General features: G+C 38.4%; 17 protein-coding genes, 2 long non-coding RNA genes, 1 other non-coding gene and 3 pseudogenes across 72 annotated transcripts; 14 read left to right on the top strand and 9 right to left on the bottom strand.

Annotated features, from left to right (window-relative positions):
- Nucleotides 1-9,772: 9,772 nt before the first annotated feature.
- On the bottom strand, nt 9,773-10,090 carry LOC103701301 (uncharacterized). The gene has a single exon (XM_008783317.1). The coding sequence runs from the start codon at nt 10,088-10,090 to the stop codon at nt 9,773-9,775; it is 318 nt and encodes a 105-aa protein (XP_008781539.1).
- A 5,475-nt stretch (nt 10,091-15,565) lies between these two features.
- On the bottom strand, nt 15,566-23,841 carry LOC103705797 (uncharacterized). 5 transcript variants are annotated; one of them, XR_603874.5, is made up of 7 exons: nt 23,331-23,841; nt 23,049-23,207; nt 17,669-17,929; nt 16,715-17,401; nt 16,565-16,609; nt 16,102-16,278; nt 15,566-15,934 (listed from the first exon to the last, which is right to left on the bottom strand). XR_603874.5 is itself a non-coding variant. In XM_088709413.1 (6 exons), exons 1-6 carry the CDS (start codon nt 23,787-23,789, stop codon nt 15,842-15,844), a joined length of 1,704 nt encoding a protein of 567 aa, XP_088565539.1. In that variant the 5' UTR covers nt 23,790-23,841; the 3' UTR covers nt 15,600-15,841. The 5 variants fall into 5 exon arrangements, 2 of the variants coding, with proteins under 2 accessions (XP_008787990.4, XP_088565539.1); XR_015972410.1 differs by having other exon boundaries at nt 15,796-15,934; nt 16,130-16,278; XR_001879364.4 differs by lacking the exon at nt 16,565-16,609 and having other exon boundaries at nt 16,130-16,278.
- LOC148700513 (uncharacterized) lies at nt 19,653-20,540 on the top strand (annotated as a pseudogene).
- Nucleotides 23,842-25,873: 2,032 nt separating the features above from the next.
- On the top strand, nt 25,874-34,950 carry LOC103705991 (uncharacterized). The gene is made up of 4 exons (XR_001879112.4): nt 25,874-26,339; nt 28,481-28,578; nt 28,708-29,962; nt 34,489-34,950. It is a non-coding gene; the product is annotated as an uncharacterized LOC103705991 (transcript).
- Nucleotides 32,902-33,548, top strand: LOC148700512 (non-specific lipid-transfer protein 3 pseudogene; annotated as a pseudogene).
- Nucleotides 34,951-38,853: 3,903 nt separating the features above from the next.
- Nucleotides 38,854-44,021, top strand: LOC103706088 (long chain acyl-CoA synthetase 4-like). 13 transcript variants are annotated; one of them, XR_015972408.1, is made up of 8 exons: nt 38,854-38,969; nt 39,046-39,189; nt 39,603-39,666; nt 39,786-39,867; nt 41,902-41,939; nt 42,018-42,796; nt 43,053-43,481; nt 43,660-44,021. XR_015972408.1 is itself a non-coding variant. In XM_088709409.1 (6 exons), the coding sequence occupies exons 2-5, from the start codon at nt 39,071-39,073 to the stop codon at nt 41,914-41,916; spliced, it is 276 nt and encodes a 91-aa protein (XP_088565535.1). In that variant the 5' UTR covers nt 38,854-38,969; nt 39,046-39,070; the 3' UTR covers nt 41,917-41,939; nt 42,018-42,133. The 13 variants fall into 13 exon arrangements, 9 of the variants coding, with proteins under 9 accessions (XP_088565535.1, XP_088565536.1, XP_088565533.1 ...); XR_015972407.1 differs by lacking the exon at nt 41,902-41,939; XR_015972406.1 differs by lacking the exon at nt 41,902-41,939 and having other exon boundaries at nt 38,868-38,969; nt 39,052-39,189.
- A 1,674-nt stretch (nt 44,022-45,695) lies between these two features.
- LOC103706399 (long chain acyl-CoA synthetase 4-like) lies at nt 45,696-61,338 on the top strand. Of its 2 annotated transcripts, none has more exons than XR_015972404.1 (20): nt 45,696-45,899; nt 46,048-46,996; nt 47,273-47,336; nt 47,426-47,515; nt 49,615-49,671; nt 49,957-50,005; nt 50,546-50,622; nt 52,551-52,590; nt 52,675-52,769; nt 55,086-55,253; nt 55,425-55,535; nt 55,606-55,693; nt 56,659-56,725; nt 57,084-57,159; nt 57,269-57,386; nt 57,760-58,005; nt 58,395-58,551; nt 60,347-60,529; nt 60,664-60,783; nt 61,009-61,338. XR_015972404.1 is itself a non-coding variant. In XM_008790523.5 (20 exons), the coding sequence occupies exons 2-20, from the start codon at nt 46,854-46,856 to the stop codon at nt 61,042-61,044; spliced, it is 1,968 nt and encodes a 655-aa protein (XP_008788745.3). In that variant the 5' UTR covers nt 45,696-45,899; nt 46,048-46,853; the 3' UTR covers nt 61,045-61,338. The 2 variants fall into 2 exon arrangements, 1 of the variants encoding a protein (XP_008788745.3); XM_008790523.5 differs by having other exon boundaries at nt 58,395-58,534.
- A 3,399-nt stretch (nt 61,339-64,737) lies between these two features.
- Nucleotides 64,738-73,429, top strand: LOC103706194 (plastidial pyruvate kinase 4, chloroplastic). Of its 3 annotated transcripts, none has more exons than XM_008790270.5 (5): nt 64,738-65,013; nt 66,890-66,983; nt 69,497-69,978; nt 70,097-71,743; nt 73,032-73,429. In XM_008790270.5, the coding sequence occupies exons 2-5, from the start codon at nt 66,924-66,926 to the stop codon at nt 73,165-73,167; spliced, it is 2,325 nt and encodes a 774-aa protein (XP_008788492.3). In that variant the 5' UTR covers nt 64,738-65,013; nt 66,890-66,923; the 3' UTR covers nt 73,168-73,429. The 3 variants fall into 3 exon arrangements, with proteins under 3 accessions (XP_008788492.3, XP_038986237.2, XP_026660991.3); XM_026805190.3 differs by having other exon boundaries at nt 64,988-65,124; XM_039130309.2 differs by lacking the exon at nt 66,890-66,983 and having other exon boundaries at nt 64,900-65,013.
- Nucleotides 73,430-74,911: 1,482 nt separating this feature from the next.
- On the bottom strand, nt 74,912-103,086 carry LOC103706485 (cyclic nucleotide-gated ion channel 1). Of its 11 annotated transcripts, none has more exons than XM_088709397.1 (9): nt 102,871-103,086; nt 102,387-102,706; nt 100,656-100,822; nt 99,524-100,055; nt 97,292-97,504; nt 81,430-81,707; nt 78,095-78,206; nt 77,235-77,471; nt 74,912-75,958 (listed from the first exon to the last, which is right to left on the bottom strand). In XM_088709397.1, the coding sequence occupies exons 3-9, from the start codon at nt 100,682-100,684 to the stop codon at nt 75,260-75,262; spliced, it is 2,100 nt and encodes a 699-aa protein (XP_088565523.1). In that variant the 5' UTR covers nt 100,685-100,822; nt 102,387-102,706; nt 102,871-103,086; the 3' UTR covers nt 74,912-75,259. The 11 variants fall into 11 exon arrangements, with proteins under 11 accessions (XP_088565523.1, XP_088565522.1, XP_008789077.1 ...); XM_088709396.1 differs by having other exon boundaries at nt 100,656-100,807; XM_008790855.4 differs by having other exon boundaries at nt 100,656-100,780.
- On the bottom strand, nt 86,914-88,053 carry LOC148700511 (uncharacterized). The gene is made up of 2 exons (XR_015972409.1): nt 87,953-88,053; nt 86,914-87,104 (listed from the first exon to the last, which is right to left on the bottom strand). It is a non-coding gene; the product is annotated as an uncharacterized LOC148700511 (long non-coding RNA).
- Nucleotides 103,087-107,826: 4,740 nt separating the features above from the next.
- Nucleotides 107,827-115,303, top strand: LOC103706780 (putative protein phosphatase 2C 52). 3 transcript variants are annotated; one of them, XR_015972401.2, is made up of 9 exons: nt 107,827-108,948; nt 109,446-109,573; nt 109,652-109,750; nt 109,869-110,027; nt 110,895-110,981; nt 111,470-111,561; nt 114,000-114,074; nt 114,432-114,722; nt 114,902-115,303. XR_015972401.2 is itself a non-coding variant. In XM_008791112.5 (9 exons), exons 2-9 carry the CDS (start codon nt 108,674-108,676, stop codon nt 115,070-115,072), a joined length of 1,086 nt encoding a protein of 361 aa, XP_008789334.1. In that variant the 5' UTR covers nt 107,828-108,265; nt 108,427-108,673; the 3' UTR covers nt 115,073-115,303. The 3 variants fall into 3 exon arrangements, 2 of the variants coding, with proteins under 2 accessions (XP_008789334.1, XP_038986234.1); XM_008791112.5 differs by lacking the exon at nt 114,432-114,722 and having other exon boundaries at nt 107,828-108,265; nt 108,427-108,948; XM_039130306.3 differs by lacking the exon at nt 114,432-114,722 and having other exon boundaries at nt 107,828-108,341; nt 108,427-108,948.
- A 3,743-nt stretch (nt 115,304-119,046) lies between these two features.
- On the bottom strand, nt 119,047-129,884 carry LOC103706913 (uncharacterized). Of its 15 annotated transcripts, XM_088709389.2 has the most exons (10): nt 129,522-129,862; nt 125,600-125,767; nt 125,125-125,354; nt 124,834-124,998; nt 124,644-124,749; nt 124,156-124,338; nt 121,217-121,382; nt 120,042-120,361; nt 119,641-119,730; nt 119,047-119,436 (listed from the first exon to the last, which is right to left on the bottom strand). In XM_088709389.2, exons 3-10 carry the CDS (start codon nt 125,158-125,160, stop codon nt 119,360-119,362), a joined length of 1,143 nt encoding a protein of 380 aa, XP_088565515.1. In that variant the 5' UTR covers nt 125,161-125,354; nt 125,600-125,767; nt 129,522-129,862; the 3' UTR covers nt 119,047-119,359. The 15 variants fall into 15 exon arrangements, with proteins under 15 accessions (XP_088565515.1, XP_088565517.1, XP_088565520.1 ...); XM_088709391.1 differs by lacking the exon at nt 125,125-125,354 and having other exon boundaries at nt 124,644-124,705; nt 125,600-129,884; XM_088709394.1 differs by having other exon boundaries at nt 124,644-124,705; nt 125,125-129,879.
- A 12,923-nt stretch (nt 129,885-142,807) lies between these two features.
- Nucleotides 142,808-152,544, top strand: LOC103706986 (DEAD-box ATP-dependent RNA helicase 31-like). Its single transcript, XM_008791334.5, has 10 exons — nt 142,808-143,998; nt 145,905-146,011; nt 146,560-146,615; nt 146,755-146,979; nt 147,073-147,279; nt 147,352-147,438; nt 147,523-147,618; nt 147,713-147,928; nt 150,875-151,057; nt 151,959-152,544. Exons 1-10 carry the CDS (start codon nt 143,034-143,036, stop codon nt 152,184-152,186), a joined length of 2,370 nt encoding a protein of 789 aa, XP_008789556.2. The 5' UTR covers nt 142,808-143,033; the 3' UTR covers nt 152,187-152,544.
- A 2,174-nt stretch (nt 152,545-154,718) lies between these two features.
- LOC103707227 (Zinc finger (CCCH-type/C3HC4-type RING finger) family protein) lies at nt 154,719-158,293 on the top strand. Its single transcript, XM_008791745.5, has 2 exons — nt 154,719-155,825; nt 157,877-158,293. The coding sequence occupies exons 1-2, from the start codon at nt 154,938-154,940 to the stop codon at nt 157,976-157,978; spliced, it is 990 nt and encodes a 329-aa protein (XP_008789967.1). The 5' UTR covers nt 154,719-154,937; the 3' UTR covers nt 157,979-158,293.
- Nucleotides 158,294-166,125: 7,832 nt separating this feature from the next.
- LOC103707144 (abscisic acid receptor PYL3-like) lies at nt 166,126-169,129 on the top strand. Its single transcript, XM_008791563.5, has 3 exons — nt 166,126-166,627; nt 167,123-167,338; nt 168,395-169,129. The coding sequence occupies exons 1-3, from the start codon at nt 166,439-166,441 to the stop codon at nt 168,608-168,610; spliced, it is 621 nt and encodes a 206-aa protein (XP_008789785.3). The 5' UTR covers nt 166,126-166,438; the 3' UTR covers nt 168,611-169,129.
- A 4,543-nt stretch (nt 169,130-173,672) lies between these two features.
- LOC103707061 (uncharacterized) lies at nt 173,673-177,252 on the top strand. The gene is made up of 2 exons (XM_008791451.5): nt 173,673-174,055; nt 176,739-177,252. The coding sequence occupies exons 1-2, from the start codon at nt 173,873-173,875 to the stop codon at nt 176,997-176,999; spliced, it is 444 nt and encodes a 147-aa protein (XP_008789673.1). The 5' UTR covers nt 173,673-173,872; the 3' UTR covers nt 177,000-177,252.
- Nucleotides 177,253-179,674: 2,422 nt separating this feature from the next.
- LOC103707418 (putative polygalacturonase) lies at nt 179,675-184,344 on the top strand. 2 transcript variants are annotated; one of them, XM_008791935.5, is made up of 6 exons: nt 179,675-180,174; nt 180,298-180,646; nt 180,988-181,108; nt 182,244-182,418; nt 183,131-183,201; nt 183,429-184,344. In XM_008791935.5, exons 2-6 carry the CDS (start codon nt 180,320-180,322, stop codon nt 184,061-184,063), a joined length of 1,329 nt encoding a protein of 442 aa, XP_008790157.1. In that variant the 5' UTR covers nt 179,675-180,174; nt 180,298-180,319; the 3' UTR covers nt 184,064-184,344. The 2 variants fall into 2 exon arrangements, with proteins under 2 accessions (XP_008790157.1, XP_008790230.1); XM_008792008.5 differs by having other exon boundaries at nt 179,797-180,174; nt 180,320-180,646.
- A 10,090-nt stretch (nt 184,345-194,434) lies between these two features.
- On the top strand, nt 194,435-209,493 carry LOC103707667 (uncharacterized). Of its 4 annotated transcripts, none has more exons than XM_088709386.1 (4): nt 194,435-196,864; nt 196,992-198,329; nt 207,140-207,543; nt 209,109-209,493. In XM_088709386.1, the coding sequence occupies exon 1, from the start codon at nt 194,605-194,607 to the stop codon at nt 196,498-196,500; it is 1,896 nt and encodes a 631-aa protein (XP_088565512.1). In that variant the 5' UTR covers nt 194,435-194,604; the 3' UTR covers nt 196,501-196,864; nt 196,992-198,329; nt 207,140-207,543; nt 209,109-209,493. The 4 variants fall into 4 exon arrangements, with proteins under 4 accessions (XP_088565512.1, XP_026661283.3, XP_088565511.1 ...); XM_026805482.3 differs by having other exon boundaries at nt 194,487-196,864; nt 196,992-197,036; XM_088709385.1 differs by having other exon boundaries at nt 194,487-196,864; nt 196,992-197,036; nt 208,964-209,493.
- Nucleotides 209,494-210,578: 1,085 nt separating this feature from the next.
- Nucleotides 210,579-211,709, bottom strand: LOC103707555 (subtilisin-like protease SBT2.5). Its single transcript, XM_008792122.5, has 3 exons — nt 211,412-211,709; nt 211,099-211,246; nt 210,579-211,004 (listed from the first exon to the last, which is right to left on the bottom strand). Exons 1-3 carry the CDS (start codon nt 211,486-211,488, stop codon nt 210,942-210,944), a joined length of 288 nt encoding a protein of 95 aa, XP_008790344.1. The 5' UTR covers nt 211,489-211,709; the 3' UTR covers nt 210,579-210,941.
- A 5,330-nt stretch (nt 211,710-217,039) lies between these two features.
- Nucleotides 217,040-221,728, top strand: LOC103707838 (alpha/beta-Hydrolases superfamily protein). Of its 2 annotated transcripts, none has more exons than XM_008792552.5 (6): nt 217,040-217,360; nt 219,074-219,135; nt 219,627-219,762; nt 219,878-219,950; nt 221,175-221,240; nt 221,350-221,728. In XM_008792552.5, the coding sequence occupies exons 1-6, from the start codon at nt 217,215-217,217 to the stop codon at nt 221,566-221,568; spliced, it is 702 nt and encodes a 233-aa protein (XP_008790774.2). In that variant the 5' UTR covers nt 217,040-217,214; the 3' UTR covers nt 221,569-221,728. The 2 variants fall into 2 exon arrangements, with proteins under 2 accessions (XP_008790774.2, XP_026661531.2); XM_026805730.3 differs by having other exon boundaries at nt 217,141-217,360; nt 219,074-219,220.
- Nucleotides 221,729-225,050: 3,322 nt separating this feature from the next.
- On the bottom strand, nt 225,051-225,781 carry LOC103699726 (uncharacterized). The gene is made up of 2 exons (XR_602910.5): nt 225,369-225,781; nt 225,051-225,270 (listed from the first exon to the last, which is right to left on the bottom strand). It is a non-coding gene; the product is annotated as an uncharacterized LOC103699726 (long non-coding RNA).
- An 8,099-nt stretch (nt 225,782-233,880) lies between these two features.
- Nucleotides 233,881-249,507, bottom strand: LOC103701318 (bidirectional sugar transporter SWEET3b-like; annotated as a pseudogene). Its single transcript, XR_015972120.1, has 5 exons — nt 249,218-249,507; nt 236,390-236,612; nt 235,334-235,495; nt 234,313-234,432; nt 233,881-234,232 (listed from the first exon to the last, which is right to left on the bottom strand). The product of XR_015972120.1 is annotated as a bidirectional sugar transporter SWEET3b-like (transcript).
- A 3,165-nt stretch (nt 249,508-252,672) lies between these two features.
- LOC103708017 (transcription factor TRY-like) lies at nt 252,673-258,403 on the bottom strand. 2 transcript variants are annotated; one of them, XM_088709382.2, is made up of 3 exons: nt 258,161-258,403; nt 257,964-258,051; nt 252,673-253,027 (listed from the first exon to the last, which is right to left on the bottom strand). In XM_088709382.2, exons 1-3 carry the CDS (start codon nt 258,210-258,212, stop codon nt 252,892-252,894), a joined length of 276 nt encoding a protein of 91 aa, XP_088565508.1. In that variant the 5' UTR covers nt 258,213-258,403; the 3' UTR covers nt 252,673-252,891. The 2 variants fall into 2 exon arrangements, with proteins under 2 accessions (XP_088565508.1, XP_088565509.1); XM_088709383.2 differs by having other exon boundaries at nt 257,964-258,048; nt 258,161-258,400.
- Nucleotides 258,404-262,124: the final 3,721 nt, after the last annotated feature.

Below are 262,124 nucleotides of genomic sequence, written 5' to 3'. Positions count from 1 at the left end.
CACGGATAAATATAGAAAAAGAGTTATTTCAAAATTAACAACCAATAGTTTAATTTAAAAAAAATAAAAAATTGATCAATGGTGCGAGGGATCTCTCTAAGCATGTGAATGATTATGCATTGAATATATTTTGGATACTTGTACGAGATCAAAAAACTTCAATAATACTTTTCGGCTAATCTTTGGATGAGCCTTTGAACTGTTACAAATAGTATTAAAATGGAATCACACTATGACTTATGTAAATTAAGGAACATTATAGCATAGGCCTATTCAGATTATCCATAAGTTAATCGTGATATTTGTGATTAAATTTGAATGGATTTAGATACTTAGTCTGGCGAGGACGTCATGGCTTAAATGGAAAGATATTTGAGGATCTATGTGGGTGTTTGTTTAGTCCCATAATAATTAGGAATTAGGTAAATATTAGATACTTTTTTCGAGCTAGCTTTTTAGGTGAGATTCTGAATTGTTACAAATTAGATACATTAGGATTCCATGAGAGATTTTGGATGCTTGGGGCAAATGCAATGTGTTTTTTTAAAAAAGGTGAGACTAATGAGAGGCTCCCAACCAAACGAGCATATCAATTTTAGTGTGCTCTGATTATGCATCTCATTGGAGCTTTTTCTCAACCTGAACAAAACTTGGTCGGCAGAACATCAGGTAGTAGTTTAGTGTTTTATTTTTTTGGGTCAATACGGTAGTTCATATAATTCTAATGTGAGTACATCCAGCTAGATCAAGAGAAAGCAAAAAATACAAAAATTGGGGCATGTCCCCTGTAGATGCATGAAATCAGATGGGTCCAATTCTTGCAAAGATCATTCAGAATGAGACACTAATTTGAGAGGTGAGTCACATAGCATACTTAATATGAAACAAAACTATAGTTTCTAAGATCGGTCAAACGTCCCCGATTCTATATTCGGATCCCAATAAACTTGAACCTTGCTCAGACGACCTGTGTTTTGTACCATGACTGCATAAAAGTTAAGCTCTTGGGGGCGCTATTTTAGTTATCAAAAACCCAGGTCCAATTTGGAAAGAGGGCCAGGTTCAAACTTTTGAAAAAATAGAGTCAATTGGACCCAGTTATATTCAGATTAAATTTTATACACTCAATCCGCCTTTTCTACTCAATCTGCCTTTTCTTCATTGTCGGTCAGGTTTGGTTCGAAACTATCAACTTCAAAACCATATGGATAGCCCCAAGGCATGCTTGATCAGAAGTCAAGACCCAACATTTAGGGAAGAATAGAACTGCAACGGACACCAAATTTAAAATATATATATAGAGAATTGTGAAAAGAAAATAATAGTGGAAGAAAAAAATTGGGACAAAAAATAAACCTATTCAAAAAAAAAAAGAAACAATGTGTTTGGCTCTCTCTCATAAACAAGCCTTATGCTTCTCCAAAACATCTTTCCTCACAAGAAAAAACGGTTCTCTCTCTCTCTCTCTCTCTCACATAAAAAACCCTCAAGCTTCTCCAAAAACATCTTTCCCCGTTAAAAAAAAGTTCTCTCCAACTCTTCATGTAATTCTCTCCTTCTATTTATAAAATTACAATCTCTCTCATATTGGAAGATAAAATCATCACTATCCCACTCTAAATAAAAAATAAATTCAAATATAATAATTCTAAGGCTCAACCTAATTAAAGTGGAGTAGCACCGAAAGACATGCTATTCTAACTAGCATTAAAATAAGAAATCAAGATAAACTACAAATTGAATTCTAGTATAGATAGGACGAGCGGTGAACTTTCAATATACTAAATCCTGTATGGTGAAAATAATATAACTCAATTTATCAATTGAATGATGTACAATAATAATTCACCTCGTTGGATTTTGGGGGGAGGGGGGGACCAAAAGCTAGCAGGCCCATTTTCCAGCCAACCCTCAAAAATTCTACATCTCCCCGTTCACGGCACCGCTATCCTCTTATATGTACGACGCCTATCTAGGGTAATTAAGAAGGTCTAGAAATGTTTTGAGACCTATGCCATTGACAAGTTTCATGCAAAAGCAATCACTCAGGTGGTTTTTAGTTCATTTTTTATGTGGCACACTTGATCACAAGGTCAATCCAAAGTGCAACAGCATTGCAACAAACCAGATGAGTGATTTTTTGAGTAAGATTTCTGAATTATTGAAATATTAACTTAATACTTTAACCTATTCAATTTGATGCATAGATAAGACGTTATATATATTTATTCTAATCAATACTAGTTGGGTAATTAAGTATTTCACTTCCTTCATCTCCTCTCTCTCTCAAAAAAAAAAAAAACGTAAATAACATAATTATTTTCATAGATTTCGCCAACAGGTTCTGGTTGCCTTGGAGAGAGATCCCGGCATCAAATTCTAGTGGACCCGGCATTCCCTTTTCTCACAGAATTTATCAGGCTGACCAACCCGGCTCATGTCCATTCTATGATGCTAGCTGGTAGTCTGTCCGAGACTCAAAGCTCATCATCTAACCTTAATCCCGCTAGAGACATTGACTTCGTCGTATCATCTCCTACATGCCATCCGTTGTTTCCACGTACCATTTTTCTCTCGTTCTTATCCTCGTTGTCATGCTAGAGATGCCGTAAAGCTTTGATATGCGTATCAAGAAAAGGAAAAACAACTTTGATGTAGACCAAATCTTGCGCGATCAGCGGGAGAGAGGGACAATGTAGCATTCTTCTCCGGAAGACCGGGGAACCAACAACCATCTATTTGGATGATTAGGTTGAAAATTCTATAAAATATATGAATTGAACTAGTACAACTAGTAAAATCATAAAATTATCGAATGGATTAGGTCTATTTTGTTTATGTATGTATTTTTGTTTACCCAAATAGGCTTTCATTTGTGGTTCGGACCAACGAGACCGTAAACAAAAATACATACATAAACCAAATATGAAAATATAGAGAACAAAAGGGAGGGTTGTGGTCCAAGCCACAATTGCACTAATCATGATGATCCTCTTATGAAACATGGAATGCCAGCGGTGGAAAAAGAATCTTAGGTAAGGGAATTAATTATGACTTATATTAGTATATGAAAAGAGAGTAAGATGTATATAAAAAGAGGTGAATGGTGAAAAGGTGTGAGCGAGAACGCATGTATCCTTTCAGTCAATATCCTCTTGGAAGATTGGGGCGACTCATTTTGGTACTTTTACCGTGAGGGTCCGAAAAGTTGGTAGAGGCGACTATTTTAGTCTTTTATTGTCTGCGCTTTTTGTTGCTATGCTTGGCTGTTTCTCTTTATATTTCAAAAAAGGTGATTGGTCTCTGAAAGCAATCTAGAAAAGAAGAGAAAATACGTATTGCATAGCTTGATCGATGTCCAGTCCTTAGATATTATGTTTGTCACGCATCAAATATGTAGTCTTTTCACACTAAGTATGCATTTGGTTATTTGTAGTTGAAAAATGTACGTAGTTGGGATAATATGGGATTGTGGTTCTTGTATTTGCAACTACACTTTTCGTATTTGGTTCAGTAGATTTGCAGTTCTAGTAAAATAAAATCTCATATGTATTTACCTGCAAATAAGAACTGTAAATGCATTCGATTGCACTACTAAAACAATATTATTTAAATCCAACATAAAAACACCTCTAAAGCCTTATCTTAAGGCAAATTAAGCCTTAAGGTAGTTTACAGCATTTATAGAATTTTAGTCAACTTACAGCATTTCAAATAGTGAAAAAGGATCATATCTTGCAATTGTATTTCACTTGCACGCGTTGACAAGTATCTGATATTAAAATAATATTTTACACGAGTAACCAAACATGTTGAGTTTCGCAAGATGATCAATGATCATAACCATGGCCTGTTGGAGTTGCTGCTCAATCCACCAGCCTCCATGGCGAACCTTAAAAGAGTGGTTAGGTGGAGAGACCGATGCCAAGTATTGGAGATGTCATCAGCACTACGGCAGCGGACTGCGAGACCCAACGGGTGTACTTGTGCGTGCTTTGTCCACGGCGTTTCGTTAAAAAGTACCCACAGGCCAGAACTGGCACCAAAGCTTTCACCCCCTTTTTCTTTTATTATTTTAAAGCAACACAAAGGAGTAGGTGTTACTGGAGCCCAACCAAATGAGCTCGGCCTCTCGCCTTCACGCCGCTCCTCCAATTACAGGCGCCAGTTACGGGCCATGCCCTCCTCGTGGTGTGGTTCAAGTTACCGTCAGAAGTCTCGTGTTTGACAGTCTTTCTTTCTTGTCTTCTTTTATTAAAAAATATTGTCCCCTCAAGGCTCAAGGGCACCTCCAACTAACTCCCACACGCCTCTCTTTATATATTTGTTTCATTACATGGAGGCGCTCGCCACATCTCTCTCTCTCTCTCTCGCTCTACCTCCATGGGCAACTTCTTACCTTGCTTGGGCCGCGGAGCCGATAGAGCCATGATTTCTAAGGCCAGCAAACAAAAGCTCTATTGTTTTGATGACCCCATGAAGTCGCTTCGCAAGTGGAAGAAGGCTAAGAGCAGGGGCGGCACAACAAACACGAGTGTCGCTTCAAAACCTGTTTTAGAGGATCATTTGGGGAAGGGTGATGAGAAGGGAGTCATCAGAGTAAAGGTGATGATGACAAAGGAGGAGGCAGCTCGGCTTCTATCCATGTGCATCCGAGGTGAAGAGAAGACACTGGCGAACCTAATGAGCCAGCTCGAGAGTCGCCATGCAAGTGTGGTCGCCCTCGGATCAAGCCACGGTGGGTGGAGACCGGTGCTCGAGAGCATTCCTGAGGAATATTGTTGAGATCATAGCCTGAAGAATCCAGCTGTATTGGTCTTTATAAGCTATCTCTTCTTATTTTCTCTTCATTTTTTCCTCAGCAAAGTGGTCGCCAGCCATTGCTCGGGCATATCATCGGGACATTAGCGAGAGAAAATGGGATGAGAGGAGTTGTACACATTCTAATCCATCTCATTGCATGTATAATCTCCATGAACCTAATTCCTTGGAAGATAGTCTTCAAGGATTTGTTCCCACCCTTGTAATGGAAATGACAATAGATATTTAATTATATTACCTGATGAATCTTATCTTGTTCGGTAGATTATTTACATAAATCTCTCCTCTTATGAAACAAATCACAGGCTTTCCACCATTTTTGTTCGTCTAATTCTTAATCAGCAACGACCACCATTCTTCAGCTTTAACAACGGATGCACATCTAATCCCTTTGGACCGTACTCCATGGCTCCATGCAAGACATCCATAGATACCCATGTTCTCTCTCTGTCGTACGCTCGTGGGGCAAGTGGGTTAGGCGAATCCAACGCATAGCAACAAGATCTTACAAAAATAATATATACAAGCCAGAGGAGCAGTAACGATATATCCGCCCGTGATTTGCTTAATTAATTGGACGGTTGACGCCGGGGAATTTCGTCTGCTACAATATACAACAAGAAAATGGTTCATCGTGCTTGGTGGGCACATGCCAATAATTCTACGTAACCGAACCATGGCACTAGCATTTGATGCTTTTGGGGCCCCCCAATTGGGGTTCTCGTGTGAACTATTGTAGTAGGTTGTTTTGACCCTCCAAGATATATTATGAAATAGTTACCAAGGTCCACAAGAACTTTAGGCCAAGGCCTTTGCAAGGGAATCTCTTTAGGCTTTTGCGTGGTCTCGGTTGCTGACGGAGGGTGATCCATTTCCTATGGACACTTTAAAGTGATGCATTAATTGGGTTGTATTCTTATTAGGAGATCATTTCATTTTAGATCTATGGTAGATTCGGTCTACCTAATAATTTCTCCTAATAATGACAAACATCTCTCACTAGGGTCCATACTTTTGTCGGGAAAAGATTTGGCCAAGCTGTGCCAAAAGCTTTGGAAGATAGTAGGAGGAGTGCCTTGCTGTGCAACTACTAAGAAATTGACATGCTTGGAAGAAGATAACTGAATGTTTTTTGAGGACTAAGAAGATAACTTGATGTTAATCCATAAGATAATTGGATGCTAGAAGAGATTATATTTGTAGATGTGGTTCCCTCAAAAAATTAGATATTTGTATCCGTGGAAATCAATTAATCACCATGGCCAGGAAATGCTGAGACCCTTGATTTTGTTTGGTTAGCTTCGTCATTTGAAGATGTCACGGACTCAGTCTTCATGTTTATATGGTAACACAGATATGATCAGCTGCATACAAACACTTTAAATGGTGCACTAGCTGTCTTGAATGTACATAGTTAATTCTTTCAAAAAGACAGGAAATCAAAGTTGTAAAGAGAAGAAATTAGACTGATGTTCAGAATATAGTGACAATTTTCATCAAAAAAGAATAGGATTACGAGCATGACAATGATGAATACGGTTTTGGCAGGTAGTATGAGGACTGGCTCCAAGGTCATATATTATGCATTACAAACTCATACAGAAACTTTTGCGCCTAGAGTAAGAAAAAACGAAAGAAAGAAACAAGAAGAACCTATAAGAATTGCCGGTAGTCACATAGTGATGTGTAACTGAGGGCAGGCTTGCTTTTCTAATAATGCTTTTGTCGGATGAGTCTAATAATGCTTTTTGTGATTATCAATTATTATGGGCGGAAGACTTCAGGTTGGATATGCTTTGGAAGATGTCAAGACTCAAGAGAGATATTTCCAAAAAGTTGTTTTCTTAGCAAGTTGTGAATGATGAGTTGTTTGTTTTTTTTTTCTTTTTTCAAGAGGAGGGCTTATCGATCGATATGCGGGGTCATTTATGTACTAGTCCCAGGCTAGAAATCCGAGTTTCCATTAATCAATAGAAGCATGTAAAAAGGCAACGTAAGAGTCTAAAATCTCTCCTCCCACTCCTATCTCCTTCGGAGTGGAAAATGGTACAATATTCTCACACCAATGTTCTTCCTATATTGGGAAGAAGGGAGACCTTAATGACTCGAACGTGAATTAAACCTCCAAGAAATCAAAGAACCAGTGCAGGGATGTAGAAAGAAAGCTTTTGTGGAATTCTCTCTCTCTCTCTCTCTCTCTCTCTCTCGCTATATGATACAAAAGATTCATTCCCATCACCCATTCATCAAGAAAATGAAGAGGTACATGAAAACCGACTCTTGAGCAAGTTCGGTTAAAAGATGGAAAACGAGCCCAACCTGTTCATAAAGAGCCTGACTTGTTATTCGAGGAAAATTTCAGCTATTAACATCTCTTGTGCAAAGAAAACTCTACCTCACAACGTTGTTAAGATTGTAAAACTATGAGAATATTTATAATTATAATCATGTGCAGCATGTACGGAGTAACGCTAGCCACAGATTCTTCCGAGAAATACAACCCCCTAAAATTATAATCGAGTTCAAGTAGGTTGGAAGTCTTTTAATTGTGCTAGTTGTAATAAGATTATATTTCTAGTTTATCTTTGTTTTTTATTCCAAAATTACTTAGAAAGTTTATCTTTTTAGTGCAAGTCCACTTTAGTTTGATAAGCTTGATATATTTAAGTTTGTTTTTTAGTTAAAATGGAATGTTGATATTTTTATCTTAGAGTGGGAGAGAGAGTATGGTTTTATAAATAGGGAGAAAGAATTATGTAAAGAAAAAAGAATTCTGAGGCGCCTTGGTCTTTATTTTCTTTTTAATAAATTTATTTTTCTCTCCTAATTATTTTTTTCTATTATTAATTTCTTCTCGCAATACTCTGTATTTTTTTTTTCTTTGTGTATGTGTTTGATGTTTGTTCTGAATCAAGGATTGGTATGATTGATCTACTTTGGATAACATAGCATTCTACAAAGCATGCCCAATTGAGCATCACCCAGTTTCATGCCTCTCTAATAGAATCAAGATCTGGGTGTTGTTAGAACAAATTAAGAAGCGGTTGTTATAAAGAGCTTCTGAAGACTCGCTGTATACATTTGTATACTTAAAAGAAAATTGGGATAAAAAAAAAAAGAAAAAAAACTGTAAACAGCGTCATCTCCATCAGCACGCCACTGGAAACAAGCCCCACGAGAATGAATAGTGAAGGTGGGACCATGAGACAATGAGTGGTGGGATGAGAGGGTGCCAAAGTAGGTGTCATTTCCAATCCATTAAGAAATTGCACATCTTATTAATCCAACCATGCAGAAGGGAACGAGGTCTCTATCCTATACCTAAAGGCAGAAGGTTAGGGGGTCCAAATCTCCCCAGAAGCTGACTCCTAGAAAAAAATGGGAGGCCCCACGAACCTAGCTCCCTAACTATAAACTATAATGTTTAGGACAAAAGAACCGAAAGCATGGTTGAAAGCGGTCCAATCACCTTCAAAAGCCCCTTCCATCCGCGACCAATTTCAACATTAAAAAAAAAAGAGCATCTTAAGTGTAAACTTAGTGAGGAATTTCTTGACCCATTGGAGTAAATAATCTCTTAAACATCTCATGGTCCATCAATCCACCTACCACGTGAAGAGTTTTATGTAGCTTAAATGAGCTGAAAATAGCCGATGCCTATAACTTTGTCGGTATCCGACAGTTGAATGCGTCTCTCTTTCCGAGCTTCCTTTAAGACGGTTGAAATTAATGGATACGTAGACGAACGTCCACTTGCTTTAAGCTACACTCCATCAAAGTCCAAATTTAGGACGGCTGAACGACGGGGTTTTCCGGGCTTGACCATTCTAAAATCCATGGCATTAGGCATGTTCAAATCTTCCGTCGTGGTTCTTGTATTTTGAACCATCTAGTAATTAATATATCTTATTGCAACGTCCATTCTACCTTTTGATAATCCCCGCACTGGATCCATGATATATATATATATATATGTAGTTATCTTACTATTATAACGCCAACTCTCCCACTTCGACCATATCTCAGTTTTTTCCGGCTATATCTAACCAAGCATTAACAAATCAAATGTTAAACAGTATTTATAAATTAGCAAAAATTAGTATTTATTATTTTTGAGTAGGGCTTTTTACATGAATACCCTCATAAATATCGAATTTTGCATGAATATTCTTTTAAAATTGATATTTGTATGTATACCCTCGTAAAATACTTAGTTTGCTATTCTACCTCTTTTTTTTAATGCTTGTTTTTGCATATGTACCTATGTAGTCAACGTTGTTAAAAATTAACGGTTTCAAATTAAAATGACTAAAATATTCTTAATGGGTAGATGTGCAAAAAATATATATATTTATAAGACAATCGCAATAGAGAACAAAAAAATAATTTCAAAATTTTATTTTATTTTTAATTAAAATAGATATTGTTTTTATTAACGATATTAGAAGAACCGTTATATTAGGAGCATTTGTGCAAAAACAATACTTTATTAGAATATAGAAATAAACATAAATTTTAAGAGAGTATTTACGCAAATTTAAATTTTTAGAAGGATATCCATGCAAAAAACTCTTTTGAGTATCGCGGGGGAAAAAAATAGTATAGCCATGAAATAATGCTAATCTTAAAAGAAGGATATTGTGGTTATGGATGAGACAACCAAATCAAATATATAAATTTGAAACAGCATGCAGCAAGTCCCAAACATTCTTCTGATAATTTCTTATTTATAATATTTAACATTTACAAACAGTGGAATAGATACAGCCTAGCTAGAATGGTATCAGAGAAAAGAAACAAGAAAGATGTTGCAGCTACAAGCCTATATATTCAGGGACCATGACATCAAAACATCAGCATCTCCCACTTTAATCATGGAGAATCAAAAAACTAGAAACCCTAGTACTTACAAGACTTGAAGATAACTACAAAAGAAGAGCGAGGGGGAATCTCATCCACCCGTTCCAAAACTCTGGACCTCCGGGACCTCCATTATGCTCTCCAAAGAGGGTTTCCAACCTTGGGCTTTCCCAGCTCCCTCTCTCCTCCTCCGCTCCCTACCCATCTCCATCAACACATCCTCCAGCCTCGTCTCCTCCTTCTCCAGCTGAAGCATCAACCGCTGGAGCTCCCCTCTTGTCAGCAAGACCTTAACCTTAAAACCACCCTCCTTTCCATCACCAACAGTACCGCTTTCTCCTCCTACTCCTCCTGGTTTCACCGCTCCCTCCTCTACCCTTGGCGAACAGCTCCCCATGCAGTTGCCCATGGCTCCTTGGCTCTAAGCGAAACTGGAGACAGAAAGGTTGGTGGTCTACAAAAGGCCAGCTTTGGGATGGGACGCCTGTGGCTCTCATAAGGGTCTTCTCCATCCCGGTAGAGTAACATACATCAGGCCCACTGGAAAACGCACGACTTTTAACCACGGCCCACGGAGAGATCCGCCGACCAGATCTTCGCCGAAAAACTCGGAGAGAATGGAGAAAAGAAGGCCGGCGATGGCGTCTTTAACCCTTCACTCTCGTCGCACTTTCGCTTTAGAAAGCGACGGCTGCTGCTTTCCTTCTACCGAACCGGCGAACCCCCCGGGCTGCGAAACACCTGCAGCCTCGGCTATAAAGAATTCCGCCGGCCCCCCCGGTTCAGCCAATCACTGCATTCCACGTGGCATACCTAACGTGCTGTGGACACGCTAATTTAGGACACGTCTCCATCCCATGGCACCAGCCTAGTATATTTTACTTTTATATAAAAATAAAATAAAGATTGTGAAGTGAAGGCTGCTCCCTCTTCTAAGGTTTGTTTGCAATAAAGCCCTACTCTTTCTCCTCTCTTTCCGTTGTCATCCAGAGTAGATTTTAAGATCCATTCTAAAAAGACAAAACATCCCAAATCCAATTCTCATAATTCCTCACAAATCCAATTTGATGAGCCCTCAATAGCTAACAGTTTACTTTCATTTTTAGCAGAGCACTTACTTCTTGAGCAACGTTTGAAAAAGCCCATGACAAGAGAAAGGCATATTATAACTTATGAAAGAACAGTAGGTGATGATCATGTCAAATCTTCGATGAGTTGAGATATAGGCTTCGGCGAGGCAGTTCAGAGAAGTGGCAATATTTAATGCTTCCCAACGTTTTCACACGCATGCAAGTATTCATTCTGGTAAATTTACCAGAACACTTAACACTTGACATAGATATCAAGCTTAAAGATATTCATGTTCAAAATTCGTTCATGGGATAAAAAGCATTTTCAGATATAAATCAATATCAGCAGTTTATGTCTATCATGGACATGAGAAATCTTGTATCAGCTACTACAATCTGAGTTGAGGTCGGTCACAGTTTAAGTTACGCTGAGGTCGATCGGTGCGGAGGTGTAATAGACGTGCCCAATTAGATGAAATTTTTGAATTAGATCGGGGCGCAGACGTCTTTCTTCAGGATCAAGATGATTAAAGTTTTTTTTAGATTTCAGCAACCGACTAGAATGGAAAAAAAGGCACATCAGCTATAAGAGTTGAGGAGTAGCTTCAGGACACTGAAGGACCGAAAAACAAGCACTGACCTGCAAGAAAGTCCGCTTGCCGGAAGTGAAAATCTAAAGTTGGCCGACAACTAAAAATAAAAAATCTCACGTGAAGCAGGATCAAAGACTCTTTGATACTTCTTGTCTATGATCCATAGTCGGAAATTATTGTGGCCCATGCCTGACAGCCGTCGGATGGGACTCGCCACAAGAGATCAGAATGCATTTGGTAAACGAGGCATAGGGCTTCTGCTTCTGGAAATAGCCTACAATTTTAAGAAGTGAAATCTGGATAAAAGTAGAAATAAAGAAGAAGAGGGGTGTCCTTCGCAAGCAGAGTAGGCCATCCTCTGCCGACTGTGCAAGAGGGAACAAGGACATGGGGCTAGAGATGTTCCAGATTCTGAGGGCAGCAGTCGTTGTAACTCATAAAATAGTGTTTAGGACCTCACCTGCTCTCACAATCTTAATTTAAGATTTTCTTATGTTTTTTTTTTCTGATGAAAAGATTTTCTTATGTTAAAGTTGAGTAATGTCCCTTTCCAATTTATGTTTCTCACATGACGCTACCAAAAGTTCATGGTAGTAGAAATTCAATACCCAGGACCTTCCATTGGATGGTTCCACTCTAACACCTAGCACAGTAGAACTTTTGTTTTCCTCTTTGATTTCTAAAGAGCAATGATGGCTATTTACACCTTTCACATGATCTATATCATCTCCAGAGATTGAAATTGAAGCGATCGCAGATTTTAAAGCCATATATTTGTTTCACAATTAGGAATCTACTGTGGGATACTTTCTTGATCCTAAAGCCTCCTTGTTTGTGGGATAAGCATGAGAGGGAAAAAACAGTGCAACGGACAAGCAAATGGAAAAAAGAGAGGCTAGGAAAATAACAGAATAGCTATTCAATAAGTAAAATTCTAATAAACTACTATTATAAGAATATACAGTCCAAGAACGAAACAAAAGGAAAAAGATTTAAAAATTTGGCGACCATATTGATCATCCCCTGTTAAATTGACTTCTGCAGATATTTTAGTCATTTCCATTTGCAATACCTAAGATACTATCACATTAGTGTATTTCTATCAAGCATCTTAGTGTAATATCTAATACCCTGATCCAGAAATTTTAGTATATCAAAACCCTCCCATCTAAAGCGCAATGTAACGAAGACAAGAAGCCATCCCTGTGAACTAGGAATGGCTAGAAAACTCACAACTTATCTACAATGACGATGAACACAGGCTGCTGAACCGAGGAAAGAGGAAGACTGTTGGATGAACTAGAACTTAGAACTTCGTGATATGTCCCCATCCTTTCCAAGCTATTGGAGTGCATGAGCTGTATGACCAAATGCATTTTCACAAACTTCTTAAATGTATTCGCTGGTTTCTTCCATCACACTAACAGAAAGTAGACATGATGAAGCAAATTATTCTATCAGTTCTTTCCTTGACAGAATCCAAGACCCGCAAGTATCTTTGCCATTCAAAACAAAGTTCAGATAGAAATGTTAGATTTGGCGGTGCAGGCAAGGCAATAGGAAGCTAGTGCAATAATTGTATAGCCATCCCAAATGAAGAGCTCCAGAATCCCATCTATATCTATCGATAAACAAAGTAGTAGAAGAAACAAACCTCTATTCCCATTAAGGATATGAGAAGCCTGTAGCAATTCAGCAAAGTTCAGGCAACACGATATTTGTGTGTCAAGCAGCCTTGAGTTCCATAGATAGCAAATTTTTAGGGTGGCATATTAAATTTCAGCTTCCTCCAGGGGTATACAACTCATTCCGCTGATACGATTGGCAACTGAACAAAAATCCATGCTGACTTTAACTCAAGGGGAAGCTTCTTGCTTCCTCCTTCCATAAAAAACGAAGACTTTAACTCGTGGATAATGACTAGCGCTAGTGTGAACATGTGGGGTAAATGTGAAGCACTATCAAATAGGACGTAAAAGATTATACCAACATCACATTATTAAGTAGAAGTTGAAAACCCCCGGATTGGGATGAGGAATGGAAAGCTGGATCCAAACAAGATCAATGAAATTGGCATTTTGTGGTACATCCTTACTTCGCACAGCAAAACAAGCAATAACAAGCAAAAAACAAGATACCATGTAGACACAAGTTGAAAAAAAAGAGAAAAAAAAGGAACGAAGAAAGAAAAAGGAAACCATGAGCTCGATCTTTATATTTTGGTTGATAGCTCGATCACCAGCTAAAATAAATAAAAATAGATAAAATCTCACTTCAGGTCAATCCCCACATCCCGTGGTCATGAAATACACCACAGATCCATCCTAATTATTCACCAAGTGAATAATGCATATAGACAAAATGGCAGATAACATGTTGCAATCGTCATAAGAATAGCACAATAAATATGTTTTGACTCTTACACAATGAAGTGAAATTGCCAACTCCTCATGCAAGAAAGTAGATTGATTTCATAAAATGGAACAGGAAATGGATTTCTCCAGACAAACTCCAAATGCAAGTGAAGCTGGGTAGGTCATAACTTACAGATCTACTATGATTTCAGTTTTCTTATTGTTGGAATTAAAGTGGATATCCCCACCTGTAGACATACTTCAATGTACTAATCGTGTAGTATGTCAGTCATAACAAGCATGACATAATAAATAAGCATGACTAAAGAACCAACAAGTGGCATTTGCCTACATGTTACCAGTGAGTAGTCCTGTTTTCCTGTAACATAAGAAAAAATAGTTTATCCAGAGAAGAGGGTGGGTAGGCATTTAGTCTTGGACCTAAAATGACTGAACAATGCTCTTATTGAAGGAATTGGCAGGTATAACCTCATTAATATACCGTTTCTGAGTGTTTCCATGCGTTTGCAGTGCATCATCTTCGCTTTCTGTGAGGAGGCACCATATACACATGCAAAGTTGGGGTACCTTGAAACCTAGGTGATGGGAGAAATGATACTCCTACCAACACTGGATAAGTGAGTGTCATCAAATCCTAAAATTGTCCAGATCTATGTCACATCTCCCGCTGCATGCTATCCTACCTTCTTGCCCACCTCTCGGACAAAGGGCATATGCTGCTAACTAGGAGCCTCAGCAGTGCAGGTGATGAACAGCCAGCTTAGTTAGCAGAATTATTGGCAAAATCTGGACCGAACCAAAGCTAGTATCCCCAAAATTGCAGGCATCTTCAACACAAAAACCTAAGAAGACAATTGCAACCACTGGGTCACTCGAGGAAATGCAACCACGTCCAAATGTGGCAGGTGATGCATATCCAGCTTAGCAGCATTCTACCCAACACTAGGACCAAATTTAGAAGAGTACCAAACATGTATCAAAAATTGGAATTCCAATGTTTCTTAAGATTTAATTGATAAATGATTCCTAAACTAAAAACTGATCCACGTACTTTACAAGATCGATCATAAACATAGATGCTTGTTCTACTTGGTGGCTTTATGACCTCAGGTGCCTGTTCCTTTTTAGGGCCGTATCACTAAAGAAATTCCACAAATTCCTTCTCATGCTTGTATTTCGTCAATCTTACTTCCATGTCCTTAATCAGTCCCTTGTTTTAAGATTATCTAAATGGACAAACCTAACACCCATCCAAAGGCAGACCGTGCTTGTTCCTGCAAATGACCAAAACATCTAAATTCATCAAGGTGCAATAGAGAAGATGGACATCAGTTAGCGTGGGTATATCTCAGGACCAACACTATGCCCAAATTTGGTTTTCAAACTAGCAGGATAAATTTTAGCAGTATCATAACCAATGACAACCACAGATGATTAATGTGAAGTATTGAAAGTTGTGGAGATTATTCTTATGCAAGGTTTTAAATACCAGTGGGTCGACAGGGCATTCCACAGTCCCAAGCGTCGGCATGGGATGAATTGGAAAATGCACCACGACAGGAATGACATGTACCATCCCGAGTGTTGCCACATGGGGTGTTCCATTCCACAGAAATGGCTCCGTCTCATGGTATTTAAAACCTTGTTCTTAAGTGGGCTTCTGTTTCTGCTGAGAGAGAGAGAGAGAGAGGCAGCAACAATGTTAATATCTGCTTCTTTGTTCCTATGAGACCTTGAGATTATCAAGACACGCAGAAATGAAGAAATTAATGCACAAGATCTCCAGCTTCAATTTGACAAAGAAAAGAAAAATGTCACACATTCATATAATTGAGAAACTGCCAGCTTCTAAATATGATAAATATCATTGGCTAATATCATAGTCGAGCAAAATATCCCAATATCCATTGGCATTGCATCACAGAAGCCGTTACAAAGGACCTGGTGAACTTTGCTGAAATATAGATCAGCCAATCACGTTCAAAGATGGGGATCTGTAACTTAGGGTTGACTATACAACCATGCTGAATGTCTTTTTTCAAAGCCCAAATGGTTAAAATCAGATCCACAGCAGGTGCAGCAAGTACACATGGAAAAAGGATCTGAGGTATTGTGAAAAACCTTATAATAACCTTTGTTTCTTCTTCTTGGCAAGATTTTCAAAGACTCCTCGTATATCCGCTGATGTAACCGGCTTTGATGAGTCAAAAGATTCCTGCATGAGTAAAGAACATGATGAATTCTAACTAAAAATCATTTGGCAGGTGTGTTACTAGTTATGCCTTTATAGAATAATGAACAATCACATATGTGGAAAGAAGGGAAAGATGGTCCACGAACCAATACTGAATTGATTAAACTATTACTTACAAAAGACTACACCTTAGTATTTGCAGACTTCTACTATTACCTTGCCGCTATATGTACTTTGTAATTTTACAATCTATTGCCTCATTGAAAACTTGGTGCTTCCATATAATTGAAGGGTACCAGAGTCAGATGCCAGTCATTTTATATAGATGCCCAAGAAACACTTGAAATGAACTTCAACCACAAAAACTGAAGACAAATAATTAGAGTTTATATTAGCCCACTGAACTAATATTATCTACGATTGATAAATGAATGGAAAAAAAAAATAAAAGTTGGGAGCATCCTTCTACAAACTTTATGGGGTTAGCAATTCAAAGTAAAAGAGCATAATGGTTCTCCCAGACAGTAGCTCTTGCTTGAAACTTAACAAATTAAATCTAATGCCTTGATAAAGTGTTCTAAGCTCTTGAAACAATATTTCCAAATAAACAGGATAAGTGAGAAGACAAAGCAGTAGAATTAAATGTTATACAATGAACTGTGTTTTCATGCCACCACCTATTGCTTTGATATTTCCCTATCAAAACAGAAACAAAGTTTTAGGCTTAATAAAAAATAATAAATAAATGAATAAATAAGCAAATGAACAAACAGATAAAGACTAGCAGCAAATATGCCATACCAGGAAGGATTGGAACTCATTCTTCATGTCAGCAATGCCACTTAGGATTTCTATTTTTTGAACATGATTGAGTGTATTGAGAAAGTCTAATTCCGCTCCTTCCTGCTGCTGCAACTTCTCATCCCTCTTCCGTTTTGCCATTTTCTCATATTCCTCAATCGAGTCCTCCCTGTCAATTAGATAGTCAATACCTTCCCGAGCATAGAACCCACAACATGAACTACATCTGCAAAGAAGATCTCTCCATTTTTTTGAAAGGAACATGGACCCTTTTTTCTCCGAGATAGCTGACATTGAATTTATATCCACTTCAAGTATGCATTTAGGACTTGGTTCTTTATTACTGTCACATGCTTGAGTCTTCTGCAAATTGAAATCTTTTGCTGTACTTTCACCATGAAAGGAATTCTTCTCATTAGGCACAGTTTCAGATTCTGAAAAGGTGTTCGAACAATTCCCCAAATTCTCAGAAACAATAATGTTATTTGCAATTTTCTCAGAATGTGTGCTAGCTGAGGATCCATCTTCTGGCACATTTCCCTCATTGCTGCTTACAGGTGCTGTACTTTTTTGCTTCAAAGTAGCCCAAATACAAGCTGGATAAAGTTTCAAGAATGAACAAGTGACTGCACATTCTTGGCAGATACAATCCTCATATAAGGGTTCTCCTTCCTCATCTCTTGGTATCTGTGGCACAGGCAAAAGTTTAAGCTGATAATACTACACATACAAAGAGGAACTTCCTTTAAGGATTTCCTAGAATATGTTTCTAAATGTTGTATCAACCATGAAAACGAAAAAAGAGAAGGATAAAAAAAGAAAATCCCTCTCGCCGTTGTGGTTCTAAGGACAAAAATACCACAAAAAACATGAACAGAACGAGACAGCTGCAAAACTCCCTATAAACTGTGTCAGGCATATAAGTACTCAAAATAAAGTATTAATTTAGACAACCTCATTGGAAGAATTGAGACCAAGGTGATTCTCGTGAAACCAGTCCTCACAGATGCAACACTGTATCATTTCTACTTGCTCTTTAGCATCTGGATCAGGATAAGGGCGACTGCATGTGCAATAAGAACCTTTAAAGTTATGGTTGTAAGTGTTCTCAATGTTTTCGGAATCTTTATTAGCAAAAAGCTTGCAGAAGAACTCTCCAAACTTTGAATTGCCGCAATCACAACGAAACTTTCTCTTAGTCCAGAGCTCCACAACCTTATACAAGTGAAAGCAATGCAATATTAATATCATTCATAGTACAATTGCATCCATAAGCAAAAGCAGGATTTGAGAATGCATCCGCTTGTTCCAACAAAATAAAAAGAAGAAGAATAACAAGCATCACACAAACAGAGATTAAATAACAAATTTACAAGATACAGTTACTAAACATTGAGATCTTAAGACCATGCTTCACAATCCTCCACTAATGAACTAAATTCCTCCAGCATATAGCAGCCAAGATGCCCTAGAATAACCATAAAAATTAGAATGACACAAAAGCAGGCTATCTAACTGTATGTGCTTCCCAGTCAGCTATATTTCGATTTTAAAACTTCATGCCTTTATGGAATTTGTTATAGGGAAAAAGAAAAATAATTGAAAAATGAAGTGTAAATTATTGTAATCAGAGTTTGTGAAAGATACAAGATATGCTTTTGGCCAGACAAAGATGGATACAGGATATGCATGTATACTACACATGTAAAAAGATGGAGAACAGATTTGGCAATAGCATAACATGGGAGTGCCTCTTACTCAAGAGCAATCAATTAGCCTTATAATGTCAAAAGGAGGGAAAGTTTCATCCTCGCTATTACAGAAACAAAGCTGCTCAATAAAATGAGAAAAAGGAAGGGGAAAAGGACAATCTATAAGTGGCACCTGTAGCCTGTAGGACGACCGCATCAAAATTATAGGACCAAAAGAGGCCAAGGATAATTACTAGAGATGAGTCCCCTTAAATAGATTTCAGCCTCTCTTCTAGTCACCACTGGAAGAAAATTTAATGCTTTAGAAAGCATATGCAAATTTTAGGGCAATGAATCACTAATCTAATCAGCTTAATGAAACTTGTTACAAGCATCCTTTTTCATCAGAAGTTTCTAACTGATGGTTTCAAATACTCTATGAAATAAGGACACTCTTCCCTGCAAGATATTTATGAAAGGGTAAGTTTTTAAAATACCAATGAGCAGAAATGCAAACTGCTAAGGGTCCACAAAATACTCGAGGATCAAGAAAAAGCAATTCTAATCCCACAGTAATGCGGTAATGCATGAAGGGAGGAAGAAGAGGTCAATAAGATACTATATGCAAAAAAACACAACTTATGCCTTCATCTATCATTTTGCTAAATCAAGCTGAGTTTGAGCTGCATTACAAGAAATAATACTATATGCAAAAAAACACGCATGAAAATGATTTAAGGTTTTAAATTCTTCAGCAGCAAACAGAAAAAGAAAGGAAAAGAAAAGAAACCAAAATACAAGACAAAAACAAATGGGAGTAAACTCTGTAAGGCTTCTTCTAGTTTCATGGAGTAACATTAATATGTGACTACACATGACAGAAGTGTTGCTAACAAGGTGCACTTGGAGGTGAATTGTAAGGCATCAAATTATTCAAAAACGAAAAAAAAGGAAAAAACTAAGGGTTAAAGAAGAAACATGGTGAGAGAAAAGTAATTTTTTCTCTTGTATTGCAGCCCACCTCAACTTAAATGCCCTCATTAAATGTGTTGATTAGCTGGAACTCATGAGTCAGATACTTTTTTTCCTTTCATATCTTCCGTTAGATATTGCTTGTAGGATTGTAGTGGTTCAATGTTTCATTTTACTCATCTAGCCCTATCCACCAAACCCTAATCTGGTAATCCCCACTCGGCACTCGCCCTCGCCTCCTTCCTCCTCCAAACTCTCGGCTCAGTGTGGCTCCGATGGACATGGTGACCTAGCCAGGGGTGTGCAAAAAAATGGCCGAATTGCGAGCCTAACCCGAACCAGTCTTTTCAGTTTGGTTTATATCACTTTTTTTAAAATCCAATTTGGTGTTGATTTGAGAAAGACTTGACATGAAAAATTTTGATATTGAAACATTAGCCCTATTCCCTTCAATGGTTCGGTGTTTCAGTTTATTCATCAAGCCCTATCCACCGAGCACTAATCCAGCAACCCCACTTGGCACTCGTTCTCACCTCCTTCCTCTTTCAACCCTTTAGCTCAGCACGACGGTGGCCGCTCGGGTGGTGTGGGTTTCAATCGATGTGGTGAGCCTGCGCCTGATGGTCCACATCAGCAGCTGCATTGTGAAGTACCTTGGCTGGGTGGATGCCTCAAAGAAGATCCTTAGATCTGATGATCTCCACGACCTCTACTGGGGCTTCGGCATGTCGATCTCACCTACACCTCCAAGGCCATCTATTGGGCATCCTACTCCATCTCGCAATAGCTCACCTGGGGTGGGATTGGCAACCACACCGGCATGCTCTGCTACCTCTCTAGCAAAGGATGATGGTGGGGGAGGGTTGAGGTCAAATTACAGGATGGTGGTAGCAGAGCAGGCAGGCATTGTGGTGGCAGGGGAGTAGCAGTGGTGGTGATGATGCCATTGGACACAATCAAGATGAGGATGCAGGTGATGGACAGTAAGGATGGGGAGAGGGTGGCGATTGGATGGACAATAAAAAGACTACTAAGATAAGGGGGTTGAGGCGTGTTATAACGGGTTGGGGCTAAGGTGGGCTTTAATGTCTGTGTTAACAACAACCATGATTACTACCTATGAGTTCTTGAAGCAGCTCGCAACCAAGGAGGGATTCATTTGATGGGTATGAAAACAGAAAATGGAAATCAAATAGTTTTTCAATTTTTTGACATTTTCCTCTATATATAAAATGGAATTTTTATGTTTAGAATCAGCCTAGCCCATTTAGCCCAACCCATGGAATATCAATCTAATAAACCAAGGTAAACTAAACTGAATTTCTCATGTCGATTTCAAGAGATTTATATAGTGGTTGGTTCAGTTTCAGTTTCAGTTTCAATTTTAGGAAATCGATTTAAATCGGTTCGATTTCAGGTGTATCTGCAAACCAACCCCACCTGACCAGTGCACACCCATAGCCGGGATGGCATAGGCACAACAGGGTTTTTTTAGAAGTCCATGACTAGATTTTCTTGTTGTTATTATGAAAAGGAGCTTGTTTTGAAAAGTAAAGTAAAATGGTGAATATGGACGTGAAGGTGTGCTTTCTCCTTCATTAAACATTACCTCATTGAGATAGTAATTTTCCAGCCATGGAAGCCCATCTAAAATGTTGAAGCAGCATGATACATGGAGAATGACAAAAGTACCCTTCACATCAGAAAATTAGTGTCCTTTGACTCACTATTTTTATTTACGACTCACTTGCCATAAAAGCAACATATATGATAACAAAATGTTAAATTCAACACATTAATGTCATAAATCCCACATGGACTAATTTCTATAGACATGCTAGACTTACAAGCATGTATATGCAATGGCTAAAACATGCCAATAAATTGCAAGCTTCCACTTCTTGATGTGGGGTCCACATCACATGGGACACACACACTAGGAGGTAGGCAATGGTGTTGTTTAATATTGGTAATTGTTACCTTTATACACATCTAGGTTCAATATTGTTGTCTTCCATACTAAAATGCAAACTCTTGATATATACCAATGCTTTAAAATAATAGATAGGATTCACTGGCCACCAATCCTGCCACTATGTTCTTGAATAATTTCAGACTTAGGGCCTATCTGGATATTCCTATAGGAGTGAGCTCAAAATTCTGTAGGAATTGGGCATGTTGGTTCATCTAGCTTGCATTTTGTTAGAGTTTATTCAAACCCAACCCGGATCTTAGCTTTTGGGCTGAGGTCTTCTTTTTCTTTCTATAGGATTTGGGCTAGATAGAGTTTGATTGATACGGAGCCATTCTTAAATGGACGGCCCAATCCATAAATCCTACAGAATTTTCAGCCCAATCCTGTTGGAATAGCCAAATAGCCCTTAATGTGATACCATTAGTCATCAGATCTAATTAAGATGTTTGACCAATCACCTCTAGGGAGTATTATGGCAACTTAAGCAATCAGAATTGCAGTTTATGGATATCATTCAAAAACTAGTGGCAGAATGTTCTTTGTAGTCTCTAACTTGATTGATGAAACTACAGCAAACAAAAGGTTATGATCACATATGTAGGATGCCCTTAACAATTACACAAGGGATTGGACATTCTATAGCTGCGCAAGTGTATTTAATAAGAAAATATCCAAAGAAATAAATAAAATCCACATGAAAGACATTGTTTGAATATTTAAGTGGACAAACACATCAATTCAATAACTAATCCAAAGAAAGTCATTATTGATGCTGTTTATTTTGCAACAAATATGTTGGAAGTCCACGAAACTTCCATGCAAAGCTACATCAAATGGACGAATTATTCGTTAGTTGCTCAACACAAAGGTAGTAGAAGTGGAGAAAGCTCTAAAGAAATCCTGTTGATGGTGTCCCTTTGTCACGAAAGATATAGGCAGCAAGTTTTACATTCTGTAAAAGGCCTTGCCACATAAAAAGCTTATTGAAACAAATGCTCTAGTGCTGGGAAAGGCCACAAACACTTCGAATCAGCATGATATTCAACAACATTGACTTGGTAAGGTATCATGAAGAAAATGGCCAAACCAATTAGAATGAAATTTGAGATGCTCTGCAAGCAAATTATGGTATACTACTTATGACAATGGAGACTGGTATATTGTATACTACACTAGAGCACGCTCTGCAAACTAGCAAGTTGGAAGGAGGCATAAGAATCCAAATATATTTGGCAAGATTAAGAGTAAGTAGTAGAATTTAGTGAGATATTCTATGAGCTAACAACAAGGAGAAATCCCCAACCAACACATGTTCTCTCCAAAATTCTCGAAACTTCTAAAGAATTGAAAGTCCTGATGAAACCACGAGAAACTTTTCACTTGCTAGTTGATAACAAACATCCTGCTATAGCCTTGCAACATAAGGAAAATGCATAGTTATGGGCAAACTTCATGTGAGAGTTTGACGGTGATTAGTTCTCACAAAGCTGTTAGGTGAATTGCCACTTCGCTTTTTTTTCCAGAGATGAAAAAGTACAAACTAATGATCCTCCACAGTAAAGTAACCACTAAACCCAATAAACTTGCAGTCTTTGAACTAATTAATTTAAAACCTCATGCCATTGAGAAGGAATTCCATGAGAACAAGCGCAATTGGGTTATGCGGCGCGAACAGATAAGGGAGAATCTCGCCTACCTCATGGCCATCGTGGCAGGAGAGGCTACAGGCCGTGCAAACCCCTGCGTTGCCGGCTGGGACACAAGTCAAACAGGAGAAGATAGCTTGCCTCTTCATATACCCATCGGCGTAAGTGCATTCCTTGCCTTCGTCCCCTCCCAAAACTAAATCAGCTTCCTAGGGTTTCCGATCAACAGGGCAATGGCCATAAATCCATCAAGAAACAATAAAAAAACCGTAAAAATCACAGATTCGGTTAAAAGAAAAGAAAAAAGTAAAGAAAAGATAAATGATAAGCACCAGCTCTTCTGCCTCGAGCCCCTCGATGTACTCGCCGATCGTCACCGTCTGCTCCGCGTCGTCCTTGAACGCGTCGGCCATTTTCGCGATCTCAGAACTCCGATTGAAGCGTGGGGCTGGATAGATTCCCTGACGATGAGAAGAAAAGAGAAACCCTAGATGGGGTTCTCTAGGTTTTGAGGAAGATGGGGAGAGGGGGCGAAAGAGGAACGGATAATCGCTCACGATGGCGACGAACGGGGTTCGTGAAAAGTTTCGAGGGCACGGACGGGATCCGGAGTGGGGAAACGAGAGAGCGAGGGCATATACAGGAAGGGGCCTCGCGGTGTGCGTCAGAGACTGGGAAGGCCCATGGAGCTCCAGAGAGGCTTCCACCTGATTTCCCGCCATGCCATTTGGTTTACGTAAGCAATTCGGCACGTGTGGTAGACATCCTTCCTCGCTTGATCCGTCCTGCATCCGTTTCTTCTCTTGAATCTACAGTTTCCATGCTTCTGGACTTCAAAAAATTATTTTTAGCATGCAACAGAAAGTTATTTTAATTATAATTTTTTTAATCAAAATATTTATGATAAAATATTATAATTATAAAAATTAGTTTCTAAAAATATTATATTAATAAAATATCAATATATAATATAATTATACTATTTTTATAATTTTATTATTATATTATACTATAAATATAATATTATATTACATTATATTATAAGATATTGATGTATTATGTTGTATAATATCAAATTAAGTTATATTATTATACTATAATATATAATATAATAATATTATATTACATTGCAGTAATATAATACTATATTTTATATTTATGTATTAATACATATTATATTTTATTATACTTTATTGTATAATAGTATGCGATGTTTTTTATGGTCATTTTGTCATATCAAAAATACTTTCTTAGTTTGTTTATGGCACTTTAAAAATATAGTTACCAAACAATCAATCAAAAAGCTCTACTTCCCCAAGAACACGCAATCCACATGAGAGGGAGTGAGGGATATGGTTTGTGATGACTATCCTCGACAACATAGGGTGATGTTCTGGATTGATGTAAGAGGAAAAACTATTATTAGATGGTAGGATATGTTTGTTGATTGTTTTACCATATCAATAATTATAAAAAGTAAATGAACGGAAATACGCTTCCCTATCTCTCTCTCTCTGTCCCTCTATTTCTATCTCTAAACTAGCAATGCTAGAAGCAACCTCTAAATAGTATAATATATTTTGTGGCTATTAGTTATTAGTTATTGTTGATTCCTGCCATAGCTTGTTTTGCTTTATTTCATTTACATCAAATACCAAAGTCCTCTTTGATGCTGATTAAGAGGTAGTTAAATGATAGTTATCCACTTAGCCGAAGACAAGCAAAGAGTAGTACATTAGTTTATTTATCAGAATCTTAAAAAATGAATATATATATATATATATATATATATATATATATATATATATATATATATATATATATATATATATAAAGAGGTGAAATATGTTTCTCATCTCTTTTTACTTTTTCATTTTATTTTCTAAATCTTGTCTCACTGAGTTTTAAACATCAATTAAACAAGAGATATTGCTAACTCATAGATAACTGAATAAAGGATAGTTACCTAAGGATAGAAGTATCCACCTCAATTAACTATTCAACATCCAAACAGGCTCAAATTTGTTTTAGGATTTAAAGTATCACAGGGAGGCAATCAATATAGATACCTTAAGTATTTTGTAACTCATCACCATCAATTGAGAGTTCAGCGTAAAGTAATTAATCATGCTCTCGTATTGATTTCAGCTTCGTGCTTAGCTCTATGGAGCATTAACAAATAAATCCGCGGATCTTAAAGCATGAGAGTGTGCTTGGGTGGGCTAACCCCATTGTGATAGCGTGTCCAAAATCGGCGACCGGCACCCGCCCGCGCTCGGAGCCTTTCCTCCCACGCGCAGCTCGTGCGACGTCAGCGGCGCTCGCGCGAAGCCAAAGAAGCCAAACTCTCCATTCACGCCGCCCCGACAAAAACCCTCGCCCCAACGCCGCTTAATTTCGACACAAGGCACATAGAAGAAGCCCTCCGTTTGCCTTCGCTTTCTTTGGCCGTGACGAAGGCGGAGCTGGAATTGGGAGCAGAGATGGCTGGCAATCTCCGCCGTTTGCTGACGCCGTTGCGCGAGACCAGCGGACCAAGATCAGGGCTAGGGCTATGGCTTCACTATGATCCACCCCCTTCGATCTATTCTGTTCGGAGATGTCTCAGTTCGTCAGGTCCTCAGCAACCGAAAGAGGCATCCGGAGGCTCTCCTGCTCCACCGCCTCCTCCGAGAACGGAGGAGAAGGAGGAGACCGAAGCGAAGTGGGAGGAAGAAGACACGAGCGAAGGAGACGGAGACGACGGGGCTTATGTAAATAAGCTGACGGGCGAGGTCGGCGGACCGAGGGGCCCAGAGCCCACGCGGTACGGCGACTGGGAGCGTGCCGGCAGGTGCTCCGACTTCTAATTCAGGAACCATCGAAGAAGGTCAAAAACAAAAATTCCCCTTTCTTGTCCTCAAATTTCCTGATGTTTATCTAGGCAATATTTGCCCTTTTTTCTAGCAAACATCTTATTCCAGTGCATCCAGCTAAAATTATGCGTGCTTGACCGGCTTCTAAAAGTCACTAACGATGTCCTTTTGGAAGATGGTACGAGTTGAGTCGCTTTTAGATCGTCCAGGTTTCTGGCGGATCCAATGGATTTTTAAGACCTGCACCATTTTGATCTTTTTTCCACTCAATTTGTTAAAACAAAGATACGTCGGCGGACTAATTTGATTCGTAGTCTAACAATTTATGTACCTGATAAGCTTTTATATGAATCTCGTGCACTTACTAAACCTTAGGATTTTTTAGAGGAGGAATGCTGGGAATCTGGTACTTTAATTTCTTTTGCCTTTCTATGAAGCAAAACAAAAAAATAATGATCTGGGTGCGGACTGCACAAGGGAGACTAGGTATGTAGTAAATTATCTCCTTCATGAAAATGTTCTCTACTCTCTAGTGTATGCATGCATACCCTTATGAAAGCTTTTGTTAACATCTGTACCCTATTTAAAATGCATTTATCGTACAGTGTTGTTGCATCCGATTCAATCAAATGCTTCAAAACAGAGACTTTCTTACATCCAGTGTAACTTGATTAAATTAAGATTCTATTTCCAGAACGAAGATGTATAGACTTCAAACAACATGGCTGATAATTGTAGTTGCAGATTATATTACATTTGCTGAGTTGATGTGTATTGATGATGATAGCATGTTTTTTTATTATTGATATGCTTAATTACTAAATCATATGCATCTAACGATGAGTATGGATGATCGTACCCTTTTTTTATTCAATCTGCTGCATCAACTATGAAAAATTTGAACACCGCAGAGGATTCATGTAGTACGGAGGCTAACATTGCTCAATGCTTAAGAGGAGCCACAAGGAAATGAAGATCAGGATAAAAAGACTCGAAGAGCTCAAATTCCAGCTAAAGCTATTTTTCGAATTCAAGATATCCTGGTGGATATAAAATAAGAATCAAAGTACAACAAAGATGCATTTTCTAGTCAAATATTCTAGGCAAATGAGCACATTCATTGTCCAGCCTTAAGGAGGGTTGGTAATGAAGACAGCTGGAACTGAAAACTCGGAATTGATTTCAGCCAGACCAATGGGTCCCGGTTCAGCCCTTGTGGTGGTTTGAATGAGTTTTGGAGATTTAGTCAGAAAATAAAATAAATAAAAATAAATAAAACACATAAAGAAATAGATGAGATATCGTTTTAGATTACGTTGTGCCTTTTGGAAGCCTTGTATGCATGCATAGTTTGATAGTTTGAAAATCCTCAGTAATTGTTCAAAATTATATGGGAAAGTCAATAAACAATCTTAGAATGATGGTATCTTAACAGTCAGAATCTTATTCACTAAAGATATGTATTAAGCATTTTTGGAAAAAAATGTGATTTTATTTATTGTATCATATGTTTAGAAATGTAGATATGCAAGATATTACTTTTTTGAGAAAAATTTAAAATAATAATATGATAAAACATATAAACAAATATATATTTTCCTTAATTTTCTACAATTCTGAATCTTGTATACTTGTAGTTTGGCTCAAACTCACAAAATCATGCAAAATGCTTCCTACAAGCTTGATAATTTGTAAGTAAGCTCATCTAAATAAAATATTCTTGAAATGTGCCTTAAATATACTAGGTTCAGCCAAAACTAGCTGAATTTGTTTAAATCATACTGAAACTGCTGAAACATTGAAAAAAACATAACTTTAGTTTCTTTCTGCTGAAACATATCAGTGTCAATCAAAAGTTAGGGTTTTGTCCGAAACTTAAAACCTTGGAAGATAGATAATAAGGAAACAAGGGCATCTTAGCGAAGTTGCTATCAATTATGTTGAATACCTAGACTTGGAAAATCTAGTGGGATGTGTTTGTCTTCATTGCAGCGCTGACACTAGTGGGATGAGTATCTTGTGCAACGTTGCTATCAGTTATGTTGAATACCTAGACTTGAAGTCTAGTTGATTCTGCTACCACTTTTACCAGGCATATCATTAGCGCAGCATACTCATCTCATAATTTGGTTACAGCGAGTACTTTTGTGCTTTTTTCATTTTGGAGAACTAATTGTGGGGGGGGGGGGGGGGGGCTAGTTTACAAATTTGTTGGGAGACATTCTCTGTTTTAATTTTCTGTCGAGAAACTCATGCATTTGAATCCTTGTTTTTGTTACACTTTCTGGTTTAGTTCTAGATGGCTGTCCAGCCTCAACCAAAAGGAAATCGATCAATTTCGTGTATGTATTGCATGTGGCTGATGCTTATAAATTAATTGTAGTTCTTTTACTTTCAGGAAAATCTCAGTTAGTGCTGCTGATGGATTAACAAAGTAGCATTTCAATTACTTGCTTGTTTTCTTATTCATATGATCTATGAATGTTGATGTTTTATCTCACACACTACTATCCTGGTCAGTTCCCTGTAGTTTCCATTTTGTGGGCACTTGGTTATAGATTCTTTGGCTCTTCTCCCTGCTTGCAATAACTTGTAAAGAAAGCAGATTCCTGTTGGTTCCCCTTTAGGTACCGTGGGATTTCTTTGGCTAGTGATCACCAAGCTGGCTCCTTTTGATCGATAATACAATCTCCCAGCCTCCCTCACGAGAATAATGATCTGTTCAGTTGTGTTTCTCCCCTTTCTTGTTTTCTTAATTTTCAATCTTAAACTGATGTCTGATTGTTTTAGAGCAGCAGCTAGTTTTTTTTTTCCAATTTCATAATTTACGATGTTGCTTCTTTGCTTTATGCAGGTTGGTGGATCTTAAACAAAGTCAGATGAAGAGCAATCTGCTTTACACAGCTAAAGGCACGGGGATTAGACTATTAGTGATATGCTTTGATTTGTTCATGCTTTATGTTTGGCCAGCAATCTAGTCAGGCTGGAGCAGTGTTTTGTTGATTATTATTAGTAACAACAGCAAACATGAAGTATTACTGCCATGAAATGGTGAACACCACATTTGTGCGAGATTTGCATTATTGACAGCAAAATTGATTTGTGAAAGCTGCACCTGAATGTAATCTGCCATGAGATGTCCAGATTCATTTTGGAAAACTTATGCTAGTTAAAATTATTTTCAAGATTCTATCAGTATTTTTTTTTTAAAATAAACGGATTCTGTTAGCTGAACTTGGACTATTCCTCAAAACCTGAAGTCTTTACCGGGGCTAGCGCCAATTAGTTCATACTCTGTAGGGTTTGCATATTGCCTCAGTTTGCCCAATTTGAGATGTTCACGACTTGTGGCTGAGGCAAACCTAAAAAAATAAAAAATAAAAAAGATTGATCTGCCTGATTTCTTATGGAAGTAAAATTTTGTGCTGCACTTCTTGTTCTAAATGACAGATATTGTATTCTCGTTTCATCAATTAGGAAATCTCAAGAAAAGTTTTTCTGTGGCTTTTTCCAAAAGCATGAGGGATCTCCCTGTCAACTGCTAGTAGATCAATTTCTAAAACTTGGAGGATTAACCTTATGGTTATTGACTCTGGATTCAACGAAAACCCTAGCTATGAAACTGAAACTGAAACTGATCACTATGGTGCATACCTAACCCTTCTAATACATCATTTTAGTTGAACTGATCACCACAAATTTTTGCAGTATGTATCATTGCCTATTGGTCAGATTTTCTTTTCTCTTCTTTTTTTTATTTCTCTACTCTGCCTTCAAGTTTCATATATTGATGGTGATTTTGATCATTTACTTATTTTTGCCGGCCTGCATAACTATGGAAGCTCTTAGAGCCTTTGAGGTGAATCTCAATAAAGGAATAAAACAGGGTGAAGAATCTATCCTTTGATTTTGTGTAACACCTATGTATCATTCATTGATTTTTGCAGGATTGCACAAGTATGGAAGCTCTTAGAGGCTTTGAGATGAATCTCGATACAGGAAGAAAATAGGATGGAGAATCTGTCCTCCTTAGATTTTGATATTACGACTATGTATCAGCTTCGTGTTATCAAGAACGTAATGCCATAGGACTTCTTTTCTGATGTAAGGTATGTCGCAAGATATCCCTTCTGACATACGGTGGGTAAGGCTGCATTCCATTTTTTAAAGGAGAAGATTATCTTTGTTTTAATGGTTCTTTCTTTAAGCATTGGTTTCATAGTTCCATAGCTTCTGGCGTGTACTTGATGGAAAGTAGAAATGTCTCATATGTTTCAACATCTTGAGTGGCATGACTATGACACATGCCTAACATGGTACCATCTGATCAGATACAGCTTGCTAAGGACATTCATAATATCAAATGTTGCCGCCAAATTCTGAACTAAGATTGTTGTCTACATGTTGTGTACTAAGGTTGGTGTGACCTCAGGAGAATAGAGGCTGGGTGAGACCGAGGAGAATTAGGATTGGTTGTAGCTGAGACTAACTTGCAAAAAGTCTGCTTGCCGAAAGGTTTTCAGTGGAAGATTTTCCGATGCTTTCATATATAGGGATGACCCGAGGATCCTCAGATAAGTTCTCATAGACTTCTCTCAAGTCTATCAACACTATTGCTTTAGGTTAGTCTATATTTTGATCATAGACTATTACTTTAATCTCTCATAGACTCCAAGAAAGAAATTTCTCACTGCAAAACAAAAACTCTATATTTTGATCATCTGGTATTCGCCACTTGTACAGAAAGCCACCGAGTTGTTGGTGGCCATCTGGTATATAAACCAAACTAGATTTGCAACCACCTAGAAGTTAAAATAGAGTTTTCGTTGTATAACCCACCCACCCGCCCCCCCCAAAAAAAAACCCCGAAGAGCTCTCCTTCTGTTAGCTCCATAACGGGCTATAAATTTTTAGCAAGGGATGAGTAGCTCAAAGCCGACAAGTCATACCCCTCTTTCACTCTTTGGGAACAAGGGCATATCAAAATAAATAGAGTCAATTCAATATATTAACATTTTTCCTACAACAAATCTATAGACAGCCTCATAGTTATATCCACTAGAATTCCTGACATGCTATTAAGATTTCAATTTGATGGTGAAATTGGTTGGCTGCTAACAATGTGAACTAAAACCATGGAGAAAAGGTTTTGGGCCATCTCCTCCTCTAGGGTGGAGGCTTGCTTGAACGACATGGTAGAGTGGCACTCAAACCTAACCGACGTACTTCCCTGAGCTTGACTGAGACGTGAAAGAAAACTATACAACATACCAATATTTTCAGTAAAGTAGAAATGCCAAAAAGATGCGGGCCTAAACATAGGCCCGAATGAGTCTTTATATATTTTCTCCGTTTAAGGCTTTGATATTATCATCAGGCAAAGAGGCCAAATCTATTTAAATATAAGCACAAGCACCATAATCAACTTATGTCAGCCTTTATGAACCTATGCCGCAATATCCCATAGTTTATATAAGCTATGAGTTCGGTTTGCTCTAATATTATTTGTAGTAATCTACGGCCTCACTTAAAAATACTAGCTGAAAAATGTTATATGAGTTCTTTAGTATTGTACAAATATTCTAAATCTACTTAGTGTATAACTAATGAGGGACTAAATATATGCCCGCATAGGTTCTCACACCATGAACTTTCGGTCACCCACATCCCATTCAGAAGCTCCCAGGCATGGTTGACCTCATAATGGCCTGGTGTGAGAGTCGACCCAAACTCGTATTTCAATTTTAGAAAGGCAAATGATAACCATCGCCCCCGGGGCGATGGTTAAGAAATATTAATTGCTTCCAAAAAAAAAGCTTGTTCCAAGAATATTAATTGCTTCCAAAAGGCAGCTTGTTTCAAGAATATTAATTGCTTCCAAAAGACATCTTATTCTAAAGATATTAATTGCTTTTAAAAAGCAGCTGGGAGAAAATGTAATAAAGGTGGTTGGAGATTAATTATTATCCCTTAACTCGGGATGATTAGCGGGATTCAAATTATATTACACATAGTTGCCTGGGATGATTAGTGGGATTTTAATTGATTCTGCTTTTTGATTGAAATTTTAAAGTGGAAAAATTATTAGTACAGTATTTATTGGCTATAATGGTGTATCTCCATTTGTTAATCGAAAATTACTAAAATAGCATCATGTCACCATGGGCAGAGTAGGCACAAAAGTAGTCATAATAGTATGCACCGAACCTTGCCATTTCATTTTTATTCTCTCTTAATGGGTAGAGTAGGAAATGGAAAAAAGATGGAAGTATTTCTTTATTCTCTTTTAATAACTAGTTACTTTTATGATTATTATTTTTATTTTCTCTCTCCATCTAATATAATATTTGAAGGATATATTACATTAATTGAAGATTCTACTTTATTTCTTGAAAAAAAAAATGTAGTCAAGGTAGTTAGAGGCTAATTAATATTCCTTAACTATCGCCCCCGGGGCGATGGTTAGCGGGATCCTTTTAGAAATAATGACAGTGGTTGAAATCTGTGACGCTCAAATAATAACAGTGGTCGAAATCTATAACGTTCAAATAATGACAGCGATTGACATATGTAACGGTTGATAAAGACAGTGGTTTACATCTGTAACGTAAATCGCGGTTGAAATATTTAATGCTTGCCTCACAGATTCGAGAAGTAAAATAAATCTCGTTGCGCATGACGCATTGACACGGTGACAACTATTGAATTCTGTAATGCTCGAATAAACAACGGTTAAATTTGTAATGCTTATGTTACATGTTCGAGGTAACTCTTCCTGTGGAAACAGTTTGATGATATATATATATATATATATAAAAAGAAGATTGATAATCTACTCATTTTGTAGGTTATCAATCTATCAATTTTTTATGGACAAAAAATATCTTTACATTTTATAACTCTTAAAAATATTTTATATTTTTTTACAATTCCATATTAACTCACACTCTCAATCCTCAATTAATACTTTCTCTTAAATATTACTAAGCAATTGATGATCTAAAATATTTGGCAACCAATGTACTCCTTGGCTGCCTACAATATTTCCTATAATATTATATCAATGCTATCAATTATGTGACAAAAAAAGCTAGCCACATCAATGTTCCCTTGCACTCAAATTAGATTATAATAAATGCAAATTTATTTATATGTAAATATTTAATACAAAATTTCTAAACATAAAAGTTAAAATTCAAATCTTTTCAAAATACATTAAAAAAATTTAATATCATTGATTACCACCAATTTTTTCAACAAGACTGCCTACATATAAATAGAAGCACCACCCCCTCTTTCAAAAATGTCTTTCTTGAATTCCCTTGCATTGCCACCTCGTTAGCAAAAACTATGGCTCGCCTTATGCTATTTCTAGCTCTCCTATCAGTAGCCTTGGCATTGGTCTTAGCCGAGACGCACTCGAATTGCGGGGTGGCACAGACAGCGTTCGCCGACTGCATTCCTTATCTGAGAGGCACCGAAATGCAACTTAATCCTACGTGCTGCGATGCCATCCAGTCTGTGAACAACCTGGCACCCAACGTAAAGGACCGACGGGGTATCTGTGACTGCCTTCGCAATATGATGCTTCAGTTCAACAATCTAAAATGGGGCCGAGTTGCTAGCCTTTCGGGCAAGTGTCACATTAGTACTGTCGTTATCCCACCTAGCCCCACCTTTGATTGCTCCAAGTAAATCTCTCTCTTCCTTCTTTTCTTTCTCTGTGTATGGACTTAGGATCCTTTGCAGTATGCCTTATAGGGAGCGATAATATCCTGGATGCCTGCTACATCATCTGATCATGAAGATAAGCGGCAATCAAACAAGCTGTGGTGTATGGCCACAAAATATGCCATGAATAGCATGCAATGTCTATCCTGTTTGATAGCCATTCATCTCCGTAATCAAATGATATGGGGCCATCCAAGATCGTGTCGCTTTCTACGGTGCAAACGATGCACCACAAATGACTCTTTGCTAGACCCGACTTTTTTGGTGGATGTCGGTGCAATATGTAGGATATTAGGAGGTGTTTTCCGGATCATGATGCCAATTTAACCTCCAAAGATTCAAGAGAGTAATCTGATGTCCGCTCTTTTCGAGTATGCACTGAGTACATGAAGCATTTTTCATAATTTGAGAATGTTGCAGTGAGATATGAAAGCTAATGAGATTACCACATGATTTGTTAGACAAGTTAAGGTTGGGGCCGTCTTGCTTTTCAATCTATTAGGACTATGTTTGTCTCTGTGAAGGAGATTTTGGCTAGGCATCCTCTTGTATCTCCTTCTACCCTCTTTTTTTTTTTTCTTCTTTTCGTTTCTTTATTCTCCGATCATTTCTTTAAAAAATCTTTCTAGGCACTTTTTGATCTTTGTTTCTTGCTTAGTTTATTTGCCAAGAAACGATGGTGGATCTTTCCACCAGTTTTCTCTAAAAAGAAACTGGTCACTAAATGATGCATCTCTAACCCTTCTAATACATCATTTTAGTTGAACTGATCAGCACAAATTTTTGCAGCGGGTATCATTGCCTATTGCTCAGATTTTCTTTTCTCTTCTTTTTTTCATTTCTCTACTCTGTCTTCAAGTTTCATATATTGATGCTGATTTTGGTCATTTACTTATTTTTGCAGGCTTGAATAACTATGGAAGCTCTTAGAACCTTTGAGGTGAATCTCAATAAAGGAATAAAACAGGGTGAGGAATCTGTCCTTAGATTTTGTAAACACCTATGCATCACAAGTATGGAAGCTCAGCTTCGTGTAATCAAGAAAGTCATAGGACTTCTTTTCCTTTTTTTCGGATGTAAGGTATGTCACTAGACATATCTATCCCTTCTGACATCTGGTGGGTAAGGATGCATTCCATTTCTTAAAGGAGAAGATTATCTTTGTTTTAATGGTTCTTTCTTTAAACATTGGTTTCATAGTTCCGCAGCTGCTGATGTGTACTTAATGGAAAGTAGAAATGTCTCATATGTTTCTACATGTCGAGTGGCATGACTATGATACCATGTAGAATCGTATGCTGCCCAGAGTAGATCAATTGTGTCGGCCCAAGATCCATAACAAACATTAAACACAACAAAAATTACAAAGACTTGCAAGAAGAAAATAATAGTGAAAGAAAAAAATTAAAAAAAAATAAATTTATTCAAAAATAAATAAAGGCTTCTGGTTCCTCCTACAAAGACACCTCATTAAAGAGGCTCAACAGAGAAAAGAACTCTTCCTTAACTCTTCATGTTTATAAAACTATAATCTCTCTCTCACTGCAAACAAAAACATCATTATCTTGTCCCAACTAGAAAACAAACTCAAATATATTAAACTTAAAGCTCAATTTAACTAAAATGGACTGGCACTAAAAGGCAAACTAATTCAACTAGTACTGGAATACAAAACAAAGATAAATTAGAAATAGAATTCTAGTACAGTTAGGGCAAGCAATAGACTTCTAATAATAACTTAGGATTATATTGCCGCCCTCTAAATATGAGTAATTAGATCGGATGCAGCACTTTCCCTTTTCAAATGATACTATGTACAAACAAGCACGAGTTTGGGTGAAAGCAATGTGGAGGGCATATATTATTGCATACACAACCTAATTTTGATATACCTTTTGGACCCACTATTTGAGTTGCACTCGTATTAAGAACAATCGGATGGCTTTCTCTAGCCAATGTTCTTTCATTTGCCACACGAGCGATGGCATCTGTCAACTGAATACTATAACTTTGGCCTCCCATCATGTAAAGACCTGAAATTGGGCCCGTCCTTGGCCCCAATGAACTGAAGTCGGCAATGGATGCTGACTTCAGTCTGTTCATCGTGGTCTTCCCACGATGACCACGCCGGCCGAACGGCCAGCAGATTTCTCCCCCTCCCCTGCAAATCTCTCTCTCTCTCCCTCTTTCTCTTCTCTGAGAACCCCATCCCAGCCCATCCCTTCCCCCCCATCCCTCTAAAAAAAAATCCAACCTTTCCTCCCCTCCTCTTTCCCCTTTCTTGAGAGGATTGCCGGAGCCGTAGTCATCGCCGGAGCCACCATCGCTGCCGGGAACCCACTTGTCGACGACCGGAGGTGAGAAAGGCAACATATGTATTATTTTTTTTGGATCTAAGGGGGGAGAGAAATGAGGGATGCCAACCGGTTTTCATTCCCCTGTTTCGGAGGATTTTTTTTATGGGATTCGACCGGCCGACGGTGGCCGGCCGGGGTCAATCCGGCCGAAATGAGTTCGACCGGAGGTGGGCGTACAGGGGGGCGGGCTTCCCAGCCCCAGTCTCTCTCTTCCTCCCTTTCTTCCTCTCCTTCTCCTCTTCTTCTTCTTCTTCTTCTCTTCCGCCGCTCGTGACAGTGGGGTAGCCGACAGCGGCTAGCCGAGCGCCGCCGCCGAGGGCCACGGTCGACCGCCGAGGGCCGACCGGAACCACCAGCCACCTCCCCTTCTTCCTCTTTTTCTTGTTCTTCTTCTTCTTTTTTATTCGTCCTGGGTTTTTCCTTGCTTTGAAATCCGTGCCTTATTTGTGAACCAGACCTTGAACCGGATTAAATTTTGAACCGGTTCCACCTATTTCGTGAATTGGGTTTGATCCGAGTTTGAGTGAATGGGTTTTGGTTAGGGCCTGAATCTGAGTCAGGAATTTGGGTTAGCCTGATGTGAGTATAATCTGGTTCGTCAAGATTTGATCTGATCTGGTCTGATCAGATCTGGTTTGGGTTGGGTTGGGGGTCTGTGTTGGGCTGAGTTGGACCTAATTGGATCTGTGGGCTGGGTTGGTTTGGGCCTGAGATCTGATCTGGACCTGTAATCTGGTTTGGTTCATTTGGGCCTAATCTGTGTTGGGCCACAATTGGTTTTGGGTTTAAAGGATTCTGATTTTTGGGATTTAGTTTACTTGTTCTTAGGATCTATGTTTGATTTTGGGGACCCATTCTTGAATCTATGAACTTAGGAGTTTAAGAGGTTGGAATTAGTTTAAATTATGTTTCTTAATTAATTAAATAATTAATATTTATGTTTAATCAGGGGTTCGTGATATCTGTGGCAGGGATTTTTAAGCGAGCCCAGGTAGGTGACCTATTGCTTTAAAGTAGAATTTTAACATGTATCTTGCATATGTTGATGTTATGATTTATTATTGGCATTATGTGTTAGAATTAGAATTAAGTATTTAATTTCATAAACTGTTAATTTATTATTGGCATTATGTGTTAGAATTAAAATTTAATATTTAATTTCATAAACTGTTATGTACTTTACTATTGGGAGTATGATCATGACTTGATTTGGAAAGTTGATTATTGATTTTTAAAATCCGCGTGACTATAGTCTAGGCCCCGCCAATGGGATGATACGTTGGCCCTGTCGACTTGTACTGAGGAACTAGTTCCGACACCGCGACCACCGGTGATAGAATAGTGGCGGCACAGGGGTGCATTTTTGCTCTTCGGAGCGGCTCGGTGGAGCGTGAGATTGGCACCAGGGGGTGCAGCACAGTGGTGCATTGGCTCAGTGGAGCGGCTCTTCGGAGAGTTGTATTGGCACTACGGTGTAACCATGCCACTGGGTGATGTGGCTGTAGTCATGTGGTTGAGTTATTTTGAGTCTCGGATTGGGTTTACGGGTTATCGTGTGGATTTTGAATTTATGAGTTTTAGCCGCTTTTCATATGTATCATGACATGTTATATGATGACTTTATTGCATGATGTTGCCTATTGAGCTCTTAGCTCACTCCTACTATTTACATTTTGCCGGTGATGACATATGATTATGGGGATTACAGGATGGAGTGATCAGGATGTAGTTAGCTAGTAGATGTTGACTTTTTCTTTTGACTTATGTATATATGGACATTTGATATGAAAACTGGAATTTATCTTTAATTAGTTATTGATGCTTGATCTGATTTATCTGCCTTGCGTGCCTGCGGGGTCCGCCCTGCGTGCCTGCGGGTGCGCGGCGTCTGCTCGCGCCCCGGGCCCCGGGTTCGGGGCGTGGCACATCATTTGACCAATGCATGATATGTAAGGACGTGCTGGCTTAGAACAAGTAAAAGGACTTCTTACTAATTCTTCAAATTAACAAACCTAGCTAAGGAAGGAAAAAGGTAGCTATTTGCACATATATGCCTCCTACTAGTACACTGATTTAAATTAATTAAGGCCAATCCAAGAGATGACATGAGATAGAGATATTCACTAACCTTTAGCCTAAACAACAATCAATCCTTATCCAATCCACAAGTTCATTATTTTTGCATGGTTGCAATACAGTCCAACCTAGCCAATATCATTTCTAGCATACAATCCATATAAATAAAAGGGAAGGCTATTTGGATAGGATTTTGAAGAAATGAGATGACAATAGAAAAATATGTGCATTAGAGTTGACAAGATTTTTTAGATTTTCCACCCTCTTTATAGGGTGTTATTTTGATTCACAATTTTTGCTACGGTACAATTTAGGTCTTTGCTAGGGTTAAGTAGATTTTAAAATTCATATCCATGCCCAAAAGGTTGTACATGGATGAATTATTCTCCGATTATAATTTTCAAGATGCATATATCCTGTGGTTTTTATTATATAGCATATTTAACTATCCCGTAATCTACCTTACTTAAAAAATTCAAGATAGTCGTTACAAGATTGGAAAGAGAAATCTATCAAGATTACAATACTGAAAACTAAAATAGTAACCAAAACAATAGCCATTATTTACTATTACAATGAAAAGCAGCAATACTTATTATTTATCAGACAACTTAATTTTTAGCTAGTGTAAATATTTGATTTCAAAAGTAATATCTTTTTTAGGTGGATGATGCAAATATTAAATAATAGGTGCTATTTTGTTAAAAAAAACAGAGAATGTTATTATTTGAATATCTGATTATAAATATCACAGCCGACTTTCTCCGAAACTGTTATCATCCTGGTGGTTGTAACTATATAAACGGCCGTTATTTTAAACTCCGCCTCCATAAGATTTTGCCTCGGGCCCTTAGCGAGTTTTAAGATGACCGAGGGATGGAAATCTTCTCCCAAGTTCCAAGAACCCGCCCGTCTTCTCCTCTCCTTTTCTTCCGCCTCACGAGCAGAAAAGGTCCCGGCAAAATCCTTCCGCTCTGTTTCATAGGTCTTCGCTCGCTTCTCTGTTTTTAGAACTAAAACTCTTGTAGGATTAGGCGTGGAGGGACGGCGGAGATGAAGCACTTGATGGAGGTGGAGGAGGGCCATGGAGGGCGGCGACGGCGAGGCGTCTTCGCCAGGGGTGGCAGCCCGCCGCCTATCCTCGGCTTCGTGAGCTGTTGGGACGTTTTCCGGTTTGTTTCTTCTGATCTCTTCTTCTATCAAGAAACCTCGCGCTACATGTATTCTCTGAGACGATGGGTGTCGATAATTATTTTTTTTCCGTTTCTTCTTCGTCGTCTTGGGGTTCGTCGTTCTTCTTGATCTGGATTTCTGATTCGAAAATATGGTTCTTGTTTTGTGGGGTCCTGATGGATGGTCCAGATCGGTTTTAGACACTCAAATGTTTCTTTAATTCGATATGTTTCGAGGATTAGCTATGTTTCTTTTTTTTTTTTTTTTTTAATTGTTATTAAATCTTGATTGGGTGTTTCGCCGGGAAGTTATTCAAAATAATATGGTAAAGGTAGCCTCGGAATTAATTCCAAGAAGAAGATTTTGGTGGGGTCGGTTATCGGTTTGAACATGTTCCTTTTTTCTGGTTCAGCATCTCTGTGGAGAGAAATCCCAAGAACCGAATACTTGGCCGTCGCAAGATTGTAGACGGGTTGGTGAGTTCTTTCTATCATTAAGGCCACTGGACATGGTTTCTTGATATCGAATTGTTCTTTCTTTTCTTTTGAGAGAATTTTGTTCACTCTTCTTTCTTTCTTTCTTTCTTTTGATGCAGCCAAGTATTTTTGGTTGACTTACAAAGAAAACGATATCATGATGAAATTGGGGCCTCCATCCGCAGTTGTGGAGTTGTGCAGGTATAGTTATTATTATTAATTTTTAAATATGTAGGGCTAACTGTGATGTATTTGTTTTCTGTAGTTTTAAAACTTTGGTTTTATTTCTAGTTGGTCATCTTGATTGTGCGTGGAATGGTGCTGTAAAAACAGTTATTGGTATGTGAATCAAAGAGTTGGTTAAAGCTTTTCTAATATAAAATTTTCTGTTGTTGTTATGAGTTTCTAATGGCACAATAAAGTTTGTATCCATTCATCGATGAACTGCAGGAAGGATCTGCAAGAATGAAGAAGAAAAATAAAAAGGACAAAACTTGACAAGATCTTAATTCAGAAAGCCAAACAATAAACGTATATATACACATATATATTTATACATACACACACATGTAGTATTTATCTAGACACATCACGGTAACTGCAATTGGCTAAAATATCATATACTAGGTTGTGAGGCAGTAGAAAGTCAGGAGTTCAGTCCAAAAAGTATGTATACACCTCTCTCTATCCTGCAAGAGAGAGATTTATGCAACCTTCCTTGGAGCTTGCAAAAGCTACTAGTTGCATGAGCTAAATTATGAACTCTGCAAAGCTAAGCAAATCCTTAAACCATCAGGCCATAGTTCAAGTAGTTAATGAGGACTAGACAAAGAAGCATGCTATGGGTTAGGATTAGGTGCTTGGATCTTCCAATAAACGAGCTGATTGAATTTCATGATAAGATGGTCAATGACAGATTTCCTTCATCAAAATCCCTGATGAAAAAATAAATCAAATACTTGCCCTGCTGGAAGCAGCTGAAAGAGCATGAAATTGGGGATACTCTTGAGAGGTCTTGGAGCTTGGTCCTATGCCATTTGCCTTCTGAGCCAGCTTTCAAACATAGAGAAGTGTTTGCTAATTTCAAGTTTCTAAGGCCACTTTAAAGACAACTTGTGTTTGTATTGAAATTGTCTTAATTATGAAGCAAATATATAGTGTTTACTGAATATTAAGTCAGACTCCTTCACAATTATTACAATATTTTAAGAAACTTTTATTGTTTCTTTGTGTCCATGTGGTTACTTTGATTTTATCTTGGATTGATACTTCGCTGATATTGATTAATATTTAAATTATTTTAGGAGCTGTTTCAATCTTCTGAGATTGTTCTGAAGATCTTTCCAATCTAACACTTTTTACATTAAAAAAAAAGATCTCATTGCTTTTATTAAATTTGAATCGTGACTTCCAATTTATTGAAACTGAGGATGGGTTTGTCCATGTTGCTTGTGGCAGAGTTATTCCGTATTTCTTGAATAGAAGTATCTTTCCATGTAGGCTGTTTTCATATATTAAGAAGAACATATATTGAAAAATATAGTGAAACTCCGATTTGATTTCTTTAATTGCTTGTCCCAGGGTTGTCCTTGTGTTATCTATGGTGCCAGCTGTCCTGAGTGGGTTTTCAGTATGGAGATACTCTTTGTTTATTTTATTATTATCTTTGTTTAAAGCAAATTTCATTCTTGGAACTTTCAACTAGCACTATCACATAAGTGTGTTTTTTTTTGCTGTTTCAGACTATATTTGTTTCATTGAAAAATTATCTTTAACATTCATTATTTCACGTGGTTTCATGATGCAGTCAAAACTAATGTGCTGATGTATATTGCTGTTCTCTCATATTTCTGGTGTGAATGTTATATGACTTATGTTGGCTTGAAATGCTCATGTGTGTTCCCTTGTATGATACTCTAGGTATGTGGTTACACAAGCTTAATGGATTTGTAATGCATGTGAAGTTAACTACAATTATGATCTGCGAACATTCTCTTTTTGAATTGGCCCTTGAACTTTGGGAAAATGTTGGTTTCAGTTTGTCCTCCTTGGCTGTGGAAATTGAAGTTAAACTTGATCTTGATTTTTGTTGAGTCATACTCTCTCTCTCTCTCTCTCTCTGTGTGTGTGTGTCTGTTTCTGTGTCTGTGTTTGTGTTATCTCTTTTCTTGGGTGCTTTCTGTGATATTCTGATATGGGATTTTTTTGGCATGTTAAATATTTTTTTCTTTTCAGAAGGATGAACCCTGACAGTGGAAGCAAGTTACTTGGAGGTTTCAATTTGCTCTACTTTATGCTGATAATTGCTGCATATAATGATTCAACTCTGTCATATCTTTGTCTTGATGTAGGTGCAGGTGCTATAGAATTCATTATATGCCATGCAGAGATTCAGGTCGCTTTTGTGGAGGAAAAAAATGGAGATTGTTGGACTTCAATCTTACGCCCTTCATGGGTACTGTACCTTAGGTGCTGGCCCACGCTATCAACTCTTTTAACTCCCAAAAGATTAGAGTCCCTCAGTAGTAGCAACTGCCATCTTCAGACTAAACACCGCAACTGAATTGGTCAGGTTAACTATTTTTCCTGACTAAGCACAATAATCAGCAATTACCTTTCTCAAGGTAGTGCAATCACATGCCTTTGTTCGTGAAAGAAGCAAGCAGTCATCAACAAATAGAACGTGAGTAACATATGGGCTAGCATGATTGGGTCTGTATCCCTGAATAGAACCACCTGTAATCTCCTCCGTAATGGCTCTTGACATCATCTTTGTGCAAAGGATGAAAAGGAAAAGCGAAAGGGGCCCCCTTTCGCAGCCCCATAACTGAATGAAAGAAATTTGTTGGGGTTCCATTGACAAGGATAGCGAATGAAGGGCCTTTGATGCAGCCATTTATTCATCTAATCTAAATCTCTGAAAATTGGAAGTGTCTCATGGCAGCTTCAAGATAGATCCATCCGACATGATCATAGGTCTGCTCCATTATCTAAGTTGATGGCCATCAGAGGTTGGTTACCAGAAACATGACGCATAGAGTGGATGGCTTCTTGAGCCAGGACAATGCTGTCGGAGATACTTCTCCCAACAATAAAAGCACTCTGTTCCTAAGGCTAGAGTCCATTCGAGGTAAAATACGTTCTCAAGACATTATGGGGATATAGTGAAAGCTTAAACTGGTCTTGTTTGTCTATTATATATTATTATGTGGTGCCTGGTAATGTAATTTCCAAGATAAGCACTTTACGTTGCAAGCTCATAAATCTCTCTCATAGATTTAAAATATCTAGTCCTAACTTAGATATGTCAAATTGGTCTTATTTTCATATTTTCACTTTGATTTGATTATCTTTAAAAAATCTGATAACACTTGTTTTCATTTTAGGGCTAACAGAATGTTGTGGGAACATTTGTCTCTCCATCAAATGACTTCTCAATGATTGGAACTGTGGGCCCTTCAGTACCAAATGTTGATGTGGCCCTGAGTCTGTTCTTGAAATGGGATATGATTCCCTCGCAAGCACAGCCACGTGGAGAAAGGAAAAACCCTGTTCTCAGGATACGACAAATGGGAAGGGCCGATGGGTGTTTTCGAACGGGTTTTTTATTCTTATAATGCACCTGTCATTTCTATGCACATGATATAGCATGCCTGCAACTAGCCATTGATATAAATGCTCTCTAGATTAAGGTTAATATCTGCTTATCAACTTTTTGCTTGACAAGGTTGATCTGGTTGGGCATTTGTCAAACTGTTTCCCTTTCTATCAAAATCAAGCATCAACTGAGCATATTCGTACTTGGATAAATTAAGGTACCTATTTATATGGTTAGCGTTAATGGATAAACATATATATGCATATTTTAACATTTGATATCATACTATGTGTTTAATTTCATGCTTGGATCTTATCACAAAATCTACATGCACTACTTTTGTGTGCATCCATTTTTTAGTGCATTATTATCAACTTGGTACTGTTTTACTGCAGGGGACATTGACGAATGGCATTTAGATGGAAGCATCAAAATGATTGATAGGAAGAACAATATTTTCAAACTTATGCAAGAAGAGGATGTTGCAGTTGAAAATCTGGAGAACATCTATATTCTATAGTCTTATTTCTGATAGAGACTCGATATTTCTTGTGAACAAATATCTTGTAGAAGAAACTATGTTCGTTATTTCCAGTTTTCTGGGGCACGTTATTGTGTCAATTTTTTTTTCAATTATATCTTCTTCTTTTTTTGATATATAGACTGCCTATATAAACATGTCCCAGATTATCTTGTTAAGGGTATGGTGTAATAAGTTATGTGTTATTTTCAGTAAAATTCTATCATTTTCACTTCATGTGGAACATGATTGACTTTCATATTCATTTATGTCATTTATCTAATAAACTCCTTGTATCAGGGGAAAAAGATACAGACATATCTAATAAGTAGATACAGTTATTTAGTTGAAAATATGCTTCTAGAGTATTTTGTGATCATTGCATGCAATGGATTCTTAGAAGAATTTTTTGTCTAATATTTAAATAAAGAATTGCAAATTTTGCTTGGATTGAAATGTTTGGTCATAGTATAATATTTAAAAACGAACTGCTAATTTTGTTTGGGTTGAAATGTCTGGTCATAAAGCGAGGTTTTGAAAGATAGTGCGGGCACTAACCATGAGGGTGGTAAATATGTGGATGCCACTATATACTGGATCAGTAAGGATGGTAAAGGCAAGGAGTATTTAGCAAGTGTACTGAACCTGTGAGAATTCTGGGTGGAAGGGGAAAAAGAAGTTGTCGGTGTTGTTTCTCTTATGAGCCTTTTGAATGCATCTATGAATTTTTTTTTTCATAAAATACAATTTGTGTGCTTGTTAAGAAAGGAAAACTTGTCGATGATATAGGCTTCACATCATGTAAGAAGGCTTCATCCTTGGTGCATGACAATGTAATGCAAGTATGGAGCATGCGCAGGGCCAGCCATGCAATGGTGAAACCTGATATTTTTTCCCTAGAAGTGCTTTTGGATTAAATAAATTCACTGCCGTGAAAGCAAAATAGACTTTGCCTATGTCTCTGTGAAAGTAGCCAATTCCTACTATCGAGTGTATCTATCAATAAAAGGGTAGTTTCAAGTGTTTTTATCAAGTAGATAAGCTTCTTGGATGGTGCAGGACAAAGACATTCTGGTTATATATAGGAGAGAGGGGCTGCATTGAAGCAAACTCAGACATCACATTGGTAGAAGGTAAAGCAAATAAAAATGGCATTATGAAGTGCAAGAGACACCAAAGGTGGCTTTTGAGATATTGAGGAATTTGGAGTCATGTTAAAGCGCCTACCTGGAAATGTAGTTGGAGGAGAGGGAAAATTGAATCATTCAGCAAGGAAAGATTTCAAGAGCTTGCTTTGATATGTATAAGTTGTAAAGAATTTTCTGAAGATCCAGATCCCAGATAAGGCTTATTTTCTAGTTTGGGCAATTATTATTTCTCCGCTTAGATTATAACAAGTTGAAACATTGAACAGCATTTTCCTGCTCAAATTACAGGTTGTTTCATGTAGTCATTAGTGCATGGCTACCTACAAAGAAAGAACTAACGACCAGTCATGATTCTTTTGGAAGTCCCAATATTAAAGATTCATTCACAATTTTAGTTTCTTCTTTTGAGTTGTTATTTCCCTCAAATATTGAAAGCCAGCTTCTGTGTAAGCTGCCATTGAATTTTAGAAATGTTGCTTGGAGGTGCAAGCAGGGGTGGCAATGGATTGCTCTATGGGCTCAAAGTGCAAGGTGCCACTGGGTTGTGGAATGATAATAACTGATGCATTATAATGACTTTATATGTTGACGTGTTTAGCATGTAGCAACTACAATAGTACATTTTGCATGTGGCAACTACAATAGTAAACTTAACATGTGGCAACTACAATGGTAAATTATGATGGAATAGGGTAATATAAATCCTCAGAATATGTGGTTCTGTTATTTATATTTCCTCATAATTGATCTCTCTGAATCCTTTGTCTCATTGAGTAATTGAGATGATTCTGTTCCAGTATATGGGAGTAACGTCTAGTCTTCCTTGTTGCCAATGCAAATCCCAAACAAACAGGCTCTTGAGCATTGGGCTGAAGAGAATGGAATGAGTGGAGATTATCCTGTCCTCTTTAGAATCCAGAGCCGAAGAAATATTGGCGGGCTATCAAAGATTGCAAAAGCAAAGAAGGTCCAAATTCATAATTCACACTTAGTTTGCTTATTTCTTCACTTTTTTTTTTTTTTTTTGAATTAAGAATCATTCCCTTTTGCTGGCTTAAGTGGTTTTCAAGCTCCTGGAACTCAGACTATATTGTTTCTTATATATGTTCTTGCAGTTGAAAGGTTTTGAGTCCATAAAAGCTGTTCACCTTGAACCAGTAGCATTTGAAGCGGCCACATTTGCTCGAGTACTGCCATTATTTGTAGCAAGAGGATGTTGTCCAACTCCCTGTTGTCTGGGATTTTTTGCTTGTGTTGCCTGCTTAATGATGGTTTTGCAGCAATCTGATTGTCTGTTAAACCGCTCATGATTCTTCCAAGACAAAAGAAGCTGTCTTTTTTTTTAGAGAATCTGATTGTCTGGTGGAAGCCTTAATTTGCGAGAAGCCTTGTGCCGCCCATTCCATACAATTTATTTTGTAAAGTACGTCTTTTTAACTGTGCCGAGGTTCTTCAGAAAAATCCCACCCGTCTGTTTCAGTCATTAGTTTTATTTTATTTTATTTTATTTTGTGTTATCATATCGGAACTCATCCAGATGCCGCGTTTTTTCACGCATCTCCTGTCCATGATTTTATCCATCTGTATGCAAAACGCTTGATAAAAACTCCAAACTCAGCTCATTAGTCTTGTGCCCCATTTTGCTTCTCCGTCAAGCCGCCCATCAGATCTCGGTCTTCGCCCTTAAGAACTTGGGCTAAAACGCCAGGCGTTGGACCAACAGTCCAACACCTGCTTTCCTTCATCCCGTACGTAGTAATGGAAAAAACCAACGGCCCTTTCCGCCAACAAGAAGGAGAAAAGCGGTGGGCATATCTCCGCAACTGCGGTATGCTTCAAATCCGTGACTGCCTTCGCTTGTGTCTCCCTGAGTTTGATTCGGGAATCAGGCGTGGACAATCGGAGAGAGTTCGTGTTGGAGATGAAGCACCTCGTGGAGGTGGAGGAGGGGCGGGAGGGCAGCGACGGTGGGCCCTCCGTCGGCCCCGTCTACCGAAGCGTCTTCGCCAAGGACGGCTTCCCACCGCCCAACCCGGGCTTGGAGAGCTGTTGGGATGTTTTCCGGTATGGTTCTCCTCCTCTCTACCGTTCGTTCTTGTTGAGACGAGAAACCAGTTCTTTTCTTTTCTTAGTTTTCGTTGTTCGGTGCTTTCTGTTTGGAAATTCATCGATCTTCGAAGATTTTCTCTTTTTTTTTTCTCGGGAAAAATATGTGTGAAACTAATTAGGACAACAAGAAACCGGGATTTTAGCGTCCATATATCTTGTTCCCCCCCGCCCCCTGCTCCCAATATGATGTTATTGATTGTTGATGCTGACTTGTCTGTAATTGTGGTTCAGCATGTCTGTGGAGAGGAATCCAAAGAATCGAATGCTTGGGCGTCGCGAGTTCATCGATGGGAAGGTTAGTCCTCTTTATCAGTAGTATATGCCCCTTATATAATTTCTTTGCATTGGATTTGTTCACTTTGTTTGTTTATTTGTGGCTGGCAGGCGGGTAAATATATCTGGTTGACTTACCAAGAAGTATATGACATTGTGATGAAAGTTGGGGCTTCCATTCTCTACTGTGGAGTAAAGCAGGTAATTTTTTTTCTTCTTAAAGAGATATTGTTTGTTATATTTGTGCGTGCATGCGCGTATCAAATTAAGTACATGGCTCAAACAAGTTCTAGCAATGAGCAGGAAAAACTTTTCAATACACAAAGTTATGTATGTATTACGATATTGAAAATTCTAAAAAATAAGCATGTGGTCGGTCCCTCTCGCATGGAATTTCCATTTAATTTGGAAATCTACTATCATCTTTTTCTCTTTATGAGCTTGTTATTTCTAGGACGCGAGTAACAGTACATCTGTAGGGGAGGAAATGAAGGAATAAGAAGCGAGGGTAGCATAGTATATACGCTTCATGATGGGTAGCTCATTTTCATAATCAGTTGTAGGTGATATGTTCTCATACTGTGCTAAAAGTGCTTGTACCTTCCTTGTTGCAGTTTGTACGTGTGTTTGATTCTGTAGAACTTGCTTGATGCTGATATATGCAACCACAAATTTATGATGCATGTATGAAGGGATACTGGCAACTTGTGGATGTAAATTTATAAAATCTAAAAAACTACTTCAGCTCTACTGAATTTCTCTACTTGCTTAAAACTACTGGGCTATAACAGCTTGCTAAATATAGAAACATTGAAGTCTGTAGTTCCTTGATAATGTCTAACCAAGAAGTGACATCTTCTGGTACAAGTTCTTTGTTATCTGCTTTTGCCTTAGGATAGTTGTCTTCTGTGTATCAGTAGAATTTTCTTTCTTGTTATCTATCAATGTTTAAGTTAGAAACACCTAGATTGTTCTTGAGGACTAACAAACATAAATAAATGGAATAAGTATAGGGATTTAATATGTAGAGATCTTACAAAAAGAATTTCATATTTGTAAAATTTCTTTACAATGCTTAATGGAGAGTTTTTAGTTTTTTTGAGAAAAGATGCTCATTAGATAGTTTTCTAATGAAAAATTAAAGATTTATCTATGGTTATGGTGTAAGAAAAAGATATTGAGGAGAAGGAGAACTACATCAGGGGTAAAAGACTACCATTTGGATCCCATGGATAGTGAAACTTCAGAAAGCCGAAAATTTGAGAGAAATAAACGAAAGTCTGTTAAGCCTGTATTATCCATCTAGGCAGGTGATGGAAACAACAATTAATTAATGTATCGATACATAAGGTTGAAAAGTGATTGCATGGTAACAACCACTTCAAATGGATATATGCATATTTCCAGCTGGTGCAAGAGAGATGTACCCAGCCTATCCTCAAGCTTGCACTAGCTAAATTCTGATCTGTGCAGCTATTAACACTGAGGACATAAAACCATCAAACTGCATTTCAAGTAATCAATATGTGTTGAGAAGGAGGAAAAAAACAACGGGCTTAGGTGCATGGATCTCCCGGTAGTTGATCCAATTGAAGTTCTTGATAAGACAGCACTTGATGGATTTATCTTTTCAGAGCATGTGATGCCATAAATTATTGCCCCAATTTCAGCAGCCAAAAATGTATGGAGCTGGGGCTATGCTAGAGAGGTTGGGAAGTTGGCCCTACATCATCTGCCTTCTCAGTCAGACTTCCAAAGGGACCACTCAATTTCAAGTTTTGAGAGCCAGCTGACACACCTGCAGCTATATTGAAACAATGGTGTTTCTCAGACACATATAAGATGATCATTAAATGTCAAATCATGTTCTTGTACCTTTTTTTTCCTGTGAGTGGTTATTTTGAGTTTGGCTTGGTCTAATTCATTTTGGGATGTTTAATAAGTAGTTGAGCTATTCCATGAGTTCTTTTAGTTTTAGAGCTTGCTTAAAAGAGGTTCCCCTTGGTTATTTTTATGTAAAAAAGGCTGCATAAGCAAATCACTTTTATATTGGCATTCCAAATTATATAAACTGAGTATGACTCTGTCTATGTGTTTCTCCCTTTTTTATTCACATTCTTGAAACTTCTTTTGGTATGTATGACAAAATTTTATTCATTGTGAAGATTCTTTTCTGTATTTCTTGTAAGACATTGTCCTTCATCTAAACTGTTTTGATAAATTAACATTATGAAATATTCTTATTAAAAATAAGAATACTGTGAAAAGCACTGTTAATCATTATAGTTTGGCTGTTCCAGGGTGGTCGTTGTGGCATCTATGGTGCCAACTGTCCTGAGTGGGTCATCGCTATGGAGGTATTCTGCTTTTAATTACTTGGTGATTGTTGTTTTAAAGCTAATGCCATTTATATTGATTCTTGAATATTTCAGCTACCAATATCAAATAGTGAGGCTTTAAAAGTATTTTTGCACTTCCATAGACAAATTTTGTTTTCATGGAGTCCTAATCTTTTGACATTCGCTGTCAAGCATGCTCTATATAATATTTTTATGAAAGGTTTAGATGCAGAAAAATTATTGCGTTGATGTATTTTGCAATTTATTTCTGTTTATCTTATGAATTTTGTATGACTTACACAGGCTTGCAATGCTCATGGAATTTACTGTGTTCCCCTGTATGATACCCTTGGTATGTAGTTTTACTGTTCTTTATGGATTTGAATGAGCATGAATGCATTAGTGCTGACAGCCACAACCATGGTGGGTATTGGGAAAGCATCCTCTCTTTCTCCTCAAGTTAAGCAGAATGCTGACTTCAGTGGATCCTTTTGATTCAAGGGAGCTGAAATAAAAGTTAATATCGTTTTAAATTGGGACATTCTGCCTTTTCTGTTCCCGTCTTTTTTTATCTTACTTGAGTTTCTTTCACCCTTTCTCATTGTGACAAGGAGTTAGAAATCAACAGCTCATTATTTTTCCTTCTTCTTTGCCTGATTATAAAGAAGAAAGTATCCTCCCATATTCTGACATAGACTCTTTCAGCATATCCCAGTCTTTCAAGGAAGCAGCCTGATGCTTGCCAGCAGCTAATGTGCTTATGATTCATTCAGATCCTTAGTTATGACTGTGGATGCAATTTACTTGGAAAATTCAATTTCCTTCAACTTTCTTCTGATAAGTGCTATGTATTAGATTCAGCTTCACTTGTTATTTCTTTATCTTGACTCAGGCGCTGGTGCGGTAGAATTCATTATATGTCACGCTGAGATTCAGATTGCTTTTGTTGAAGAAAAGAAGATTGTGGAGGTATCTTATCCTTTTCACATGCCTGTGAACAAATTTGTTAGTTTTTCTACTCATTTTATATAATTTATTATTAAGATATTTTATGAAGTATTGGAAATTCTTCATTACCTTCCAAGAACAACTTCTAAAGTGAAATGTCGAGAATGTTATAAAATAAGTCTGTATTGTATAATTAATATCAATTTATTAGTATATATCTTTTTAATTTCGCCAACCTGTAATGCCATTCAGCAGTTTGCTCATCTTTCTGTAACCATGTCCTCATGTGAACATCCATGATTTTTTAAAGTTCTGTTCCTCTTAAGCATGTCAAACCATCATATGGGCATGTATTGGTCATGGGTTGGTACACATGCACTGCAAAGCAGGCCTGTACATATCTGCTTGTGGTTTGGCCATTATGGGATACCCATATCAGAACCGATCGCTTTGAGGTCAATACAGGCTGGTACAGGCATTACCTACCGGTCGTGTACTGCAGTTTTTGAATCCTTTATACTCATATTTTTTCATGATTTCTTTCGTATATGCCACTATTCTTAGCTACCTTCCATCTCATATTTTGTTTTATATCTAAAAACTATATTCTTTTAAAGTTCAGGTCATTCTGGTATCTTGTTATTTCTTCCATGGTTTACTGTTACTTTTTCGTCTTATAAATCCAAATATCAGTTATTAAAATCTACATAGCCTTCTAGATTGATGATAATCTGGGATTGCATATGGACAATTACATTATAGTATAAGGCCAATCATAAAGGATATTGAAATTAATTTAAATCTAGAGACTAAAAAATCTAATTCGAACTAATTGTTCTGTCTATTCTATATAACTATATTATATGATTTTTTCAACCTTTTCAATCCCATGATCTGAAATTAGATTTTCATATTTTTGTCACCAGATCATTGTCTTGGACTGTCTTACTTTTTTGAGTATGAAAAGACGCTGGATGCTAGCTTCAGTTCTCATTTAATCTAGCTGTCTTCCAAAGCAAATAGAAAATCTATGCCTAAGTTCTTTAACATGCTAAATTTCAGTTAGAATCTTTGTTATTTATTGGACCCAGATCCTAGAATACATGTTTGATATGTATCTGAATCAGATATGCATTAGACACCTGGAAACTTGCCAAAATTTTTTTTGCTTACAGCTTTTAGAAATTTCTGGACTCTTCGAGCAATGAATTCGCCCCAATATAACAATGTTAAATTAGGTTTTGTTCTTTTTAGAGATTGGTAAAGAAAGTAGGTACTAGAGTAACTATGCAAAATTTTATTTTTCATAATATCCTTTAGCTTATCAGAGAGTTTGAATGAGAAACAAGTGTACTGTAAGACCTTAACAAATAATATCTTTTAATATTTTCTTCATATATATTTACTTAGATTTTTTTTTTTTACTTAGTAGAAATTTTCTGCATATCCTCGTGTCTTCTTTTTTTATCTTACCCAGTCAAACACTTGGACATGTATCTGAATCCGAATCTCATGCCAGTGTCCAAGAAAGGCATTAGCTCTTTGATGTGTGAGTGGTAGAGTAGCAAGACTGCTAAGTTTTTGTTCAGGCAACTTTTGAGTTTTCCTTAATTTATACAATCTTGTTTGGTTTCAAGATTTTTATATCCCTGATTTTCAACATTTTTAGCCAGATTAAAAAAACACTCCACATTCTAGCAGTAGATGTGTGAAGGACAGGGTGATGCTTTAAAGGTTGCTCTGGTGGGTTGTTATACAAGTTTATACTTATTTCCCTTATTTCAGTTTAAAGCATTTAAAAATGTGAATCAGCTATTCTTGCATTTAATAGGAAAAGTACTTTCACATTGTTGTTACCAGTCATGACAATATTGGTTTTATATTGAAATATTTGCACACCATTAGAATTTACTGCGTATACTTTGACCAACTTTTTGTGATTCTTTCAGTTGTTGAAAACCTTACCCAATTCAACCAAGTTCCTGAAAAGTGAGTATTATATGTTCCTCCCTTCTATTCCAGATCTATTGGTGCACCATCTATGTTGTCTTGATACTACCATTTAGTTTACAGCAATTGTAAGTTTTGGGAAAGTCTCTCATGAGCAGCGAGAAGAGGTTGAAAAGTTTGGTTTAGCAATATATTCTTGGGAGGAATTTTTGCTTGTGGTATGTCCATTGCTTTGACTCCTGAGATTTCTTGTGTAAAATAATTTGTCATGCTTACTATTTCTTGAGCAAATAATCTGTGACAAACTTCAATATTTTGCACCGGTTACTTAGATGCACTATTCTTGTTATCCGGAAATCATGTTCAACACCAAGTTAATTCATATAATAATATTTCCATGGGAATCAAAATTTTTGTCGACTTTTTCATGTTTGGCTCCAATTAGTGGCTCTAAACATTCTAAGATAGGTTTTAAAAACAACTGTTTAGAAGCTGTGTAAAAATCAAATGGGACCCTTTGTATAGCTACTCCTTGTATTGGCTCCAAATGCTTATTAGGTACATTTGTCTTGCATATGTTTATTTTCTTTGTTTCTTCCATCTTCAATGTGATAATAAGTTGATGTGAGCTTTATCACACCAATTTATGACCTACTTTAGTCCATAACTATCCTGAACCGCCCGGTTCAGAGCGTACCGAGCCATACCGGCGGTGGACTGGAATGGTTCCAGCAACCAAAATGAGAAACCGGCGACGAAGGAGGAGGAGAAGGAAAGAGAGGAAAAGAGAGAGAGAGAGAGAGAGCGGGGGAGGAAGGGAGAGGGAGAAGGAAGAGAGAGGAAGATGGAGGCTGGCCGACAGAGGGTCGCGGAGCTGTGCGGAGGGGCAGAAGAGTGGCTCCACCTCCAGTTTGCTTGTTTCATTTGAAATAGGAGTTTCGAAGTAAGAAGTTTGCCGACTTCACTTAAAAATCTCGAAAATAAAAAGGAGATCCCTCAAGGACCCTTGTTTTGAACGAAACAAAAAAACCGGAGGCTCCGGCCCCCGCCGGCCCTCCGTCGGCCTTCGCCACCCTCCTCTCTCCCTCCCTTTCTCCCCCTTCTCTCTCTTCCTTTCTCCTGTCATGCTGACCCCATGCCATTGCTCTCCCATCTCCTCTACTGTATTGGTACAAGCCCGGCATGCAACGACATGGGGGTGTACTGACCCGTGCCGCCGGACAATCGGTCTAGGCCCTAGTTTTGGTACAATAGTCTTTGGTCCATTATGACTTTCATAGAAGAATCTTAAGTTGACTGCACACAACTATTAATAAAATAAAATTGACAAAAGCAAAATTGTCATCATGGAAGTTATTTGACCAGATGCAGTGAGTAATTTAGGAACTGGTAAATGGCCTTTGTTGTGCAACACTAAACTGTGGATGCTGAGAGTTAACATAGACATATAGGAAATTGATATCTGGAAGAGAGAGTCCTAGAAGGATAGTCGGATACTTCAGATTGCATTCTGTGGCCATGTTTATACATATCAGATATTAATATGCATCAAAAAGAATACGGTTAGGAAACATGTTGAATTTTCCCCCCTTTTATACCCTATCTGTTAGTACTTGAAGAAGGGCTTTGGATACTTAACAAATGTGTTTGAGGATGGTGAGATGGGCCTTTTTTTAAAAAAGAAATGATGAATGCGAACCTCTTAATGATGGACATGCAGGATGGTCAATTTTAGAATGTGATGTTGATGACTTGATGTTACCTTATGGAGTATGGACTATGTTACCATGGAAACACATTATGCTTTATGGGTGCTTTTCTAAGTATTTACAAAAAAAGAGAGCATATTTTGTATTACTGGAACCAGCCATGTGCTTCATACTTTTTAAAGATTCTTGTATTGGAATGCCTATATTATTGTATATTTGTATCCATGCCCATATTAGTTTCCATGTTTTGTGGGAGTCGTAGACATCCGAGAACAAAACTTATTTGTCATCAGTTATAATTTGGTGAGATGTAATGGTCAAGCTCAAACTTGGTAATATGCACTTGAACACTTTAAGCTCTATCAGATGACGCAATGCAGCCTCTTTAGCCTATTCTGCGCTAACTTGTGAAAATTGTGGAACGTTGTGTTCTTTTGGAAGATGATATTACCTAATCAGATGTGAAATGCAGAGTTTATTTGATGCCGACATCCTAGATAGATGTGTTGAAGGAATCACTGGGTTTTCCTTATGATGGTTTCTTTTAGTAAAAGAATCTTGTTGAGATTTATCTAAGGGGGTGAATAAGCTATACAAGTTATCAGAAATATATATATGTGGAAACAAAGGCATCCTATAAGCAAGATGCAATGTTGGAGAGATCGTAATAACATTGTATCTCTCTCTCTATCCATTGTTCTCTTTTTCTAAGTTGGCAGAAATGCCCATAATCTTTTTCGAACTTTTAGTAAATATGGCTTTTTAATTATTATCCGAAAGATATATTGTCACCTTATAAACAGAATTTATGCATTTTACCTACAGGGAGAAAATCAACAACTTGATCTTCCAGTGCATGAAAAACAAGATATATGTACAATAATGTACACCAGTGGAACAACAGGCGACCCTAAGGGTGTAATGATATCCAATGAAAGCATTATTACGCTTATTGTTGGTGTGGATTGGCTGCTTCATTGTGTAAAACAGCAGGTATTATCATTTTAATTATTTTGTAACTTCATTGCTCCATTATAGATGCCTCTGCAAAATGAGGCCTCAAAGCTTATAGCACAATTTTAGGTATTTACTGTATTTTTTATCTGTGATAAATTACTCAGTACCTCGAATTTATGTAACTTATTGTTCTTTAATTTGTTACAGTTGAATGATAGGGATGTTTATCTATCATATCTGCCTTTGGCGCATTCTTTTGATCGAGTGATTGAGGAATTGTTTATTTTTCATGGGGCCTCAATTGGATTTTGGCATGGGGTAAGCCAATCAACTAGATTTTTTTATAATGAATAAAAATCATTACTGAATACTTAGTTTTCTTCTTCAGGATATCAAACTATTAGTTGAAGATATCGGAGAGCTCAAACCAACTGTCTTTTGTGCCGTTCCACGTGTACTGGATCGAATCTATTCAGGTGGTATTTAAAATGGAAGTTTTTGAGTGTGTTGCTACCCCTGCATGTTCTAGGACATCTGCATGTAGTTTTGTAGGTAGATGTTGATAGATTTTGAAATATGTCAACAATCTGTGAGAGTATGGAGGTGTGCATAATCACTCAAATGTGTAGGCTTATTTGTTCATGCTTTATCTCTATTATACTTTTGGCCCGTGCAATGCTAAAAATCAAGTTAACTGAGTCCACTTGAAGTATGAGAAGAAAGAATACTGGTGATATAAGGCGCTTATAAGTGCTTTACAAATTAATGAGATAATGTCGTAGATATTTTCTAAATGCAACGTATAGGGCATACATGCTAATATGTACATAAATGTGTGATTTTGTTATAGTATGAAAGTATTGGATATTTGTATTGGATAGTGGCATCTGCGTGCCTCTGGACTGGATGTTTCTCACTGAATCTTAATTTTCCATTCTTTTCCAAAGAATTTGATGACAATTAAGATAAACAATTTGCATTTAATGAATTTATTTGTATCTGTATTAGTATTAAAATGCTTGTCTTCATTCACAAATTTTCCAGAGTTTCTTATGTTGTTTTCATTGCAAAATTCTGGATTTCTATCCACAAAATTCCAATTACGAGAATTAAAACAAATTAGAATTCTCAATTCTCTACGATGTCTAGGAGATAGAATATTTTCAGGAACAAAGAAATCATAATTACTTTTGTCTCCATACACAAGCATATTGCCGTGTCTTGCAACGGATTTATCAAAATTCTTCGGATGCTGTGACTCTTGCGGACAAATCATAGTTCATTTTATTTCCTTTTTTTTTCTTTTTTACCTAGTTGTTTGATCTTTGAAAATTTTTGTTTGCCTGCAAGAGACCACTGACAGAGAACAACCCCCCTTTTTTGTTCATGGGTACATTTTTCGTGCATAATGAAACTATATCTAAATTCTACTTATTTCCAGGTCTGCAAGATAAGATTTCTTCAGGCGGCTTTCTGAAGCAAGCTTTGTTCCATTTTGCTTACAAATAGTAAGTTCTTGTATAATGACTAATTTCCGAACCATGATCGATTTATCTCTTGTTCGATCACTTCTTTTAGCTGCCATGTATTGGTTTTTCTTTTTATCTCCATTTAAATTCTGCATGTGATACTTCCTAAATTTTGATGTTGATAGTCAGATCCTTTTTAAGTTTCAAAGTAATATTATGTCATGAATCATTTATCTCCATCTTACTTAGATCCAGAAACTATGATTCTGGATTTTTCATACTGTCTATCTTTTCTTTCCTTGTTTTCACTTTTTAAAGTGTGCTAATTCCATTTACCTATTAAATAGTTTATCAATGTTGCTGCATCTATTTTAATACATGAGATGGAATTTTGCAGCAAACTACATAACATGAAGAGGGGAAGTAAACATGATGAGGCATCTCCAGTTTTTGATAAAATAGTTTTTAATAAGGTGGCTTTAGATTTTTATGAAGATATTACTTGTATGTTGTTGTTTTCAAACTGGAGGCCCTTAATAGTTTTTATATTGCTTTATGAATTTGTACCTCTTTTGCACTTAGGTGAAACAAGCGTTTGGTGGGAATGTACGACTCATCCTGTCTGGAGCAGCTCCTTTAGCTACCCATGTTGAAGCCTTTTTACGGGTGGTAACATGTGCGCATGTTTTACAGGGCTACGGTATGCAACTATGCATCTCTGATAAACTGCATACTGTTTTCATTTAATTTGTTTACCTAAACATTAAGGGACACTGCAAAAAACATTAAGTCCTTGATAAACTTACTGCAACTACGGAAGTGGCTCATTGGTTTTCAATAACCAGTTAAGGTATCACAAAAGGTTGTCTTAGTGAACTTTGCTTGGGACCTACCCTTCCTTTCACTTAAAAAAATTATTGTCCATCAGTGTGAATCTGTTATGTATATCTACAAGATTGGTCCCTATTATAGTTTTTATGAAATGACAGCAAGTAAATGTTCTATTTACACTCAGTTTAGAGATTTGTTTTGGGTTTATCATAAACAGCTGATTACGCTTGTTCTTATTTTAGGTCTGACGGAAACTTGTGCGGGAACATTTGTGTCACTACCAAATGACTTTGCAATGGTTGGAACTGTGGGTCCTCCAGTGCCAAATGTTGATGTGCGCCTTGAGTCTGTTCCTGAAATGGGATATGATGCCCTCTCAAGCATACCCCGTGGAGAAATCTGCATCAGGGGAAAAACCTTGTTCTCAGGATATTATAAAAGAGAAGACCTTACAAATGAAGTTATGATTGATGGGTGGTTTCATACAGGTTTGTTTGTCACATAGAAACCTGTCTTGTATACATGCATGATGAAACAAGCTTGTAACTCGGTGCTTATGTGAAATCTCTCTAGGTTAAGGTGATGATTTGCTTGTCACCTTTGCTTGGCTTGGTTAACCTTGTTGAACAATGACTCTTTTTAGCCCCATTTCTATTTGAACAAGCATTTGCTTAGATCTCACATTGGTAAAGTTGGATACCTATTAGGTACTGTCAAAATCCTGATGTAGAAACTTTAACTTCTGGTGATATTTAAACTCTGCGCATTTGGTTTCATGTTTGACACTTTTCAAACTTAGATTTACTATTCTTGTGCGACCAATTTATTTTGAGGCCATTTTTTCACTACTGATGTTTACAATGATTGTTGTATGCAGGAGATATTGGAGAATGGCAACCAGATGGAAACTTAAAGATTATTGATAGGAAGAAAAATATCTTTAAACTTTCGCAAGGAGAGTATGTTGCAGCTGAAAATCTGGAGAACATCTATGGTCTTGTTCCCGATATAGACTTTGTATGTCATGTGAACAAGTAATTTAAGAAATAATCATTTATTATTTTCAATTTACTGTGATATACTATGGTAGAATACATGGCTTAGTTTCCTTCTTGTCTTCTTTTGGTTATTTATAATGTCTCTAAAGTGTTCATAAGCTGACCACCTTATTAAGGACATGGCGTAAGGGAAGTTACTGGAAAGATAAAATTTGTGCAATTTGTGATTACTACAAAACAAGGTTAACCTTTGAATTCTTTTAATTCAATTCACCTAATTGAACTTCAAATCGGAGAATAGATTAAGATGTTACTGATATTGGTTATTGAAGTCAATCTCTGCTTCCATAATATTTGGTGATCGTTGCATGCAATGAATTCTTAAAGAAAAATTTGTTATCAGATAATGTACCTACTATATGGTGTTATATGTTTGGCACAAAGCCAGGTCTTAAAGATGATGCAAACATTAAAGTTGAGGGTCGCAAACATGAGAATGCAAAAATCGATATGCTGGATTAATGGGGACAGCTAGAGTAATGAGTATATAGCAAGTGAAGTGAGGTTGTGAAAGTTGCAAGTAGAATCACTGTGGGAAGCTTATCGTTATAAAAAGGTGTCTTTAAGGATTCACGTAATGCACTTTTTTATAGATATATAATAGAAAAATATGGAAACATGGAGGGCATGTTCTGGTAAAAAGAGTTCTATTGATGTTCTTTTTCTTTATGGTATTTTGAATTCGTAAATGCCCTTCATTTTTATTATATATAATCATGTGCTTGTTAAGAAGGTTTTCAATTGCATGATTGAGAAATTTCTTGTTATATGTTGTGGGAGTATTGAGCATATGCAGGGCAGATGAGATGTCAGGATAGGAAACTTAGGATTTTTTTTCTGAAAGTACTGTTTTGGATCATAAATGTACTTGTACATTAGCACTGCATAGACATTGCCAGTGTATCTCTTAATCATGGTTGGGAAGTGAAACCAAACAGGTGTGTATCTATCTAAAAAGATGCAGAGTGAAGCATGTTTATAAGTAAGGTACGCTTTGTGCTAGGTTTCATGGCTGGGGAATGGCCAGGGCATTCTGGTTATATGGTAGACATGGTTTTATTGATGGAATATAGATGCCAAAACAATGAAATTAAAACTTAAAATGCTTGTTGAAGGTGATATTCTCAGATTGTCATGAACAAGAGAGACAAAAGGAGGCTTTTGATATATATTGGGATTTGAATTTATAAGGAAGAACTCACATGGAAACATACGTAAATAGTGAAGAAATTCTGTTCTGTAGAGCCAGCTCCAAACAGTTAAGTGATATTCCTCGCAGATATGTTTTCTTTCCCGCAATTGACTTTAACCAGCCTCTCTAATGGGATTTTATCTGCGCATATGCAGCAAAGCACGACTAAGCAAGAATGGAAGGGCCAGTCATTTTGTATTTGCAAGCGCTGTTGTTTAAAGATCTCTTTGCAAGTTTATTTACTTTATTGAAAGTATTATTTTTCATAACCATTAGAAGGGGGCTTCTGAATCTTTGACTGCTAAGGCTGTCACATAATTTTCTTGCTGCACTGTGGTGCAAGCAAAGGTGGCAAGAGAATTGCTTTATAAACTGAACGCTGGAGGGTCTGCTGGCTGGTAGAATGATAATATGTGATGTTGACTTGACCTTTTTAATAGTTTAGCAACAAATAGTAAATTATAATTGCCCACAAGTACTGAATCAAAATAAATTTGAATAAATAAAGTATTCTCTACCTCATCATTGAGTTTTATAAGTTCTTTTATTAATTAACCAGCATAATTGATTTTGTTTCAGATATGGATATATGGGAATAGCTTTGAGTCTTTCCTTGTTGCCATTGTAAATCCCAATAAACAAGCTCTGGAGAATTGGGCTGGAGAAAATGGTATCAGTGAAGATTTTCCTGCCCTCTGTGAAAATCCCAAAGCTAAAGAATACATCCTTGGGGAACTTACAAAGATTGCCAAAGCAAAGAAGGTAAACTTTCCTGACTCATATTCGGTTTTGTTGGTTTTGCTATCATTATCCAATAACTGTCACTGTATACTAGCTGAATGATTTTTTGGCCCCTGGAATTTGATGTCATGTGCTGCTTTTTAATGTTCTGGCAGTTGAAAGGTTTCGAGTTCATAAAAGCTGTTCACCTTGATCCTGTACCATTTGACATGGAACGTGATCTGCTTACCCCAACCTACAAGAAGAAGCGGCCACAGTTGCTCAAGTACTACCAGGTTAGTCATCTTGTCATAAAAGCTGTTCTCTTTAAACTTGATCTCCCTGGTGTGTGGATCTTTGCACTTGCTGATTGCTTGTACGACAGTTTGGTCGTGTTGAACATCTTCCAGCTTTGTCAGAGAAAAACGGAAGGGGGGAACAACCCTTGAATTGTTCATTCCTCGTATTCCAACCCTTTTGAATGTTGATTATGTTCTTGACATGGTAATTGTTCTTTTCAGACGGTTATTAACAGCTTGTACAAGAGCACCAAGTGATCAACCAGCTGATCAGACAGGAGTATATGATCAACAGATCTGCTGCTGCTGCTGTCTCTTTGGTTTTAGCGTGTATAGACTATCAGTTGGTTTATTAATATTCTTGAACTTGTTTATTTCATATTTCCAAACAGTTGTTTATTAACCTACGTGTACATGCTTGGATGAAAGCACTCTCCTTTTGAGGGTTTTGAAGATTATGTGCATGTTGATGATCTAAATAACTGTTCTTGGTGAACAAAATGTGATGGATTGCTGCCATTGAGAATTCATATTCATCCTTCTGTTGGATCATATTTCATCAGCTGTTCATCTAGGACATTTGTCTTTTACCTGTTATTTTATTGATAATTAGCGATAGCAAAGCCCAAAACGTTGGAGTGACCAATGAATCATTATTCCCTGCGCTCAAAGTATGCCACCGGAATTTAAGGAGTAAAACCAATCCTGGTTGTTCTGCACCTGAAACAGTGATGCCTATACTTTTAGCCGAGTGCTGGAGTTGGGGCAAGTGAAGCATGCAGTTAGTTCTTCATGCAAATTCACTGTATTATTTCTTATCATTCTTGTTCGTCACTTTGTCACCCTCATGGTTGTGATATTATTATCTCTCTTAATCGTTTTGTTGTTTGATAGTTTATAAAATTTTGGGCCATTCATATAAAATATCATGACAGGTGATACTGATGCAACTTTAGCCACCTTTATTACTGTTCATTTTTATTCTCGGCCTTCGTTATTCGTATTCGGAAGATTGTCCCTTTCCTAATCCTCTTAATAACCCATAGCTTTTGGTGTAATCATAGCTTTTTATTATTACTGTTCATTTTTACCTCTTAACCCATCCAAATATTAAATGCTCACATACCGGCATTGCTCCATGGCTATTTATCACTTTCCTAAGAACTTTGGTGCGAGGAAGCTCGGCTGAAATCAGGCAAGGGACATGAACCTAGGTCGTTGGTAAGAACATTCAATGACTTTACCAACTACACTAGTTGACACCCTTCTGTACGTATTTTTTTCATTTTGTTCTTCAATTTTTATTATGGGAGTAGGTAGTGGGGTATAACACTTTATATCATGTGATCCACTTCATTAATTTAAAAAAAAATAAATGAAAAGCTATGATCATACCAACTGATGAACTTTAGCACGCGTATGCCAGAAGATCAAAGCCATCCAAGGGATCATAAATATTTCAAACAAAACCCGTTTGTGAGATGAAACCCCAGGGTATTAGATTGGGATTATACAAACAAAATACTTTAAAATTTGATCCTCTTTGAAAGTCATTATGGCAACACTTCAAAGTTAAAACTGCCTAGTCCTATAATGAGCATTGGGCCAACTAATTGGGATATTGAACAACATGTTGAGCCCATAAAAAATATTAGTAGATCAAAAAAAAACCTATACTATAGACTCACTAATTTAATTTCCATAGTCTATTAACCACGGTCTATCTCTTGCGTAATTGTTTCTATGTTTTATTCTACAATGTTATACCCCTTTTTTTTTTTTTGGTGAATCGGCTGCTCACACTACCCTAGCATGAGCACAGCCAGCTACATCAGAGTCAAGCAAGCAATGCAAAGCAAAAGGAATGGAAGACTGCTGAGTCCAAAAAAACTCTCCGGAGTGGTGCGCAGCGAAGGAGGTGACCCAATTAGCTGCCTAGTTTGCCTCCCAAAGAACATGCCTAACCTGGAGAACCCGACACTCATGTAGCATCCGACGAATGTCGCCCAGAAGCGGATGCTCTACCTCCTCCTGCCCCTCTTCCCTAAGGTGTGCCATCAGGGAAGTTGAGTCTCCCTCCAGAATAATACAACTAGCCTACAAAACATATCTCATATAAGAAAGCCCTTCCTATGCTGCTCTAAGCTCCGCCCCAAAAGCCGAGGCCTCGAAGGAGCGACATCTCCCTACTGCAATCAGTCTAGCACCATGGTCTCTGATGACAAATGCCACTCCCGCCCAATCGGCATCGCCGGGCAGACTTTCATCGAAGTTCACCTTTAGATGGCCAGGGAGTGGGGGCTCCCAAAAAACAAAGACCAACCTGGGCACTGTGGTAGCGAAGAGAGGGTCCCAGATGTCCCTAGCTATCGCAGATGCATCCAACTCAGCTGCCTCCATAATCTCCACTGTCTGACGGAGAGCCCGTTCTACAACAGACCTCGAGGAGCCCTCCTCACCTCAAAGACCCTGACGTTCCTATCCAACCAAATGTGATACGCCAGGTAGACAGCAGCCAAACCCCACCCTGCAGTGCACGGTGATCGTAGAGCAATCCTTACTTGCCGCAAAAAATCCCCCATACCAAATGTAGGCCCCAGTAAGGGGAAAGATGCCCTCCTCCAAACCTGAGCTGCTCGTGGGCACTCAAACAGCACATGGCTAACAATCTCCACCAACTCCGGGTAGTCCACACACATCCCAGAAACTCCCATCCCCCTCCGAGCCAGTAAAATCCTAGTCGGCATGCAGTCCTAGACCACCTTCCAAATGAACAGTGTCACCCGTGGGTGAGCCCGCATCCATCAAATCCACCTGCCATTACAATAAGGCACATGGGATAATTTTATGAAAGAGAAGCACGACATGAATTGCTTTACCTTTTCAAAATAAGGCTGCAGCTTAGGCTTTCGAACTTTGTAGATTCCCGTGAATTGGCGTATGGCTAATTGTGAGTCTCCGAAGACGTATAAGAAGATAATTCCAATATCAGGAGCTATTGTCAATCCTATTATCAGGGCGGTTTTTCCCTAAGTATTTTATAATTTCTATTATCCTCCTAATTTATTTGAAAATAAAAATAGAGTATCAACAATGAAGATGCAAGGTATCAAGTTTCAAGTATATGGCATTTTTGCTATCTTTCTAATTTTTATATTTTCTAATGCTACCGTATTCTTTTTTATATTTTCTAATGCTACAATATTCTTTCCTCCATGTTTATCCTTTTTTTTTTTTTGTTTTCCACTGTTGGCACTATAAGGATTTTTTTTGGTGGGTAAATATTTTGAAAAGGCTGATCAATTTTTCTATTGATCAACTTATCCATATTTTCATGCTTCTCTAGGTGAGTAAGTTCTTTTTCTATAGATAGTATTTGCCCATGAAATGGGAGAAAAATCTTAGCCACTTGAGAGGTGGGTGAGTTATCTTCCCATCAGCCGATAACAAAATATTTATTTTATTTCTGAAATGCCCTTGACCCTAATATTATGTTATATAATCAATATATTATATACAGTTTTCTATGTTTCCAACCTGTAATACTGACGTTATAATGGAACAACCTTATTGTTGCACATTAAACATCTGTAATCAACAATTGAAAAAAATTAAGTTAATATATGAATGTTATATTTTAATTTGATGAATTTGAGGAAGTCATTTTTGTCAAAAACATAACATTCAATGAATTATGAATTTTATGTTTTCAATTTGACGAATAGTGCTAGTTAACATTTCTTGAAAATCATTGAATTAATATTAAAATAGAAATGGTTCCCCAAGGATTTTCTAGGATTAATTTTCTACAGTCCATCAAATCTGAAAGCATATCTAGAACATAACATGCGAGTTTATGCTGGTTGTCCACGTTATTGATTCTTGATTCATGCTTGAGAGTTCCTCCGATAACCAAAAAAGCTTTTAAGCACACCAATCAGTTTGCGAGCCATCGCCAGACACCAGTTCGCAGACGGCCGAGACCGTGTAATTCCCTCGGACGATGGCGTGTAGACCGTCCGATAAATAGGATCTCTCGCGCGTGGTCCATCCAAGAGCCGCCATTACAAGGCCGCTCCTTCGGCAATGACGTCCTCCCACGTGGCAACCCAGAACGTCCCTTCCATGCTCCCGTTCCTGTATCCATCGAGATACCCAGCATTTTGACTACTTTCGTGGCTCCCAGGGGCGCCGCCGCCGTGGAGATTCTCCCTCATCCGATCATCGGTAATTGCTCTCCTCCTATCCCGATTGTTAGAATTATTAGTGTTTTCGAAATCTTTGCACCGGTCTGTGGTGCTTGGTTTGTCGAAATCTTCGTTTCGAAGAAGGCGATAGGTGAGCTCTTCTTTCGGAATCTTTTTGCCCTTCCGGTCTTCTTGATGTGATTAAACTTGGTGGTTTTACTGTAAGTTTTTACCGGGCATAATTTTCCCCTAGTGAAGAAAACTTTGGCTTATTTCTCCATGTAGAAATTAGAATCTCGGGGGGCATTTTGGTGGGAAAACCACCGGGTTTCTCACGACTGGGGAGATCAAAGTTTTCTTTTTCAGGAGTTAGGAGATTTGTTTGAAAAGATTTTTGTGGACGAAGTTGGTTTCTGTGTTATAAGGTTTTCTTTTAATGCGTTCCTGTGAGGAAAGAATGTGAATACGTTCTAAATTCTTCTTTGTAAGCGTAGCGACCTTTTAGTCAGTCGAGAATTCTTCATTGTAATTATTGGATCTCCAATTTTTTTTTTAAATATTGTGTTTCAAGAAACCAGTAAACAGAATAAACCTGGTAGATTATAAAACTAAATTTTTAATTGCTGTTGCACTACTAACCAATTAAAGATTCAGGCATTCGCTTTGAGGACTTTTGCCCCAGTTATGTTTCTACAAGGGCCTCCATATTAGATCTTCTGTTAATAATGAGTTACGTGAAGAAAATTAGAAGTCAGAGTTGATCCAGATGTTGTGTGAATTATATAGCAAAAACTCATTCTCAAGGTTTTAGTGCTTGAAACCTTTTCATTACTTATCCAAATGTTCTCTAGTTCCAAGGGGCCAAGGGATTCATAATTTCGAAAGTAAAGACCATAATTCACCAGATAAGCAAGTTTCAACTTGTGAAGGACTTCATAAATTCTTTGATATCAATAAGTTGAATCACTTGAACTTGCTTTATCAGATCTATAAAAAACCTGGGACATTCTATAATTGCTCAAGAAGACTATAGATTAAATAAAATCCTTTTTTTGGCTTAGAAAGAATTTACAAAGCGTTAATTGCTAAAGTAATTTGCGGACTTGTAGACCAGGTATAAATCTTGAGGCCTTTCTGAAATTACACCTCTAAGAAAAAATTGAAAAGTGAATAGAATAAAAATTTTGTAAGACTGCAGTTGTCTCATGTCCATGAGTTCTTGAAACTTGTGTGCCAAGGTGTGAGCATATTAACCATTCAAGTATCATGCATGCTTGTTATGCATTCTTTACTGCACCTGTAGAGCTATTAATTCTCAAGTCATAGAATCTGAAGATACCATTCTCTATAATATTACAGCTATTAAAATTAAAGAAAAAACTCATGAATGCTTTAATTTTCTCCATCTAGTTTCTCATCTTATTAAACTTTTGCTCTCTCTACATGCAAACATATGCATATGCATGCCTGCATTATATGTGTACAACATCTATGGATAAATATGTACATTGCACCATCGTCCTTTCATTTTGCATTTGACAACACAAAATGCAAACTGGATTGCATATTATGTTCCCTGATCATATCATTAAATTCAAATGTGAAGTTATTATACTTGCATAAGGTTTATGGATGTCAATCTATTTGCAGATTTATATACTTATCATAAGTAGCGTTAACAGTATGAATTTTGAACTGCACAGGTTTGTCATCAGCAAAATACCTTTTATTTTATTAAAAATAAAATCCTATTTCTGGTGTCCAGTGAACCTGATCCGGAACTGAATGCTCAATTTAGATACATTTTCTTTCTTAAATATGTTGGCTTCTAGTATAACTTGATCACCATACACGTCATTTCCTTTTTGTATTATTCTTGTCTCTGTTGTTTCACTTCTGTTGTTGATCTTTTCCAGGTCTTTTGACATGTTATTTAACGAAAGCCTTTAGATGAAGCTACCTGCAGTTTCATTCCACTTGATTGTCTGTCATGGATCCCTTCCAAATCATGTAATACTCCTCTTATACATGTCATGTTTGTACAGTAATATGTGCTATAGTTAAGATGTATGTCTTACATCATGACCAAATTGTTGTAGAACTTCAACTTTCGATCTATCGTTTTAATGCCTTTTTAAATTATTTCTTACTATTTGAAGGATGGGTGTTCAGTTCATTGATTTGTATTGGCACTATCTAGCACATACTGCGAATTTATAGCAGCAGAGGGAGGATGCACTATGTTGTCTCATTTCCTCAAACTTTTTGACATTTTCAACATCCAAAAAGTATATCTATCAAAAACTAGGATAGTGAAGCTACATGACTTATGTCTGAGATCCTTTTGCTTATATCCCTTTTCTAATCTGTGACATCTTCGGTTTATACTTTGATACGTTGAGATAGGTCCAAGACCCCCTTGTGGATATTTCTTGGTATTTTCAGCATCCTGAAAATATATCTAAGAAAAACTAGGATATTGAAACTACATGACTTATGTCCAAGATCCTTTTGCTTATATCCCTTTTCTAATCTTTGACCTCTTTGATTTACACTTTGATACTTTGACATAGGTCCTCGATCCCTTTCTGTGTATATTTCTTGCATAGACTATGGGTATCCAATAATCCCTTTTTTCAGGCTTCCATGTGCGAATCAACAATATAAGACAACTTTAGAATAACCACATGGAAAGTGTATATAATGGCATTTTAGGTAGCTTTTGTTTACACTTTTCCCCTTTCCCGTCCCCTGCTCTTTTAGTAGATTTTTCAAATTGGAATTCGACTAAAATAGGTCTCCTAGTCTAAGAATTTCAAGGAATCTCTTTTTAGGAAAAGATGTGCGCTGAGATTAATGTTTCTAACTTAGGACTCCCGTGGAGATAAATAAAATTTGTAGAAATTTGTTTAAAGGAAAAACTATTGTTACAATTTGTGCAACTCAACATGCTCGTGAGAGGAACAGAAGGCAGACTTTCTGATTATCGTAGTGTTTAACTTTGCGAAACTCAGACATGGAAAAATCAATTTTTCATATTTTTCTGTGCAGAAATTTTATGAGTATGAACCATATATTTTTTGGGGAAACATTGAGTTTACCCTGGATCAGTCAATATTAGCTCGCTTACATGCATTGTGACTGCTGTAATGGTGAATAGTAGCCAACACCCAATAAATGATGTATTCACTTTGGTCTTTTTAATTAATATTATTACATCATGATAAGTAATTTTTATTATTATAATTCATATCCAAATGTCATTACATCGCTGTCTCGCATTGTTAAAATGGCTGCTAGCAACTATCATAAAAGGGCCATTTTGCACTTTTTCTTAAAAAATATATATCGTAAAATTATATTAGACAGCTAGAGCTGTTATGAAGTTTATAAAGTAAAGTTTCTGGCCATGGTTATTATATATATACAATGACATTATAGATTCCTTAGACTCCATAGAATCTCACTGCAATTGCTATGGTAACAAAATCATATTTTCCATGCCACGTTAGGACTGAAGACACAATCAGCAAAAGCAAAAATCTATACTCTTCCCCCTTCTTAGATAACCTCAATCTCGATGACCAAGAATAAGCCTGATCTGAGGGTTAAAATTAATAGTTGTATGGACTTCGACTAAACTCCACCCACTCCATTGTGCACGATTGTGCAGCTTCATGATGCAAGAGCTTATGGCTCTACCATCCGGCATACTTGCATACGAGCACAGACCCTTGAAAAAAGGATTAGTAGGCTAGATGTACTTAGAGAAGATTTCTGGGAACTTTGAGAGGTGTGCTTAAAAACTTACAGATCAAAAGAAGCGGAAATTTTACTGAAGCTTTAGAGCCAGTATGTGCTGGAGGAATTTTTGTTATATACACTCCATTGGAACATTTTCTATCTCATGATGCAAGAGCTTATGGCTCTACCATCCGGCATACTTGCGTACAAGCACAAACCCTTGAAAAAAGGACTAGTAGGCTAGATGTACTTAGAGAAGATTTCTGGGAACTTTGAGAAGTGTGCTTAAAAACTTACAAATGAAAAATAGTGGAAATTTTACTGAAGCTTTAGCGCCAATATATGTCAGAGGAATTTTTGTTATTTACACTCCAGTGGAACATTTTCTATCCCATGATGCAAGTGCTTATGACTCTACCATCTGGCATATTTGCATACAAGCCCAAAACCTTGAAAAAAGGATTGGAGTCTAGATGTCCTTAGAGAAGATTTCTGGGAACTTTGAGAGGCGTGCTTAAAAACTTACAAATCAAAAGCAGTGGAAATTAATTGAAGCTTTGGATCCAGTATGTGCCAGAGGAATATTTGTTATTTACACTCCAGTGGAACATTTTTTATCAATTTTTTTGACTTGGTTGCTGGAAACCCCGTGCAGCATTACATCTATAGGTAAACTGTAGTTCTTTACCAGCTTTGTTAACGTCATAGATAAATATGCACACTATTTATTATAAAATAACTCAGCATATATTTAATGTTTTTTACTTTCACTGTTCCAGGCAATATGTAAAGTTCATCTTGCAGATTTGACGTCTTCCAAACCAAATGTACAGCTTTCTCCATCAACACTTAGAGTTCCTTTAAACAATGCATTTTCTGGACATTACCATCTCCGAATTCAGGGGATATCAAAGGAACACCAAAGAAAGTATATTAAAGTTTTTGCCAAGCTACAGGAAAATGATGACTCTGAAAGCAACAGTAGAAAAACTTATGAGGATATGCTTGATGCTATTACACACAAATCAGAAAGTGATGATAGGTCTGAGAAATCAGCTTTAGGATCAACTGAATCAAGTTCTCATGTGGAAGAATCAAGTTCTCATGTGGAAGAGGTCTCAAACTGTCTGTCCTTTCCTAGGCAAGAGCTTTCACAGTATCTGTTTGACCCTGAGGTTTACCTTCACAAATTAAGGGCTGTGAACTTGCATGTGTTGGCATCAGAGCAATGGAATGCTTCTTCTCTGAAAACATGCCACAGGTATGATATTTTTCTTCTTGTCATGTTTCCTTGACCCTTCTGATCTGTTTATTAACCCCCTCCCCCCACTCCTTCATGCATTCGGGTTTGCATCATAAGACTGGAATTTTCATGGCAGAACCTACTTGGCGAGTGCAACAAACTTGATTCATTATTTGGCATTACACTGCCTTGATGTAGACCAACTTAAAGAAGACCTTTGTTCAGTAGGTTTTTTGAATTTGGAATATGCGAATACCAATGTTCTTGCAAGCATTACAGCCAGTATTCAGCTGTTGGAAAACCTGAAATCTGATTTTTCTTGCAAGAGAACATGGCCTACGGACATGAGAAATTATCTCGCTCTCCAGGAGGGTGAAAAGGTAATGGATTTGGGCACCAGTGCCATGAGGAAAAGGGCATCAATGCATGCAACAGCACTATTTGGACCTCTTCAAGAGAAGAAAAATGTCCACATAATGGTAACAGTTGGGAGAGAAGCGCTCGCCAATGAAATGCTTCTTAGCGATCTTCTCAAAGCAGGAGCAAATATTGTACGGATTAATTGCGCACATGATGGCCCGAGTGTTTGGAGTGAGATAATCAGACTTGCAAAAAACAGCTCACAGATGTTGGAAAAACCATGTCGAATTCTTATGGATTTAGCTGGACCGAAGCTGAGGACAGGGCCACTGAAGACTGGCCCGGATGTGATGAAAATAGCCCCGAAAAGAGCTGCTCAGGGTGATGTGATTTCCCCAGCTCAAGTTTGGTTGTCTCGTACAGGATGTAGGCCTCCTGCTCACCTATCATTGGATGCTACCCTGTTTGTAGAAGGTGACCGATTTTTCAAAGAACTTGAGGTCGGTGATGTCCTAAAATTTATTGATGTTAGAGGAAAACGGAGATCATTGACAATTTCCAAAAAAATTTCTGTTTTCAGTTGTTGTGGCTATGTTGCAGAGTCTTTGAAGACTGCTTATCTTGAATCAGGAACCAAATTGTGCATTCAGAGGAAGAAGGGTAAAGTTTCTATTGGAGAAGTGGTGAATGTTCCAGCCATGGAGCACTTTATTAGACTGAGGGTGGGAAATCTGCTAACTATTACGAGAGACCCCAGATTATCTTTGGAAGAAATAGATGGTACAACATATGGTGCTCCGAGGATAACATGTGATTCTGGTCGTCTTTTTAACTCTGTCAAGCCTGGGGACCCCATTGCATTTGATGATGGAAGGATTTGGGGAGTTGTCAAAGGAACTAGTATCAATGAGATTGTGGTTTCAATCACTCAAGCTAGTCCAAAGGGTTCCAAACTTGGTGCTGAGAAATCCATAAACATTCCCAATAGTGACATGCATTTTGAAGGCCTTACTTCAAAAGATCTTGTGGATCTTGACTTTATTGCTAGTAATGCTGATATGGTAGGCATTTCATTCATTAGGAAATTAAGTGATATGGTTATTGTTCTGCAAGAACTGGAGAAGCGAAATCTACGAGGGCTGGGGATTGTGATGAAAATAGAAACTCGTGGTGCCTTCGAAAATCTGCCTCTTTTGCTGCTTCAGGCAATGCAATCCCCAAACCCCCTGGGTGTTATGATTGCTAGAGGAGATCTCGCAGTGGAGTGTGGTTGGGATCAAATGGCCGGTATTCAGGAACAGATCTTGTCCATCTGCAGTGCTGCACATGTGCCTGTTATTTGGGCAACCCAGGTTCTAGAATCGCTTACAAAATCTGGCATTCCTACTAGAGCAGAGATCACAGATGTGGCCAGCGGAATGAGGTAAAATAGAAATCTGACCTTTCATATATTGCATGATACGGTGATTCATTTTGACTTGTGATTATGGTTTAGCAGTACAAGTACAATTTTTATGCAGTATGGTACAATGGTCTGGATTCTCAACTTATGTAAACTACCATGTATTGTAACATCAAACTAAATGACATCATTTCAGTTGATAGAATTCATGTTTAGATTCTCTGGACAGGATTATAGCCCAGTACACACTTCTATCTCCCTAAGTTGAGATAGAATTTAATTCACCGTACCACCTCAAACCATCTGGTTCGGGTTGTACCTAACCAAACCGATAGGGAACCGGAACAATTCCTCCTGTCAGCTCGGTAAATTGGTCGAACTGGCTCTAATTAATTAACAACCCCCCCCCCCCCCCCCCCCCCCTTCGCCTAGCTTGGTTCAATTAAACCCTCAGGTTGACTAAACCATCCCTCCAGCTCGCTAAATAGCCTTCCTCACACCCTTCAGCTCGCGATGCTTTGAGAACCTCCCTCCCTTTGGCGCTCGTGACCGCTCAACGCATGCCCCACCAAGACAACACTCACCCTTTCCCCCTCCTTTGGCATCATAGGTAAGCATCTTCCCCGTCCCCCCTCCTTCCCGCTCTTTTTCTTTCTAGCGCTAACCCTATAGCCTAGGGTTCTGTCCCGCTGATGATGATGAGGGCTTTCGATCCCTCTCTCCCCCCCCCCTCTCCCTCTCTCTCCCTTCCTTTTTCTCCCTCTCCCTCCCTCTTTGATTCTCTGTCTCTTTTCCTCTCTCTCTCCTCCTCTTCCCCTTGCTCTCCAGCTCTCCCTATGTTGGTACGTCCTAGAATGGCCATGCTGAATTGATCATTGGCTGGTACCCCTTCCGGTACTGGTTTGGCCAATCTTGCTTGTTAATGGGGTTTCCTATCAATGCAAAATCAACAATGGAACATTTGAATTGAAGATATATCATTAAATAGGGTGCATGACATCTAAATGTCTATACATGAAAAAATCAAATGTTTTTGGAGATTCCCGACTAATGCAATCAAAAGGGAATGGGCACTTTAGTTGGCATTCTGTGAGATACATAAATCTCACCTCAATAACCACCTGTACCTGCCCCTCTTTTCTATGATATACATATATGGCTATATAACCATCCACATCCAAAATCCTACTTCATGAGCAGAACATTTTAGAATTATTGTTGTGCTATGTTTATCAAGTGGTAGTTAGATTTGATTAACTTGGAATCCTATCATAACAGTAATGCTTGATAGATTCTGTTGAATATGCAGGGCAAGTTGCATAATGCTGAACAAGGGCAAATACATTGTAGAAGCTGTTGCAATGTTGAACTCTATTTTGCACAACTGTACTGCAAAGAAGAACGTGAAGACTTTACCGAAACCGCTTTTCCCATCAAGCTGCTAAATCAGTTACTTCGCCATTGTGCTTTTACCCTGACCTATCTTGCAATCTGAATCCCTTAATGCCTCCATGATGGCGGCTGCTGTTTTATATTTATGCAGTAGATTTCAGGCTCTGTGTAGAGCTGTCTACATCGGTCTTGCATCAATGTGTGGTGTTACATGCTTCACTATCTAAATCAACACAATTTGATTGTTGTATATATAAACCATAATCTTGTTGCATGGTTATGTATATAATTCCATGTCAGATGGTTTTGCTGCCATGACAGATTCAAGAGGTCGTCATATTATGTCAAAAACCATCAACTTCGCTCAATGACATGCATGGTTATGTATATAATTTCATGTCAGATGGTTTTGCTGCCATGACAGATTCAGGACGTTACCATATTATGGCAAAAACCATCGACTTCGTTCAATGACATGTGACTAAACTGGTGTAATGATAGATAAAATTTGAGCTAATGTTTGTCAATTGGTGTTTGTGGGCATGTATGTGATGGATTGAGGTTTTTTGATTGGATGGTCGCCATAAATACTTTTTTTGAATGTGGGTCAATTCCTTCCTCGCCTATCCTTAATAACTTACTGGGGAAAAAGGAGAATGTCAAGAGGATCGTAGGAAGCTTCTTTTTGTTTCCAATTTATCCTAAATTGCATGGATGGTGGTGCCTTAACCTGTATGCACTGTAACAATCAGTTTATTCGTAAGCTAGAGTTTAACAATAATTCTTCAATTTCAAATATTTCACTTTTCTGTGTGCCCGATGATTCCCCAGATTATTCCAAAATGATCAGATCGTTCATGGATCCTTCAATGCATCACAATTTTTGACTTATTCATACTTGTTCATGAAATGTCCGGGGCTTGGAGATATGTCATCTGCTTGATGTTGCACTGTTACTGTTGTTCTGTCTTACAAAAATCCAGCTTCCAGACCGCGACATGCTTTCTTTTTTAGCTGGCATACTGACGTGCCGTTTCAGGTTATAGTTTTGTCTGGTATGGTCATTATTTGCTATCCAAACGTAGACAGAAAATGTAAGTTGGGTTATTGAAGGTATTGAGGTGGAGAAAGAGGAATCCAACAGAACTGAGAAGGCGGTGAGCTTAAATGCTATATAAATCTTGCAATCCAATTATTTTTGGGGATGGAAGATTCCATCTCTAACTCAACAAATTCTGAGTAGCCTCCTCTAACATAGCTTTTTCGTAGTTTATCGCTGCTTTCCTAGCCTATGGATCCTCTAAGAAGACAAGAAAATTGAGAGGCAAAAGAGGGGTAGGCTGTAGATCCCAAGAAGGCACTGATAAACCATGAACACTAAATTTCTGAGCGACACCGTTATCATGATAACGAGCATCCCTAAGCCCTCAAAGAAGGCATTCAATTAGGCAGTTATCAAATCCAACTTCATGATAGCACGAATCACCTAAAACTTTGCATCATGGTGGCGGTAATGTTGTGATTCTTTAGTTGCAGAAGAAGTGGAACAACTGCAATAAATACAGGTGCCACGAACAGCGAGCTTGGTGATTGGCAGTTGGCACCAACCTGTTCCTGCTCCTGAGCTCCTTAGTTAGGCTCATTGGTCACAACCAGAAGGTCAGGTGTCCCCACAATGTCTTTGCCAAATAATAATGCAATGCAAACTGAACTAACAGAAATGAAAGAAAGCAACCCCTACATTCATTCCACTGCCCGGACTGGATACCAAACACTACTGAATCTGGAATGCAGGCATACTTTAATCCATCAATTAATTCTCCTCATGTAACTCATAATTTACAAATAGCATTAGTCTATAATCTATATTCCTGTTCTGGGATCTTTGTCGCACAACAATTTGTACGCCACCAATGTTAAAACATAAAATGTATGAACAGACTAACGCAGGTTAAACACCGGTGTCATGGGTCATGACATTGAAAATTTAATGATACAAACCAAATCCTCGTCAACTTGTTATGTACAACTTGTTGCATCCTCTCACATTTACTTCTGGACCATACAATCAAAGCACTTGTGATGGGATCAATGCCTTCAAGATGCATTATAGCAAAATGTGGTACCAAGTCACAAAACTTCGCATTAATGCTCTTCGGCAGAAAAATCAGGCTCTGCTGGCTTCTGCAATAACATCACTGGAAGTCTTTCCTGCAACCGAGCCTTGCGCGTTCCACTTCGCCGCAAAGTCCGTAGGACATTTGCCGCAAATCTTGAAGCATATAATGTGGCACCAAGGCTTGGTGAACTTGTACCACTACTTGCCATTGCGGCCTGCAACCTTTCCTCTTCTTCATGTAAAGCATCCTCAAGTTTCTTTCTTGAGTACCTGCGCCAAGCTGCTTGTATGAAACAAGCAGCCCACGTCCTCCACTGCTGTGAATAGAACCTGAAAGTATGCTGGAGTTGCTTGCTGTGGAGCCTCCGGAATTGCGATGCAACAAACTTCAAGTCATCAGCCATTAGAGCAAAAGCTTCAACCTCAGACAATGTCTTCACTGTCCTCGTTGAGATGGGGAAGCTAGAGGATGAGTGAGGGTCCAGAGCCCAGGTGAGCAGCTCTTCTCCACAGAAGTCCCCAGCCTTGAGAATATCTGAATTAAAGAAACCAGTTCTTCCACCATTTGTGGTCATACTCTCTAGCTTTCCCCGCATGATAAAGAGCATCTCAGTCACTGGATCCCCTTCACGAACAATGAAGCTGTCTTCAGTGTATAAAACTGGTTCCAAACGGTCACACATAGCATCCATAAGTTGATCATCCATCTGTTCAAACATTGGAACCTAACAGGAGGATGAAAAGATGAATGAAAACTTCACCACTTTTCCCATACAAGGCATGCTTTCAAAATGATCAAGTTTTGACTGGGTTGAAAGAGAAATGCTATATATCTGGAATCCCCTTATGAAGAATGCTGAATACTCTCTGGTCTTTATGGAAATCAAATCTCTCGATGTGAGGTACATAATAAATGAGGCAACTTTAACAGTTCATAAATTTTACACCATATATTGTGGGATTGCCTGGAGGAGTCCTCTGCAAATACTTGCATGTAAGTACATGACTGCAAGTATACATAGAGGTCTACCATGGAACCATTTGATTGCTTGTGCCTCACTGCTTGCGGCATGAAATGTCATCAGCATTCCAATATACAAAGCTGATCCTCCCCACCCCACCCCCAAAACACCCCCTCAACATCTAAGGTTACATGAATGCTGTGAGGACCCATACAAGCATGTATTTAGTCTCACATAGGTTATTCACCGGAAGATCTTGGGTACTTATACAGGACTAAAGTATCCAAATAATAACATCTAGCTAGCCTTTTTGGGTGAGGTCTTGGGTTGTGACAACAGCATCAGAGCAGATCCAACCCATGACTTATGTGGACTAGAAAATACTACAACATGGGTCCATTCAGGTTGACCATAAGCTGATCATGATGTTTGTGATTGGATTTTGATGAATTTAGACCCTCAGCCTGGCGAGGATGCCAAAATTTAAACAAGGAGAGTATGTGAAGACTCATGCAAGCATATGTTTAGTTCTACATCAGTTATTTACCGGAGAGATCTTGGATACTTATATAAGACTAAGAAGCCCATATAATACCATCTAGCTAGTCTTTTTGGGTAAGGTCTTGGATTGTGACAAATGTAGCTGTAACTAAGTCGCATAGTATGACCATTTACACACATATGCATGCATCAAAAAAATAATAAAAGAATACAAATGATGAATATAGTAATCTCAGTGTCATCTCTCCTGCAAGACAAAGTTTTAACTACTAATGTATTATGTGCATCTATTTTGGGGATCAGAACTACCTAAGAAGCTCTTAGAAGTATAAATGGCATTGTTATAGAAAGCTGCAACTGGTCTTTGCTCCTTTAGTGTTAGCAAGAAACAAAATAAAAATGACTTAAGAGAAAAACAGTGAACACACCCTAAATGTCACCAAATATTTATTATGATTCCTTGGAAGAAATGTGGCGAATTAACGAATCTCATTGGAGCAGTAAAATTCAGCATGGATATCAGTGAAAAATGACCTACCCTCATGAGGAGTGACAAACAGAGATGACGCTTTATATCCCTACGAAGGTCTTTAGGAAGGTTCCGGAGAAGATTCTCTTCATCAACCCCTCTTGTTTCTTGCCATCTGTACTGTTCGTGACGGCGTATTCGCTCCCTCAGGGTCTCTGGAAGCAAGCGGTGAGACATCCACTGCTCTGTGTCTCTCCTTCTCACTCTCATTTCTTCTATCCTCACAGTGGTGGACTGTAGATATGTCTGTAACAGGGACATGCAATTTACTTGGCTTGCAACCAGGATAAATCTTGGTATACTTTGCTTCTTTATCAACAGCAAATATATAATTGCATAGCAATATGTTCCATAAGATAGTAAATCCCTATTAATGACCCTTCGATATTTATCGTTATTTAACCTTTGATCACACGAAGACACCTTACACAAGATTTTATGACCTACATAAAACCCTTGAATTTTGTGACGCTACACTTAAGGTGGAAACAATGGCATTTATTTGAAAGGGAACTATGCTCATAGCTAATAAGATGCGAACAAAGTGATATACAACAATAGGAAGGAAAATATGTTTTACCTTCTTGTGGAGACACAACTGAAAAGCATTCTTGGTTAAAAATCTAAGGTTATCTTACAAGTACAGCATATATGTACTAGACATACATATGGGGAAAAGTCCATCTCATGATTGATAGAATAGATTGGTCTGATTGATAGAATAGATTGGTCAGCACAAGAGAGTTGCAGTGGAGAAATATAGTCCAGGAGAGTCAGCATTCTAATTTAAGTATTTAGCCCTTCATTAAGAATTGCAACAGCCAACAGTAGTCCGAATATATTCAGACTTATTGTGATAGTACAATAACCTGCATATTGCCGATGAGAAGTGCAAACAGAACTAAACCAGAGATGGAAACAAAAACTGCAAACAGGATCTCCCAGGTGTAAGTACTTGTTTCCAGATTTTGGCCCAGAGAACTGCAAAGAAACCTGAATGTTAGATCCAATTATCCAAAAGTAAAACAACGAAATACAATGCGGTCACATCTAAGTAGTTTCACTTAGGATAAAGTATAAGCATTATGTGATCAGTAAATATAACCAGAAACAATAAAATGAAATTTCATTTACAGCAGAAGTCAAGATGAGCCATCTAATTGGGAATCCAAGGTGTTAGATATAACATAAAATATTTAAAATGCCTAGAATCCAAAAAATTATATGTTTTAGAGGTTGATTGTTAGTGCATTGCACGATTATCAATAGGATAGTACCAATCAAACGATCAAAGTATGCACACTGGGCACTATAAATTATGAATTCATACTATTGATCATAATCCTTAAATCTAAAAACTTATATGAACCAATATTAAATGGGCTGGATGCTATTAAACTACCAATAAAATCAAACCAAAATCAGTGAGTTTTTCCTTTAAACTATTCATTTTATTAATATTCATGGATTAAAACACCTCTAAAACAGTTGAGCGAAACTTTTTTAAGGTGCTTTATTGGACATAAGTTCAATTTTGTCAACCTTACTTGTTCTCATGAAGCCTCACTAACAGAAAATTAAATGAATATCTTAGGACTTAGTCTCCTTTTAGGTGGGTTGACATGATCAGTAGTAAATGTCTTCTAAGTTATTAAAGAAGGCAGCAATCACTAAATAATTTTGTACATATATATGTGTAAAGAACTATGAAACTTCATGTAATTGGGATCTAAGATCCATGTCATCAAAAAGTGGTAAGACATGAGAAGCCAGCACACATACGCGAACAACAGTATACACATGCATGCACACGTGGATGTACACATGCACACCCACAAACATGCACAGACACACATGCACACACATAAAAGAAAAAATAAACTCAACAAATTTCGGGCTTCTTCATCTCAAAGATCTGCTTTGCAGTAGTGATGTGCCCTAGTGTGATACTTGGCTACCTATTGCTGCAACTTGTTTCAACAAATTTGTCCCTTTTTTTATCAAAACTGACTCTCCTTACATCCTCTTGACAAAGGGACAGAGATCCCTTCATGGAACTTCAATCACTTCTGATGAAAGTACTGTTACCACTTTTTTAAAATTAGGAATGGCCTGATATGGATTTTGGAATCCTCTAGTTCATGTAATCTCCATATACAAACACCATGGTTCTGAACAGGTTCAACCATACAGTATGGCTTTTCAGGAAACTTACAGCAATTACAGTACACAACTTCTACTTCAACACTAGGACATGATTGAGTGCACTTGTTCTTGGTTATTGTTCCCATGGTAGACCCTAGAGTCACAAGTCACACAACATAGGTTTCCTCATCATTATTTTGATATTACTTTCTAATAAACTGATCTAACTTGTAATCATCAATGTTGAACTGATAAAGAGTATTGATAAAGTTTGTAATTTGTTTTGGATATTGGGATTAAATAACAGATTGACATCAAAAAAAGAGATACCTCTTAAACATTTCCTTGGCCAGATTAACCATGCGTTAAGCCTACTATCTTATAAATTTATTAATACAGAAGATGATGTTAAAACTGCATGAATATTATTTCTTGAATTTGGCCAACAACAGTAGAATCAATAACTATGTACAATGAATTCAAGTAGGGAGATGGGAGAAGAAAAGGGTAATGATGATGAAATTCTTCTTTTGCAATCTTCCTAAATTGTGGAATATGCTTCCTTGCCTTGAGGCTTTTGTTGGTTATTAACCATGAAAATTTCTTGAGCATTGAGCATCTATCAAATTATGAAATAGTGTTTGTAATGAAAATTTGGATGCAATGATATGGCATCTACAATTGGCTATGGTTTCGGTTTGTATCATGAAAGACAAACATGCCAGCTAGGCATATTTCAACATTCTCCAAGTCCATAAGGGAAACTTTTCTTGCAACATTCGCCTGATCATCTACAAGTGCATGGCTTGATTGCATGGGATTGCATCCCTTAACATTGGGGATGTGATGGGAAAAAGAATACTGGACTATTTGATACCATGAAGGAAATTTTATTTGCAAGTTAAATAGGAAATTCACTCTTCTTTTTGGCTATCAGATTTACTGAGATTTTCATAGCAAATCATCTTTGAGAGCCCTGCTGCAAATTTGGTCAACAGCTAATAGCATTTTGTATACTTTATTCCACAATTGTCCTTGTAACCTTGGTTTCATAGTACCTTGTTATCCCCCATCATTGTTTTCTTAGCAAAGAGAGGTCATCCTTAGCAAAGAGAAGTCATCCATGACAAAAGCAATTATGACAACTTGGCTTGATATATCTGGACCTTTTTCATATGCAAGATATTACTCTCTCAAATGATTCAACCTCGAGCATTTATTAGGCTTACAAAACTGCCATCCTTGGAACTTACAGAGTAACTGCTCATAGCTTATCATTTTGAACAAACTCTATTATAAAATGTTATTTCCATGCACTAGATTATACTGTTTTTACTGTTTGACAAATTAATAACTACATCTGCTTTTTCAAACTTATAGTTCAAATCCTGATTGGGTTCTGACCAATCTTTTCCCGCCCAAAGAAAGAAAAGAAAAAGATAAAGTTTCAATTGGTTTTAAAGGAGGCTCAGACTTATCTTTCTAAACTAATTATAAAAGCACTAGATGTTGCTTCTCAATGTAAGACCCAATTGTGCATATTACATGCAGATACTTTTTCACCCATAGGCATCTTTTAACAAAAGAAAGAGCTTTCAGTCTTTTAAACCTCAAGATACGAAGCACTTATGCGACTCTTAAATGTGATTTCTTTAAATCTTCTTATGTAACTTGCATCTCCAATAAACATCTCTTTGACTGCACAAAGTTTGATTCTCAAAGATTAAATAAGAAATCACTAAAAAGAAGCCTCAAACAGCATGAGATACTTATTCTCTTTCCCTGCCAAAATGCAGTAGAGGTGCTCTCCAATAACAGAACAACTTTATCAAAGTTCTACACTTTACATGTATTCAAGTAATAGCACAAAAAAACGGTGAGCCACAAACAAATATTATTGAAAGAAATCATTTCTCTGATACTTGATAACATTTACATATGCTTACAGACAGCATCTAAGACAAGAAAAATTAAAGAATTCATGTTACCATCATGGTATAAAACAAACGGCCTGAATGTTTTTTGATAAGAAAAAAAGATGATATTTCAACGAACAAACCTCAGGTTTTGGAGCCCCCACCAAAAGCAATAAAACAACTTCTCTAAGAAGTTCCTTGACTGGACAACATTTTGAAGAGCAAATATATATATTCCAAAGTCAAAGGCACTTGCATTTGCAACACTTACAGGGCAAGCTGCCAACAAGAAATCATTATTTCCTTTATTTTCTCCACCACAGTACAAAGAGGTGGCAGTGCATTTATTTTTGCTACAGGCATATCTCCAGCATGTGTCTTGTCGTTCAATAGCAAGTAAGTACCACAATGCTCCAAGTACCTATGGAAATCAAAGCAAATGAGTCCAAATAACAACAATCTTACTTTAAGTGTAAAGAAGAATTAGGTGGCTCTATATAAGTTACTGCGTGAATTCCATGTCATACATATGGCCGATGACCAAGCAAAATTTTATTTTGTACTGCTTACATTGACGTAGTGATGGGGACATCAGAGCCCTTCATTCAGATGATCCTGAGCTCCTGAATTGAGTCAGACCCGGATTAGGTCCATTTGAGTCCAAGTCATTTTCTTTTATTGCATTATTTGCTTTTGTCTTAGTTAAGTCAATTTGGTCGGTTGTTTTGTTATTAGACTAGTCAGTTGGGTTTATGTAATTGAGTCAATTTAGTGGACCAATTTTGTTAAGAGTTTAATTGGTGTAAGGACCCAAATTTAGTCAGTGTCAATTGATTGATTTGATCAATTGATTACTTGACTTGGTCAAAATGTGTCACGCCCCGAACCCAGCACCCGGGTCCGGTACGCGACCGGCCGCATGAGCCCTAGAGCAGTGCCCTAAAGATCATGCAAGGCCTATGATTAACAAAAATTCTAATAAATCCACAATTAATCTAGTAATTCAAATAGAGCAGTCTGACATGTCCAAAATAAACAAATTAGTTCATTTACAAGCTCTTCAAATGTTCATCGACATCAAAGAAGGATAAACAACTAACTAACTAATGACTCTGGTGCTCGCACTCTGCGCCCATCCCATCCAAAACTATGCATCCTGCAACTCTGGTAAAGAAAAAGAAGAAAAGGGGGTGAGCTTTACAGCCCAGTAAGAATCCCTACACATCCATACCAACACAATAATAATATGAATTTGAAAGCCACGACAAATCGATGCACATTTCATGAAATCATAAACCGGCTATCAAAAGGCTCGAATAATCAATATAAGTATGTACGTCAAATATCAATGAAAGTCCAACTACGCAAGAATGATATAGCATACGATAGCTCATAAATCTTCATTAATGTTTTCAATGCTTTTTCTTTCCATTCTATATTAACTTGATCCGGATCAATTATCTTTCCGACTTTGGGCCAAATCCCGGTCACGTTTCCAGCCCGTGACAGGGCAAACCAACATTGTCACACTTAGAGCCTGTGACGGGCAAACCAACATTGTCACACTTAGAGCCTGTGACGGGCAAACCAACATTGTCACACTTAGAGCCTGTGACGGGCAAACCCATAATAACGAGACGGCCCAAAGTCAATGTTCATTTAATCAATTTCACATCCACACATCAATCCCTTTTATTTACTTTATTTCCGGCCTAGACTAACCATGGTCACGTTTCCGGCCCGTGACAGGGCAATCACTATAACATGGTTAGTCCATACCACCACATCCATAAATTCAATTATGCAGGTATAAGTTATACACATACAAGCATCCATCACACTACCAACCACAAGCCAACACGATCAAAATATAATTAAATATAAAACTATTTTGCTTTGTCTGGATCATAGCATATCAAACATATATAGTGCAAAAATATGTATATCATGTAGGATTGGCGTACAAGGATTCTTACCGAAATTGTAGACTGACTCAAACACAGTCCGAATCACAACCTACGCGCTGGAGTGCTGAGTCCCCTGATCAAAACCTCCTGGCTCTGCCGACTCTTCCTCTACAACATCAATTACAAATCACAAACTAAATCATTTAATATTTAAATATTCCAAACCATAATTGATATTTACTATGGGGTCCATAACCAGATCTCCAAACATCTCAATCTCTCCAAGTCTAGGGCAGTCGGGGTGGCCCGACTCCCACCCTTGTACCACCGGCCCATGTCGTCGCCAGCCGTGGCCGCTGCCACGCCGGCGACGATGGCCGGTCCCGATGAAAAGACCAAAAGAAGGGTGGATGATAGAGAAGGGTTCTTCCTCCACCTCTTTGGTCCAAGGGCAACAGCCGGGGTGGCTGTGCCCTCACCTCCCCACCCTCGGCCACCATTGGCCGAACCATCGCCGGCCGCCCCTGCTGCAGTCGCCGGCGATGGTAACCGGCTAAGAGAAAGAGAGAGGAAGAAGTCTCTTCCTCTTCTTCTTTTTCTTCTTCTCTTATTATTATTATTATATTATTATTTTCCCTCCTTTTTCTTCTTCTTCTCCTTCTTCTTCTTTCCAACCGACACAGACCCCTCCCCCTTCCTCCATTTCTTCCACGGAAAGGCCACCGTGATGGTGGCTCGGCCCCCAACCGACGACACCCAGCCGCCGTCGCCGCCGCCGGTGGCCAACCGACGAGGGGAAGAGGAGGAGAGGATGGGATCACGAGGAAGAAGACCCCGGATCCATCTCTCCCCTTCTCCAATAAACCCTAGAAATCCCAAAATAATTCTCTCACAGTCCCGACCGACCACAATGCCATGGTTCTCGGCCAATCCCGGCGGCCGGCGGCCGGCGGCAAGATCCGAAAAGAGAAGCCGAAACAGGGTACCCCTGTTTCGGATCCTTCTCCGACGATCTCACCGGCCAAATCCCCATCAACACCGCCCGAAAAGCTAGCAAATGAAACGCAAGGGAAGGATTCATGCTTACCTCAGTCCGATGGGTGTTCCGGCGACTTTTCCGGCGAGGAATCGGAGGAGAAACCGCGAGTAAACCGGATCAACGCGCACAGCTCCAAGATCTCTTCTTGTGGGGATCTTCACCGAAGGAAAGAGGTTGCCCTGCGGCCGGCCGGATCCTCTCTCCGGCGCTCGTCTCATCCGGCGATCAACCCCCCTAACGCTGCCGCCGCCCTCTCTCCCGCACCCCTCTCTACCACGATCGTGCCTAGGGCACGATCTTAAAAGGGAGATGGGCCCGGTCTTTTCGGGCCGGCCCGTCTCTCTTTCTTTTTTTTTTCTTTTTTTTTTCATGGGTATTACATACTCTCCGTCTCTCCCCCTTAAAAAAATTTCGTCCTCGAAATTAACTTACTTGAAGCCTCAAACTTTAAAAATATGCATCCATCATATCATCCCTGAGATCTTAAATAGTCTCCCTCGCGGAGTAACTACTCACAAGATTTTGACATACAAAAATCACAGCATCTCAAAACTTGATCCTTTCTATTTACCACACGTATTAAGTTCTTTTGATCTCCTTCAAAAGAATTCCAAATTCCCAACCTTGGATTAAACTGTCATAATTATATCCCAAAGAAATTAATTTCTTTTGATTCTACACAGAGATCATAATTGGCTTGACAGAAATAGGAGAAATTTTTTTTTTTTTAGTATCAAATGCTCTTAATATTCTACAATCATTTTTCTTTTTTTTCTCCCACATCATTCCAACAAATAAGAGATCCATGTTAAAACATTCCAAGTCTAAGACCAACCAAAGAATCATCATCCGTAAATGCTAAATTTAACATGCCCAAGATTCTCCCAAAAGAATAGGAGAATCCACTGGTGAGAATTACGTAGCTACCTTTAGAACATCCATAGAATCAACAACATTCTCCTGAAACTAACTCAAGTATTTCATCATAATGCCTTTTAGATCAAATATTAATGATCTTAACCAGTTTCAAAATATTAGTCAAACCACTACACTTCCGCTGCGCACTCTGATCTAACTCATCAAATTCTCTAAAGTCACAAAATGATTTCTGACCAAAGTATCACTTTGCATCGAGACTAAGAAAATCCAAATTTTAAATTTCCAAATAGAACTAGAGCAAAACCTCTAGATCTTTTTGTCCTCAATTTATATAGAGTGTACATACCATAACTAACCCCTGATCCTTTAGTCAAGTTTAAGGTCACTCTGTCATCTCCACAACCTTTTTAGAATCCAAAATATCTAGGTTTGATTTAAAGGGGGTAATTCTTGTATTCTCTTTGCAAGTTAATTAGAAAATCTACTTTGATTTTCCTTCCGACAGAATTTATTTCAAATTCAATGGGTTAGAAGTCATTGAACCAATACACTATGATTAGAATTTAACTCGATCGATCTCCCGATCTTCCTTCACCAAGATTCTTAACATCCATCAGTAATGCTATATATGATAATTCATGTAAGCATCTCATGACCGAAGTCTCTACTCAATATGACATTTATTAGTGGCTTCATCAATAATGACAAAAGATCCCTGCTCAAATCTTAAACCTAGGCTTGAGTTTTAAATTAACACATCAATTAGTCTTCTACAATTATAAGAAAAATTCAGGAGCCCAAACCAAACATGAGAATTCAAATAATTAGAATTCTCCCATCAATATGCATACTCTATGGCCTCAAAATAATCAAATACATCCATAGGAAATAGACCTATTTGCAATATCCAACATGCCAACACCAGATATAATCCACATACATTTTCAACTTCGAAGAACGTTCCTTTCAATATTATGAAATCTCCTTAGCTTACTCCAATACTAAATCAACGTACAAATCTCACTCTAATAATTAGCAGCAAAACCAAAAGTATGATCACATCAAAACCCACATCAAATTTGATCTTTCAAATCATTTAAATAATATCTAAACATCGTATAACCGATATGCCATTGTTGACCTTCCTACACTTATCTTAGGTCAAACCTCTCTTATCATGATCAAAGACAATTTATACTTTTCTTCCACACTCATCGAAAACCAAACCTGATGCATACGTTTTATCACAATGCCCAGTGATCTTACACCTTAAGCACTGAATCTAATTGTCATGTCCCTAGTGATCATAACCTTAAGCTATGATATATTTCTGTCGCAAACCCAAGTGATCTTAATCTTATGCTTGGGTTCAAATTTTGTCACTAATCCCAATGATCTTAAACCACAAACACTGATGCCACTTATGCTACAGTCCCCAGTGGTCTTAAATCCCGAGTGATCTTAAACATATGCTTAAATTCCAATTTTGTCACTATCCCCAATGGTCTTAAACGTCAAACTCTAATGCCATTAAGGCCACAGTCCCTAGTGGTCGTAAATCTTAGATTACAATATCATTTCTGTTACAATCTCATATGATTATAAACCAAGACTCTGATAGTTTTTCTATCATAATTCTCCACTCACACTCACCTGAACATAAACCCTGGGATACCTTAACCTTAAGCTCTGATACCACTCTGTCACGCCCCGAACCCAGCACCCGGGTCCGGTACGCGACCGGCCGCATGAGCCCTAGAGCAGTGCCCTAAAGATCATGCAAGGCCTATGATTAACAAAAATTCTAATAAATCCACAATTAATCTAGTAATTCAAATAGAGCAGTCCGACATGTCCAAAATAAACAAATTAGTTCATTTACAAGCTCTTCAAATGTTCATCGACATCAAAGAAGGATAAACAACTAACTAACTAATGACTCTGGTGCTCGCACTCTGCGCCCATCCCATCCAAAACTATGCATCCTGCAACTCTGGTAAAGAAAAAGAAGAAAAGGGGGTGAGCTTTACAGCCCAGTAAGAATCCCTACACATCCATACCAACACAATAATAATATGAATTTGAAAGCCACGACAAATCGATGCACATTTCATGAAATCATAAACCGGCTATCAAAAGGCTCGAATAATCAATATAAGTATGTACGTCAAATATCAATGAAAGTCCAACTACGCAAGAATGATATAGCATACGATAGCTCATAAATCTTCATTAATGTTTTCAATGCTTTTTCTTTCCATTCTATATTAACTTGATCCGGATCAATTATCTTTCCGACTTTGGAACAAATCCCGGTCACGTTTCCAGCCCGTGACAGGGCAAACCAATAGTGTCACACTTAGAGCCTGTGACGGGCAAACCAACATTGTCACACTTAGAGCCTGTGACGGGCAAACCAACATTGTCACACTTAGAGCCTGTGACGGGCAAACCAATAGTGTCACACTTAGAGCCTGTGACGGGCAAACCCATAATAACGAGACGGCCCAAAGTCAATGTTCATTTAATCAATTTCACATCCACACATCAATCCCTTTTATTTACTTTATTTCCGGCCTAGACTAACCATGGTCACGTTTCCGGCCCGTAACAGGGCAATCACTATAACATGGTTAGTCCATACCACCACATCCATAAATTCAATTATGCAGGTATAAGTTATACACATACAAGCATCCATCACACTACCAACCACAAGCCAACACGATCAAAATATAATTAAATATAAAACTATTTTGCTTTGTCTGGATCATAGCATATCAAACATATATAGTGCAAAAATATGTATATCATGTAGGATTGGCGTACAAGGATTCTTACCGAAATTGTAGACTGACTCAAACACAGTCCGAATCACAACCTACGCGCTGGGGTGCTGAGTCCCCTGATCAAAACCTCCTGGCTCTGCCGACTCTTCCTCTACAACATCAATTACAAATCACAAACTAAATCATTTAATATTTAAATATTCCAAACCATAATTGATATTTACTATGGGGTCCATAACCAGATCTCCAAACATCTCAATCTCTCCAAGTCTAGGGCAGTCGGGGTGGCCCGACTCCCACCCTTGTACCACCGGCCCATGTCGTCGCCAGCCGTGGCCGCTGCCACGCCGGCGACGATGGCCGGTCCCGATGAAAAGACCAAAAGAAGGGTGGATGATAGAGAAGGGTTCTTCCTCCACCTCTTTGGTCCAAAGGCAACAGCCGGGGTGGCTGTGCCCTCACCTCCCCACCCTCGGCCACCATTGGCTGAACCATCGCCGGCCGCCCCTGCTGCAGTCGCCGGCGATGGTAACCGGCTAAGAGAAAGAGAGAGGAAGAAGTCTCTTCCTCTTCTTCTTTTTCTTCTTCTCTTATTATTATTATATTATTATTTTCCCTCCTTTTTCTTCTTCTTCTTCTCCTTCTTCTTCTTTCCAACCGACACAGACCCCTCCCCCTTCCTCCATTTCTTCCACGGAAAGGCCACCGTGATGGTGGCTCGGCCCCCAACCGACGACACCCAGCCGCCGTCGCCGCCGCCGGTGGCCAACCGACGAGGGGAAGAGGAGAGGATGGGATCACGAGGAAGAAGACCCCGGATCCATCTCTCCCCTTCTCCAATAAACCCTAGAAATCCCAAAATAATTCTCTCACAGTCCCGACCGACCACAATGCCATGGTTCTCGGCCAATCCCGGCGGCCGGCGGCCGGCGGCAAGATCCGAAAAGAGAAGCCGAAACAGGGTACCCCTGTTTCGGATCCTTCTCCGACGATCTCACCGGCCAAATCCCCATCAACACCGCCCGAAAAGCTAGCAAATGAAACGCAAGGGAAGGATTCACGCTTACCTCAGTCCGATGGGTGTTCCGGCGACTTTTCCGGCGAGGAATCGGAGGAGAAACCGCGAGTAAACCGGATCAACGCGCACGGCTCCAAGATCTCTTCTTGTGGGGATCTTCACCGAAGGAAAGAGGTTGCCCTGCGGCCGGCCGGATCCTCTCTCCGGCGCTCGTCTCATCCGGCGATCAACCCCCCTAACGCTGCCGCCGCCCTCTCTCCCGCACCCCTCTCTACCACGATCGTGCCTAGGGCACGATCTTAAAAGGGAGATGGGCCCGGTCTTTTCGGGCCGGCCCGTCTCTCTTTCTTTTTTTTTTCTTTTTTTTTTTCATGGGTATTACAAAATGTAAGGTCTATATAAAGACCACCCCTCTTATGCATGAGGCAATTGATGATTGAATGGAAAAACCCTAGCCTCCTTCTTGTTCTTCTTCTTCCTCCTCTCTCTTCTTCCTACGTCTCTATAACCTCTTCTTCCTTCTCCTTCCCTTCTTCTTCTTCTTTCTCTCTTCCATCCTGTAGTGGTCCGCCATCATCTTGGTATCAGAGCCTCGGATTTGCCTCTGTTGCCAAAGCCCCGAGATCCTGTTCTGGATGGACCACCTCCGATTTCTTTTCCACGTCTGCCTGCCGCTGTTGCCGCATGAATCCACCGCTGCCCGCCTTCAGCCCTGCTGCACAACCTCACCCCACCACACCGCAGGACCCTCAGTTCATCAGGCCCTCACCCAAAGCCTGTCGCCACCCTCACTTCATCCTCCCCATCACCAGAACCCCCCTCCTCCACGCCCACACCCACCACCGCCTCCCACCGTCGCCTTCGCATCATTGCGCTGCCGCACCCACCGCCGTGCGCCCTAGACCTCCGAGGTCCTCCACCGCATCCCGCCGCCGCTTCCCCTCTCTCTCACGAACCCAGAAAGGTTCGGCTAATCCGCTCCCATACGACGACTCCCTCTGCCGCACGCCGCACCCCCATCGACTGCACCCCCGAAAGCTCCACCATGTCTGGTATTCAAAGGAGATTGCCATCCGTGCCCGTGACCGCTCGCCCGAGGTCGGCCACCCCCGTCACCGCAGAGCCGCTATTAGGATCTCCGCTCCGCCCGCAAGCGCCGCCACGGAGAGCGGCACGCCCTCTCGAATCCGTCGAGAGATTGAAGAAGACCGGCGTTAACGGGTAAGAGCCAAACCCATTAGCCCGTTACCCGCTAGCCCGAGTCCGGCTCCAAAAAAAAAAAACTGACATGTCGTCTTCCTCCTCCGCGGCCGTCCGCAACGCCGCGATCGCCACCACGCTGCCCATCCGTCGTCGTTCCTCCAGTTGGGTCCCCGTCGCCGTTGAGCCCCGACGTCTTCCCGCCGCCATGCCACCAGTCGCAGCGCCGCACCGCCCTAGTTCCACCGCCCGAGCCGCCGTCGCCGCATCCTCGTCGTCACATCCCCCGAGCGCCACCTCCTTCCCTGCAACCGACTGCAGACGACCCAGGTCGACCGCTGCCGAGCCCAACGACGTCTTCCCCCGTCGAGTTGTAGCCGCCAAACTTCGCCAGCTGCCGCCCCTTTTCTGCTACCACCCGCTCGCCGCTCCCCTCTTCCATTTGCGACCGCTAACCCCATCCGCCACCTTCTCCTCCGTTCCCCTCCCATTTTGTGGCTCCCAGGGTTTCGATCGAAACCCTTTCGCTGCCCCCCTTCCACCCACCATCGGCCCAGCAGACCACGCCCGAGCCCAACACTAAGAAACCCCCCTCCTATCCAGACCGCACCTGACTCCCTTCCCACAGGCCGAGCCAGCAAGCCCGAATCCCCACTGTAGGGGGCCGCCCCGCCTCCCTCCTTACGGGCCCGAGCCAGCAGGCTCGTACCCCATTGCAGGAGCCCACCCCAACTCCTCACGAGCCCAAATCAACAAGCTCGTGCCACTATTGCAGAGCCCCTTTCAAAGGGCCTTTCTTCTCCAAGGGGCTACACCACCCCTCCCTCCTCTCTATTCAAGCCCATCAGCTGCACTGCATCCCTGATCTGCGCCCCAGCCCACGAGCACACATTCTTGTCGTCTGCTTTCCGACAAGTGATAGATTTCTTTTTTTTGGGGGCTTGTTCATTTAATTATGTTCTAGTTCTCTTGCATGATAGCCATATTCTTGAAACTTACTTTTGCTGTTGTAATTCAGAACATAAAAATCCCTACTTTCCAAACCCATCCTATCAACTATTAAATCTTAATATTAAATTAGCACATCCTAATAACAGGACGTTTCTCAACATTCTTCGATCAGATTACTTTAGGATCAGAACAACCGTAATACTTGATTGCAACCTGATTTCTTAACTTGATTAATCTCATACCCTAACTCTAAAACAACCGAAGTAAAAAATCAGCAACATTTAAACTTTAAGTTATTCTTGTGAAAACTTGCTGATATTGAAATCATAATAGATTACATTAGTAGGTTGTCCTGCATCATATTTATTAGGATTTCATTAGTGACATTGCATTTTACATCATCATACATAGTGTTAATATTGCATGTCAACCCGTAGTGATAGGAAGTACCAAGCCGACCAACCTAAAGTTCCCTTAGCTACCATGGATTCCGAAGTCCTAAAATTCCTCATGGACCAGTTCGCTGCTATACGAGCTCAAAGAAAAGAAATCATGCAAGAGGTCCGTGAGTTCATGTGGAATTCTAGGACCCCTAAACTGCCAACCTCTGTTGCAGCCCAACCTAAATCGATTTAGCCGCACCACCTATAGTCCTTCCCCATTCTCATAGGAACCAAATCCGCTGCTCTAGGTATCAACAATTCGGCCACATAGCGTCTCAATGTTCCACTAAGGCCTATATGATTACTGAACCAAAAATTGGAAACCAAGGGGCCGAATATGTCAAAAAAGTCTATGAACCAAGTATAGAAGATTATGTAGAAAACTTTGAAAACGAACCCACTGGATTAGAATTTGTCCAGAATGATCCCCAAAAAAAAACTGTCGATCTAAGCACAAACACACCACTTCACATCACTACTTCGAAAGAGGTAGTAAAAGATATCATGAGCCAGTCTCCTATGTTGGCACATATGGCTAAAGCTATCAATGAGGAATCCAACCCTGATCATTCTCCTGTGATAGCTCCCCTTCTAGAGGAGTTTTATTCTATAATCCCTGATGATCTTCTAGATGCACTTCCTCCGATGCGTGATATCCATCACGCAATTGAGTTAGTCCCCCGAGCACCTCTACATACCCTTCCTTATCATAGGCTCAACCCAAATGCATGTGATGAGTTGAAGTATCAAGTTGACGAACTCTTCGCAAGAGGGTATGATTGTGAGAGCCTAAGCCCCTAAAATGTGTCTGCACTCCTCAACCCGACAAAAGATAGTTTCTGGAGGATGTGCGTTGATAACCGTGCCATCAACAAACTCATGGTTAAGTATCGCTTTTCCATTCCTAGACTAAACGACCTTTTAGATTCTATGTCTGGTGTCACGATCTTTACTAAGATTGATTTGAAGAGTTGGTACCACCAGATTCGGATTCGTCCTGAATGCCCATGGCCAGATGTCATTATAAATTTCGTGTTAGAGCTTCCACGTACTTCTACCAAGCATGATTTCATTTTTGTGGTTGTGAACCGATTTTCAGATATGGCTCGTTTTCTTTTCTATTCTAAGACTTCTGATGCTTCCAGAATTGCCAAACTTTATGTCAATGAAGTCGTTAGACCCCCTGACCCTCCAAAATCTATTATGCCTGATAGAGATGTTAGATTCATAAGCTACTTTAGAAAAATCCTGTGGTACATGATAGACACCAAACTGAAATTTTTTTCTGCCTATCATCCTCAAACCGGCAGCCATACTGAAGTTGTCAACCGTAGCCTTAAAAACCTGTTAAAATGTCTGGTAGGTGAACATAATAGGACCTAAAATTTAGTGTTATCAACCATTGAGTTTGCATATAATAGTTCGGTCAATAAGTTCATAGGCATGAGTCCATTCGAAGTGGTACATGGTTACAAACCTAGGCAGCCCATAGACCTGCTCTTCATGTCTTATCAGTATAGAGTGTTTGAGTCTGCATAGTCATTCGCATCGCACCCACATTTATTGCATCAAATGGTCAGCCATCGCATTCACTTCAATAAATTAAAATACAAATCTCTTGCTGATTTACACAGACGTTATAAAGAGTTAAGTGAAAGAGATTACGTCATGATAAGAATTAGGCTTACACGACTTTCTTCAGAAATGTTAAAGAAATTGCAAGCTTGTAGTGCGGAACCGTTCGAATTTCTATGAAAAATCAGTTCGAATGTTTATGTTGTGGATCTTTCTGAGGATTATGAAATTAGTGCGACATTTAATATTGAAGATTTAGTCTCATACAAAAAGACAGCATTCATGTCTTCTGACCCCTTTGTTGATATATCTACCCATGTTGAACATCCTGACCTATTACCTGCTGTTGAGCCACCACCTCTCAAATTTCATGCACGCAGAGAACAAATACATATATTGGATGAGCAGGTTATGTCAACCAGGAACGGTGGTTACCAACATTACCTTGTTTGGTGAAAAAATCGACCAAAGTCTGATGGGACGTGGATTTTCAGAGCCAAGTTGTAGCGCCTTGACCTCGATCTCCTGGAGCAGTACGACAGCCGGCCAGACCTGTACTCGACGGGATCGAGTTTTTTCCATCCGGAAGGAGTTGATGGAGACATCAGAGCCCTTTATTCAGATGATCCTGAGCTCTAGATTGAGTCAGACCCGGATTGGATCCATTTGAATCCGAGTCATTTTCTTTTATTGCATTATTTGCTTTTGTCTAAGTCAATTTGGTTAGTTGTTTTGTTATTAAACTAGTCAATTGGGTTTATGTAATTGGGTCAATTTAGTGGACCAATTTTGGTAAGAAATTAATTGATGTAAGAGTCCAAATTTAGTCAGTGTCAATTGATTGATTTAGTCAACTGATTACTTGACTTGGTCAAGATGTAAGGTCTATATAAAGACCACCCCTCTCATGTATGAAGCAATTGATAATTGAATGAAAAAACTCTAGCCTCCTTCTTGTTCTTCTTCTTCCTCCTCTTCTCTTCTTCCTGCGTCTTTATAACCTCTTCTTCCTTCTCCTTCCCTTCTTCTTCTTCCTCTCTCTCTTCCTCCCTGCAGTGGTCCACCATCACGTAGTGCATGATGGGCATTGTTGAGCATGATTGCCATCAGATTGCCAACTAATAGAAATACATAAATAGATAGAGTGGTACATCATCATGTATCACTACCGACCATATCATTAAAGAGATCTTTTTATTCCTTTACTTTGAAGCAAATACAAGATGATGATTATGAGAGTACAATATTATTGGATTTACAGAAAGGAAAACTTAAAATCTTACTTTTTACCCTGTGAGGAAGAATTAGTTAGGCCCAATAAGCTATTGGTGGTGCATGTGGAAGGGTTGGCTGAATAAAGTTATTTGCTCTGCTTAGCTTTCTTTTCTATAAAGAAGATTATGTGGCTTCCTTAAGGGTGTATTTTTACTTGATCTTCTCAGCTCCATATGCGCATGGAAAACATTGCTAGAAATGATTGCAGTAGTGTATCAACAGCTAGAAAATGCATGTAAGACAATTATGTGCAAAACAATGTTTTAAACACTCCTGACCAATTTCTATAGAGGAACATATTTTTCTTTCTTATTTTCTTAAGCACATGTTTAAAACAAATGAGATGTGAAGCAAGGTTTGCTGAACTGGACTTAATCGAGCAGTACACCCCATACCAGCCAGCCAAGAACCAGGACAAAACTACTTGTCAGTTCAATCCTAGGTCCAAATCGGCCCAAACTGGTTCTGCCTGGTTCAAGGCGATATTGACCCACATTTGCCAGTTTGCCGATATCCAAAGTCCAAGGCAAGAAAAAGGGTCTCCCGACCACTTTTCTCCTTTGATTTGAGTTTGAGCTTGGAAAGGGAGAGAGTGATCTAGGAGAGGATTTGGATCCATTCTAGCCTAATTCAAACAACAAAGAGGTAAGATCACTCTTCTTCCTTCTTTTTTTCATTGTCAAAAATGGCCAAAAATTAGAAAAATAAGGGAAAATCATGCCAAATTTTATAGTTTTTACTCTAATCTACACATTAGGACAAAAGGTTTTTTCCCTTCTTTTCAATCTTTTCCTTGGAATTTTCAGGAAAAAAGTTAAAAATTAAAAATGCTAGTCAAGAACAAAAATGCTAGCATGCTTACGGGGATGTCTACAATTGATGTCTTACACTTGGTGTTTAAGTCCAGCTGAACAAATGCCTAAAATTGAATACATGTGAAAAATAAACCTAGTAAAACACCTTCTCATGGGTGAATATATATATATATATATATATATATAGTACCCCTTATAGGTAACTATAATAGCCTAAACTAGAACCTGGTTTTCAAACTTTTTTAATATAATAAGATTTTTTAATTGAAAATATTTTAAAATAATTATTAATTATGAAAAATTAGTAGTGCATGGAGATGATTGGGATATATCTTTTGGAGAAACTGGCATATAAATTATCCAAATTAATTAGTGATTAATAATCGAAAAATTACTAAGTAAACAAAAAAATTGGAAAAGGGTACATCCTTGAATATGTTTTTTCACATATAGCCCCTCCTAGTCCTAGAAGATAGCTTCAGTTCAATGTTTACAGCCTTGGTCATACCACAGTCAGAAGTGGTCCCTACCATCAACCAGTTCATAAGCTGTAAGGACATTTTCAATTGTCTCACTTAAGTGTTCTTTGATAAGAGTTAAGAAGCTAGAAGTAAATATTCTGGGGGAACACTTAAAAGTTAATATTAGTCATACCCAAGGGTCGTCGTACCAGTACCGGTCGTCATACCAGTACCGGTCGGCGTACCGGTGGCGGCTTGGACCGGTCCTGTACCGGTTCCGTACCGGTTCTCCAATGATAAGCTACCGGTACTGGATTCCATGCTGATCCGGTACCGGTCCCAGGCCGGACCGGTACGGCAGACAATGGGTGTGACCATTCAAAAATAAAGGCTCTGACCTCATCTTACACTATCTTCACACTAAGAGGGCACAGATGTATTGTCTAATTTGCATAAGCTTTTAGTCTTTTAAGGACCTTATCCTTAAGATTATTTTCCATTATTATTTTATGGTACTTTCTCCTAGACTCATCCATCATGATTCAAAAAATAAAAAAAAAAGTATAACTTCTAAAATTATAGCAATCAGATATTATAACAAGTTAACAATTGTAAAGAGATCGAACTAAATGTCAGGACTGGTGATGCATGCTAGGAATTGTAAATTTAATAATGTCTTTTTTTGGGTAAGTAATATAATAATCTCTTTGAACAATATCTCATAAAAACAACAACAAAATGTCGTTTTCTTCAAATATTTAATGAAGCCTTGTTAGTGCCTCAACACATGTTATTCTAGGAAATTTGTTGCATCCTTTCTCCAACGAAAAATCTTTTGTAAGGTTTTTCCGAATGTCCTCGATTAACTAAAGAATAAACTTGATAATTGATCTTCCTAGCTAAGGCCCAATTATTCCTCCAATCATCACTTGCCCAAACCCATTTTCATCTCCATCCATAACTTCATAATGTGACATCTGAGATTGATTACATAAGGGTGCAATTATCTACACTAGGCTACACCAAAGTTACATACTAGCATATAGCCCAATTGTACTCCATTCTTCATTCTTGCCAAAGCTCGCTTGATATATTCTTACTCAACTCTTTTCAATTTTCATGAAAAAAATATCAGCAATTGACAGTGGTGGTAGCACCTTAGTTGCCAGAATCGGAAGCGGATGCAGGTGCACAGAAGTAGATATTTTTGAAACACTTCTAGTAAGAAAGCGCTCAGGAAACATGTGCAGGTTCAAGATTTTGGAAAGATTCCAAAGTGGGTACATTACCCCAGGTAGAAGATTCCAGCTACCAGGGTAGCACAGGGCTTCAATAGGACAAGATCCATAAGAGGAATAAAAAGTATGATATAATCATGGCACTTATTTAACATATGCATATAATATGGTTTCTTTTTTCTGGTTGGTGTGAGGGGGTATTCTTGTATACATTGTAACTTCCAATAAATAGATTACATTATAGTTTATTCATGGACTGCAGAAGATTAAAAAATAATCATAACTTAAACAAGCAAACTGGCACTAGGCAGGAATTGGAATAAGTAGAGACGTACTTTCAAAAAAAAAAAAAAAGCAAAAATAAAATTGTATTTGATAAAATTACAAAAGAAAGAGCCAGGATATGTGGGCTTACATGACTCGCAAGCATATAAAGTAAAAGGTTAAAAGCAGCCCCAGCCCATGCTGTTTCAGTAATTATGCCAGCAGTTCTTGTAACTTCAAGATACAAAGGTATGATCCTAACAAGTCTTGGCACATACTGGCATATAACAATAAACATCAAAACATTTTTTGCATCTAGGAGCGCTGACCCTTTCAGTTTGGGTATTATGATCAAGACAACCACCTGAGCAGAAAGACATGTAATTAACAATCATTAGCACCTCTCAAGGAAACAAACAGTATTCGCACCACAACAAGAAGAGTAAGCCTAACTAGATTATGATATCTTAAGTCAGGGGTCGGGCGGCGGCGGGGGGGCGGGGTGAGAAATCAAACAATGTTGAAGTGATTATCTATAAGCAAATTATGAATGTAATAAACAAAAGGAAGCAGATGAGACAGCATGGACCGGAAAAGAAGTTTGAGAATCACAATCAGAGCCAGACTAGAAGGATATCTATAAACACAACATACAGACCAATATAATAAGAAACTGCATGAAAGCAATCAAAGCTCCAAATTCTTCCAGCCCTATAAACCAAATAAGCAGGTTGGCAGCGATGGCACGATTTTGAGGGGAAAAGAATTGAAAACATTGCTCAAACATTTGAGCTTTCTTTTTTTGTAGCATCAGCTGAGACTCATAGATTGACAGAAAATCAATCTCAAAAATAACCTCCTGCAAAAAGAGCCTTATATAATCACTTCACTGCATGCACCTAATCATTCTAAGCCATATCCTTCGACTCATTGCATCTGCTTTAAAATATTATATGAAAGAACAAGATATCGCCTTTTTAATCTAATGACCTACAACCATTCTTCTTATTCTTAACAAAACAGAGAGTAAAGAAATTCTGCTTTTACTCTTTCTGCTTTCATAGACATGCCTAATTTCCAAAAATATAAATTGCAGACAATTGTGACTAAAATTAGTAAACAGAAGGTCATCAAAAGAACTCTTTATAGGACTCTTATGAGGACTTGTACAAGAAGATGGAACTCTAAAGCCAATAACTCCTTCATGTACAACTCATACAAAGAGGACTCCTATGTTGTGAAGAATTATCATTCTGGAGTCCCCACACTTCAAATGGTGATCCAACAAGCATGCAACTTCCACTCATTGCAAGGGGGGGGAAGACAGATTCTCAATAGTTTGTAGTTTGTACACAAGATAGAAACTTAAAACCAAAAGAAGCTAAATACGAATGGTCATAATTTGTAATTTCTCAAAAGATAACCCTTTGCTGCAGATTCATAATTTAGGGAATATGCAGGAAATAAAAAAGCTCGAAGAAGCAAAACAAGAAAAGGGGGCAGACAGCATAACAAAACCACTTTTTCATGGAAGATTGTGATCTTCGGATCAGTCTCTCAAGCATGGCATTAGCTATACAGGCTTCCTGCATAGGTTCACTGATGCACAAGACATTAGTGGTTTGATAAACAGTGCAATGATGGATCTGTGGAAGGGTAAACATCAGAATTCGATACAATTTTGGACTTCTTTAACAAACTTGATATTGCAAAGAAATAAGCTGACCATTCGGCAATTGCTCAAGCTGGATTTCACTTTGTTTAATGAATGAGAATGGTTAACAGAGATTTACTTCAGAGGAAGTGGTCAAGAAAATAGTGAATCAAGAAAAACGAAAGTTATAAGCTTTAATGCTATCCTACTTTCTTTCAACTAAGAAAAGGAATTGATTGATAACCCAGCAATTAAATCACAGAAGTCTATGGTTGCATACTAACTTTCATTGGTTTAGTAAGAAACCAAACTAAGGACATTTGGGAGTCACTGGAGACATGACATTGGAAATTTATTAATTACTACTAAAGGGGGATCACCATGTTATATGTAAGAAATGTAGCATCACATAGTAACTATTTTAAAGTCATTTGGAAGTTTAATTTAGTTTCATCATGAAGGTTCGGACGTATGCCCAGCAATATTTCAGTACAAATGATTATGTGATTTTAAAGCGATCAAAAGTTTAAGTTAGATTCAATTACTAGGTGCACTTACAATAATATGATGTTTCACAACTTATTCAAAATATTAGTCTTTAATCTCAAAATATGTTTGTTACAAGAAAAGAAATCCAGTATAAATTAATCAGATAGTAGCCTGTAACTAAATAGGTTGGTTGCAATATATAGGAATACATAGAATAACACAGAAGAGTAAGTCTAATACCTGAGGGAGGGGAAGCACAGCAAGAATGTCAATTAGGAAGTATGATGATATGTATCGTTTCGCTATTGCTGATGGATCTTTCACCAAGACACCCCTTCCAAATACCCTTGATGGAGGAGCAATAAAACCAGTTCGAAATTGAAAAATGATGTGAAGTATATAGAAAATATCTGTGAAGAAACGCAAGACACTTGCTGTGATTTCCAACTTTCTATCCAATTCAAGGCAATTGTCTGTATCATTGATTACTGGGATATAAAAGAACAACGGGTCAACAGACACTGCAATTACACAGGATATGACAAATACTTTGTTCCACCTTTGAAGAAATGGTCCTTGAGGATCAAGAATTTTCTTTCTAGGCTTTACCTCGTCTGTAGATGAATTACTTAAAGACTGAGAGTGAAAAATGTTTCTAATCCATTCAAATCCTCTCCGAAAAATCGCTGTTACTGAACCAAATGTTATCTGTTTTTTCCCTGAAAATATCCTCTCCGAACACAGGGGTCGGTCTGAATTCCAGTCCTGAAACCTGCACATAGATGAGTCAGTACAACAAGAGGCCCACTACAAGCTAGGGAAAACATATGGCAAAGACTGGAATATGAATATAACTGCCATCAATTTATAATTTATAAGAAAAACAATGTGTGTTGGCATCCTCTGCATGTAAGCATATCTGATAGCAGCATGGAATATGGAAAAGTAGAGTGAGTACCGTGAAATTAATAAAGCTTCACAATTCTCACAAAAGGTGGGATTGCTGTTTAATAAGCAAAAATTTTTCATGGCTAAAATAAACTCTCTCCAAAGTGCAAAATTGAGTTTGCAAATTGAGGTCTAGTGGTCCACCAACAAAAAAGGATTTCAATTCCAGAAATTTCAGTTTGCTGAATTGAGGTCTTGCGGTCCACCAATATCGACCTAATGTCTTCAATGCAAAAGGGAGGAATAAAACTCTGTAGTCTGCTATCTATGCTCTAAACACTAGCAACAAGCAAAATACCAGTTATTTCCTTATTAGCGATGTGGGATAGCTTTTTTCTTGTGTTACTCAGTAGGTAGGGTATTGAAATCCATAAGAGAGCCAAGAGATGGACATGCATTGACACTGGGGGAGAAAAAGACTAACCTCACAAATTTCTCTTCCTGATGATTCATTACTTCAGTTTCTTATTGCAATGCACTGCCTGCTACAAAGAACCAATCTGTAGGTCTTCAAATATGACAATGTTCCATATTGTGGATGTTGTCTGACTGCCAACAGAAATCGCTCACATCAACCTTGAGAAAGGACAACTAAAAACTAGTAATGTCATAGAGTTGTAATCAGGTAATACATGAATGCTACAAATTAAACGGGATAGAGCATATCAACATGGCCTGCATAAAGATTAAGTGCTGTGAAATCAACATGTAATGAAGTATAATTTTTCAGCTCTATGCATATTCAGTTTGACAGAATTATGCAACACTTTAATGCATGAGGGTCGATAAAAGAAAAGGAAGGAGGCCAGTATGACAGCTATGAATTATACATGCCGCATAATTAACCATCATAAAAGCATGACAAATGTACTATATGGAAGCAAATATGAATTCTTGAATATCTATAGGCAGGGGTTGAGTAGACGCTTTTCCTTCACGCTGGGATCAATGATTCTGACTTTTACTAATATGTAAATTATCATTACTCACCACAAATTCAACAAAATTAACTATACTTGTTTAAAAAGAAAACAAAATCCAGTCAAAGTTCTAGTTCAAACAACTCACATGGGCCAACAAGGCATAGCAAGCCACTTGGCTCAGGATTGTGCATAAGAGTGAAAAAACATGTTAAATTTTCTTTCATGTCAATAGTATGATTTCTGCCATTGGCCAGCATCTTTAGAGCATGCTACCCATATAAAGCATATGCAATTTCAAGGACAAGTTTCCATTTGCCAAAAAAATTGTTCAATTTTTTTGCAAGAGACTTCTTGATCTAAAGTCTTGCACTGTATGAGATGCCATAGCAGTCCCCATCATTTGCAAAGTTGTCTTTTTTTTAATTTCTTTGTTCAGATAAGTCTTTCTTTTTTGTAGACCTTATCTTTTATTTGGGTAAGTTATTTGAGTCCAAAATTAAATAATTCTCTCTAGGTTCTTGTGGGAAATTTTGTTGCAAGAAACCATTACGTGCCTCGACAGGCCCATAAGCTGAAAAGATTTTCTGCTAAACACAAGACAATAGAACTTTGCCACAAAACAGTGCCATTGTAATACATAAATGTGTAGGAATAGGAAACATCCAGAATCACTGAGGGCGAAGTAACCAAAAAGCTGCAGATGTGCAAATAATATCATGCTGTGTTCTACATGATGCATTTGAAAGTTGGAGCAATTGCATGCCAGACATGAAGCATCAAAATCCTTGAATTTGGAAAGCACCCAGATATTCAAGATTACATGTTTCATCTTTATGATTAGGCTAGGTAATCAACATAGCGGTCAACACATTGAATTTAGCCTCCTTTCATTGCCCATATTCTCTCTCACACCAATCAGTTTTGGCAGAGCCAATGGAAACTAAAAGGATAATTCTTATCTCGGACACTATTTGCAAGTCACATGTTCATTTTGGAATTCCCTTCATAACTTTCCTTTTTAAGTGAGCTAGTCTCTTGGGTATTGTTTATGCGTTTCCTATAATTCTCTTGACTATTATGTTCTTATTAAGTAAAGTGATGGAAGTTTAAAAGGAAACCTAATCAATCAATGCTTTAGGATTTTGACCAGAATTGGAAAGAAGCCATGACATCAAGCAATCAAAACCATCAGATAAATTTACCGGGCAATTCAAGTCTTTATACTCATTCACCTGTCCAACAGGGTCCATGGACTATGTGCTGAAGCAGCTATTTTGCCAGTAAATAGAGCTAGCGAGAGGGGCTTGGGCCATAGCTCGGAGACAATTTAGGAACAAACTAGAGAACCATAAGGACGAAGTGAACTCTGAACATAATGGAGTTCCTTTTCTTTTCTTTTTTGTAGGTATCAATCCACTTCCCTTATACCTCAAAATCCCAACTTTGGAACGGACTTCTTTAAATCTTGCTACAAATCCTCTTTAGGCATGCCATAAACAAAGAATTTATTCGGACACCAGCAGTTCACATACCATAAGAACAACCAGCAAAACTGTAAAACAAACAGCGCAAGAAGAAATCAAAAGAAAGACCGAAAACGGAAAAGGAAAAAGATCGAATCACTTCTTATTATGCCCAAGAAAATATCCCAAGAAGGTCGTGGATCGGGAGACGAAACCCTAGCAGAGTACTAGATGAAAGGCGAGACGACTTTACCTGCTATCCCTCGCCGATCGATGGAGAGACCAAGAGGAAGAAATCTCGCGATCGCTCGCCGAAATGGAGGGTTTTGCTACTTCCCTCACCTCTCCGCCAAAAGGAGGTATTTTATCTATGATTTTTTGATCCGTCGTAATGGTTAAGCGAAAGATGGAAGTTTCGCTGAAGCTTCTTGGGGCGTGAACTCGCCGTCAGAGAGATTGCAGAACGGACAGATGGGAAAGTCCAACGGGACCTGAAAACTGATGCCTGAGGCGGGGCCCACACACTCACAGCTGCAACGTCGCCGTCCACCGCCGTCAACGCCCGGTCGAAAGAGGAGAGCCGCAGGGCTGATGGATCCCGGATATGCTATCCCGGATATGTTATCTCGGCGGACTTGCAACGATCGACTTGTGCCACGGCAGCATGAACTGGGATATTAAGTTTAGCACGGTGGAGTCAATCATTTGGTGCTTGACTTTATAAAGCTATTCGCCTAACATACGTAGCGTCGGACAACTTGCGATGCCTTCCGGTCATAATAATCATTCTTTTAACATATATCATAATATTTATTTTTTTAACTGCTGTTTTAAGATACTGCTCATGTTAATTGCAGTCAATGATGATAATTCTGATGGCATTACCACTTGTATCAAGGAGCTATCCTAAAATCTTTATTAGTTTCATAATAAATTACTAGGTCCCTTGAAAACAGCTGCAAGGGCCTTGGATTATAGCCATTATAAAATTATAAATGATTGGGTTGTCGGTGAGAATTGAAATTATGGCTTATTTGGTTCGGACAGGGGAAGAAAAAAAGTAGTCAACGGAAAATTACAAAAATGCTCCATATTTAGTTAAAGTTTTCATAGGAGATAGAGATGAAAAAATAACTTTTTAATAAAAATAATTTTTTTATATTTTATGAAAAAGAAAGATTCATACAAGATATAAGAAAGTTCAACTTTCATCAACTTCGATTTTTTCCAAATGTGTCATTAAATTTTTAGATAGAACGAGGAAAGATTTATCTTTTTATTAAAAGTGTAATACATATTTTACACAACTTTCTCAAAAAAGTAGATACTCAACCAAATATAAACCACTCTAGAATATACCATTATTCATAATTAATTAAATATTAAAAAATTATTTTTTTAGCATCATATATTGCATTGCAGAAAAAAATATTTTAGTAATAAAAAATTCTTCTCCTGAACCAAACAAATTCTTAATTATAATACCTTGCAGAGATGGCAAATGGAAAGAGAACAGAGACTTGATCATTTCTGTAACATGGAAGCTATGTTGGCTTTTGGCATATTGAATAGCACTAATGAAACTTGTGAGGAATATTAGACCGAACTTTTATGTTGGGTCTGTAATTTTAAGATTAATTATCATTGTAATTATAAAAGTGTGATGTTTAAATCATTGTCGTAAAAGAAATTGAAAGCACACCATGACTAATTCTACCTTTAGTTTTAAGATGATGTTAGAATTGAGATTATTATTATTATTATTGTTATTTGATTTAAAGTGAGGCAAAAAGAAGCCATCCGATTTTTATTAAAGAGCTAAAAAGAGTTTATGTCAGGATGATATATGAGAGATTTACAAGGATATGGAAGAAAAAAAAACTAGTAGAATCGAGATTATCACTGATAGTTAAGATCATCAATTATAACATATGAACATAGCATTACGTTCTGCTTCAAAAGCACTAACTTCTTGTCCTTTTGTTTTTATATATATATATATTTTCAGGTTAAGGTGGGAGCCTCGTGAGCCTCCGGAACGTGGAAAACAGCACGGGATTGGAAACAGCAACCATACATATCTAATAACAAGAAGAGCCAAAGGAGGGTGGAGTACCGGCATGGGAATGGAAATCAATATCAGCATGAGATCCAGCCCAGCCAATTAGTTTTGAGAGCATCCATGATAAAACCTATGACTAAAGTTAGATATGATGATAGTAATATTTCTCACTTGTAATGTTTTTCAGAAGATAGTCTTGTGAAATTCATAAACTTGAAGGAATTCATGTAATCACAAGAGAGCATAGGAATAAGGATGCAAAAATATGTGTTTATTTTATACTAGCAAAGGAAATAGTTAGATTAAAAATGTTAACCCTTGTTGTTGTAACAAGATAAATGCATAAGTTGCTTCGAAGAAAATACATCCTAACACATCCACTGAATAAGAATATGGAGATGTACAAAAAAGTATTCGGCAAAAAAAAAATAATAATAATAAAAAAGAAAACCATTTTCATGATGAGATAGCGCGCATAATAGCTAAAAATATGTGAAAAGTACGCCATCTCCACCACACACCCATCTCACTTTGTGGTACCCAATAATCAACACAAGAGGCTAACTAGTTTATCATAATAAAGTAAGCAATTTTAAAATAAAAAACCCAACACATCTGAAGTTATCCGATCAGGAGTCCATCAAGGAGAGGAATCTAGCAACCTAGCGAATGCTAAACACATTCATGGTGCATTCACTTCCTAATTAGGTTGCATGGACATGATGCCACTACTAGATAGCTCGTCATCCTTCGATCCAATTCACAGTAGCATTTACACCTTACTAAGACTAATAGCCTCCTGAATTTGGTTAACCTAGTCTTATGACTTAGCAAGGAAGAAGTTGCAATATAGGTAAAAGAAAAGGGAGCTTCAAAGATGACGGAGTGGTAACCAAACTAGTTTGACTTGCAACTTTTTTGGAGAGGTGTAAAAGCTTGATCATCCAATAAACTAGGAATCGTATAGATTGTTTGAGGATCACATACAATGGTCCTTATGCCCTTAGCAATTAACTTTGTTTCATCTGATAAGATGGAGTGTTGAGGTAGTTGGTCACGGTGAAAGTAAGGCCTCGCAAATACCCGAGTAGAAATGTTCTTAAAAAAGGTTGAGAATTTCTAAAATAGGGACTATAAATGTATCCAGCCTCAAGAAATACAAGAAAACCCACGAGTAAAGAGAAGTTCTAGAATTACTAGGATCATTGAGTAATATGCTGGTTGTGCTAAAGATACTTTAGTTATTAATGATCAAGGAGTATCGATGATCTTAAAGTACCAAGAGAAGAAGAAAAAGCGAGGCATATAACAAGATGCCGTTTGTTCGATGCAAAGCTATAAAGAGAGACATACCAAGATGGAGCCTCAAATTTTCTGAAAAGCCACCATGGTATGATATTCCTCAGGGCTGATATCATAGAATACCAAGGCACCGCACTTTTATGTGCCAACTGCAAAGAGAACTTCGGGCCTGGGTCGAAGACACTTGCTAATAATGAAAGGCATGGGGAGCATGAAAAAGGAACACTAAATGAAGCGCATAACCTTTGATGTGTGTTGAGCCTGCAGGATTGGGGCAAGCATTAAAGTGACAAAGACATTTGTTAAAAAAGTGTGGCACAAATATGTGCAACAATAAGTATGTAAGTGATTGGAAGGATGACATCCATGCACTAATATATTGCAAAGCATGTACATGAGTGGTTAGATATATTGAGATTTCTTCATGAAAGCAAATATAATGTGGATCATGTTCTGTAGTCCACATGGCATGCATGGCTATTGATTTTTTTCCCCCTTGTACTTAGCAAGTGATGAGGGAAAAAAGTGGATCACCCAACGCATATGGTGAAAATATCTAAATTCGACAGTAAACCTAGCCTCGTCGAACGTGATTTCGGTAAGCATGATCTCGGCGGACATGGTCTTGGCAAGCGTGATCTCGGTAAGCATGGTCTCGATAGGCGTGATCTCGGTAAGCATGGTCTCGGCGGATATGGTTTTCGGCAAACATGATCTCAATAAGCATAGTCTCGGCGGGCATGGTCTCAATGAGCATGGTCCTGGCTAAGCAAAGCTTGATTGACCTCAAGGCCAAGAAAGATATAGTCAAAAATTGAGACCAACCCCAACTCCACCAAAAGTCAAGTTGGTCTCTAAATCGAAGCATCTGCATAAAGAAGGGGTCACCAAATCCTCCATGTTCAGGATCAAATCTCACAGTCTCTGCCACAACAGCTGTCAAACCTGAATCCTTGCAATCTCAACTGATTGCCAGCTAGCCTGAAATTTCGTATCATCTAAAGTAATCTATTTAACCCAAGATTTGCGCAATCACAGCCGATGGCGAATAACAGCCACACCCCCTTCTATAAAAAGGAGAAAACTTCGAGGAGAGAGAGACTTCTCCTCCTCGACAAAAAGATTTCTTTATTAAAATATTTACAAATCCTCTCTAATTTAAGCATCGAAGGGCCTTCTCCGGATCTCTCGGCCTAGGCTTCTTGCAGGTCTGCCGAAGACAGTCGTCCGCCACCGCCTACAGCAAAAGCTCCTCCTCCTGGTTCGCGATCACCCCCAAATCCGATTTCCAACAATAACAACAAGTGCTGCAAATCTTAATGAAGTGCTCGGAATGCAGTTTTAATATTTATTTTTATTTTTTATGCTAGCTAAATATAAAATTTTGTATAAATATTATCCTAAAATTAATATTTACATATATATATATATTATAAAATTCTTATTTTGTTATTTTATTTTTTATTTTTATTTTTGTATATATACTGGCACGGTTAAAAAAATTAACAATTTTAAATTAAATAATTAAATATTTTTAATGAGTAGATGTAAAAAAAATATTTATAAAACAATCGTAAGAAAAAAAAGTAATTACAAAATTTTATTTTATTTTTAATTAAAATAAATATGATTTTTATTAAAAAAGAAGTGATATAGTAGGAGTATATGTGTAAAAATAATATTTTATAAAAAATATAAATAAATATAAATTTTAAGAAGGTATTCATAAAAATTTAAATTTTTAAAAAGATATTTAGTCAAAAAAAAACTTTTTATTTTTTTTAAAATTTAATTTCGAGTCCTCGAACATCCAGCTAAGAAGTCTATATCGGTCGTTAAAATCCCAGAAGAGGATACGGAATCCCTCCTTAAGCTTCGCCGGCCGCACCGAGAGCGAGCGGTTCCACGCTCGCCCTACTGCCCCGTGCCAGCCCCGCAACGGCTCTTCGCTCGCCGCCTTCCGTCTCCCACGCTTACCTCCCCCACTGCCCCTTCGTCCCCTCCCTCCTCTCTCTCCCTTTCTCAAAGTACCCTCTCTTCCCGAGCCTGATTTCGTCCAAGGCAACGACGCCTGGAGAGGGGATATAGCCCCCCTTTCCACTTAGGGTTTACGTTGCCCTTATACCCTCCTCGATTCCCACCGCCTCAGAATCTTCCTTCTCTCTCGTTCCCCTCTCAGAGACGCAGGATTACCCGAGCTTTTCTCCGCTACCGCTTCTTTCTCCAATTCCGATTCCTGGGAGGATCTTTACGGTGTAGTTCGTGCTTTGCCTTTCTTCGTTTTGCAAGTGATACTGAAATCATAAGGTCCCTTTGTCCGATTCGAATCAATGAGGTTTTAATCGCTGGAAAGATAAAAGGTTTTTTAGTCCCAGGGTTCTGGTTTTGTTTAAGGTCTCTTCCTTTTTGCGAAAAGATCTTTTGTTGACGCTCTTTATACTTCAGTTACAGTTTGGAATTTGGACGATCCGTGGAGATTTCACCGTGGTCCGAGTAGGGATCATGACGAAAATCCCATGTCTGATTTAGCTTCTGAAGACGTTCGATTCGGAGACGCTCAAAACAGAATCTTTTCTAGTTCTACTAGATCATTTGCCGATAAGATTTGACCTTTGTGAACGGATTTTCTTTATCTTCTTTTATTTATCAAGTGTACTAGCCTGGCATTGTAGGCCAGTATAAAGCTACTTAGATGGTATGCATCACCAGCTTAAGGAATTTCGTCGTTCGGGCAACAAATCTAAGGGGTTTCTCTACCAGTAGGCAGGGGCATCTGAAGGTTTGGGGGAGCAATCTGGATGCGAAACTAGAGGTGAATTATCCTAAAAGACACCGCATGTTCAGGGCAATCACAAAGATGGTGGTGGATTCGAGTGCGACGCCAGAACCACCTCGTGCCATTATCAATGTGCTGCCCAAAAAGGATCGCGAGGATGATGGCAGTTATTTCAGCGGTGGATGGAAAAGGTAGAATCTGCAATTTGTTGGTTCTTGTTGTTTTTTAGCAATCAATTCTGAATCTGGCTTACTGCATGTTCTGACACTTGTTTATGCTTCTCTACCGTTAGTTTATTCATAGGAAATCTGTTAAATTTACTTCACTATGTTATGTCAGAAAGAATGGCATGCAGGTCTGCTTCGATCTCGGCCAACGTTATGTTATCAGACCTGCTTGATGCTCTTCTACTTTCATTTGGTACCAGAAGTTTGCTATCCATTTGGTACCAGAAGTTTGCTATCCATTTGGTACCAGAAGTTTGATCTATTGTTGATTAAATTTAGTATATCATTTTTCTAATTGCCTCAAAGATCCGACTTAAATTGCTGGGATATGGCTATTTAATCTTCTTTATAATTTCTGGCAGATGGAAAATCATTAAAATCATTATCGATGCTTTTACATTAATACATTTGAAATGCCATAATTAATTTATGGCTTTATGGATTCCTTGGCTGACTAACAGTGCGGATGGAAAATTGAGTTATGGATATTCAAGCTTTAGAGGGAGGAGAGCAACCATGGAGGACTTCTATGATGTAAAAATATCCAAGATCGATGGACAAACAGTTAGTCTTTTCGGGATATTTGATGGTCTGATTTCAACCAATCTCTTATTTAAACTTGTTCAATGCATTCATTTCATTTCATGTTGACAACTTGGCAACACAGGTCATGGCGGTTCACGTGCTGCTGAATATTTAAAGGAGCACTTATTTGAAAATCTGATGATGCATCCACAGTTCATGACAGACACAAAATTGGCTATTAGTACGTTTAGTTTTGTTAATATAGTTGTTTGGTAAGTCTTTTATGGTTTTATTTCTTGATAGTTAATTGTTTATTTAACTTTTCTATCTGTTTGTTATATGTCTTTGACAAACTTCAGGTGAAACATATCAACAAACTGATTCAGACTTTCTGGATGCTGAAAGGCATACCTATAGAGATGATGGTTCTACAGCTTCAACAGCAGTTTTGGTTGGCAACCACTTATATGTAGCAAATGTTGGAGATTCACGTGCTGTAATATCAAAGGCAGGCAAAGGTACTTGCCGATCTAAATCTTGTGCCTCCCCACTCGCCTCCCTCTCTGAATATGCATTTTTTTTTACATTTAGGAGATGTTAAATAGTTATTTCATTTCATCTGTTGCACTGATAGGTTCTTGCGTTCATATCCATATGGGCTGGCTTGCTTTCTTGGCATTATATTTATGTTGCTGAATGGCTCGTTGATTGAGTTGCATAATAGTCAACCGCCAGTTGTATCATCTGTCATGTAAAAGACGTCTGCTTCAAGTGGTATTTGTATTGTTGTAGCCGTATGCAAAAAATTCCATGCATCATTGATCACTCGGTTATCAATAGTGGCATATCTGTGATGATGTATTGTATAATTATTAAATGTTAACAGACACTCCTATAAGACTCGTTGTGGAACAAACATTCTTTATTTTGTGTTTACAGGAGAAAAGCTTCATTTTCTATTCACCATAATTGTTTTCCTTTTTTTTTGGTGGGGTTTTTTTTTAGGGGGGGGGGGGGGGGGGTAATGAAAATAAGTTTGTAGTTTAATAAGAATTGTAAACAAAACGAAAAAAAGTTTTGTTGTTGATGGAAGCACTTTAAGCAAGATAAAGTAGGGAAAAGGTATCTTAGTTTACATTCTAATCCTACTTCTCAAATTTCAAGACTTTCAGAACTGTATGTTCTTCTGTGCTTTGATGGGTTGTAGTCCTGCAAGCCTATGGATGTACAGGTACTGTACTATAATTGTTATCTGTATTCTTGAGCATTCATTCTGCATCAATTTTCTCTTTCTGATCTATATGTTTGTAACTTTTTGGATCTTCTCACAGTTTTTGTTAGTCTTCCACTGCCATGAATAGTAATATTATTTCTCTTCCTGGCAGCAATCCCTCTTTCTGATGATCACAAGCCAAACAGAAGTGATGAGCGCAAGAGAATTGAGGATGCTGGAGGAGTTGTTTTGTGGGCTGGTAAGTCTCCTTTTGTTCCAGAAGATGCATATACTTTCCCATAATTCTGGTAGATTGGAATCTGCAGATTGGAGAAGGATCCATACTGCTGTGTTACATATATATTCAAAACCACATTGGAAAAAAATATTTATAAGAACATGCCAAAGAAGCTAGCAAACAAGAGGCTTGGATTAATTTTTCCCCTCTTCTTGTGAGGCTGTTTTGTTTGGTATAGTGACCTTCCAGTTGCATATGCGTGGATTGCTGGGTAATCAGGGAGAATCCATGTTCCATGTGCTGAAAATCTCACAGATAGTGAGACATAAAGCAAGGTTGAAAAGTTAGCTCATATTGGAAATTTGAAAAAGTGAATAAGATCTTTTATGTCCGAAGCATTGGGTAGTTTATATGAATGGTTATAGCTCATTACCCCTGTAACAACAGTCTCTAGGATGCCACATTAAAGGACCAGTTTATATTGAATGCTGGGCATTTTGATCTTGCAGGTACTTGGAGGGTTGGAGGCATCTTGGCAATGTCGCGTGCATTTGGCAACCGCCTATTGAAACAATTTGTAGTGGCAGAGCCTGAGATTCAGGTGCCTTACTTTAATAACAAACTCTGCATCAAATTTTGGAGCTGTAGGGTAGTCCACATGGATGTTAATGAACTTATGCAGTATTCTATCCTGTCATTTTCTCTACTTTTGTATATGCTAAGTTCCAATTAAGAAGCACTTATATAGTTCATCAATGTTGTATCTATTTCAACTTTCAAGTTGCAATTCAATTTACACATATCATAATGTTCAGGTCGTAGCATAAACAACTGTATTATCCTGAATCATCCAGCAAGGGATGTACCATACCGTACCGGTTCAAAACCAGTACAAAACTCATATTCAGGTCGGTACGGGCCCCATACCGATCTATACTGACCTATACCGAGGCGTACCGAGGTGCTCGCCAATATGTACTGAGACATACTGAGATAAAAATGAGAAAATAGCTCAAGAGCTGTTTTGGTATAGGGTGCGTACCATACTGTACTGACTCATAATATACTGGTATGGTACCCAGTCCTGAGATTGCGGACCTTAGGTCATAACACACTATAATGTTGTAATAGGCCATAAGTAGGAAGAAATATACATGCTAGTTCTTGGTATTCAGATGTTTCTTGGTTTGCATATGCACAAACAGAGAGAGAGATACACATAGATATACAAACATGCACACAGATACATAAATATACATGTAGACATACACATACATATAGGCACACATACCTACAGACATACAGACACACATGTACACATACATACATATATACATACACATCTATGAGATCAATGGGGTTGTTGGTTCTAGCTTAAAATTAACTCAATCTTATGTTCAACCGGATTATCATTTCTGGGTATGCACATTCCAGACATATCTGAGGGAAGTTTGTTATCTTTGAGCTATAGGGCATGTATTTACCAGGCCTTACTCTCAGTTGATGTAGTGCCAAAAGGAAACAAGTTATCTGATTTGAAATGCAGATTGACATTGGAGACTATTGAAGCTGACTATGGAGAAGCCTGGTTTATGAGTTACATGAAGATCATGAGCTATATTAATTTTATTTGATTCATGACTAGTTAATAGTTTCATATCTGTATATCCATTAAAATGTCCTGTCCTCCTAATCCTTAATTTGTTTTGCTATGATTTTTGACCTTTGTAAGGCAGCTGTGACTTAAGTAATTATCAAAACAGAATAGAACTCAACTCCAGTTAGAGATGCAAGTGTTACATAAGGCTGCTCTTGATTAGATCAGCAGGTTACATGACTGCAAGTGTTTAATGTTAAAAGTTCTTCAAGATCAGATTCGTTGTGATTTCTTAGCTTTCTAGTAGCATCGTTGATTGAGAAATACTCTAAATCACTATCTTACCTTTAACACTCTATTTATGAGCTTTGGACTCATAGATGTCTCTTCTTAACATGTTGTCTTTGGTATTTTTATTAATTACATTTCTGAGATTGTGTCTGCACTCAGCAGGGAGGACCATTGGTATGGTGAGCACTGAAAACAACTACAAGTTTAGCAAAATCACCTAAAAGATTCGACTGAACCTCTTCAAACATGCTGCCTCTTAATATAAGTTTAGACATCCTTCAGCCTTTAAAAGTCTGAAAGTCGGTTTCTGCTGCCAATTTAAAGTGCAATAGAAGGAGAAGATGGATAGAGAATGTTAACTACACATTAATTGTTTATTGTAAATAATGATATTGGATTTTGGCATGGGATGCATCTATACATCAAGGAGTCTCTGTAGATAGCTTATCGTCCTAGATCATCACCATTGAATTTCTGTATCCCATCCCACCTTATTTTTGAGATTGGATGGTAAAGTAAAATCCAAATCAAGGAATATTACACAATTTGAATCACAGTTTATGTTAAATCTCGCCCTTTGCTACCCGTCAACAAATGCACACTATCTTCGTGTCTTCAGGTGCTGCTCAGGTTTGGGAGTGATGGGTTTGCTGCTAGACAGTTTGACTTCAGCAGTGATAGACTGGTCGACATACACCTATCTTGTTGGTGAATGCAAATCTTGCAATATGTCATTTTGGAGTCTGGAAGACCCTAGAAATGTAGAATACTGTTCTAGGTACAGTTTCTAAATATCAATGTGCTGGTAGTCGTACATAAGTCAACAGGTTTTCATCCCACGAAAGAGAATTGCGTTTTTATGTAGACTTAGTAAAAAACATCTCGTGCCTGTCTTATTCCTCATACATTTCAAGTCATATTTACAAATAGAATCGAGTTAGATATCTTGCATCTCAGTTGTAAATATTTCTGTCCTGATTTTGATGCATCAAAAGTTCTACCTTCAGAACAACTTAATAAAGTTCTTCGTGATGTTGTTTTATTGTATAATCATATGTGAAGAACGATTAATCTCTGCCTACAGTATGCACTTGTTATGGCTATTGCAATATGCTTTAGACGACTGGTTTCATTTCAAGCTTCTTTTGCAGGAGCAAGAGGTCCATGAAGAGTTGGAATTGCTGGTTCTTGCAAGTGATGGATTGTGGGATGTAGTGCCAAATGAGGTTAGTTTTCTTTTGCTCCAAATCTGTTGTACTATAATATATGATATATCATATTTTTTGATATTGTTTTTCATGGGTTTTGGTATGTGATACTATCTGAGATATGATGATAGAAGTGCATTGTGCAAAGGATGTGCCTGGTTGATAATTGAATCATCCATCTTAACAATTAACATTAGTGGTGTTTCATCACTGACAGCTGCACGCTCCAAACTTGCAAATAATTAAAGGATTTACCTCATTGAGATAAATAGACATATTTTAATGTTAGACGTACAGGTATCTCATGCTTTTGACCTAAAGATACATATATGGCAGCACAATTTGTGAGTAATCTCCTGTCTTTGAATTGGACAGTTCAAATTTACCACTGAAGGTGTATCTTGCACTCTGGTGTTTCCAAATCTGTAAGGTCCAAATCTATAGTTCACTATGGATGTTCTCTGTTGCTAAATCATGTCTGAGATCCTACCTGCTACCTGATCACTGAGTTGGGCTGCTTCACTCCTTATGAGAGTTTGAAGTTGAAAGTTATCCTCTGAGTCTCTGACCTTAATATCTTTTATTGTCATCATTGAGGCTACACTATCACATTTCGCATTACTATCTTTTCAAGAGCAAATTCTCTCTCGGTATAATATAATCCAGGTAATATAAATATGTTTCGATTAGTCATATGACTTTGATCAAGTAGTTCAGTTTTCATGAAGGTTACGCCTGTCCTGTTCATACTTTAAGACTTTAGACATGATAGCCATGGTATGCACTTTGAGAAGTGTTTCATTTAAGTGGCTGATCTTTTTTTTTTCCTCAATATGTCCGACAAGGATGCTGTTTCCCTTGCAAGAATGGAAGAAGAACCAGAGGCAGCTGCTCGAAAGTTGACAGAGGCAGCCTTCTCTCGTGGCAGTGCAGACAACATCACATGTATTGTGGTGAGATTTCACCATGACAAAAGCGATGCAGATTCTTCTCTCACCGCTGGTGACAAAAATTAACTAACTTCAATGTTTCGATCACTTTTTGGACCTATAGGCAGATGGCTGCAGTCTTTTTCCTTGGCAGATGCAGGTTATATGTCCGCTGTTATTTTTGTAGGTTAGATAATAAATTTCTGTGTGGAAACCTGTCAATAAAATTCCCTCGTCAGCCCAATAACTGACTGTGCTTTCCTCGATTTAATTTAAAATTCACAGCAGCTCGTAACTTTGGTAGTGTTGCAATACAAAGACTTACGTGCTTGTATCGGACTCTGATGACGACATGATGTGTTGAGCTAACAGATATCCTCCTTGGACTACAATCACTGAAAGACCAAAATGTCTTATATGTTTGATGAATGTGCATCAAGATATTCATGTCTACTTTCTTTAAAAATGAATTTCTCCTGGATCCCATTTGATCAGTATATCTGCCAGGTCGCTGCCATACTTCCTAGATACCCGATGGAGTACTGTGCTGCATCTGCTCATCTTGGTTTGAGAACATGTAACCGGATATAGGAATCGTAATTTTGTCTCATGTTGTTGTACAATGTTCTGCTTGTTTCTTTAGTCCTTATGAGCTCTAAGTTAATGAATTTAGGGCATGTTTGGTCAGAGAAAATTCGGCACGATTTTTATGTTAGCCATTGAGTGAAAAGAAGTTTTATTTTCATTCTGATTTTAAAAAAAAAATAAAATTACTTTAATCCTTCAAAATTTAATCCAACTCAATTTTAATATTTAAATTTTATTTGATTCCGATTCTATGCACAACCTAACCTAAATGCATTGAGAAATATGATTATTTTAATTTATATTTTAATCAGATTTCGGTCGTATACCAAACATAATCTCATCTTGGCAATCTGAAGAAGCTGGGGAAGTGTCGTCCCATCCAATGGGGCTCCTTGTTTTAATCACGGTTGCGAGGTGACCGAGCGTATATGTTTCTGTCACGTTGGGGAAAGCCATCTTCCAGGAACTGATGAAGTGATGACGGTCTGGTGCTTCCTAGTTGGGTTCCCTGGCCTTCCACGGCCGGGACGCTCCCTCCTCTCTTCCTCTCTTTCTCCTCTCTCTCTCTCTCGCACGGAGCGTAGAGAAGCCCCGGTGGTGGGTGTATTGCAGCTTGGTGCCGAGAGCTACAGGCTATAGCCTAGCCATGGAGCAGGCGGAGCCCGACGATGAAAGCTAGAGCGAGCGGCGGGTCCCTCGCGAGGATGAAACAGAGCTCGAAGGAGCGGAGGCGAGCGGTTTACGGCACGACGGAGGAGGTGTTAAGGCGGTGGCGAGAAGCAGAGGCGGCGCGGTTGGAGGAGACGGGCAAATTAACAAGGGGAGGTGGCGGCGGCTGAGCAGGAGCAGCTGTGCAGCGTGCGGCTAGCTGGATTTTTCTTTTTCAAAGTTCTTTTTGAATTTTAAATTTTGGACAAGCGAGGCTCGAGCGTTCCCGGGTTGTATCTTTCGCGAAAAAAGGTGGTAGCTCAGTTGGAACGGGGCGTTTGCTTCCAACCAAATAGTTTCAGGTTTAAAACGCATAAGCGTCGATTAAATTTGGAGACCGAATGTCCCATGCTTGGACATAGGGTTTAGAAGCGCTACTGATCGGTTGGTACCAAGGTGGCGCCGGGATGACGTACTTACCTGTGAGAAGATTGCCACGTAGGTGGAGCCGCTCGCGAGATGGAGAGGATATGAGAAATATAAGTATGCCTTTGCCTCCGAGGAGGTACGGGGTGCTTTCTATCTATATCGGACATGTCCCGGTGGGAGAGGTGCCCAGTATAGGGTTGTTACGCGGGAAGGTCCTCCCCCCCTCAGTCTTCACCCTTTCGTTTCAGCAAAAAAAAAAAAATCCAGCCACCAACCGTTGGACTGCACCTTACACAAATCTCAAAGGCACCCCAATTTTTTTTTAAGATCTCAAAGTGGCTATTGTGTCCTCTAATGATTGACGTTGTGGCTGCTTCCTTTAAGAACCAATCCCTTTCTTTAAATACTCCTTCTTCCGGTGTTGCCGAAGATGGTTTTAGGGAAGAGAGAAATTTGCTTTCCGGCTTCCAGTACTCGCCCAAGGCGGGTTCCATTAGTTTAGCTAGTGAGGTAAGTCAGTACAGCCAGTCCAGTGAGAGCACCGTAGATCAAACCTTCAGTGTGTGTGTGTCTATATATATATATATATATATATATATATATATATATATGATCCATCTTATTTGGCACAGTCAACTGTTGGATTACATTTTACACAGATCTCAAAGCATCTCGATATTTTATAGAACTTATGGCTATCGCGCCGTCTAATGGTTAGTGTTACAAAAGGAGGTGAATCATTTTACCACGTGGAAGATACAACCCGAACCTGTCTTGAGCCTGAGCGGGTGGCCCACGGCTGTGGAATTTGCATTAGAGTTGTGCCTTGAGCCTGAGCGGGTGGCCCACGGCTGTGGAATTTGCATTAGAGTTGTGCTGCTGGGCTCTAGTATTTCTTTTCCTTCTTTTTTTTTCCTAAAATAGAAGGGAATTCAACCATAGTGTTGATACGAGTTGTGGTTCTTGTTGGAATGACCGTGACCGTTCCCCCTTTTATGAAGAACTTGTCCCCATTTGTACTTGTTGCAGAGTTTTTTTTGGCCCATGCAACAACATAGCCCCAAACGAACCGAGCAGAAAAAGAGACTGTGCCCCTCATGAGGTATTGTCCGCTTTGGACGCTCCGGCCCGCGCGTCCAGCGCTACGGAGGGAGATATTTCCGGCCTGCGCATCCAGCGCTGGCGGGGGATGCTCGTACGGTTTTGTCCCACAAAAGGGTCCTCGTAAGAAAAGGTTTTCAACTTTCCCATTATAAGGCACATACCTTTTCACTGAACGGTCGATATGGGACTAAATTCGGACCCTCCCACAACACAGCCCCCCCAGCGGGAAGGTCCTGTGCCGGTTTTATCCGAGCAGCCCCCCGGGCCTGAGAGGGGGGTGGGGGAGCATACCCCTACCTGGCGCGCCATCTGTTGCGGAGTTTTTTGGGCCCACGCGACAGCATAGTCCCAATTGAGCCGAGCAGAGAAAGAGACTGCGTCTCTCACAAGGTATTGTCCGCTTTGGGCGCTCCGGCCCGTGCGTCCAGCGCCACGGAGGGAGACATTTCCGGCCCGCGCGTCCAGCGCTGACGGAGGATGCCCGCACGGTTTTGTCCCACAAAAGGGCCCTCATGAGGAAAGATTTTCAACCTCCCCATTATAAGGCACAGACCTTTCCGCTGAACGATCGTCATGGGACTAAATTCAGGCCCTCCCACAACAGTACTCATTTCATCTCTAATGAAATGTCCGATAGTTTCTTCCACTGTTTTGCTCAAATAGATGGTGGTCTTCCAGTATTTGCTGCATTCTTCAAGAGGAATTCAGCTACAGTGCTGCTACTGATTTTATCCAATATGGTTATTTGATACGGCCATTCCCATTTTATGAAAAACATAGGATGCGGTTGCAACAGCCGCTGCTGGTTGCTGGTCATCACCCGGATTAGTTGTTTGATCAATGAGCTGAAAGAATATTTAACTATAGCTTACATTCCATAGCTCTTTATGAGGATCTATATAAATATGTGTTTAGTCTTACATCGATTGTTCATCGAAAAAATTTTGAATATTTATACAGACCTAACGAATCCAAAAAAATATCTTTCATCTAGCACCTTCTTTTTTTTTTTTTTTTTTGATAAGGTCTTAGGTTGTGACACTTCTAAAGCTTTCCAACCATGTGAAGATACTAAAAGGATGCAGCAGTGAACAACCATAGTGGTAGAACGGGATCATAATGGACCAATATTTCCAAACAAACTAGGACAGGGCCAGATCGGAACTGTACGACTTCTGCCAAAATGCCAACTCATTAACATGCCTATATAGAGACACAGATTATATATATATACACACACACACATGTGTGTGTATGTGTACATATTGATCATGACACAGGCAAGAACTCAATTATTAATTGTTACTCAAGGCCCTAATGCCACTAACCTATTATTTCAGAGGTGGTTATTTGATTGTTCCAACAATAGTGAAGCAATTGATTCTTTGATCTTCTCTCTACTGTTGTTCAGAAGCTCCACTGCAAAATTTGATAACATTATTGGAAGACCAGCAACTGCCTTCCGCCATAAACCAAGACATGATACTACGACCCACCAAGGCACACTGAAAATCGTTCAACTTTAACGTCTCATATATAGATATGGCCAAGCCATCTACTTGTAATCAGTCTATCCTAGAAAGTGAAGTCGGCAAAATGGCAGGGTCAATTCAGTTCCGTATGATTCTCTTCATCTGACTGAGAGCAGGGCTCAGTGATGGCATCGGCAAAGTATTCCTCAACTGAAAAGAAAAGATCAAGCATGGATAGCATCAGTATTCCCTTGAGTTAGGTGCCACTTTCTGAGAACAAGAAATAGCCTCTCAAAGATCTTTGTTTCAGACACCACATCGACACCCCATGAAATTAGAAGATTGGCACAAGACACAGATCCTCAAATTGCATGAAAAAGATGAAATCAAGAAGAAATGATAGGTTGAGCTTACCTATATCTTCTTGTTCTGGAGAGTCAAGCAGGATGTCAGAGTCTGATGGCAGGAACGGTGAGCCAGTGTAGCTTCCCAGAGCCCCAAGATCTACAATGAATCATGGGACTCAGATATTAACAGAAGCGGGGAAAATAGCATGATTTAGAAAACAGCTAGCAAGATAATCATATTTCTTATAAGGTCGGCATTAGGCTCCAAGCATGCAAGCCACTGTTTTTGATATCTGAATTCATCTCAGCTGAACACATAGAGTTGCTCCCAACACCCAAGCTCAAATGCATGCTCACACTAATTCACATTTTAGGCTACTGCGATATACATGTAGTGAAGGCCTGTTGCTAAGGTTTTTAAAATTAAATGTGAATCAGTATATATTAATATGAAAGCAGCAAGTTCACCTCTCAGATTTGTGAAATCTGCAGTTAGATCTGTAAGATTGAAATTCCAAAGTTGTCCTACTGATCTGAGGGAGTCCCTGGAGGATCCAACCTCACCATCTGGTCCTAGCTGCAACATTCCTGTGTTTGCTACGTCAGATGTGAAATTGGTATCGAGTGTAGATGCATCCATGCTCATTCCTGATAACTCAGATGGAGTGAAAGGAAAATGATTTCTCAATGCCACTGATGCAGGACCCGCTGCAGTCTCTGAGACCGACAACATAGCACGACATGGAACAGCAGGAGCTGCTTCAGGTGCACCACTGTCCGTCGCAATGCTTCAACAAAATCCAAAAGAAAAATTTATTGGAAATGTCACCCTATGCAAAAGATATATTGAAATGAAAAGACAACTATGATTAAACTTGAGTACAAATGAAATTAGAAAGATGATTTTAAATTGAAATACCATCTTCTAAAATTATAGGCGCCATCAGAAGAACCTAAGTTTTAGGGAAGAAAATGAGACCCTAATCTCCTATACTAGATGTGAATATAGACTTAAAGGCCTATACCACTATACCAGACAAGCTGATGACTGGGCCAGGATGTTAGATCTAACGTACCTAGCCCATACATTATGAGCTGACTTGACCAGAAGCTAGGCCAAGTATATCAAATTTTTCGGTAGAGCTTTTATTGTAAGGACAGACATATACCACAAATGTCCATAAATTTGTTTACAAGCTAAGCTACATACTTGAAAACAAATAAGTCAAGGGGCGGACCTCCATCTTCTAGCCTTTTAAAAGCTTAAGATGTAATGGCTAATGTCTTTTTGCTCGTTTAGGAAGGGTTTTGATATGAACCCTTGCAACCGAGTTGGAGGTAGGAAAACTGTGATTGCTTCTGTTTTCCTATATAAAGAAAAGAGATTGCACTTCAAATAACAAATAAATATTTAAATAAAAAAAAATCAAGGATAGTAGAAGACTTATGTGTAAAGATTTATTATGGTACTAGATATTAGTAAAAAGACCTAGAGAGATTTTTAATACTAGCCAAACCTCAGAACGTCCCTCCAATCCCAATTCTGAAGAGGTTTACAAACTTTATTGTATCATTATATAAATAAGTCCAGGCTGTAAAACATAATTCTATATTGTCACAAGAAAATGAGACAATGCACTTACCCTTTGCCGGAATTCATATGAATTGGATGAAAACTGCCTGAAGCTGGAACTCCATTAACTACATGACAGCTGGACAGTCCACAACCCATAGGATCAACATGAGGCTGGCCAATAGTTGGCATTGGAGGTTGCCAAAGAACTGGGTACCCCATAGGTAAATTGTTAACTGCACTGCAAACAGGTTGGCATTGAATAAGAATGGTAACAGTGATAGGCTAACATGTTTTTATATTATGATGACTGCTGAAAATAGCCTAGGTAGATGCATAGCCAAGAAATATTCTTGTGTTTTTCAGGAAAACGGGAAACGATAAGCTGGATAGCTTTAATACTTTTGAAATAACATTATTGACTTTTTATCTCATAGGCAAACATTTTCATGAAGTTATAACACACTGACGAAAATGGCATATTGCGATCTTCTCCAAGCTGATAGGAAACTAACCAAGTTGCTACGGTAATAGAAATTAAAATTAGGGTGTGCAACCAAACCGGTCAAACTGCAAAACTGATCTGAACTGCTAATTTTGGTTCCATTTGGGTCGAGTTTTCCAAATTCGGTTTGGTTTCGGTTTAAAATTGGAAACCAAAAAAAAACCAATTCGATTTTCGCTTAAGTTTTAAAAAATCCAATTTAAACCGAACCGACCCATACACACACAGAGAGAGAGAGAGAGAGATGGAGAGAGATAAATGATAGGCTGGTTCATTAATCAGGATCCCAATTCACTTCACTTTTCCCTACATTGTGCCCTAGCCGCCCCAAGGCCCGCATCCCCAAATTCACCATCATGTTCGTGCCTCCCCTCTCCTCCCACTCCGACTCCTACTCGTGCCTCCCCTCTCCTCCCTCTCCGGCTCTGGCTCGTGCTCCCCCTCGAACCCCTCTCCTCCCACTTCGGCTCCACCTATGACCTATTCCAGCTCCACCCACCTGCCACATGAGGTCACTATTCATGTATCATGCCTCCCCTCTCCTCCACTGCAGCTCCACCCGTTTCGGTTCCGCTCGTCCACCGCATGAGGTCGCTCTTCGTGCCCGTCAAGGCCTTGACTCTTCTTGCCTGCTCCATTGAGACCCCTCCTCGCCTGCTCTGTGAGTCACTCTCACTCATATTTACGATTTACAAACCATGTTTACAGAAAGATGTTAGCTGCACCTATTAGTTGGAAAGTGATTTTCTTTGCTATTTTTGACCGAATATGCTGGTAGATTGTGTTATTACTTTATAAAGAACCTTGTTTGCCTATTTAGTGGAGTAATTCTCTATTAGAAGTACAATCAATTCATTTCTGGTACAGTTTTGCTTCAAATTCTCCGAGCCTCCTTTGATAGAGATGGGTTATGTGAGCTTTGGTCTTGTTTGTAATTGAAGTTTGAAAAAGATATGTAATACTCTAGTTCATTTTTTTTTTGTTTCATCCATAACAACCCGATAAACCAAACCAATTTTTTCGGAACAATTTGAACTGGTTTTTTCATGTGGTCGGTTCGGTTTTGGTTTTAGGAAACCGATTCAAGTTGGTTCAGTTTGTAGATTGTCCCCAAACCGACCCGAACCGAACCGTGCACACCCCTAATAAGAATGCATTTGTTGTGGAATATATGCAATCAAGTTGCTATAGTAATATGAATATGAACATGGGTGCGAGCAGGCATATATGAGGTGATTTTCAAAGGGTAAATATGCAATTGTGTATGTAATGATCTAGAACCTAATCCAAAAAGACTAGCCACAATGTATTATTTGATTCCTTAGTCCAATATAAGTCAGATAGCCCGTGTATGACTAGGGAACACTATAGCATGGAACCTTTGAGGCTGATCATATGGTGTCAATCATGATGTTTGTGATTGGACTTGGACCATTAGCTTGGCAAGGATGCCAAGGTTTAAACGGCAGAAGGAGGTGGGATATGTGAGGACATGTGTGGGCATGCATTTAATCCCACATCAATTGTCCATTGTGGAGATCTTGGATACTTATTTACGGTTAAGGAACTACAATACCACCTTCTGAGTAGCCTTTTAGGGTGAGATCCTTGATCGTTGAAAATGGCATTCGAGCAAACCTAGGCCATAGTCCAAGTGTGACTAGAGGACATTGCAACATAGGTCCTTGTAAGGCTGACTACGGGCTAATCATGATGTTTGTGATTGAAATTGACTGAATTTGGACCCTTAGCCACTTAAATGAGTGTAAGGACGATATAGGCGCGTGTTTGGTCCTATATCAATTGTATGCTGGAGAGATCTTGGATACTTATAAAGGGCCAATGGATCCAAAAAATAACACATTTTGGCTAGCCTTTTTGGATAAGGTTTTGAGTTGTTAAAATGGCATCGAAATGAACCTAGCCTATTCCCTATGTGTGACTAGGGAACACTGCAGCATAGGTCCTTTCAAGACTGACCATGGTGATTATGGTGTTTGCAATTGAATTTAATTGGATTTAGACTCAACCTAGTGAGGATGCTTGGATTTAAATAAGAAAAATACGTGACGACTCGTGCTAGTGTGTGTATAATCCCACATCAGTCATACACCGTGGAGATTTTGGGTATTTGTACTGGGCCAAGGAAATCCAAATAAAACTTTCTAGCTAGCCTATTTAGATGAGGTCTTTGGTTGTTACAGTATATAAGCAAAAATCCAAAAAAGAATAAAAAAAGTTGACACTGGCATATGATTGGGCTCTTGATATTATTATGAGAATGTAAAATCATAAAGTTGATGCAAATAAACAGGCAAAATATGCCATACTGATCATGATTACATAATTTGTAATAAAACAATATCTTATAAAGTTCAATATTTTGTGAACAAGAAAATTACAAAAAATGAAAGATATTCAATTCACTTGCTAGCTTGCAAATTTCATAGCAATCTTTGTAATTACTAGATACTATCATGCTCAAAAATATTAAGAGAAATTACCCTGCATAGGGTGAATCCCATTTTGTACTGGAACCAGTGGAACCTTAGGTGACACAGGGTACTTCATCAGATGGTACTGGTGCTCCAATAAATAATTGAACAAGATGATCTGTTTTTTCAGTTTAAGCCTTATATAATAAGCTCTGAAAAACTCAGAGTTTTCTTCTTCCAGTTTCTTCCATACTGAAAAGAAATGGGATATCAGACCAAAACAAGATGCATATTGTACTGCCATGTTGAACGCATCCAAACACCCACAAATAAAATAAAATAAAAAATCCCTTAACTGTTTTGGCAGTCTTCAGACACCCATCTGACATGCATGTCCAACAAGCAGAGGATGGCAATTAATCATAAACACATTATATTATATACACACAGATGCATGCACTTTCAAATGCTTGAAAATTGAGAACTTTAGATAGCATATAGTTGTTCAATCTTGGGTAACATCACAAGAATAAAATTTCCTATGATAAAAGGCATACCTAGTGTTGTAAAACCAGGTTCTATTCTAGCACGATCGGAAAGGGTCCTAACCACTTCCTCTCTGTTCATATACAATTGCAAACAACGCTCTATCAAATTCTGAACCTGCAATAAAGAGATAGAGTAACAAGGCAAGCATGTAAAATAATGAGAGAACGGAAAAGTGAAACTTATAATGGGCCATCTCACAAGTTCAATATCTTCACAAGAAACTTTTCTGTTATCACTGCTTGCAATGGATGCTGAACCTGAGTCCACTCCAGAAGCCTCCATAGTTGGAGGGTTTTGCTGGTTACCTTGGAATTCATATGAAACTTGTGATGCTGGCTGTACTTCTGCCATGCTTTGAGGATCCTGCAGAGATTGCCTTTCATGTATTAAGAGGACAAAAAATGCAGAAAGTAAAAGTAGAAAGATGAAACAACAAAGCCATAACAAATCAAGAATAGTTATCAATTAGAGGTAAAATGTAGCACAGACCATAAAGTACTGTTTGCATATGTGAAGCGAATTCATTGAAGCACAAAATCAGACTTGTTCTCATTGTATAAGATGTATGTTAGAAAGAATAAAAACTGCCAGTCGCTTCAATCACTTTCTGTTGAGATAGCACTGATCAGGCTACTCATGATTCCACTTCTTCTGAGAGTTGGTGAAGCAGTCATACCAGCAAAATCACACCAAAAGGAGATATAGGTGTCTCTAGGAACCTATAAAGTGGTAACTTGAATCATTATTTTACAAAATTGTGGTGAACAAGTTGTATGTGTGCCTTATTATTTTTTCAACATATCAGCTTGTCCATATGTGCATGTGCTATACAATATATACGGTACTTGCCTTCTCAACAATCCATATGTTATATGAATATGGGATCACAGATGTTCCACACACGGTTTAAAATGCCAGTAAATAGCACTCTGGCTCGACATTAGCATGGTACAGCGATACATACCCCAGTTCCATGCATATCAGACTATGCTGGCCCAATACAGAATAGCATAAAGTAACATAGACCGTAAGAGCCCCCTTTGTGTTTTCTTTGACCGTTCATGTTTCCTCTTTTTAACTGTGAAGCTTCCCCATGATATTTTTAAGGTATATCTGAGGAATGGACGTATTCCTGATGCAAAAGCATCTCACATCATTAAGGACTCCAATTGCAATGTCGATCAAACAAATGAATGTTAGAACCTAGACTTTAGCTTTGAAGATCAAAAATGAGAAAGACACAACTATCCATATTAACATCTTAACCAACAGCCTCTCAAAAACACTGCAAAGTTATAATTGTTGCTCTTCAATTAGTATCAATGGATAATATGTAGTTGTACATTACATGGATATATTCTTTTCTTGTTCCAATGGGATTCACAAGAGTAAAGAATAAAGCCTCATAGAAGTCATGGAGCTTCTTCCAAATATTAAGTTAAAGTTCTTGAATTTCTGTTAGTAAACAACATGATGGCAACAACTTCTTGCACAGACTTAGTCCTGGATAGACATATTACAAGTTCTGATGCAAAGGCAGGTATTGAGACTGAAGACTCCACTATAAGCTGATCTTTCTTAATATTAGAAAACTGCAGGGGAGGGAACATATGATTAGATGCAGTTCCAGTATCATATTCTAACATGTTTGATCTTGTCATGATGCATTTGTGGCTCCGTGGCATACTATTATGTGCTTTTTTTATGAAATCTTGAGGGCTAAAACATGAATGCATGCATGGGAGTTGTTTATCAAGGTGATTCAGAAAAAAAAAGGAGCATTTTGCAATTGGACCTGTGGCAATGTAAAGAGAGTAATAGGAAGGAATTGGAATTCTTACACATTTAGATTTTAAATTACAGACAATTTACAATTATACTGTCCAATTATTCTATGCATTGAAATATGGTTTCTTAGCAAATATGGATGCACAACAGAAGTGAGAATTGCTGAACTATATAAGTGCAAGAAACATTCACACAAGCAGTAGATCTCACAACCACCTCACCTGTGAGGCCTTCATTTTATTTCATCACATTAGTTTAGTTGAGATCATCGAATACACCAATATAGATATACTAAGCTATCTGCGATACAGCAGGACATATTTCAGATTATTAAATGCTCCAAATTGATTGTGTCTTTCTCCTGAGAAAGACAGTAAGGGAAAAGAAAGCAGTAGCTGTATGAAAATTAAGTAGGCTGACAGATCGGTGAAATTCGAACCAAAATTTGTTAAAATCAAAATTTATCATTCAACAGAACTGCAAGGATCCATATGGGCATGTGTGTAGTTGCACATCGGCTATGCATTGGATAGATCTTGGTTACTTATACAGAACTAAGAAACCCAAATAACACCTTTCGGTTAGCCTTTTTGGGTAAAGTTCTGAATAGGGGACACTGCAATACAGGCCCATATGGATCGACCACATGTTAATCATAATGTTTGTGATTGGATTTATAGTACTTGTGAATGGATTTAAATAGATTTGGATTCTTAGCCTAGCAAAGACGCCAAGGCTTAAACAAAGAAGTATGTAAGGACCCATGTAGCATGTATTTAGTCGCAAAATTAGCTATGGCCAGGTAGATCTTGGATACTTATACATTAAGAAGTCTAAATAACGCCTTCCGACTAGCCTTTTTGGTGAGGTCCTGGGTTGTCCTCTCACGTATGCAAAATAAATATGAGAAAATTAAAATCATCACATAGAATATATTTAGAGTATCTCAATATAAATCAAGAATGCCAATAGTAATGTAATTGATAACTAACGGTCTTTGGATAAGAGGCCAAAATAGTAATGTAATTGATAACTCAATAGTGAGATGTTTCTTTATTAGGCAGAACATCTAAAGACTATCTAAATTACCGAACCCTTTGATCCATTTCCAATTGACCTGCTCTTTTCCAGCTGGGTCAGTCTTTCATCATTGAGATTTGTGCAATAACCAACAACAGATTTTCCATATATTTATGTATTTTGTTCCTTGAATATTATTATTTTGCAGAAAGCACAGTTCCACTCAACTTATTCTCATTACTTATATAGCTGAAAATATGCATGTACCTACATATAACAAATCTTGTGTATGACCGTGCAAAGAATTTGATTTTGTGGACTCAATAGGAAAAAAAAATACTCTAGATGTGTTGCCAATCAACATGAATGACACATTATAGAAGTTCAAACAGTCTATACCAGGTCATGGCTCGTGATAGAAAATGGTATCAACAAAAATATGCTTGATGGCAAAGAAGGACAAAAACATTCACAGTTATTAAGGTTCAACATATAGAGAGGGTTTACTTCTAGATATTCATGAAGCTAAGAACATTACTAAGACCACTAATGCAATCAACGAATTAGTTCAACATTCATAATCCTCCTTATGGCCGCTTCCCCAATCATTAATTTCCAATGCCCGCATGCTCTATAATTGCAGCAAGCTACATGGGCTGAGATTGATTTCCATTTATCTCATTCACTAGCATAACTGCCAGCATAATTAATACGATAAAAATCAAGGAGAGCAGAACAAATGGGCAGTTCTATGAACAGGAGATAATGATAAACAATCACATAAAGAAAGCAGAAACATCTACCATAGCACATCTCATTCATAAAACATGATGTTGGGAAGGTAAATCGAATGATCTAATTTAGAACATCACTATCCACACTTGACTACTGACATGGTGATATATAAGCAAAATAAAGGGATTATGTGCAGCTCAATGTTTCACTAATCCAAGAAAAAAGAACCCTGTTCACACCCCAGTTAGATTATTGAGAAATCCTAGTTCTATGTACAGATTTCAAATTTTCTCTTCCTCATTCTCTTTATTTGTGAATTGATAAGATGCCTCTCTGCAGAACCCCTGCCAGATGAAAAGAGAGTTGAGTTTTTCTAGTAATATGATACATACTCTGAGAGACATACTGAGGTTTATGATGGAGAAATCTTCATCTTTATGAATTTACAGATCTACAAGCTAAAGGATGTAACACTTGGATAGATGGACAAGGCATCCTATTAAATGAAGTACGCCACTCGACACTGTGTGGTGAATAATTAGTGGGGCCGAAAGCATTTAAAGATCTACACAGACTAACGTACTCCTTTGAAGAAGATTACTACTGCATAAACAGGGATGAAATAGTGGTAATCAATTATTAATCATGATAACAGTGTTACTGGTTGAAGCACTTCAGCAAGCTCCCATCTACATCTCTAACAAGCTACTTAGCTCCAGTGAAAGAAAAAAAAAATCAAATCCCAGTTGTAAACTAGAACTATATTGTTTTCTTTAGTAGACACAATAGATGTTCAAAACCACAAAAGACCATTAAAAGTCGGGAAATTGGAGCAAATAAAAATCAAAATAAAAGCCATTTTTAGCTCAATTACGCGTCCCACTTCTACAAACTTCCATCGGACGTATTCTCTCGTTTATTGTGAGACCCAAATCATCAGGTTCTGAATCCAACCCAACTATCTAACCTTCTCTGAACCAAGAAGAAGAAAAGAACTTGAAATCATCCAAAAGAAGAAGAAAAAAGTCGACTAATCTCAACTTCTTTATACAGGGGCATCTCATCTAGCGGAAAAAACAAAAACAACAAAAAAAAGAAGAAAATCAAATACAAAAGGGAAAGAATAGGGAAAAAACAGGACAAAAATGTCGGTTTAAAACAGTAAGCCATCCCACACTTCATACTGCGCAACTCAATGGCATTCTTGCTCCCGATCATTCTTCCACTAAACGTAGTGATTCATACACCCAAAAGAACCCAGAAAACCAAAGATTTGGAGACTACAACAGAAAAAAGCAAAAAAAAAAAACGATTCCTGAAGATTTTCTCGTATCTAAGCATACCATGGAGTCGAGAGAAAGAACGCGGAAAAGAAGAGGCAAGATTTCCAGGGTTTCTTTAGGCCAAACACCGCCCAGAGTCCTCTCTCTTTCTCGCTCTCTCCAGCTGCGGAGGATGACCGGAAAGAGACGGACGAGAGAGATGGTGGGAAAAGTTGGGAGGAGGAAAAAGTGTGGGAAAAATGCCTTTCCGCCGCAGGGATTTATATATACGCCATAGTTTTCTTTTCTTACACCAAGGTAAGAGGTTAGATTTTGTTTTTTTCCCTAAAGAGGAGGCGTACTTTGGTTTTGCGAACGACGAGGAGATACCGGGAGTGGTATAGAAGCAGTCGTAGAAACTGGAATACGGCGCGGAGCGGGGCGGCTCGGCTCCGCTCCGCTCGGCTCAGGAACAGGAGAAGGTGGCTAGATTTTTGGAAGTCACGGGTTGTGGGTGGTGGACCAAAGGCGAGGGGGAGGAGTGGTCGGTTTCGGCGTCAACGGTTCGACGCGCTGGCTCGGGCCGGACGACCACCTGGGTACCCGGTAGATCTAATTATACTCTTAATTCATTTATCGCTAGATTGGATTGATTTTCTCTTTCTTTTTTTAATCTTGAAGTTGGATCAGTTTGAATTTTGTGAGCTAAATGGTGGGGATCACCCCATATACATGCCAAACTTGATCTGGCGTTTGATAAAATCAATTAATATTGCTGTATACTCTTAGTTCTTTGGAACCAAAGTTACTTAAAAGTTATGTACTCTAGGGTTCAAAGTTTTAAAATGTCAAAAAATAGACAATTTTGATTCTTGATCAATGCCAAGATGAATTTAGATCTTTTTTTATTTTGGCAAGAATTGAAAACTTTTTAGAATGAATCCAGTTGTCAAAATATCAACTGATTTATTGCATTAAGATCTCAATATTGGCAATTTTGATCAATGGCCGATGCTAAGATGAATTAACATCTTGATTTATTTTGACGAGTATGGAAAAATTCTAGAAAGAACCAACATATTTCAAAATATTAACCAATATATTGGATCCAAATTTTGATGCGGTGTCCAAAGTGGATAAACCAAGATTTAATTCAAAAAATAATTGATTCTAGCAAATATATGTCAATATATGATAGTAAAGAATAATAAATTTAAATTAATCAAAAAAATACCTTATTTGAGAGAAACATGGGGGAGATCTACCACGTATTTAGGATGCACCATCCAAGACTTAAACCCAAAATCTCTAGTTATTAAGCATAGTGGTTCGTTTTGATGGCCAAAGGGAATTAAGCAAAAGGGTGTGACTATGGAATAAGCGAAGCACATACTAAAAAATGTGCACGCATCCAATGCTATTTGTTCCAAGTCAGAATAACTCAAATGGTTTGATGATCCCAAACAAATCAAAACTAAATTATAGTGGGTTCTGGGTTTGGGTCGAGTCTTTTGTCACATTCCCTGTAAGTTTTCCTGAACTTATGGATTATATCATATACAATGCTTAACTACCTCTGCGTAGGTCAGGCAAGCCTTTCTCCTTAGCTTTTAATGGATCTTGTGCCCTACCCCTATCTGTCATGTGAGCCCTTCACCGAAAATACCAGGGTCTGAGTAAATTCTAATAGAGTTGAGCAGGACTAAGGCCATGGATATCCTCCTCTTTGGAGAGTGAATAGGGCCAATATCCGATGAGTGAACGAAGTCTATACAGTCTACCTGAATGCTTAAGCATTTGGACTACGAGTTTGTAGTAAACTGCTAGTGGATGCAAGTCCCAGGAATTATGAGACCTACGCATTGGTCCTGACGAGGAATGATCAAAGTATGACAGTATATCCAGACAAGATAGAGCATGGGTCATCAGAAATTTAAGTTTCAGAGCATGGCCACAAAGGGGAGGCTACGTTTTCGTCTTTGTTTGGATCTGGACTCATTAGGTAAAATAATTTGTGGGCCCTCCCAACGAGAAATTTTGTGCATAATTCCGCCTACAAAAAAGCTAGTCGAATTAAACAGCACAGGAGATGGATCTTTTCACATTATTATGCATGATTGGACTTGGCAGTCATGCGATAATGATTCCATGCTGTACTAGTAATCATGGTGGACGATGAGGGAACATGCAATTAATGCACACGTAAAGGACTACAAATGGCTGTTGTGCTCCCAATTATTGTTTTCTAAGTAACTTAATTTAATAGATAGAGTCTATGCTCTTGTCTGTGTACTTTTGTTCATTTCTTAGTGACACAAAAGATGTGTTTATGAAAAGGAAATGTTTAAATGAAAAAGAAGAGGCGCGCACCAGATGTTATTAGGATAAACATGGACGGTTTCGTCCAATCAAACTCCTTGTTAGAGTGGCGGACCTTACACATCACAGATAAGGCCTTGGAAGCCAGCATTGTATGCCAATTAGTGATTTTGTGGTGTATATTTTTTTCTCTCTTTTGATGATTTATTATATGTAAAAGATGAATGTATAAACACACGAACTAATATGAAATATAATCTAATGCTAGTTTGCGATGAATGATCTTTACAATTCATTTCGTTTTTAATAAACAATATGTCACACTCCAGGATCTCATCCAAAAAGATTAGTCTCGGAAGATATTTTTTTATGTTCCTTAGTCATATATAAGTACCTAATATATTCTCGACGAATAACCGATGTGGGACTAAACATACGCCCGCATGGTCCTCACACAATAATTTTCTGTTCTCAGCATATATATCCCCTAAATCACCTCATTCAACTATACTGCAAGCACAGGTTGCATGCTCATGATGTGAAGGATAATGAGGCAGGAGCTTGTCGGTCCCTTAGCCCTAAAAGGTTATTGAAGTCAATCATTTTTCCCTTTTCCCCCTCTTTTGATGCAAAGATTCCATAAATGATTTCATTAAATCATCCATCAGAACTGGTTACACACACACACACACACACACACACACACACACACACACACACAGATATATATATATATATATATATATATATATATATATATATATATATATATATAGGTGTAAAGAGAACAATTTTGAGTTGTTTAACATCCACCATCTCTCTTGTTCAAAATCTCTAAAACAAGTACTTAAGAAAATATATGATATTCCGCTGTAAATATATATGTGTGTGTGTGTTTGTATGTATGTATGTATGTATGTATTAGCAAACATTTGTTCTTTTTTCTTTTTTTTTTCTAAGAACAAACTTTTGCTTTGGATAAACCAACCTTTCTATGAAGAAGTTAACAAGATCATGTCCGGCACCACATGGCACATGGTTTGCATCTAGATTATGTGATAATTTAAATTATTTAAATCATCTTTATATTCTTCAGAAAAAATTAATGAATGCACTCTAAGCACCCAGGCCTGGCCCAAACTTTTCCCTCTCTAGAAAAAGGGGCAAAAAATCTTATTACGTTGAGCATACAAAGTGCTGTTCCATATTTCATGCTCCGTTTCAACAATTAACGTTTTGTATCTGGCGCTCATTGTATCAAACTCTCTTCACCAGTCCACGTTCAGTTTGTATTTTTGGTTCTCCTTGTGTTATGTGGTGTTAAAAGCTTTTTTTTCTTCTTTTGATTTCAGATTCTCTCCCGCAAAAATCCACCTAGTCCAACCATACACCACTCAACTCATTTCAGTGAAAGATTAGTGAGAGGGATGGTACTGAGCCCGAAGAAAATCCGTTTTAGTGCACGTTTGATTGCGGGGAGCTGGACTCTAGAAAAGAGATGGGAATAAATAATTTCCATTACAGCAGTTTGGTTGGAACTTGAGAGGAGTCTCATTTCCATTCTCAATCTTGGCTCACTTTTAGTATTAAAATCTCATTCTAATTTTTATTACAGTCATGAACCAAATACATGGGAGCAATAACTCAATCAATTAGTCAATCTTCTTTCGACGCAATTTTCTCCTATACAGACCTTGTCATATGCCGTCTTAGTCCTGCACTATCATGCCACTCATAATTAGAAAGTTCACATGAATAAATGTATGGATTAGCTCCATCTCAGTTCGAGTTCCTAGCTTTTCACATTTTTAGGATATGTTTGGTTCGTGAAAAAAAATTTTCTTACTGAAATATTTTTTCTAAAAAGTTGAAATTTGATATCTGAAAAAATAGTTTTTGCATGTTTAATTGATTATCAAAAAGTGACACGTTCAAGAAGGTCGTATTTTTGATTAAGCATCTATTTTCTTGAAAAAATTATGTAGAATACATGTTATATCCTTAATATAGAAAAAGATCTAACTCTATTCTATTTAAAAGCTTAAGGCCATTTTTGAAAAAAAATTGCTCCAATTTTTAGACGTAGAAATTGGACTTTACTATATACCCATATGAATTTTTATTTTTTTAAAATATAAAAATTTTATTTCTATAAAAAATATTTTTTAAAAATTCCAACCAAATAAAAAATATTTTTTATTATTTTTTATTTACTATATATATATATATATTACGAACCAAATGAGTTTTTTTTTTTTTTGGTAAAAGCCAAATGAGTTCTTCAGGATCCATGCAAGCAGAACTTCTGTGTACCCTATTGCGCAAAAAAACATGGTGTGTTCGATCGACCCGAAAAGGATACATTTGGGGTGGAAGAGTAGAAAAGACTCACCTCCCCACCCAACCAATATGTGCGGTTGCCGGCCACTTTCTCTATCTGATATTGATGCCCAACCCTGTTTCTGCTTTAAATTCCATACAAATATCTAGGGCTCGTTTGGTTCACGAGAAGTATTTTTCTTTCTAGAAATATAATTCCTGAGAAATAGATTTCTAGAAAGAAGATGCCTAGAAAAGTACTTTTGGCATATTTGGTTGACTATGGAAAAGTGACAGATTTCAAAAGTGTTTATGTTTAGTTGACCATCCACTTTCTTGTAATAGTTATGTATAATTTATATTATATCCTTAATAAAAATTAGGTATTTAATGTTTTTTTAATGCTGAAGGGTATTTTTGGAAAAAAAATAAAAATGAAATGATTTCCGCCTCATGGAAAAGTAACTTTCTCATCTTTCTCATGGGAAAGACTTTTCCATGAAATGTGGGAATCATATTTTTATAGAAATATAATTTTTCCATTTTCCTTCTTTAAAAACTCCAATCAAACAAGAGGCATCTTATTACTTTCTCGTTGACCATACTTTCCTCCTTTCTTTTTTGCGAACCAAACGAGCCCATGTTGACTGAAAAAGTTAGTGTACTGTTTACCATCCACAAATTAAAACAAATAAAGAGAGAGAAGAGCATCATGGAGAAGCCCCCAGACCTTGGAAGCGAGATGAGTCCCAAAGAGCTCACTACAGGTGGGCGTTTTTGGGCTGTCAGGACTCCACCTTCCCTTCGGTCCCCGCCAAACGGAAGCACGCATTAGTGACGATGGGAAAGCCGTTAGAGAGAGGGGCCCACGCGGCTGTGCGTCGTGCCGCGAGGAAGAGGATGGTGAACTGGTAAAGGGAATACGTTGGAGAGGGACAGCTGATGCGGATTTTGTCGTAAATAGAACGAGGATATATACAATGGTTTTATGGTAGAAAAATATAAACTTACTGATACCGCGAATACTTGATCAGACTTCAAAGTCATCCTATTCTTGGTAATATCCTAAGTGAAAATTACCTGAGGAGTCGTATATTTCGCACCATAGACCGTTAATATCTACTGAAAATATGACGGCAATCTCAGCAACAATTACACTAGCCCGTCCATCATTACATGATTGGCATAATTGCCACAATCTACACAATATGGGATTCATTACTCGGAACTTTGTGCATTCCAATGTCACTTTATACGAAAGAATGGTCGGAGGACCTCAATATATATTCTTTTGGTTTTTTTCTTTCGAACTCTCTATTTTTTAAAATCGAGTTGCCTATATTCTTTGTTGGACAAATTTTAATTATTTTTTTTTCTATTTTCATATCAACTAAATATCATTCTACTTGAGCTCAAATTTATTCGCCATCAACGGCTTCCACCAAGTCTCTAGTTTAATATTCAAGCTCGGTGTATTGGTACCGATCTCAACTCTTCATCTCAGTCATTTATCGACCTCAGCTCTATAATTCAAATTTTAGTGGCAACCCTTATATTTAGCTCCTCTTATTAGCATGTTTTTGCGTTGTATCTATATTCGTCTCTAACAAAATCTCAAAAACTTTTATAGTTTTATTTTATTATAAATCGACACCCTTCTCACTTTTGCTCGCTATTGATGCCATTGCCAAGCGTATCTAAAACAAAAATTTTTTCTTTTTCTTCGAGACTGTTGCCCTCGTCGTGTCCGACTCCTCAATTTTTTATATTTATGGCACTGCTTGATGCTTTGGAGATTTTTTTACTTCCATCTTAGTATAAATCGTAATCTAAAATTCATCTCGGTATCAGCTGTTTACCCGAGATTGCAAATACCTAATAAATTGTCTAAAAAGAAAAATAGAATAGAAAAAGATAGAATCGGGTTAAACCGGTCAGGATCAGTCTTTTTTACTATTTATAGAAAAACTTGAATGCGTTGACTTGTGTTCCGATTAGAGGCCTAACCGGAGCCGGCTAAGGAAGCCGTCTCACGAGCCCCATGCCAGCTCACGTGACTCGAGGAACTTTATCCGACAATTATTACTCGAGCAGAGGAAAGCAAGGGAAGTTGTTCCGCCCAGTCTCACTCCTTACCTAATTAAGAAATAAATGTGCATCGGGACCACCAGGAACGTGGCTTTCCAGGTAACTTTGTGAATGATTTCTTTTAAACTGACAAATCTATATCTAAATAAATAATTTTATTATTTTTGGTTTCAGTATTTTATATAAAATAATAAAAATGATAAAAATAAGTATGCCGTATTAATGTTGAATGCTGATGACGTAACTTCAATCCTATCCTCACCTTATTTTCCGCTAGACTTCAGATTAGAAGAGAGAAAGGGAGATTTAGCCGATATCTACAGATATATTAATTCATATTAGCTAATATAATAATTTTTTCCTTTTTTTTAATAGAAGTTGATGCTTTGTATATATTGTACTATTTCATGGATACGAATGGATATGAAGCAGTACGTACTCGCTCCAGAGCCAGCTCAATTCTTAGACGACTAAGGCGGTCGCCTAAAGTTCCGGCCCCCAAATGTATTTATTATAATGAGTTCCAAGATAAGTGTTCAAGAAAAAATCCCAATGCATTTGGGGCCTCAAATACTACAAATCTTTATAGTTATAAATGCATTAAGGTCTTTAAATACATTAATGTTGGGACGTATCTTTTATGTAAAGAAATTTATTATCTCTTTCTATATTTATGCATTGAGGCCCCTAAATGTATTTATGTTGGGCCTTTAAATTCGTCTTAGGCTTCCAAATGCATTAAGCCGCTCCTGATCAGGGACGGCTCAATCTTTAGGGGACTGATACAGTTGTATAAGGCTTCGACTCTTAAATGCATTTATTATGATGAGTTCCAAGATAAGCATCCAAATATATTGAGGCCCTCAAATGTATTTATGTTGGGGCTTTTAAATACTTTTTAGGCCTCCAAATGTATTAAGCTGTTCCTGACTTGCTCTACGTCATGGCTAATGGTATGAGCATGGTCGTTTAGGCCAGACTACTTTCCCATTGATCTTCTTACTGTTGTGTTTCCTAGGCCTTGAGAAGCTACTCAATGGGCTGGTACATTAAGAGTTATAATTTTTTGGGTTACTAGAAAATAACTATTTTGAGTTTCACCAAGATATATCATATATGCTAAGCACCTCAAGCCCATCAAGACATACCACAAATTGAGTGATGTCCAGCTATAATTTGCTGACAATATACTCTTCTACTGCAAGGCTTCTCAGCAACCGGCGCTTGCGTGCGATACTGTAGAATTGCGATAATGGCGCGTGGATAAAAAGAAATATAGGGGCAGCAACCCAAAAAAAAAAAAGGGAGGATAAGAAGACCACCTCGGGTCTGGTCCACGCTCCAGAGGTGGACGGCATTAAATAGATAGACATAAAGAGTTTGTTTACTGACACATACAAAGCGGCTCAAATGGACGCCTATATATGAATGCAAGCTATTGGATCACCAAGTAAAATGATGTTCCATCCTAATTGAGGGAAAAGCAAGATTCACCTTGTGCCAGTATCGATATAATTATGATACATATTTTTTTTGACATACCAAATATCAATATGTCATCCATACTAGATATCGATATCGAACCAATATGATACGGTATGTCCGATTCAAACTAGTATAATATATTATGAGTGGAAAAGTGATGTAATCCAAAAATGTGGTATTTTAGCATGTCTCAATTCTTAGCTGTACATAAAAAAGATAGAAGATTATGACCTGAGGCATGCCTTAGTTCAAGACTAAACCATTAAGTTTTGATTTCATCTGACCGTCGGTGATGAAACCAAGCATGCGCTGTAAGCACACCGGGTTGTGAAATGAAATTAAGAGGCTTCTAAACATAGAGATGATAGTTAAACTTCATAGTTTATATCCAGCTGTTGCCGTGTTCTTCAACCTTTTGCAACCTTACTCGCAGAGTTGTTGCTCTCAGTGCAAGTATTCATGTGGTTATCGGATGTCAAGATTTGGATTACCAAAAGCCATGACAATAATAACACTATGCAGAAAGCTAAGTAATAACAATCGTTCAGCAGGAAATAATGAGAAACTCGATAGAAAAAATGCTATACTTCTCGCTATTCCCTAAGAAAAATGCTAACCCCTACCGATCGAATATGGACCGCATGTTCGACACATGGAACATCTTGCATGCCGCAACATATTTATTTGATGTATCCAATATGAGAGAACAAGATCACGACCGTCTGATTGTAATGCCGGGTGTAATTATGAGGCCGATGAGGAACAACCATCAAAACAGTTGAATTAGGACCACAGTTGCTTCCATAATTACATGCTTTGATGATCATTCGTAGTTGTGGGAGAAGAAACTCAACGTGATAAGAATGTGAAATACATAGAAGTGCACAAGATTGCAGCCAGGATCAGACACAAATTTCAGACATTACTCAAGCCGCTCGATGCATCAGGTTCAAGAAGCCTGCCTCCAGGATCGCTAGCAAAACAGTGGAAATCCACCACTCATTTCATTAAAATGAAATGGAAATAGGGCTGAGGGTGCAATGCAAGAGAGAACTGATGGAAGGTCCCTCAGCTAAGCCTTCGAATCAATCTCTGTAAGGATTGCATGGTTGCCGACCTGGCTTAATTCCAGGTAGCTCCACACCACTGATCAGAACCCCAACTCATGTCAAGTCCAAGCATTGGAGCATACAAAAAAACCACCCAATATTTCAAAGATCCCTACAAAGGCGCAGACAATCAAAAAACCAATCGAAGAGTTTGCAATTGAAACACCACCTAGTTCATGAAGGCTATTCCTGCTGCTTCTCTGCAGTGCCCACTGCAGCTAGTTCCTCCTTCTAAGCCTTGATAAAAAGAGTACGTGGATTGGATAAAATCTTAAGAGCTGGTCATTCCTTGTGAGCAACTAACCTGGAGTTCCTTTTCTTTTCTTTACGAACTCCCGCTGACACTAGCTAATAGACTTCCACGAGGATCTCACAAATGAACAATGTAAAATAGATGGCTAATCGTTTCTGGAAAGCCCCGGCCATCCCCGCTTGCAAAGATTCTCACACTACCTCGCCATTGATCACCTGTAACCAGGCGAACATTTTGACCTTCAGTGGCTCCACTCCTTTCCACAAACACTTTGCAATGGGACACGGAGCACCCCTATTCCAAAGAAATTTGTGTAAGCTCTTAACAGACAATACGCAGCTCAGTTCCATCTCCGAGTCGATGGCATGACAGATGAAGTCCCTAGCATTATATGAAGCCATACATTTGCTCAAGAAAGCTTTTCGTATGTTTTCTTTCCTTTGGCAGCACTAATTGCACCATCCAAAAAAAAAGAAGGATTTCACCTTCGAGCTCTTAATAACTAAAGCAGATTATACCATGTTTCTCATCATACAACACAATATTCTACAGTGCCTGCTAATCTGTCAATCTTGCCTAGTTCGTGCAAAGTATGCAGGTTTGAAAATCAAACAATAATGTTAGGTACATATGGTGCACTCCAGAGAAAGCATGAATGGCCATATTTCCATTTTCTTCACTGCATTTCGTTTGTCTCTCTTTAATGGAGTAGGCAAAACTAAACTATGTGGTGCACTTGTTAAAAAGGAGAGATCTGCTTCCCTAAATAACTTGCATCTAATATCTACATAGTATAGGGGGTTAAAATATTAAAGTGCTTATGGTAGGTTTACACACTAGTCCCTGCATTCAGCCAGACTGAAAACAAGCGCTTATGGTAGGTTTGCAGGTAACCGAGGGCTTGCATTCAATAGTTATGAGTTACATGTTATGGTGCCTATTTGAAGTTTGAATTAGTCTGGCATGTGAGAGGCTAGTTCAAGTTGTACAAACCTTTTTAGAGAGAATTTATATGCTAAAGCATATATTTTAAGTTTGAATTAGTCCCTAAACCTGACATGCCGGAGCTAGTTCAAAATTGAGACAAGAATTTTTACAAATAGTCATTTAAATAAAAGGCTAAAAAAACCCACTATATTTTGTATGAATTTGCAAATAGCTCTCTACATATCTAATTGTTGCGATGCCAATCCTGTATTTTTCACATTGTTGTAATGTGACCAATCCTCCTTTCAATTGGGATCAAAACTCAATAGTGGTGCCTTCTTGTCAGGTAAAGTGCACATAGTTTGTCAAAAGTGCCTACTTATCAGCCGATGTGAAAGTTTTATATGATAGGGATCTGTCATTACTCTCACTCCCATTAACAAAACCCACCCCTAACCCCATCTCCTTCTTCAACCCTAACCTCCAACTCTCCTCCCTACACAACCTGCCCCGCTGACCCCTTGGCTGCCGCTGCCATGGCCCTTGGCCCCCATCGTCACCCCCGGCCTCCATACAGAAGATATAGTTCCCATCAACCGACTAATCTTTAAGGAATCATATGCTTCAAAAACTGTTTTTTTTTGAAGTGGGTGATTGTCTGAAGGCTATTGGAATAGTTGGTATGGGTGGCATGGGGAAAAGTACCATTGCGCAGAATGTATTTTGTGATAGCATGGTAGAAGACTAATTCGAGAAGAGGATGTGGATATCTATTTCACAAACTTTCACAAAGCAAAAGATCATGAGAAATATGCCGAAAAAATTGGAAGATGTGATTATTGGAGATAATGAAGGCAAGCTATTGAAGAAGATTCACACTATTTATTGGGCAAGGGTTATTTACTAGTTTTGGATGTTTTACTGGTTATTTACACGCTTGAATGGTGAGCTACCAAAGAAAATGGTAGTGGAGTCATAATAACAATAAGGTGTGAATTGATTGCTAAATAGATGGGAGTCGCTAGCAAGCGAGCGACTCCATCGACCCAAATTCCTTGCAGATGAAGAGGATTACTCTTTTTTGTTCTCAGGGATTGCTTTTGCTGGGATTCGTGAAAGCGGTCTAGATTTCAAGCTGAATGAAGTTGGGATGGAAATTGTGGGAAAATGTGATGGGCTTCCATTAGCAATTGAGGTTGTTGGAGGGATGATGTTTTGTAAACCTACTACTTTATTAAATGGAGATGGATAGCTAACAATTTTTATGACGAATTGGCCCCAAACAATAACTCTATTATGGCTTCATTGCAGTTTAAGTTATGATAACTTTCCTCTCATCTGAAACAATGTTTTATTTATCTCTCTATTTACCCTAAAGGCTATATCATTCTTACGGATCAACTAATCCATTGGTGGATTGTAACTGAAGGATTTGTCACTGCAACATTAACCATAGAATTTGTGCTCTCATATTTTCTTAGCATGAATCATGGAATTAAAGAAAGGACCAGCTCATGTTTTGTTCTCTTAGTTCTAATTTGTTCTCTTATTATTTTTTTAACTTCTGGGCCAGCTCATGTTTTGTACATCACGTCCGTAAGCATCCTATCTTTCAAATGTTCAAGTGAGTGCCACAGGTATTGTAAACGGAAGCAATCAAGCATATTGCAGCCACTCCTCGTAATTGCTCGTAAGTTAAATTAGAATATTCAACATATGTGAGGACCCGCGCGGACGTGTGTTTAGTCCCACATTGGTTATTCGCTGAGTAGATCTTGGGTACTTATACAACATCAAGAAATCCAAATAATACCTTTCGGCTAGCCATTTTAGGAGAGGTTCTGGATTGTTACAAATGGTATCAGAGCGGACCCGACCCATAACCTCTGTGGGCCAGGAGACACTGCAGCACAGATCTATTGGAGCTGACCACGGGCTGATCGTGGTGTTTGTGATTATATTTGAATGGATTTGAATCCTTAGCCTGACGAGGACGTCAGAGCTTGAACGGAGGAAGTATATGAGCATCCATGCGGGAGTGTGTTTAGTCCCATATCGGTTACTCGCTAGGTAGATCTTGGGTACTTATAGCTAGTCATTTTGGTTGAGGTTATGGATTGTTACAACATATGAGTTTATATTTGGCATCATTAGCATGCCATTTTTTTGCATAAAAAAGTGTCTTTGATTATTATAGATTCGATTTTGGATAGTGACAGTAAATCTAATATTGTTAAATTCTTAGGATTGTTGGCGGGGCCTATGTGACCGCTTTGGGGAGAAGGGTTAGGGGAGGAGATGGGGTTAGAGTTTAAGGGTGGGTTTTGTTGATAGGGTGACAGTGCTGACACATCTATATCACTATATTACCTCTACATTAGTTGACAAGTGGCACTTCTGGCAAACTACCTCCACGTCTCCTGCCATGTAGACACCACCGACAAGCTTTGACCCTAATTGAGAGAAGAGTAGATAACATTATAATAATCTAAAAATGTAAAGTTGGTATTACAGCAATTAGATATATGAGTGGGTATATACAAATTTATGAAAAATGCAAGGTATTTTATGTAACCCATATTTACTAATTAACTTATGTTTAATTTTTACGTACAATAGGGAGCTTGTTAGAAGTCATTATTCTAACCTAAACAAGCCTCCGCGAATGCCATGCCGAGATTCGTTCAGAATTAACGCAATGGACGACGTTACAAAGGATTTATTTCTAATATTTACATGATAGGAGTTTACATATTAAAGTACCTACTTTAAGTTTGAACGAGTCCCCGCACTGGTGATGCCGAGTCTAGCTCAAAATTGATTCTAACTTTTTTTACATATGACCCCTTAGTCGATGTCATATTTCCATATACGTTTCTCCGTTAAACCCCCTTCGCGACTGCTCACAATATGCGAGTGCCTAAAACCCTACACGAAACAAACAATAAAACCCTCTCCTACGGTCGGCCGACCTCCCGGACCCGTCGCCTCCCGCCTCCAGTCCCGCTCCTGGAAGCTCCCAACTTTTCTTCCCCGTAAACCCTCTTCGGCGCTAGGGCTAGGGTCTACCGTCGACGCTTGGAGTCTCCGGCGATGCCGGGCCAGCTCCTCCCTCTTCGCCTCCTTCTCGCCGCCGGAGCCCGTTGCTCCGCCTGCGGCGCCTCTTCCTGGGGCTCAGCCCTCTCATTCCGCCTCAAGAACTGTTCTTTCCAGTCGAATCGTCGCTCCTTCTACTCCCCTGGAGATGATTATCTTGGTACCCGGTTCTTTTCCAGCCGTCCGGCGAGCTCCAGGTTCCGCGCCGGCGCCGGCGCACGGGACCACCGGAGGGGGGACTTCCGGGCAGAGAGTGCCGCCAGCCAGGGGAAGAGCTTGATCGAGGACGAGGCCGAGCTCAGCGATTGGGTCGATGACCTGAAGACGGATTCTTTCCGACTGGGACGGAGCAGCGATAGCGAGGATTCCTACCATGATCGGTCCAGGAGTGGTAAAAGAAATAACGCAGATGGGGATAGGGTTAGAGAAAGGGGAAGGAATTCTTTGTCGTCGAGGAGGAATCCGGCCTCTTCAAGGCGTCAGTGGGACAGTGATTTTTCTGCATTCTCTAATAGGGGAAAGTCTCGGAGTTCGAGCGATTCCTTCTCAAAGAGACGGTTTGATAGCGATCTGGAGGTGGATGAGGACGAGGATGAAGAGGAGGTCGTTCTTTCTTCTAGGCAGAGGAGGGAACGTGGGAGTCAAGGTACGATGTCTTCGACATTGGCGAGGAGAGGAGGAAGGGATCTTGACTCGAGATATAAACGGGGACAAGGTGTGAGGAGTTCGGTTCTCGAGTTATCGGAGGAAGAAGAGGAAGATGATGATGATGACGACGGCGACGACACTGATGATATGTCTAACTTTGAAGATGATTTTTTTGGTGACAAGCAAGATAAGAAAGAAGGGTCTGTGAAAGATGCTTTCAGAATTTCTGGTTCACCTGAGTTAGCTGAAGGAGATGCAGAATCATTGCCAAAAAGATCAGTGGGAGAACATGATTCTTACCTGAGCCAGACTAGGTAATTTCCATTTCGAATTTCACATGCCAAACATTAAACCACTACACTTGGTACTTGTTGAAGTTAGGATATGGAAACATTGAGTTTTTTCTTTTTTTAACTTGTAATTATGTGATGCTAACTGCCTCGCTGTTTATGTCACCTATCTATATGAACTTCTTAGGTGACGGTTCTCTTCAGGTGTAAATTGATTTGCAAATAGGAGATTGGAAAGGGACTTTTAGCTGGTAGACTTTCATCCTGCTAAATGCACATGTAGATGGGAAATAGCACATTAGCTGTTCATGGTCTAACAGGACTATCCCTTTACTACATAAAAAAGAATGGCCTCAAAACACAATATTAATTTGTGGTTGTAGGTTCATCACCTGTCAATGGTTCTTCACGTTTGGATTTGATGCAGTTTCCCAAGTTTGTAATTCCGTGCAACTTTTAACAAGCATAGCTAGTGCTGTTAGATATTGAATCATATGTTTCTTTAAATTCGTTGCAGTGACCATGGACCAAATCACAAGGCTAAAATTGTTCTTGAAATTGTTCTTGAACTTAGTAAAGCTAGAGTTACAGGGAAACAAGAGAATCTGTAACAAGCATGTGAAAGTAAAAATCAGAGATACGAAGAAAAGATATGGTAGAGAACATAAGAAATTTGAGTGAACTGACAAGTAAAGAAGAAGAAATTCTATGATTATCTTTCATAAATGAAAAGTGTATTTACTCAAACTCGCCAGCAACATGAATTTTGACTAGATATATAAATATTATTGCAACCTTAAACATCAATTTGTAAAAGAAAACGGTCTTAACCATATGGAGGAGAGGCATGCTAGTGCATGCACCAATACAAGAAACTAAATTTGGCTAAAAAGTCACTGCAATTGTATATAATGTAACAAAAAAGGGAGATTTTTGGATAAGACCATATGAATACAGAGAACATGCTAAAGCCCTTTCCACAAGTTTCACTGTAATTTTTCACAAATTAATGTCATTGCTTATTTTTATATGAATTCTCATTTGGTGTTCATAATTCTTCGACATAGTTTCCATTTTTAAGCAAATAAAAATAAATCAATTTCCTTATCACAATTTTCAGTAAGCATGTGGTAGCATTTGTAACATGGTTCCTGGTAACCATGCTTCTATAGCTGTTGGCAGGGGAGCATGCAGAAGCACTGGCATACTTGAATAATTCTGTATGCTGTCTGTGTTATGATTAATCTAGTAAGTTTGTGTTAGATCTTCCTCATGCTTTGATGAGGTAGCCATAGTCCATCCAAAAGGGCACATATGGTGATCATAGGAATGTTGTTGACTGAACTTACAATTAGAAGTGAGTGGAGCATTTTGCTATAATGCCAGTTAGTGTGCTCCTTTAGTTACAATTTGAGGTATAACTTTTCCATAATTCTTTCCATAACTTTCTTTTTCTGAGGTTGCCTCGAGCCAAAATCAGGTTGTATACAAAGACTCCCTGATGCTACATATTGTTTTTCTTTGCTCTGATGATATTTCTCAAAATCTTTTAAGGGAAAGAAGGATTAGTGATTCATGCTGCATAAGTGGTCTACTTCCGTTGATACTCTATTTTGTCATTAATTGTGCTTTTATGTGCTCTATTTTGTCATTAATTGTGCTTTTATGTGCTCTATTTTGTCATTAATTGTGCTTTTATGCACACCTACAACTCACACTATGCATATGTATCTGCAAGCACATATGTGTGCATATGCCCAGGTGGGCGGCCATGCACCATAAGAGCATAAGTTGAAAAGGACTGTTGAATTATTTTGGGGCATCTCATCTATAAATTTCATTCCATTTTGTTTTATGAAGTCGGTTGTTTTTTTCCATTACCTTCTTGACTTGTTCTCATCCATTCAACCTTGCATGTTGGATACTACAGGTTTGATCAATTCTCTCTTTCTCCTTTGACATTGAAAGGGATAAAAGCTGCTGGGTATGAAAGGATGACTGTAGTGCAGGAAGCTACCCTTCCCATCATCCTCAAAGGTTGATTATCTCATAATATCTTTTATTTTCTCATTAATTTCTGGCAAAATTGAACAAATGCAGGTTTTAAAAAGTATACACTATATAATTGGCACCTTTTGGTTTTGGTGATATCACTAGACATTGCCATATTTGGATATTTTAAGTTCATATAATGGTAGGCCTGACTTGTTTCTAGTTTGCTTAATAGACATTTTATTTGTATTAGAGGGCTATACAATTTTACTTTATCAATATTATAAAAGCATCATTTCATTAATCATATTTAGATAAAGTCACTCTCCATGTCAGATTTGTGGAAAATCCTTCATTTTGCCAATTGCATGCCCTTTATCTAGAGCATTGAATAAAAGCGTAATAATTGAATTCTTTGCCCTTGCCCATTGTTGGACACCTATAGGTTGTTTTCATTCGAAGCTCGTTCATTTTTAAATAGCATATATAGATTCACTGTATGTTGAATTTTAGGGCTAAAAGTTAATCTGCATGTCAAGTTTTCATTTTTTGTGATGACCACAGCAATGTGTACCATTTGTTTTGTGCTTCAGGTAAAGATGTTCTTGCAAGAGCAAAGACAGGAACTGGAAAAACTGTAGCATTTCTGGTAAATATCTACATCTATTTTACCATACATGAGGGTTGTGGAAGTTTGCAGCCTACAACGATTTATTTTTGTAAGCTCATGCACTTTGTTGAAGTTTTTTCTACATCTACAAATAACAATAAAAATTGTTTGGTCATAGCTTCCAGCAATTGAGCTTGTAGTGAAATTACCTCCTGTTGATCGTGATCAAAAAAGGCATCCAATCAATGTTCTTGTTATATGCCCAACTCGCGAGCTTGCAGATCAAGCTGCTACTGAGGCTAACAAGCTATTAAAATATCACCCCACAATTGGTGTGCAAGTTGTAATGGGTGGCACAAGATTAGCTCTAGAACAAAAACGAATGCAAGCTAACCCTTGCCAGGTGAAATATCAAACTTGTATTTGCAAGGGGTGGATTATATAGTTTCCATTACATTGTTCATGGTCTATTCTAATGAAAGCATCAAATTCACAGGTTCTTGTAGCCACACCTGGAAGGCTTAGAGATCACATTGAGAACACACCAGGATTTGCTACTCGGTTGATGGGTGTGAAGGTCCTTGTTCTTGATGAAGCTGATCGTTTGTTAGATATGGGATTTCGAAAAGATATTGAGAAAATTGTAGCTGCTGTTCCAAAACAACGACAAACACTTCTTTTTTCCGCTACAGTTCCAGATGAGGTATCTCATCATATCAAATTGTGAAATTTTATTAACTTGAGATTTTCTTGAATGGTTATACTTGATGCCTAGGTCCGTCAAATTTGTTACATTGCTATGAAAAGAGACCTTGAATTTATTAATACCGTTGAAGAGGGGAGTGAAGAGACACACTCACAGGTATTTTTCATCATGCATGCCAAATATTGATCCAGATAAAGTTCCAAGTATTACATGAGTTTTTGATGTAGGTCTATGATTCAGGTTAAACAAATGCATTTGGTTGCACCACTAGAGAAACACTTCTCGATACTGTATGGCATTCTGACAGACCATATTTCAGAAAATGTTGACTATAAGGTAATTGGGATCATTAGGCCCATATCTCATTTCTATTCTTTTCTTCTTTTCCAGTATTGAGTCTGCAATATTGTTTATAATGAGACAAATGCAGGTTATTGTATTTTGTACAACTGCAATGGTGACAAAGCTTGTTGCTGACCTTCTTGCTGAGTTAAAGTTGAATGTGCGAGAGATCCATTCTAGAAAGCCACAGACTTATAGAACCAGGGTATCTAAAGAGTTTAAGGATTCAAAAGGTCTTATTCTTGTGAGTTCTGATGTATCTGCACGAGGAGTTGATTACCCAAATGTCACGCTTGTTATACAGGTGAATTCTGTTACTCAATTTTATTTATCTTATTGAGACAGCTAACTTTATTTTGTCTGCTATGTATCCCTTTATTATCATGTCTTTGTTTTTTTAAAGAAGTTCCAAAAGGAGCCAGAAATTCATCCTTTTGTTATTAATGTGTATGCATTATCACAATTCAAGTGCAGGAATTATGTTTCATGACTATATTATGTTACATTTATGTTGTAGTCTTTATTTTACTTCATCTTTTACAGCAGAAAAATAAAAAATTCAAGGCACGAAACATAGAGAAGAAGCTATTGCAAGATATTCAGACTCTCTATTGCAAGAAAGTGAACATTTTTGGTTGGCCAGATAATTCTAGAGATTCCAAGTCATGTTGCATAAATCGGTCAAAGTTAAGAATAGCTAGAACCGATATGTTGCATGTTTTAACTTCATAGTTTTACTACCCTCTATCTCAATGTCTGCACCGTTCATGTGCTTGAAGCCGTGGACCCATTTTTGTCAACAATATGATCTATAGTCTATACAACTTTGCAAAAATTGGTAAAATATTCAAGATGACAGAGAAGCATGAAAAAAGCCATACAACACCATAAACAATTTTATCATAGGAAGAATTGCCTTCTTATGACACTATGAGGGATCAGGTAGCTCGGTAAGGCTATCAAGTTTATATTCACAGACTGAAGGCTCTATAACTTGCCCTCCCATGTCTAGAAGTGCTTATTGGGAAAGGATTTTCATTTGTAATTCTAGTAAAGGACTGATGCATGGAGACAAAGATGAAGTAGGAACTGAAAACCAACTTTATTTTGATGGATAAGGCTTGATGTATATGTTTGCATAGTGACTTCCTTTTGTATTAAGATGTTGGATCAGCATTCCAACTACATGTATAGTTCGATTAGTTAATCTTTTGAGTGTTTGGCACCAAAATTTTGTCATTATGAAGTCTTACTAAATGAGTTTAGAAGTGGGAGAAGGGGGTAGCATATTTATTCCTATTTATATAGGTTTCTGATTCTTGACTAGGGCCATCAGTGATGAGCTATACCAGGGCTGAGGCCTGTGTAAGCACCACTTCAATCACCAAGCCAATGGAACAACCATTGTATATAGGCCCAAATATGACCTTTATGTAGGTGCTCTGTTGGATTGGTTTTGCTTGAATTTGGGCATTCTTCAAGCCCTTATCCAGAAGTCATCTCAGTTTTAACTATATAACCTGGATTGACCTAATTTATTAACCTGAGCCTGAAAACTTCTGCTGCTAGGCCTGTTTTTTGTCTATATTGAGGATGTTGTAGGTTTTTCCTGTTTAGATCAAATAAAATGATTGTAGCGGAAGAGCATATATGAGCTTGCAAGTAAAGGATCTAAAGTAATCTTTTCAAGCCCATTTCTGCTCTGGCTTTATTTCGGATAGAGTAATTAATCATCCATGGGAAACATAGTGTCAAAATTTTTAGTGAACTCCAAAATTTGAGCCTTTCTGTGAGTTTATAATGGTTTCTGATACATAATAACCACAAAATGGAGGCTGCAAGCTTAATGACATGTGTTCCTCATGCAGAAGAACGGAAATAGTTCCATATCATCTGCTGCCCTACTATTTAGTTTTAAGACTAGATAGTGACATACATTGGGGTAATGCCCATGTCCAGATAGCCTACATGCAGTTGTCCTGCTATGTGCTTGCACCAGAAACATCCTGTTCCACACATGCATTGCATTGTTCTTCGTATCACAGTAAAGGTGTATGTGATGCTATTCACAAGTGACTGGATATTCCAGTAGGGTGATGTGGCTGATGGACTAGATCCTTGCGTATAAATCTCTATGCTGTCTGTTTGGAACTGATGGACTGGTGCCTTCATCTCTTTGATGGGCAGAACATAAGATTCTGGAGCATTTTGCTGTATTCAGTTTTGTGGTAGACCTGAGAGCAGATGATGCACAATTTTTGAGGATTCCAAATTTTGTATATAACCCTTCAAATACTTTTCTTGCATCTCCTTTTTGAGGGATCATTTATTTATAATAGATTGCCCCTGTTCTTATATCTTGGTTTGTGAACCTTTGTTTTGCTATAATTAATGAGTATACTCTCCTATGTTGGTACCAGATGCTGCAGAATGCGCACCTCTTACTTGGTCTTAATGCATAATTTTTTTGGTTCCTACACATGCAGATATGCTCATTTTTTGGTTCCTACACACATGCTAATATGCTCATAATCAAATAAGAAAATCTCAAGCTCTACTAGGATTTTATGTTCAGGATCTGCAGTCATTTGTTATTTGCTCGTTACTGAGTGAACATCAACGTTGTTGAGTTCATATTCCTTGAAAGAGAGAGCATGTAAGATGACATCAATACATCTTCATCACGATGCGACATCCTTTTGCCCTGAACACTTTGAGCAGACCAATCAGCTGCTCTTCATTGTAAGACTAACCAGAACCTTTTCATTTTTCAACTTTTCTATTTCCAATAGCGGTTAAAATTATAAACATAAGTGACGTAGCGTAAGTTTGTTTGGATTCCAAATGTCAAAGAACTTTTAGTCTTTTACATCTGTCAATTGACATTGTTCAGTCCACAACACCATTAGCTTGAGACATTCCTATAGGATGTCAAAAAATGCAAAAATAATTAAAAAAAAAAATCTCAATGTATATTGTGCCGACTCAGATTTTTTTTTCCATTCATGACAAGGGTCAAATTTGTGCGAAGCAATTTGTTAGCTTTCATTTCTTTTTCTCTATTCTCCGAGATCCATGTAGATGATGAAAATTAAGATTGCTGACTTTAGTAGTTATGTGTAGCTCTAATATTTTCTTTATAATACATGCTGAACTCATTATGAGATGACATATTTCCTCCATCTATTTGGATTTTCTTTCTCCGCCATTTAATTACGATCTTTCATGCACCTAAATATTTGTGTTGCAGTTGGGAGTGCCTGCTGACAGGGAGCAATATATACATCGACTTGGTAGAACAGGCCGGAAAGGCAAGGAAGGAGTAGGCTTATTGATGTTGGCACCATGGGAAGAATTCTTTTTGACTAGCATCAAGGACTTGCCAATAACAAAGGCTCCATTACCACTAATTGATCCTGACACTAGAAAAAAGGTAACTCCAACCTCCATAAGTTCTTTCCCCTTTGTATTCTGCCTTTATGTTTTACTGGCTCGATATATGCTTATTAAAGACAATGTCCTCTGCTCCAAACATTTTCAGATTTTAGATACAGCATCCTTTAACATATCTGTTTTTTTGTTTCAATGTGTAAATAATGATTATGACGTGAACTATTTTTGATATTATACAGCATACATGCAAACTATGCCAAAAAGGGGCAGAAAGCTGATCTTATGTCGGTGCCATGTTTCTTGAACATTTTTCTGTATCAGTATTCTTTGTTGTCAAAAGAACATCCCTAGGTTTTGTTTAGGTGGTCAACCTTTTGATATTATTTTCTTCTGAGTATTTTGCAACTCAAAGAAGACATCATGCTGTGCTCAAGTAGGTTTGAACACTGCAAAAGTGCAAACAGCTAAGCCTTAACACCTGGGCTAAGATATACGGCACATACTGCAGATTGTACTTTTTCTTGTGATTGTCTTCAGCCAGTTGACCCTAGCTAGCTGACAGCCTGATCTTTAGCACAAGAATATGACGATGTTATTGGCAGCCTCACTGAGCCTAGGACCTCGTGTCTTATTCCAAAGGGCAAAAAATGAAGTAGCCTGACTGAATGTCTAGGACAGCTAGATAGTGGTTTCATCTCGGCAAGGTAGGGTGACTTTAAAAGAATTGGGCCTGATGTAGCGTTCCTCTCTATCTGGAAACACCATGGTAGACTCGGTTGAGCTAAGTGCTTGCTCTCACCAAGTAGTGATGTTTTTGATATCTCACTTGTTACTCTTCGCTGTAGATTTACATCTGAGACCTTTTTATTTTGTGTGTATGTATATTTATATTATTGGTTAATAGTTAATATGTCTGATTTTTTTTAAACTGGATTCTCTAGGTGGAACGGGCACTGGCACATGTGGAGGTGAAGAACAAAGAATCAGCATATCAAGCATGGCTTGGTTACTATAATTCTAATAAAAATGTTGGCCGTGACAAGTATCAGCTTGTAGCTCTGGCCAATGACTTCAGCCGAAGCATGGGACTTAATGATCCTCCTGCCATTCCTAAACTTGTCCTTAGAAAAATGGGGCTTAACAATATCCCAGGTCTGCGGGCAAAGTAGTTTTACGAACATGGCTACTTCCAAAATTTTGGACAAATTGTTCACCATTGCCTCGGGAAAATCATTTCCCCTGCAGACAAAACGGGAACATATTTGGTATTTTGTTAACATTTGGCAGATGCCAGATGCCAGATGCCTTCATTATTTATATTTTTTTGTTTACAATGCCTTCACTTTTTTAATAGCTTTACACCACATCCATTTCATTTAGTATAACCCAAGGTAATGGACGATTGTGTAATTCGAGTGATGTTATTGGGATTGACATGGAAGGCCTTGTAATTTATGGATTACTTGCATCTCACAAATGTCATTAGTGCTCAATATTTTTGGAGAATCAAACAGACATGTTAACCTAGAACTGTGTTATGGAATTGAGAATTTAGTGTTATTCTTGGTCTGACAGTCATCAAATGACTATTATTCATGTTCTGAATATAGATGTATATCATGTGCAAGGTCAAGTTGGCAAATTCTGCGATTTTTAAATTTAATCTTTATGAGTTCAGTCTAATCATTTGTATGAAATCTTTCTTCTGATTTGTCAACCATCATTTATGCATGAAGTACAATGTGTCACGTAAGTAGCTTTAATTGATCCAAAACGTAAAGCTTATTCAAGAGGGGTCATCTGAACTCCCAGGTTGGATGATACAAGTTTAATTGTCAAGTGAGTCCTTCGAGATCAATACCAACGAACTGTTTTCTAAGTCATTTGAGATTGGTATTAATGACCTCCCTAGATTTTGAACCTCGTTTCCTCCAATCCTGGTTTGTAAATGATACCAATCACCATCTGCATATTAAAAATCTTTTAATTTGTGCATATTAAATATTTTTGATACGATATTTGATTCGTTTATTGGACTTGGTGGAAGAGGCACCTGCATATGCGGAGTTGAAGAACAAAGAGTCAGCATGTGAAGCATGGCTTGGTTACTATAATTCTAGTAAAATTATTGGCCATGACAGTTATCGGCTCTGCAAATGAGTCAAGCCAAAGCATGGGCCCCGAGTCCTGTCATTCCTAAACTTGCCCTCAGAAATGGGGCTTAACAATATCTCAGGTCCGAGCAGAGTAGTTTCCCGGACACCATTACTTCCAAAACTTCGAAAAATTGCTCATTGCAAACCTGAAATAAACTTTTTCCATTGCTGAGAAAAAAAGAGCATATTTAAGGATTTTGTCAACATTTGGCAGATGTAAGCTGCCTCTAGTTTTGTCGTAGTTTTTTCACTCGGTGTATTTCATTTAGTCTAGCTCATGTTAATTGGCCGTTGTATAATCCAAAGTGGAATGCCTTATAGTTATCGGCTACTATTAATTTCATCTAACAAATGTTATTAGTCGTTAGCTTAAGGAAGTTGGTAGTTTAGCATCATTCATGGTAGATGGCGAGCAAATTAGCCAACGCTTTCGTGCCTAGCTGGAACAGCAAGATGTATTTAAGGGGATTTTGATCTTTCTTACTTTGGCTTCAAGTTTTTTTTTTTCACCAGGGGAACTTATGAATAAAGCGTTTGTTTGTCCATGATCATGCTCATGGAATCGATGCGTCTTGAACTTTCGTTAATGCCGAGAGTTCCACTCTCTCTCATCATATTTTCCCCATTAACTCCGAAAGGTTGTTCTCCAAATTTGAAGATAGCATATTTACAGTGAAGTTACATATATAAGATCAATATGCCTCTGCCTCAGTCTCAATAAAAGCATATTTATAGCATCAATTCTAATGAAATTGTCATATGATCTGCTTCTATTTTCCATCATCACATATCAACCATGTACTTTAAATCAGTCAAGTGTAATTTAGGTGCAAGTTTTGTAATTTTTTAATTTTAATTTTTATCTCTATATCCATCTCTATATTTATTAAACGGAAAGGAGACATTAAACTCAATCTTCAAAATTCAAAAAACAAAAAAAAAAAGGTAGAAAAATCGATTCTTTTTAATTACTTTTGAAAGTCATGTAAAAAATGCTCATGTTCTCCACACATAAAAAAATATTTTTTGATTAATTTAGGAAGTCCTGAATAAAAAAAATATCCCATTCCACATTCGTGTAAGAAAAAGAAAAAAAGATATTTCCTTAAGAATTTTGTTTTTATATAAAAAATTGGGAGACTCCATGTTAGGAAGTCGTGTAAAAAAAAAAATGCTCATATTTACTCCATGCAAAAAAAAATAATTTTAAAATTATTTTAGAAAGCTCATGCATAAAAAGTTTCAAAATTGTTAATTATTTTAAAAAGTCACGTAAAAAAATTCTTCATATTTTCTTTTAAATATAAAAAATTCGAAAATAAATTCCTCATATTTTTATCCTTTTAAAACTTTATTTATTTATTATAATATAAAATTATGTTTAAATTTTCGTTATTTTTTCGTGCATCGCGCGAGTATCATCCCTCTTATTTCGAGGGAGAGAGTGCAGAACAGCAGCCAGGCGGCGGAGAATCTTTACAACCGAACGCAGAACCGTCAAGTCAACAACCTGACAATATAAACTAGCTCTCATATCCGGGCTCCGGGCCCAGTTTAGTAAAGGCCCAATCCGGTTTGCGCTCGAAAGCCTCCGTCGAAGAGAGCGGCGGTGGCAGTTCCCCAAACCCTAATTTCGCTCTAGTTCTCCAATCTCTTTCGGAATTCGGAATCCTCATCCAACTCTAATCTCCTCCTCTCTGCTCTCATCTTTATCGAATCTTTCTCCTCAAATCCTTCATCTTTTTCTCTGCAAACCCTTCATCCATGGCGGACTCTGGCGAGGTCTGCAACTTCTTCCGAAAGCCCACCAAGAACAAGAACATCCGCAAGCGTAAAGCCGCCGGATCCAGTGACGACGACGATGAAGAAGGCTCCCAACCCTCCTCCTCCATCGCCCAGAGATCCAAGAAGCCCGTCATCGCCGACAACAAGCTCCACTTCTCCACCGCCCGCTCCTCCTCCAAGCCCTCGGGCGACGGCACCGGAGACGATGACGACGACGGCCACAAAGCCGCAGGAGGGCGAGCCAGCGCCCTCTTCCACTTCGAGTCCTCCAAAGAGATCCAGGTCCAGCACGACAGCGGCGCCACGGCGACCCTGGAGACCGAGACCGAATTCTCCAAGGACGCCCGGGCGATCCGGGAGCGGGTCCTGAAGCAGGCCGAGGAGGCGCTCAAGGGGAAGTCCAAGGGCCACGACAAGCTCTACCGCGGCCTCCATGGCTACACCGACTACAAGGCTGGGCTCCGGAGGGAGCAGACGGTGGCCGGGGAAAAGGCCGGCGGCGCCCACGGTCCTCTCCGGGCCTCCTCCAACATCCGGCTGTCGGCGAGGTTCGACTACCAGCCGGATATCTGCAAGGATTACAAGGAGACGGGCTACTGCGGGTATGGGGATGCCTGCAAGTTTTTGCACGATAGGGGGGACTACAAGTCCGGGTGGCAGCTGGAGAAGGAGTGGGAGGTTGTGGAGAAGGCGAGGAAGAGGGGGTTGGCTTTAGGGGGTGGGGAGCCGGATGGGGATGGTGGTGATGATGAGGATGATGACGATGACGATTCATTGCCCTTTGCCTGCTTTATATGCAGACAGCCGTTCGTGGATCCGGTGGTGACAAGGTGCAAGCACTACTTCTGCGAGCATTGTGCTCTAAAGGTTTGACATTTCCTTCTTTCCCTGCTTCTTTTGTTTAAAATGTACGAATTGATTGTGTCTCTATATTTGATACTGGGGATATGAAAATGTGCTTGTTCCTGTTTTGTCAATTAGGAACTCTTCTTTGTATTCTCGAGGATTTTAGAGTACTGTTGGGAATAATTCCGTCTAACCCATGTGGACATTGGCGATGCTTTGAGGATAATTCAAACTATCTTCTTGTTGTTGGCAATATATGCTGAGTGGGCTTTGAAGGCCCATCAATGAAATATTATCATCGATTTTTTGGTTCCATCAAGGGGGTGCTAGTTCTTGCATTGGCACCTTTTGCTTTGTTTTAATACTTGAAGATATACGTGGATATCTGTTGTATCATAGATGTTATCAGTCTCTTAGGTGATGTGATGATTATCTTAATGTCTTTGGATTATCTTTATTTATTAATCATTAGGCTTCATAGAACTTTTTGTTGGGTTGTCATGAATATTAGTGATCATCGAACAGTAATCCAAGAGTACTTTTGTTTCCTTTTTCTTATTCTAGGTATCCAGTGGAGAATAAATCTTAAGAAACTTGGAAGATTAGGTTGGGGCTTGTATCTTTTTCATATTTTCTGTAAGGAGAAAGAAAAGCTGCATTGTATATGTGTGATTTTTAATCTTGATAATTGAGATCCCTTGTTGGAACTACTGATGAAATCTAGTTGATGAAGCAAGATGCATATGTTCTCTCAAATTGGACCTTGTTCATCTTGTCAAACTGGAATTATGAAGTGCAATATTTTTGTTCAGCATTGGCTGGAGTCTAATCATGATGACTAGATTCTGTTCATGGTAATGCAGTGTTCGAGCCTTAATCTTTTTTCCCTTAAAAATATGCAATAAATTGTTAATTTTATGTGACCAGGGGAGGTGGAAGTTTGGAGATAAAAGAGGAAGAGAAAACATTTACAAGTCATTCTGAACACTTCTAGCAAATCCAGATGTTGTGGCCCATCACTTTTTCTCGCTACCCTCCTTAAGTTGTTGCTTTTCTAGCCTTCCTTTATCTCATGTCACTCTTGATAACACATGTGTAGCTTGGACATCTCGCTTAATTTCTAGAAGCTTACCAGAGACCATATTCCCTCCTTGCATTCATGCATGCCCCATTCAAAACATAGCAATCTCCCAAATGATGAAGGGGGGAAAAGGAGACCCCGACCTCCTCTTTCCCTTGGTTCTCTATTATTGCAAATTCCTATATGTCCATCCCCCTCTTTGCCATTTCAATTTGAGTATTTTCTTGGTCTGCAAACCGTGTTTGGTTCTTCATGATGGGTCCAAGAATGAAAGGTGAAATTTTGAAAAGGATCATGCATGGTATTGGAAAAATAAATCTAGATTCCCCAGAGCTGTTAAACTTCATCTGGGGTCTGTTCTGATCTTGTTGTAAGCTGATCCTTCTTCTTCTTTGTCTTCTTGTTCTTTTACTTCTCCTCCAAGTTTAAGAACATGGAAGTTAATGATTTTAAGGTAACTTGCTTATTTCTTGCTTGGTCTGTTATAATCAAAATTATGATTCCTCCCTTGTTTGAGCCATATAAGGTTTATTTAAATATTGAATTTAGACATATTCAAAATATTGGACCTTTTTATTAATATTGAAACCGGAGTGGCATTCAATAATTTCTTGTTATTTTATTCCATAAGGAGGCTCTTTGTTGTCGGTAGCTTTATTATTAACTGAATTAAAATAAGGTGCTCGTGTGACTCTGATGAGAGTTAAGTTGCTCGTGAGACTCTGATGAGAGTTCATATTCCCCAAAGATTTGATGTTTTCTCTTTAAACTTTTTTGTATTTTATTAGCAACTATGCTTGATAATGAGCTCTTTTTGTTTCCTTTGTAATTCATGCTTAAACCTGATTTTTTTTATCATATTCTATACCTCATTTGCCAAGATGTAATCTGCCTTCTTTAGGTTTCTTTTTAAATCATTATTTTTGTACCGATAAGATCACCATTATTTAATCTGACACAATATTTGTTTACTTTCTATCTTGAGCTGCAGCATCATTCAAATAACAAGAAGTGCTTTGTGTGCAACAAACCAACATTTGGCATATTCAACGCAGCTCAAGAGATCCGGAAGAAGATGGCACAAGAAAAATAGTGAGTTCGGATACTTGAAGAGTTCTACTTCTTTAACAGATTATCGGTACCTGTTCTTTTTTCTAACTTTTGTAACTTCGGTAATATTTTTTATTTTTCTTTGTACGCTTGGCGGAGTGGAAGAGTTATGACCTACACTAGATGCTAAGTAGTTTTATAAAACTTCTCTTTCGTAAAATGGTCGAGGGCAACTAGTTCGTCAATGTTTAACTATTGGGCATGCCAAACATATGCATATAAATGCCGCTGAATTATAGCTTGGACTAAATCAATGTTGAGGTTTAGTAATTGCTTAATATTGTCAATTTATTATTTACTTGCTTGAATTTTCTCTTAAATCAATGATGATGTCTATCTTTCATTTAGTATAACATTTATTTAGTAACCTTAGTTTGGTTTTGAATATCACAACTGGTAGTTTTAACGATACAAGAAGCTGGTTCAAAAATTTAATGAACTGTCTTTAAACATTGAAAATATAAAAGGGTTGTGTATAACTGTATAAGTGGCCTAGGACTGACTCTTAGGCCCTGTTTGGGGGAGCTTTTGGAGGGCCAGAAAGCACTTTCTGTTCCTCCAAAAGTATTTTTAGATGAAAAACTGTGTTTGGTAAATTTTTCAAAAAGCTGTTTCAGCTTTTGCGGGAAGCTGAAAATAGCTTTTGGGAGGAAGCTCCAATTTGGAGCTTTTGGGAGGAAGCTGTTTCAGCTTTTTTAGAAAGCTGTATTTTTGACAAAAATGCCCATATTAAAATAACATAATTACATAGTTTATCTCTTTATAAACCTAAAAATCTGCTGGAGCCAAGAACCCAAGCCGTCAGACTCCCTTCCGTAAGAAAAGATATTTTTCTTTTCAATTTTTGTATGCATCTCTTGAACCACATTTTAGAAGAAAATTTTTTTAATCCATTTCCATACCTTCCAAAATCAATCTATTTTTTTTTATCATCAACCTCGCGGCCCACGCTGAGGTCCTCCTCAAGCGTGGACCACGAAGAAGAGCCCCCGGACCGCGGAAAATTATTATGAAAAATTATTTTATACTAATAATTATAATATTTTATACCTTTATTTTTGTATTATACTATAAATATAATATCATATTATATTATATCATAATACATTAATATATTATGTTAAATAATTTAATATTATGTTATATTATGAAAAATTAATTTATACTAATAATTATAATATTTTATACCTTTATTTTTGTATTATACTATAAATATAATATCATATTATATTATATCATAATACATTAATATGTTATGTTAAATAATTTAATATTATGTTATATTATGAAAAATTAATTTATACTAATAATTATAATATTTTATACCTTTATTATTTATTATACTATAAATATTATATTATATTACATTACATTATAATACATTAATATGTTATTTTAAATAATTTAATATTATGTTATATTATGAAAAATTAATTTATAATATTAATTATAATATTTTAGACCTTTATTATTGTATTATACTATAAATATTGTATTATATTACATTACATTATAATACATTAATACGTTATTTTAAATAATTTAATATTATGTTATATTATGAGAAATTAATTTATACTAATAATTATAATATTTTATACTTTTATTATTGTATTATACTATACATATAATATATATTACATTATATCATAATACATTAATATGTTATGTTAAATAATTTAATATTATGTTATATTACCAAATATTAATTTACTCTAATAATTATATTACTATTATGCTGTATTAACATAAAATTATTTTATATTACAATAATATTATACTATATCGTATATTTATGTATTAATTTATGTTATGTTTTATTATGTTCTGTTGTATAATACTATGCAATGTCCTTTATGGTAATTTTGTCATATAAAAGTACTTTCTCAGTTTGTTTACCAAACACAAAACAAAGTACCACAGCACTTTACGAATGTAGTTACCAAACAGCAAACAACTTTTTATAACAGCTCTACTTCAGACAGCTCTACTTCCAATAGCTCTACTGCCAACAGCTCCCCCAAACAGGGCCTTAGTTTGCTTTGTGTGTGTGTGTGTGTGAGGGAGAGAGAGAGAGAGAGCTGCTAAGGTCTTCAAACAAGATGTGTGCAAAACTATTGACTTGTCATCAACGGTATGGAAAATAAAATTATGAAAAAGTAAAATGCTTAAGCCATAACTGTCACTCTGCCTCTCTTTCAGGAAGTGAACAAATATTTCTGAAAGCAAATGAAATATCATTGATTTATACTAGAAATTCAGGACCTGGAAGGTAAGAGATCTGTAGTCAAAGGACTTCAGAATTTTTTTTTCTGGTTTCTGTGACAAATATGTGGTTGCTAAATGGTTCTAAATTTCATTGCTTTATTCATCAATTGCAACATCTTTATCTTAATTATATTACTCACATAAATATGATACATAGCATGCAGTATAGCAATCCAGCAGGCAATGATACAAGCTGGTATCTTATAAAATTGAGAAGAAGGTTGAAGGATCAGTAAAAGTTAGTTTTTGCAAAATATTCTTCAAGTTATATTTTGGTTGGTTCTATTTATCATTGTTGGGCAACAAAGAGAATATTGATATGTTAAATGTGATCCGTCGATGTCGACTTATTCATTTTGTCTATAGAAATGCTTTTGTTTTTTTATGAAATGCGAGAGATTTATCGACGAAGTGGGGTGAATGTGGAGTAGAAGCCGGTTGTACCTGGGTTAATAGGTTTATGTAATATGGTAATGGCATGTGCAAATGTGGTGGTGAAATATGGCTTTTGATGCATATTGGGGCTTGCTTCAATGGGTACACCCCTCTGCTTAGTAGTCAGAGGTTTTGTGTTTGAGTCTTGGGCGGTACATTTTCAAAAAGCTAAATTGAAGATAATTATAGTGCGAGTAGATCTCCCACCATTTCTCTCAAAGAAATGTGGCTTCTTGATACAATTGAATGGGACTTCGGAAAATATCTAGAAGGGGGATGGGGGGAGCATAGAAATTTTTTTTTTTTTAATGAGGACTAATTTTAATTTTCGTAACTTGATCATTCTCTCTCTAGCTCAAGTAGGCTATTTGTGTGACATCTTAGGGGTGATAGGGATTGAATAGAGGATGTGGAAGGAAGAACAGGGCTCTAGGGGAAGCCATGATCCAACTACTGTAAGATTTTTAGAGTTCATGATGAAACCTGGTATCTCATGAATATAGGGAGTCGTGTGATTGGTGGCCTCCATAACCTCTCCATTCTCCCATCTTTTTGCACCTTTACTCGAGGACTCCTGTGTGGATAGGTCGGTCTAGCATAAAACATGGCTAAAGTGTTTATAACACCTTTAGTGGAATAGGGCTTGAGGGAAAGCTATGATAGGTTTTTGAGAGTTCATGATGAAGTCTGGTATCTCTGTGATTCATGGCCTCCTTAACCTCTCCATTCTCCCATCTGTTGCGGGTACTCCTATGTGGATAAGTTGGTCCAGCATACATATGTAAAATGTTTTTTTAACACCTTTAGTGGCAGTTAAGTATAAATATCAAGAAATTGGTATAAATGAATCTAACGATTTTCTCTAGATTGTGGTCGGCAGGATAAATGGAAAAGGTATGAATCTTAAATATTAGATGATTGGTTATAAGGTACCGATCTTAAACATTAGATGATTGGTTGTAAGAGATTTGGTTGTGAGTGGCATTGTGCGCTCGAACTCATTAAGACTGAGCAGTTCGACAGCAATGCAATATATGTTGACTATTTCGGAAATGATCTGATCTCCAGTCTTTATGTACTTTTCAAGGCATCCGAGAAAAGGAAAGGTTTTTATTTATAAGTAGTTGTTCCCAATTAATGGCTCATGCTGTTTCTTGATTCGTTTATGCTCTTCCAAGTTTAGATGTGTCAGTGCCTCCAGATTTGTGGTACTTGAGCTTAATCCTTGGACTAAGAGTTCCTTTAACATAATCTGATAATCAGTAAAGGTACTGGCTTGATCATACTTCTTTTTTGTAATGTATGCTGTAATAAGTTCTACGGTGATGACTGCATAAAAACAATTAATGTCCACCAGAAAATGCATGCCCAAGAAGAGTTAATGATGAGAGAAGAGATTGGTGACAACACTGACAGGGCTCAGAAGCTATAACACCCATTTGGCGGTGTTCATAAAAGTCAGCAAAGCTGTTTGACATGTATAGCTAACTTGGTATTAGTATTTTCTTGGGCAGCAATTTTTTTGTATGTTTTTGCTTTGTTAGTTTCAAACTAAACTGCAACTATTATTTATCAGCTGCACTCCCCTTAATCAGGTTCTATAGAATTCTGTCTGGTTTTTTTCCAGATCAAATAGAGAAAAGAATCTATACGTGAATTGACTTTGCAATCGAATGCTTCACATAGACCATCATTAGAAGCTTAAGAAATTAAGACTTTCGACGATACTTTGTCGATCAGCTTCTCCTGTGGTAAGTTTTTTGTTGTTTGATCCTTTAAAAACAAAGGAGAGATGAGCATCCCATTAAGGAAATGCTGTCAGTGTTAGTAATAAAGGTTCCGGATGCTAAAGTTGCTATTTTTTGATATTGTTACAAAGTATACCCTCAGTTTGTTCATGAAGGCCAAGATGGGTAGTCTCTTATGGGAAATTAAGTCCCACTTCAATGTGGCTACTCGAATCATTGGTGGTAGCCTGCTACATCTATGTGTAGTTTCTGTAACTTGCATTAATGGAGTAATACACTTAAAGCTTTCCTTCAGTCATTGAAATAGCTGGATTTATATGCTTAAATTTTTAAGTTTTTTTTTTTTTTTCTAATTTGTGCAAATACCATTTGTTTGAATAGGTTCTCAATACTGCCATTGCTGTACATCTTTCTGTACTTCATCAAATTTTTTTTAGTCATTGCAGTAACAATATCCTCATGGGCTCCTCCATGTATTTGTTCCTTTATTTTTTTGACATGCATTAACTTCTCTTGTACTTAATCCCGTTTTATTATGGTGTTTTCTATTGTTGGATTACTCGACAAACTTAGGCGCTCTTATAGGCTTTTACATGTTTCACTTTGTTGGATTCACACTTAGGTTCCAATGGTGGATTCATCTGTATGTTAGGAAATCAGAGTAACCTATTCTGTCAGCGATCGAACCATAACATGCGAACCCGGAATTTTATTTTTAGGATGTATGAAGAAGTACTTTGGAGCGCACATATAGTATGTATTACACCCATTCAGAATTGTATGGTAAGAATGATTTGTGTTGATATTGTTTTCGACAATATTAGCTCAATTTAGCCAACCTTTTCCACTATCAGTTCATTGTTACGATTCCATAATTCTCTTTCTAAAATATCACCACCTTTCATTATCATTCCTGCTTAATTTTACTTAAACCAGAAAAATTTTGAGCAGGCGTGCCATATATTTTCCTTATGGTTTGGAACAGCTGGTGCAATGTGCCATGCATTTGATGGCACGTTCGGGCATACCTTTTTGCGCTTGCGCTAAAATTTGGCGCAGCAGCCTGTGGCTTCGTCACCGGTCAGCCACTCCACTCAGCCCATGGCAAGCGACGTTAAGTTTACCTGTTGTGACCTGATCCAGAGTACGCCAATTTCTAGTTTATATTATGTTGAGCACGACTTTCCAACAGGGCTTGAGCGGCCACTAAGACCCACCGTCCAAGAAGATAAGAATGCCTCCTCATCTGTTCTTTTATCCTGAAAACGTTAACCCAACAAACCTAAAACTCATCCAAGCGGTATTAGCTTTATTGATTAAGAGCTAAGCTATAGAAAATCAGTAATCTTTACAATTGTGTAACTTTCTAATGTCAATTTCTTATGGAATCAGCATTATATTTGATTCTTAGCCGCCTCGGGGCAGGAACCTGGCAACTTAATTTATGAGTTAGAAGTCATACTTTATTATCAACCTTGTCACTCGTTTGATTGGAACGTTTCTTTGTGATTATCCAAGACGTCCGTGAGAATGAGAGAGAGAGAGAGAGAGATGATACAAATTGATCCGACCTTGGATGTTAGTTGCAAGCCTCTGATTATATATATTTTTTCTATACAATTGTATTGCATCTACATATATCTACTTTTTAAAAAGGAAAAAATCTTTCTGTCCTAGCACAGCTTGATAAAAGAAGCTTTTTGTAGTAGGATTTAATGGAATGGCATTTGTAGTTGCACTACCTGTAGAGGTCTACCTCCGATAGAGAAGTTTGTTGTGGTGTTGGAAACTATAGCTTTTGGCCTTGAACAATAATAAAAGGAAAGTGTCTCCTTGATTCATTTCGTTTACATTTAAAATAGTTTTTACTGGATGGTGCGTTTCTAGATGTAATTAAGTTTGTTATAGAGTTAAATACATTTATGGTGGATTTTGAGATTGATGCATAGTTCCATGCTCAACTCTTAAAACGTTCTATATGCTGTAGTGAGAGTCTATAGAGATCTAGCTCTCTAGAGATGAAGTGTGTGCGCGGGCATACTTCCAATTTATACATACTTTTCAATTTATTAAATGGATTGCATCCCTATCCACCTAGTAAAATGACTAAATTAAAGAAAAGAGTATATAAACTTAATGGAAAATACATTTGTGAAATTATTATATATATATATATATATATTGAAGGAATCATATGCATTCTCTTCCAATCAATCATTGATAATATATATGTCTTTTTGTCTGTGAAAAAAATTGATGATTGTTTATCAAATATTCTTTCAGCATGCAATACTAGTATATAAAGATCAGCTGTACTTTGATGAATAAAGTAGTGAAGCGTCTTTGGTTAAATGAATTCAAATCCTTTCTAGTTTGGCATTAAATTGGAAAGATTCAGTCCTGCTTTCATGATCATCTTTCTATTGTGTAACGGTAACAGTTGTAATTAAGTGAACTCCATACAGTTTATGAAAAGTATTGTATCATATATTATTTAGGATCCGATCAATTACAATTATTGTGCAAAGCATAAATGGCTGTAACTGAAGGGGTATATCTCCCTGGTTCTATCCTCAACTCAGAGTAGCGAGGAAATGGAACGACTTGCCACGAGCGGGACGGTGGGCACGCCCATCTCGTGCTCTAAAAGGACGACCGACCGCCCATCGGGATGATGGCCATCCAAGCTGGATTCGTTCGTCCGACCACGCTGCTGGATTCGTTCCGGACGAGGCATTCCTTTTATCGTTTGCCTTTAAAATACCTATGATACCACGTGGGATCGTGGATCCCAATTTCTCTTCCATCTATCATTCGAATCAACAAATGGAGTCCTTTCTGCTATCAGTCCGACGGACGGTCGGTTTGCAACTCAACACGAGTATCGTCTCCATCTTCCATCATCTACATATATTTTATTAAATATTATAATTCTACCGGACGTCCAACATTTTATAAATAATGCCTTGCCTGATCCATGCTCGACCCGTTGCTATCTTTGTTTGGACAGCAATTGTGTCAAATTTCACTATAGTGAAAAACTGGTCATAGGCTTGTGTACAAAAGTTATTAAATTTTATATAGGTCCGGCTTAAAATTTGATTAAAAATGAATAGAGTTTAGGGCTAAAGTCCGGCTCATGATTAGCTTTACTGTAAGGGTATTTAGTATGGGTTGGTCATTACAATATCAAAGATGATGCAGATAGAGATAACGAGATCATCATGTTCAGCTGCACCATAATGATTCTACATGATAGTAATTTCAAATCATTCTTATTTCTCGAATCATTGTCCAATCTAGTAATAAAAAATCCATCCTTGAGGTCGGATATTCAAAGGCCATCCAATAATAATGATCTTGGGTTAAAACTTAGAAATAAAAAATACCATTCGGTCCAACAAAAAAATTGGTATATCAAAACACCATTAGTATATTATATCAATATTATATATTATATTTATTAGCATTACATATATTGCATTTATGATATATATTATATTATAATATATTATTAATCATATAATTATCATACTATTATTTATTTAATAATTTTAACAAAAGAAAATGGGTCGCGGCGGGTGCTTGCATCCTGGCGGCAGCTGAAAGTGGTATATCGGTAGATAACGCGGAGAAGCGACGGCATAAATTAATACAAATCGGGTGAGGATAAGACGGCGTTCGCAAGCAGTGGGGCACCCGCGATTTTTTTATCGTTTTGGGGGGCGGACGGTGGAGGCGAAGGCAAACCGATCAGAAAAGCTCAGAGCCGAGGCTCGGACCATCGCGATACCTCTCTGTTCTCTCTCTCTTTCTTCGAAGAGAATCATAGAAGTGAGAGAGATATAGATAAGAGGAGAAGCTTCGTCGCGACTCGCGAGGGAAGGAGGGCGGGGTTCGGGGGAGAGAGCGGTTTCTCTTCTCCTATTAGCTTGTCTGTTGGGGTTTTTGGGGGGTTGGGGGTGGGAAGGGGTCGGGGGCCCTAAAGCTGGATGGTTGGGATGAACGGCGGAGGGCGGGGGAGGACCGGCGATCGGGCGTGGAGGCTGGCTGACGAGATGAACAGCAACGGATGCCGCGGGATGGAGTCGGAGTACGTGAGGCGGCTCCATCGGCACGAGCCCAGGGAGAATCAGTGCAGCTCCGCTCTGTTCAAGCACATCAAAGCCCCTGTTCATCTCGTAAGTGTTTCGATTCTTTGGCTATTATTGGTATCGAGAACAAAATCTACGGTGCGGTTTTGAATGGTTGCTTCATGGACGTCTAGGGATTTGATATGTGGTATTATCAAATATTTTCGAGTAGATCTGAAGGGGTTCAGATAGAAAAGTTATATGATTTTCTTCAAGAAAAAATATATGTTGTACTAATTAAGCTATATTTTAGGGGATTGGTGTGGTCCGTTCGATTAGTTTGGATTGGCATGATTTTGTTCTCGTTGGTAGCCCGGTTTTAATGTGGTTTCCTTCTATTTTCTCTGAAACAGATGGAAGGGCGATACGAGGAATTTCGATTCTAGAAATCTTTAAGGATAATTATAAAAAAAATCATCTTCTTTCTGTTGGTAAACAAAGAATAGGATTGATTTGACCGACAATGCTATCTACGATTCAATATATTAGAAATTTATGGAATTTTGGCTACGGTGATGAATTTGATTGTTTCATTGATGGCAGGTATGGTCTTTGGTGAGGAGATTTGATCAGCCGCAGAAGTACAAGCCCTTTGTAAGCAGATGTGTCATGCGAGGGGATCTGGGGATTGGGAGCGTGAGGGAAGTGAATGTCAAATCTGGGCTCCCTGCCACCACCAGCACCGAAAGGTTGGAGTTTCTTGACGACAATGAACACATCCTTAGCATCAAGATTGTCGGAGGGGATCATAGGCTCAAGGTCTGGTCCTCTTTATCATCTGTCCCTTGTGTTTCCTTTTTCTTCTTTCTCTGCATGTCTCATTGCTTGGTTCTTGGTCGAATAGGTCTCATCTGTTAAGAAGTTGGCCAAATGGGTAAATTTGATTGCTATATTCCAAGTCACTTAGAATTGCATGCAGTCTTGAATGATCAGGTTTCCATATCTTCACTCTGTGTTGGATAACGTTATGCTTACTAGATGCTTTTGTTTCTTCTTGATCAATTATGGATATAAGAATGGCTATAAGAATGACTAGTGCTTTCTCACTGGTTTGCTTGATTGATTTGCATCAACTGAAGCTGCATGTCTGTCTTTGTGCTTGATTCCTGTAGCAGTTCTTCTTTATTTGGACCTTACAGAGATGTTTCCTTTTTGTTCTAAAAAGAAAGGTCCATGTGGTACCAGTCTATAGCTGTGGAAGTTTGATTAGATTTTGGATATATCTCGCTGAACTTATAGTAGCTGTTTCTTTCTTTCCAGCAAAATTTATAACATTTGAGTCAAAATTCCTCCACAAACCTTTTCCACACAGCTGAACATTACCTAAATGCCATAAAAATGGGTGCTCTGTTGACTTCTTAATGGTAAAATTGTTCATCAACTTTCTTCTTTCCATCTAAATCCAATTTTTCAGATTTTCAATTTCCCAATTTGGTGCAGCTTTTGTCATCCAAAATGTAACTTCTTCCTGATTGATGTAAAATATGTGTCAATTCTATCGAGTGTTGTCTTTTTTTCTCCTCATTAGAGCTCCTTCCTTTATATCTGTAGAACTATGTAGTTGTTATTGCAACAGGAGTGTTTATTTTCTAAAAGCGATCCTTGGATCTGGGGATTGTGCATCTGGTATATAATGTAAATGTTTATTTCTTTGTCATAGTTTAGAGCATCGTTACCGAGCTGAATGTCTTTCTCCAATCTGGCTGATGTTGTATATGGGTAGTTTATTTTGTAGAGTAACAGCTGATGCTTAGTACTTCATTTTTGACTGCGTTTCGAGTTTTACGGCTCATTCACCAACATGTCACTTGGCAGAACTACTCATCCATCATCACCCTCCACCCCGAGACCATCGACGGGAGGCCAGGGACACTGGTGATCGAGTCATTTGTGGTGGATGTGCCCGATGGGAACACCAGGGACGAGACATGCTTTTTCGTGGAGGCCTTGATCAAGTGCAATCTCAAATCGTTGGCTGACATATCAGAGCGCTTGGGGGTGCAAGATCAGACCGAGCCCATTGATCGGTGATTCCATTGATTCATCTGCGCGCGGAGCAATGAAAGTTGCCGGGATAAAGCTTTCAAGCCATTCTGGACTTGGAAGCTTTTGAGACACTGGTAGTTTATTTTCTTCTTCCTAGCTCCTACTGTTACCCTTTTTATCCTATCCTTCCGTTTCATTCCCATACTCTTTCAAAAGTGAAGGCGATGTTTTTGTCTGGGTAGTACCAGAACCTCATTCTCTCGTGAGACACACAAATTCAGAGGTCGCTTATAGTTAGGTCTCTCTTGGGTTTTCCTGAAGGCCTTTGAACACTGCTTTGGTGAATCTGTGTCCGGAATTGATGATTGTATGATTTTCATGATGAAGGCTAGCTTATTTATCTGATGCTGCCGTGGAGATGGGAATTTAGAGGACCTTCGACTGTTTCGTTGGGTGCACTTTGGAGGTATTGTATATATTCGAACAATGAGATAGATTCTGGATGGACATGGTTTTAGTAATAGATTTCATCTCCCGAGCTGCCATCTTTTCTCTTGGTTGAAATACATATATCGTCACTTCAGACTTGGGACTGTTTTTTTTTTCCCCCGCATACGTGCCGCAAGTCATGGACCATCAGTTTATAGTTTTGCATGATTGTCTCGAAAATTTTTGATAGTCCAAATCAGATCTGTTAGTGAAATTTTTCTCTGACGTGCCCCAGATTACGGGGTATGGCTGGCTACAGTCCTGAAATCTTCTTGTGCGGTGGAGGATGGAAGATAGCCCGTCCGGGCCTACGTGGTTGGGACTGGTTTTTGGGCTCGACGCCTCAGTTGGGGGCCAGCAGAAGCTTTAAATGCGGCTGACCGGCTGCTTTGCCGGTGGAGCCGTTTCTTAATTGGTGGGCCGTTGGGGGAAAGCATCGAGACCGAATGCTGCGGTCGTCGTGGCGTGGACGGTGGCATGCGTCACGCTTCCTCCACTAGACGACAAAGGAAACCTGAAAGCGACTCTCTCCTACCCCCGGCCGGGTTGGCTCTTCGTCTGTTTCGGCGGCGTCTAAAACAATGAAGTTAATTATATCCGTCATTGTCGCCCATCGGCTTCTTCTAGCGGTTCATTTTTAAGGTTGCGAGGTTTTGGTTCAAGTCATTGCGAGTTCCAAGCTCGAGTGGCCGACGCGTCGGCCATGCGGCCTTTTTTAAGCAACAGATTAGGCATTATTCAATGAGGATGGGATTGTTATATTATTATAATATATTAAAAAAAATATAGCAGAAAGTTGAAGAGTATGAGATAAGAAAAAAAAAATTATTTTATTAAATTAAAACTCAAAACAGTTATAACGTATTACGGGTACTGTACATCAATCGACGGAGTTCATTAAGGAAAAGCAGCATTCTGCTTGTGCAGCGGCTCCCTCCAAAATTTGCCGATTAGTTTGTCATGTGAATTGCTTTTACAGGGACGGATTCGCTGTATCGTCGCCTGTATATCCTGCACGGTGGACCTGATCATCTGAGAAATTCTCTCTCGTTTTAGCATGCGCATCAAGAACGGGAATCACAGGAGGAGGTCCCGAAAAGTTCCCTTGGTTCCTTCATGGAGCAAAGCCTCGCTTGTTAACTGTTACCCATGGTTCGTTCGCAGGGACTCTTGGCAATACACGTGAGCGAGTAAAAAGCATCCGCCCTCACGGTTCCCAAAAACAAAACCAGCACGTGCGAGCACGCTCTCGGGCGAGAAGGAGGGTTCCATGTGCGACAAGTCTGCTTTGCACGTGGTGAGATCTAGCAACTAGTTGAGAAGCATACTCATTAGTCAAAACTCTAGCCTTCCTAATAACCGTTTGATCGGGGGCCATAAATTGCTTAAATATATAAGCATCTCGATTCTTCTAATGCCCTATAATATTGCAGCCAAAAAAGGTCCTACCTAGTAATAATTTTTTTTTTGGTACAACAGCGGCTCATAAAAAAATCACATAAAGGCTCAAATAATGACCTATGGACTGCCTAGATAAAATTTTCAAAATGGTGAACGGTAAAAGAGACAATCCAGTCTAGACACACTGTGGTCCCATGATCTGTTCCATTATTAATGAGTACCATTCAGTCCAGGTTCTATGAAACCAGTCCTGAACTAGCATGGTTCCAATGCGTAATATCTTGGAACCATATGACGTATAGGGCAAAGACTGTCATGGACAAGACCAATATAATGCAAACAGAGCTGAGTAGGCAGCATACCCCATGACATCCTCCGCATTAAAAAGCTAAATTCTAGGTGCAATTAGGAATCGCCATAGTAGTTGCCAAAAAGTTTTGCAAGAAGAAAACAGTATACAGATCTCGCCTTACCTGCGCCTCTGAAATATAAAATGCGAGAAAAAAAACCATTGGTTACATTAATATCCATAAATTTAAAAAAGAAGGTTTGTAGGTAAGGGGAACCAAAGTCGCCAATGGCTGCGTATAAAGAGAGTTGCATTGTTCCCATCACCACGACTATAACATAGTCCTTGCTTAATGGATGGGGCTCGTAGAAACTAGCACCAAGAGGGGAGACTCTCCTTAAAAAAAGGCCGCATGTCCCGCGGGTCCAAAGATCCATAGGTTACTCTTGGACATAATGGGAAAGAGATGCCCCGCAAGAAAGCAGCCATTCACTGACCGAACCTAATTCTATCTGGGATAAGAACGTCTGCTCAAGATATAAGTGGGAAAAAAGTGAATCTTTATACTTTTTTTTTTCAGTTGAGGATTGTGGATGTGAATTATTATTCCAAGTGATCACTTATATGGCTAGCTGCCTCATCTAGGGCATTCGGAAGTTGGCTCTTGGATATTGGTGATTTGATTTTTATTCCTACAAATATCTTTTCATGTTGCAGGGCTAGACTTACTACCATCAAGAAAGTTTCCTCGAGGTTTCTGGTGTGGTCGTGTAGAGCACCAATCCCCAATGGTATAGAAAATATTTTTCAATGAATTTGGGCCGTGCTTAGTAGTCTTTTTCTTTACCATTGGCGATTCCTCGTGCCTCCCTCTAATCTTTTTTCTGTTTTTGTATCTGATGTGTTAATGTCTTGGGACCCGCCAAAAAGGAGGAAACTGCAGAAAATGTGATCATGATCCAACTGATTCGGATCCTTTCAGGTTGGATTGCCATTAGACCTGCTTATCGGGCGGTTCAGGCCGGATTCGGGCCAGGCTTGATCCAATGCATAACTAAAAGTAGCCAAGCCCGAGCATGACCTGGCCCGGCTTTCTGGCTTACTTCTCAGATCCGAGTCCGGTAGCTTTGGACGTCGGGCCGGGCCTCGTACTTTTCGGATGGTGGATGATGATGCTCACTAGTCGCCTGGGGATCTCCACTAGGGTTGGCGCTTGATGGGCACGCAGAGGGGGAGGGGAGTCCACGGCGGCGGCGGCGGCGGCTAGAGGGGGAAGGGAGCCCGTGGCTGTGGCAAGAGAGCAACGGGAGACCGTGACGGCGGCGAGAGGGGAAAGAGAGGTGTCTGGCAGAGTGGCACTGCTATAGCATGGCCTAAAATTAGACAATGAGGTCTTCTTAGAGAGCTACAAAACGTAGCTGAGTCAACATCATACTGTTATACGTACGGTATAACAATATATATATATATATATATATACACACACACACACACACACACAACATAGCTCGAGTATTTGATCAGTTAATGGAATCACTGTGAATACTATTAGGACATTCATGCGGCAATGCTCGTACTATTGACTCGTAACCTTCATACTTGCTGTTTCTTACTAGTTACTATCGCGAACTTGACGGCCCACATACCAAGCACGTGACATATCAAGAAACAAACTCAAAATAGATTTATTTTCGGATGGAAGTATATTCTGAAATTCTCCTTTTTCTTTAAAAAAAAAACATCATCTTACTTGAAGAATGAAGCTTGTAAGAGTAATTTTACCGGCAATACAAAATATGAAACTCCTGCATATTTCTTTTAGAATGGCATTGCCTTAGCATTGCTCGAGCTCAGACAAAGAGGTCTTGGAAAAAAGTCACAAAATGCGTGAGGATCAGCGTTATATAAGCCCGATGAATGGTAAAATAACATAACAAAAGACAACATAAAATAACTCCCAAGTATTTGATCAACTGATGGAATCACTGCCATCCAGGCATGTCGCGAATCCTGCACCAATGACTCGTAAATAATCTTCGAACTTCTTGTTTTTATCTTATTAATGGAACTGGGCTTGTTTATGGTCGGTTCACCTAGCACGTTTGGGCTATATTTGCTTCTGCTATGGGCTTTTCTTTTTGTTGGACTAATTGGGCTTGGATTGTGATTGGTCTAGCTTTGGTGAAATTGCTTGGAGTTGTTCATTAGTTTGGATTCTCTTGCCTCTTCCTTCTCTCTCTCTCTCGGATCCCCTTTTTTTCTTATTCTAGTTGTTTACCCAATTCATATGTAATAGATATATAAAAATTTAAAAATAAAAGTGGACTTATTTTTGGATGAAAGTATAACTGTTTTGGATAACATGCACTCTTCTTAGCTTAGCAAGCTAATTGTTTTTAATGGGACAAAAAAAAAGAGAGCACAGTAACCAAAAACATCGAATAAATGTTCTTTTATTTGAAGTGGCCACTCAGACATTTCTTGCCACTCAGACAAGAAAACAAAATTACCGTCTCTACTTTGTCTTTAATCAACAGAATCTTGGTTCCACCATTGGTTTGCTTTGGAGCCATAAAATAGAGGGTGGGAAGCTTTTTTTTTTTTTTTATAGTTCATCAGCAACTCACACTAGTCTCGCATGAGTACTGCCAGTTTGCCATCTGAGTCAAAAAATAAAATACTCCACAAATGTAGAGGAATGGATACAAAATGGGTCCAGAGAATTTTTCCAGAATGACGAGCAGCAAACGAGGTGATCCAGTCAGTAGCTCTGTTCGTCTTTCGCAATATATGTGCAATCTGAAAGGTATTATATTCCCTCAGCAACCTCCTAATATCATCTTGCTCGTTAGATAAACCGGATTAGCCTCTCTTTGTCCATAGAAAAAAGCAAGATCATATTAACTCGCAGGTGGTACAGAGTTCGACAGCCGATTCCATGGCGCGGCCGAAAAGCGCTGACCCAATTTAGAACCAGGGACCGATTGGAATGGCTTCAAGCGCCACCTCCGTTGCGGCTCCAGACTCCTGAGAAGGTCGAAGGGTTTTGGGGGTTTTGAGGCAACACACGGGAGGAGAGAGAGGCAAGGAAGCGTAGAGTTGATTGGAATAGAGACGGAGGAGAGGGGATGCCTCTTTACGATTGTCTGCTGCTGGCGAAGCCCCATGCAAAGAAGGAGGCGTTGATGGATCTGGTGGCCCGCGTGGGCCGGCGCGTCTACCAGCGCAACGGCGTCATCACCGACCTCAAGTCCTTCGGCACCGTCCAGCTCGGCTATGGCATCAAGAAGCTTGACGGCCGCCACTACCAGGTGCCCCCCTCCCCACCCCCAAATATCTCAATTTTTTTTTAATCTTAATGCCCAATCTGTCCATTTCTTGATTATTATTTCTTTTTCCTTTTCCATTCAATTCCTAATGTTTGCAATTGTACTAATGGAGATCTATGCGGTGCTTTTGGTTTCATGTTCGGGTGTTATGCGATGACAATCCATTATATTAACTTGTTATGCCTCTTTTAGGATGATGATGTCAAGAATCCAACTAATTGTGTAAAAAAAAATTGGGGTGGAGATTTGGATAAATTAGTCTATGTTTCTTTATTTTGTAGCTTCGGTGTTTGATGAAATGAACGGGGAAAGAGAAAACTTGGGTTGCCTGTATTTTCCGAATGGGATCTGAGACGAGTTTAACCTAAGCTTAACTTCATTGGCAATGTTGATTAGAATTATGGTGGTATGATGACGATGACTGCAAAATGCCATTACAAATAAATGTTATTTTCATTCGTTGTGCTAGATCCTAACAATCAGGTGTCACCATGTCAGCCTGTCAGGTTTTCCTCATTTTTGTTGTTAGGTTTTTAACTTGATGGACTGCTTCCTTCAGAGAAATTGTTTTTGCTGGAGGTGTTTTTTTTTTTTAAGATTGTAATTGTTTGGACGCCAGCTATGGAAAGTGGATAAACAATTTTTAGAAAAATGTCCTTTGATATAACCATGACATAAATATTTTGAATTTCTTTTCCAAGTCCACTGAAAAAGACAATAAGTTTGAAATTTTAATCATAACTTAGTATCTAATCTACAGAAAAATTAGCAATGATGCTGGGTTTTTTTAATTATTTTCTTTAGTTTGACTGTCATTCTTCATCTAGTAACTTTTCTTCTCTATTTCCTTCAGGTTGTTGTCTTTTCCCCTAAAACTCCAGACTTCATACAAAGTCATGTCAGTCTAAGAATCTGCAAATTAATTTGCTAGGACCAAATGGAATTAAAGGTGTAGGGTTTGGATCCCTTGATCTTCTGTTGTGGAATGTTTGAATAAGTAAACAAGCTAATGCATAAAACAATGAGAACAAGTGCTGAAGAATGCATGCTTCTCACTGTATGATGTAAGACCAGCAACACTGTAGGCATCGCTGCAATTAATATAAGATGATGGTTTCGTAAATGAACATCTGGTAGAAAAATTTTGCCTTGAAGAAAGATATAGATAACCCTAATCAAGGACATGATAAGGTCAAATTGGATAGGATAGATTAATATTATGAAACACCGGAAAAAGGGGCTTGATTTATGTCAAAGCAATTAAAAGGAGAGAGAAGGCCTGAGAAATCGTGGATTGGAATTTTGATTTGTGATTTGTGAAGAAGGATTTGAAAAAAAAAAATGTAAGCAAATCAAAATTCTGGGATATGAATTATTTCTCTTGAGTTTCAGTGTGCTTCATTAAACAGAAATAAAGGTTAAGCTAGAGCATTTTCTGTAACTTGAAATGATTTCAGTTCTCTCTCTTATCTATTGTAGTTTCTACATTGACCAATTTCTGTCCATTTTCATTTCTTTCTTTTAATATTGAAGATTGTTGCTGTCAATACAGAGTTGGAACCATTCAGAGCCCTTGCAGTATCTTCTCTTGATTTCTTTTTTTGGAGACTATTTGAATTTTATACGAATATCTAAACATTAGAAATTTGCACTGAGAAATTTGACTATTCCTGTTTAAAAGATGGATTTTTAGTCTAGTGTTGAAAAAGAAACAATTAGGAGGCTTGCAAGTCCCTCTGTGAGAATCATTATTCCATGTGTTTCAAGTGTATAGGTGGTGAGGGAAAGTTTGAGTATTTGCCTGCGGACTTCAAGTTGACCCTTCATATTTTCAGTCAATTGCTTCATTCTTGTTGTAAAATATTCTTAATGTATTATTGAATAATTACCGAGAATGCGATAGTGGATTATCCAAAAGCCAGTAGAAGGGTATTTAAATTAATCCCGAGTCATGCTGGAGCATGAATAATTTGGAGAGAAATAATAGGATCAAGAAGACAAGACATAAACTCTACTTGAGGTACAAAAACATGTGGCTGACCAAAAGTAGACTCATGGAGGTTAAGTGCCAATTTTAAACAGACATTTTCTATGAATAAAATTATTAGTGTGATATCATAATTTTTAACCAAAGGAAAAAAGGAATAGAGAGAGGAAAGAAGAGTAGAAAAACTGTGATTTTACAGACATAGAACTGTGGTGACAAATAAATGATATCATTACTCTTTTCGTGCATTTTTATTCCTATGCATGAGTGCATGAGGCTTTATCACTAGAACAGGGATTGTCTTTGGGTTTAAGAGATATAAGTGGAGACTACCTCTGTGTAATGGTATTTTTTTTATATATTTATTTGGCATGTTCTTGCTTGCTTTGGCAAGATTACCCACCTTCATTTGTACAAGTGGATGGATGTTGAAAGGCTTGGGGGTCATGGTGAAGTATTTTGTTATCAAGGCACACATGAAATTCTTTGCTTGTAACATATATTATGTTAGTAAATATGTAATATCTGGTTTGCCTATCATATCCGGTTTTGTTTTTTTTTCCTCCATATGTATAATTATCCCTTGTTATGCGAAGTTGGTGTTGTTGTTAAATGGTAACCATTGTGCTTTAACTGTTCTTTTTTTCTGAATATGCTCAATGCATGCTATATGTGCAGGGCCAACTCATGCAGATGACCATGATGGTTCCACCTACTTTCAATCAGGAACTTCAGTATTTGAATAAGGAAGACCGTCTGCTGCGCTGGCTTGTGGTAAAACACAGGAATGCTGTATATGGACTAGAGTTCATTAATGAGGATGATGGAAAAGATGAGCTAAGCATGTTCCGCAGTGGTAGCTTGATAAATAAGGGAGAAGATGAGGACGACGATGATGAGGATGAGGACGATGACGAGGAGGACTACCAAGTGGAGTAGGCTGGTTAATGAGTTTCTGCACAGTTTTGTATTCAATTCTCCTGCAGTCAAATCGTGAGCATAATAAACTATGCTTGCAATTTGATGGAAAACGGGAAGAGGAAACATATTTTTGATTTGGTTGTGGTAATGGCATTGAAGAACTGGAATTTTGTTCTCTGCTTTTATGATTTGGTTTATGTCTTACTGTTTTATTGTACTGAGTGCATGACACTTCATTTAGAGAAAATTGTGCTTTTGCAGTTCGCATGAATTGCTGTAGACCTTGATTTCAATTTGTTGGCAGTTCAATTTCCAAGTTTTCAATCCCCTCTAGTTACACCTGCCTTTGTTATTTGTTGATGTCATATTTATTACCATAGCAGATGGAGCAAACTCTAAAATATACGCTGACTGGGAACACTGTAAGCATTTGATGAGTCACCTTTTACAAATGGCTTAAGTTACTGCTCCAGAAGCCTTGGAAGCTTCTTCCTCTTCTTTTATTTTATTGGATTGGATCGAATATTTTCTTTTGTTTTTTTTTCTTTTTTGAGTTTTTGACTAATCTGATTTATACTCTTAACCGGAATTGACTTGCAATCATGGAAGGAGAGTATGTAGGGAAAAAGTGGTACAAGACGCCATTGTTTGATAAGCTGATTGTTTAATTATGTTATGCTCTAATGGAAGGATTGATTTTTCACCTGGGCACCCGGATCTTGCACTCATGCTATGCTCAAGTGCATGCTGCCGACCCTTTAGCTAGTATAGATTTTCTCTCAAATGGTAAGGAGCTGCGTGGAGCTCAGAAGAAACTATGCAGGAGTTATTATATGTAGTTGGAGAGTCTATTCATGAGCATGTTGTCTCTGGGTCCATATCAGCAGTTGGATTCTCTTTTTTTTATCCAAAAAAACTATCATCTCTGATCTACATCCTCAATTAATTTGACTCTTTTTTTATATTTAAGAAAGTAAACATACTATTTATGTAAGCCATGTATATCATTTTCTCTTATCACCTATTTTTCAAAATTTTATGTTAAATTATATTCTTAGCATATGCAGCTTTTATATTATAATGAACAGAAAGTTGCCAAACATGAACACTCCTTTCATGGGCAGAAAGATGATGATATGATCTCTATGGACTAGTATAGGTCTTTTTCTTTTTTCTTTTTCCATTCTCGTTGCTTTCGTTTTCTTCTGGCATTTTGTCTCGAGGCTCAAAGCTTCATGTCTTGTCATGTCATGTCACTCGTAACAATTTTAAAATCCTAGTTCACCTTAAGAGGCTCGAACCCATGTCTTTAATTCGAAGAGAGGAGACCGACCCATGAACTACACCTTTTCCACTCGACGACTGCCATATCGCACCGCATCTTACTAAACCGCGCCTGCGAACCAAGTTTTGACACGAGTGATAGGCGTCGGTTGTTGTCGTCGGACCATGATACCGTTATATATCTTAACCATGCGTAATGAAGATGCGCTGCCACCAGGTCGGCGTGCCTGTGGATGCCGCCACCTTTGTGGGTGAAATATAAATATAATCCTTGGAGCCCACTCATCTTTTGGTTTTGGGTCTCTGTCCTCTCACTCTATACGTACAGGGTGGCAAAACTCAGCATCGAGCCAGGCTTTCGTCGTATTTGTGATCCCCACCACCAATCCATTTTAAGGGAAGGTAAGTGGTCCATGCTTTCTGCTGGATTTCAGATAAGAGTATACCTTTCATAGCTTCTGTTGTATGAACGTCGCTGGTTGAGGATAGAATGTGTGGGTGAATTGCGACTTCTGGATCGATGAGGTGGAGAGATGCATGAATTTCCCGTCCCACAAGCATTGGCATGTCTCAAATATGCAAATGAGGCACCCTTGAGCTCTTACAAGCGTGTGAATACAAATGGTGATGGGTGTCCATGCATTGCTTCTTGTCTCCAGTGCTCTATTAGGTAAAAGAGAAGCCTCAAACTTGATTGTGTTTAACTTTACTTGACAGAAAGACTCAAATTTTGTCAGTGAGTTTCCAAAGGCATTTTCTTAGTATCTTAGGTATGTCTACAATTTTACCATTACAATACAAACACTTTGCTTCTTCTCATGCTTAGCCCAAGCTTATAAGTGCTAAAAAAAAAAACCCTCCTCAAGGCATATTAGTTGTTTTTTTAAAACGAAAAACTTTAATGCTTGATTTCCATCACATTTTTTCCTGATAAGAAGATAAGTTTTACTGCACACACAGAAAAAAGAAGAAGAAGAAAACATTTTTTTAAATCTCCATTGTTATACTCGTAGCCAAACCTGACGTTCGAACTCATCTTGTTTATAATTTTGTTGCACTGTCCATACGAATTGTTAAGTGTCACATTTCTTTTAGAGAAGACACGTAATATCGCTATAATAGCTAATACCAACTATATTTACAACATACATCATAACAGAAAGCATACGATAGCCATCAAATTACATCTCCGTGCTCTCCGGCCATGAGAACGATGCCATCAGAAATTCAGAAAGACGGGACTCAAGAAGCTGGTCCATGGCTAGAGGGTTGACCAAATTCTCAAGTCATAAGATCCAATCGAGCTCACCACCTGCCACCAACACCCTGCGCTAGGATAAGCTCATCTACTACTCGGTGGGATCCAAAACAGAAGACCACACCATGGCAGTATCTATGAACATCATCCTGTCTTCCTAAAGCTCAAATCAAAAGCCCCATCATTCCCAAACTTATAGCAAGTGGAACACAAGCGTGAGTGGCCAGGCCTGTCAGTTACTATTATCCGTGCCCCATGGCCCCTCCTCCAGCCAAGCAATTAAAAAAAAGGAAGGGGAGCAGAAGATTCCCCTACCACCATCTGTCCACTTCACTCCCTGTCTCCTACAATTTTCTTTGCTCCAATCCATGGCACCGAAGAACAGCTTGTAGCAAAAAAATTATTTCCAGTCCTTCGGGCTCTGTTCACTAAACATTCCCTCAAGCTCTCAAGGTCTCCTCCAGAAGGTGGTGGTAGCAGTGTGCTCCCCCACTGGACTAATCTCTGCGGCTCACGGGTCAATAGCAGTACAGACAACATCTCTTGATCTGGAGTTTTGTGGGTGGACTCACTCGCTCCCTATTCTCTCTCTCCATTAGATCCTGGTTCCCAAGTTCCCCTGTTTTGGATTGTTCTTCCTGGAGTCTCAGAGTAAGTCGCTCTTCTCTCTGGGGATCTAAAGTCCTCGATTTATCCATTAAAAAGCTCTTCTTGGTGCTCTCTCCTTGACCTCTCTGCTTCCAAGCTCCTTTTCTTCTCGTTTCTTTCTTAAAGCCCGTAGCTTTGTTTACAAAAGATGGTATTTCGAGTCTTGGTGGGACTGGCGGCGGCGGCGCTTCTGGTGCAATGCGGCGCGGCAGGGACGGAGGTGACGTGCTCGGGTGCCGTGCCAATGAGGTGGCGGAGGGAGGTGTTATCAATTACCGACTTTGGGGCGGTTGGCGACGGGAGGACTCTCAACACTTGGCCTTTTATGAAGGCGATCTATGTGATTCAGCACCGGAGGAGGAGGGGTGGAACTCTTCTCTATGTTCCTCCTGGTGTCTGGCTTACCGGGAGCTTTAACCTCACCAGCCACATGACCCTGTATCTGGCCAGAGGAGCTGTTATTAAGGCAACCAAGGTATTACTACTTCGTGTCTAGCCTTTTTCCTCTCCTTTTTCAAGTTACTACCATGCAATGTGACCCGGATCTTGTGGTAAAAATTGGATCTTTTGGCTTGAGTTAGAGAAGCATTCATCCAGTTCATCCAGCTGCTAAGTGGAAGGGCATGAAGAGCTTATTTGTTTGATGACTTTGTCAGAGTTTTTTTTTTTCAAAAAATTTGGATCTAGATTGGTGAGGGAATGCTGAACAGAAGTCGTTTTACTTGGCTCTCTTGGCTTCATTTCTTCGATTGATTTCCAGTTGATTTTCTTTTTCCTCCCTTCTTCCAAGTAACCTTCTGGACTTGGTTGGTGCAGGATACATGGAACTGGCCCTTGATGGATCCTTTACCATCTTATGGAAGAGGACGCGAGCTACCCGGAGGAAGATATACGAGTCTCATTCATGGGAATGGAATTCGTGATGTTATAATAACAGGTTAATAATACTAGCTATATTGCTTTTGTTATGTTGCTAACTTGCTGCAGTTTTCCAATTGCTTTAGCAGTAGCATGTTGTTGTTTCCATGGAAGTATTGAAAATAAGATAAATATATATAGATATATAGAAGTAGCTTAAAGATTACTCATAGTATGCTAGAGATTCAGTTTCTTAATGCAGCAAAAAACAGTGAAAAGCCCATTCCATGTCTTAGGGATCTATTATTTTAGTTTTACCACTGCCCTTCAATTGAAACGCCAGAAGCTGTAATTAAAACTCTGACATCTTGTCATGCACCAGAAGCCCTTTTCTTGTCAAAAATCATCTGATGGTTATACTGTTTATATTTCCTTGAAATGTTCTTGATCTGTTAGGTGCAGTAAAGTTTCTAAGAAGCACATGATCTCTTTAAAGAAAATGATTCCTTGACCTTGATAGAAGACAAGACACAAGGAATCCGACATGCGAAGCAATAATAAACTCAGATCAAATAGAACACATATTACAACAAGAATTTACCTTGTATTTTTCCAACAATTTTCTCTTTCATGCTATCAAATTGGATAAAAAAATGTACATGTTGTTGTTGTTTATGCTAAGTGGTTCTTAGGTGTGTTATCCTTTAGTTTTCCTAGGTATGCTAGGCTTGGTTAAGATCACAGGACAGTAAACCTACAAAAGACTGACATATAACCTACATTTCCGAAGCACTTCGCCCAAATTCATACAAAATTCTTTGCATTTCAAGTTATTTATTTTGAAGTGTAAGATATGAACTAACAAATATTTGAAGTTGCAGATAATTTTATCTTTATTTACATACACAATAAAGCATACAATTTAAACAGAAAAGGGCGTGAATTAAGCTGGCTAGCCTAGCTTGACTCGGGTTCATTAGGTTGACCAAGCCTGATTGTATGGTTTGACTCATCTCATGAACATGATATTGAGTTGAATGTTGGTTAAGAACAATACCCCGGAAACTGACATTAAAGGAGTTCAGGCTTGCTACTTGCAATGACAATTGTGAACATACATATGTAGGACCGTACTAATATAAGTACTTTTATATATGTAATAATGATTTGATTATTCTGAATCATTAGTTTTTCATGTATTCTTTTGTTCACAGGTGAAAAAGGAATAATCGATGGCCAAGGTGGAGTGTGGTGGAATATGTGGAGACAAAGATCCCTGCGTTTCACAAGACCTAATCTCTTGGAGTTCATGCATTCTAGTGATATCCTCATTTCCAACGTGATCCTGCAGAACTCTCCATTTTGGAACATTCACCCTGTTTATTGCAGGTGAATACTGTGTTTTTTTTTTTAATCTCACCAAAATGCTGAGTCTCACTAGGATTCCGCTGTCCTTGTTCCAAAGGAATGGTTAATATGAATACCTGTATTTCCTACTTTATATTGCAAATTATCATAGAAATCTTTCAATTGTTAACCCTGTTATTTTCGAGCTAAGTTTCACAAGAATTTACCTCAAATTCCTTGAGCTTTCAAACCTAGAGTTATGTAAGAAGCCATGCATTTACCAAATTATTTTTTGGTTGTTTCGTGATTGCTGGAACTCCACTATGTTGTCAATAAACCCTTACTCCTGAAGCAATTGCTCTCTTGGAACAATTGCTTGTTCCTTCGGCACATACCTAAACTTCAGAATGCAAAAGAGGAACTAAGGGGCATATTATTCCCCTGTCACTTTTTGGTTGTGAGTATCTTGCTTCCATTTTCTGTGAAGTTAAAGTTGAAATGTCCGAGGCATGAATTCCGTGCTGGCCCTGTATAAAATTCTCTCTGAATCTTCATTTCTGTCCTTCAGGCTTTGATGGTAATCCTACCTGCCCTTAAGTTTGAGTCGCCCAACATTTTACTGTATTTCGGTTAATAATATCATTTCTTTTTTTTTTTCATGGTATCGAAAAAATATCTTATATGTTTCTCTATGAGATTTTTGAAAGAAAAGATGGCCATGTTTCATCTAAATCTAACTATTACTTTCTTTCAGCAATGTGGTAATAAGATACGTGACTGTATTGGCTCCATCTGACTCTCCTAACACTGATGGAATAGATCCAGGTATGGTTAACTTCTGTAGTTCTATTTGGCTTCCTTTTGTTTTTATTTTCTTTGTGTTACAAATAGCATATATAAAATATTTAAGTGAAAAAAATTTCTTCTTTTTCTTGTGAATTAGTTTTTGCATAGAAGAGCTCTCTCTCTCTCTCTCTCTCTCTCTCTCATCAGTATATGGTGGGCTTGTAAGATTGTTAAACTGTTGGCTTCTCTACAATTATGAATTACAGATTCCAGCTCCAATGTCTGCATTGAGGATTCCTACATTTCCACTGGAGATGATCTGGTGGCTATTAAGAGTGGATGGGATGAATATGGCATCGCCTATGGCCATCCTAGCTCTGGCATTACGATTAGGAGGTTGACAGGCTCCTCTCCCTTTAGTGGGATTGCAATTGGGAGTGAAGCATCAGGAGGGGTGGAGAATGTCTTGGTGGAAAACATTAGTCTCTTCAACACTGGCATTGGCATCCATATCAAGACCAATGTTGGGAGGGGAGGGTATATAAGAAACATAACTTTCGCCGATGTGAACATGAACAATGTCCGCAAGGGAGTGAGGATTGCAGGAGATGTCGGTGACCACCCTGACGACAAGTTCAATCCATATGCAATCCCAGTAGTCGACAAGGTGACGATCAAGAACGTTTGGGGCATCAACGTCCAGCAACCTGGGTCAATTGAAGGCATCAAGACCTCGCCTTTCACTCGGATATGTCTCTTTAATGTCAAGCTCTGGGGCAGGCCCCAGAACACGCCATGGGAGTGCACGGCTGTGAGCGGGGCTGCCCTTGGGGTGCAGCCGTGGCCCTGCGCAGAACTGACCGGCAACTCTGAATCAGGTTTCTGCTCGAATGCTTTCTAATGTTTGCTGATTGTTTCATTGGATGCTATTGTTGTGTGGGGAAGGTATGCATTCACCTTTCCTCTGATTGGAATAAGTTGTTTGAAGGTTAGACACTGGTTGATTAGACAATAGGATGCTAATGTGGAATTAGAGGTCTTGTCAGGAAGCATTCCTTATCCATTTGTTTTTTAGATGCCCATGAAATAGCTATGGTTTTGCCATGAAGATGTTTGTGCTAATATTTGGAGTCATTGTAATTGTTCGAATTATATTTGCAATCCATTCTTTATTTTCTGCCATCTCTTCTTGGTTTTCTGATGGAGTATACCATCTAAGCCATCTTCGATTCTTTCTTCAGAATCTTAAGTTTTCCTGCTCCTCTACACTGTAAGAATTCTGGCTCTTCTTTCCTAGCACAATCTCAGGATCCTTGCCTGTGCCGGATGTACCACTTTTCATCTCAGGAAATATCTAAGATATTCTGGCAGTAAAGGAGATCACTAGATAAGCTTTGAATATCAGATCTATTATAGGAGCTATTGCAGAGTTACAAGACGTTCATATATCCTAGGATCTCGCACTTCGAGTGGCTTTATTAGACTGAAAAAATCCTTTATAATTGTTTATAATTATTTATAATTATAAATATCGTATCAACTACTATTTGGACTTATGAAATTTTGTTGATAAAATATTTTGGATTCGTTTATATGTATATATAAAGGGCTATAGGATCATGATTAAGAATACATTTCAAGTTAGGAGCAAAATAAATAACATAACTAACTATATAAAAACAAATTAAACCATATATAATTCCTAATCCACTCACCTTCTGTATCACATCAAATTATATAGCGAACCAGGTTGGCTAATATAGGCAAATATGTCTGAACATATCATCTCTTACCAAACATTTAGCACTTAGCATATTATAAATAACCTAATCATGAAAATTTGAAATCAATCGACAAGGCATGATTGCTCTCACCTGCACTATATAAACCAGTATCTCATTTCTCAGTCATGGCAAACCGTTCGAGGCACCTGTTATTTCATCATTTTCGAAATTCTTTACTCTTACATGTCAGCCAAAATAAACCAAGATCTTGGCTATTTTCTTGGCATCAATCACCAGATTGTAGTCCTATTGCAAATCATGCAAACAGTAAAAACAGGCCACACCATTAACAACCGTGTATGCCAAAGAGAACAGAAGAATATACACACAAAAAAAAATGGCGCACGCCATTATCATAACTTAAATACATAGAAATATAGTGTTTACATGAGATCAGCGAACTATATGAGCATATAAACTAGGTAAAAATAATACATAGAGCAAAATAAATACACCAGCTTAAGTAATAATAACGGCACAGCGATGGTCCCCAAGTTTATCTGCTGGCCCTAGGGAACCCTGGAACGCTCAAAGGCGGTTAACAATCGCCCAGAACCGCTTCACGAAATCGCCGTCCTCTCGGTCCTCCTCGCGCTTCGGCCTGACGTTCTCCTCCATCGAGACTTCACGCCCCTCGGCATCCCTCATCCCGTGAGCCATCGCCGCCCTCTCCTTCCAGAACCCGCTCTGGAACTCCGGCCTTCTCATCGGGATCGAGCGCATCTCGCCAGGAAATCCCCCTGGGATTCGAGGCCCCCTCATCGGGATCGAGCGCATCTCGCCAGGAAATCCCCTTGGGATTCGGGGCCCCCTCATCGGGATCGAGCGCATCTCGCCGGGAAACCCCCTCTCCATATGGGGGCCCCTGGGGAACCCTATCATGTCGTCACCAAAGGGGATCTCGCGCCCGCCGGGGCGGCCGTGGCGGTGGCCGCGGCAGCCGTGACGGAGACGGAGCGGGAAGTGGGGATTGATCGGACGGTGGATGTGGCCGCCGATCGGACGGCGGAGGGAGAGGTCGACATGGTGGAAGGGCTCTACGGCGGCGGAGATGGATCCATCGAGTGATTTATCGAGCGATACGACGGTGGCCGTCTGATCGGTGTCCTTCGGCAGGTCCTGCTTGGGGACGGCGGTGGAGAACGGGAAGCTGTCATCAGGGACGAAGCTGGCATGGGAGAGGAGGAGGAGGGAGGAGATGACGAAAAAGAGGACAGCGATCTTGGCCGGCGCCATTGCTTGAGACGGAGATGATGATGTGGTGGTGTGGGGAAGGCGGTGGGGGAGTGGGGTATTTGTAGAGAGAGACGGGGTTAGAGGGCGCGGTGGGGAGTCGCGGTCAATGCGGGCAGCGGGCAGCGAGAGAGAAAAGTAGGACCCGGAGTTCGCTTCGGCTCGAACTCGGTCAATGCCGGGTTCCTTTCTACCAAACAACGGGCAACACGGCATTCGCCGTGCCGAGCTGGGCGGAGCGGAAAGGATGGCGAAGTTTTGGCATCTTGCGGCAGGGAGAGCGGCATCCACTTGCAAACACGTCGTTCCGGATGTGAACATGGAGAATAATGAACCGGAGAATATGACAAAAATACATGTTGGAAAATACTTGTCAACGAGGTACATTAGGCCCTAAGCAATCCATTCTACGAATAACAAGCCGTGTACATCATCATATTTTGACAATGCGCAAGGTCATATTTTGACGGGATAAAGTGAATCGAATAATATTTGTCTAGATTCAATTTTATATTTGAATACATTCAAATATAAATAAAAATTTAGTATTCTACTAATATTTATATCTATATTCATATTTATCAAATAAAAATTAGAATTTTTTGCACGAATACTCTTCTAAATATCGGATTTTACATGAATATTCTTTCAAAATTGATATTTGCATATATACCATTGTAAAACTTTGTTATTGTACAAATGCCTCTAATATAATGGTTGTTCTAACGGTGTTAAGAAAAATTACGCTATTGTTCCTATCTTCTTCTCCTGCTATCGGGATCGGAATTGCAATCTATTTGCATGTCTACCCATTAAGGATATTTTAGTCATTTTAATTTAAAACCGTTAATTTTTTTGTATCATTAGATAGCATGAATACATATGCAAAAATAAAAATAAAAAAGGGTAGACATGGGTACATATGCAAAAATAAAAATAAAAAAAAGGTAGAATAGCAAAACAAGTGTTTTGTGAGGATATACATGCAAATATCAATTTTAGAAGGGTATTTATGAAAAATCTGATATTTAGGAGGATATTCATGTAAAAAATCCTAAAAATTAATATGAATAGACAACTATTTAATCTATATTCAAATATTCGATTCTATTTATAATCCTATTTAATTTTGTATAATACTCATAAACTTTTAAAAAATATATATAACTATATTAATATGCTATTAACTTAATTTATTATTCACTTAATAATATCTTTGATTTTGTGGTTATAAAGTTTAATTACTTGGATTTATATCTGTACTTATATTCATACTTTCAGTATCTAATTTGTATCCGTATCTACTTAAAAGTTTAAAGCATTTCTCCAACATGTATATATACCTTGGCAAGAAAAAATTGCTTTAGTTTGCAAATGAAATTGATTCACAATTGATATAAGATATGGAATTAGAATGCTTCACATTTTCTTTTATAGGAACAAGCATGTCAAAGAATCCCATTTGATCATATTAATCATGTTATATATAGTTCACTTGTGAAATTAGCTTGTCTCCAAGATGCACTCTTGTAATCAGAAGCTCTATGGTGAAAGTGGTTGCTTCATTGGCACCTAAGTTTCTTGGACAAACAGAGATGTGGACCTAATCCAAAAGCCTCATAAAAAATTATGATGCCGTAAGTTTGTATCCTATAGAAACTTTTGAATGTGCTTTGATTGAAAGCACATATATAGCGTATGATTCATGTTGCTATTAGAATTTGGGTTGAGATCAGTCGCTGCCCAAAATGTGCTGAGGTCAGCCAGAACTGAAGTGCGCCGAGATTAGATGAGGCCAAGGTACTCTAAGATTGGCTCAAACTGAGATGGAAGGCATGATTGACCTACAAAGAAGTCCACTTGCCAGAAGATTTTCGGTGGAAGACTCTTCGATGCTTAAGTCAGAGATTTAAAACAAGAGTGGAAGAGAGAGAATGAGGAAAGAGGAGTATTAGATTGCTTATGTGAGTGTCCCCTTGTCATCCCTATATATAGGATAAGAGCGGTGCCCCTTATCTAATTCGTCGGGTAGTGTTGTAACTGCATGATAATAGTTGGTCGTGCACTTAACTGCATGGTAATGATTATTCACCATTGTCGGGTGGCGATAATTGCATTGATCGTGCTTTTTCTACCATCACCGTTACCAAGATCGGAATTATAGCCAGCTCAATATCCTTCGGCATTACTCTTGGACAAGACCGACCCATAATACATCGTTTAGTACCGTGCTCATTCACTTCGGCTAAGTCTGGGGTCAAGGAGGTCGGGATAACCTGACGTCAGGTTGACCAACATTCTTCCAGTAAATTCAGTATCTATATTTATACATATTGGCTATATTCATATTTATTGGCAAGTTAAACAATATTCTCCTATAGATGCACCTCTTTTCACAATTATAACAACTAAATTATATAATGTTTTTTTGTTTTTGTATATGTTTGCCACATATAAATGCAAATATGCAATATCATTTGAAGCTATTTATGTACTTGTTTTTGGATGGATTTAAATACATATATACTAATTCATGATGGTGCTTCAAACTAAACTAGTTTACAGTTTACAGTGCCTGCTTTAAAGTAGGTCTACACCATATATATACTAACTAGATCTGGATATCTTTGATGCTTACAGTTTATTTAGTAAATATATATATGTGGTGGATGGCTGTTATGCTATCCATTCAAGACAAATTGCAATGAATTTGATAAACTATGCTTCGATTTGAGTTTAATATTCAATAATTTAAAAGTGTATATGGAAGTTTATTGACTCATTTCTATGGTTTTCCCATGTCTTCTTCTCAAACAATGGTCACGTAAGATATCATCAAAAATTTTGATGATAGTTTTTTTTTTGTACATAAAAAAGAGAAACCGATGATAGTTGATAGACACCGAGTTGTACTATAATTTTCAAACAAGAAATAAAATTTTTGATAAAAAAATAGAAAAGAAAGTCCCTATAGTTCGATCTATCATTCATTTTAATTAAACTATAACAAAAGTTTAGACCCTTGAAAATGGTGTGGTAAGGAAAAATGAATCGCAAAAGGAAACCTTAAGTCTGATTTCCCTGTGGGCTTCCACTATCTGATTTAGTTTTTCTTTTTTTCTTTTTTCTATCTGATTTAATACCTCCCGTGCACGTAGTCAATAACGGCTACTTGTTTCTGGGCCACAATCGCCAAACTAGGGCATCATCATTCATCACAAGATGCAGCGTGCGATCGGCTGCGTTTTATCCCGCATCTATGTTCATACTGCGTGGACTCTGCTTTTCCTTGTACCGAATTTACTCCCCGGCTATTCAATGCAAAGATGAAGTGCATTCAAGCTGGAATTTCATGGTGACGAGCAAGCCTAAGGAAAACTAAAAGATAATCCAAGTGAGAAAAATTAAAAGTACGCAAAATAATTTTTTAGTATCTTCTGATAAGATTTGATGAATAATTTGCTACATGGTGCTTTCTAGGAAATATATCCAAGCTTTGATGTTAAGCTTATATATCCTTCATTTTACCAAGTTTTTGTACCGTTGCCCCTCTTGTTAAATTTTTCTTCGCCATTCACAATAACTACTTATACAATGACTCTAATGCCCTTGCATCAATATCTTTGTAATGTTTAATCCTTAGTTTATATTGCAAATGAGCTATATTTTGCACAATTTTTTCTAAGATATTAGTATGAATATATTATAATTATTTCACACTAAAGACAAAAATTTATTGACACCAACCATCCCAATTTTCATATATTTGGATGGATCAATGGTCTATTCCACTTTTTTATTCATGTGGCATATCCAATCTAGATCATTATTAGTTTGCTTTTTTTTTCTTTCTTCTTTTCAAGTTCGAATCACATGATTTTAGTCTTTTATCTTCCTGATCTTCTTTGTTTTCTGAGTCAGAATAGGTCGAGGTTTTTTCCTTTTCAAGGTAATGTTCAAAGTCGCCTCAATTCACTTTGGTTTTTTTTTTGCTAAAGAATTCACTTTGGTTTCTCTCATCTCTTTTAGCTGAACAAAGTTAATACTAAACCATAGCTAAATTACATCCTTCTTTTCCTATCTCAAGAAAATGAACTAATACATCATAAAATATCATATAATATCCCAATAACCATGTATCATTAAATCATCAAAGGCTTTATGGCCATTACCATCACGTTGTGAACTTTTTTTTGAGAAATGTTATAAAATTTTCATCACTATATAGGATGGACAAGCTTAATTACACTATATCAAATAGAATTTCAATTTTTGCAAGTTAGGAGTGGCTAATCCCTGTCCATTATTCTATATCCACCTATCTCACCTAGACCGGTTCGAGCCTAGGATATACCGACCCCAAACCATCAGAATAAGAGCTCTATCGATCAAGAAGGTTAATCAGAATTGAACTTCGTTTTCATGACAAAATAATAAAGACCAGTGCCAACGGATCGCTCACTCCATAATATAATATTCTAATCATTATAAATCAATTGAGACATGAGATAATATCTCCTAATTATTTTGAGAATTCTTTGATCATGTACCCGACGAAGATAACGTGCCATCAAGAGTCTAGCCTAACTTTGGGCCGGTCACCGATTAACATTGCTTTAATATTGTCGTTCGAAAAAACCTTTCATACACTATAAGTTACATATGAATTATCTATTGATTAATCATACCATCACACCCTGTATGCCAATGGAAAAAGAGGATACACAACGGAAACGGCACATTCCATTAATATTATAACTTATTATACAGACGCATAAAATAGGCATGATAATAAGAAGTAAATACAACGCTTAAACCACAAGCATAGCCCACGCTTACATCCCAAGCATCACCATCTTTAGTACAGAACACTCGTGTGTCTGGACCGCACGAAGCAAGCCAAACTGGGACACTCAAAAGCGGTTTAGGAACGCCCAAAACCGCTTCATCCAACCGATTTCAACCCTGCCCCCCTTCCCGTGCTGCGCCCTCTTTTTTTTTTTCTTGATCTCCTTCTCCTCCTCCTCCTCCTCCTCGTCGTCGTCGTCGTCGGAATCCGAGTCTGAGTCCGAGTCCGAGTCCCTGTCTTTCTTCTTCTTCTGGTCTCTCTTCTTCTTCTTTCTCTTGTGCTCCTCTTCCTCCTCCTCCTTCGCCTTCCATTCTACCGGAATCCACTCCTTCGATTCCTCCGCGTCGACCTCCGTGAGATCTTGCGCCATCGCCTCCACTAACTTCCCGGCTACGTCGTCGGCTTCCGGCGTCCTCCTCGTCGGGATCCATCGCATCTCGCCGCGAAGACGCCCGGGAAACCCGATCCTGCCGCTGACGTGCGGGGACTCGCGCGGGAGAAATTGGCGGTCGACCGGGCGGAGGAAGTGATGGTCGATCGGGCGGCGGAGGGAGAGATCGACGACATGGTGGAAACCCTCGACGGCGGGGGTGGATTCATCGGACGATGATGGTTTGTCGAGCGGGACTGCGATGGCCTGCCGATCGGTGTCCTCCAGTGACTCCCACACGGTGACGGGGGCGGCGGAGAAGTCGTCGAGGACGTAGCGGGCTTGGGAGAGGAGGAAGATGGAGGAGATAGCGTAGAAGATGACGGTGATCCTGGCCAGCCCCATGGCCTCGGACGGACAGAACGGATTGTTGACTTTGGAACGTCGGAGACGTCCTTATAGACAGCGCATAGTTAGGGCTGCAAATGGGCTGGGCCGGGTTGGATAGTTAGGGCTGCAAATGGATCGGGCTGATCCATGACCTGACCCATATAAGATCCAATCCGACCCGAATTATAGGACCTGCGGGGCCGAGTCAGGTTCTAAATTTGGATCCGTTTTATTTTTCAGGTCGGGTCAGGTCCACCCAATCTCGAATCGGATCCGGATCCGACCCGACCCATATTAGGACAACATCATTTGGGCTTCGGAAGTTAGAGAGTGACAGCATCATTTGGGCCTACATTTTAGGTTGGGTTTGGATTATACATAGACCTGACCCGATCCGAATGACCTGTCGAATCAAAATTTATAGACATGGACTCGATCCGACCCGACCCGATTTTCAACCGGGTCATGTCTAGATCCAAAATTAGAACTTGAACAAGAAATCGGGTCGGATCGGGGTCATTTAGGACCCGACCCAACCCATTTGCAGCTCTACACATGGTGGGCTGGTGGCTCAACACCGGGAGTGATAAGGGGCTTTGAATCCACATCGAGATGCACATAAAATGCAGCTCCATTTGACATGCATCTTGATGTGATTCAAAGGTCCGGCGTACATCGGAGGCTTCCGTACATGAAGTTCGGGCCTGTTTGTGTTTTGCACCACATCAAGATGCAGCTCCACTTGATATCGATATGGATCCGACCCGAACTTCATGTACGGAAGCCTCCGATGTACCGCGGACCTTGAATCCACATCAAGATGTGCATAAAATGCAGCTCCATGACAAGCATTTTGATGTGGATTCAAGGTCCGAGGTACATTGAAGGCTACCGTACATGAAGTTCGGGCCGGATTCCCTTACCATTTTGTGTTTTGCACCACATGTTATACAATCAGGATAGCGGCCACATCATCTATCTTAGGAATAACTCATCTCAAAAATTTGAATAGACACGATCGGTGCCAAACCGTGAGGACTCATGCGAGCGTATATGCATTTAGTCCATATTGGTTATTCACTGGGTAGATATTGAGTATTTATACAGAATTAAAAAATTTAAATAATACCTTTTGGCTAGAATTTTTGGATGACCATGGTCCGTTCATGTAGGCCGACAATGGGCAGAGCTGCGTAGATCTTGTATTATTAAAAATAAAGTGGTAGCAACATGTAGACCAATATGTATTGGATGAAACCCATGCAATCATGGCCATAAAATGGCACATCAAAACATGCAATTGATAAACTGCATCTCATTAAAGCCTGAGACAATAAAAAAATTATTTCAATTCATACTTAAAAGCCCGCACCACATACGTGCTAATGTTGACGTGCAGCATCACTTCCTTCTGGTGAAGGTTCTACTTAAAAGTCCATAGTGGCATCTAGATTATTCTAACCTTATTTTTACTTCCTTCATAAGCAAAGTTTCTGACAGATTTTTAGTATGAAAAAGAAAGTTATGACAGATTAATAGTCCATTATGGATCGAGCATTACGTTTATAAATTGCTTTAATTGCTGAAGATAAAATATAATATACATAATTAAAGAGTTTAACCAACTCGCATCTTGACGGCCATTTTTAAAGAAAAAGATGGAATACTTTTACTCTTAAGGTTCTCATTTTCTGGTCCAATCGGGAATTCTACCACAACAACTACGAATCGAATCTCTAAGGCTTAATTAATTATCCATTTCAAGTCAATTCTAATAAAAAATCGAGTCCTAAGTCCAGACCTCAATTATGATATACCTTTGGGCTCTTGGTATCCTAGTTAGAAAAACGTTAGACAAGTAGAGCCATCACCAAGTGACTACTCTTGGAGCGGAGGATGGTGGCTTCATCCGGTGAACTCAAATCTCCATAATTGCATGTAACATCCAAATACTGCTCATTCTCTTTAATAAAAAAGACTATTCTCATGAATCACCCATTTTGATTATTGTCCACTGGTTGCATGCGGCAGTCGAGAATTGGTACAGTACAAATATCCCTGGAAGTCAACTGAGTAGCGAGTTCATTTATCGAAGAATCACGAGAAATATCCCTGGAAGCCTTATTTTAAAAACATATACTTGGAAGCCAAACCAGGGAAAAGGCCTTGCAATTATCTAATAACTCGCGTTGTCGGCGTGCAATGCACAAGGCGTGGAAAGAGTTCGAAACAGTGAAGGGAAAACAAATGATGCGCGCTGCCGACCTCTGGTATCAGAAAAAATAAATAAAATTGAATCGAACCTGGGATGGAGTTTATACATATCTAGGGCTGGTCCTGGGCTGAGTCTCGGGTGTAAACTTATTCATTTTTATTGGACCTACTTATGATCAACTCTAGTACGTATATATGCATGCATGCATGTATGCATAGATATAGACATGCATATATGCATGTATGTATGTATGTATATAAGATATGAAATAAGGAAAGATCATAGGTCACTTTGATTGGCTAGCCTTGTCTCCAAATCCTCACCCTCAACCTCCAAACAAAAAACTGGTGCTTCTATGAACAAGCCCAACTTGCAGGCCTGCTCTTGTCTCTTCCTCATGGTATAATAGTACATCCAGCCCAAAACTCTGCAGCGTTCCACAAATCATGGGCTTGGGAGGCCCAGTTACTGGCCTAACAACTTCGGCTCGTCTGCCGGCGAAGGCGAACGATGACCGCACGCCCCTGTCATTTTAGCCCCTAAAACCCTCACGCCCATCCCGGCGCTAAACCCTCGTCTTCTCCGCCAGGGGCTTCCCCCCATGCTGATAGCATGGTGGAGAAGAACTCTTCCAGCTATTGCAACTAGCCTTCCTTCTTCGAGGAATCGAAACCTGTCCCTCCCATTGCCCGCCGCTCCCCTCGGCCCCGTGCTGTCCGCCACTGAAGACCGGATTAAATCTTTCTTGAAATCCGGAATGATCGACGACGCCGTCTCCCTCCTAACCCGAGCCCCCGAAACGAGCTCGAAACCGTCCTCTGTTCTCTGCTTCAACCTCGTACTATCTTCTCTGACGCGAGCTCGTAGATTCGAGTCCACGGTCTCCCTCTACCACTCCATGCGCCGCTCCGGCGTGCCTCCGGACGTCGTCACCCTTAACATCCTCATCAACTGCTACTGTGAGTGGGGCCATTTGGATCTTGCGCGCCAGGTGTTCGACGAAATAAGGTTCTGGTCTTACTCCCCGAATGCAATCTCTTGTAATACTCTGATCAAGGGCTATTGCAGAAAAGGTAGGATCTTTGATGCGTTTGATGTTCTACGTGAGATGAGGGAGAAGGGGCCCAGCCCTGACAGCAGAACCTACTCGATTTTGATTGATTTTGTTTGCAGTAATTCGAATTCGGAATTGGGCATGCGTTTGATTTCTGAAATGCTGAGAATTGGATTGGTTCCGAGTGAGATTGCTTACAATTGTGTCTTGGCTGGGCTTTGTAGCGAAGGGAAGATGAAGTTGGCGATGATGCTCTATACTAGGATTGTCAAAATGGGAGTTAAGGGAAATGTGGTAACATATACTGGTTTTATAAATGGATTGTGTCAGGAGAGGAGGCTAGTTGAAGCAAAATTGCTTTTTGATGAAATGCTGGAGACGGGCTTCTCTCCAAATGTCATAACTTACACTGCTCTGATTCATGGACTATGTGAGTATGGTCAGCTGGAAGAGGCCATGGGAATGATCGAAGAGATGATTTGTCGTGGTTGCAGTCCGAATGTAGTTACATACACAGGAGTCATGGGTGGACTTTGTAAAGAGGGTATGGTAGAAGAGGCGTTGAGGCTTTTAGATGTGATGACCCAAAAAGGGGTAGACCCTAATGAATTCACATACTGTACTCTACTAAATGGGTTATGTAAAAGAGGGCGAATTGAGGAAGCAATCAGATTCTTTAGCCAAATGGAAGAGAGAGGATTCGGGGATAATGTTGTTGCTTATAATATTTTGATCTGCGGATTTTGCAAAATGGGTAATATGGAGGAAGCCAGGAAGCTTCTCCAGGATATGAAAAGGAAAGGGACCAAGCCTGATGTCATCACGTATAACACCTTGATGGATGGGTACTGTAAGATTGGGAAAATTGAGGCTGCACATGATTTATTAAGTGACATGGAAAGGCAGTGTTTAAGGCCAAACGTGGTGAGTTATAATACTTTAATGGCTGGTTTTTGCAAGGTGGGTGATCTTGAGCGTGCTGCAAATTTGGTGGAAGAGATGGCTGGTAAAGGAGTGGAGCTTGATGTTGTAAGTTATAGTATACTTTCAGATGGAATGTGTAAGGCTGGCAGGTACCAAGATACAGAGAATTTGCTGCATCATATGGCTGAGAATGAGATAGAACCTGATGCTATGATGTATTCATGTATACTTAATGCATACTGTAAAAATATGCGCTTGCAGGAAGCCAAAAGTATTATTAGAAGGATGACAGAAAAGGGGCATCAGACAAATATAGTAATCCATAATGCTATTCTGCAGGGCTTTTGCATCAAAGGTGAGATTAAGGAAGCAATTAGGGTGCTCAATGAAATAATTTTGAATGACATCGCTCCATCTACTGTTATGGTTTCTCTTTTTCTAGAGTATATTTGTAGGTTCGGTCAGCTAGATAAGTTCTTAGACTTGCTGCCAGTCATGCCTGATAAGGATGGGGATTGATGCCGTGATGAGTCTGCAAGTGTTTTACAATTCAAATGCCTGTGGCAACTATGAGTTTGGAACATAACAACCAGATACTATGAGCACTCCCTCTTTGAGATCTCCTTTGTCAGAAGTAGTATAGTAAGGCAAGAGTTGATATGTTGAGAATCTGATTTCTGCAACATCTTCCAGCTGCTTCACAGTTTGCAAGATGAAAGGACATATTATCTCAAGAAGCAATTATGTTGTCGAAGCATTATTTGCATGCCTCTTTCCATCCTGCAACTAATTTGGGTAAAGTAAACCATTTACCTACCTGAGAAATGAGGAGATGCTACATTTGCTGGTTGCCCATTTATAAAAGACACAGCTGTTTTACTTGGTAAGAGTGCCAGGCCTTACCAGGAGTTCAAAGTGCATTGCATGTCGATAGTTAGTTTTAATTCTACCAAAAGTGTGCCAGAAGTTTCTGTACAGTTTGTAACTGTCTTTTTTGTGTGTTTTGACAGGTCTTTCTTAGGATTGTGGAAGAGAAATCTCAAAGATGTTGACATGTATTTTTACGACTTCTATTAACATGCATTTGTTGTTTACATGCTTTTCGAGATGGCAACAATTTCATATGAACATGACATAAATTCTATACTGGTGCTCTGGCTGTTGCAAGTTTTTCCTTATATGTGAAAGGGCTCCTATTTTGACTGAAAACGATGTGGCTTTTCCCTTTCTATAGAATAGAGACTTAATAACACAATGAAGAGAATTAAAGGAAAAACAAAAGAATTTAAAAGACTTGGATTTCCATGCGACCTTGTGTATATAAAAAGATGCCAGAACTTGCTAAAACTTATGTTTTAATGACTTTAACACTTCTTCACTCAATTTAAACCTAAATTAGAATTCTTGGACACTATTTCTATCCTAAACAGGATCCCAAACAACCCTAATTTAGCCCAAAAGATCAACTGGATTTAGAAGAACAAGGCATAAGGTAGTTTTAACACTATTAAGAAAAACATTAAGGAAAACTTGACAAACCAAAGAACTCATTCAATTTAAAGAAAAAATGAGGAAAAAAAAAACGTCTTTTGTTGAAACAACTAGCTTTCTCACACATCTTTCTTCCTGCAAACCAACGAGTTTTGCGTTGGAAGTTCATACCATGTTTCAAACTGATATAGGAAGAACCTACCACTTGGTACTCTCCAGAATCTGAAGATTTTCCTCAATTGATTCATGGCTGGCCTTCAAAATTGATTTCACCAACCCAATTAAACAAGCCCATATTAAGCTTACTTTGTTCAGTGAATCCTTGTTCACTGCTTGATGTAGGTTTTATCAGCTCTTCGTGAACTTGTGAAATTTTGTACAGATTTTATAGACTAGATCTGTTTGTTATTTATTCTTTTCCCATAAACACAAAAGCACATGAATATATGGATGCATGTACTTATGCATGCATGTATCCATGCATGCATATATGTATGTATGCAAGTATATGTTGGTCGATAGGTAGGTATATTGGTATGTATGTATGTATGCACATATGTATGTGTGTCTGTATGCATGTGTGTGTATGTATGTGTGTTTGCGTGTATGTGTATATGTATGTATTTAGGTACTTGCGCATGTGTGTATATATATATATCTGTTTGTGTGTATGTATGTATGTATGTATGTGTTTGTATGTAAGTATGTGTGTGTGTGTGTGTATCTATTGTGCGACTTTTTTTGTAAGGTTTTAGAGTTTAAACTATTCACTTAAGAATTTTCATGAAAGCTGAAAGGTCGAACATAAACGGGCTCATCCATGGAAGATAAGAACGGGTAGGGCGAAAACTGAGAAGGTAAGTTTTCTTTTACCATATGAACCTGGTGTGATGGAAGGTATTTGCTAAAAATTTCTATAGTTCTTTTGAAATCTCCAAGAGCATGGTATCTTTTATCTAAAGGGTGTGATTGGATTTTCCTTGTTTATTGTTCATGGCAAAGGGGATAAGTGAGTGGGGGGTTGTGGAAGTTGATATTTTATGCAAATCAAATGAGAAACCTATACAAAATTTTTTCTTGTTCTAGCATGGATAGGTTTGCAAGTCGAGCTTTCTTATTATGTCTTTTCAAATTACTTCATTCTTGATAGCTGGTATAAAAAAACTTCATTGTGGCTTATGTTCCTGTGTTTGCCTCTTGTTCTTCAATTATTTCTGGAAACTTAGTAAAGGAAATCAAATGCGAGATTTTGGCATGCTATGACTTATAATATCTTCACTGCGAATCTGGTAATTGCTCGTTAATGCTTGCTAGGATGAGCAATCACCTATAGAGTATATATATTTTTTCCTGTATACAACCATTTGATAATATCTTCTTATTCAAGTTGGTGTAGGGTTTTAGCATGTTATAATGCGCAGCGGAAGCTAGGGATTTTAACAATTTCTTAATAAAGTCCCTATGCATGAAACCCTTTTAAGCCTAGATCACCTTAATGATTACAATCAAATGATATAAAATAAATGCAGAATTAGTAGAATACCTCAAACGCTAATCCAAAGTGTACAATCTCCACGAGGCGTCCAAGTGTCCGCCCTCCAATGGTGATCCACACGAAAACTTGATCAAGACTTTAGCTCCAAAGACTTTTGATCCTTAATGCAGAATTCTTCTAAAGAACTCTAATGGCTTGCTTTCCTTCCTTTTATTTTTCTTTAGCCTTCTAAAATCACTTCTAATCCTTTTGTCCTAAGAAGACCACCTTGTCTTGGCTTAGGACACACTAGAAGCAATGCTAGAAAGAAAGAAACTAATGTAAGAAAGAAAGAAGAGAGGAGTGGGGTGGAATTGGAATGATGAAACCCATGGAATGCTAACCTATTTATAATAGGTGTAGGGATACATCTCCAAGGGATGCATCCCATCCACACATCCTCTCATGAAAGGGCATCATCTAAAGGGCCATATCAAATAAGAGGAGGTGCAGATCAAGTGAGGAGGTGTATCAAATGATATGTCCTTTCATGTGGTGCCATATTTTGACCAAGTCAACATCACATGCTAATCACATGTCCATCACGCCTCACCTCTTGATCTTTCATGATGATGATCCAAGGGCTCCAATGCAAGGCGCCATTCACTTGACCCATTATGTCTTCATCCAATGGTGGGATTAAGATCCAATGGTCAATTATGGTAGCCATCCTCTAACCCAATCCAATTGGGTTAAACCAACTCTCCATTATGTCTTCATCCAACGGTAGATCAAGATCTAACGGTCTAGATTGAATGATTTATTAAATCTAATCCAATTAGACTCAAACCAAGCCAATTAGGTGCCAACTCTTGGCTAACCCATATTAGAATATGATCTAATCAAATTAGATCAATTAAGAATCAGATTCGAATCCAATTCGAATCAGATTCGAATCCAATTCGAATTAGGAGCTAAGGTTTGCAACACCTGCTAGGATGTTTATCTTGCAAACATGATCTAATCCAATTAGACCCTTAATAAGTTTTCTTGTGTGTGACCCATTGGGTTCCATACTTAGCCAGCAATAGGTGTGAGTGCGAGTTGACCCAACTTGATTAGAACTCTTCTAATCGATTTAAGTCCAAACTGCGCGAACCCGAACTTAACAATTAGAATCCTTTCTAATTGGTGATCGAATTAACTCTTTAATTTGATCAAACCTATAAAACAAGATTGACGTCTAGCAACGTGTCATGTCTATCCGAAAAATATGGAATTTGGTGGAAATACCAAAAATACCCTTCAGTGGCAAGTTACCATGCAATTCAATCCTTTAATCAAACTGCATCCCAAATATGCATATGAGTATGAATATATGTCAAACTCAATTTCATATTCATATTTTTCTCAATCTTTTAATGACAATTCAAATAATGAAACATTAGAAACTCTTTCTAATTTTCATTCTACTTTGATCAAAGGTTTCCTGAATTATCATATGATTAGAATAAATAGGATGCTATCTTCTCTTACTAGAAGTGATTAATTCCTTGTTGACCTACTCATAATCTTCGTACACAATTCACCATATCCAGAAGACCTCGTACATAACTTATTGTCATGAATGAGTGTAAACCAAAATATGGGTTCATGTGCACAAGATACCATGGTGATCTCAGGTCATAGGATCAGTTGCACAACTCCCACTAAGAGAATCATCTTTTGACATGTAAGTAAGACTTCATAAGATTTCTCTTTGTAGGTCAATTCAGTGAACTCATTCCTCTAATGAGCACCCACATCTTTGTATTAGTGTCTCCACACAAATGATTGTGAGATCAATCATCCTCTGCATCGAGCATACATAAGACATGCCAGTCTTTCCGGTAATCATTGATCCCCGACTCAATGTACCAATGACTGGGAATATTTAAGATTAGGATTTTAGGATTTTAAGTCTCACTAGTATGATTTCATCATAGTCTTAAAACCATTGCCCTAAACTAAGGAGTTTATCATAAATATAATCAACAGCATATGATAAAACATAACGCCTTTATTCATATTTAAATGTCATGTACATGATTTGGACAAATCAAAAGAAAAAACCTTTCGCAATACATATTGCGATTGGCTTGTAGGGCATCTACTCTTTCAATCTCCCACTTGCACTAAAGCCAATCGCTCTTATATTTTATCCCCATACAATCGAGGTGGCGATCGAACTGCTGTTGTGGTAGAGCTTTAGTGAACGGGTCTGCTAAGTTGTTCTTTGTGTCTACTCGTTCAATGACTATGTCTTGTCTCTCGACGATCTCTCGAACGAGGTGGAAGCGTCTTAGAATGTGCTTGGATTTGTGATGAGATCTTGGTTCCTTTGCTTGAGCAACAGCTCCAGTGTTGTCACAATAAACTGAAACTGGTCCAGCAATCTCAGGAACTACTCCCAACTCAGCGATGAACTTCTTCATCCAGACAGCTTCCTTAGCGGCTTCACTTACAGCGATGTATTCTGCCTCAGTAGTTGAGTCAGCTACAGTTTGCTGCTTGGAACTCTTCCAGCTCACTGCACCACCATTTAGGGTAAAGACATACCCTGAAGTGGACTTGCTATCATCTGGATCTGATTGAAAACTAGAATCAGAAAATCCTTCTAGTTTCAACTCAGATCCTCCATAAACTAGAAAAATATCTTTAGTCCTTCTTAAGTACTTAAGAATATTTTTCACAGCTATCCAATGATTTTCTCCTGGATCAGCCTGGAATCTGCTTGTTATGCCTAAGGCATAAGCAACATCAGGCCTAGTACATAGCATAGCATACATAATTGATCCTACTGCCGAAGCATAGGGAATAGAATTCATTCTATTCCTCTCTTCAGATGTCTTAGGAGACATCTTCTTAGAGAGACGTATGCCATGACTCATAGGTAAGTAACCTCTTTTACTTCCTTCCATGCTGAATCTTTTTAGCACACGATCTATGTACTTAGACTGGGACAAGCCTAGCATCCTTTTAGATCTATCCCTATAGATCTTTATACCAAGTATATAGGATGCTTCTCCCAAGTCTTTCATGGAAAAGCTTTTTGATAGCCAAGTCTTGACCGATTGTAACATTGGAATATCATTTCCAATGATTAGTATGTCATCTACATACAATATTAAGAAGACAACGGCACTCCCACTAGTCTTCTTGTACACACATGGTTCATCCACATTTTTGATAAAACCAAACTCTTTGACTGTTGTATCAAAACGGATGTTCCAACTCCTCGATGCTTGCTTTAATCCATAAATGGATCTCTTAAGCTTGCATACTTGATTTGCTCTCCCACTTGAGACAAATCCTTCTGGCTGTGTCATGTAAACCTCTTCCTCAAGATAACCATTAAGGAAGGCGGTTTTGACATCCATCTGCCAAATTTCATAATCATAGTATGCAGCTATTGCAAGCAAAATCCGAATAGATTTAAGCATGGCAACTGGTGAAAAAGTTTCATCATAGTCAATTCCTTGCTTTTGCCTGAAACCTTTTGCCACCAATCTAGCCTTGTAGGTTTCTACTTGGCCATCTGCTCCAATCTTCTTCTTATAGACCCATTTGCAACCTATAGGGTTAACACCTTCTGGTGCATCAACCAAAGTCCATACTTGGTTGGTATACATAGAGTCTATTTCGGATTTCATAGCTTCTAACCATTTGTTAGAGTCATTACTCATGATAGCTTCCGAATAGGTCAGAGGATCATCATTTTCGATGATGTGGGCTTCATCATTCTCAATGATAAACCCATACCTCTTAGGTGCATTTCGCACTCTATCTGACCTTTGGAGAGGAGATGTGTGTTGTGGTTGTACTTCATCAATGGGTACATTTGGTTGAAGAATTTCTTGTGTTTCTATTTGTAGGTCTTGAACTTCATTAAGTTCAATTCTTCTTTCACTGCCCTTTTCTAAGATAAACTCTTTTTCTAAGAAAGTGGCATGCCTACTAACAAATACCTTTTGTTCAGTAGGGTGATAGAAGAGATATCCAATACTTTCTTTGGAATAACCTATAAATGTACATTTATCTGATCTAGCACTTAGCTTATGTCCAAAATTTCTTTTGACATATGCTTGGCAGCCCCATATTTTAAAATATTTAAGATTGGGCTTTCTACCTCTCCATATCTCATATGGAGTACTAGATACAGATTTTGAAGGTATCCTGTTTAGCACATATGTAGCAGTTTTTAAGGCATAACCCCAGAAGAAAATAGGAAGATCTATAAAGCACATCATGGACCTTACCATATCTAATAGAGTACGATTCCTCCGTTCAGCTACACCATTTAGTTGTGGCGTATACGGAGGTGTCCATTCAGAGAGAATGCCCTTTTCTTTAAGATGATTTAAAAATTCACTAGAAAGGTATTCACCTCCTCGATCAGATCGAAGGATTTTAATACACTTTCCGGTTTGTTTTTCAACCATACTTTGATACTCTTTAAACTTATCAAAGGCTTCGTATTTATGTTTCATAAGATACACAAATCCGAACCTTGATAAATCATCAGTGAATGTGATGAAGTAAGAGTATCCACCTCTAGCTGGAGTTGTCATAGGACCACATACATCTGTATGTATAAGTCCTAATAACTCACTTGCCCTTTCTCCATGTCCAGTGAATGGAGACTTGGTCATTTTCCCCATAAGACAAGATTCACAAGTTCCTAATGATTCATAATCATAAGGATCAAAGAACTCTTCTTTGTATAACTTGTTAATTCTTGATTCACTTATGTGACCAAGTCGGCAATGCCAAAGGAGGGTATTATTCACTTCCTCTCTCTTTCTTTTATTGCTTTTATTAATATGAAAGACATTGTCATTAAGTAATAAAACTAGAAGACCATTTTCCATAATGCCATTGCAAAGATGCTTATTAGAAAAATAAATAGAGCAACCATTGCCCTTTCCATTAATTTCAAAACCTTTCTTTAACAACAAAGGAATGGAAATTACATTTCTAATAATTTTGGGCATATAATAACAATCTTCTAATTGTAGGAGCTTTCCCGAAGGCAATTCCAAGTTGTAGGTTCCAACAGCTTCAGCCTGGATGGACTCTCCTCCAGCGCCATACAGCTCGAAGTCACCTTTCTTCAAAATTTTAATTTTCTGTAGTCCATTCAAAGATTTGCAAATGTGAAAACCACAGCCGGTATCCAATACCCATGAATTTGAATTTGAAGAACTTAATGACAAGTTGGCATGTAACATAAACATACCTTTTGATGCAACTCTTGCATCGGTCTTCATACTTGCAAGAAAACTCTTGCAATTCCTTTTCCAGTGGCCAGCTTTGCCGTAATGAAAACAGGTACTTGATCCGGAGTTTTTCTTTCCTTTTTTCTTTTTGATGCTACTCTTGGGGTTCAATCGTTTCTTAGAACCTTTATTTCCCGATTTCCTCATAGAGGTGCTATTTATAAGAAGGAGTGGACCTTTATCCTTCTTAATATGCCCTTCAGCTGTTTTGAGCATATTTAACAACTCGGGCAGGGAGGTGTTCAGCTTGTTCATGTGAAAGTTCACAACAAACTGAGAGAATGAATCAGGCAGTGATTGCAGGATCAAATTCTGACTGAGCTCACTATCCATAGCAAAACCTAATTGACTTAATCTGGTGATCAAGTCTATAACCATAAGAACATGGTTTTGCACTGAAGTTCCTTCATTCATTCTAGCACGGAACAACTGCTTAGATATCTCATACCTAGCAGTCCTGCTTTGTTCTCCATACAACTCTTTTAAATTGAAAAGTATGGATTGAGTGTCCATGCCTTCATGTTGCCTCTGTAATTCATTGTTCATAGAGGCAAGTATGATACATTTGACAGTCACACTGTCATTTTTCCACATCTTATGTGTGGCAACCTCCTCTTCTATAGCATCATCCCCTAGATCTCCAAGATCAGGGGTTTCAAGTATATAGGAAATTTTCTCCTGAGTGAGTACTATCTTTAAATTCCTCAACCAGTCCACATAGTTTGGTCTGGTCAACTTGTTGGCATCTAAGATGCCTCTTAGTGAAAGTGAAGAAGCCATTTAATAATTCTACATATGCAAGAACAAAACTAATATAAGCAGACCAATCATGATGACATGTTTGCAACTAGATAAGGACTTTAATCTAATTTGTCTCCTACTATTTTTATCGAATATCATAGCCCTCCCCTATGATAAACGTGAAAATATAATTTTTCTTAGTAGGGTTGAGATCCTAATTCATCATAAAAAGCCTTGTGTTTACACAACAAACTCTTATGAGTTCAAAGGTAGGAAACTCTTTCCAATTGCATCTCATGCAATTCTCAACTTTATCTTGTCCTCTTAAAATACTTATTGCCTTGTGTTAGCACAACAAACAATAATATTTTAGTTAAGTCAAACCCTTCATTTCCATATAGTCATATTCGAATAATATTGCCCTTGTGGTTGCACAACAAGGCAATATATTAAAATATGCCATAAGCATCTTAATGCACCAAGACAGTATAACATCAGTCCCCATTGTAAGTCTTGTGTTAGCACAACAAACTAGCATGGATCTTGACATAATAATATCGAGGCATGAAGGAAGGCTATCAATAGTGTTATATCAATATTAAGCTTATCCATAATAGGCAATCAAACAATTGGCCAGGTAAGCAGGTGGGAGGCTCCCCTTACTCAGAGAGTAAGGTCCTAATTAAGTAACCACCTTTAGTGCTTTCCTTAGACACCAATTAGATTAATTGTTCTAGAATGGGTTAGCTCAAAGTTTTTCAACACTATGACTTAATATAATTTTTATTGAGGGCTTACTAGTCTCTAGCACATTCTTTAATTGTAACATACATTTAACATGTCTAAAATAAACTATTATGCATCATGGCTATCTCATAGCATGTATAAATCATAAGCAATTAATTAACATGCTTCAACATATTTTCATATGGAAAATTTCATATCATGATATTTTATTACATAACATATCATATATTAATCATACATTTCAACATTTCTCTAAGCATATGACATTACTATCTCATAGTAAATTAATAATCATACATCATACATAATTATTTGATTGAACCAATTAAGGATGGCTCTGATACCACTGTAGGGTTTTAGCATGTTATAATGCGCAGCGGAAGCTAGGGATTTTAACAATTTCTTAATAAAGTCCCTATGCATGAAACCCTTTTAAGCCTAGATCACCTTAATGATTACAATCAAATGATATAAAATAAATGCAGAATTAGTAGAATACCTCAAACGCTAATCCAAAGTGTACAATCTCCACGAGGCGTCCAAGTGTCCGCCCTCCAATGGTGATCCACACGAAAACTTGATCAAGACTTTAGCTCCAAAGACTTTTGATCCTTAATGCAGAATTCTTCTAAAGAACTCTAATGGCTTGCTTTCCTTCCTTTTATTTTTCTTTAGCCTTCTAAAATCACTTCTAATCCTTTTGTCCTAAAGAAGACCACCTTGTCTTGGCTTAGGACACACTAGAAGCAATGCTAGAAAGAAAGAAACTAATGTAAGAAAGAAAGAAGAGAGGAGTGGGGTGGAATTGGAATGATGAAACCCATGGAGTGCTAACCTATTTATAATAGGTGTAGGGATACATCTCCAAGGGATGCATCCCATCCACACATCCTCTCATGAAAGGGCATCATCTAAAGGGCCATATCAAATAAGAGGAGGTGCAGATCAAGTGAGGAGGTGTATCAAATGATATGTCCTTTCAGTTGGTAATAAAAATATCCAATGAGGCCAAGCAATATTTCAAATTGGACATAGACACTAATTGTTTCAACTGGATTCTGATATTTCTTGAGAAAAACGGTGGGAATGCCACCCTCAGTGTTCAAACCTGGATTTGAGTATGATTGTTGCAGTGCTTCTCATAAATTGGTATTCATTATTATTTCTATAGAAGTGCTACATATTGCATTCATTTTTGTGATCTTCCATTTATTGTTCTAATATGTCATTTTATTGGCATTCAATCTGTTCAAGTTGAAGAGCTAGATGATGTGAGTGGATTTTCTGTCAGTTTCTCATTAGATTTACAAAATTGAAACTGTCATGCTTTAGAATTACTGTTTCCATGTCTTTCAGGTCAGATGATCATTTTGGTCATGCTTGACAGGTATGTGAATTGTGACAACACCTAACAAGAGATGTCTCTCAAGGGCGTAATTTTTGAGGTCAACTTTTGGCATTATATGCAAGAGAATTGAATCTATAACCATGCACACTTCTTATTTTTGTTGTGTACGGTTCAAGACTTGCCTACTTTGGGTCAAGATTCACAGTGGGTTTGGTTGCTGTTATGGTGTGCTGCTTCATTTTGAAATGAATTGATCCACACTATCAGAGATTGCAGCAGGCACAGCCAAACCACTAGCATCCTCCACCACCACCATGACCTGCTCCTTGTTCCTTTGGGTGAGAGGGGGTCAGCTATGAAGTGCAACCCTATAAGAGTTCTCCAGAAAGGATCGAGCAACATATTATAGCTGGCTGTCAGGCCAAATCATCCACCAGAATCATGTAAACATTTTTATCCACTTCTTTTATTGCAGTTAAGTATTTCATTATATGCATTGGATACTGAATGCTAGTGTGCATAGGCTTAAAAGTCTTTCATTGAAAGGTTGTGAGCCATTTTTTTGTAATGCCTAAGACAAAAGGAACATTATTGTGCTTGTAGGAAGATTGTGTGTTCAGTCACATCTCGAGGAGTATTTTTTTGGGCTCAATTGGATTTATACTAAGCCTAAACTTATTGCAATATTTTCCATGTCTATTGTCTTGATCAAACTTAGTACTAGGTTATCTGATTTTTCTTTTTTAGGTTAAAAATCAGGTTCACTTGCTGAAATGCTACTCATACCAACATCCTAAAATTCCTATTAGGTGTTGTGATCGCCAACCTCAGTGCATTTCTACATTTTGCAGTTACTGCTACTGTCATCATCAATACCATCACCACTTCACTTTGAAAGTTGCCCCCAATGGAACATTGGGGGTGGGGGGAGGGACACTGCATTCCAAAGTTCATACTCAGTGAAGTATTAAAAGGCTGTTCTCTGTTCTGCAATTATAGGGCCTCAAAATGAAAACCATTAAGATGTGTGGCTCCACTTGTTCTGGTCGTGTATCAAAACTATTTTCATAGATGTATCAATTACTTGATAGTCAAAATCGAGAAGATCATACTATTTCTCAAATCAAACATATGTCAATTGTGGCCATTTCTGTATTTTTGAATTCTTTTCTTTAATCCTTTTTTTAAGGACTCCTCCCTTTTGTAGTCCAACGGGCTCCTCTGAAGAGTTTTCCCATTATATCTAGCTTCCATGGTTCTTTTGAAACTTTAGATGCTCCTTGGACCTTAAGAAAAATGTTGTATTGCTTTTGAGCACTCCTAGAGCCAAGACATCTCATATGTGAGACCACGACTTGAGTTTCCCATCAATCTTTTCTCTGTCTTGGAAAAACTGTTAGCTGTTGAAATCACCGCTTGTCCCAAAAGCTTAAGTTGATAGAATGAGGTAAATTTACTTATATATTTTATATTTTTTTACACTCTTCCTCACATGTGGGCTGGACTTTCCTTCAATAGGTGAGCCCAACATGTGAAATTTTTAATAATGGGGTTAAAGAGTGCGGAGACAGGATTCGAACTCAGGACCTCTGCTCTGATACCATGTTGAAATCACCATTTGTTCCAAAAGCTTAAGATGATAGGATGAGGTAGATTTATTTATATATTTTATATTTTCTTACACTAGCTACCTAAGCTATAAAGCTATGACTTGAGTTTTCCTTCAATCTTTTCTATATTTTGAGGGGCTGCGGTCTTTTTTGAGAGAGTAAAAAAAAATCTGGCTGTTAAGAGAGTATTTTGAGTCTAGATTATATGTGTTTGGTGTTCATTTTCATTTCTGAACTAATTCAATGAGATCAGGTACTTATACCAAGAAAAGGGCACCAGAGATCCTGACAACTAGAGGCTTTGCCTATCAAAACTACGTGATCCACAGCGTCTGTCACGAGTGTCACCTGAAAACAAGAAACTCTGAAGTCTGAATCTAAGTCTGTTCTTAATGCAGTGGGAACTCGGAACTCCTCTGGACCACTCTTACATATTAACATGCTACTGATACGGGAGGTGACAGCATGGCGCTGGAGTTGATTTGCGCAAAAGAAATGCATCTACCCCCGCCCCAAGAGTGCACAGGAGGTGTCTGCATTCATACCCAATTCCTGCATGAGAGCTTTCAACTCACTGCAAACAGACTGCTGCTAATTTTTTTTTATCCAGATACATGAAAGAGAACCCAGATTTTAACCAATCAGGCTCACTGCTTCCTTGAATCTTAAAATTCTTGTCTTTCTAGCCTGGATGACTATGCTTGTGTAACTCCTTTTTGAATTGGTGACATGGATGACTATGATTCCTTGAATCAAACAAATATGGTTCTTATTTCTTCCGCATCTATACCTTTTCCGCAAGTTTTTTTCGTTCTCTGGTTAATGAGGTTAAATTGAAGGGAGGTTTCCGTTCTTCCGGCTTCCTGGGTTTATGGGTAACATCATTTTTGTTCAGTTATCTTCCGCTAGTTCATAGTGCTTATGGCAAAGGTCGAGAGCCGGCAGTGAAACTTTAATCTGAGCAACGTAGATGGGATGATGCTCGTCGACAATGGGTAATTTTTGTTAATCATCCAATTTAGACTTCAAAAAAGAAACTTCGCCATGCTGGCTCGCAAGAAGACTTGGATGCAAGGGGTAATACCTATCTCAAAGTTCTTAATGGAGAATCTAATGTACAACACTAAATCATCTAGGACAAGGAGTGTATGCTTTTCAACCAATATGATGATGCTAAGCCCAGTTTAATTCACCCATTCTTATAATGACCTAGATGAATTGCATATAGACGTCCAAACTGGCCCACATTGAAAACGGAAGGCCATAAGAACGCCGTTTAATTTTCGAGGCATGTGGAATCATGTCTCCTGTAAATGGGAGAGCTAGATGACGGGAGAGAAAATGAAGGGGGAACAAAGGGGTGCTTCACATTTCTCATCACCATCCGTTCCAATTGACACATGGTGGACATCCAACTCTCCAGATTAGTGCACCAATCTCGGGGCCGATGATCGATCCAGCTTCCATGTTAGAAATTGCATTCGCTACACTATTGTGGTGTTGCATGTTTGATACTCTTTAGGCTAGGTCGAAAGAGAAAATTCTAAAACTTGAATTAGCTTAATCATCATCTTGAATTCAATGTGGGGTTTACATTCAATAGGCATCATTTTGTTTGGCTTTTCTCATCACATTTGCATCGCTGATGTCGATTCCATTAGCAAACCTAGCCGATGAATGACTATGATCAACTAAATAGCAATTTGCTCTTCTGACTTTTAAAATCAACGTGCCAGACTGATTTTTTTACTCTACAAATTTAACTTAATACCTGGTCAAACACACCCACATTCTCGTTCACATTCTACAGCTAGATAGTTTATATATGTAATTAGATTACAGATTCAGACATCAATAGAAACTCGAGCTTAGCACAAAAGAAGTAATAACAATAAATCAACCGAAGCATTTGGAGTCGTCAAACACCAATTGCCTTAAAATGAAGTCAGATGAAGACTTTAGTAAAGCCTTTCCCTAGATCCTACTCTAGGAGGTTTGAGAGTTTCTAAACCTTGACTTAACCCTTGGCTTATCTTCTATAAAAAAAAGAAAAAAGACTAGACCCATGGCTACAAGAGCCATAAAGTCGCACTACTAGACATGGATATTATAAGTTTTCTCCCTGCAACACCCAGCCAACTCCCAGGACGACTGTTATAATACATGACCATATCATGTTACCTCCTTCTAAACTTGTTAACACTGAGCACACACATATTACATTTCATGGATCAAGCAAGCTCTTGGTTCTTCTCAACCACCCTCACTTCTTTGGCTGATCTTAGGATAGCTGCCTGATGCAATCACAACGTCGTCATGAGCAACATACATTTCACCACTAACGACCCAAAAACTTGAAATAATATGCTTCAAACCCAAGAGGAATACCTGCTTTTCAGTAATTTCCACGGCGAAGCCATCAACAATAGCCAAAGAAGATCTCTTGTTGTAAGTGTTTGGTTGGAGCAGCTTCGCTAGCAGCTGGTCGTGCTTGTTGCTCAGATAAGCGTCGAGCTCCGATGAACCTTTCGTCGACCTATTGAGGTTTCATCACAAGACAAAAAAAAAAAAAGAAAGAAAGAAAAGAAAAAAGAAAGAAAAAAAAGCACCAGAAAATGTGAGAGGTATTATTGATCAGGAACCAAGAAATCCAATCCCCATACTGAAGAGAATAAGTAAGGGCTGGTTGGGTATGACAAACTGATTCGCTCGCAGGCGCTCGTACTCAGGATCAAAGTTCAAGAACACAAAATACACTTCGGCTTCTGGATTCCCCATCTTCACCAGCAACTCCCCTACTCCTTGATGATCTCCCAATATCTACACACACTAACTTGGTTTTTTCTCTCATTTCAAGGTCTCTATTTATACTACGAGGAGAGTGGTGGTGATGGCATGAAAGTCCACAAGTAGCTTGTTTGGTGGTCTTACTTCCTTTCATTATTTTCCTGGATTCTCTTGCTAATCAACTCATTGACCCGGTAGTAGTATTAGTTTATGTTTCCACCAATAGTTAACATATCTTATTTACAGGCAGTCAAGGGGGCCGGGGGCATCTTGTGATGATACCGTGCTCATGTCTCATTTGTCACATATATAGTTGTTTTAGTGGGTGGTGACTGGTTGCACCGCTTTAATTTAATAGGGTAATATGGCCATTCCAAAGAATGCTTTTGTTTGTGGGGTACAGGGTTAGAACCTTTGGAGAGAAATTGCATGGAAATGGTCAAGGCTTTCAGCAATTAGGAAGCTGAGATTGGGATCCAAGTGGGATGACCTCAGAGGTGGAGGGACCGGATCAGGTTAGTTGGAAGGACGCGGATTGGCATGACGAAGGACAGCGATTTGGTCATGGTTCGGGCCCGCTGCGGTATTCAGATGCCCACTCTTCGGGGTTTCGCTTGGATCACATGCTCGCCAACTTGGACTGGGTCAGGGTCCGTAGTAGAAGGACCACATCCCAACCCCGCTCCTCTGGCTTTCGGTTTTGGGTTTGGGTGGGGCCCTCTCCTACGATGCATTCCACGAGTACTCGGTGGTCGCTCGCTGGAAACTTGCTGGACTAATTTATCTGTAGTACCCTAGATCTATTAGGGCTTATTTGGTTTGCAGAAAAAAAAAAAAAATATATATATATTTAATTGATCATTAAAAAAAAAGCATGTTACAGAGTGATTTGTATTTAATTGAGTATTTTTTTAAAAAAATATATAAAATATCTATTATGCTCTAGATAAAGAGAAATATCTTATCCAATTATATTGAAAAGTGTAAGAGTATTTTTTTAAAAAAAATATTTTAATTTTCAAATGATGGGAATTGAGATTTTTTTCTTATGAAATGTAGGAATCTAATCCGTCCTTTTATTTTTTTTGGGTACAATGACCGCTCACATGCAACGGGGGTGAGTGAAGCCAACAAAATTAGAAAAGAGAATATAATGCAGAGGATAAGATACCAACACGTGGTCTACCCAGGTGAAACCTCCAGCATGGTGAGCCACGAATGAGGCCATCCAGTCAGCAATGCTATTTATCTCCCTGTAGACATGTGCAGTCCGAGAGACCACACTCATCTAAGAGCCTGCGAATATCATGAAACGGTAGTCTAGACCAGCATCGCGTCTTCGACCGCGGATCCACTCGATCACCATGGCCGAGTTTTCCTCAAGAAGAATGCGGTTCGCCCTCAGTACACACCTCGCATATGTGATGCCCTCCCATGCAGCTCCAAGCTTAGCACTGACTATAGGCATGTCAAAAATTCGTCAGCCCCCAGTGGCTCACAATCTGGCATCATGGTTTCTGATGACGAATCTCATGCCTCCATTGCTCCCTCCCTCGCCAATACTACCGTTGAAGTTCATCTTGAGAAAACTAAGAGGTAGGGGCTTTTGATTTTTTGATAGGATGGACGAATCACACAAATCTAGTATGATTACATCCATACAAGAAACAAAATATCTCGAAAGGAGAATGGCAAGGCCGCACCATCCATCCACAATAATTTGCAGCGATCGGCAATAAAAGATGTAACACAATCAATGGCTTTATTTACCTCATGCTAGGCATAACTCAGCTTAAAAATGGTACAATTCCTTGCACAATGTCAAATGTCTTGGAACAAGAGGCAATGCTATAAGATCTTTTGTAGCTATTTTTCTTGAGGAGTAAGCTATAAGGTCTTGTTCCTTGCATATAAAAAGAACCCATGCCATCTGATGTAATTAGGAATCAGTGTAATTTATAAGATTTGCTGCAATACATAGAATGTGATAAAATATGGAGTTGCCAAACTAGCACTAGGTGGATTCATCGAACTTTTCCTCTGCATCAGCCCCAAAGCGTTCTGTTTTCCCAAGCAAATGCCAATGTTTCGGGTACACATGTTGCTTTTTAAAGTTCTTATGATTTTTGTGTGGTTAATAGAAAGAATCTATGTGAGGGCCCATATAAGTATATATTTAGTCTCACATTAGTAATTTATTGGAGAGATTTTGGGTACTTATTCTGGACAAAAAAATTCAAAAAATACCTTATTGCTAGCCATTTTGGGTGAGGACCTGGGTTTGAGATTTTGAGTACTTATACAGGACTAAGGAACCAAAAAAAATACTTTCCACTTATTCGTCAGAGAAATTTTCCCTACTTTGGAGTACCATAGGGCTGCATTAAATTGTAGAAGGTACCATATGTCTACAAAGAGCTTTGGTAGAAGATTCTGAATTGTTACAAATAATATCAGAGCGGGCCTGGTCTATGGCCTATGTGGACTAGAGAACACTACAGCATGGGCTCATTAAGACTCATCATGTGCCGATCGTGTTGTTTGTGATTAGATTTGAATAGATTTAGACTCTTAGCTTGATGAGGACGTTATAGCTTAAACGAATGAAGTATACGAGGACTCATGTGAGCATGTATTTAGTCTGACATCGGTTATTCGTTGAGAAGATCTTGGGTACTTATACAGGACTAAGGAAGTCAAAATTGTTAGAATATATTGGGATATTTCTATCGTCACCATTCATCACTGTATTCATCATTATTACAATGATTATCATCACTTATACTGATTAATTAATTATATAATTTATGCTTGTACTTGATGGGAAATAGCAAGTGATTGGCTCGTCCTACTTGGAGCTGGTTGAAAGGGGAGAGGCTATCCCGTTGGGAATCAGATCACCAGCAATGGATTGTTCTTGCCTTCGAACCCGGCTATTGGAAGCATAAATTGTCCACAGGTAGTGAGAAAGAAAACGATGCAGCGACCTCTATTGCCAACCATGGTAGATTCACGTATTTAGGTTTCTTTCATGAAACTCTATTTCCCCATGATCTGTACATTGTTGTCTTTAGTGATGTCTTGGGTCTATACACAGAAAGTACTGCATCATGGCTGCTTGGCCGAATCTATGTTAATTATGGCTCCTCAGAAATTTGTCTTAATTGATGAGTTGTTTATCTAGTAATAGATTGTGGATTTGTTAGAATAAATAATAGATTGTGAAATTTCATTGCAATTCAATACACTGAAGAGATGTGGAAATAAAAGACCATCAAGTACAGATTCCTACAAAGATAGGATATGCTAATCCTTGCACTAAGCTAATAAGAGGTAGCCATAAGAAATTTCCCCTACTTTGGAGTATCATACGTCTGCATTAAACCGTAGAAGGTACCATAGGTCTGCAAAGAGCCTTGTCGGAAGGAACCACAAAAGGTATTCACGTTGTAGCCATTTGGTTTCTCACGTAACATTGAGAACCTACTTTGGAGTCCTCAAACTGCACTCAAGCTTGAGCCCTCTAATAGATTGGTCAGGTTGGAGTTTCTTCGGGTTCGTGCATCATAATTCTTACTTTAGCTCCAAAAGATTTTAGGTCTTCGAACAAGCTAATGAAAGATGAGAGATGGATTTGTGTCCAACCAGTCAAAAGCCAGCAAATGTCTTATGTACCCAAGTCTAGGAGTCCATAAAAAGAAACAACCACAGATTTTTTTGGCCGACCCAATTCTCATGCGAGTGTAATGCAGAGATGGAAATATTACGTGTCAAAGAAACGAAGCATCCCTTTTTCATTCTTTCCTCTTAACAAAGAGAAGTTGACATTTCTTCATTGCCTGCACCGCTAGTAAGAATATGCAACACCAATACGTTTTTAATCGTTGGTCTGCCATGGGCCTGGTGAGAATATGGGATGTTTTATTAAACTTGAGGCACTTTTGGCCTCGATACATCCGGGATTAGGCGTCTTATAACATATGACAAACTTCTATTCTTTCTCAGTGGCTCATGTGACAAGAATCCAGGCACAATTTTAGCCATGATTAGCTAATAGAAGCTGAAAAAGCTTTTCTAATGACAATATTTTGTGTCTGAGAGAGAGAGAGAGGGAGAGGGAGAGAGAGAGAGAGAGCTCTTCATATATAAAAATCACCTCCAAATCTTGTCACGTATGAAAACTAACATGAGATACTGGCACATGAGTCCGTTTAGACCAGGTCGGCAGAATACACATGTGCATGCAGTCCCAAAGTCAACATGCCTCGTGAGATGAGGCAAAGATCCGGTGAATAGAAAATAGAGCAAACTTAGCCTCCATCAATACATTGAACAATGAGTGCTGCAGGACCCAATGCAGCCAAACTAGTCATTGTCCTTAAGATTGTGAAGCATATTAGTTGTGCTGCTACATCACATCAAGATCGCTTCACAAGAACTCTAGCACGTCATGCACCATCAGGGGGGTGGGGAGTTGTCAAAGTTTGACATACAGCTAAAAAAAGGGTCCGAAGTTTGAATTCTGGTAACTCTAATGGTTGTGTTCATTTGGATATGACTAGTTCGTGCCATCTAACCGATTGGCTTCCTATTAAATCGTTGTACTCCATTGCAATGCCCTAAAAAATCGTCTAAAAACAGGCCAAATCGCCAGGTTAGTAACTTACTGAGGCACGATTGATCTAGTCCCGCTAGGTTCAGAGGTGGATCAAGGGCAAACCACACCCAAATTAAGCAAACCACTCAAGATTCGAGTTCAAGTCCACCCGAATCGATTAGTTCGCAGGAAGGTAAGAATTTAATTGAAAGGATGATTTTATGATCATGATGATGGGAGAAGGTAAAAGTATATTTGATCAAATGAATGGCATGTCTTGTCCAATCTCCTCCAAGAGCTTCTAGCTAGCTTTTAAAGAGAACTTGTTCAACCTATGCAAGAGCTTCTAATCCTCTCTAAAGTGGAATGCGCTTCTCAATTGGATGTTCAATCTTTGGCTTAGCTTACTGAAAATTTGGATTTGAGGCCCCTTCTTATATACTGTGACGTTGCCTTGATATTTTTGTTTGTAGCAAGGACTTTGATAGAGCCGACCCCAAATGTGTTGAGATTAAGGCTTGATGGTTATGGATAGTAAAGACTTTGGTGGGTGGGTTTGGTCATTTGGAGTGTGTATTATTAAGCTTGAAACTATCCCTTTTTTTTATTGTTATCAACCAGCAAAGATTTGGTTTTTTTTACAAGAATTTGAACTTGTTTGACCCAACTGATTTCATCTTTTATTGCTCGCAAACTAGAACGCAAAATGTTTTACAGATGACCGACCACAGGCAAAGTTATCATGCACAAGATACTAGCAACTGCTGCTTTTTGGTAGATAGGGCTGCATCAGAATTCAAGGGGGGCTTCCCCGCCATGGCATGGGCCTAATTCGCCCCTCTTGCAGACTCGCGTCCCATGCACTGGGCTCTTGCATCCAGCCCAGTCCATTTATTTGGCCCATGACCAAAAACCCTAAACGTTGCCGGTTATACTCTCTGCATCACTCCAAGCGCAATTGTTGCGAGTCTAAAGATGTCAAATTGTATCCGGTTCCGGTCAAGACCGGCGTGAATATTAACGCAGCAGGGTGGCAGTATCAGCTCGCGCGCCTGGAGGCCTCCTCCCGGGATTTCCTCGCTCGTTAGGTCTTTTTCTTCCACCGCCTCCCTCCCCTCCCATGGCTTCCGGTCCTCCCTCTAAGCGTCGCCGGAAGGACCAGAGCGAAGAGAAGGCGGCTGAGGAGGCTCCAGGGACGGGATCGTCGCCTCTCGTGGTCTTCGCCCATGGAGCCGGGGCTCCTTCCACTTCCGAATGGATGGTCAGGTGAGTGCCAGTTTCGTACGCCAAACCATTCCAAAACAACCCAAAATTTGCATCTTTATTTGATTTCTTCGTCCTCTCTAGCTTCGACGCTTTGAGTTCTGGAGGAACCTAAAAGAATGTTTCTTTGAAATTGTTAGGGTTTTTGTAAGGGGTTTCTCTCTCTCTGAAAGAAGGTTGTCTTGGTTTTTAACGGTAAGTATGAATTCTGTATTTCGGACTAGTGTGTGTTGGAGTTTGGAGTCGATTGAAGGTTGGGATGCTGCGGAATGGGAGTGTGAACAATTTTTACCTCATTTTGCTGGACTAGGTCAGGATTTAACCACATTACACAAGTAACTCAGTTGTGAGAGGACGCTAGTTGTCGTGTTCAGATTGAGTCCTAGGAGTCCGTCCTCCATAACCACCATTAAAAGTATAGATTCTTCTGATAGCGTTCCAAAAATGCCTCTTTCGGACATGCTTCTTCATCGCACTTCCTTCAAGCTAGAGTATAAATTTGGTGATGTGAAGATCGTAGGTCATGTATATCAACTGTATCTTTGGGTGGATTTGTGAAAGTTGATCTCCAAACTGGTCTTCTGGGGGAGCTACGGTTATTTTGAATGCTTCCAATTGTCTTCGTGGGAGACAAAGTTGAGATCACTACTTTAGTGGTTCTAAAAATCCAAGTTCTCCACTTCAGGGTAAGTTAGTCGAGCCATTTAACTAAAAGTAAGCACTTCCAGCTAATTTGGACCTTGTACCTTCACTTTTAATAAATTAATCATGCCCTAAGTGACATTTAACCTCCATTGGTAAGATAACTGGATGGGTGTGCAATTTCTTTATCTCTTTTAGCAAATCAAGCTCATACCTCATTAATTTGGGAAATGAAGGTAACCTCTTTGGATGAGCTGCCTCCATGCTTAGCAAGTAGTTCCTGGGGTATCCTTTAAGGTTCGGCATAGGTACTATGAGATCATCATTGACCATTGTATCATTAAATATTAATAATTAATATTAGCAGTTTCTGTGTTAGTCCATCTTACAAAGATCTATGACTGCGATGCATTTTCAGTGCTATAGGTAATTATTTTCAGCCACAATTGGATTTCTTCATTTTTCACACCATTGTTTCTCTCCTTTGTGTAGAAAGCCATAATATTGAATTATGTGCACCTTGTTTTTAATGCTTTCCATTTACAAGTACATGCTACAAGGATTGGAGATGATCTGTCCCAACTTTGAAATATTCAAATATATAATTATGGGTATCTCGATAGGTACCCTATTGTAAATACTTGGAAGAATTGCCAAAATAAGATCTTCACAAGACTGCATCTTTGAACTTGATTTGGGTATCTGGGATATTGTTACATCTGTAAGCTTTGGTTTTGTCAACATTCTACATTATGCTCTTCAGAAGTAGTGAAATTATCATATCTGAATTTAGGCATAAGTTGGTTTACTTTTCTGCCCTATTATCATTGATTTGAGTTAACAAATAACGGCTTTCTTTTGTTATAAGGCCTCCTCTCTCGGAGTACTCTTAAATACAAGCATGATGATTAACGATTATCTATTCCGTAAGCAATTCTTTGGTATATACCTGAATGGAAAATTCCTTCTTTCTAGAACCACCTTATCTGACCTTGTATGCTAATTTTATTTGCACACGTGGCTTGTCAGCTTACAATGCCATTCTAAAGTGGAAAATGCTCTTCACCTTTGCAGGTGGAAGGAAATGTTAGGTGAAGCATTGGATGCTGTCCAAGTAGTCACCTTTGATTATCCATGTGGGTTGAATTATAGCAGAATCATTTGTTGCTCATTGTAAGACTGCAGATTGTTTTGTTGAATAATGAGTTAAACTGATGATTGGTTAGTTTACTTAACTCTCAACTCACAAAATAATGTTTCTTTTGGATCATTGTTTTTTTCCCCTCTTTTTTGGTTTGCGATGTTCGTAAGGTGCTTTAAGTATGCTACTTCATGGGTGTGGAGTGATAATTCATTTCTTAAGTGTTTGATCAATAAATAATAACTTCTTTAAGAGAACTTCACCCACAGCAAGATAAGCAGTTGGTTAACAAATAGGTGCTATGGATTTTCAGAAAGCAGGTTCTTTAAAATATTTAATGATGCTTTCAATTTTAAAAAAAGAGATAGGGACTTAATAGGAAGGGATTATCTCACATATGATTGTCAATGCCAACATAAGATAGATAGATAAGACTTTTTAGCTGTTGATGGCACATGGCAACTTAACTTAACAAATGTTTGACAGATATCTCTGGTGGAAAACGTAAAGCTCCCCCTCGAGCAGAAAAGTTAGTTGATCATCACTTGGGTGTTGTAAAGGATGCTGTCACAAAATATCCTGGGCATCCTCTGATTCTGGTGGGGAAATCAATGGGTTCAAGGTAATATTTGGTCTTAATAAACTAGTTTATTGCCCTAATTTTTTATCAGAAACATTCTCTCTTTTTGTTTTAAAAATTTTGTGAAGGTTCATGCTTATTTATGTTTTTTGTGCAGAGTCAGCTGCATGGTTGCTGGTGCAGAATGTATCAATGTTTCAGTAGTTATATGCTTGGGTTACCCACTTAAGGTTTGTATATTTGTTTCTCCAATAATTTTACAGTGTTACTTATATCATGTAGTCTGTAATATCAAGCTCACTTTTTTCATCAAATAATAGTTCTCTTATACTTTTGAATTTACCTACCAAAAAATAACTATTTATGGTCCATGAAATGGATGGATGAGAAATTCTCATCTCAGAAGTTACAAGGTCTTTTGATTTTTGAACATTTAAAGCTATGAGTATTACATCTTTAACATAGCTTCTCATAATAACCTAAGATGCTGTTATTTATGGTCTGACATTATGGAACAAATAAAAAGCATTTCAGAAGTTGAAGATGTATCTGATGGTGCTCTATCATTCTTCTTTTTTTAGAAAAATAAGCTAAGGATTTGATTCCCAAATATGCAACATTCTTGTCTGACCATTCAATTCTAAGTTTTTTGGTCAAGCATGAAGATTGTTATGTAGCGCATTCATTCTATAGTGCATGGTAGGGTATGATGGGGCTTTGCTTTTCACTTGGAATCTGGAAGAGCAATTACCAAAACTGTCAGATATCTTTGAGCTATATATATCTTTGAGATGTTAATGACCCCCTCCTTAGGTCTTGAAAAGCCACTTTCTACTGATTACTCCTTTGTAAACATACATATGTGAACCAAAGTAGCTCGTCTCATACAGATTCCTTTATCATGTGCGCACACATGCAGATGCATGCTTCCACACTCACACCTCTTCTTGCTTACCAACATTGGAAACAGTGACTAGAAAGGATGCTTTCATCTAGGATGCTCCATACTTTATATGACTTAGGCAATGTATAGATGTGTATGTGAACTACATCTATGCATTTCTTATCATTAGAATCTTCTATGTAGCGACTTCATTATAGATTCTGCTTGCTATTAACTACATCAAGCTGATTTTTAAGGATCAACGCTTTATTTTCTGCATTCAGCTTGATCTCCCAGTCACTCCTCCTTAACCTTGGCTTATGTTAGTAGATTGTCAGGTTGCAATGAATGCTCTCAATTACTTCACGTACATTTTTGTGTTTTAGCTTAAAATGATTTCTTTGATCAGTACTTCTGATTAAAAGTAACGTGCATTGATAATAATGTTCTGATTTCTTTTAATTTAGTAGATGAGCCTTGCACACTTGTCTTCCTACTAAAAATCTAATATGATCTACACCAGAAGTACCTCCTAAATGCTCATACCTTTCGTTGCTGCATTGCAATTTAGGGCATGAATGGGGCAATACGTGATGAGACTTTGTTGCAGCTAAGGACTTCAACGTTTTTTGTACAGGTAATAATACATGTACCAGTGAGCACCTATTAGAATATATAATCATCACCTCCTTATGCAGAACTCATTCTGCTTTGTTATTAAATTTTTAAGTGGACTACTCTTGTAGGGTAGTAAAGATGGCTTGTGTCCCCTGGATAAGCTTGCAACCACCCGTAAGAAGATGAAATGCATCAATGAGTTATATGTGATTGATGGTGGTGATCACTCTTTCAAGATTGGAAAAAAGTACCAAGAGTCAACTGGATTGGGCCAGGAAGAAGCTGAAACAAGAGCTGTCAAGGCTATTGCAGAGTTTGTCACAAAATGCATCCAAAAAGGTGATTAATGTTACATCTATGAAATTTTTTGTTAGTAAATCAAATACAACATGTCTTGTCTGTTTCCTTATATAGGCATTGTAAAATTTATTGTGAGTTTTGATATCCGGTACAACTAAAGTATGACCTATATATGTAATGATCCGTGCAGGCATGTGTTTAGTCTCACATCAATTATTCGCTGGATAGATTTTGGGTAATTATACAAGATCAAGGAACCCAATTAATAGATTTCTAGCCTTTTTGGATGAGGTTTTAGGTTGTTACAAAGGTAACAGAGCGGACCCGATCTAGGATCTATGTAGATTAGGGGACACTACAACACAGATATATTTGAGCTGACCACGAGCTGATTGTGGTGTTTGTGATTGGATTTGAATTGATACAGAACTTTAGCCTGGTGAGGACGCCAAGGCTTAAATAGGAGTATGTGATGACTCGTGTGGGCATGTGTTTAGTTCTACATCGGTTATTGGTTAGGTAGATCTTAGATAATTATTTAGGATCAAGAAATTCAAATAATACCTTTCGGTTAGTTTTTTTAGGTAAAGTTCTGGATTATTATACTATATTTTCTGAAAATGTTATTAAACTGCTATTTCCAGTTTTGTGAAGCTGGGTGTCAAAAGGTTGGACATCATATATGAAGTTTTGGATTAGGGTAAAGATATTGCTTTATGTTGACATGTGCTAACACTTTATCCGAAGAAAGCATCACACATTATCATTGGCATAGCTAACTTAAACTTAATCACCGGTCTTCGCCATAAAAGACAATATAGTGTCAAATTTGGATCCTCTGCCTGACCGACCATAAGGGCCTGCGCTGGCTATAATTTGGATTAAATCATCTGCTACATTTTTCTTGTTACGGAGAAATAAACGCATGTTCTGTAGGTTTCTGGATGCTCATCTGAGGACCTTACTGGTGTTTGCTTTGAGTGTGGATTTTTTTTTCCCCTTTGGGTAGGACTGCAGGTGGTCCTTTTTGGAAGAACCTTTTAGTAGTTGCTGAATCAGGGGATTTATCTCGTGTTGATTGGCATGGACATCGCTTTTCCTTATTAGTTTATTGGATGCTACATTTCAACAATTAAGCATATTACCAGTCTCAGAAATGAACTTAGAAGTTTGCATGGCAAAGTTGCATAGGTATTAGCTGCCCTTTAGTTACGATATTCTAGGTGCTAGCCAAATGAATTGGCTCTGTCAATCAGTGGCCATCAAAATTGATGGTCTAGATTTTATAGCTAGGCACAACCAAACCCAACTCCTCCCCTGCATAGAATAATATGGACAAAAGCTGCCATTAAGATAATATAGCCAACAATTTTTTGACTTGATAGGTACCAACTACCAAGTACCAAGGCCATCTTCGCGTGCTCTTTCTTAGGAACTTATCTGCCTTCTCAGTAAGCTAATATATGCAATGTAACACAGATCAGAATAAAATGGATCCAATATACTGAATCCATAGAAAACTCCCCAGAATCTTAAAGCTGGCATGGATCGAGCCGTAGAAATCATTCCTATTGACCACACCACGCGCCAAGAACAGCAAACTTCCAATGAATGAAGGAACCTGGACGCTCTTTTGCACAGGATCTGGATTCAGATCTCTCGTAGATCGGGCACAGATTGTGATAGATCGAGCCGTGGGCCCAGAACACTGGCCTGCCATGCCATAGGTGTGTTCAAAGCATGCTTTTCTAGCCTGTGACTATGTCCTCTCTCTGCCTGCAATGTCCATCACAGTATAACAACTATTGTTTCGTTTGAATAACATGTATAAAACTTCAAATGTGAATCAAAAAGTCTTCAGTCAACTAAGATTAATGACCAAAGTGCCTCCAATGGTTCAAGAGATCGAACACAAATCTGTATGAGAACGAAGAGAACGCCGATGAAGGCGATGATGGATCCCAAAATGTGCACCAAAGGGACGGCGAACTCCGCGAGAGCTAACCACATCGAAGTTCATGAATGCCGATTCCGGCCATGTGGGTGACGAGATCATGGCAGTTCACCAAGGTGACCAGCCCAAGTCCAGTGAGGACAACTGCGAGCCCTGACTTGGCACCGAGTCGCGTCGGGGAGAGCTGCGCTATACGAAGCCGCTGATGAGGAGGATAGCGGCCGGCGAAGAGGTAAGAGGCCGGCGTTGATGTACTCCCATTGGTTGTGGGCCGGGTGGGGGCCGTACGTCCGGCTCTCTGGAGCGGTAGCGAGCTTCACCATGCCGGGAATCCACTGGCTGAAACCTTGGGGTTTGGCCGGGGGATGGGGCGTGGGAAGAAGAGATGGATCGGGCGTTTGGGGTAGAGAAGCGGCGGGAGATCGCTACGTGGCTTCGTGCATGGGCCTCCTGTAGTCTAATAAACGAGTAGCTTTGCTGTTAGTTCGTAACTTGATTAACTCAAGGCTTACCGAAGAAAAAGAGATACGGCAAGTGGCTGGACTGTCGTCAACAGTACTTTGTTTGTTCCAATCACAACCATCACTATATAAAAAAATGTTGATCAAGGAGGCACGTGTGATGGTCCTCGTGCTACATCACTCCTCTCATCGGACATTCCCTAGCTCCAAAAGTACAGGAATTAATTTTTCCAGGTTCCAACAATTAAGTGATCACTCAAAATTCGCTGATGAGAAATTTACAACCAATATAACAAGATCAATATATATATATATATATATATATATATATATATATATATATATATATATATATATATATATATATATATATATATATATATATTCTTTTTTCTTTCATACTAGTGAATGGTCGATAGGTGATCCCGAACAGGATTCTACATGCATGTAATATGTGCAATTTTCATCCTCTCAGCTCGATCTATTTTTTCGTTGTATCCTCTCTCTCACTGTGTATTCGGCTGATATCCGGGTGGGGAGGATTGAACCCAGATCACTGCGATCAACTTTACCAACTCAACAGTTGGCACCCTCATTGCATTCCTCAATCTAATGCGATATACTTCGTCTTCCTGACCTTTGAACAAATAAACTTATCAAAGTATCTATTTTATGACTTAGCTGGTTCCTCATCCATGAATTATTGGAAATTATCCAAATTGTCAAGAAGCGATCTTCCTTAACAAAACGAACAATTCAAGTTTGGGTAGAGCTCAAGCTATGTTCATTTCAGAGATTATCTTCAGAGCCTGTCCTACATGAACGCAAAAGCTTCTCGCATCAAATTTTGGAACTGTCTACAATACCGTTCTGCAGTGGCAGGATCTTCATCGGACTTCATGCTGTAAGTAGTGAAGAATCCAGATTTTACCTTCAAGGATTAAATATATCGATTAACATAAGTTTCTAAATGTTCTTTACTAATTCCTCTACATAGGTTCAGATTAATATGAACATTTTAATAGCCTTTCTTTCGTGCACTAACATCTTTATAGCTTGTCACTTTGTTATCAAACATCTACCTTTATCTGTTAACCAAGCAGACATGAATGCGTGCACAACCAAGCTCTTATCTAGATTAAACATTACAGATTCTTGCACACCAATTTACCGTATGAAAAGGGAACACCATAGACATATTTGGCACGTAGTGAAGATACTTAGCACGCCGATCCTTGGTAAGAGGGGTGGCATATCATAGTGTTCTGTGGCATGGGAATTTTATTCTTCATATTATAATGCTCTGACCAGTTTTGTCTTCACTTCCCTCCCTTCTGCAATCCAATGGAGAAACCAAAAACACCAAGTCATTGAAAGCAGTCACCAATATTACATGAGAATATATATTTCAGAATTTGCCAAATACTAGTACCTTCTTGCTGGAAATATCATCCTCAGTCTCACTTCTTGCTCTTTCTCTTGCTCTTCTTCTTCTCCTTTTTCTTCTTCCTCCTCCCAATCTTATGCTCAGATTTCACGGGCTTCATTGGTACCATGTTAATACCATCATATGTCGCAGAGCACAGGCCTTCCCTTACCTCTTTCTTGTCCATCTCTTGTGTCTTCCCAATGGCAGTGAACTGTTCATCTGAGTAGAACTCAGCTAGATTTATGCGGCTCTTCTCAATCACTACTTGCTTGGTATCTGCTTCACGGTGTTTTCGAGTAGTTGTGTGCTCATCATACTGGCGGTTTGCCACTGGGAGGGATTCTTGGATAGGCTTCTTTAGTTGGGGGGAAGCCATGCTGATAGAGGCAACAAAGGAAGGGCTTGTTTTGCTCCTTGGATTGCTTCAGTCTATGTTGGTAGCTTTAAAGCAATGGTAGGTATTGAATTATTCCGACTTTGCATCTTTCTGGAGAGGCCAAGAGTCGCAATATTCTGCTTCTCCATTCATGAGTGCTCCTTTGTGTCAGTCTTTGCATCATATTATTCCATTCCTCATCTTTTTGATTAAATTGCATCAATCTTCTCTATTATTTTGAACCTCAAGTTTTTTATAAAAAAAAAAAAATCTAGGGGGTCGAACTATGGGCACCAAAAAAACTTGGTTTGATTGGGAACTTCCACCGATCAAGACAAAACCCCTTTAGCTTGGTTATGAGCCATGACTAGGTTTAAATATTAGATGCCGGTCGCAAAAATATGAAGCTTTTCTTGCAAGCGTCTAGAGTCGCAGTCAGTCATAATGCATATCGCGTCGTGGGAGGATCACATCAAAAGTTCCTGCATGACTTGGCACCTTACACGGCGTGCAGCAGCCAGAGCATCTGATTCACGAGGCCCCTTTTTCTTTCTTTTCTTTCTTCTTCTTCTTCTTCTTCTTCTTCTTTTTTTTTCTTTTTTTTTTTCTTTTTTTTTTTTAGATTTTTTTTTTCTGTTTTGTCTTTGAAGCATTTTCTGTGGTGGGCCTTCTTTGGGCTAAGGCCTTAGGCGACCACCTTAGTCGCCTAAGGGTTGGGCCAGCCCTGTATACAATCAATGGTGCATCCAACATTTACGGTTGCACTTAGATCTAATGCTAATACGGTCGCTTAAGGGTTGGGCCGGCCTTGTATACAATCAATGGTGCATCCAACATTTGCGGTTGCACTTAGATCTAATGCCAAATAACTAACCAATTGAGGTATAACTGAATGACTCTAGCTATGGAGATGAGCGATAGTATCTCATGCATGCACAAGCATGGGACCTTGAATGGAAGTAATAAGTATTTCTAGTATAACACTTGCATAGATTTTTCTTTTCTTCCAAAAAGAGTGCATGTCATGCTCTTACTTAGGACATCATGATTTAGTTTGTAAGGGTCCTCCTGCAAAGCTAAGAATATAGGCACTGTGACCATGCCATGAGTCATCCAATTATTGCCCCTATCAATCGTCTTTAACTAAAGATCATGAGCAACTACTGTTACCCACATAATCGTTGGATTTAATCCATAGTGCGCTTCATAATTTTGTATGAATCTGTCAGCTAAACCACATCCTTATTTTTCACTTGTTAAAGTGGGAAATTATTAGATTTTTTTTAGGGGTCGAGGCCTCACAATGGAAAGAACCAGGCAGATCCTTTGAAAATATTTATGCATGAAAATTCTAACTCTCATTGCTAATTATCTTTGTACGGGCAGAGAGCTTGGACTACATTGCTATTCTATGCTCAACCTCAACTTAAAAAAAAATTATTATCTATACCGTATGCACCAATCTATCACAGCCGCTAGTTTTTGCGTCAGGCTTGATGAATAAATGTTTAAAAAAATAGTGATCGTGATTAATTGTATATATGGTTGTATGGTGCATGCGGTGTAGAAAATAATTTCTTCAACTAAAAGCTAGACAAATGCAAACCTAAGATACCAGTATAATCGTGCATACAGGACCACGATGATACTCCAATGTTATCCTCAGCTCAGAAGGTTCAACCAATGGTGGCATCTTTTGGGTGAAAAACAACACTCAGAACTCTTCGACTCTGATGGAACATCGCATGCCTATTCATCCCCGCTGCCAGTGGATGATGTTTTCTCCCCGAAAAACAGTGAATTTTGTGAATATTTTTCCATTTTTTTAAGATAGCATAGGCTCCATTGATCCAATTATTGCAGAGTAGTATCAATAGTTCTCTTTTTACTCCAGTTAGCTGTGTCTTGGTGGACTGTTGGCTGTTTGCTGCGATAGTTGATATTCAAGCCTTAATTATAGAGACATGCTTGAATAGGTACTTGATTTCTTTGGCACCAAAGGCATATTTGGTTGAAAAAAGTTGGACTCTAGACTAGAAATAGAAATAAGTGACTCCTATCATAACCCAGAATTTCACCCAAAAAAGTTAGACGGAAGGTATTTTTTGGGTTATGTAGTCCTATATAAGTATCCAAAATCTCTTCGATGAATAACCGATGTGGAAGATATGGCCATTCTGATTTCACGAACCAAATGCTTTGGAAGATATAGCCATTCTATTTTAATTATTGCAGCCTTGTCAATTGTGCAAACACGAAAGCCGCTCTAAGGTTATGATACAATGATTTTCTGTTTGAAAAAAGAAAAACATGTCCTCATATTAGCCCTTGCAATAATTATAGTGTGCATGAAGAAGAGTTTCTTTTGCTAAAACAAGAAAGAAGAGCCTTTCCCCACCCTGGGTGCTCAATGTGGTTGCATCACCGGATTGGCCCATTTGCATGCGGTCAAAACGCTATGCACTTTTAACATATGTTGATGTAAAACATTATAATTTTCAGACGAGAGAACCAGCAATGACGCGATGCCGCTAAAATTTCAATGCCTTGAGACGGAGCCTGTCAGACTATAAAGACTCGGGCATTTTGTTCGCTAGGAGGATCTAATATGTGTGTGTACATGGAAAATCTAATAGTACACTCGCTTGATTTTCTATATGGCCAATCACATACTTATTGAATTTCTTCCACAAATCTTTCTATTCAGTTATTAGATATTTTGTTTGCCAATTTCTATATATATATATATATATATATATTATTCGTTTGATATTTTATTTGCTAATTTTCACAGACGTATCTATACTAGAATAATTTAATTTGTTTTCAATTTATCAAAAATGCTTTGAAAAATAGAAATATTTTAATATTTTTTGGTATTTCTCAAAAAGAAAAAGCTATTAGTAAAGTAGCAAGTTCAGACCAAGGACATTTTCTCAGAGAATATTTTGCATGTCCTGATTTTTTTTTTCCTATAATCTTTCAGAACAATCGAGCTCGGATTGAGATAATCTCCAAAACAAATGCCACGCAGTAGTTGACAGGAGAAATCTGTTCATTTAGAAGACCATCGTCGAGGACCATAGCAGTGAGCAACACGGAAAAGGAGAATAATATTATTCCGCAGAAAATATTTCTTTGTTCCAACTGTGCTTGGCTCCAGTTCACTTGCTGGGGATGCCATCCTTGCTGTCACACGAAAGTCGGGACAACAGATGGAGAACGGAAGAGCCATGAATTTCAAGTTCCGACATAAGCCGATGTTCTACGGCCCAATTTCTACAATTTTATGTGTCAAATTTTGATTAGTCATTAAGGAATACTTTTTATTTTAAAAATGGCCAATAGAACATATAGATGAGGTCAATCATTGGAAACGAATCACCCGTCTCAATTGAGTATGACCCTTCTTTAAGAATATGGATGGAATGTCACCACTTGGGTTTGAATTGGAACCTCTCTCTCTCTCTCTCTCCAGTGCTTGGACTTAGGAGAGGGGTTTCAACTAGTTGAGTGAAGCACTTCAAACAAAATTGGGCATAACCCTTGTAGCATGGATAGAAATGGTTTTTTAAACTCATGTTTGGTTGGAGGAAGTTCGATTCTAAAATAGAAAATGGGAATGAGGGACTCCTACTCAAGCTATCTAGTTGGAGAAAATTCCATTTCAATTCTGATTTAAGAGAGAAAATATAAGGATTGATTGTACCAGATTTACTAGCTCAACGGTCAACCAATCCAACCACGAACCAATATACACAAACACATTAAAAAAAAAAATAGAAGAGAAAGGAAGCAATTAAAATTTGTGGTTGGACTGGTCCGCTGGCTCAGCAGTGGACTTGGTCCAACTGAAAATTTCGTCAATTTATGGGATCAAAAAATATTATCCTCTTATTTTGAAGGTTTGGCCAACCAGGTAAGCTTGACCATCCCAGGGCAGTGCAACATTATTCAATACTCAAAACTTGGATGGCCTGGCTAGAGATGCTTTGATGGGGCAGAATTAAGGAGCTAGAAGCACACCAATTAATATCAATGTCCATGAGAGGCTTGTGGAGGATCGCGGCCTGGACTTTATTAATATGTACCTATGTGAACAGCTGCATAGATTATAAATCGTGAAATTTCATGTGCCAGGAATGTTGTAATTTCGAGGCACTGTGGCATGGATTTTGTACATACAAATTAATTTGAAGGAAAAATTTCATAATTATTTGAGAATGGAAGATGCAAATGGCTATGCAGAAGTATTTTGAATCTTTGATGCAATATGTCCATGGATTCAACATAACAGAGAAAAGTTTAAGCTCAACTATCTTAGGTAACATACAAAAATTAGTTTCAATCAACTAGAGAGCAGCTCTTTCGTTCAGGATTCTATACCCTATGAAGACTGACTCTTAATGTATTGTAATTGGCCAACACGCTATGAGAACCAAAAGAAAAAGGACTAACCCAGGTATTGAGATGGAAAATTTAGGCATTGGAATCCTCCTTGGCTCCTTGCCACCGGAGAATTGTTGTTAATCTTGGGAGAAGCCTTTCATTTCGTCGAGCGAGATTTTCTGATCTCAAAAGAAGAAAGAACAGCCTAACTAAAGTTCCCCTATTGAAAGTAGCTCGAGTATCTTTTTGCTGGTGAATGCAAAGGGATTCAGCTTTTAGGCTATTTGTCTAACCAGCAACGGCCAGCTCGAGATTAAACATGCGTCCAAGAGAACAAAAGCGTAAGCGCTTCAGCCCATGATTCGAAGTCAGGAAACGACAACTAGCAAAGACGTTTGTGGGCATCTTTATGCACCACTGCACTAGACATTATCCCATATATCATAAAATACTTCTACTCACCGAGGAAACATTCGATTTATAAAAAAATAAGTACTGATATATTTTTTGTTGAAAAACTAATATCTGAATATATAATATCTAAACAAATAATTTTGATATATTTAATTAATCATAAAAATAGCATATTCCAGAATTACTTATATATAATCAATATAGGACTGGATATCTCTATTTAAGCTCAGGTGAATTTGTCTAATTAAAAATTTAAATATAATCAAATCTAATTATAAATACCACGATTGATCCATATTTATTCGACGAAAAACTTATGCCACAAAATTCGCTAATTCATATTATATATATATATATATATATATATATATATATATATGCTGGATCCACTTGATATTTGTAAAGATTCAAGATCAAAGATTACATTTTAAATATTTTTAGCTAGCTTTATATAAATATTCAAGATTCCTTTAGTATATAATGAATATAATTTGTGTATTATGTAGTTATATTCAAAAATGAGCATACAAAATAGGACTCGATATAAAATTTTATCACTAGCATGCTGCATGCAACGCGCGCGGGGGGATGAAATCTACGTGCATTCATGAACCGCGCAGCACGAAACAAGAGATATTCGCGTTCCACGGCCCGTTCAACCCGAAACTGGGTCCCACGGCGTACATCACGCGATTACTAGTTGCAGCCTTGCAGGAGCCCACGAATAAAATTATTCAGAATTTTCTTATAAAACTGATAGCTAGATGAAATTTTTTACGGCGAAATCTAGCTTTTTTTTATAGTCATGTTAAATATTTTCAAGCTCATAGATCCAAACGAAGATGCGGCGGCTACCGTCCTTTACTCCATGACATCTGAGCCATAACAAAAAATGAAATTGTATTTTAGGCTAAACATGCTTTTCGTGAGGCTAATGAAGCTGTAGATTAGGAGGCCGCCTATGTGGCCAGCCATACTGGTAGTATCGATTAGAAATGAGGAACGGTCTCGGACATCTTTGAGATATTTTATTTTTTAATTTTTATTGAATGTATTTGTATTTATCAGATATTAATCATCGGTTTTAGTAAAAAAAAAGAAAAAAAATTACCGGTTATAAATTCGACCAAACCGGCGTGTATCGCGCGACGTAGCCGTTTTAGCTCGAGCGAAGCAGACCTTGCGCAGCTGGAAGGCAGGGTCATCTGCATGCAACTGTGGGTACCGCCATCCAACAGGGAAAGAGTAATGAGGCCAAACCGAAACGGCACCATTAGCATCGCGTCACCTTCATCAGAAGTGAAATAATAATTTATAAGAGAAGGACGGGACGAAACCATGGGTCCCACCTCCAACCCCGTCTTGCTCTCCTCTTTTCTCGGAGCAGGTCCGTTACCCGGCGATGAGACCGCCGCAGACGTCGCTGGAAAAGGAGTCATGAGGGGTGGAGAAGTGGAGATCAGAGTAGGTAAGGCCTCGTTGGCGGACTCCCGCTGGGGGCTGGAAATGCATGAAGACGAAGGCGGAGGCATAGAGCTCCCACGAGACGCTGAAAGACTTCCGCCACGTTCGTGAGAGGCATGAGAAGAAGGGTGGAGGGATAGAGATTCAAAATCCTCTCTGTTTCCAAGAAAATCAGTGGTTTTGATAATGGAAAATATGCTTTATATTGCTCCATTGTTAGCTATTATCGGGATTACAGTAATATGATTATGAATGTTGGGATGTAAACAGAAAATAAACATGTGTACGAGGTAAGATGAGGAATAGGTACGAGTGGTGCCTATTAGGAAAAAAGCGATAGAAAGCCAAATAAGATTGGATGAGTACCTGAAATGGAGACCCCCAAGGAAGCTCTAGTACGGAGAGATGCTAGAATTTGTGTTTTAGAGTCCTAGGAGAAGACGTAAGCTTATATATGTAGGTTTTGAAATAAGACTTGGAAAAGCATGAATAACATATCGTTGCCATTTATAGGTGTGATTGGGAAATACAAATTCACATAGCTGGCCCCAAATAGTTGTGAAACGGCTTAATGATAAATTAATAATGGTTATATTAGACGTATTGATTGTAGTGGAATATCACATTCTAATGTCAACTCTTAACAATAGCTACGTTCTCTACCTTTTGTAAGTATGGTTTTCGTCCTGTGAGAAAAGGAGTAAACTTGATAAATATTTGTTCCTCAGATAATATGCTCTCCACTAAATTGTGATCAGCATCTTTTAATTCATGATTTATAATCAGACAAATGCCAGAAAAGGGTCAAAAAAAAGAATAGAGAGAGAGAGAGAGAGAGAGAGAGAGAGAGAGAGAGAGAGAGAGTAGTTATCCACTCTCTTGATAGAACTTAAGCAATAATCAAAGGTATTATTTGGTTTCTTGGAATGCACATTGAGCTTGGACTTCTTGTCTGGACTTATCAACATTTGGTGTTAGAAACTGTTTTTCAGCCTTTTGGCTCATAATACCTATCACTGAGATGAAGGCAATTTCCAATGTCATAGTTTGCCTTGTTTTCTAGTTTGGCTAGTCTTTTTCCATGTTTAGGAAAACTCTGCACGCTTCCTTTTCTTGCACAAGCTTTAAGTGTAGAATGAATTAGTTATGCCTCATGAATCAATTATTCTTTAGGATTGGTGTCTAGCTTTTCTCTTGCTTAAGGTTGCTTAGTTATGGCGTTTAGGACCAACTATTTGGGGGCTAATGCTAAAGTGAGAGCACTTACACTTTTGACTAATCTTATTTAAATTCCAAAATCAACCTCCATAGGTATGGGGCAAGCCTTGTTAGTTAAGATCAGGGTCTGCTTCTTCTACATCACTTACATATGCTGGTTTTTTTCTTGTCCATCCAGCCAGACAAGCATATCCTTCCCTTGTGGTGTGAGGGTTTGATTTTGTGCCCTACTTTTCTATCCTATGTCACTTAAATCTCACAAATGTCGCCAATCCACCTTTTCAAGAGAGTGCAAATACCTCTGGTTTTCTTATTTTTTTTAGTTATTGATTGATGGCCTACTCTTGCACTCTGCTCAATTTGCTTTTCTTTCATGTTGACCATTTTGCTTTGAAATTATCAAAATAATGGTTATTTAGGCACTACAATAGTAGTAGGTGCAGTAAGTTTGGAAACTAAGTTTGGCTCTTTTTGTTTGGAGAAAACTATCAACTGGCTACTAGGTGTGTATTAAATTGGTGACAGGGGTTATAGATTTGCTACATCTTCAGGATCAACGAATTTAAGCTTTGCTCTAGTGCATGGAGATTGTTTCTTTTATCTCTATGAAGAGTATAGAGATTCCCAACTTTGAATGATAACGAAATAGCGAAAGAACAGAATAACACTTGTCCATGTTATTAAGATTTCTTATGAAGTGCCATAGCCATATCCATCTAGCTCACATAATTTATTATAATGTGCTACACATTACATAAGGACATGCATGTACTTGCATGCATACATAAATGACCCTTGTGTTATACTCTGCTTAATAAAAGGACAAATTATTTTTTCAATTTTCAAGTTTCTTTTCATGAACCTCCTGTAGTTGTGTTGTAAATTTCGCTCCATTCATTTCCAAATCCACTTTGTTGGGTTCTGTGTGAGCTTCCTTGCTTTTTCTGTACAAGCAGTATAGTACCAGTTGAAGGAGGCCAATGGGGCTGCCCAAGAGATTAGGTGCCTGTAACAAAAAATTTCAAGTTTAGTTGATATGGAAAGCTTGATTTCTTAATCAAGGTATTATGGTTTTAGCTTGCCAACCGCAATGAAAAGATCTCTTCCTAAGAATCCATATGTCATCCAAAGAGAGCTGGCAAAGAAGGAGAAGAATGATAGGTAGAAAGGCATGAACTCCACGCTCTTGGTCTTTATGACTTGCTTCTGCAATTTAATGTTGTAAGTCGTGCTTAAATTATAATGGCGTTTCAAGTTAAATAATTCTACTTGGTTCAATATGAATTAGAGCAAAGATAATAATATAAAATAGAAGGTATTAAAGGGAAGCATTGGCCTAAAATGTATATTCTTGTACGTTTGCCATATAAATGTAAGAAAATCATTACAATGTGAAACATACAACCTCCTGAGACATCATGTTGATGCATAAATCCTGACTCCCTAATTGATTGTTCAAATATTACTCAGTAATTAATTTATACACTTCACCACAAAAAATCATAGAAAGTCAAAGTTATTTCAAATTTTACTTGCTCCATCCTTATTAAGAGATTTTATAGTTAATTCAAGGTGATATCTGTTTAGAATAGTAAGCAGCATCAGTCCACATTGAATTTTTTTGGTGATTTCTTGCTTGTCATGTGTGCTTACATCATGGTTGCAGAGACAAACCTATGGCTCCCAAGAAACTGAAAGACCCATGGAAAGGAACTAGTGATCTAAAAATTACCAAGACAAACAACTCTAAATACATTTTCAAAATACTGGACCCCAAATGATGCTGCCTTTGTTTTGAGAGACTTCACAATTTCAGCTGGTCATCCCAACAGAAGTGAGTAATCAAGAAGATGAACGAATTTAGGTGGGTAAAATTTAGCAAAAGCAACCTGCATAACTATGTATATTTTGACACGATAGGGTCATATATGGACATTTAATGTGATTTTTTTTGTAAATTTTGTTCATATTGGTTGGATTGACAAAAACTAGGATAACATTCATTACGCGTTGGGGAAAAAACCTATGCATTTGAAGTTTTGAAATACTCATAAGCCAGTTAAGGTGAAGAGTTAGTGAACAAAAGTATATGGGAAAGAGAACGCACCATAGCTACAAGTGGAGAACTGTACATGGATATGGAGGCCACTAATCCAATGCTTCCAACAAACACTCTCCGATGGTGGTGATCATTTTACACGAAGCTTGAGACAATTGCAGTCATAGTGAATAATACTATCACCGGCAGCACCATTAAAGAAACAAATTTCTGCACCATTTGATAACAAGCAATCGATCTGTGTTCGTACAGTCATTTAAAAGAAACATAGGCCTACAGTGTTTTAAGTGGACATTATATCTTATGCTAATACTGACGAATGGATACACTGGCACTGGCACATACAATAGAGTGGTTTCAGTGTGCCCTACATCCCATGCTAATGCTAACAAACAGATACTCTAGCATTGGCAGACACAAGGTAAGATGATAAGCATCACTACATGTGCATGAAAAAGGGCAAAGAAGCAGCGATGTTTAACAAAAATGTAATTAGTTATGAGCAGATGATGAGTCAAGAGGAACTTGTGAATAGCTACCTATTCTCATCCCGCGAGAGAAATTTCTATCAAGGATGCTTTGCTATATTCACTCTTTATTTTATTACAGAAGCAATTTTACTTGAATAGCTAAAACATAATGTGGACAATTTCTTGATTTCTTTCAGATGCATTTCATGCATTGTGGACCACATCTATGAACATGCATCCATGAACAATTACATATAGTTTGGTATAACTCTCTTGATACTTTCTGGAAGACAAAGTGCAAATATATGCATCTCCTTTTCTCACATTTAATGCAATATTTTCACAACTAGATGCTAAATATTGTGTACATCATGGATTCGTTGTTTGTTAGTATATAATTTAAACTGCAAGAAAACAAGAATTGAAGTATATTCATGTAAACACTAGAATATCTAATACATCAGTTAATTAATATCAAATATTTGGCTATATTGAAGGCAGCTTTGCTCTTTTATATCTTTCTGGTATCAAAGTTACATGAAAACATGAATAACGAACATCAAACATACATGAACAAATTACCGACTAAAAAGAACATTGATCGAACGATGTCAAAGAAAGCAGTAGAACTTACCTTTTGTCTTGGCACTGAAAACCATATATATATGACTATGAATGAGGTTTCCAGTAGTATCCCTAAGCCATTGATGGTGATAACAGGAAGGTTCTCCCATCCTTGGCTTACTATTGGCAGACCATACCATGTATATAGAAGGCAATTCAGTAAAGCAATGATGTATGGGACGCCTGAAAACTCTTCTGTGCTCCTCTTCCTTATCACCCTCTTAAAAGTTAGTCTGAAAACAGAACATGAAAGGTTTTCAGAAACAGTATTAAATTATTATTTTTTTTAAAGAATGCAAGATATAGCTGAGTACATGGGTGCTGCATATAGGAGCAGAGAAGCTGCATTTGCTGCAAAATCATACAGAGGTAAGCCATTAGAACAGACCATAGCTAATTCTTTCAATCAATATCAAAATGAAAGAGAAAATACCCATTATTCCAACTGTTACACGTAAGTTGTGTCCCATTTTTTATGTCCCCGAGGGCACTTGTGTTGGAGATGAAAAGATTCTAAGAGCCTACCAAGAGATGATTCGGCTGATGTTGCCTGAGATTGGTTTAGACCATGCAAGGACTATTTATAATAGTCACAGCTACAGTGAGCAACTTCTTTTTCAGCATGGCGGACAGGTAAAATGGGAGCACGTACTCGGCTGTATTTTCTTGACTCGGGCAGCAAATGGTTTGCTTATACCACTAGCGTCTTAATTCAACTTAGTAGCCTATTCATTTTAAATAGTACAAGCTTGAGTCATGGGCCCCCAGGCCTCCGCACCTTCGGCAAGGCCCATAAAACTCTGACAAAAGTTGAGTCATGCAATGTAATTCACGCGGCAGAATAGATTGACAAAAGCGTACGTAGTTGCCTTCCGTTCCCATCGGTTCCACGGCCTACTTCAGTCGGAGATGGCCCATTCATCGCTGGTGGTCATGCCGACATGGGTTAAAAATGGCAAATAGGACGCCCTTGGTTGATGAGATCTGCCTTAATTTGGTATGATGAAAGGAAATCACAGCAGTTTCTGCCAATCTTCCGCCATCTTCGCCTTGCGACGTGCTCCCTTCCGCGTTTACCTAATGAGAGTGCGTATAGTTTCTGGACGCGGGCAGCAAATGGTTTGCTTATACCACTAGCGTCTTAATTTAGTTGGAATTCCACTTTGTAGCCTATTCATTTCAAATGGTACAAGCTTGAGTCACATTTTGGAGCGGACAAAAACTTGTCGGAGAAGGCACAAAACGTGATACGCTGCTTTTGTGTTTGGGTTTTCCGGTGATTGGAACCTGTTACATATGACTTTCACTAGCCAACTCCACTTGGAGAAGGTGTCTCCTAGGAGAACCATGCGACCTTTTTATTCCTTGCTTGAGACACTTCGTTCTTGGAAGACTGGCTAAGGGATTTAATTGGTGGAACCTAATCTGTTAGGATACTGTTTTGTGGATCTCAGGAGTGTGAACTATATTTCATGCAGCTGCTTTTCACTGGTTGCGGCTCTTTGCTGGTGTTCTCAGGCATGCTTATCATGAGGTAAGCTCTTTAGGTGAATGATCAGGGTTTTCAAATGCAAAGGAGGGAATTTATTTGTTAGATTGATGATGGAGAAAACCATTGGAAAAGAGAGATGATAGCAGAATTGCTTCTACCCCTTGTCGTCCTTGTTACCATTAATTCCATGTGAACAACCAACTCTGGTTACTTTTATTCTGTCATGATTCTTATGCCTGATGCCCATCGTTTCTCAGCTGCAATAGTTTTACTTCATCTCACAAATATCTAAAACTATCGTTTAACTTTGTGCCGAGATCCTATGTGGCAATTGGTGGGTGGTAGCCTAGAAAGTTTTCGATTTATTGTTTCCACGAAAAGGTGGCCTGCCGAGTGAAGTGGTTGCGGAAGTTTTTAAGCCATGAATTACTAGGCCTCCAATGGCTATGATCTGGCCCCGCCAATGGAGATTATTCGTTGGCGCTGTTGACTTATAATTTGAGGAATTAGTTTCGACACCAAATTACCGGTGATTAGAATAGTGATATCTGGATGTCGAACCATGAGTGATTAGAATAGTAGTATTTGGCACTTTGTGCATTATATATCTGACCCATATCACTAGATTACGTGGCTTTAGCCTGATGTTAGATTTCTAGTATTAGCTTATTAAAATAATAAAAAAAAGTTTAAGAGATATATATGTATTATTCGAAAATTGATTTATTTCTAGCCAGTATCATACTTTTTAATTACTTATTTCTTTAGCATACTTAGATCCGACTTTTTGATGTTATGTTGCTTACTAGACTAGTATAGCTTATTATTTTTTTCTATTTTTTAATTCTACATCATGATTATTTAGAAGAGTGCGCTAGATCTTCTAAAGATATTCAAAATTATTGGAGTTCTAGTTTAGATTAGTTTAGTTACAACATTTTATTTGATTTGAATTAGCTAACATATTTTGACTTCTGTCACTTTGAAACAATTAATTAGGAGAATGACCTTGTCTTGATTAAATTAGTCTTCGAGAATCGAAGAATTATTAATATTATTCTTTCAAGATTATTGTGACTTAATCTATAGCCTTGCATGCTTGCATAGTCCGTTTTGCAAGTATGTGGTATCTATTACGCTCTAGGTTCGGAGTGCACTCCGGATTCAAGGCGTAACAGATTATACCATTTGCCATAACTCAGGATCTCACTCAAAAAAGCAAGCCAAAAGGTATATTTTAAATTCTATTTTGTTTAAAAAAAATTTAGCCAACAGCAAAATAAAAAGATATTTCATATCTCTTTATAGTTTTTTTAAAAAATAAAAAATATTTTTTATAGAAATAAATTTTTTATATTTTATAAAAAAATTATATGGTATATAAAAAAGTTTAAATTTTGTCGGTTGAAAATTAAGATGATTTTTTTTCAAAAATACTCTTAAGTTTTTTGATAGAATTAATGGATAAGAATTTTTTTTTAATAAGAGCATAATAGGAGCCAGTCTTCATAGGGTATAGAATCCTGAACGAAAGAGCCGCTCTGTAGCTGATTGAAACTAATTTTTGTATGTTAGCTAAGATGGTTGAGCTTAAACTTTTCTTTGTCATGTTGAATCCATGGACATATTGCATCAAAGATTCAAAATACTTCTTCATAGCCATTTGCATCTTCCATTCTCAAAAATTTATGAAATTCTTCCTTCAAATTAGTTTGTATCTACAAAATCCATGCCACAGTACCTCAAATTACAACAATCCTGGGACATGAAATTTCAGGATTTATGATCTATGCAGCTGTTCACATAGGTACATATTAATAAAGTCCAGGCCGCAATCCTCCACAAGCCTCTCATGGACATTGATATTAATTGGCGTGTTTCTAGCTCCTTAATTCTGCCAGTTCAGAGCATCAGCACGCCACCCTGGATGGTCAAGCTTTCCTGGTTGGCCAAATCTTCAAAATTAGATGATAACAATTTTTGGTCCTATATATTGATCAAATTTTTACTTGGACCACATCCACCATTGAGTTGGCGGACTAGTCCAACCACAAATTTTTAATTGCTTTCTTTCTCTTCTTTTTTTTTTTTGTCCATCTTTCTGCAAGTTGGTTCGTTGTCGAATTGGTTCACCGTTGATCTAGTAGATCTAATACAACCAATCCTTGGAATTTTCATTTTCTCCCTAAACTCAGAATAGAAATAGAACTCTTCCCAACCAAAGAGCTATAGCTTGAACAGGAATCACTCATTCCTATTTTATATTTGAGAATCGAGCTTTCCTCCAACCAAACATGTCTTAAGATTTTTCAAAACCATTCCTGTCCATGCTACGAAGGTTATGCTTAATTTTGTTTGAAGTGCTTCACTCAACCGGTTGAAACCCCTCTCCTAAGTCTATGCACTGGAGAGAGAGGTTCCAATTCAAACCCAGGTGGTGACATTCCATCCATATTCTTAACGAAGGGTCATACTCAATTGAGACGGGTGATTCGTTTCCAATGATTAACCTCATCTATATGCTCTATTGGCCATTTTTAAAATAAAAAGTATTCCTTAAGGACTAATCAAAATTTGACACATAAAATTGTAGAAATTAGGCCGTAGAACATCGGCTTATGTCGGAACTTAAAATTCACGGTTCTTCCATTCTCCATCTATTGTCTCGACTTCGTGTAACAGCCAGGATGACATCCCCTGCAAGCGAACCGGAGCCAAGCACGGTTGGAACAAAGAAATAATTTATGCAGGATAATATTATTCCCCTTTTCCATGCTGCTCACTGCTATGGTCCTCGACGACTACCTTCTAAATGAACAGATTTCTTCTGTCAACTACTGCGTGGCATTTGCCTTAGAGATTATCTCAATCTGAGCTCGGTTGTTCTGAAAGATTATAGAAAAAAAAAAGGACATGCAAGATATTCTCTGAAAAAATGTTCTTGGCCTGAACTTGCTACTTTACTGATAGCTTTTTCTTTTCTTGAAATACAAAAAAATATTAAAATATTTCTATTTTTCAAAGCATTTTTTTGATAAATCAGAAATCAGCAAACAAAATACCTAATAACTGAATAGAAAGATTTATCGAAGAAATTCATTAAGTAATTCCCAGGTGATTGGCCATAGAAAATCATTCAAGCGACCGTACCATTAGATTTTCCATGTATAAACACACACACGCACATGGAGTAATTTGTATCGCCCAAGTGTGAAAGGCCGGGACCCCTGCCGGCAACTGGGCCGCAGACCTCCTCCTAGCGCACAAAATGCCCGAGTCTTTATAGTCTGACAGGCTCCGTCTCAAGGCATTGAAATTTTAGCAGCATCGCGTCATTGCTGGTTCTCTCGTCTGAAAATTATAATGTTTTACATCAACATATGTTAAAAGTGCATGCATAGCGTTTTGACCGCATGCAAATGGGCCAATCCGGTGATGTAACCACATTCAGCACCCAGGGTGGGAAAGGCTCTTCTTTCTTGTTTTAGCAAAAGAAACTCTTCTTCATGCACGCTATAATTATTGCAAGGGCTAATATCAGGACATGTTTTTCTTTTTTCAAACAGAAAATCATTGTATCATAATCTTAGAGCGGCTTTCATGTTTGCACAATTGACAAAGCCGCAATAATTTAAAAAGAAAGTCTCCTTCCACATCATTGAACTCTTTAGACTAACCAATCTGCAACACCATTACCCTCTCGTTATCACCAAGCATAATTGCTATTTGTTAATTACCATATTATCCAGGACAACCTCGTGTGACCTTTTTTTTTCTTCTTTTTTTTAATCCGGCTTAAGTGACATGTAGGGTGCCTTTGGTTCGTGACCAAAATTAGAATTAAAATCAAAACGATTTGAAATGAAAATCAGAATGGTCATATCTTCCAATGCATTTAGTTCGTGACTTAAATCAGAATGGCCATCTCTTCCACATCGGTTATTTGCCGTAGAAATTTTGGATACTTACATAGGACTACAGAATCCAAAAAATACCTTCCATCTAACTTTTTTTTGGTAAGATCCTGAATTGTGAAAGAGAGTCACTCATTTTTATTTCTAGTTTAGAGTTCAACTTTTTTCAACCAAATATGCCCTTGGTGCATATTTGAATCAAGTACCCAATCAAGCATGTTTCTAAAATTAAGGCTTCAATATCAACTATTGCAGCCAACAGTCCACCAAGACACAGCTAACTGGAGTAAAAAGAGAACTATCGATACTACTCTGCAATAATTGGATCAATGGAGCCTATGCTATCTTTTAAAAATTTGGAAAAACATTCACAAAATTCACTGTTTTTTGGGGAGAAAACATCATCCACAATGGGGATGAGTAGGCATGCGATGTTCTATCAGAGTGGAAGAGTTCTCAATGTTGTTTTTCACCCAAAAGATGCCACCATTCGTTGAACCTTCTGAGCTAAGGATAACACACTGGAGTATCTTTGTGGAATTGTACCTTTGTGCACCATGACCACTTGCACCATTGGACTTTCACCCGTCATTCATAAAAAATTGGCTAAAGCTGCAGTACCTAGCATATAGACGATATAATTTTTGGCAGAATTGGTCCACAAGCTGATGAATCTAGTATAACAATCCAGAACCTTACCTTAAATGACTAGCCAAAAAGTATTATTTGGATTCCTTGATCCTGTATAAGTACCCAAGATCTACGCAGCAAATAACCAATGTAGGACTAAACACATGCCTGCACAATTCTTCACATACTCCCCCTATTTAAGCCTTTACGTCCTCGTTAAGCTAAAGATTCAAATCCATTCAGATCTAATCACAACATCAAGATCGGCCTGTGGTCAGCCCTAATGATTCTGTGCTGCAATATCACCTAATCCACATAGGTTATGGACCAAATTCACTTTGATATCATTTGAAATAACTTAAAACCTCAACCAAAAAAGCTAGCCGAAAGGTATTATTTAGAATCCTTGATCTTATATAAGTACTCAAGATCTATCCAGCGAATAACCGATGTGGGACTAAACACACGCCCGCACGGATCCTCACATTTCTTTAGAGTTTATATTCTATTTATCAATGTCAAAGCAGGAGGTTCACTTAATTAATGAAGCTGATACTAGAACCATAGAGGCTAGTGTTATATGGTGATCATAATGTTGCATGTACCATTCTGTAACACGTAATTTTAACATTCTGCGAAGCATTTCTTATAATATATTGAGCTATGCTTTGAAACATATGAAAAACAAACCAGCATTTCTCCTAATATATTTTTTTTTTTTGGTAAAAATAATATCTTCAAAGTTATCATTCATGACATGGGAGGCCTAGTAATTCATGGCTTAAAAACTTCCCCAACCACTTCACTCAGCAGGCCACCTTTCGTGGAAACAATAAATCGAAAACTTTCTAGGCTACCACCACCAATTGTCACATAGGATCTCGGCACAAAGTTAAACGATAGTTTTAAATATTTGTGAAATGAAGTAAAACTATTACAGCAGAGAAACGACGGGCATCAGGCATAAGAATCATGACAGAATAAAAGTAACCAGAGTTGGTTGTTCACATGGAATTAATGGTAACAAGGACAAGGGGTAGAAGCAATTCTGCTATCATCTCTCTAGTGTATAAGATGGGCAGTAAACAAATATGCTTATTTTCCCTTTTAATAGAGTTCTTGTTTTCTTGCTCTTTTGATTATATACTGGTGGCTTAACAAAAAAACAAATCCATGATGTACGCAGGATTTAGCATCTAGTTGTGAAAAGTTTGCATTAAATGTGAGAAAAAGAGATGCATATATTTGCACTTTGTCTTCCAGAAAGTATCAAGAGAGTTATACCAAACTATATGTAATTGTTCATGGATGCATGTTCATAGATGTGGTCCACAATGCATGAAATGCGTCTAAAAGAAATCAAGAAATTGTCTACATTATGTTTTAGCTATTCAAGCAAAATTGCTTCTGTAATAAGATAAAGAGCGAATATGGCAAAGCATCCTTGATAGAAATTTCTCTTGCAGGATGAGAACAGGTAGGTATTCACAAGTTCCTCTTGACTCATCATCTGCTCATAACTAATTACATTTTTGTTAAACATTGTTGCTTTTTTTCTCTTTTTCATGCACATGTAGTGATGTTTATCATCTTACATTGTGTCTGCCAATGCCAGAGTATCTGTTTGTTAGCATTAGCATGAGACGTAGGGTACACTGAAACCACTGTATTGTATCAGCCAGTGCCACTGTATCCATTCATCAGTATTAGCATGAGATATAATGTACACTTAAAACACTGTAGGCCTATGTTTCTTTTATATGACAGTATGAACACAGATCAATTGCTTGTTATCAAATGTGCAGAAATTTGTTTCTTTAATGGTGTTGCCAGTGATAGCATTATTCACTATAACTGCAATCGTCTCAAGCTTCGTGTTACATGATTACCACCATCGGAAAGTGTTTGTTGGAAGCATTGGATTAGTGGCCTCCATATCTATGTACTGTGGTGTGTTCTCTTTTTCATATACTTTTGTTCACTAACTCTTTACCTTAACTGGCTTATGAGTATTTCAAAAACATCAAATGCATAGGTTTTTTCCCCAATGCTTAATGAATGCTACCCTTGTTTTGTCAATCCAACCAATATGAACAAAATTTACAAAAGAAATCACATTAAATGTCCATATATGACCCTATCATGTCAAAATATACATAGTTATGTAGGTTGCTTTTGCTAAATTTTACAGACCTAAATTCGTTCATCTTCTTGACTGCTCACTTCTGTTGGGATGACCAGCTGAAATTGTGAAAGTCTCCTCGACACAAAGGCAGCATCTTTTGGGGTTCAGTATTTTGAAAATGTATTTGGAGTTGTTTGTCTTGATAATTTTTAGATCACTAGTTCCTTTCCATGGGTCTTTCAGTTTGTTGGTAGCCATAGATTTGTCTCTGCAGCCATGGTGTAAGCACACACGACAAGCAAGAAATCACCAAAAAAATTCAACATGGACCGATGCTGCTTACTATTCTAAACAGATATCACCTTGAATTAACTATAAAATCTCTTAAAAAGAATGGAGCAAGTAAAATTTGAAATAACTTTGACTTTTTATGATTTTTTGTGGTGAAGTGCATAAATTAATTACCGAGTAATATTTGAATAGTTAATTAGGGAGTCAGGATTTATGCATCAACATGATGTCTCAGGATGTTGCATGTTTCACATTGTAATGATTTTCTTACATTTATGTGGCAAACATACAAAAATATACATTTTAGTCCAATGCTTCCCCTTAATACCTTCTATTTTATATTATTATCTTTGAGCTAATTTATGTTGAACCAAGTAGAATTATTTAACTTGAAACGCCATTATAATTTAAGCACAACTTCCAACATTAAATTGCAGAAGCAAGTCATGAAGTCCAAGAGCGTGGAGTTCATGCCTTTCTTCCTATCATTCTTCTCCTTCTTTGCCAGCTTTCGATGGATGACATATGGATTCTTAGGAAGGGATCTTTTCATTGCGGTTGGCAAGCTAAAACCATGATACCTTGATATAAGAAATCAAGCTTTCCATATCAACTAAACTTGAAATTTTTTGTTACAGGCACCTAATCTCTTTTCCAAATCCACTTTGTTGGGTTCTGTGTAAAGCTTCCTTGCTTTTTCTGTACATGCCGTATAGTACCAGTTGAAGGAGGCCAATGGGGCTGCCCAAGAGATTAGATGCCTGTAACAAAAAATTTCAAGTTTAGTTAATATGGAAAGCTTGATTTCTTATATCAAGGTACCATGGTTTTAGCTTGCCAACCGCAATGAAAAGATCCCTCCCTAACAACGCATATGTCATCCATAGAGAGCTGGCAAAGAAGGAGAAGAATGATAGGTAGAAAGGCATGAACTCCACATTCTTGGTCTCTATAACTTGCTTCTGCAATTTAAGGTTGCAAGTTGTGCTTAAATTATACTGGGGTTTCGAATTAAATAATTCTACTAGGTTCAACATGAATTAGAGCAAAGATAATAATATAAAATAGAAGGTATTAAAGGGAAGTATTGGCCTAAAATGTATATTCTTTTACGTTTGCCACATAAATGTAAGAAAATCGTTATAATGTGAAACATGCAACCTCCTGAGATATCATGTTGATGCATAAATCCTAACTCCCTAATTAACTGTTCAAATATAACTCAGTAATTAATTTATGCACTTCACCAAAAAAAATTATAAAAGTCAAATTTATTTCAAATTTGACTTGGTCCATCCTTATTAAGAGATTTTATAGTTAATTCAAAGTGATATCTGTTTAGAATAATAAGCAGCATCAGTCCATGTTGAATTTCTTTTGTGATTTCTTGCTTGTCATGTGTGCTTACATCTTGGCTGAGACAAACCTAAGGCTACCAAGAAACTGAAAGACCCATAGAAAGGAACTAGTGATCTAAAAATTACCAAGACAAACAACTCCAAATACATTTTCAAAATATTAGACCCCAAAAGATGCTGCCTTTGTTTTGAGGAGACTTCACAATTTCAACTGGTCATCTCAACAGAAGTAAGCAATCAAGAAGATGAACAAATTTAGGTCTGTAAAATTTAGCAAAAGCAACCTACATAACTAAGTATATTTTGACATAATAGGGTAATGTATGGACATTTAATGTGATTTCTTTTGTAAATGTTGTTCATATTGGTTGGATTGACAAAACAAGGATAATATTCATTAAGCATTGGGGAAAAAACCTATGCATTTGAAGTTTTGAAATACTCATAAGCCAGTAAAGGTGAAGAGTAAGCGAATAAAAGTATATGGGAAAGAGAACACACCATAGCTACAAGTGGAGAACTGTACATGGATATGGAGGCCACTAATCCAATGCTTCCAACAAATGCTCTTCAATGGTGGTGATCATGTAACACTAAGCTTGAGACGAATGCAATCGAAGTGAATAATACTATCACTTGCAGGCACCACTAAAGAAACAAATTTCTGCACCATTTGATAACAAGCAATCGATCTGTGTTCGTACTATGATGTAAAAGAAACATAGGGCTACAGTGTTTTAAGTGTACATTATATCTCATGCTAATACTGACAAATGGATACACTGGCACTGGCAGATACAATACAGTGGTTTCAGTGTACCCTACATCTCATGCTAATGCTAGCAAACAGATACTCTGGCATTGGCAGACACAAGGTAAGATGATAAACATCAGCTGAATCTCTATTTTGATATTGATTAAAAGAATTAACAATGGCGTGTTCTAATGGCTTACCTCTGTATGGTTTTGCCGCAAATGCAGCTTCAATGCTCCTATATGCAGCACCCATGTACTCAGTTGTATCTCACATTCTTGAAAGAATAACAATTTAATACCGTCTCTGAAAACCTTTCATGTTCTGTTTTCAGTCTAACTTTTAAGAGGGTGACAAGGCAGAGGAGCACAGAAGCGTTTTCATGCTTCCCATACATCCTTGCTTTACTGAATTGCCTTTTATATACCCGGTATGGTCTGCCAATAATAAGCCGAGGATGGGAGAGCCTTCCTGTTATCACCATCAAATTAGGGATAACATGAAGGTTCTCCCATCCTTGGCTTACTATCGGCAGACCATACTAAGTATAAAAGGCAATTCAGTAAAGCAATAATGTATGGGATGCATGAAAACTCTTTTGTGCTCCTCTTCCTTATCACCCTCTTAAAAGTTAGTCTGAAAACAGAAGATGAAAAGTTTTCAGAAATAGTATTAAATTGTTTTTTTATTTCAGGAATGTGAGATACAACTGAGTACATGGGTACTGCATATAGGAGCACAGAAGCTTCATTTGCTGCAAAACCATACAGAGGTAAGCCATTATAACACGCCATTGTTAATTCTTTTAATCAATATCAAAATGAAAGTGAAAATACCTGAGGATTGGAGCTGTGTTGGATACCACGAAAGATGATTCAGCTGATGTTACCTGAGATTGGTTTCGACTATGCAAGGACTATTTATAATGGTCGCAGCTAGAGTGACCAACTTCTTTTTCAGTATAGTGGACAGGTATAATAGTACTTGGCTGTATTTTCTTGACACGTGCAGCCAGCAAGAGAATATTGCTTCATGCTATGGATGTGAGCCGCCCTTCTTGAAGATTCAATTAAAAACCTAACAACTCCCTCATACGGAAAAAAGAAAAAATAGAAACCATAGGAATGTATATATAGGTCATATCCCAAGAAGCCATGTGCCATCGATCATGCTTGTCATTTTTGGAAACCTAAAGACTACTGATAATAAATTAAGGGACCGAAAATAACTCGCAATAAATTTGAAAGCATTCTATTAAAACATGCAATAACTAGAAGTACAAACAGGTCGGGCCGGACCAAGGTCATGAGTGACCCCGACCCAATCCGGCTTTTTGCTCAAGTTCTTATTTTGGACCATACCCAATCCAACAAAAGATCGGGTCTACAGCTATATTTTTTGACCCAACAGATCATTTGGGTCGGTTCGGGTTGGGTCTATATATAACCTAGTCTCAATCCAAAAAAATCGGATCCGGTCTGGTCCGTTTGTGAAAATATAATACGAGAACATGAAAAGTTTTAGAGTTTGCCAGATTTGAAGAATAAATTTGCTCTCTGTTTCTGAAATAAGAGAATGGGTGGACCATGAGAACATAAGATAGATTAAGAGTTCAAACCACACTCAGATCATCACAGACAAACAGCAAAAACACAAAAAGGAATATCAAAGCACTGAAGAAATGACAAGCTGTTTCAGCACCATGCACCAAGGGAAAAAAAAGAAAAGAAAGAGAACTATGATCCGTAAAGACACAAAGAAGAGTTGAAACACGAAATAACAAACTCAAAACCATCAAAAGCTTCAGCAGAAATACAAGATTGTATCAATTTTCATGTTACCACAGAAAAACGCTTGTAAGTATCATTCCTTCAGCAATGCAGAAACTAATCAAAAAGCATAATAAAATTCTAAAATTGTTTTAAAAAAAAATACTTTTTGTTCAAAGGAACAGCACTGAAGAACAAATCAAACCTAATTTCTTTTAAAAAAAAAATTTATGGGAAATATGGGTTAAAAATAAAAATAAAAATCCCAACTTTCTCCTCAAAACCCTCTACCAACCCGAATCTTCCCCCGATCAAAACCCCAAAAATCAAATCAATAATAGAAATCGAGAAAACAAAGAAGAAAGCGACAAAGATCAGAGATTTACCGAAGCCACCTCGAGATATGATAGGAAAATAATGCCGAACGCTTCTCTCTCTCCCCCTCTCCCCCAACTCTCCCTAAATAGTAAATATGCAGTTCTAGGGTTTCAGAGGAGGGGGATACCTTGAGAATCGGAACGAAGTATGCCAAAGTCGCCGGACGCCGAAGTCGCCAGACGCCAAAGAGATGCAGGATCTAGGGTTTTGCCGAAGAGATCGAGAGCGATTGTCGATGGGCAAGAAGATCTCGGGGTCTGCCGTCTGGAGAGAGAGCGATGGCCGCTGGCCGACGGGATTTGCCGATCTGGGACGGCCGGACGGGTCGGGACTCGGGATGGCAGACGGAAGAGGGGAAGAGACGGTCAGACGAAGGGCGAAGGCTCGAAACTGTGGAAAATCGAAATGGTCGGTGAGTCACAGACTGGGCCAGGCCTTTAAGTTAAGAGTTAGCTATTAAGTTAAGTGTCAGTGAATAACACTGGGTCGGGCCTTAAAGACTTATCTGCACATGCAGCCTGCAGGTCCAAATAATTTTGCAGATTGGAATCGGAACAAATAAGAATGAGTCGTAAAATTAAAAATCAAAAACTATCTAAATTTCAAATGAATAAGATCGACTTGGGTCGGGTCTGAATTCAGTAAACCCATACCCGATGCAGAAAATGGAACGGTCCAATTTTAGGTCCTCCAAAATGGATCGAGTCGGGTCATGGGTCAAACCAACCCATTGCACATCTAGCAATAGAACCTAGTTACTATACTTTTTGCTTAGTAATTAGAGGTTTGGAGCTTGCATTTTGAATTGTATATTTTCAAGTACTGAATAATTATAGCATGAAAGCCGCAAATGAGTCATCTTCTCTTTCTCTCAAAAAAAAAAAAATATTTGATAAGATCTTGAAAAGCTATAAGAAGCGGATTCTCTAACAAAACCAATTATCTATATATAGTTCTCTACGACCACTCCGTAGCTTCTAAAATGTCAGGCATTTCTTGCCATTTTTCTTTCTCGTGTTCTGCAACTGCCACCACCTTTCTTTCTTATGTTTTGTAATTGCCACCATTTTAATTCTGTCTAAAATAAATAACCTAGTTTTTCTATAGATAAACCTAGTTTTTCTATGAGCATGGCATGCTCCATATGCATGCATCTCATAATAAAGGTCTTCGCAGTAGCTGCTCCTGTCAGAGGCAGTCGAATATTAAATTGCTGGGATTGGAATAGCAACTATATATATGGATGTCAGGGAAGCGCAGTAGCCATGGTTGAGAGTCATGGCCCCCCAGGCCTCCGCACCCTCGCCAAAGCCCATCAAAATCTGACAACCATACTATTATCTCATGCAATGCAATTCACGCGGCAGAATAGTTGCTTTCAGTTCACAGGGGACGCGTTGTCCCATTGGTTCCACCTTTGAAATGGAATCAGGCCAAATTCCACAGCCTACTTCAGTCGGAGATGGGCCCATTCATCGCTGGCTAGCTAGCCTCATGGTGGTCATGCCGACATGGGTTAAAAATGGCAAATAGGACGCCCTTGGTTGATGAGATCTGCCTTAATTTGGTATGATGAAAGGAAATCACAACAGTTTTTACTGGTTGCGGTTCTCGGCTGGTGTTCTCAGGCATGCTTATGAGGTAAGCTCTTTAGGTGAGTGATCAAGGTTTTCAAATGCAAAGGAGGGAATTTATTTGTTAGATTGATGATGGAGAAAACCATTGGAAAAGAGAGATGATAGCAGAATTCCTTCTGCCCCTTGTTGTCCTTGTTACCATTAATTCCATGTGAACAGCCAACTCTGGTTACTTTTTTTCAGTCATGATTCTTATGCCCGATGCCCATCGTTTCTCAGCTGTATAATAGTTTTGCTTCATCTCACAAATATCTAAAACTATTGTCTAATTTTGTGCCGAGATCCTATGCGACAATTGGTGGGTGGTAGCCTAGTAAGTTTTATATTCATTGATTCGACGAAAAGGTGGCCTGCTGAATGAAGTTGTTGTGGAAGTTTTTAAGCCATGATTTACTAGGCCTCCCATGTCATGAATGATAACTTGGAAGATATTAGGAGAAATGCTGGTTTGGTTTTCATATGTTTCAAAGCAAAGCTCGATAAAGATTATAAGATATGATTATCAGAATGTTAAAATTACGCATTACAGAATAGCACATACAACATTATGATCACTATATATGTGAGGGCCCGATGCCTTGGGCCTGTCGGCGGGCCCGAAGACTCCATCTTCTTCCTCCTCCAGATCTGGGAAAAATTGAGGACTCCCAGGACAATCCGAGTTCATCGAGGGCAATCCGTCTATTTGATAGGTGCTGCAGCTTTAGACAATTTGTTATGAACGACAGGTGAAAGTCCAATGGTGCAAGCGATCATGGTGCACAAAGGTACAATTCCAAAATGATACTCCAGTGTTATTCTTAGCTCAGAAGGTGCAACGGATGGTGGCATCTTTTGGGTGAAAAACAACACGGAGAACTCTTCCACTCTGAACGAACATCGCATGCCTATTCATCCCCACTGCCAGTGGATGATGTTTTCTCCCCAAAAAACAGTGAATTTTGGGAATATTTTTCCAAATTTTTTTTAAGATAGCATAGGCTCTATTGATCCAATTATTGTAGAGTAGTATCGATGGTCCTCTTTTACTCCTGTTACGAGTTCTTGGTGGACTGTTGGCTGCAATAGTTGATATTCAAGCCTCAATTTTAGAAACATGCTTGATTTCTTTGTCATCAAGGGCATGTTTAGTCGGAGAAAGTTGAAATCTAGACTAAAAATGAAAATGAGTCCTTAGCTCTGCATAAGTATTCAAGATCTCTCTGACGAATAATCGATATGGAACTAAATATATGCGTGCATGAGTTTTAACATACTTTCTTTGTTTAAGTTTTAACGTCCTCGTTAAATTTAAGATTCAAATTTATTCAAATCGTAATTGCTGGCTCGAGATTAGACATGCATGCGAAGAAAAGCATAAGTGCTTCAGCCCATGATTTGAAGTCACGAAACAATAACCGCCAAAGATAGATTGGCATCTTTATGCGCTACTACACTAGACGTTGTCCGATATATCATAAAATACTTTCACTCACCGAGGACACATTTGATTTATAGAAAAAAATAATTACTAATATATTTTTTGAAAAACTAATATCTAAATATATAATACCTAAAAAATAATTTTTATATATTTAATTGACCATAAAAATAGCACAATTCAAAATTAAATTATATATAATTGAGCATCCACTTATATATATATATATATATATATATATATATATATATATATATAATACCTATTATGCTCTTAATATAAAAAAAAAATCTTATCTATTCTATCTACAGACTTAAGAGTATTTTTTTAAAAAAAAAATCGCCTTAATTTTCAAACGATAAAAATTAAAATTTTTCATATACCATATTTTTTATAAAATATAAAAATCTTATTTTTATAAAAAAATACTTTTTATTTTTTAAAAAAATCAAATAGATATGAAATAATTTTTTAAGTTTCCGTTGGCTATAATTTTTCTGCAAAACAAATGAGTCTTAAAACTGATTGGTGACTAAAGCAATTCTGGGCTCTAATCTCGAAGCCCGAAACAATTAATCACAATGTTGGCCTCTTTCGCACGGGCTGGATCAATAAAATGAAAAATACTACACACTTTCTCTCTCACAAGGAACAAAAAGAAAATGCAATACAAAAAAAATTACATACTCTAACGGCTCTAACCCAACTAAAACAAAAGGGAGAAGGGTGCACTTCTGCCTCATCCTAATCTCCCAAGCCCACCTCTGCTGGCTCCCTTAACTGTCTCTTCTCAGCAAATGCTTCATCATGCCTCATTATCCAGAACCTCTCTATCTCTTCTGGCTTACGGCCCGGGATGCGGCCTGCTATCAAAGCCCACCTACAAGATGGTCAAATCACAAACATATAAAAATTTGTGAAATCAAAGGAGACTGTTAAGGGTCCAAGTTGCACCTTTTCGCATGAATCCACCATTGGATCGCCCACCATATAGATCTCAAAATACTTCATCATTCATCCACCTATATAAATCTCAAAACGACTAATAGATGATCCAATAGCAGATTCATACAAAAAGAAAAAAATGACGAATCCTTAGTTATCGCGTTAGATACAATCCCGACCCAACTATTATAGGTAAAGACATTAATGGTCAAATTTTACCTACACGCTTAAAGTATCACATTTGTTATTTCTGATAAGTGGACTCTGTCTCACTTAGATGGAACCTGGTGGTTCATGCCAAGTGTGATTTTGCCACACAAGGATAAAACTTGGCATGTCTCAATAGTTAAAACTAGCATACAATATGTAATTTACATTGGCGTAATTTCTGACGGGGGTTATCGTCTAGCTGAAGTCTGGTGGTAAATATTCAAACTACCACCATTACCTTGACCTGCAGCCATTGACGAAAAGTCCGCAGGCTGGTTGTCATTTAAAGCGTCCAGGCTCCAACTCCAGAGGACAACAAGAAGGTCGGCAGTCGCTACTAAGATTTATGCTTTTGTGTCTACTGTCAAAAAAAAAAATTCATGCTCTTCCGAGATGCAACATGTTACAACCCTCGAAAATAACTAGATAAATAATAAAAAATAATGAATAAAAAATAAAATTAGTATTTGATGCCACCAAGGAGCTATGGAGATATCAATACTTAAGAAGCGTAAAGAAAAGTTTCTTTGATCCTCTCCTCTCCCTCTTCCCTCTTCTCCTTTGGTTCTTCCCTTCCGCTCTTTTTCTCTCTCTATTTCATTTTTCTCTCCCGTGGGACATCTTTGTTTCACACCTCAATAGGATGCCAAAACCCTTCTTTCATATAATCGCGATCCTTTGCAGTATATCTTTTGCACCACAAAACACTATATAACCCTAGATAGCCATTGTATCATTCATCTCGAAGATGAACAACTGTCATAATGTATCGCATTTAGCACTCAACGGCTATTTATCTGCCGAATGAATAAGTCCAAAGTTGTACAACCCTTTATTGTCCAATTCACATATCGCGATATGAACATCCTTTTGCAAGCCACATCCTCTATTTAGTTCCAGCCAAAATCCTTTTAGAGGATATATGAGAGAGTCTCTTGCTATGTACATGGTCCCCAGAATGAGGTTAGCTTGGATTCTACTTTGTGTCGTGATAATAAAAGCCAGTTATCCAATACAGTTTTTATGGTCAGTCTTAAAATAGCATCTTTATTTTCTGATCCTATATAAGTATTCAAAATTTTTCCAGCACATAACCAATATAGGACTAAAGATCTCTATTTAAATTCGGGCAAACTTATCTAATTAAAGATTCAGATCTAATCAAATCTAATTGCAAACACTATGATCGATCCATAATTGGTCGTAGAAAAACTTATACCACAGAATTCTCTAATTCACATATCCACTCTGATATTTGTAAAGTTTCAAGCTCAAAAGTTACATTTTAAATATTTTTAGCTCTATATAAATATTCAAGATCCCTTTAGTATATAATGAATATAATTTTTATATCTAGTACAGACCATTTATGTAGTTATATTCAAAAATGAGCATACAACATAGGACTCGATATAAAATTTTATCACTTGCATGTAGGGTTGCAAATAGATCGAGTCGGGTCGGGTCCTGAGTGACCCTGATCCGACTTGATTTCTTATTCGGGTCCTAATTTTGGACCCAGACCCGACCCAATTGAAGATCGAGTCGGGTTGGATCATATCCAGGCCTACAATTTTTAACCCAACGGGTTATTCGGGTTGGGTTAGGTCCATGTATAACCCAGATCCGACCCAAAAAATTTGGATCTAGGTCAGGTCTAGTCCGAGTCGAGTCACGGGTCCAAACTCCTCAGCCACCCAAAAAAAAGCCCAAAAACAAGACCAATGGCTGATTTCACTCAAAAAAAAAAAGACCAATGGCTTCAACCCGATCCCAAAACCTCCACTCCCGAGCCGAAAATCTGGGGAAAACCGAGAGAAGGCTTAAACCTTTCACCCACCTGCTTGTTGCTCAGCCACCAGTGCTTCTTCTTCGCGGACAGAGAAGGCGAGCCCGACATTGTCTCCAACGCATCACCTTGCCCGCCCCTCTCCAATCCAAAAACACAGAGCAAAGCTAGATGGGAAGAGAACAACCCCAAAAAATAGGGGGGGGGGGGGGGGGGGAAGCCGCAACTCTCTCACGATTTCAGTCCTCTCTCACTTCCAATGGGAGGCATTAATAAGGACGAGACCCAACTCCCCCAAAAATTGAAGAGAGAAAAATGCCAGCTTTGAGCCCCGCCTCTCTCTCTCTCTCTCCCCCTCCTGCTTTTGCTTTTATGGAAAGCTTCGATCCTTCAACTTCCTCACTGGCAAGATAGGTTTCTTCTTCTCCTGCCCCTCCTCCAAATCTCACAACTACCCCCGACAACCCCCACCGCTCCCTCTCCCTCTTCTTCTCCCTCAAGTCCGACCTCGTTGCCCTCTTATAAGACAAGCCTCTCTCGCCGGAACCTCCTTCCGACCAATGCTAGAAAAATTCCGAAGGAGGGACATACCTTAGGATGTCGAAGAGACTTGCAGGCAGGGTCTTCCTCTTCTCCAGATCTAAAGCACTCGGAACTCGAAAGCGCTCAAAATCATCTTATGTCTTATATTATATGGGCTATGGCTAGCGGGTTGACAGCCTGCAGGCCTGAGGAGTCACGGCCTACAAGAACACTTTTTCTTGCAGGCTGCGGGCTTACGGTAGTGGCATGTGGCCATGCGGGTCTAAAAGAATAATTTAGGTTTAGGTCGAATGGGATCTTTTGGTAAACGATCTAAAATTGATCCCAAAAAAAAAAAGATCGGATTAGATCTGTATCAAATTGAAATTGGATTAATCCAAATTTAATCCAAAAAATAGAATGAGTTCAAATGTAAGACTCAGCCCAGCCCCATGAGTCCTAAAATCCGGATCGAAGTGGGCCATGAGTCGACGTGACTCATTTGCGGCCCTTCCCGCGTGCAGCTTGCAAGAGGCGGTTCTAGTCCACAATTTCCCACAAACTGGCAACCGCACAACGCGCAAGTGGGGATGAAATCTATGTGCGTTCATGAACCGCGCAGCACGAAAAAAGAGATATTCGCGTTCAACCCGAAACTGGGTCCCACGGCGTACATCACGCAGTAACTAGTTGCAGGAGCCCACGAACCAAACCGTGTTCAATTGTAGCTGTTTGCTGGGATATCTCAATATATATATATATGTAATATAATACCGTGGTTTTCATCAATAAAGCGAAGTCCTTTTCCAAGTTTCGACGTCTCTGCTTGCTTCCTTCAGAAGGTAAAAAAAAAAAAAAAAGCTTAATGATTATTTTGGAGGTGTGGGTTTCTCCCAAGCAGTTTTGCTTCTCATATTTAAATTTGTGATCGCATGGCAGCATGCACGATCTTTTTTCATCTTATTCTCTGAAACGAAGCTCGATGGATTTTACAGCCAATTTTTTGAATCTGAAAAGGGAGAAGCTTTTTTTATATAGCAAAATGGTAGCAAAACCTTCAAAACTGCTTTGTGGGAAAAAAAAGAAAAAGGAAGAGAGGAGAGAGAGATAGAGGGAGACAGGAGGGGATGAGGGAGTAGCCATGCGTTTTTTAAAAATCATTTAGAACCTAATTTATTATCCAACTGCATCTAATCATAGAGGCTTAACATGGCATGAAGCCAGGTTTGCAACTAGACAAATTTCTGTACCGTAAAGCTGGCCTGATCTAAAATTTTTGTTATAATTTTATTGGATATCTTCGTACTCGTATAATGTGAGGCGCCCGTCTAAAAAAAAACATTTTGGAAGGATTTGTATTGTATCTTGCTAGAGTTCCGATCTCAAGTTAATTGTAATTGAGGTGTGGCTTTGAAATGGGTTGGAATGAAGTTCTATCATATATAGATTTATAGTTTGGGATTGGCTCGAGTAAGGCTCATTAGAAGATTGATCATTGGCATATAGATTGGATTTTGAAACTATTTTCAATATATATTGGGTTGACCATTTGAAAATGACTCGATCGAAGTCCTACACTTAACACAAACCTTAGATAATTATTTTGGTGCAGGTTCCGTTTGTTAAACAATACCTTTTTACTTGCGGTTTTGTGGGATAAGTGCAAGATATGACAAACTTTTGAGGGTTTGGATGTATTTCAGGTAAAACGCCTACAAGGTTCAAGTTTATGACATTTTCTCATACTAAAAACTCAAATTCCTTAATATATATTGCACAAGAACCTCCTCCAACAATAAAGTTTTCACCACACTTCTAACCTGATCCCAAATTAAGAGTAAAAAAATTATATTACAAGCCAATTTGTTGTTGAAACAATCTCCATGAGGAGGGCTATGGTAACACGGAAATCTAATCTTAAAAAAAAAAAAAGAAAGAAAAAAAAAAAGGAAAGGCCTCCGTTGCTATTTCTCTAGCTAGCTAACACCATATACATGCAGCTTGCTAGATCGAGAAGCTCACACATCAATTATGCAACTTTTTTGTGTGAGATTTGTATTATTAGAAGAGCATCTCTCTCTTGGCATAGTTGCCAGCTAGGAAACTCGTTCACTAAATTCGCAGCGCCAATGGAAATCGAAGTTGTATTCATTAGACATCTACGAAAAAAGATTTACAAACCGAGGACTAACCAGTTTCTCGATGGTTATATCTACTTCTCTTGCACTTTAATGCACCATTTGAAGAAAGTTAATGTTGTTGTTCACCTAAAAATAAATATATAGTTTTGTTGTTCTTGAGTTGGAAGCATAGATGCTGCGGAAGGAACCCATAATAAGGAAAATTTTACCTGTCGCCCACCAACCTATACATTCTGTAGATGAGATCCTCTTCTTGTTCCGTCATGTTGATGAACTCCCACTCTATGCTGCTAACTTCTGCCACAAAACAAAGAGCTAAAACGTCAACCAAACACCAAACAAACTAGGACATATAATTTAAGAGTTATCAAGACCAGTTAATGGAAGAGTAGAAACATTAGCAAACCTTCTGAATCATAACCACAAATCTTGGCCTGCTTCCGGGGGCGCTTGTCCATAGCTCCTAGAGATAGCAAAAGGCAAGCTAACGAGGGCCAGAAGAGAAGACAGTCTAAGGTGGAGGTATGGCAAAGACCTTATCCGGGAAAGAGGAATAGAGGCACTCTGAAACAGAGGAATAGATGATTTTAACAGTTGTAGCTGATAGGCAATCTGGTTGGGCACTTGAGATCTTTGGTTGTATCGATGTTGGCTAAAGCATAAGCGCTAACGACAGGCTATAAATGAGAGATGGCGACAAACCGGGATGCATATCTAATTGCTCGAATCAACCCTGAATAAAGTCAGACGGTCTTAATCAAAATTAAATTTGAGATGGCATCGATAAAAAATTTAAAATTTAAAAATTAATCAGTTTTGATTTTCTCTAAGGAGGGACAAAACCGTGCGGGGGGCGGCAGCCGCTGGGCCGGTTCACCCGATCCCCAAAGCGGACAAGGGGGGGCTATGTTGTGGGGAGGGGAGGGGGCCTTGAATTTAGTCCCACATCGGCTAGTAGCGGAAAGGTTCCATGCCTTAAATGGGGGTAGAAATCCTTTCCTCTCGAGGCGCCTTTTGAAGGGCAAACCCGTGAGGGCACCAGTCTCCCCCCGTCAGCGCTAGACGCGCGGGCCGGAGCGCCCAAAGCGGACAATACCTCGGGAGGAACGTGGTCCTCTTTCTCTGCTAGCTTAATGTGGGCTATGCTGTTGCGCGAGGCTCCGGCCAAAGCGCCGTCCCCGCAACAGACGTCGATACCAAACCAAAAGTAAATATATCTAATATTTAATATTCTTACTATCTTAAATATTTAGTAGAAATCCAAATGACTAACTTTATAAGAATAGTTATATTATTAGTTTCGAATGCTTTTATTAGATAATTTGGTATGAATTATATTATGAGAATCCCGAATAACATTTTTATTTGGGTTATTTATATTCAAAATTTTGAAATAAATAAAAAATTAAACTTCGATTTTTTTGTTTTGGATTTGGCTTTTTGATTTTCTTATAGTAGTTATAATTTTTTTATTTCAAAAATATTTAGTTCGGATTTTAGTTTCTATTTTGGGATGGTAGTAAATTTTGATTTTGATCTTTTTATTAATCGTACTGAATTCATCCTGTTAATGTCTCTAATGATAAAACTTGAAATAGTAAAATTGTAGTGAATAAATATTAAAGGCCCGCCTTTGGCATTATACTGGCTGCCGGTCTTACCGCAAGTCCGCAATCTCAACGAGCTAGAAACCCAACAACGAGTCAGGAAGCATCTTTCCCCAAAACAACAACTGGATCCAATCATTTCAAAGATATTTTCCTTAAAAACAAATATCAATCGATCTTCAAAAATTTGGAAAAGTTGTTAATAATCTATAGTCTGGCTGATTGCCATCCAATCCCTCCAGAGATCTTTGTTCAACCTTAGAATTAGAATTTAATTTTTTCAAAAAAAAATGAAAAAGTTGATTATTACAAGCATGCATAACATTGCAAGCCTAGTGCACGGCTAGCCATGCAAGTTGTCTCATGCATCAAAGCATATCAAACCACCACAGGAACTCTGCAACGAGTGCTATTTAAGGGTTACTCACCGGCTGGTGCTTAGTTTTAAAGCTATATTAGCACTGCTTGCAGCAAAATTATATTTGGTCTGAGAACCTAGACACATCCATGGGAATATTGATCTTGTTAGATATTGGACTTCGAAAAGGATGGCAATGGCAACTTGGACAAATATTAGCTACGTTGTTTCACCTTGGCCACAAAATTTAGTCACTCCAGCATGTCTGTCTTTATTTTATGAAATCCATCATGTCTATATTTATGTCCATTAAATGCGAGAGTCTCCTCAAATGAATTGGACCGCAATTGGGTAGTGAGTAGATGCCGTCCTAGGAATGGTTCGGAATGAATGATGGTGTGATTTGTGCCCCACTGCTTAAAAGCGATGCGACACGCAACGAAAGGACCCATCACCTTCCTCTTCGCCTCAATTAGTACTCATAGCATGCGCACGGAAATGGCGACGTAGCCACAGGAATGGACGAGCCCTCCGCAGGTGAACATCATGTTAATATATATTTCCAAAGTACTCATCCTCGTCGAGTTGAATAAGGCCTATGAAAGCTGAAAGAAAGGCAGGCCTTTACAAAGCTTGCCGGCGATCACATCAATCACCTAACCTCTGTTGATTGGATTTTTTACCTGGAAATATGAAATATCCCCCTAAAGTATTCTCCTTTCTCCTAGCTACGAGGGCGTCAGATTCCAATAAAGGCCATTCACCGGACGGCATTCATGCCTACCTTGTCCAAGAGCTAGCATCCAGGAGCCAAAGACACTGGCGTTCCAGAGCTCGGACTACGGAGTGCAGGTCCCTGCTCTCTGACGAGTTAGTGCCATTATGAGGGCGGGCCCCGAGGTTCGGTTCTCCGTGCCTTTCTCATAAATATTGGGTTGGTTGGACTTGATGAACACCAAGGAAAAATCGTGTTGTGTGGGGAAAAATCTTGAGTTTTCATTGCTAAATATTTATTTTATAGTAACAATAAATGATATTTGTCATCACACGGAAGTGGTTGGACCCATCTTTTGCAGTTGCAGCTACAAACGAAATTGGTTCTCGGTAAAAATGATAACAAATAAAAGAAAGCATCAATTTTTGAAGGGAATATTTACAGTTGAGAATAATAAAGATAATTGCAGTGAGGAGAAACCAAAAGGGAATCTGATTAGAATCAAATTTCAGAGGAGGAAAATGCTTGAAGGTGCTTGTTGGTGCATGGAAGAGCTCCACAAGCTCATGCATGTATTGCAAGTTTGGCAACTCAATATCCAACCATCCTTATGTATTATATCAATTTTTCCAAGTTACAAAATTTTCTTATGCTAAGTTTGGCATCCCTCTCCACATGAAAGGTCTTGTTTTAAATCGAGGTTGTGAAATCCCTACACAAGTTTTAAGAAAAAAATTATGAGAAAATCTGCTCTAAGAAAATAATTAGGGATCGAGGAAGGAATTTTAGATGAACTTTCAAATACTGCTATAAGAGATTTCTATAAGAACTATGAAACTTTATAATGGCATACATGTGCCTGCAAATGCAAAATCAATGGCTGAAAAAGGCTTGAACAAGCTAATGATTTGAGGCCTGAGTTCCTGGTGCATGCAAAAAAATGTTTATGATTCGTTTGTGTCACTTTTCAAGAAAAGTTTGCAGGATTTTGCTTCGATATATATCATATTTCTGATTTTTAGCTCAAGTGTATAAAATCGAGTAAAATGATATCAACATCAGCCATTACCAAAGGATTAGGTAGTGCTTGGGCTAGACCACGCTAGGCTACACATCCCAGCCCAAGCCCATGATGAAGTGGAGCCCGGACAAACTCTCTAGCACAAGTCAACCTCCAACCCATAAAACTTGAAACTTCGGAAAATTATAGTGACACCTCCTCAAACCCTTTCATTATCTCCATTGACAGAGCGATGGTATGTGACCATCATATGATAGCATAAAGTAGTCGTAGAACAAAAATATCCTCGATGTGTATTGAATAGGGTGGAGTCTCAAAGAGTTTTTTGTGCAAAATATATCTCAAAGTACAAATCTTAAAGCACACTTGGTATATGTCCCATAGTTAAGGATTACACTGCACGGATCTCAAAGCACTCAAAACTCTTTCATTCATCTATTTATACAGATCTCAAAGCACACAAAATTTCTTCGAGCATGCATCTACACACATCGCAAGGCAACCTTAATTAATATATGGTCCATCATAAAGGATGACCCACCATGCGGATCTCAAAGCACTTTGAATAACTTCATCCATCCATCCATGCATATCTCAAGGCATCCTTAGTATATGGCCTATAATTAAAGATAACCAACTGCACAAATTTCAAAGCACTCCAAACTTCTT

Source organism: Phoenix dactylifera, chromosome 12 (genome assembly GCF_051530095.1).
Source record: "Phoenix dactylifera cultivar Ajwa chromosome 12, Ajwa_hap1_PhDact_Kaust_v1.1, whole genome shotgun sequence".
NCBI lineage: Eukaryota > Viridiplantae > Streptophyta > Magnoliopsida > Arecales > Arecaceae > Phoenix > Phoenix dactylifera.
This window is presented reverse-complemented; position numbering and strand designations above follow the sequence as displayed.

Coding starts and splice junctions, on each gene's coding strand:
- LOC103701301 (XM_008783317.1), bottom strand. CDS start 10,090: ATGGGCAACTGCATGGGGAGCTGTTCGCCAAGGGTAGAGGAGGGAGCG.
- LOC103705797 (XM_088709413.1), bottom strand. CDS start 23,789: ATGCAGGACGGATCAAGCGAGGAAGGATGTCTACCACACGTGCCGAAT. Junction 16,610..16,714: donor ATGAGTTCCAATCCTTCCTG/GTATGGCATATT, acceptor CTGTTTTGATAG/GGAAATATCAAAGCAATAGG. Junction 15,935..16,564: donor GCATGAAAACACAGTTCATT/GTATAACATTTA, acceptor TTACTCATGCAG/GAATCTTTTGACTCATCAAA.
- LOC103706088 (XM_088709402.2), top strand. CDS start 38,883: ATGACCGAGGGATGGAAATCTTCTCCCAAGTTCCAAGAACCCGCCCGT. Junction 39,667..39,785: donor GCAAGATTGTAGACGGGTTG/GTGAGTTCTTTC, acceptor CTTTTGATGCAG/CCAAGTATTTTTGGTTGACT. Junction 41,940..42,017: donor TGGAAGCAAGTTACTTGGAG/GTTTCAATTTGC, acceptor GTCTTGATGTAG/GTGCAGGTGCTATAGAATTC.
- LOC103706399 (XM_008790523.5), top strand. CDS start 46,854: ATGAAGCACCTCGTGGAGGTGGAGGAGGGGCGGGAGGGCAGCGACGGT. Junction 46,997..47,272: donor AGCTGTTGGGATGTTTTCCG/GTATGGTTCTCC, acceptor ATTGTGGTTCAG/CATGTCTGTGGAGAGGAATC. Junction 55,254..55,424: donor TTCATTGTGTAAAACAGCAG/GTATTATCATTT, acceptor AATTTGTTACAG/TTGAATGATAGGGATGTTTA.
- LOC103706194 (XM_008790270.5), top strand. CDS start 66,924: ATGAAGCTACCTGCAGTTTCATTCCACTTGATTGTCTGTCATGGATCC. Junction 69,979..70,096: donor TCTCTGAAAACATGCCACAG/GTATGATATTTT, acceptor TTTTCATGGCAG/AACCTACTTGGCGAGTGCAA. Junction 71,744..73,031: donor GATGTGGCCAGCGGAATGAG/GTAAAATAGAAA, acceptor TTGAATATGCAG/GGCAAGTTGCATAATGCTGA.
- LOC103706485 (XM_088709397.1), bottom strand. CDS start 100,684: ATGAATCATCAGGAAGAGAAATTTGTGAG. Junction 100,056..100,655: donor CAGGAAGAGAAATTTGTGAG/GTTAGTCTTTTT, acceptor ATCTATGTGCAG/GTTTCAGGACTGGAATTCAG. Junction 81,708..97,291: donor TTTATATGCTTGCGAGTCAT/GTAAGCCCACAT, acceptor TGATTTCCATAG/GTACTTGGAGCATTGTGGTA.
- LOC103706780 (XM_008791112.5), top strand. CDS start 108,674: ATGGTATGCATCACCAGCTTAAGGAATTTCGTCGTTCGGGCAACAAAT. Junction 110,982..111,469: donor AGGAGTTGTTTTGTGGGCTG/GTAAGTCTCCTT, acceptor TTGATCTTGCAG/GTACTTGGAGGGTTGGAGGC. Junction 111,562..113,999: donor TGGCAGAGCCTGAGATTCAG/GTGCCTTACTTT, acceptor CTTCTTTTGCAG/GAGCAAGAGGTCCATGAAGA.
- LOC103706913 (XM_089926421.1), bottom strand. CDS start 125,160: ATGAATTCGCTTCACATATGCAAACAGTACTTTATG. Junction 124,999..125,124: donor TATGCAAACAGTACTTTATG/GTCTGTGCTACA, acceptor CAATCTCTGCAG/GATCCTCAAAGCATGGCAGA. Junction 119,437..119,640: donor TCCAGAACAAGAAGATATAG/GTAAGCTCAACC, acceptor TTTTCTTTTCAG/TTGAGGAATACTTTGCCGAT.
- LOC103706986 (XM_008791334.5), top strand. CDS start 143,034: ATGCCGGGCCAGCTCCTCCCTCTTCGCCTCCTTCTCGCCGCCGGAGCC. Junction 146,980..147,072: donor TGCAAGCTAACCCTTGCCAG/GTGAAATATCAA, acceptor TCAAATTCACAG/GTTCTTGTAGCCACACCTGG. Junction 147,619..147,712: donor CAGAAAATGTTGACTATAAG/GTAATTGGGATC, acceptor AGACAAATGCAG/GTTATTGTATTTTGTACAAC.
- LOC103707227 (XM_008791745.5), top strand. CDS start 154,938: ATGGCGGACTCTGGCGAGGTCTGCAACTTCTTCCGAAAGCCCACCAAG. Junction 155,826..157,876: donor GCGAGCATTGTGCTCTAAAG/GTTTGACATTTC, acceptor CTTGAGCTGCAG/CATCATTCAAATAACAAGAA.
- LOC103707144 (XM_008791563.5), top strand. CDS start 166,439: ATGGTTGGGATGAACGGCGGAGGGCGGGGGAGGACCGGCGATCGGGCG. Junction 166,628..167,122: donor TCAAAGCCCCTGTTCATCTC/GTAAGTGTTTCG, acceptor CATTGATGGCAG/GTATGGTCTTTGGTGAGGAG. Junction 167,339..168,394: donor GAGGGGATCATAGGCTCAAG/GTCTGGTCCTCT, acceptor GTCACTTGGCAG/AACTACTCATCCATCATCAC.
- LOC103707061 (XM_008791451.5), top strand. CDS start 173,873: ATGCCTCTTTACGATTGTCTGCTGCTGGCGAAGCCCCATGCAAAGAAG. Junction 174,056..176,738: donor TTGACGGCCGCCACTACCAG/GTGCCCCCCTCC, acceptor CTATATGTGCAG/GGCCAACTCATGCAGATGAC.
- LOC103707418 (XM_008791935.5), top strand. CDS start 180,320: ATGGTATTTCGAGTCTTGGTGGGACTGGCGGCGGCGGCGCTTCTGGTG. Junction 180,647..180,987: donor CTGTTATTAAGGCAACCAAG/GTATTACTACTT, acceptor TGGTTGGTGCAG/GATACATGGAACTGGCCCTT. Junction 182,419..183,130: donor ATTCACCCTGTTTATTGCAG/GTGAATACTGTG, acceptor ACTTTCTTTCAG/CAATGTGGTAATAAGATACG.
- LOC103707667 (XM_088709386.1), top strand. CDS start 194,605: ATGCTGATAGCATGGTGGAGAAGAACTCTTCCAGCTATTGCAACTAGC.
- LOC103707555 (XM_008792122.5), bottom strand. CDS start 211,488: ATGGGGAATCCAGAAGCCGAAGTGTATTTTGTGTTCTTGAACTTTGAT. Junction 211,247..211,411: donor GAGCGCCTGCGAGCGAATCA/GTTTGTCATACC, acceptor AAACCTCAATAG/GTCGACGAAAGGTTCATCGG. Junction 211,005..211,098: donor TGGAAATTACTGAAAAGCAG/GTATTCCTCTTG, acceptor TGATTGCATCAG/GCAGCTATCCTAAGATCAGC.
- LOC103707838 (XM_008792552.5), top strand. CDS start 217,215: ATGGCTTCCGGTCCTCCCTCTAAGCGTCGCCGGAAGGACCAGAGCGAA. Junction 219,763..219,877: donor GGGAAATCAATGGGTTCAAG/GTAATATTTGGT, acceptor TTTTTTGTGCAG/AGTCAGCTGCATGGTTGCTG. Junction 219,951..221,174: donor GCTTGGGTTACCCACTTAAG/GTTTGTATATTT, acceptor ATTGCAATTTAG/GGCATGAATGGGGCAATACG.
- LOC103708017 (XM_088709382.2), bottom strand. CDS start 258,212: ATGGACAAGCGCCCCCGGAAGCAGGCCAAGATTTGTGGTTATGATTCA. Junction 258,052..258,160: donor TTGTGGTTATGATTCAGAAG/GTTTGCTAATGT, acceptor GTTTTGTGGCAG/AAGTTAGCAGCATAGAGTGG. Junction 253,028..257,963: donor TATAGGTTGGTGGGCGACAG/GTAAAATTTTCC, acceptor ACCATCTTGTAG/GTGGGCTTTGATAGCAGGCC.